We start from the raw sequence: 288358 nt of genomic DNA on the forward strand, positions 1-288358 counted from the left end.
TTTTATTTGCTGCAACACAAAAAATGTGATTTACCTGCTTGAGTGCCCATGTGGCCTCCAATATGTGGGGATGACCACAAGGTGCCTGAAGATAAGACTGAGCGAACATTGCAGGAATATAAAAAATGGATACTTAAATCATACAGTATCCAAACATTTCATTATGCACAATAAAGACCCACGCCTACTAAAATGCATTGGTATAAAAAAATGTTCCACCTCCTGGCGTGGAGGTGATATAAAAAAGCTGCTTGGAAAAACAGAGATGGAATGGGTGTATAATCTTCAGACTCTTATACCCCATGGTCTTAATGCAGATTTTGATTTACACAACTTTTTATGATTTTGTATGTTTAACTATGCCTGTACCTTTAAATGTATATGTTCTTAATGTTTTCCATATAGACTTATAATTTTAAGCTGTTTCCAAACTTCCATTTTACTGCAAAATAACTTGCTCTTATTTTAAAAACTATTTGTTTTTATCCAATTAATTATTTAAGTCCCTATTTCCTTTAATATCTCTTATCATTCATCCAGTTTTTAACTGCAGTGTTTAACTCCCTTAAGCAATTATTATTGGCCAGTTTTTACTGACTCTGGGATTATAACTACATTTCCCATGAGTCAGTTCGGTTTAACTTCCGTTTTGGGAAAAAAAAAAAAAAAAAAAAAAAAAAAAAAAAATTTAACTACAACTCCCATAAGACATTGCGGCTAAAACTTCCGAAAATGCGGAAGTACCTTGTCACATGACTATCTTTAAAGGATTAAATCTATACTTTCCTGCCCTCGTTTTTCTTCAGAAATATCAGGAATAAGTTATACTATTATAAACTACATATGATTATTTTAAACACACGTTTTAAAGCTTTTTAATATGTTCTTATTTCTGATTGGTCAGACCAATTTTTGGCGCCAAATTTAAACCAGTTATGCTCCTATATAACATCTATTAGCCAGGTAATTTCTGTTAATCCATTTGAAAAAGTCTCTGACGAAACGCGTTATGGATATTTATATTTGTGTTTTTATAATATATTAAAGTATTTTTTGGACATTTGTTTGTGCCAAAATATCTTTTTTATAGAAACTTAATTATTTTACCCTGGCTTTTTAATCTTTATTGGTTTTATTACACCTTGATAAAAACCCTGGAAGTTTCCTGCATTTTAAAGAAATCCTAGGTGGGGATCAATCCACCAAAGCTGTCTACACAGAGCAGTCGGTCTGCTCTTGGTTTGTGAGTATACCCTTTTATTATTTTATTCACTTTGCCAAACAGTGAGCACTATCGGATGTTTCTTTTTATCTTTTTGAGAATTGGACACCAAGAACACAGAGAGGAACCCATTTAAATCCCATAAGCGGGGATTATACCGCTGTATGCGCTTTATTCCAGAGCTAGGACAGTAGCTCTGGTAAATGTGAGTTCTCAACTATTATTATTATTTCTATCCACATCAGTATTGTGCAAACTACACTATTGGTTGTCCATCTCTTCCCTTTTGTCTTTCATATGAGAGGAACTACTACATTGGTAGAGGACACCACCAGCAAAGACCTCCTGTAAGGACACACCAGTTGGACTTTTTCCTCCCTTTGGACTTTACACTGTGTCTGCTTTTATCGTAAGCGCAGCCTTTTTATTATTTTTTACTTATCTAAGTCAAGATCTACTGGATTTCGAGTCCATCCCAGGAGAGTGTGTATTGTTACAATATGTAGATGACTTGTTGATAGCAGCAGTTACAAAGGAAATATGTCAGCAAGCAACGCACGATCTACTACACATTCTCTGGAAGGCAGGATACAAGGTGTCTAGAAAGAAGGCTCAGTTGTGTTTGCCAACTGTCAAATATCTGGGATTCCATATCTCTGAAGGTCAAAGAATTATGGGGCCAGAGAGAAAAGAAACTGTGTGCCAAATACCGATACCCAAGAATAGAAGACAAGTGCGAGAATTCTTGGGGGCAGCAGGCTTCTGTAGGATATGGATTCCCAGCTACGCGATACTGGCAAAACCTCTGTACGCAGCTATCAAAGGTACAGAGCACGACCCCTTCTTATGGACTCAAGAACAGCAAACGGCATTTGAAGATGTGAAGAGGGCTTTGATGAGTGCCCCAGCATTAGGTCTACCTGATCACACACGACCATTCTACCTGTATGTACATGAGCAAAGAAGAATGGCTGTGGGAGTATTGACACAGTACTTGGGATCATGGCAAAGACCTGTTGCCTACATGTCTAAGCAACTGGATGCAGTGGCCAGCGGACTTCCACCTTGTCTAAGAGCCGTAGCTGCAGCCGCCCTGCTAGTAGCTGAAGCCGATAAACTCACTCTGGGTCAAGAACTTTATGTACGAGTCCCACATGCAGTACAGATGTTGTTGGATTACAAAGGAAATCATTGGTTTAGTAACAGCCGTATGACCAAGTATCAAGCAATGTTGTGTGAAAACCCAAGAGTGCATTTAGAGACTGTAAACACCTTAAATCCAGCTACCCTTTTGCCACAACCTACTGAAAGTCAACATGATTGTTTGGAAGTAATGGATGAAGTATTTTCAAGTAGACCAGATCTTCGTGATTTTCCCATCCAGAACCCCGATGTTCAATATTATACCGACGGCAGTAGTTATGTGAAAGAAGGGATCCGCTATGCAGGATATGCAGTAACAACAATAGACAAGGTGATAGAAGCTCGGCCACTGGCGAAAGGAACATCAGCACAAAAGGCAGAATTGATAGCACTGACACGAGCGTTACAATTGGCTGAAGGTTTAAGAGTGAACATCTACACGGACTCCAAGTATGCGTTTTTAACCACTCATGCCCATGGAGCTTTGTATAAAGAAAGAGGACTATTGAATTCAGAAGGCAAAGAAATCAAATATGCAGCTGAAATCCTACAACTATTGGAAGCAGTGTGGGAGCCGAAAGAAGTCGGTATCATACATTGTCGAGCGCATCTGAGAGGAGATGGTGATGTAACTAAAGGAAATCGGATGGCAGACAGTACAGCTAAGCGTGCCGCTGAATCGGGAAGACAGGAGTATGTGGGGCATATAGCTGCTCTTATACCAACTCCACTGTCTCAATGGACTCCAGTTTATACAGCTCAAGAAGAGGAGTGGTTAAAGACTGAACCTGGAAAGTATTTGGAGAACAAATGGTATCAGTTAGAAGATGGAAGAATAGTCATTCCAGCATCACTAGCGGTAGAAATTGTCCAAAATTATCACAACGGGACACATTCTGGGAGAGACAGCACAGAAGAATCTCTCAGAAAACATTTCTACATACCAAGATTGTCCAACTTGACTCAGGCCATTGTACGAAGATGTGTAACGTGTGCTAAAAATAATGCAAGACAAGGACCAGTAAAGCCACCAGGAGTCCAGTTTATGGGGGGACTCCCCATGTCCGATTTACAAATTGACTTTACAGTGATGCCTAAATCGGGTGGACATCGTTACCTGCTGGTAATTGTGTGTACCTATTCAGGCTGGGTAGAAGCATGTCCTACTCGTACAGAGAAAGCAGGAGAAGTTGTGAGATTCCTGCTACGAGAAATAATACCCCGATATGGACTACCCTGCTCTATAGGATCGGACAATGGTCCAGCTTTTGTTCATCAGTGCCTACAACAACTGACTCATATGCTTGGTATAATGTGGAGGCTTCATACTGCATATAGACCCCAGAGTTCTGGTAAGGTAGAGAGAATGAATAGAACTATTAAGAATCAGTTGGCTAAAATGTGTCAGGAAACCCAACTTAAGTGGAACGTTCTCTTACCCATAGCCCTATTGCGAATCCGCAGTACCCCTACCAGAAGGATGGGCCTCTCTCCTTTTGAAATCATGTATGGGCGACCACCTCCCGTACTTGGTAACTTAAGGGGGGACTTGAGTCAGTTGGGAGAAGGAATTACCCGGCAGCAGGTTGTAGAGTTGGGTAAGACTATGGAGGAGGTACAGAAATGGGTACAAGATAGATTACCTGTGAATATTTATCCCCCAGTTCATAGTTACCATCCAGGAGACCAAGTGTGGATTAAAGAGTGGAATAATGTACCGTTAGGGCCCAAGTGGAGAGGTCCTTATGTTGTTCTTTTGTCTACCCCTACAGCGATAAAAGTAGCCGAAGTGACTCCGTGGATACATCACTCCAGGGTTAAACCAGCAGCAGTCGATTCTTGGCAAGTTACAGCAGATCCAGAGAATCCCTGCAAGATCCGGTTAAAACGCACGACTCAGTCGGACTAACGAGGAACTTTGTGGATTACAAAATTTTATTGTTACAGAGATTTGGTGAAGTGAGTGTTTAGACGGCCATAATAAAGCCTGTCCGCTCACCGACGTATAGTGTATAAGCCAGGAAAGTCTCGAAGGGACTCCTGTGAAGACGAGCAGAACTCCATTCCCTGCAGCCCTTACATCCTGGAAGCTGAGGTGCCTTCGCACGGACGAAGACTGAGGATGACGACGAAAGATGTGTTCTTAATAATGTTTTTATATGTGTATTTTTATATTCAGGAAGGTAGAGGTACCGACACTCCTAGCTGTGAGGTATGCATTAAGACTACAAGAACAGGTAACCATATTTCCCAAACCCTAATTTGGCATTCACAATACGAGTGTAAAGGAGATGTATCAAGATGTAGATACCTTAATATAGAATATAGTGTGTGCCATTTAGGAATAGGAGAACCTAAGTGCTTCAGTCCGGAGTATCAACCCCGTACAATTTGGTTGACTCTCAGGAATGGAGATCCTCAGGGGACCCTAATTAATAAGACAGTATTAGAATCCGTATATTCTTCGGGTGTTCTGCTATTTGATGCATGTAAGGCGATATCAAGTGGTAGAAAGCCGTGGAATGTATGTGGGGATCTTAGATGGGAGAGGACGTATGGATCTAACGATAAATATATTTGTCCCAGTAGTAAAAATAAATATGTGAGTCCTAGATGCCCAAATAGAGATTATAACTTTTGCCCATATTGGTCTTGTGTGGGGTGGGCAACTTGGGGACAGACAGTAGACAAGGACATGATAGTGACTAAGTTGCCTGCCAGCCCATATTGTAAGTCTATGGAATGCAATCCAGTCCATATACTTATAAATAACCCCGACAAGTTCTTAGACAAGTATGGTAATTTATTTGGGTTTCAAATATATGGGACGGGTTTAGATCCTGGGACAGTATTGTTTATAGGGATAGAGACTGATACGGTATCCTCCCAGACTCATCAAGTATACCATTCCTTTTATGAAGAGATGAGTATAGATAATAAGATCCCCCATAATGCTAAAAACCTGTTCATTGATTTAGCTGAAAATATTGCCGGTAGTCTTAATGTTACCAACTGCTATGTGTGTGGAGGTACTAACATGGGAGACCAATGGCCTTGGGAAGCAAAGGAGGTAATGTCCGGTTCTGAGGCAGTTGACCAATTAATATCTACACAAGCCGATTATCAGATGAGTGTTAGAGGTAAATCTGAGTGGAGATTAAAGACCTCCATCATAGGTTATGTTTGCATAGCAATGAAAGGAATGATGTATAATACTTCTGTAGGAGAATTAACTTGTCTAGGGCAAAAAGCTTACGATGATGATACAAAGAATACAACTTGGTGGTCGGCTTCAAATGTCTCAGAACCATCTAACCCGTTTGCTAGATACGCCAATTTAAAGGATGCGTGGTTTGGTCTATCCATCACATCTACCTGGAGAGCCCCAGCAAACTTGTACTGGATTTGTGGTAAGAAAGCCTATTCGGAGTTGCCACAGGACTGGGAAGGGGCATGTGTGTTGGGTATGCTCAAACCATCCTTCTTCTTGTTACCTATTGAAACAGGTGAGACTTTAGGTGTTAAAGTATATGATGTGAATCATAGGAAGAAAAGGGGACCCATAGAGATAGGCGCCTGGGAAGATAATGAATGGCCTCCCCAGCGTATTATAGATTATTATGGGCCAGCCACGTGGGCAGAAGATGGTACCTTTGGTTATAGAACCCCTATTTATATGCTCAACCGTATTATAAGATTACAGGCGGTGGTTGAGATCATTACTAACGAGACATCACAAGCGCTCAATCTTCTAGCGAAGCATAATACCAGGATGAGGACAGCAGTCTACCAAAATAGATTAGCCTTGGATTACCTTTTGGCAGTAGAGGGAGGTGTATGTGGGAAGTTTAACCTGAGCAATTGCTGTCTTCAAATAGATGACGAAGGGCAAGCAATAGCTGAGCTTACTAGCCATATGGTTAAACTAGCGCATGTGCCTACTCAGGTATGGAAAGGGTATAATCCAAGTAGTTGGTTTGGTAGCTGGTATGAGTGGTTTGGAGGGCTTAAGGCGGTGGTAGGTGGAGTCCTACTGATTTTAATGTTGTGTCTACTCCTGCCGTGTCTTATACCCTTAGTAGTTAGGTCTGTGCAAAGTCTGATAGAAAATATAGCAGAGAGGAAGGCTGCTGCACAGATAATGGCAATTTATAAATATGAGGCTCTAGATCAGGGAGAACCAATGCAGGAAGATGAGTGTTGAAGATTCACATCATAAGATAAGTCTGGTCTGGTTCAAGGTAACTTGCGGTGTATGCAAACTAAGGTTAAGTGATGCCTCAAGTAATTGTGAAATATCAAGAGGCATCAAAGGGGGGAATGTGGTGGAATCTCGGTAAAAATAAATTTAGTAGGCCGAGATTACCACGTGGCATGTGTACGTGCATATGCTGACGTATCGATCAGTTGGTTGCACGAGGCAAGATACGATCAGTAGTGTACGGAGCATGTGCAAGAATACAGGATGTAGTATTCCCCTCCTCCATTGTGCTGGACAGGCCAAACGGTCAAGCAGGAAGTTAATTCTTATTTGTATTGATTGGTCAAGAGAATGTGCGGGTGGAGCTTAATATGGGAGGAGTTATGTGCCTATATAAGGAGCCTGCACTATTGTCCGGGGCTCAGAACTTGCTGTATTTTGGTGACATTAGTCCCTCTGAGTCCCGATCGGTGATCCAATAAAGAATCTCTTCCTTCCTGAAGAAACCTGTGTCCATCTCTCTGTGCTTGGCTTCCGTCAGTTTCTCCGGTATCAAGGAGAGTGTCCCCGTACGGCAGCCATTACCGCTGCCTTGTCCTGTTTGGTCCGGAAGCAGACTATCAGATCCCTGGGAGCTTCTTTAGGAGCTTTCTGGGGTTTGGGTATTCGGAACATGCTCTCCAGCGTTATTAGTTTTGCCTGTTTCGGGGATAATAGAGAGCACAGGAGGCGTCTCACGAAATGCGGTAATTCCGCGTCCGGCACCGTCTCCACCACTCCTCTGATCTTGAGGTTCATGGATCTCTTTGCGTCCTCCATGGACGTGACTTTCCGTTCCAGGGCGGAATGTTGATCCCGCAAGAACCTTAACTCAGATTGCAAGTGAGTTGTCTGTTGTTTGACGTTGTGGGAGTCTGTTTCCAGAACTCCCATGCGGCCTGTCAAGCCTTGAAGGTCGGCACGGAGTGTGGCCACGTCCGCATGTATTTCCCGCCGAAGGCCCGCCAGCAGCTCTTGCATGTCGGCCTTGGTTACCGGCGATGAGACGTTTTTAATCGGGGGTGGCGCTGGGGTCACTGTTGGTCGTGGAGGTTCTTGTAGAAGGTAGTCTCCGGACTCCAGGGTGTGATCTTCCGAGAAGTCGGAGCTGTCGTCTGGGTAAGACACCATCTTGGCTGGTGCGGCTCCATGTGCCTACCGCCATAAATCCCCAATGTTCATGCCAAAGTTAGGTTTTTCGGCTTTTTGCTTCTTAGTTTTGCGCCCCATCGTCACTGCCTTTTTTAACTGCTGTAGTGGCCATCCTTTTGATCATGATGATAGTCAGATAACTTACAGCCCTCAGTAGGCAGTGGTTTTGCGCCGGCAGAGACTGGTCGTACCCAGTATTGCCTGTAGATTAGTGAGTCCAGGTTGTTGGTTTTAGCTTTATGGAATGTTGATTGTTTTTCTCTCTTTTTCTCCTTCTCATTTCCCTTCTATCCATCCTTTCAGTCACCTACTGTGGATCATAGGAAATTGGAGGTGTTTGGCTACTGTTCCCAAGATAGAGAGATTATAGGATTCCCACAGATAATCTGCCAACAGCGAACCTTGATAGAAAGTAGTGTTTTCCTATATGTGAAGGGGTTGAACATATCTAAAAAATGAGAGATACATTCTCCTCACAGGGCTATTGCAGTCACATTTTCGGCATCTTCACAATATTTATGTCCTACCAGGGTAGATAGGGCATCTGGGAGAAGATCTTATTGGTGGGGGAGATTGCTACGCAGTCCCGTGTCCAGAGTCTGACAATAGCACCAATACTGGGAATACTCTGATCAGAATCTTTAGACTAAATCTTTAGAAGCTTCATAGGTGCACAGCAGTTGGTGGACGTGTCGAAGGCTCAGCATCTTGACTGATGAAAGTATACCTTTCATTCTAACCCGCATGAGACCTACTCTCATATTGACAATTTCCTAGTATATACTAATAGAGATGTCCCGAACAGTTCGCCGGGAACTGTTCGCCGGCGTACATAGCTTGTTCCCGGTCGCCGCGGCGGGCGAACATATGTGATGTTCGGTCCGCCCCCTATTTGTCATGGAAGTGGGAGGGTCTGGGAGGGAGGGTCTGCTGCTGATTGGCTGGAATGTGTCTGCTGACTGTGAGGTACAGGGTCAAAGTTTACTCAATGATGACGAATAGGGGGCGGACCGAACATCGCATATGTACGCCCGCCGCGGCGACCGCGAACAAGCTATGTTCGCCGGCGAACAGTTCCCGGCGAACTGTTCGGAACATCTCTATATACTAAACTTCTTCCATTAACAGTCAGTTCAGCAATTAATAATATTACATTGTAGGACCATTATACTGATATTACCACATACTCGACAGCTCTGCAGTGGACATGGTGCCTCAATTCCTCATTGTTAAAGGATTGACTGGTAGTGGAGTTTTCTCAAACCCCTCATGTTCTATTTTCCTGAAAATACTAATGCCAAGGTAACCCTTACAATGATTTGGATGACCCTAAGGTGTGGTAAATATAAACACCAGATAAAAAGGAACCATAAATTGCACTCACAAACGTAGATGATAAGTAGGCAAAAGGTAATGTTCCAGGTATACATATAGAAAAGATTAAAACAAGAAGGAACATAGTGCAGTACTGTAAATAAGATTTAAAACCGCTTTATTTGTTGCACTCACAAAAGTGAAAGATAAGCCCATCAAAATCCAATGGTCTACATGGATTACTGCAGGTTCGCCCAGAACAGGATCAGATAAAAAGGCTAAAACAATTACAAAACAATAAAACAAACTGTCACTAGGTCCTTCTTTCGCCCTACGCGACTGACCCGACAAATAGTCCCTAATCCGAGATCCAGAACCTTAGAACTCATCCTCTATTAGATGATGCAGCTAAACACATGTTATGATTGTGGTGCCTCAGCTATAAAAAGGCAAACAAGATCTACACAGGAACAGGAATAGAGGAATCAGACCGAAGGGTAAGACTAAACCCATAACTGCACTTAAGGGATGGGAGGGGAAAGGAGGGGAACTCTAGTTACACTGGACCAAATTAATCAGGTTTTCACAGATTACTTTACCTTCCTTAAAACCATTCCCAGGAACACTCCTCACTGACAGGGGACTACGGGATGAAGTTGAGGAAGTTTTTTTACTGCCTGACGTATCTGACCAGATGAGAGTTACGTTGGGTGCTGAAATAAGTTTAAATTAAGTTATTGGCCATATCCTCACTCAAGTGATCAAAGGCCTTGGCCATTATGGATTGAGTGGAAGTTATTATAAAATGTTCAAAAATCATATTGGCTCACTATCTCTTTAGGGTCTCCAAGGACTCACAGAGAGGGGAAACACTCCCGCCAGAGATTACTACTTGTGTTTCATCCAAAAGAAGGGAAGGATCTGAGAATGGTAACTAACTAAAGTTCGATATCCTTCATTAATACTTGTGCAAAAACCCTTGCAAAGATATCCACCATCTGACTGAAAACACTAATACACTGTGATCAGGTTTCATACCCGACAGACAGTTATATGAAAACATTAGAAGGGTACTGGACTTGGTGTGGAGAGTGGGCTCAATGGGAAACCTGATGGGCTCGGCAAGAGCTCTGTATATGTATCTCAGGGCCCAGCTCTTGGGTTTCAGTGGGAGGTGCTTGGCTTTCCCACTTCACAATGGGATGAGACAGGGATGCCCCCCCAACGATGCTATTGTCACTCTTCCTTGAATCATAGCTGCATCTTATTTGGAATAACCCCGGAATGCAAAGGATTGAGGTGGCTGGAAATAGACATAAACTAGCAGCATACACTGATGATGTAATCCTGAAGTAGCCCATCCACTGACTTCTCCGCCAACTGTTCACTCTACTAGAGGATTATGTGGCAATAGCTGGGTTTAAAATTAACTATGGAAAATCTAGTGCTATGTCCATTAATCTGTTGACCGTGTACATGGGACTGGTGCAGTCTCGCCATGGGTTGAAAATGGTATCCTCAATAAGATATCTGAGTGTACGGGTTACTACGCCTAACAACACTCTGTTTAGAGCCAACTACTCCCCTATGTTTACTACCTTGAAGAGAGATATGGAAAATTGGGATGAGAATCTCATGGATTGAGAGACTGCACTGTATAAAAAATTATATTTTCCCAAGGATACCATTCTTATTCCAAGCACTTCCTCTCCTGACCAGAAGAGACCTTGAGTTTCTTAGATAGCTATTGACTCCTTTATATTGCACAATAAGAGACACTGCTTAGCAAGAAATATGCTACATATACCTAAGACAAAGGGTGGGTTGGCTCTTCCCAATCTCCTGATGTACAATTGTTAGGCCCAAATAGTTATGTGGCATGCACCACCGAAAGAGAGGAGGTGGGTAAACCTAGAATGCAGCCTAATGGGTTCACACATGCCTTATTTTTATAAATAAGTTGGTAATGCTCACATAATTCTTCGGTGCTCTTTGTGCCCTGCTACAGCCACCTCATTGCATCTATGGGATAAACTTAAAACAAGACTCGCTCTAGCCTCGAGCTCTTGCCTCTCACACCAATTTTATGTAATCAATTGTTTTCACTGGGATTGAGGCCTGGAAAATGTGGGGATCCAAAGGTACTTACATTTGTGGAGGGAGGAAAGTAAGGGGAGTTTCCTCTTACTACTACATATTATTTCTGGTATATTTAAATCCGAGACTTAACCTTGAGTAATCTGAGAGGATTAAGAAAGTAGCGGAGAGTGATTTTACAATCTTCGAGGGTCATAATAGGAGAAGAATACCAGAGGGACATAATTACAAGTCTTTATAATTATGTATGCTCCCACTGCATAGAATGGGGGAGTTTACAATATGTAAACCAGTGGGTGGAGAATTTTGGATATTAATTAGAAGGCACTGTGTAGGAGGACATGTGGTAGGTGCTATTTTCCAAGAACAAATATAGAAAATATTATTTTGCTGACACACAACCCTGGTTCAGCTAAAACAGATGGGAAGATCTCCTATTGACCTCTAAAGGAGAGATGATGATTCAAAATAGTCTCCCCTTCTTCAATAGGACCCGAGATCCATGGTTAGAATATGACCCTTATTAATCAAAGTGCACCATAGGTTACATAGATTCCGTCATGATATCCACAGTGGGTGATGATTTCCTTCCTTTCTTTCTCCCCCTTTTCTGCTTTTCTGTTTCTCTTAAAGTAGGTAAAAATTGGAGTACAACACATGTTTGCATTGACATACTGTGTATTCGTGCAGCTCTCTGTACCTGTACTCATACTGATCGGAATTATCTCTTTACACAGAAGAAGGCAGACAATATCACAAAACAAAATACTTTTAGACAGGACGTAACATACCTTTACTATAAAAAAAATCATTGGGAACCTCGGGACAAATGGTTGATGGAAATGGACAACTTTCTTGATAGGAGCTACGGGACATACATGGAAGTTCTTGACTATACCACTGTTACTTTGCTGTATTATCTTTTTTTTGTACCATTTTGGTTGGGTTGTTTAGACCTTGTGTGTCTAAGCCTTTGCTGCCATGCCACTCACAAATTGGGACCTTTATTATGTTTTTTCTTTTATAAATAGACATATATACAAATACAAAAAGCATATAAACAGGACTATGTATCATAGTAATATCTTGTACATAAGAAACAAAAGTTCATATTATCCTATGTACAATACATAGTCTGACAAAATTCTTACATATAACAAAACAAACATTCAATGCCAAGTGATTGGGAGGAAGATCAGTTACCATAGCTTAAAAACCAAAACTTACTATTACTACTAGTCGGTAGAGTAGAACAATATACTCAATTGATTTATCCAGCTCTGAATATAAGTACCATTTAATTTAGACTTCTTATTCAACCTGTTTAGTCCCCCTTCCATACTACACTGAAATAAAATTTGTCTCTTAAGATTTAACCAGCTTATAGACTTTCTTGATTTCCAGTGTTGTGCTAGAAGAAGTTTTGTTGCTACAAAAAAATGAGTGGACAACAAAGCATAGATTGGATATAACTTAGGCCAATTAAGATGTAGGGTCCCTATTTCAGGTTTTTGTTCTATCTTGAAACTCCCCAATATCTGAAGTTTATCAAATGTTATTTTCCATAAATTAGCCACACTTTTACAGCCCCACCACATATGGAGATAATCTCCCCCCTCAGTATCACATCTCCAACATAAACAATTAGAATTAGGGATAAACGTATTCAATAAAGAGGGATCCAAGTACCAGAAATTGATCCCTTTGTATTGATTTTCAAGTATATTAGTACAATGGATATCACTGTTATAGTTTGTTTTATGGCAGCAAGCCACTCTTCTCTATTTATATCTATGTCAAGTAATTTATTCCATGTCTCTATGTTCTTATGGACATCCCCATGTTCTATACAGGAAATTAAAAGATAGGCTGTTGACATAACTTTAGATACTAATTTCTCACAAAATATCTTTTTTAAAAGACCCAATTTGTGTTCTTTCTTAGCTATATCGAGAATATCAATTATTCTTCGGATATTGTTTATAGAGCTTCGACCGGGGACAAATCCTATTTGGTCCTTCCTTAGAGATAACTTGAGCAATAACCTGCTTAAGTCTGTCCGCCATGATGGAAGCAACAATTTTAGCATCAGTATTGATAAGGGATATTGGTCTGTAGTTTTTTTTAGTAACATTGGGTCTTTGTCTTGCTTATGTATAGGAAGGATGTTGGCTGCCAAAAATTCTGCCGGGCATTTGGACTGATTAATAAAATCGTTAAAAGCATGTGACCGTTCGGGAGCTATTCTTTTCTTTAGGAATTTTAGAAAAGTGCGCGATGAAGCCATCCGGGCCAGGTGCTTTCTTATTTTTTTTAGTGTACCAATAGCCTCGTTCAAGTGGATGGTTTTGTCTAGTAATGCTTTCTGTTCTAAACTAATTTTAGGTGTTTGTATGCCATGTAATGATTTATAATAGCTGTTGAAACTATGACCAATCTCTTTGGGAGATCTAAGGTTCATATCATTATGGATTATTTTATCTATCCTTTTCTCTGCAGATTGCTTTTTAAAATTTATTGGTGAGCATTTTACCTACTTTATTTTTATACACCAATATTGTTTCAATTTTTCTAAATTATTAGAAATTCTGGTCATATTTAGTTCATTTATCTAATCTCTGACATGCCCAATGTTTTCAGATACTTTTTTTACAAGTCTGTTCTTGTTATTTTTTTCCACGTTGTATAAAGTAAGGTGCATGTTGGCTTAGGTACTACCTCTCATTTTATTTTCATGAATGCCCTGTTTGATCAAATTACCCCTTATTACAGCCTTGTATGCTAACCATCCAATGCCTGGATTCGCTTGCTTATTTTCCAAAAAATCTGTCAACTGATTAATATGTTCTCTATTATTATCGCTGCTCAAGAGTGCCTCGTTTAGTCTCCACTGTCTTGAATCCCTCTTCTGAGTATCCTCTATTTGCCATATGACTGCATTATGGTCTGACCAATGAATCGTCTTTAAAAAATGTTCTTAATCCAATTAACTAGTTAAATATTACCAACTAGAATATCGATTCTTGCATAAGATTCCTCTCGCTATCCATATGACAACCCTCCCTTTATTTTTTCTTCCATCAAAGCCCTAATTAAATCTGCCCATAGCTTACCTAAATAGAATTCTCTATCCGACTTCACCCAATGGGTCTCTTGTTAAAAGCATACCTGTATTTGCTCTTTTCTTAATCAGTTCTAAGAGAGCTGTTCTTTTAAAAGGGCTATTGAGACCTTGAGGGTTAATAGTAAGCATTTTAACCATCTCTCAATAAGTACGAATCTGACTTGATCCCGATGACTGGCTTAAACAATACATAACATACAGAATAAAACCGCATAAGGTCAGCAAAGAGCCTATGCCCAAACTCCACTATCCATGATCCCATACATGGATACCCTGTATACAAACCCTGTATACACAAAAAACAAAAGAGACTACAACCCGTAGCAACTCTATGCTAGGAGAAGCAGTAAAGGTTCAGTCCAACAGAGGCGATAACTCATGTGTCATATTATGTTGCAAAGAGGTAGAAAGCAAAAGAGAAAAAAAAATGACATTCTAATATATCAAATCTACCGAGAATATTCTAAATTATATAGACACTTGTATTACATTACTCAAAGATTTCTAAGTTATATATGCATATAATCGTGACTCAGATAGTAACAGACCATCTATCTAATAAGTAAGTAATATATTCTTCCCTCTTCAACCACCCCTATCCTCTTCTTTCCTTACAACCATAACCTTACAATACTATGATGTGAAATATTGTTATGTAAAATAATATCAATATATAAAAATGTCAATCCTTTTCTTTGTGCATATTAACTAGATATACGCCAACCAATTTCTGTGATGTAATTCTATTCTCCACTTAGAAGTGTTTCAAGTGATCTTGTATCGCAAAATTTCTAAAATAGTGTAAAAAAAAAAGGTAAAGATAAAGGAGGAAGATCCACTTAGTAGCACATCAATATATCATGTATACAAAGGGTAGAGGGGAAATCGCTGTCTATACCTATAAAAAAGAAATTAACAATACATAGTGAAGATTGTTATGAGCATGTATAAAGACACGCTAACAGGTACACTCACAAGATGTCAGGAGTTTTGCGCATTCAGAACATCACCCCTTGGTAGCAGAGGGGGAATATGCAACACTGGGACTGCTAGATGTTATCGGTCCACAGATCCGGAAACCACAGAAGAGCAGGAACAAGTAGTATGATTAGAAAATGTATTTGGTAAAATAAGGCACTGGTCCAACGCGTTTCGTTCGGTTAGAACTTCATCAGGGACCTCTTAGTAAAAAATATAAATAATCTTCATACAAAACAAATTCCCGCTATACCTTCCCTCTCCCCACAGTCTCACTTTATAGGAGAACCCTTCTTCCTATTGGTGGATGTATATCAGCATTCCCTTGAACATTTCTGAATTGGCATATCTTTGTTTGGCTCAAAAGCCATGTCTATGTCCCGAAATAAATTAAACAGATATTCCTGCAGATGTTATCCTGTGACTTGTTCGTTGATCCCTCTGATATGGATATTATTCCGCCGACTGTGGTCTTCTAAATCACATATTTTTTGTTCCGTATCTCCATATATTTAGTCAATAATTGATCATATTGTGTTTGCATCTCCCCTTGTTGGAAATCCAAAGTCTCAAGCCTTTCTTCAATATTTATAATTTTTTGACTTATTGCAGCAATATCTTTTTGCATCTTTTTAACATTAATTTGTAGATATTAAATTTTAATTTTTTTAAATAACAACTGTTGACTATTTTCCAAGATTCCAGAGAACATTGCCTGCATCTCATTCACAGAGAGAGTGTTACTTTCTCTATCTTCAGCTTGGATAAATGAGGCATCTTCACTTTTTTCCCCACACTTGGAGATTCGACAACCTTTTTTCAGATCTGATATCTTTGATCTCTTTTTTTATCTTTATTAAGGGCAAGATTTCAGAATTCTTTTTTGAGGCCATTATTCAAGATTGTAAACCAATGTAGTTGTCTACTAAGTGAATAGATATTATTTCACTTGCTGTGTCACCTTAACTCCTTAAGTGCAATTGGACCTCTGGACTCAGAGCTATTCAGAAACTGCTTATACATTTAATAGAAAATATTATATAGGACTTTTTTCTGTAACAAGTTGGGTGACACAAGCCGCAAAATGCAAAAAAAAAAAAGCAAAGTATTATGGGATGCAATTGAATGCAATCGAAGGATAAATTATATAGTACTCATCTATTTATATCGTTGGATGTAAAATATCCAATTCTCTGTGTCTTCCAGTCTGTTAGTAACAACGCAATGATCTGAAGTCTCCTCTTCGATATCTCCCCTGCAAAGGGGTAATGGATTCCAGCAAGACTGCTGTCTTTTTTCCTCGACCGGCCCAATTTGTTTCCTCACACGTGGGTCTGAGATGTGCTACTGCCACCGCAACGTCCTCCGCCTGCCCAGCGTCTCCAACAGCCAAGTGGCGTCCTCTGGCTACCGCCTCTCAGGCTCACTAGCACACCGACTCACAGGCTTCCAGGCGTCTCCAACTACCATGAGTCTACCATGAGTCTCAGCTTCTATCAGGCTTCACCCTTCGGGCCACCAGGAGCGTTCGTGCGTGCTACGTCATCACTCCTCCCCCATGAACCACAAATTGTTTCTTAATATCACTCTATCATGCAGTACTAAATAAAGTATTAAATAAAAGTGGACCATTATTATTATTATTTAATATTGTTCCTATTATAGATTTAAAATATACACTGAAATACACAGAATTTCACGTGTATCCCACTTGGACAATCAGATGGAGAATGTGTGGTGTGGGTGGTTAGCTAAACCTCTGTGCAAAAACTTCAATCAATCACTTTACTTCCTTACTTCAAAATAATAATTATGATCAGGATATTTATCTATTTTTGTGAAACTTACCAGTGCACTAAAACATATATTTATGGTTTTGCTTCCTACTTTTATTAAAGGACCACTATAGTGCCAGGAAAACAAACTCATTTTCCTGGCACTATGTAGTCCTTAGGTCCCCCCCACCCTCATGTCCCTCCTCCCGCTGGGCTGAAGGGGTTAAAACCACTTCAGCCACTTACCTTTATCCAGCCCTGGGCTCTCTCGGAGCTGGTGACCTCTCCTCCCCCTCCGACGTTGGCTCCTAAGTGGAGCCGAATGCGCATGCACGGCCAGAGCCGCGTGCGCATTAAAAACGCCCATAGGAAAGCATTACTCAGTGTTTTCCTACGGACGTCAGCATTTTCTCACTTCTCACTATGTTTTCAGCTGCAGGGTTAAAACTAGAGGGACCTGGCACCCAGACCACTTCATTGAGCTGAAGTGGTCTGGGTGCCTATAGTGGTCCTTTAAGCAAAATTCGTACAACTGTTTATCACTCACATTAGCGTATCATGCTGTTGGTACTGACACAAATGCAATGTCATGCAATGATAAATAATGAGTTATTTCAATGAAGCTAACATAAGCAGTCATAATTAATATCACTGTTTAAACATACAGAAATAAAAAAGAAAACACATTTATTTTTATTTTTTTTACAAAAATTAAATGTCACACAAATGACAGTTCTCCATGTGTGAAATGTCTGGGTCTCTGAAGTTGTATATGTGTTGGGATTAAATAGATGCCACATCTTTATGCAACTGAGGCTAAGGCATAGTTCCCAGGAGACTAACATGTTATGCATCAGTAGGTTGGTAATATTGTATTAGAACTGAACTGCTGGAAATGACAGACAATTTTGAAAGACAGACCAAAGGTCAACACATCCAGAAATATAGCAGCATCAGATCCAGGGCAAAGGTTGAGCAAGCAGCCACAATCAGCATTGGCTAAATGAGTGAAGATTATAGGAGGAACTTGACCCAAGGTGCAGTGAAAAAAGAAAGAAAAATGTAATCAGGTGATCTGGGGTCAAAAATAGGAAGTAAACGACACATTGACGAGAACACTCATACTTAGACTTGGATGAGTAAAAATAAATAAATAATGAGGATACATAAATATCAGTTAAAAAACGAGAACTTGCTTATATATTATAGACTAATGGTATTTAAAATGTGCTGTCCCTTCTAGATGTAGTCATGCATCTACAGGAAAAATAGATTCAACAGAAAGATTTGTAAAAATGGAATAAACAAAGTGCAACATACTTCAATGTTCCAACCATTTGCATAGTGTAAATGATTTCACATGCATGCTCTAAACATGTACATTTGTGTTTGAGATGGATGGAAGCCCACCGATAGCTTTTCCGCAGCCTGACAGGACTTATACAGGATATCTTTGAAGACAAACACCAATGGTATATATTTCTTTATATCCTTTTTGATATAATTTAAGATCACTTTACTCTGATAGAAGATAATTTTCAAGTTCAGGAGAGGCACACATTTGTATAGCAGGAGGTTTTTAGTATCATTGCAATGGCCTTTAAACAGTAACCTCACCTGACACGTCAAGGGCAAAACCTTTTAGGTGAGTCCCACACTCACAAATCACATTGCTTCTTTAAGCTGAAAGGTAAAATCTCTAATGTGACAGAGAGGTTTTTTTTTTGTTTTTTTAACCATCTACACACATTTTAACCATTAATAGGGAAACCATGGGTGTCAATGTTTTTGCTTCTGTGTCTATTATGGTAGGCCTAAGCTAATTATAGAGTAGAATTTTTACTACTATCTCTCAAACTTAGTATTTGTTTTAGTTGTTGATATTTTTGTTGCATATGTTATATTGTTATATGATGTGTCTGTTATTTTTATAGATTTGCAGTTATGAATCCACATTCTTCTGCCACCCATAAAAGGTCACACGCTGAGAGTTGTAGGCAAGTCATACTTTCACGATTTTTATTTTATTTTATGTTTACTCATCCACTATGCATAACAAATATGGGTTTGTGAATTGTGGAAAATAAAATTAAATGTAGATAGGTCTCCCCGTGTACAATTTAATGATTGTGGAGCTACTGATTGGCTTAGAGCTTCTGAAGTCAGTCAGCGGTGCCTGTGCCTGGTGATAATTTACGCTTCCTGAAACTGCATTAAACAAACTGGATGTTACTGGGGACAAGAAGACCTAATGCTGGAGAACAATATTTGGGGATAAACAGGTCTAGACTGGTATAACCCCCTTCAGGTAAGAATGTGACTGGGACCGATTTCATTTTGATGAACATGTTATGGTGCCCTTGCAGTTCCTTTAAAAAGAAAAAAACAAGTGTACCTTGGGTATTTTTCACTGATTGAAGTGTGCCTTGATACAAAGGCTGGGAACAATAGATATACTGTAGTTGAGAAATATGGTATTTTGCTTGTATGGTATTATTATTTCAAAACCAGTTTGTGAAAGGGATGTCAAATAATTTCTAAAAATTCACCAAACATGCCAGTAAAGGAGCAAACAAATCGAGAAATAACATTGTCAGTTTAAATGATTTACATATTTTACATATCCATGAACACTAATGTGTACACATTTATGTAATGGATATGCACTCCATGTTTTAAGCTAATTGTAGATTATGCTAGCTTTAGTGTACTATAAACTTAATTTTAATAATGACAGGAGGTGAGTATTTGGCAATTCTCTCTTTACGGTACTCAAAAAGCACAGTTTATAACACAAACTATTAACTAATCAAAGCCAGTAAAAGGAGGTTATATAAGCCCTGACTGGAACAAGCACCTTATCTTTCTTTGATGTGAGCCATAATAACAAAAAACAAACAAAGAAGGCCAGTTATAATCAAACAATCCAACATAAGGGATAAACTGTTTGAAGACTTAATTGTGAGTAGAATGTCCAGACGCTTCAAGAGTGGATGCTCTAGAGGAAGTTACTTTGAAATAAAACAGAAAATATGTGAAAGGCATCTAATAATGAAAACTGGAAGGCATAATAGTAACATGTATTGCATATGATAACCAAAGTATTAGATGTAACGGCTATAATTTTCCAACAACAAACATTATCACAATGAAATGTATATGACTATAATGAACAGATGATATAAGCCTAAAAAACACATAACAAACCTCACCAAAGTGGTAGTAGAGACTGGTTTGTGAGGTCCAGCATACGTCATGAGAATTTGACCCAAACTTGATGGTCATAATGGGGCAGTAATTTCAAAGTATAGGAGTAGGATCTTGACAACACAAAGTTGAGGCACATTGCACGAAGAAAATGATGAAGAATCCACTTTGGTGTGCTGAGAAATGGAAAAAGAGACACTATCTGGAGTGAAAAGAAAACCATTGATTTCCAAAGCGCAAATGTCAGACCCAACAAGAGGATGAAATTCAATGAAATTTGTAGAGACAAAGACTCATTATCCAACAACTCACATAGGAATCGAAGCACCGGGTCCACATCCCATACATGTGTATATTTTGGAGCCAGAGGTCATGCCAGTTTGGTGCCCCAGAGAATATGACAGATTAAAGAATTCCACCCTGGGAAGTCATGTGAGCTACTGATAGAGCCGATCGCATGTCATTAATTGACATGTGATCGGCCATTTATGACATAAATAAATGAGACTGAATATTTAGGACCTCCAGAGCAGGTGCCATAAAGGGATTGTAATCCCTCTCCAGAACCAGCTATTCCAAGAGTTCCAGATGCATAGGTAGCACAGTCTCATTTCAGTTGGCCATTGGGTCCCACAGAAAGTACCCAGTTGTATGTGAAAGTCTGTTGATATTTTATGGACTGTGGAAAGCATCCAAGCCACCAGATGTAGTTGGACTTGGAGGATCGAGTGGTGAAGGAACCCCTTGGAATTGGTAAGAAGCAGTTCAAGTGAGAATAGGAGAATGGGATAGTTTCAACATAGTAGTGGCTTTGCCACCAGGGAGTGATCAGTAGGATTGACACTTGACGTCTGATCTGTAATCATCGCATAAGGTGGGAAGGCCCCTTGAACTGGCAGGTCTTGGAGAAATGTGTCCGAGGTATTCCACCTTGAGAGTGATGTTGAGGATGAAGCAGAATTAATAAATGTCCTGTAATCGTGCTCCTCCTACACAATTTTTGTAATGGACAGTTGATATGTTGTCCATCTGCAGTAAAATACAACATTTCATGCGATTTATGGTTAGGTTCTGGATGGCTAAGTTCTGGATAACAAAGGATCCCGCAATAAGCTAAAGTATGAAGTTCAACTTCTCTGTCCTACCAGGGTCTGCTGGTGGAAGACCCCATACAGTGAGCTCCCCAGCCCCAGAGTCTGACATCAGATTTAACCACAAAATACGGAGAAGGGCTGAAGATCATGTTGCCACTACAAGTCTTCATGTTGAGGAGCTACCATTGAAGTTCCAAATACACATGCAGAGTGAGAAGTTTTATCTGATCTTATGATATTCTGGTTCTTAGATATTTGGTTTCCAGCTGTTGCATAAAACTTTAGTGAAGGAGTCCCAGGTAGAAGGCTTGTATGGAAGCTGATATGAGTCCCACAATGTGTGCTAGTTGGTGGAATGGGATATAATCGATTCAGAAGATGCACCGTATCTCCTTCCAGATAGTGGCGATCTTCAATTGGGGAAGTGTGACAACGTATTGCAACAAAGGATATGAGAACTCTGAGAATGGACCAAAACTTCAGTAAATCCCCGCTCAGGTCTCAAAATTTGCTCACTTGTACCATTACAGAGAGAGCATATCAGACTAATTATACCTGTAAGAGCAGTCCAGAACCAAAATATCAGAAAGTTCTCTCTGCATGAGAGATACAGCAAGCCCAGACGATCATTTTGGCCTTCTTTTTTGTGACCTCATCAGTGAGGTGTATATGAGAACTCTGAGAATGGATAAAAGCGTAGAGAAACTCAGTAGCTTGCCCTTTGGCAAATTATTTTGGCCTCGTCAGTGAGCTGTAGCTGATACCCCTCTTGGCACTGTGCACATGGTGTCCATGTCTGGATTACCCTTTAAACTTGGGGAGAGCCAAGCCAATGCATTGCAACAAAAACAAAGGAATTGAGAACTCTGAGAATGGACAAAAGCTCAGAGAAACTCAGTAGATTGCCGTTTGGTAAATCCCCGCTCAGGTCCCCGCTCAGCCTGAGAACGCAATTTCTTGAAACTGTTTCAAAACCCAGGAATTTAACTATGTGAGTGGGAATCAGAGCAGATTTTTTACTGTCGACCAAAAAAGCCCCATGATACTAACAATTTCATGACAAATTGTGTCTGAGATCGAAGACGATGTGCAGAGTCACAAAATGACAGGAGTCATATATGTGTAAGAAGTCCACATGCATCTGCTGGGACAACTGGGGATTAGCCAGATGGTAATGCGGTAACTAAGTACCATATCAGACAATATACTGGAGCTTAACCAGTAGGATTCCAGGGATATATGTGGTGGGTAACTTAGCTGGCACGGGATATAGTCCAGGTAATCCCTGCGCAAAGGCAGACCATATAGCTATGTCTCTATGATGATTATAAGACTCATCTAAATAGCATGCCTCTTAATACTAATGTCTTGTTTCATTTAGCAATAATTAGAAATATGTGGTAAATATGTGGTAAACATGAGCTACCAAACAGGTCACTCACCCTTGTGTACAGTTCATAAGAAACATCAGTTAGATATCAGCCATCCATTAAAGGGACTCTCCAGGTGATTTTACTCACCTCGTTCCAGCGCCGGGAGCCTCGTGAAGCCGCGCCCCCTATTTTGTCAAAATGACGAAATAGGCGGGCGCGAGCAGGGAGCAATCAGACGCTTCCATTTGGAAGCGTCATTGCTCCCTTGTGCGCATGCGCGGCTTCGCCGCACATGCGCACATACTTCAGAGGGCGGCATTCATGCCGCCCTCTGAAGTGCTGAGCGCACTACCGCGCATGCGCGCGTTGTGCACGGCCGCGAGCTGAGCTGAGAGACAGCTCAGCTCGCGGTCTTTGCCTGCCCCCCTCCTCCGCTGACAGGCTGGAGAGAGAAGGCGCGCACACAGTGCCTTCTCTCTCCTGAACACGTCAGACGTATTTTAATACGTCTGACGTGTACAGGGCCTTTTTAGGGCCCTGCGTGATAGGAAGTCCCTCTGGTGGCCGTCTGAGTGACGGCTACTGGAGGTATTCCTATCAATCAATGTAAACACTGTATTTTCTCTGAAAATACAGTGTTTACATTAGATTGCCTGCAGGGAGCTATAGATCATACCTGAACAACTACATTAAGCTGTAGTTGTTCAGGTGACTATAGTGTCCCTTTAATGTTAGCATAATGTCAATGGGTATAGTGTAACAATAGGGGGCTCACCGATATATATACAGACCTGAGGTCAGCCCTGGACAGTAACAGGACATATGACACAAATAATTGAGGCCTCATTGTGATAAGGGTGGAATTGTGCAAATTACAGAGAGCTTAGCGAATTGCCAGTGAACCATGTCAAATATATTGAAGGGAAGTTCCGAGGTGGTGAGGGCAATCAGAACACAGTATGAGGGTAATTAAAGATGGCCACCTAGAATCTCATGCTTTTGTTAGAGCCAAGATGGTTGCCAAGCCTTTCGAGAGATAACTTCTCCTTACAGTCCACAGTTCTAGCAAGGAGAGAATCAGTGTAAAAAGGTAACTGGCTACCCCAGCATCCCTAGAGTACCCAAAATTGCCCCAGAAATGTGACAGAATAGCAGAGTGTTGTGAGAGTGGTTTTGTTGCCACAACGCTCATAGGAAATGAGAGTTAAGTATTCAGATGACACACAGGCTGACAGGAAAGTTCCTAGGGTGGGAAAAGCCAAATTTTGCTTAGCCCAACAGGAGCCAGGGGAACTAATAGGCGAACCAGTGAGAAAACAACCATTTAAAATCATGAGACAATACATACATGAATTATTCTGACCTGTACACTGGCAAGGAGCAGCAAAGAAAAAGAAGGTACTTGTTCCATTTAGGGCTTATATTACCTCCAAATGCGTTTAAAAAAAATATTTGTAAATTTTTTTGCAGTGCATAGTGTATACAGAACCATGTCATAGCAGGTTTGAAAATGAGAAAGACATGAATACATAAATTATGCGTAATGGAAAACAATGCAGTTTTTTTTTTTTCTTTTTTTTTTAATTCTTTTTTTTTGCTGTGCATTGTATAACAATCGGCTTGGTCAGCCACAATAGCAGTCATAACGCGGCATATGAGTATACAGCACATTTTTAGTTTTGTAAGAGAAACTAGAACACATTAATTGAACATTTATGGCATAAAGGTGTCGGCACATTTTTATATATTACGTGAGAAACAGGCTATTCTAAAAGATAAAACAGGCTAATAACATGATAAAGTCTGTAACCCTACTGAGTACTGATCAGTCTCGTTTGTCTAGTGCGCGGGCCATAGTAGGGTCATCATGCTTGTCACGTTAAACGTGTCATGGTTCCAATATTTATATTATTTACTAAGATTGCGGAACTAGACTCATGAATAAAATAAAAGTCTGCAGATACAGACATATGCATGCGTTTGGTTTACTGTGCTAAATCCGATACGCTATCACGTTAAATTTGTATGTGTTTGTGTGTAGTTGAGCGGTGGCCTAGAGACTCAGTATAAACACGTAATGGAGTTACGTGTGCATAGCCTAAGGCATAACATACAGTGTACAATGGAACCTCTGTGGCGGGTATGCTCCCAGGTCGCATCCCCAAAACACACACTCAAATCATAAAACTATATACAGAGTACAAAATTAAATGCTATCTGAAAGCGGTAGATAGGAGAAAAGGAAAAATGTAAGCGAAAATCAAGGCAGTAATGTGAGTAGCCAGTGAGGCTTGACTGTCCCCTTCTGAAACACTCAGGTTGTGGCTACAGTCTGCGCAGTCCGGATTGGTCTACCTGGAACAAAGGGTTCGGAGGTAGCCGGATTCCACTTGTGTGGCTTGTGGGTCGTGTGATGTCGCCGCATGGCGTCCGCCGGAAGGCCCAGGGTGGAGAGGTGGGCCTCAGCCTCTTGTAAGTCCGCTATGAGATATGTGGCATCTCCATGGAGCACTTGAAGCTTACAGGGTGAGCGCCATCTGTATTTGACGTCGCGCTTGCGGAGCAGGGTGTCGAAAGGCCTAAGAGTAGAGCACCAGGCCATAGTCCCTCTCGATAAGTCCGAGTAAATTGATAATGTCATGTCCTCAAAGATTATTGGCACGGTGTTTCTAATTACGGCCAGTACTGCTTCTTTGTCCTGTCGCTTCTGGAATTTGACTATTAGGTCCCTGGTTGCTGCTGATGGGGCCGTTGGTGGTTTAGGGATCCTAAATATGCCTTTGAGGCCTACTCCTTTGGCCTGCTTTGGTGGCAGTATTGTGCTCACCAGGCGCCTCACGAGGTGGGTTCAGCTTCTGGAATTGATTCAGCGATGCCTCTGACCTTGAGGTTCTGGGCACGTTGTGAGTCCTCCATTGTTGCCATGGTCTGTTCCACCTTCATATGCTGCTGTTGCAGTAGCTTCATCTCCTGTTGGAGTGAGGCAACCTGCCTGGTATGCGTGTGGGAGTTTTGCTCCATGGTTGCCACGCGGTCAGTTAGGCCTTTTATGTCTCTCTGCATGACTGCCACATCCTCCTGAATATTCCGACAGAGCTCTGCCAGCAGCTCCTTCATTTCAGTTTTCGTGACCGGGGCTGTGTCGGGCTGCGTGGCAGGCTTTGCGGTAGGCTTCTCCGGTGCCCGCATTGTGGGCAAGCAGAGCTCATCTGGCTCAGAGAGCAGTTCATTGGAGTCTTCGAAGCCATCCATGTAAGCGGCCATGACAGGCTCTGGGGCGACATGCGCTCGCCGCCACAGGACTCCTATGCTGGTGCCCAGTCGGGGTGGGTCGGGTTTAGGTTTTTTACTCTTCCTGCCCATGTCTGCTTCCTACGTGGGTGGCTGGTCCGCTTTTGGGGGGTGATATTTCAGGTTTTCTGGGACTTGTAAGTCGATTTCGTTGGGAGCTCACTGTGGATGCGTCCTGTCGGTTCAGCGGCTGGCTCCGCCCCCGCAGTTTTTTTTTTATATAACAAGAAACCAAAACATTGCCTGCCTGTGGACAAATGGAGTGTGTTGTGCATGTGAGTGATAATCAGTGAGAGGGCTAATGGGCCATTTGTCTCGGGTGCTTGATAGTGCATATGCTTTTAGGTACAGTATGAGTGTTAATTGCGTGTCTGTTGCATATGTTAAAATGTAGGAGCATGTGAGTTCCAGGTGATAGAGTGATTAATGCATGGGAGCAGTTAGTCTACAAGGTATTGTACCTAGATCACCCCTAGAGGGTTGAGATTCCAAAAAGTCCCAACATTCAGTAGGGAAGATTCCTTCTTTATGGAAGGATGGGACAAGCTGTTAAATGTCTTCTCCTTTAGTCTTATAGGCTATATAGTATCTAGAAGAGAAGATAGCCTGTTAAAAATTGATGAAGAAATAAATAAATGGAAAGAAGGATTAAGTAACATCACAAGCCCAGAGACTTATAATGTGACAATAACTGAGATTCAAAAGAGAGTAGAAAAAATCTAAAGAGAAGTCATCAAAGTATAAAAAAATATATAAATATTTAAGAGACACCAATGACTATAAAACAGGGAATGTATGAAAATACAATAAGAGAACATACACAAACAACTAAAGTCACTTAATTCAAGGAAGGAAATATACAAGACCAAACATAAAAATCAAGATATTGATAAATATAATAATACAAATTCCAAAAGCCATAAATTAACACCAAAATCTTGGAAAAGAGATAATATCCTGAATCATGTGACAGAAAGAGAGAAAGATCCAAAAACGTCCACAAGCTATAATGATATAGCTAGATATCCTCCAAGAAACGACTGAAATCAACGATGGACCACTATTCCCTACACTAGCACTAGAGCAACTAAAACAAAAGAACCAGAACATGTCCAAACTACTAATAGATTTTACGTTTTGGAAAATCATGAACAGGACCATTTTTTTCAGAGAAGTCCGAATCGACATTACCTGAAACGTCTACAGAACCCACAGACATGGGAATCCCCAGGAAAATGCCAGAGGTCAATACAAGAAGGCAAAATCGAAGAAGAAATAAATTACAACAAAGGGAAGAAAGGAAGGATTTAGACATGGATGGTATGTTTAATTTGACAGATTCAGATTTGGAAGAAGAGGAAATTAAAAACCTCAAAAAAGGTTTAAAATTTGTCCCCTCTACTAATTTTAATCAGTTGGATTTTTATATTTATATTAATTGTTTCTTAAGAACACTATGCTTGAAAACGTTTTTTTTTATTATAAAACTGAAAAGACTCTACTCAATTCGCAATCAACATTTTAACATACAGATTTGAAGGAAAAATCCAAATCTTTTCCTAAATATATGATATCTGACGAGATGAAAACTTTTGAGAAAATGGTTTACGAGAGATACTAGTAAAATTTTAAAAATGTAATAAATTCCAAGAAAACTTTCCAAAAAAACGAAATGAAGGTACTTAAACATTTACAACAAAAAGAAAACATCATAATAAAACCAGCAGACAAGGGAGGTGGCATAGTTTTTTTTCTAAAGAAATGTATATACAAGAAACAGAAAGACTTCTTCAGGATGAAACGACATACAAAATATTGCGATCCAATCCCACAGGAAATGATAAAATACATATTTAAAACATATATGGAATTGGGAATTCTAATACAGAGGAGGCAAAATATCTCTATATTCCAGATACAAAAATCCCTGTGTTTTACTTTTTGCCAAAGGTACATAAAAACCAGACCAACCCCACCAGGAAGACCTATCATTTCTGGAATAGATTGTGTTTCATTGAGGGTCTCGGAATATATTGATATCCTGCTTCAACCTATTGTAGTCGAAAAAGCTTCATACTTAAAAGACACTATTCATCTTTTGCAAATTTTAGAAAATATTAGATGGGAAAATTCCTTTTTATTAGTCACATGTGATGTAGCCTCTTTATATAGTATTATACCCCATAACAAGGGTATAGAAGCAGCCAAATATTTTTTAGAAAAATCACTTTTTAAACAAAAACAAATTGATTTTATTTTAGAAGGGATTTTTAAAATTCTTAATAATATCTTTTTCTGGTTCAAAGATTCCTATTTCATGCAAATTAGAGGAACAGCAATGGGCACCAAGATCACACGCAGTTACGCCAATCTGTTTATGGCGTACTGGGCAGAAGAGTTTATTTATTGTAGCACATTTTTTGTGAACTTGGTGTCCTATTGCCATTATATTAATGATATATTTTTTATTTGGAAAGGTGATGAACCTAGCCTTCACTCTTTTTTTACAATATTTAAATAATAATGATTGGGGCATCACCCTAACATCTACAATTAGTAATAAAGAAATCAATTTTTTAGACCTTACAATTTTTATTCAAGATTCCAGCATTCAAGCAAATTATTTTTTCAAAACTGTCGATGCAAACAGCTATATTGAAAAAAACAGCTGTCACTATACACCGTGGCTAGTTAATGCCCAAAAAGCCAGTTCCTTAGAATCAGGAGAAACTGAACCCAGGACCAAAATTTTTAACCTAAGCAACCAAAATTCAAGAACAGTTGATTGAAAAAAGATATGACACAGTAGAACTTACCACATGTATGAATGAAGTACGGTTTCTCCACAGAAAATATTTATTAACTTATAAAAATAAGAAAACATCAATCAAAGAAAAACAAAAGATACCTTGCATTTGTAATTTCAACAGTCAAAAGAGAAACGTTATACTGTTATATTTTAAGAGAAGACCCTATCTTAAAATAAATCCTACCCACACAACCGCAAATAGTGTATAGAGGTTGAAGAAATATAAAAAAAACATGTTAGTAAAAAGTAAAAAACGGGTCGCAAGAGTATTCTGAGAATGGACAGCAGCTGAAATAGCCTGCCCTTCGGTGGGTCCCCGCTCAGAACTCAAGCTGGTTTTAGCTCATCTTGTACCATTACAGAGAGAACATATCTGAAGCATATCAGACTGGTCCCACCCATACGGGCAGTCCAGATCCAAAATGCCAGCAAGTTCTCTCTGCACGAGAGATACAACAACCCCAGACGATCGTTTCAGCCTTGTTAGGCATCATCAGTGAGGCATAGCTGATATCTCTCTAGGCACCGTGAGCAAGGGGTCCAAGTCTGGATTACCCTTTAAACTTATGGAGAGTAAAAAACGGGTCGCAAGAGTATTCTGAGAACGGACAGCAGCTGAAATAGCCTGCCCTTCGGTGGGTCCCCGCTCAGAACTCAAGCTGGTTTTAGCTCATCTTGTGCCATTACAGAGAGAACATATCTGAAGCATATCAGACTGGTCCCACCCAAACGGGCAGTCCAGATCCAAAATGCCAGCAAGTTCTCTCTGCACGAGAGATACAACAACCCCAGACGATCGTTTCAGCCTTGTTAGGCATCATCAGTGAGGCATAGCTGATATCTCTCTAGGCACCGTGAGCAAGGGGTCCACGTCTGGATTACCCTTTAAACTTATGGAGAGTAAAAAACGGGTCGCAAGAGTATTCTGAGAACGGACAGCAGCTGAAATAGCCTGCCCTTCGGTGGGTCCCCGCTCAGAACTCAAGCTGGTTTTAGCTCATCTTGTGCCATTACAAAGAGAACATATCTGAAGCATATCAGACTGGTCCCACCAATACGGGCAGTCCAGATCCGAAATGCCAGCAAGTTCTCTCTGCATGAGAGATACAACAACCTCAGACGATCGTTTCACCTTGTTAGGCATCATCAGTGAGGCATAGCTGATATCTCTCTAGGCACCGTGAGCAAGGGGTCCATGTCTGGATTACCCTTTAAACTTATGGAGAGTAAAAAACGGGTCGCAAGAGTATTCTGAGAACGGACAGCAGCTGAAATAGCCTGCCCTTCGGTGGGTCCCCGCTCAGAACTCAAGCTGGTTTTAGCTCATCTTGTGCCATTACAGAGAGAACATATCTGAAGCATATCAGACTGGTCCCACCCATACGGGCAGTCCAGATCCAAAATGCCAGCAAGTTCTCTCTGCACGAGAGATACAACAACCCCAGACGATCGTTTCAGCCTTGTTAGGCATCATCAGTGAGGCATAGCTGATGTTAGTAAAAAGTAGTTTCAGATAATGTAGGAATCTGTGACTATGGATCATTTTTACAGTGCAGAGAAACAGGGATCAAGAAAAGACACATCATAAATTTAAAACAATATATCAAAAAGGATTATAAAATTAAAGATCAACTCATGTGCTTCTTGAAAAATGTGATCTATGTCTTAAAATGCCCCTGTGAATTAATCTACATTGTTATAACTACTAGATGTCTTTACATTAGAATCTTTGAACATATAAGAAATATTAAAAAAGGCCTAGATACCCATTCAGTTTCCCATCTTTTCAAAACTCATCATAACCAAAATCCGAGAAATGTATTCTTTTGCACACTAAAACAAGTTAAAAAAGATTGGAGAGGAGGGGATTTTAATGGAAAAATAGGTACGGAAGAGATGAAATTTATTTTCAGTTTTAAGACCTTGATACCACATGGGCTAAATCAAGATTTTGAACTCTGTCACTTTTATAAATATACCGGTAATCTTTTTATTTACTGACTTATTTATATTTTTAGGCTTATCTTATTCCTTTAAATTCATATTAGGAAAGTATTTTAGATAATACAACCCGTCCAGTTTCTTCTTTTTTTATGATTCACAAGATTTGGGATTATGTATGTAGATAGGTATATCAGCAACCACATATGAATATAATATACACTGCTCAAAAAAATAAAGGGAACACAAAAAAAAAAACACATCTTAGATCTGAATTAATTAAATATTCTTCTGAAATACTTTGTTCTTTACATAGTTGAATGTGCTGACAACAAAATCACACAAAAATTTAAAAATGAAAATCACATTTTTCAACCCATGGAGGTCTGGATTTGGAGTCACACTCAAAATTAAAGTGGAAAAACACTAGGAGGAACCCAGGGCCAACCGCACCAGCATATGATCTCACAAGGGGTCTGAGGATCTCATCTCGGTACCTAATGACAGTCAGGCTACCTCTGGCTAGCACATGGAAGGCTGTGCGGCCCCCCTAAAGAAATGCCACCCCACACCCCACACCATTACTGCCAAACTGGTCATGCTGGAGGATGTCGCAGGCAGCAGAACATTCTCCACGGCATCTCCAGACTCTGTCACGTCTGTCACATGTGCTCAGTGTGAACCTGCTTTCATCTGTGAAGAGCACAGGGCGCCAGTGGTGAATTTGCCAATCTTGGTGTTCTCCGGCAAATGCCAAACGTCCTGCACGGTTTTGGGCTGTAAGCACAACCCCCACCTGTGGACGTCGGGCCATCATACCACCCTCATGGAGTCTGTTTCTGACCGTTTGAGCAGACACATGCACATTTGTGGCCTGCTGGAGGTCATTTTGCAGGGCTCTGGCAGTGCTCCTCCTGTTCCTCCTTGCACAAAGGCAGAGGTAGCGGTCCTGCTGCTGGGTTGTTGCCCTCCTACGGCCTCCTCCATGTCTCCTGATGTACTGGCCTGTCTCCTGGTAGCGCCTCCATGCTCTGGACACTATGCTGACAGACACAGCAAACCTTCTTGCCACAGCTCGCATTGATGTGCCATCTTGGATGAGCTGCACTACCTGAGCCACTTGTGTGGGTTGTAGACTCCGTCTCATGCTACCACTAGAGTGAAAGCACCGCCAGCATTCAAAAGTGACCGAAGCATCAGCCAGGAAGCATAGGAACTGATAAGTGGTCTGTGGTCACCATCTGCAGAACCACTCTTTTATTGGGGGTGTCTTGCTAATTGCCTATAATTTCCACCTGTTGTCTATCCCATTTGAACAACAGCATGTGAAATTGATTGTCACTCAGTGTTGCTTCCTAAGTGGACAGTTTGAATTCACAGAAGTGTGATTGACTTGGAGTTACATTGTGTTGTTTAAGTGTTCCCTTTATTTTTTTGAGCAGTGTATATAATAGCTTCTTGTGTATATTTACCCAATATTATTCTGGTTTATTTTCCCTATGTATGTAAATATATATGTAAATATATATTTCTGCTTTTGGATTTACTATAGATTAATCTTTATGAATCACTCTTAACAATATTTAATCATATTGTACACATGAACAATATAAATTAGACATTTCCGCATTGATAACCCATGTTAGAACAAAGGAGACTGGAAGAGATGATGGAGATGTTGGAACATACTGTTGCATCCCAAGAATGACCCAGAAGGCGCGCAATGACATCACTGTGTGTGGAAGATAGCTGGAACGTATTCTGCGTTCCAAGGACGGATCAGAATGTGCGTGATGACGTCACTACGCGCCGGAGACGAATCGAATGTATTGTGTGTTCCACAGGTGGAAAAGCCCAGGAAATCACATTAACCTGGGTATTTAAAGGGACACTATAGTCACCTGAACAACTTTAGCTTAATGAAGCAGTTTTGGTGTATAGAACATGCCCCTGCAGCCTCACTGCTCAATTCACTGCAATTTAGGAGTTAAATCCCTTTGTTTACTTCCTGTAAAGAGAGCCCTATTTAGGCTTTCTTTATTGCAAGTTCTGTTTAATTAAGATTTTCTTGTCCCCTGCTATGTTAATAGCTTGCTAGACCCTGCAAGAGCCTCCTGTATGTGATTAAAGTTCAATTTAGAGATTGAGATACAATTATTTAAGGTAAATTACATCTGTTTGAAAGTGAAACCAATTTTTGTATTCATGCAGGCTCTGTCAATCAGAGGTGTGGCTAGGGCTGCATAAACAGAAACAAAGTGATTTAACTCCTAAATGGCAGTGAATTGAGTAGTGAAATTGCAGGGCAATGATCTATACACTAAAACTGCTTTATTTAGCAAAAGTAATTTAGGTGACTATAGTGTTCCTTTAAGGACCATTAACCCAGACTGATATTATTCTACTTTCCCCAACTGAAGAAGCCGAGATAAAGGTGAAAGGCATTTTGGGACTACTTACTTTAACACCCAATAGGGGAATTTTATTTCTGGTTTTAAAAACATTCATTCAATAATTTTTTTTAATCTTCTATATGGATCTCTTCATTTGAACCTGAGACCATCTATTGATCCCTATTGAGAGGAAAAGAAGAGGGTGTTGGATCTTTCCTTAAGATCCTTAGGTGCAACACACTAGAACCAAGTGTCCTATGGCTCTACACTTGTGAGTGTGAAAAATTACTTTTATTCCTATTTCCATTGGAATTATTTATCTTCACTATTGTGTCTTTTATTATTTATTTCAGATTACAAAAAGCTGTATATATTATACATTTCTTTTGATCACACTGCTTATGCTCCAATCCATTGAGTATTTGATTAGTGTGGGTTAAGGGGATCCCCCATGGGAGTGTTTAGAGCATTTGTTCATTACCACTGTGGATTTTTTTGTAACTGGTATTGTACATGGATTGGGTAAGTTGTGTGGTTACAACCTGTTGCTTGCAAGTCTGCTTAGGTTAGTGATTAACTGCTTTGCATTCTGAGTAGTGTCCCGGGGGGACTGCCCAGGAAGGGGGTGGTGGGGAGGGGGAAGGAGAGGGTTATAAATGTGAGTGTGGCCAAATAGGGACAACTGCAAGATTCTTAGTACTGAATGGAGCTATAACACTCTAGTCTGAGGGGCCCTAGTGAGTGCTATTGATGTCAGTGGGTAATGCAACATGTAGAACTTAGAACCGAGAAAATAAAATAAAATAAAAACAACTTTTGTGTCCTTGGTGCTTGTAGGTGGGTCCCGGTATGGCATGGTATCATCCGAAAGGGGGTCAAGAAAGTCACCTGTCCCAGTCATGGCACTGGAGCATGGGTGGTGCATGGCCTCGGGATAAAAGGAGCAATAGAATCAGGGTTCCAAAATTCTGTTGCAGGTCCTGCTGCAGAGCTGGCATTTCTGCTGCCTATGTGAGAGTGTGGCACGTCCCATTGTGGGTTACGTTCATTTGCCCCCCATCTGTAAGACAATCCTGCTGCCCTTAGTTAGCTGGTAACTAGGCCATGCGATTTTTGACATTGGAGAGTGGCTACTGACAGGTCCTGGAAAAGTATTAAGGATGAGTCCACGAAGTTGAACAGTGTTTTGCATTTGAGTGCAGATATAATTTGGATTTTGTCGTGTATTGTCAGACACCTGAGGATAACATCCTGGGCCATATTGGGTGGTAATTTTGAAGAGCCAGGTAGACGGCATATTCCATCGCTGGACACCTTTTTGACTGTTGCATGAGGCAGCATAGTAGCCAATAAGTGTCTGGCATAGTGCGGCAATTCTTCTGCTGACATGATTGCAGAGATTCCCTGGATTTTTACATGGGTGTGGTGTTGATGGTCTTCCGTACTTGTTAGTCGGGCCAGTAGTTTGTGAATATCAGCTATCAGGACTTTAAGGTCATGCTTTGTAGTTGGGGTAGTGTCAGCAGCAAGTGGCTGTACCATCTGTTGTGTCACCTGAGGATCTGGGGCCATCTCAGGCCTGTGTGGTATCTGTACCTGAGCTCTTGATAATGGGCTTAGGGTGCGTGAGCCTTTGCAACGTGCCCCCGATATCTCTGCCAACGTGCCGAGTCTTTGTGAGCGGCGACCCATGACGGACATATGGGCTTAGTCAGCAGGTGTTTGAAGGGGAGATTCTGAAGTCCCTCTTTCCGCGGCCTGGCGCGTCAGTGAGGGGTAGGTCCCATACTTTTGAAAGGCATGTAACTGCTCGGTAAGCTCTGTAGGTGCGTTCTAGACACTTTCTAGGTCTAGAGATATTCAGTGGGATTTGTTAAATATTGTAGGAGCTGTCAGAGATAGCGTCTTGTCAGGTTTGCAGGTATGCTCCGCCACCCTGCTTGTTTTGTGATTGGTTAATAGTTTGTGTTATGATCTGTGCTGTTGTTGGACTACAGTAAAAAGAGAATTGCAAAATATGAAGCCTCTTGACATGTAATAAAATTATAAATTTGGCAACTAAGTTTGGAGGTTGGGTTAACTTTTCTCAGCTGTGCTCTAAAGTGTCAGTCCTCTCGCTTGTAGCGTGCAATATCTGAGAATAACATTGCTAGCCTGCTTTAGAATTATGTCACAGTTTACTTTTCATGTTCTGGATCAGGGGTTGAGCTTTATGTTAGTTGATAATGTCCCTGTCAGATGGGGGTAATTAGTGTTTTGCTTGAGCACATCTAGCAAAATAAGATTAAAATTCAGTTGCTTTCAATTTGACTCAGAGCTGTGTGAAGATTGTCTAATGTGTCATGGTGCAGTTCCCATTTCATGAACACATGATGGAATGTAAGCTGGATGATGACTTGGTATCACTCTGCTTTCAGACTCTCTGGGAATGTGTACTTCTTTGCTGTTGTCACGTATGAGCTGCAAGAATCCCAAGACCGACTAGAATACAGTCATACATAACAGGAACTATGCCTGTTGTGTGTACAATAAAAAAAAAAAATCCTAAAATTGTTCACTGTAAGGTGAGTTTTATTCAGTTAACAAAAAAAGGCAGATTCTTACTATAATACTGTCTGCCTCTGGAGACATTCAGGTCATAAGCTGAAAAAAGCCTTTCACAACTTTCCATCTCAAATACTGCCAAAAAAACCCGAGCAGGTCTTAAGTGGGAGAGCTGAGCAGTTAGGAACAAACATCCATCCATTTAAATGGGGGAGGTGAAGCCTATTAAGTAGCAGTAATCTGCCAACTCTCCAAATAAAATCCAACTTTAAGAAAAAAAAACTATAAAAAAGCTTTTGGCGCAGAAATCAGTATTAGCGAGTTGTGTTTTAACCTCACAGAATATCTTTCAAACCACCTCAGTAAACAGTGTACTTAAAGGATACTAAAAAAAATCCCACAGACACCTCCTAAAATATCCCACTGTAACTGTTCCCCTATGTAGCCGTGGCTCTCCCTAGTTCAGAATTTCTTGACCACAATCTCTGGAGTGTGTTAGAATTTTAGAGCAATGAGAAGCTAGAAATATCAAAACATCTTGTGATTGACCAACATTTTATGTATACTAGTGAATCAAGGCAAACAGTAACATTATGTAATAAAAGTAATTCACATAAATAAAGAAAGCCATTATCCTTCTAAAAGGATTAAAAATGGGATATGTTTCATGACATAGTTAAACAGTTAATTTGCCAAGTATTTCAAATACATTTCAATTTTATTTGTGCTCATCTAAAATCAACGATTTCATCAATCCACATTGGTGAGAAATGGTTTATGAATCCAGATTCTAATTTTATATTTACCTATTATTTTGTCCTAGAATTAGATCAACTAATTCATATTAATAAATAAGGTAGTAGTGATTAAATAAATAGCAGAAATCTTATGTTCTCTTTGAGATTAACCCCGTAAGGACACATGACGTGTGTGACACGTCATGATTCCCTTTTATTCCAGAAGTTTGGTCCTTAAGGGGTTAATATAATACGTTTAATTTGTTAAAGGATGCAGATGATTTTGATTGGTTTACAAACTTTCTTTAACCACTGGATACTATGTTTAACATTACTGAATGTGATTGCTATATCTGCTCTGAGTTGGGGCAGGGCCTGACTGTGATGGTGGCTGGACGTGTTCTCTAAGAGCTCCTCATGACTTTGGTGTTTTAGTCCAGTCGCCTGTTTATCAGGCTCTCTATCTTAACCAGAAATAAATAGATGGTTATTCTGCTTAGATTTACCAGCTTGGGGTTGCTTTTAGCGGTCATTTGACTCAAGGCCAAGGCCTAGCAAGCGTTGTGGTAGGGAGAGGCGGACGCTCTCCCAGCTGGACACATACTGCCTAATGGAACCGCAGCCCTGCAATCCCCCCATGGACCAGCGGGGGGAGATCCCGGACCCACCCTGAGGGCTACTTACCCCCGTGGGTGACCTGTGGTGCTGCCGCAACAGTGGTTGTTCCTTCCGCATCCAAAATGGCGGAGGCCGAGTGTGCCTGGACAAGCATAAAGGAAGGGCCCAGAATGCTTCTCTGGCTGGACGGCCTTTTTGAATCCTTCTGGCAGAAACTGCAGCCTCCCACATAAGGTCCGGCATCAATCTTACCTGCACAGCCCATACGATGTTCCCGTGCTAAATTCGTGGCTACAGGACCTGCAGTGACCTGCCTCCAGCAGCAAAGTCCACACAGACATCGCCAGAAGAGAAAGGCACGTAGGCACCCACAGAAACGGAGACAGGGAATTCTCAGGAAGGCTGAGGCATGAAAGGATCTGTGGCACATCAAACAAAGCCAGACCAACCATCAGGCATACTTGGCACTGGGCCTACAGACTGGCGATCTGAGTCGTGACTGTATCATAGCCACAATGGGAATAGGCTGAACACCCAGTCTGGTCACTCACTGCTTGTTAACCCGTGGCCTACAGATCCCTAATGCACCATGACACATGTCCCTTTCCGTTTAACCTTGTTATATTCCAATGCCTGATCCCCTAAAGTGTGACACCCTGGGGTGGTGTACTCCACTGATAAGTCATGCATGCTTACCTAGTCCACTAACTCATGATTTACTCATGCTAAGTCCTCCTGTTTCTTTTATGCATTATTCATGTATACCAAACCTGTTATTTTTATTATCTAAAAAAAAAAAAGAGACTGCATTATTAAGGAGTTACCTCTAATATGTCTATTGCCAATGACAAAGTAGTACCCTTTCATGTCTTATAAGCTTGTATATGTATGCATACCAATGCTCTAACTCCTACTTGCTTATATTGTAACCTGCAACAGCCTCAATAAAACACAGATTGAAAAAAAAAAAAACATGCTGAGTTGCAGATATATTTTTCCCAATTACATTATGGCTTAAAATGTAAAATGCGCAATCAATTACCGTGAATTCATAGTTTAGTGGATAACCCTGTATATTGTTTCTGCATGGGTTCTTGTAATAGTGGTTTCATTATAAATCTCAGTAATTTATATCCAATTTAAATCCAAGGTGTTGATAACTGTGACCTACAACAGATTCCATTTTAAAAAGTTAACTGTTTTAAGATGTATTAATAGGTGCACTTCTCATACTTGATTTCCATAAATGTATTTTGAGACACATTCCATTGGCATTTAATTCATTTTTGCACTAAAGGTTTCAGGACACATTTATATTTGCATGACGTAACTGTTCTGGGTGGCTTGAGGTTTTGTGGTTTGGAAGGTTTTACAGGATTTCAGTTTTAAAACGAGGAAAGAAATACACTTGCAGATGATGTGCTTGTCTGGCTAATGACTTGATAGGATTGAGACAAGAATAGGATACAGGGGAAAATAGCCTTTTTTCAAAATATTATTTCCATTATGCTCAAACATATCTGCATGTGATATATAATATATATCATATAGTGTGTACAGCATACCGAGAAAAAGATTGTAAAACCATTAATACAATGTATATATTTTTGAAATGGAACACACACAATAAAATGAACAGAATTATATATTTATCCAATTAGAAGAGTATGGTCCCTTATGGCCACCCTCACAATCTCATTTGCATGTATGGTACATTCTCAAATGTATTCCTCATCCTATAAATTGTTAGGACACCATACAACTTTACCAGCCAAACCCCAAGACTAGTAGATGAGGGCAAACCAGCAGGGATAAAGTGTCACAAATATCCACCTGTTTTTATTTTCACAAATTTTCTTCAGGGAGTGCAAAGCTAAGTTAAAGGACCACTCTAGGCACCCAGACCACTTCAGCTTAATGAAGTGGTCTGGGTGCCAGGTCCAGATAGGGTTAACCCAATTAACCCTGCTATGTTTATAAATTGGTTAAGCCTTCCCCCTAATCCTCTAGTGGCTGTCTCATTGACAGCCGCTAGAGGCGCTTGTGTGATTCTCACTGTGAAAATCACAGTGAGAGCACGCAAGTGTCCATAGGAAAGCATTGTAAATGCTTTCCTATGCGACCGGCTGAATGCGCGCGGAGCTCTTGCCGCGCGTGCGCATTCAGCCGACGGGGCGGAACGGAGGCGGAGAGGAGGAGGAGAGCTCCCCGCCCAGCGCTGGAAAAAGGTAAGTTTGAACCCTTTTCCCCTTTCCAAAGCCGGGCAGGAGGGGGACACAGAGGGTGGGGGCACCCTCAGGGCACTCTAGTGCCAGGAAAACGAGTATGTTTTCCTGGCACTAGAGTGGTCCTTTAAGAGTACAACTTAGAGGTCTATGGAGCATCATGTAAGACCTCAGGATGCACAGGATATCCTCTAAATCAGGGGTGCCCATAAGGTAGATCCCCAGATGTTTTAAAACTACAGCTTCCATGATGCTTTGCCATTCTAAAACATTTTAAAGGCATGCAAAGCATGATGGTAGTTGTAGGTCTACAACATCTGGAGATCTAGCTTTTGGGCACCACAACATGTAAGAAGAAGTTTAATATGTCCAGCTGTTGCTAGAGATGGCTAAAAGAATTGACCAAAATTCATTATGGAAACTCTGTCTTGTGGCAACTCTTTTCACTTTGGGTTTCATGATAAGACTTTCTCTTATATCTTTTGATGGTTTTGTAATTTCTATGACATTCCAATGCAAATAGTTTACTTTCTTAAAAGCTCTTTTACATGAATAAATACTAAAAGGGAGATGTGTTTATAGAGGACCAACATGCAGTAAAATTGGAAAATGTAAAATATCTTTAGAAATATACAAGCATAGCGATAATGATCTAAAACAGGAAGCAACAAATTGGTGTTGACCATGCATGTAATATAATAATGACATAATAACAGTGTATTATAGCTCGGATGATATGTCACTATTGTGTTGGGGCTCTCAAAAACCTAATTATACACACACTCACAGGAACGACTATGAAACATAATCTAATAGCCGTTTTCTTTGTTCACATTTTACATACATTATTGACCTGAAAGGAATAGTTCAAAGAGGTTAGTATTTCCATTTCTTCAATTTTCATATTTTTCATAGAAAATACCAATGCCATTTATGCTGTGAATTATAAACTTTGTACTGATATTCCCTGTGTAACTGGGACTGTGTAATATCCTGGGGAGTAATGAGGCGGGAGTTGTTTAAAGTCACCTTACCCCTTAATTAAAACAAATGCAGCTTTGTGGATTCAGATGCTTTAGCTAACTGAAACTGACACTGTTTATTGATCTCATTGTGATGCAAATTGAAAGCTTCCCCTGCAGGCAGCCCAGATTACAGCAAAGCCAGGCTGGTGCATCTATATTAGCGTCAATATCCATGGAAGGATATAATACTGTCAGAGGAGATAGTGGAAGCTGACGGCTGAAAAGGGATTTAAGAACAAAGATCATACTCGTATATACTATGTATCATCCAAGTTTTTTCCTTGATACAAATATAAAGGTACATATAGGTAAACCTATAGCGATTTCACCAGAGGTATATGTCAAAGGGAAAAACCCAACAAACCCCCTAAAACAGAGATATATAAATAAGAGGAAAAATACATAAAGATTAAACAAATATACATAAAGGAACAATAGAAAATAAGAGGGATATGGAGAGAGCGAGAGAGAGAGAGAGAGAGAGAGAGAGAGAGAGAGAGAGAGAGAGAAATTAGACCTGGGTAAAGGTGAGAAATATACAACTCCAGATTATACAACTCCAGATTATACAACTCCAGAAAAGTGTTGAGAACAGTCTCCCTACCTTTTAGAGACCTGGAGTGGATCCACAGCCTTGGGTCCAGTGGGCTGCCGCAGTGCTCCTCTGAGTGAGCTCTGATCCAGATCTGCATTTCCTGTATAGCTTCCTCACGCACCCTGTAGAGGTCCTGGGAGCTGGAATGTGACATCATATTCCAGCTCCCAGGACCTCTAGAGGGCGCGTGAGGGAGCTATACGGTAAATATGGATCTGGATCAGAGCTCACTTGCGCGCCCTCTCCTCCTGCGCCGGGCTGCGGAGGTACTGCCGCTCGGCCACGCTACAGTAAATGACTGTCAAGAGAGGAGTGCTGTGCACTCCTCTCCTGCTGGTCAACTGGGTATTTGTGCCCCCCGGGCCGGAGCGCCCTAAGGCGGCGGCTTGTGCCGCTTTATGGAAGCGCCGGCCCTGATAACGTGTTCTCATTGCATAGATTTGGTTCAAGAAGTTACCATGTTATTGTTTCCCAGCACCCAATTGCAGCTATACAACTACTCATTCTCCCTCTTATGTCAAAGTAGTAAGCATTCAAATCACAAAAAACATGGGCATACTGCATGTACAATGTAGGTAGGTACCAGCGAGGGGTGATTTGCTTGCAATATATATCAGTAAATGACCAAGTATAGATAGTAATGTACAGAGATAGAGCTACATGCCATAGAGCTCTAGGTGAAGAATTATTTCAGGACTCCGTTTGCTCTTACCTGATGTTGATTTTAGACATTAAGAGTGCTAGAACACTAGATGGGACCCAAAATATGGTATATATTGCATATATATTAAAATGTTATCTTACTATCTTTAAAAAAAAACAAAACAATATATCCATGTTATCTTACTATCTTTTTTAAAAATTTGTATGGACATTTATGGAAAAGCTATCTCTTAGAAAGTGGATTCGTTTTTTTGCTTTTTTCAATTTTTTTGTATGCACTATATGATTTCCCAATAGAGACATTTAGGGAATCTACCCCTTTCTGTGGATAAGATATGGGAAGCTAATACAATTAATGAACTCCACGCCCATAGTATGGGCTTTAAAAGACAGGACCAGCTACATCAGGACGTGATCTGAGGAAGCCAATTGGGCGAAACGCGTCATCACATCAATTACGTCATCACGTCATCACGTGATCGGACGGAACTCCGAGTTCCAGGAAGTGTAACCTGCAGTGCCGAAATTCACAAAAGACTGGTAGATATCTTGTATACAGCACTGACATTTGGTTATTAAACTTCTGTATGGGAACGGCGATCTTGGATTTTTAACATAACAAATAAAGGTTGTTTTACTTCTGATTGAGCTGGCGTCCTGCTATTTTGCACCATCTATCAAGTCCTGGATTGAGGACTAAGAGCTGGATAAGTTAGAGCAGGCTTCTACTGCTCTTCCTTTGTGAGTGATATTCCTATTTTAATTTGCTGGTTTTAATACCTATTTCTCATACAATATTATACTATGTTTCTCCTTTTGCATCTTTTTTTTACATATGTTTTAACTTGATTTAGAGCATCAAAGGAGATATATATCCTTTTTTGTAAGTTACTACTTTTTATATTGTTTTTTCACAAATTCACTTGCAATTTTGCACATATTGAATGTGCTTATATCGTATATACACTTCCTTTTGCACTATTTCTATGCACTATTTTGCACTTTAAATTTTTAAAGGTACAGCGCACCTTTTTTTCTTGTATTCTTTATATGGTGTTTTGTGAGCTTGTACACTCTTAGGTGCTGCTCTACCTTTATTATATCAATATTTATATTAATATTTTGCACTATTAGCGCATTTTTTGCTTGTTTGTTTTTTAGTGGTAGAACCTACCAATAGGGATGCAAGGAAGGACAACCAATGAACCAGCATCAGGGTCATGGGCACCCAAGATTCATTGATGCATGTGAGGAGCGAAGGCTAGCTTCTCTCGTCCGATCACACAAAAGAGCTAATGTAGCTGAAATTGCTGAAAAGCTTAATGCTGGCCATCATAGGAAGGTGTCAAACACACAGTGCCTTCTATGGGGACGCAGGGCCGGCCTGGCCCACCGGGATACCGGGGAATTTCCCGGTGGGCCGGTGGACTTGGGGCCGGCAGTGCAGCATTTGACACATGTTTCCCTCCTGTGAGGTTTTGTGGGAGGCTGGGGCAGCTAATTACCGAAGTGGCTGCTACACAGACAGAGGGGGCAGCCAGCGGCAGCAGGGAGGAGAGAGAGATCCAGCCCCTGCATTGGAGCTCCGCCCACCAGCCTCAGCCTGGTGAACTTTCACACAGAAAGAGGAAGTACAGGAAGGATCCACACTGCCAGGGACAGGTAATTGTATGATTGATACTGAGAGAGAGAGAGAGAGAGAGAGTGTGAGAGAGAGGGTGAGAGAGAGAGTGTGAGAGTGAGAGGGTGAGAGAGAGGGTGTGAGAGTGAGAGAGAGTGAGAGTGAGAGAGAGAGAGTGTGAGAGTGAGAGAGAGAGAGAGTGTGAGAGTGAGAGTGAGTGAGAAAGTGAGTGTGAAAGAAAGAGGGTGAGAGAGAGAGAGTGTGAGAGTGAGAGAGAGTGAGAGAGTGAGAGAGAGAGAGTGAGTGTGAGAGAGAGAGAGGGTGAGAGAGAGAGAGTGAGAGTGTGAGGGTGAGAGAGTGAGAGTGTGAGAGAGAGTGAGTGAGAGTGTGAGAGTGAGAGAGTGTGAGAGAGAGAGAGTGAGAGAGAGAGTGAGAGAGAGAGAGTGTGAGAGAGTGAGAGTGTGAGAGAGAGAGTGAGAGAGAGAGAGAGTGTGAGTGAGAGAGTGTGTGTATATCAGGGAGCTTGTGGTGTGCTTGTGTGTATCAGTGAGCTTGTAGTGTGCTTGTGTATATCAGTGAGCTTGTAGTGTGCATCAGTGAGCTTGTGGTGTGCTTGTGTGTTTGTCAGTGTGCTTGTGTATCAGTGAGCTTGTAGTGTGCTTGTGTGTGTATCAGTGAGCTTGTAGTGTGCTTGTGTGTGTATCAGAGAGCTTCTGTGTGTCAGTAAGCTTGTGTGGGTCAGAGCACTTCTGTGTTTGTCATTATCAAGCTTGTGTTGGTCAGAGAGGTTGTGTGTGTGTTGAGCTTGTCTGTAGTTAGGTTGTGTTTGTCACTGAGTTTGTCTCTAGTGTGCTTGAGTGAATGTCAGTGAATTTGTGTACTGCAGTAAGCTTGTCTGTAGTGAGCTTGTGCATGTGTCAGAGAGCTTTTGTGTTTATCGGTGAGCTTGTCTGTAGTGAGCTCTTTTGTGTCAGTGAGCTTTTCTGTAGTCAGTGTGTGTGTGTGTGCCATTGAACTAGTGTGATTTATTAATGTGGGACATTCTTTTAATATATATATTTTCTGAAATTATACAATTGACACACTGATGCCGATATGCTGATATTGGCATGGAGTGTTTCCCTGCTTAAAGAATTGTCCCCAAGCAGAGCCAGTCACAACGGACAGGGAGCGTCCTGGAGGGTGGTGGTTATAGCACTGTAACACCCATGGTTCATCTAGAGCGAGGGGCTGCAGGTAAGACAAAAGTCTTCTTCAAAGTGCATACATATAAACGATACAAGCATACTATATGACACAATGAATTAGAGGGCTGAAATAATTGTTTTCCAGGGCTGCTTTCTGTTCCCAGTCCGACCCTGTGGGGACGTGTGCAGCAGAACTGGACCATGGAGCAATGGAAGAAGGTCTGATGCTCTGATGCTCTGATTAATTTTAATTAAAATCAGGTGAACTGCCAGGTGCGGAGAGATTCCCCTCAAGAAGGGTTAAGGGCCGAAACGTTGGGGCTACTGCTTCTCCTGCTCTAGGTTAGTAAACCTGATTTTATGGGTGTATATATTTAACCTTCAGCACTTTATTCTAACTATAAGTGGTTATGGGACAGCTGTCCTGTCATACTCAAACTGTATATTACACTCTCATTTGTAATGTCTACCTGTCTGTTGTACTAATAAAGAGACTTTTTATGTACAATCTTTGCTGTGCCTTGGGTCAATTTTCTGTGTATGCACCATTTACCTGGGGAAGAGATTGCAGCAGGATGCACTATGTCAGTCTTATGCTCTAGTCTAGGCAATGTTTTGCAGGGATACATTGGGTCCTGGCATTCATGAGGATGTTACTTTGACATGTACCACCATTCATGGCAATGGTGTGCCTATTTCAGCCGGATAATGCACTCTGCCACACTGCAGAAATTGTTCAGGAATGGTTTGAGGAATATGATAAAGAGTTCAAGGTGTTGCCTTGGACTGCATATTCCCCAGTTCTCAATCCAATTGAGCATCTGTGGGATGTGCTGGAAAAACAAATCCAATCCATGGAGGCCCCACCTTGCAACTTGTATGACTTAAAGGGATCTGCTGCTAATGCATTGGTGCCATATACCACAGGGCACATTCAGGGGTCCTTCATTATATTTGGCATGTGGTTTTAATTTTGTGGCTGATCAGTGTGAATACATCCATAAGGGAGGAGGAATTGTCCAATTCTGAAAGGAAGATGAAGGAGAATTTTCTCACAGGTGACAGAAACTGTGCTCACACTAAATGATCAGCCTATAATTGAATATAATATACAGCGTCTAATAAGAATAAACTGTTAGGAGAAAAATGTTTGGATCTGATAAGGACATTTACGTAAAATCTGAGTATAATATGTACTTTAGCGTTTATTGAAGTAAAGTTTAAAAATTTAAGATAAGAGCATTCCAGTACCAGTCCTGCACTTTTCCCCCCACATTTGTAGAACGTTGTATGTAATGTAATAATAGTGGATGTTTTACAATTTAATTGTGTGTCTACTAATTGTATGTATGTTTTACAATGTTTTTTGTATGATGAAAAAAGACTATTAAAAGACAAACAAAATAAATATATATATATTTATTTGTGTTAGGTGCTTATGATAGTACAGTGTGAAATACCATAAATAAATGTAGGATAATAAAAAGAGCAAGTCGGTTGTGGTGTGCCGGAACCGACGATGAGGTAGGCCTGAGAAAGAAGAGGGCCTACCCAGGGAAAGAAAGATAGAAATAAATAAATGTTAAAATGTGGTGTGATGGGAGGGTCATTCAACACTGACCTTGAACGGTAAGGAGCAAGGTAAGGGGAGTGCCTTAAGTAGGCTAGGGGTGGCAAACCAGCACCTCCCACAAATAAAGGCAAAATTGCCTTAATACTTGTGTTAGGTGCTTATGATAGTACAGTGTGAAATACCATAAATAAATGTAGGATAATAAAAAGAGCAAGTCGGTTGTGGTGTGCTGGAACCGACGATGAGGTAGGCCTGAGAAAGAAGAGGGCAAACATTAAGTAATCAAATTTATTAAAGACAACCAATACATATACATTTTATCAACCAGACATGTTTTTGAAAGCATCCCTTAATTCTTGTACTGGGTTTGGTATGTACCGTGAGTAAGCGGATGACTTCCAGCGCCCCAGTGTTTTGATAACATGAGTTGGGATGTTGACACTGGAGGCTGTGGACACGGCTCCTATACGAAAGGAGTGCCCTGAGTAGTTGGCTGCGTTGAGGCCCAGTTGTGTGAGCAAGGACCTGACGTAGGTCATAAAGGTTGTAGTGGCAAGTACTGAACCTTGTAGCTGTAGTAATGGTTGTGAGGGCAGTAAGTTATGATGCTGTATGTAGGCATCAAGAACCCTGACGGGACACCATCTGTTGTGCATGGGATAGTACGGAATGTTTACGGGTATGTGCTGACTGGTTTTGGAGTGAGGTAAAGTCAGGATGTAATGATCCATATGTTTTGTCAAGTGGGAATAGAGGAGGAAAGGAGTAGTTTGGGTCGTGAAGGTTGTAGTGAATTCTCTAGGTCTTAGAAATCCATAGAAAGCTATGTATATTGCTGTTTTGATGATAGAATTTGTATTGGTGTCAAACGGTTTTAAGTCAAGCAGGTTAGACAATGCTTTAAAGATATGGTTATCTATGGGTTGTATGTGTGGGTTCTGATTTCTGAATACCTCTGAGTATGGTCTTAATTTGGTGAGAGGCCATGAAACTGTTGTAATTTGGGTGTATGATTAGCATGTGGTGTTGAATGCCAGTGAGATAGAGTTTGATGGTGTTATATTACATTTTAAGTTTAAGGTGGCAAAAGGAAGCAAACCTCAAAAAAGATGTCATTACAAATGGTTGCATGATGTTATGTTCAAGAAGGAATCTTTTGAATAGTGTGAAAGCCCTGTTGTATGTTTTGTGTGTATTGTTTGAAAGTGCCAATTGGGACAATGTCCTGCTATGCTGCATGATGGTTTCTAGTCCAGTATGAGTTGTTGAAATGTTGGAGTGATAGTGGTTGTGGGCGCAGCTGACGGGAGTGCGGGAGAAGCGAGACAAATTGTCAGCAGCTGTGTTACATACACCTGGAACATGGAAACAACATGGGAAAAAAGTATGACAAGCTGCCAACCAAGTGAGTTTCCTCAGAAATCTCATGTTCGTAAGGGATTTGGAACGACCTTTGTTGATGATGTGACAGGTTGCCTGGTTGTCTGAGTAACAACGCACTGGCATATTAGCCCATAAATGACCCCATGCTACGGCGGCTGCCACGATGGGATAGATCTCAAAAAGAGCTGAGGTAGTGGAAAAACCTTCCAAATCCTGAACTGCTGAAGGCCAGCTGCCCCAAAGCCATTCGTTCCCAAAAATTGCTGCAAAACCAGTGGTAGATGCCGCATCTGACCAAATGGTAGGAGATGAGTCAGTCAATTGAGGGAGGAACATACTTTTACCATTCCAAGTGGTTAAAAATCTCTTCCACATGTTTAGATCTGCCGTAGCTTGGGTATCTAAGGACAAGCTGTGTGTGTCATGTAGGAAAAGTGGGAAAAGATGCAACAGTCGTGATATAAAGGAGCGGCCTTGAGGTATGATGTGCATAGCAAAATTTAGTGATCCCAGCAGGGACTGTAGCTCTTTGCGGTTTTAAGTACCGAGTTGAAGGTAGCTGTTTATGTAAGTGAGAATATTCTCTATCTTATCGTGTGGTAGGCTCGCTTGCATTGTGGCGGAGTCTAATTGGATACCCAGAAAAGTGATTACCGTGTCTGGCCCCTCTGTTTTCTTAGGGGTGATAGGTACACATAGTTGCTTAAATAGCTTAGTGGTAGCTTTGAGACTAGTAGGAGGGAAGTATTCTCCTCGACCAGTAGGAAATCGTCCAGGTAATGTAATACCGTAGGGCATCTGGCTATGTTCAATAGTAATCAGCATAATGCTTCGGCAAATGTGTTGAAAATAGCCGGGCTACTTTTGGACCCAAAAGTTAACTGGGAAAAAAAATAGTAGTTCCCGGACCACTTGATGCCATGCAGGTGCCACAGTGTGGGGTGGATTGGTAGTAATTTAAAGGCGTTAGTAATGTCGGTCTTACTGAGCCAGGCTTCAACCCCTGCTTGTATGATAGCGGTAATGGCGTGATCTATGGTGGTGTATTGCAGAGAGAATTCCTCAGAGGGTATGAGGGAATTAAGACTGGGGTTGGCCGATGAGTGGGGTGCCGATAAGTCAATGATGAGTCTCTGTTTTTGGGAAGATTTCCCTGTGACAATACCAATGGGGTTAGTGCGCCATCCTATGAATGGAGGAGTTTTGAAAGGCCCCAATACGAAGCCCTCAGCCACTTCTTGGGCAATGAGGGTGTCAAACACTGTGGGGTTGTGTTGGGCGGATTGTAGATTAGGGCATTCCAGAGTTCCGGCTGGTATGTGTAGGATACCTGTATGGAAGCCTTCTGTTAAACCAGAGATAAGAAAGTCTACTAGGTGTCTAGATGGGTGCTGAGACATAAATGCAGTGAATACTTGCATATTAATGGACGTTAGGTAAGGCTTGGAATATATTTTATTTGGACACATGGTCTTTGCATGTGCCCTAAAACATTTTAAACAGACATGCAATAGTCTACATCCACTGTAATTACAAGACCCAACATTGAAATTATTACATATCTAGGACTTGCCCAGAAACTTGATTGGGCGTCCCAGTTTGTCTCTTGACAACTTCTCTGGAACCCCAGAGGAACTAGCTCCTGCCGTGGAGGCATTTTCGTCCGCCGTGTTGGGACAAAAATTTGTAGTATGGGCTGTGGAGGAGCAGTATGCACAAGCTGGTGTTCTTAGACCTGCAAAGTGTCTGTAAAAAATGACGGTATCAATCCTTCCCCAGTTGGATCGGGTTCCGTACTGGGAGAAGGCTCCAGACACTTTTGCAGAAAAAGACCTATGGTAGTCATAGAAGGCTGAACCACCATATTTGTTGCCCAGGTCTACCAGCTTGTGCATATAGAGATCAAACTCCTCTCTTCTGTTGGGATAGACCGCACAGATGACATCCCTGTAAATACCAAAAGCTAGTACAAATTCAGGGATAGTCAGTTTCCTGTTCAGGCGGGCATCCCTAGATCTGACAACAACAGATACATCATCATAAGCATACGTCTTATTCTCAACAATATCCTGGGAGGCAATCAACAGGGAAGCCAGGTTGACGTCTTTACCTTCCAGGAGATCCCTTTTTATGTGCTCAGGTATCATATGAGCCGGGCTAACTTCCTAGTCATCCAGGGTGATGGCTGGAGCAACTAATGGCAAGTCAGCTGGTGCTTGTGAAGCAGCAGTGGGTGGCCCTGCTAGAGTAAGGGCCGTGGTGATCGACTCAAGTTTCTCCAGCCTGGAGTTGACCTTGCTCATGAACGCCATGAGTGAGGATAACATGGCATGTATGTCTCCTGGGTTGGACTGGCTAGGTCCTTCCCCGGCATCCATTTTATTTGTAGATGTGCGTAGCAGTTTGAAAAGTTCTGCTTTCCTTGCTGTAGCGGGGTAGGGGATTTGTTGTCTCCTCAATTCCGTGGTTATACGCGGGATCGCCCAGGATCTGATCGATGCTGGACTAGCTAGCTCTCCTCCTTGTGTGGGAGTGACAGCTCTAGCCGGGGTGCTAGGCAGGGAGAAATCCTCTACCCCTTCCTGAGACATACTATAAACAAAACAATTAATTAGTATATGAAACCACCAAATTGTACTGGCAGGCTAGCTAGGCCGGATGGCGAAACATTATACTTGTTTGGTGACAGACGAGGCCCTGCTAATTGCCAAGCGGCTTGAGAGGCTCTATCTATGCGTTGGCGCGAGGGGTTATTGAGGCCACTCGTCGTAGTGACAGGAGTTTTAGGCATCTCGGTGACTGTAAGACAGAAAACAGGGGAAGGGAGTGACAGGTGAGGCCCTCTCTATGCAACATGCGAGGCAGCTAGCTAACGTGTGGCCCGATGGGTGTTTGCCTCTGAAACGTTTGAGGCGGGGTGTTGGCCTCGCGGGACCACTAACTGATGGCGACTGCCAAGACGTGGTAAATACCTATTGGGAAGCCTGTGACCCTATCGCCAGCACTCTAACCTAGGGGGACAAAATGAAATGTATGGTAGAATACCATATGAGCAGGTGTACGTACCTGGTAGTATGACAAATTCAAAGGAAAAAAACGTGTGGAGCAAATATATATAGGCTTGACAGCCTGAAATGGGTAAAAGAGAGTAGTATGATGAGTGTGGATTGTTGGAAAGAAAACAGACTTATAGCCTGTAGCAGCAATGTTTATATGGTTTGCTGGCGTATGATTGAAAAAATAAAATGTTAATATCATGGGAATAGATATGTGTTACTCAGAAATGTTGTCATGGCTTAAATAAGACATCTGAGGAAGACCGTGGCCTATGTACAAACAACATACGTGTTATATAATAATGGTGTGTAAGGGAAACAAAAATGTAAGTTATATATATATATGTATATTGCTGTGCAGGAAACGTATAATTGGTTGGATCAGTACGTGTGATTCAACCCGAGTATGCATGAAAAGGAATTAAAGGCTTATGTGTCATGGTCAACAACAAAGAAATGAGGCCTGTAACGTAGGCTGAGTTAATTGTAATGAAATAGATAATTTATGAAAACTCCTGTAAGCGTGGGAGTCCAATGATGTCCAGCAGGAAATGTTAGCTGGTTTCATGCCCTTGATGTAATAAGTGATACCTTAAAATAGCAATGAAAATGGTCTGTGTATTTAAACAAGCAACTATTTAACCGAATGTATATACATGAAATGATGAACTGTAACTCACGAAACAGATCTTTGTGAATACATAGCAGAATAACCGAATTTTTAGCATGAATAGCTTAAACGTATGCACTTTAATGCGAAAAGCAATCGTGCATGAATATAACATGAATAAGTGCCGAACGGAAAACACAACCGAAATGATAATCAAGATAATGTTTTCCGGGCTCAGGTGTAAGGTTGGAGGCTGCTGTATCCGAGGGTGCGTTGTGTGTCCCTTGGTTGGCTGCGCTTTGTGGCGAGAGGCCCAGTGCTGTGAGTAGGGTGGGTATGTCCGCTGGGTCTGTGGCTTTGTATGAGTTCTCCTCCTTGGTAATCCACAGGGCCCTCGGTGTTGCCCATCTGTAGGTAAGGCCTGCTGTCTGTAGGATTTTCGTATGGGGTTGCATGGATTTTCTCCACAGCAGTGTGGCTTTGCATAGGTCTTGGAAGAATGATATGTGGCCGCTTTCAAATTTGTAAGGGGATTGTCCCTTCAGGGCTGCTAACAGGTTTATCTTGTCAGTTATTGTTTGACATCGGAGTATTATGTCGCGTGGTGCAGCAGCTGGTGCTTGTGATGGCTTTGATATTCTGTATACCCCATCGAAGGCAAAGCGTTTGGCTTGTGTTGCCATCAGGAGGGAGGCTACCAGTCGCCGTATGTAGTGTAGTAATTCTTCTAGGGTTATAGATTCTGGTACTCCCCGTATTTTAATGTTCTTCCTTCTCCCCCTGTCGTCCAGTATGTTCATCTGTTTGCATATTTCTGTTTGGGTTGCTTGTATGTGTTGGACCTGGTCTCTCAGTGCCTTTAAGTCTTTCTTAAGGTCAGACACCTCTTTTTCATTGACTTGGGTGCGCGCCTTAACGGCCTTTACCTCAGTGGTGAGTACACCTAAATCCGCTTCCCACATGCACCTGAGGTTACGCTGTAGGCTGGCAAGCATATCCTGGATGTCTTGCTTTGAGGCCGGAGCTAATACCTCCTGTGTGTGTTGATGTCCTCCTTCAGACCGTGCTGGGCTCTGTAGTGAGACCCGTCCGTCTGGTCGTGTGGGTGGTGAGTCTTGCGGGGGTGAGTGCTCCCGGGAACTCGTTGCCGTGACCGTTACCGGGGATTGCAGCATCTGGCCGATGTCGCGCTGCATCCCGGGGTAGCCCGCCGGTGGTTTATTGGACCTTCTGCCCATCTCTATGGCAGTGTAGGGTTCAGGCTGGGCTGGCAGCAGTTCTGTCGTGTCCGGGTCGCACCACTTTGTGAGGCCGCCTAGGGTAACTAGAGGCTGGCTGCTCACGTGGTAGGCCTTAGTGCCGCGGTTGCGGTATTTCTTGGTTTGGGGTTGAAAAAAAGGCATCGGACATTTCGAGTCTGTGTGGCGATGGTGATGCTGTCGTTGGGCTGGTCGTTGGAGCTGATACCCCGGAGAGCGGCCGTCTCCCCGCGGCTCGGTCTCAGGTAGGCCGCAGGCCTCGTGTCATCTGATTGTCTATGCAGAGGTTCGTGAGGGGCACCGTTTGAATCGGCAGCCCTCCCTGAGTAGAGGTACTGTGGGCTTTTGGCTGTAGTCGGTTGTGTTCCGGCGCTGTACCCCGTTTTCCCTCTCCCAGACGTGGGAGCTCTGTCCAGACACGTCTGGTCTGCTTACCTGCTTGGCTCCGCCCCACTCGCAACATCTATAAACTTTAATAGTTTTGCAATGGATCAACAAATAAGTTAAAACAAATATTCTTTCTCTCACTATGCATATTTAATCATATTTTCGAGCCCCGAACAACAATCTATAAAATAACTGGTTGCTGAAATCTTTTAATTTTTTTTTATATTGCAGATTGTTAGGTCACTTTATATCACAACATGAATACAGAACTATAATACTATAGTACAGAATAGATAGAGTACATTATTGTTATATCACAACATGCCCAAAAAACAGCATGGTTTTTATTTCACTATAGAGTGAGTTGTGATGAGTTAACAAAAAGTAGCAAATTCTTATGACTTTGATATTTTTTTCATTTGCGTTTTTAAATTGGTTCTCATGTCACCATGTACTCTCTATTTAACAATTAAACCTTATTGTGTTAAGAACATGGTTGCAAAGTCCTTGTCACATAATAATGTGCTGATGTAACCTCGTCCTCAATAAATTTGGCATGCATATTCTTTTATGCCAACATATGCACACTTTTTTGTTTGTCTTCGGGTATAAATATTTAGAAGTGATGCTAAGCTTTAGACCAGTGCATTTCTAATTAATTTGAGATAGCTACATGAATATGCTGATAGACCTTACTACAGAAGTTAATAATGAAATGTCTATCATCTGTGACTCTTCCTATTACATTCTGAAATTAAGCAGGGGTAGTGGTGGTGGTATTGATATATTTAACTGTTTGAGCGCAGTAACCTTTTACACTATATTATGGAACAAGAAATCCGTTGCTTAACACCCTGATGGAATTGAGGCACTGGCTAAATTGCACTTAAGGGAAGCTATTAAATCAACCCTTAACATCATTTCATTTTCTCTAACCGTTTTATCTGTGGTTTAGTACAACCCAAACATGCTGTCACCGAGAGGTATAAATGAACAGAGTGTTATAAATGAATAGCTCCAGTACATTAAATAAAGTGATTAAGTTGAAGTGCTCTTGTTCACAAAAACATCATAATAAAGTTTATTAACATAAAGCAATGGCACATTAATCTGCAAAGAACGACTGTGTATTTATTTTCAATGTACATGGCTGCGGTAATATTCTTCAGATCCAGTACCCTTTGCAGTTTGTGTGTACTCCATAAATTACTAAAAGTGAGAATATGCTGTATAAGTGCACATTATGTTAGCATTTAGTAAAAGATACATGATATTTTAAATGGATTCAAAGGGACTAATAAATTGGCCCAGTAGCTGTTAATCGATTGTGTGAATGAATAATCAATGACTAGATGTCACTTGTTGGCCAATGGGGAAATCACTCATGATTTAACTCATTGTAAAGACATGAGTACGTTGTATCTGAAATGCAGTTAAAGAATCAAATATATTACTACTCCCTCAGAAAGTGAGTTTGTCAATTAAAATTTACCAGAGGTACACATTTAACGGAAGGGTAACTATGTAAATTAATATTTGATGGTTATGAAACAAAAATATTTGCAATGAATTGATATTGTGTATAATTGTATTGATTACGAATTGATATTGTGTATAATTGTATTGATTATAATTCACGTGGCTTTGTGATAGATGATTAGAAGGTACATGTACCAGAAGTGTTGAATTTGATTAATGCATATTCTAGAATCTGGTTAAATCAGTTGAGTCTTTAGTAATTCTGTAATGTATTTGTTATCAAAGATTTCCAACAATAAACAAAAGCCAGTGCTGGGTTGACAATAACCCACACAAGGGTGAAGCTTTACTCCCCACCGCTGGGTGTTTAATTGCAAACTTGCGCACTACCATAAGAAAGAAATATTAGAAAACTTGTTTGTGATTGTGAAAGAACATTTTTGCAGAAATGTGAATTTTGAACTTTTTTTTGGTACAATTGTGCAGCAGAACTCTAAGCTGCTCTGTTTGAGGTAAGGATTTTCTGTTACAATTTGCTTACAATATGTAGATTCTGTATTGAAATTGTTAAATTTTTTCCAATAAAAGATTTTTTGATAACTTGGAATGGATATATGTCCTCTGCAGTCAGGAGAGTATTTAGAAATAGCACAGTCCGTAAATAGTGAGTTTTACATACCTTGCTTGTTTACTTAAATATATATATATATATATATATATATATATATATATATATATATATATATATATATATAGTGGAGCCCTAGTCCTACACCCAAGAGTAAAATCAGGAACAAGAAAAATACCAAGTAGATATCCCACCTCCTTCCCAGCAACTGGACGACACACAGTTCGGGGAGTACAACTGGTTTTATTCCTGCCACACACGGCTTCTATACATTGTACCTAGCATGGGGTTTCTTAGTCACAATTACAGGGCTTTTCTTCCCAAGATCCTCTGTGCCTGAGAGATAACTGCGTGACAAAAAACTATAATTCCATTATCTCTCAGAAAAACAGAAAATCTACAATATTTAAAAACATTCAAAAATACCTTTTCATTTTGGTGATTTTGGAGATTTTATTAACTTCAGAAACCCACAAAAGTATCACTGAATAGCTTGGATCTGAGTGCACACTTTGCCAAAATATCACTCAGATCCCTTCTGTGGTTTGGGAACGCCATTCAAATTAAGTTTTGACCGGTTGGAGATGCCCCAAGACAGTTCCAGAGAAAACAAGGCAACGGTCAGTCATCTTTCGGGGGTCCTCACACAAACACTGATGAATCTATCCCCTCTGTTCGGTAGTTCATGCCTCCCAAACGCCATTCTCCTAACTGTTCGGGAAGTTGCATGGGCAGAGGTACCAGTTTCCTGGGCGGTCACGGGGTCGTGCATCCAAAATTAGTCCCATGCTGTCAACGGCCCTCATTCGAGAGACAAAAAGGCAGCCAATTTTTGAACATGTGCATTCGGGAATACGAATGGCGGCCACACAGGGAAAGCACTTGAACTAAGGTTGTTGGTGATTATGAAGGTGCGAACAAGGGCCACACAGCGAGAGGGTTCGGTAAATGAACGGGGCATACGGACAGCCGAACAAAAGGGAATAAAAGTATATTTTAAATGGATTATATATTAAGGCTCAATTTTGTTTTAGTGTATTTTAAAGTTAAACAAATGTTATCCAATACGCTGTATATGTAAGAGAAATCAGCTGCATAATAATGTTGATCTGCAGGCTTTTATAGAAAATCACATAACGCATTAATATACTGTTTTTATAATGGGTGTTCTTAAAAAAAATATATGCAGGTCCTTTTAACCCCTTAGTGACCAGACTATTTTTTTAAATTTTCTTACCATTTCTGCGGTGTTTGTGTTAACTGTAATTTTTCTCTTACTCGTTGACTGTACCCACACATATTATATACCGTTTTTCTCACCATTAAATGGTCTTTCTAAAATACTACTATTGTCATCATATCATATCATTTACTATAAAAACATTATAAAATATGAATAAAAAATAAAAAAACACACTTTTTCGAACTCTGACCCCCAAAATCTGTTACGCATCTACAACTGCCAAAAAACACCCATGCTAAATAGTTTCTACATTTTGGCCTGAGTTTAGAAATACCCAATGTTAACATGTTCTTAGCTTTTTTTTTGCAAGTTATAGGGCTATAAGTACAAGTAGGACATTGCTATTTCAAAATACCCCTGTATATATTTTTAAAATGTATCAATGACATCAGTGACATTGTAACACTGTTATCTGTCATAAATCTCTGAATCACACCTCACATGTACATATTTTTTTAAAGTAGACAACCCAGGGTATTCAATATGGGGTATATCTAGTCTTTTTAGTAGCCACTTAGTCACAAACACTGGCCAAGGTTAGCATTTATATTTGTGTTTGTTAAAAAAGCAAAAAAACTATTCTGAACTCTCATTTTGCAAATGGTATGCCATTATGGTAGTAATTCTAATTCCTGGGCTACCATATGGTCTCAAAGACAACTTTACCAATCTGGCAAATTTCAATGTGAAAGAAGGAAATGCAAGCCTTATATTTGACTCTGTAACTTTTGAAAACACCATAAAACCTGTACATGGGGGGTTCGTTATTACTTATGAAACTTTGCGGAACACAAATATTAGTGTTTCAAAACAGTAGAACGTATCACAACAATTATATTGTCAGTCAAAGTGCCGTTTGTGTGTGAAAAATGCAAAAAACTGCACTTTCACTGATGATATTGTTGTGATGTGTTTTACTGAAACACTAATATTTGTGTAAAGCAAAGTCTCCCGAGTAAAACAGTACCCTCCATGTATAGGTTTTATGGTGTTCTGGAAAGTTACAGGGTTAAATATAGGGCTTGTGAACCAAATTCTCTGGACTTTCTGCCTGGGTTATAAGGCATGTCCCACAAACTGTAATTAATAAAATGACTTAATTATGTAAAAATATTATCTAAATATATTTATAGAATGTAAATATATATGTATATGTATATATTTATATATATTTTAAATCATTTCTATTTATATATAGCTATACATATTTATAGATAGATAGATAGAATTTTTTTTTTTTTTTTTTTTTTTTAAATTTTTAAAAATTTATTTATTTATTATTTTTTATTTAATATATATAATTATAATTATATATTTATATATAATTAACATCATTCTATGTGTATTTTAATATTAATATATATATATATATATATATATATATATATATGTTATTAAAATACACTTAGAATAATGGATTGTGTATATGCATATAAAAGTAGTTAGATCATATATATTTAAATATATATTTGATCTAAGTACTTTTATTTACTTTATTAAACTTTTTAACAACTTTTATTAACTTTGAAAACTTTTTTGTAGGCATGAGGGGGACAGCCTGAGAGCTCAGGCATTCCCCCTGCAGGCACTGCACAAGCCGGCTATTCCGGCCATGTGATCGCGAGGGCCCCACGATCACATGGCCCAGGGAGGCTGGACCCGCCAAAGGGGAACTGCCTGGCATGCCAGGCAAGTCCCCACATTGCGATTGCCGGTGCGGGATCACCAGCGATTAGGTAAGTGCATATTTGCGATCGGACGTACCATGTACGTCCACGATCGGGAAGAAGTTAATCAAGTTCTAGAAATTTAGATAAGAAAGTATAGTTTTGAGTTCAGACCGGTTTGAGTAGGTTGAGTATTATCCAAAGCTTGTCAACGGGGACAAAACAGGCTTGTTCCTGAGATACAAGGTTGCATAGTAATTTGTTTAGCTTAGATGCTAATAATTGGTGTCTGAGTTTAGGAATGAAATAAGCTTGAATTTGACAATTTGAAGGGCCTGATGTCAGAGCTCATAAAGATGGCCACCGCTTTGACTGGGGTCCCGGCCCCCCTGAAATTCACTTTGAATTTGCCTTGAATTCTCACTTGCCTTGAATTCTCACAAAGTGTTTTTTCTTTAGCAATGAAACTAGGAAGGTGATACTGTAAGAATGCAAGCTTAGCAATGGCCTAATGCAGACCTAGTACATTATTGCACTGCAATGGATCTGCAGCTTTAATCTAAACCACCATCAGATACATTTGGAGTCATCTGACATTTAACACCAATTGCATTAATCAAATAGTCCTCTTTTCAAATAGCCATTACTTTGGATCAAGTAGAATATGAAAATGTCTGAGAAGAATACCAATACCTACCACAAAACTGAAATATGGGCTGAGCAACAACACAGTGCTGAACGTTTTGCAGAATTTAATGTTTCAGTATTGTCTTAACATAACTAACATTTGATCTAAAATATCACATTGATACACGTTCAGATCTGCTAGTTATAGCTAAGTTATGGGACATATTACTGTCTGTTAAGCCTGTTATGGCTGCTAGAGGCCCTGGGTTTTAGGAAATCATCCAGGAAGTGAAATGAGAAAAAAAGGTTCCTTTTGAAATCGAACAAGCATTCTTTTTTGGCAGTTTGATTTTTTTAGCCAATCAGAATACAGCTGGGAATCAACTTCTGACTAGTAGCCAGAAAACTCCCAGATAAGAATTTCCTAATAACATTTCTTGGTCTGCTCAGCATTTCTGGATATAAACAGTAAAAACAGGCCTGTTCTATAAATTTCATTAGTGTTTTTTGACTTCATTAAATGTTCTAATATTCTCTTTTATGTCAACTGTTACTGTTACTTTAGAAATATGCCGTAGAATCTATTTGGTTATTTTGTACATTGCTGATCAATTGTCAAAATTGTGTGCGTTCCCTTTGGCACCTGTATGGTTAAAAATGTTACCCCAGTGATATCCAAAACAGCCCTACAGGGAAATATAATATACATAATATTTAGTGATTTCTTTAGTAAAAATCGTTTAACCATTTAATAAAAATGTGTTTAACCATTTATTTGTTCATGTCTTTACTCAGTAATGTGAGAATTATTACATTTAAGCCAAAACAGGCTGGCTTTGGAGTTCCATAATCTGGGCTCTTAATACAGCTTATAAAATAGATAACTCATATTGCCTACACACCATGAAAATGTGCCTCCAGCAGCTATGTCTGATTCTCACGAACTTGCACCATATTGGCCTTCCTGTCTATACCTCACTGGAGCGACCATCAATGTAACAATCACATTTAGTGTGGTAGAGATGATAATAATAGCTTTCCACAAACATCTGGTGCTGATTTAATAGCTTGTTAACTGAAATACATCTGGATCTGTTTCGCACCCTGACTGTCATATCAGATGCCGCTTTTTCAACCAGCTCTCCAAACGTCAGGTGCTGCTTTGCACCCTTCACAACACACATGTGGGACTGCTCCATGTACTGCTCTGTGGTAAACCTGTTGCAAAGTTTGTTACTGGCACCTTCTGCTGTCAAGCCGAGTTTGCCAAAGATTAGAGTCACATGCTTTGACTTGCTCGCCTCTTCCAGTGCTATTCCCAGACATTCTCTTGTAAGATCTGTGTAACGTTTGTAGAAGTTCAATATATGTTGTCACTCAGTTATTTTGCATAATTTATATGAAAACACATCCTCAAGTTTGAAGGGCAGTTGCACAAGTATTAATAGCTAGCTGTCCATTTATAATATTGTTGGTTTCATATCTATTTTATTTTTTATTTCTTAATCTATGTCAGGTAACAATGCTGACCATTATTTAGGTAGCGTAAAGGTTGGATCCACTTTTGGGTTTTAGATTAGAGTCAGAAAGCTTTAGTTGTGACGTTACTGATTCCTCCCCAGATTGTCTGCAGGTCACGATATTCAAGTTCGTAAAAAAGGAAAGTCTGCTCAAGATATCAAAAATGCACATTAATAAGAGGGTTTATACAGATGTCAGACGAGAAACATTGTATATACGGTATAGGTCGGAGCACTTAAAATGAATGTGGCGTCCTGTCCAGATGTGGGAGTTAAATCAACACAATGTCTTACAGATGTGATATGGTCTTCATAAAATTCCTCCCAACCAAAAACTGTGCTATATAGTAATACAGGCAGCTATGGAATCTAAATTGTTATTGGGTACTGTAATGAAGTATTTATTATTAGTTTGCAAAATCTATTGTAATGCTGACTTGGTTGTCGAATTGTGATATTTTAGTAATAAGTATTCCCTTGCATAAATGCATCAAAGCAGCGTGCCACTTTTGGGGTTGTTTTTTTGGTGTCTAAACATGTGAACGTGGCCAAGGGGACAAAGCTAGGGAGATACATTCAATTTAAACTGTCCTTCCTTAGTACTGCCATCTTCTTGCTTTCATGGTACATCCGAGTGCAGCAGATGTTTGAGAATACAAACTGTGGTCTACAGAGGATCCTGCGAGATAGTGGGAGCTTCCATAGCTAATCTCATGCACGTACAATGCATAGCTAATCACATGCATGCAGAATAAAGTGCAATAGTTATCTATCATGCATCTTGCACGATAATGCCTGCTCCCAGCAGCTATTATAAATAACAGCCAATGGGAAATAGTGGCAGAAACTCTGTCATTTTGCTAGATATTGCCATGTATAGATTTGATTGTCTTGAAATTCCATCAGTCAGAAAGATCTATTCATAAAGATTATTGTTATCTATTGTTACTAAAAGCTCAAAAGTGACAGAGGTTAGATACAAAAATGCAAGAATACTGCTACTGTGAAAAAAATGCAGTTTTTCGTTATGATCACTTTTTATTTATAACTGTAATTTAAAAAAAAATGTGATCTTGACCAGAGCAAACTGCTCTGTTCTTCAGTCTAGTTTCGTAAAAATGCCCAATGCCAAAGCCTAACTACAAACAGTATTGAATGGCCCAAACTAGAGTAAGACAGTGCTCAAATCCAATAGAGTATACCCAATATTAATTGCCAAAAACCCGGCTGCAGTGACTTATGTTGCAAAAAGTTTAGGAAAAGGCTTCAGCAGTATGTATTCCCTCAATGATGTATGAAGGTTTTTCTTTGTGACCAAAAATGAGAGGTTCATGCCATTGACTTGTTTATTGTGGCTTAAGCTTCATAAGAATTAAGGACACCTAATCAGTTCTTTGTTTGTTTGGTAAGATGAAGGAACACTACAACAAATTAAACAACTAATCTTTGAGAATATCTGAACACTCTGAGAAAGGTTAAGGGTGAAGCAACCTACAAGGCGCATAGATCACTTTGAAAGTCTTATTTAACATCAGCTGGTCTAACAGACCTCAAAAGCTAAAAAAAAAGGCAGGCATTCCATGTCAGATTAGGTTCTATAAAGACCATATTGACACAATGACACAGACCCTCGTTGATTAAGATATTGTGACCCTGAATGCCTCATTTTAACTCCATGTAACATTATATGATTATACACTTTTAATATCAGACAGTAAGAATGCAAATCTCTAGTAGTCTTTAGACATCAAATATATAGTAAGTATTTGAGGCTAGTATTATTTAGAGCTCTCTCCATCTCAATATCTCCCTACATATGTGAGTCGAACATTGAAGAGTGTAAAGGACACACCAAGTGTGTATAACAGCCACAGAAACCATAGCAGGGTATATTAATTATAGATGTTCAATATTCTGGTGCTTGTTTTGTCAGTTTCCTGGTGCTTGTTCACACTTTCATAACTGTGCACATCTGTTTAAACATTTTCTGCTCCTTAAGGCTTATACCAGACAACTTGAATAAACAAGGTAAGCCAATAATAAGTCGCTTCTAATGTAACCATAGTGTCCCTGACATGGTTAAGATTCAAAGGGACACTATTTCGATAATGCATTGAAAATCTGCAAAACATAAAATAATAGTTAAAAAAAATCCTCACCTTTTGGAAACATTTATGTCAGCCATCAACAAAACCACAGATTTTTTTTGAAAATCTGGAACCCTTGAATGAAGATTTTTGTCCTTTGGGGCCTCCCCCGGAGCCTTCCAACCCTGGCGTAGATTGTCGACTCAGTTTTGTCCATACTCACTGTTTCTAGCTATCTTTCTCTCTTCTCTTCTTCTTTTTCTCTATAGCCGTTGACTTTTTCTTAATCATCAAGTTAATACAGGTTCTGTCCCTGGTTTCTATGTTCCTTAGGTGTCCTTTGGTCTGATGCTTCAACAGTTCAGTATTCTCTCTTATTATTTATTATGTAGTTAAATAAAACCTCAATAAATTGTTAATTCCCCCAAAAGCGATATTCACTTTTGATGTTTGCAAAGCTGCAGTTCTTGCATAAATTGCTAGCAGCAGACAGATCAATCCTAGACCACAAAGAGGTTCCACTAATCAGAAGCCTTGATTCTGGTCTCTAGCGGTGTACCTCAGTGTCCATCTGCAATTTCACTCATCAGAACTGATAAGTGGTATCTCTGAATAAGTTAATGCCACGTCTGCTTTCACTTTTTTCACAGACCATTACATTTTTGGCAGTGGCTATTCGCAACATTCTGTGTACATGCCTGTCTAGGGAGTGCCCTCTTCATACACAGATAGGACAGGTCAGAGGGAGAAGAGCAGTACTAAAACGTATTAATTTTTATAATCAGGAACACTGTTACAGAGGACCTCTGCACTTGTAATGCGACTGTGATGGTTCTTAAAGTGACCCTTTAAACCCTTCTTGACCTTGGATGTACCAGGTACGTCCGTCAAAAAACGCCTGTTAATGACCTGGTACGTCCGATAGTAAATCCCCGCTTACCTGATTGCTAGCGATCCCCTGCCGGTGATTGCGATCCTGGGGTCTGCCTGAGAGCTCAGGCAGACCCCCCCTACCCGATCTGGCCCTCCTGTGCCATGTGATCTTTGTGATCACATGGCCGGAATAGCCGGCTTGTGTAGCGCCTGCAGGGGGCCTGCTTTCAGGCAGTCCCCCTAATGCCTGTACAAAAGTTTTAAAAAGTTAGTAAAAGTTGTAAAATAGTTTTTGAATGAAATAAAAGTACTTAGATCATATATATATATATATATATATATATATATATATATATGTGATAGAAGTACTTTTATATACACATACGCATACATAAATCATTATTAAAAGTTTATTTTGAATACTAATCTACATAATTATATATATATATATATATATATATATATATATATATATATATATATATACATATATTAAAAAAATGAGATGCTTGCACTCCTGGATTAGAGAGTAATTGCCCGGTGCTGGTGAGGCACAAGATACAAAAAAAGATTGGAAATGACACACTCCAAGGACTTGATGATAGTAAAAATATTTTTTTTTTATTCCATATCATTTAAAAATATCGACGTTTCAGCCCCAATACATGGGCTTTCATCAGGATGGCAAGGTTTGCCATTTTATTTTTACTATCATCAAGGCCTTGGAGTGCGGTCATTTCCAATCATTTTATATATATATATATATATATATATATATATATATATATATATATTAATATTAAAATACACTTAGAGTAATGCTAATTATATATATATATATATATATATATATATAATAAAAATAATCAATAAATAAAAAAAAAATACAATTAAATGTAAAAAAAATAATATATACCGGTTTAAATTTGTTCTAACTGTATATTGATATTAATATGCATATATATTTAAATCAAAATACATTTAGAATGACATTATACATACTTAAGGTCACTTTCTCAGATTGTATATTTCATATGTTTTTGTGTGCAAATTTTCTCCACTTACACATAAATTTTCATAAATAGTGATACATGCAGGTCCCATACATTGAAGAGATACATCTGGCCACGCAGGACCCGATTTTACATTTTGAAACAGTATAACGTGTTATACATGTTATAACGGAACCACCTTTTACAGTCCAGCTAATGATTTCTTACAACTAAGGATGTGTGGGGTTCACGTCTTAGTGGAAACCGAATGATTAATTAGCTTTCCAAATTGCACCTAATTATTAGGGACTCCCGTAACACGTTATAATGTTTCAAAATGTAAAATCGGGTATACAGGGTATACAGAGTAAATTAGCCATTTTAACAATAAAAATCAGGTAAACTGAGGTGTATCCCTGAGGTGTCTCTATTGGAACACATCCAGATGCAACCTTGAAGCAATGGTCCTTAGTAAAAAAATCCTTGAGGCACCGTCCCCTAGCGTACCGTGTGAAGTCATATATAGATGGTTCAAGCAGTGGCCATGTCTCCCACCGCCTTAGTGAAGAAAATGTTTCAGGACCCATTGCACTCACAAAAGTTGATTCTTTTTTTCCCTACAGCATGCAGCACCCTCTAAAGAATGGTTTGCTATGATTCTCAAAAAACAAAGCAAACACTACTACATCCTGGTTTTATGATACTGTAGGGGATATGGAGCTTGTAGTGTGACTTTAACGAGGCACTGCCATTCATATGTGTGGATAACAATGCCACTTTCAGTCAAGCAATGCTATTTAGTCCATATACTGTACTAGCAAAATACCCGGCAAATACATAGATTACATTAATACCTGACATGTTCTGATCTCTGTAGTGGGATGTGTACACACCATATACCACAGTAACTATAAGGCCAATGGCTCATTTATAGACAGCTATACTTTTGGCATAGTAGTCACTGATTGAGCTATGGGCATTGTAATGCATGCCGAGGTGTGTGCTCATCTAAATGGCTGGCATATATTGCATGATGTCAGCAAAATCCTTTACACATCAATTGTCAAAAAAAGAATACCATTTTATACATTATTATTGTTATTTTTATATTGCAGCTTGTAACTAGAGATATCCCGAATAGTTCGCTGGCGAATAGTTCCTGGCAAACATAGCTTGTTTGCGTTCGCCACGGATGGCAAACATATGCGATGTTTGGTCCACCCCCTATTCGTCATCATTGAGTAAACTTTGACCCTGTACCTCACAGTCAGCAGACACATTCCAGACAATCTGCATCAGATCCTCCCTCCCAGACCCTTCCACCTCCTGCACAGCATCCATTTTAGATTCATTCGGAAGCTGCATTCTTTTTTTTTTTTTAGACAGAAGTGTGTTATATTTGAGCATGCTAGGCTGAACGTGCGTATATCATGGCTAGTTGCACTGAGGGTATGAGTATATAGCAGTACATTGTTGTGAAAGATGGCTGTCATGTTTAGGATGTAGCTTGCACGTTATCAACTGTGTATTTATATCAGCAGCTCCACCACTAGTTATAAATCAAGTGTGAGTTGCCCCATGAGATGAGACTAGTGAATAACATAATACATGAACGGTTAAGGTAAAGGCATGTAAGGAACTACGACAATAAACTCTTTAGGAGGTGAAATAATGACATGTTTAAACGCTTGCTACTTTACGATTAGTTAATGTGCAGAGAGCAGTTCATGTGATCAAAGGCATGGTGTGGAGGATCGGCTATAGTGGGACATGCTTGGCAGGCTGCTGTTTACTGCTTGTGCTCATCCGATCCCTTCTAGGCGCCAGGTGCAGACCCTGGGAGTCCCTGATACCTGGAACAACAAAGGCAAGTCTCTGGCTGAGTGCCGGGTTCGCGGCTTGAGGTGGTGGAAGCTTGTTTTGTCGGGTGGTCGGATCTGTCCCGGTGGTGCTTTACGTCCGGTGCGGAATTGTGGTGGCTTAAGGTGGAGGCGAGTGCTTGACGTGGGGCAAGCTCTGCATTTCTGTTTGTGCCTCCGGTCCCGTCTTCGACGCCTTTTGCGTTGGTGGATTTTAATGGGGACTGCTTCGCTTAGCTGTGTTGGAGCTTGTTGGGGCTGTGGTGGAGCTTGTTGGGTCTTCCTGTTTGTTATTTGCTTCCAAAATTGATTAAAGAGTCTGTCCAGCTTATACTCAATATCCTGCCATGCTTTGCTGGTACCAGGAGGACACGTGGCTGCCGCCATATTGGGAGAGTCGCAGATGAGTATGTCAGCCTGGGCGGCTGTGCTCTGTGCGTCCATTAGCTCCAGACAGCCTCTCAGGGGTGGACCGGGATAACCCCCACCGTTCCGGGGGGGGGGGGGGTAACGGAGCTCCTGCCGGGAAGTAGCTGCTCCTGGGCATCCCAGGATCGGGAGATCGGCCGCCTCTCCTGCCCGGTGAGCACCAGGCCACACTTGCCACGCGGAGGTAAGTAAGACTCTGTCGAGTTAAGCATGTCGGGTCGGTCAGGTAGGAGCAACATTGCTGGGTCATCCCCTTCTGGGGTGAAATTCTCTTGTTGATAGCTGCTTAAAGTGAGATATTGAGGGAGCTCACACGAAGTGCGTCTTTCCTCCATGACAGCTAGGCCCTGCCCCCCGGAAGCTGCATTCTTTGTGATAGGAGGGACAGTGTAGCTGCTGCTGATTTAATAGGGAAATCGATAGCTAGGCTAGTGTATTCAGTGTCCACTACAGTCCTGAAGGACTCATCTGATCTCTGCTGTAAGGACAGCACCCCAAAAAGCCCTTTTTAGGGCTAGAACATCAGTCTGCTTTTTTTCCCCTGTGTAATCTAATTGCAGTTGCCTGCCTGCCAGCGTGTGTGTCAGGCTCACAGCGTATACTGTGCCCACTTGCCCAGTGCCACCACTCATATTTGGTGTCACAATAGCTTGCATTTAACAAAAAAAAACTTTTTGGACTGTAATATAATAGCAGTCAGTTTCCTTCACTAGTGTGCATTTCAGGGCCTGCCAGGGCACAGTGTCACACCAGTGCAACTCATATCTGGTGTAACAGTAGTGTACATTAAAAAGAAAATAGAAATTTGACTGTGAAATAATAGCAGTCAGTTTCCTTCACACGTGTGCGTTTCAGGGCCTGCCAGGGTACAGTGCCACACCAGTGCAACTCATATCTGGTGTAACAGTAGTGTACATTTAAAAAAAAAATACAATTTTGACTGTAATAGATTGAATAGCAGTTAGTTGTCTGCAAGCGTGTGTGTCAGGCCTACAGCGTCTACTCTGCCAACTTCGGCCAGTGCACAGTGCCACTCATTTCTGTTGTCACAGTAGCTTGCACGCATAGTACCACTAATCGAAAAAAAAACTGACAGGCAGAGGCAGGCCACCCCGCAGGGGCCGTCGTGGTCGTGGTGCTATGATTCCCTTTGGCCTAGAATAATGCCCAGTGTTCAGAGGCCACGTACCATGAACTCGAAAAGTTCTGAGGACATAGTTGACTGGCTAACACAGGACACCCAATCTTCAACAGCTTCGGCTCGGAACCTTGACGCACCATCCTCCTCCAGCTAACTAAGGGCACCTCTCAAGTTACCACTCGCCTGCCTGCCGCCACCACCAACATTAGCACCACAGCCGCTTCACTTGATCTGTCAGAGGAGTTATTTACACATCAGTTGGAAGAAATGAGTGATGCGCAACCATTATTGCCAGAGGATTTAGATAACAGGGATATGTCTCAGTCAGGCAGCATTACACACATGGACGTACGGTGTGATGATGATGATGTTGTACCCGCTGCTGCTTCTTTTGCTGAGTTGTCAGATACAAGTGAAGCGGTTGATGATGACAATGCATCCGTGGATGTCACGTGGGTGCCCGCTAGAAGAGAAGAAGAACAGGTGAAAGTTCATATGGGGAGACAGAGAGGAGGAGGAGACGAGTTGGAAGCACGGGGAGGTCGTCGCAAGGAGCTAGTGGCACAGTCAGACAGCATGCATCGGCATTTGGGGTCAGTCAGACAGCACGCCAATCAACGCATGCTGTTGCCACCACCAGAATGCCGTCATTGCAGAGCTCAGCAGTGTGGCATTTTTTTGTGTGTCTGCCTCTGAGAACAGTTTGCGGTGTTTGCGGTGCGTTAAACGGGGAGTTTGGTCTGTCACTGTGAAGCGGGCGTAACCCTGACACTACCTGATCGATACAACATCATACCCAATGTTTTAAAACACGTTATTCCAAACAATTTAGGAATGTTAGGTGATTTATGCCCTTTATTGATTAAAACCAGACTCTGCATCAACTATGTAATTTTCCATGGGAGTTTTGCCATGGATCCCCCTCCGGCATGCCACAGTCCAGGTGTTAGTCCCCTTGAAACAACTTTTCCATCACTATTGTGGCCAGAAAGAGTCCCTGTGGGTTTTAAAATTAGCCTGCCTATTGAAGTCTATGGCGGTTTACTCGGTTCGCCCGTTCGCGAACATTTGCGGAAATTCGCGTTCGCCATTCGCGAACGGAAAATTTTATGTTCGCGGCATCTCTACTTGTAACATATCTGTGATATCTGCAGTGTTCTGTGATGGGTAATGTGCAAGATATGTACAGAGTCATTGTTTGCTGTTTACATAGTGTCACAGTAGCATTTTGAATGACAGGTGCACCTTTTGTGGACCAGTCATTTAAATTTGATTGAATAACGCTATCAGGGTTATTCACTCTAAAAATACATTCCAAATATAAGGCCAAACGATCGTAACTACATTTTAAATTCACTTTGATTTCCCAACAATTCTCACTTTTGTGAATAGCCCTGTCAACTGTGTGCAATGTGCTTACTAAGTATATGTTTTAAGTCTCAATATCTCTCCAATTTTTTACCAACACCATTTTACTGTTAATGTGGGTCTTCCTGTGTAACACCATTTTGAAAATAAGATGGTGCCAGTTTAGAAAACATTGATTATTATTAGTTTGTACATAACGTACATTCGTCAGTAGTACCTTACATGGGAATTCACAAAATGACTACAATATAATTTGTAAACAATATTATATTGTTGAGCTGTAAGAAGTATTGTAATATAATATACTAGATGATCAATTGTTTTCTATGTTTGTTTTATGGCATTATTTTACTTAGGTCTTTCTTTTACATGGGGAGATAGCAACCTAACGTCATTATTATTATTATACTGTTTTCAATCAATCTAATTGAGTTTAATTTGTATATAAATTTAATCTAACATTTGTTCTTTAGGCAATAATAGCTTGTATGTAATATCACTTTGTCAAGTTAATGCCAATCGCTCACACAATAACTTAATTAAAGGAAGATTCCATTACTATCCCCCCTCTGTATGGTCATCCTTGTGTTATCTGGCCAATACCTTTTTTTCCAGATAGAAATTTTTGTTCTTTTCCAAGAAGTGTGGCCTTCCTTGCTTTTAACACCAACATTGGATAATCGTTGTGTAAGAAATCAGTAAGTATGGTGTGCTTAATCCAGTCCCAGTGTAAAATTGTTGACATTTGTTCTTTTTTTTTATCATTATGTGACTGGGCCTGTTTTTTGCTGGATTAGCTACAAATCTCCTATGCAGCACATTTGGCATGATACTAGTAGTTTAACTTCATTAATAATGTATGAGGCAATTCTAATCCATGGAAAGGGAAAAAAAAAGTATTTTACGGTTACCAAATCCTTTTGAATGGGTTGATTATTAAACATCTGATGCTACATACTACAAGACCAGTGTCTCTGGAACGACTAAAATAATAAGCAAATATAAGCAAAAGTAACAATATCTGGAAAATGATATAAATTACTTATGTTAAAAAAAAAGACATGTTGAAGTTCACTTTTATTAATCAGCTCTCTAATTTGTAATTATAAGAAAAAATTAACATGATAAAAAAGTGTATTAAATGTTTTTGTTTAGAAAAGATCTAGATAGTATCTAATAGTTTAATAGGGTAAAATAAAAGAGAAATAAAACCCTCACTTTTATTTAATAAAGCTTCATTAAGATGTGTGGAATTGCTGCTCACATAATTGTAGAATAAAAAGATGTGGATCAGGAATCTCAATCCATCCAAAAAACAGCGGTCTCTTACAAGTAGTTTTTATGTACTGCAGTGTTATCACATTCGTGCTGTCACTGCAACAGCTGGGGAGACTTTCTTGAACAAAGATGAGTGTTGGATAATCCTGATGAGATTCTGAACCAAGCATCTTTTGTAATTATGTCACATTCGACTTTAATGGAATAATTCAAACTGGGGGAAAAAGCTTTGATCCCTTTGAAAGCTCTTCCCTCCAGATTGACTTTGCAAAGAGATCTCAAGATTTTCTGTTATGAGATCCAGAGATTCCCTCTAGGCTTGTTGTACTGAAATGGTGGGAATAAGAAAAAAACACATCAGGGCTTATAAGCACTCTTTAATCGTTGCACACAATTAGATGTACATTTAAAAGAATGAAAAGCAAACGGCAAATGCATAAACTTTAAAATGCTAGTAATACTGCCAGTGCTGGTATTTTATGATGGAATAAAATAAATAGTTGTGTTGCCAATCTGAAACTGTAATTCCTTTGTCAAATGGCAAACAAGGTAAAAAGTAACACATTTTCTTAGCTTCTTGAGGTTTTTTCACTAAACAGTGAGTTATGGTCAGATGTGAGGAGTTAATTTCAAGATGCAAAATAGCTGTTAAGTAGAAAGATGGTTTAGCTCTCCTTACTGTGAGTTCAAGTTCCCTTTATTGTGACCACCCGCAGCAAAGTTTCAAACCCCTGAGAGGGGCTTTATCAAGTAATCTGCACCCCTCAGAAAACGCCTGTCGCAGGTATGTGCTGTTTCCAAATATTTGTATGTTAAAAGCACTGCTATTTCCTTAACAATGTTAGAACATTCTATCCCATCCTAGAAGTAAGGGTTTTTGATGTCATTAGGATAGCATGGAAAGTCCTTGCAGGGTAAAAGCTCTGCTCACAGAGTTAAATCCCTGCTCTCACCCGGGAGACCAAGGTATCAATCAATACCTGGGGCTCCCCTCTGTCAGCTGGGGACATATTTAGTGGCCTCAGACTGACAGATGAGCTGTATAAAGCGCTCAAAGTGAGTGCTGCATTTAGCCCTTTAAATCTATGCAAATCACCATGGTTGAGTGACCGCCCTTACATGCAGTGATTACCGGCTTGCCTCTAAACAGAGGGAGACCTCAGGGTTTGAAATCACTGTGTGATTAGCAGGGACAGCATGCGGGAGGTGCACAATAAGAGCGATAAAAATGACACAGTATGACATCAGTACTGACATCAACATAGGAAATCCCTCTGAATTAGGGTTAATTTTAGTGTTAGTGTTAGAGTATGGTAAGTGTAGGGTTACTGCTAATGTAGGTCAAAGGTTACTGCTGGGTTAGGAACACTGTAGGGTTAAGATTAGAGTAGGTGTATGGTTAGAGTTAGTATACACATAGGGTTAGATAGTGTTGCTCACATCAACACTATTTTTTTAATATAATGATCAGTTTAGCAAGTTTTGAAAGGAAATAGATTCTTTGTTAAATAAGATATATGTAAAAAAAAATAAAAATAGAAAAACTTATCCCTACCTTTATACACATTGATCAGTCACAACATTAAAACCACCTGCCTAATATCATGTAGGTTCCACTCGTGCTGCCAAAACAGTTCTTATCCATCGAGGCATGGTCTCCACAAGACCTTTGAACATGTCCTGTGGTATCTGACACCAAGGCATTAGCAGTTAGACATGTGCAATTAGTTTTGGTCTGAATGTTAATTCGGACGAATTTCGGGCCATTCAGACATTCGGGTACTTCCGAGTGTCCTAATAGCTGAATTGCCGAATTGCCAAAGTCCCGAATTGCCGAAGTCCCGATGTTCCAAAATTGCAGAATTTCTGAAGTGTCGAAGTGCTGAAGTCCTGAAGTTCCGAAGTGTTGAAGTGCCGAAGTTCCAAAGTTGCCAAAGTTACGAAGTGTCAAAGTGCTGAAGTGCCGAAGTTCCGAAGCACAGTATTGCTTAAGTACTAATATACTTACCTAGTGGAAGAATAAAGAATGTTACACTGTATTCAATTTTAAATAAAAATTATACAAACATAGCCAGGATTCAGCTGTAAGCATTTGCAACACTTACAACAATCAAGTAACACACATCCATATAAAAGGTCAGTTACCGTATATACTCGAGTATAAGCCGACCCGAATATAAGCCGAGGCCCCTAATTTTATCCCAAAAAACTGGGAAAACTTATTGACTCGAGTATAAGACTAGGGTGGGAAATGCAGCAGCTACTGGTAAATTTCTAAATAAAATTAGATCCTAAAAAAAATATATTAATTGAATATTTATTTACAGTGTGTGTATAATGAATGCAGTGTGTGCGTATGTGTGTGTGTATGAGTGCAGCGTGTGTGTATGAGTGCAGCGTGTGTGTGCATGAATGCAGTGTGTGTGTGTATGAATGCAGTGTGTGAATGCAGTGTGTGCAGGGCCGGTGCAAGGATATTTGCCGCCGTAGGCAAAAAAATTTTTGCCGCCCCCTCCCCCCCCCATATGTCCTGACTTCCCCTCCTCCTCCCTCAGTGGTCCTTACCTCCCCACCCCCGTGTTCCTTCACCCCCCCCCAGTGGTCCTGACTCACCCCTCCCCTAGTGGTCCTTACCCTCCCCTCCCCTAGTGGTCCTTACTTCCCCCTCCCCTCCCATAGTGGTCCTTATCCCACCCCCTCCCTCTCATAGTGGTCCTTATCCCACCCCCTCCCTCTCATAGTGGTCCTTATCCCCCCCATCCCTCCCATAGTGGTCCATATACCCCCCCCCTCCCTCCCATAGTGGTCCTTATCCCACCCCCTCCCATAGTGGTCCTTATACCCCCCCTCCCTCCCATAGTGGTCCTTATACCCCCCTCCCTCCAATAGTGGTCCTTATCCCCCCCCTCCCTCCCATAGTGGTCCTTATCCCCCCCCCTCCCTCCCATAGTGGTCCTTATCCCCCCCTCCCTCCCATAGTGGTCCTTATACCCCCCTCCCTCCCATAGTGGTCCTTATCCCCCCCCCTCCCTCCCATAGTGGTCCTTATACCCCCCTCCCTCCAATAGTGGTCCTTATCCCCCCTCCCTCCCATAGTGGTCCTTATCCCCCCCCCCTCCCTCCCATAGCGGTCCTTATCCCCCCCTCCCTCCCATAGTGGTCCTTATACCCCCCCTCCCTCCCATAGTGGTCCTTATACCCCTTTTTTTTTGTTATTATTATTATTTTTTTTTTATTATTTCTTATTTTATTTATATATATATATTTTTCGTCCCCCCTCCCTGCTTGATATATGGCAGGGAGGGGGGCTCTCCTTCCCTGGTGGTCCAGTGGTAGTTTAGTGGGGGGGAGAGGGGGGCTGGCAGAGCTGTAACTTACCTGTTCTGCAGCTCCTGTCAGCTCTCTCCTCCTCTGCGCCGTCCGTGCAGCTCCTTCTATCAGCTCACACTGTAAGTCTCGCGAGAGCCGCGGCTCTCGCGAGACTTACACTGGGAGCTGACCGAGGTGCTGAACGGACGGCGCGGAGGAGGAGAGAGCTGACAGGAGCTGCAGAACAGGTAAGTTACAGCTCTGCCAGCACCCCTCTCCCCCGGTCTGTATTATGGCAATGCAAATTGCCATAATACAGACTATGACTCGAGTATAAGCCGAGTTGGGGTTTTTCAGCCCAAAAAATGGGCTGAAAAACTCGGCTTATACTCGAGTATATACAGTACTTAGCCAGTCAATAGAATGACAGGAATGAATAAGTAGATAATTCCCTAATTCCCACGGTATTAGGGAGCTATCTACTAAAAGGCTGAAAGACCTGAATTGGTATTTCAGCCACATTTACTAGTACTAAGTAAAGATTACTTAGTATTAGTAAATTATGCCCCTTCTCGCTATACAGCGAGTAGGGGCATGTCTAGTAAATAGTGAGCAACCTATTCCCCCCCCCCCACGGCCCCCACCCCTGAACGGCGGGTGGGGCCCTAAAGTAAAATAATGGAGGGACCTATTGTCCTCCCCCCCGGCCCCCACCCCTGAGCGGTGGGTGGGGCCCTAAATTACAATAAAGGGTGGGACCCACTGTCCTCCCCCCTGGACCCCACCCCTGAGCAGTGGGTGGGGGCCCTAAATTAGAATAAGTGGGGGGACCTAATGTCCTCCTCCCTGGCCCACACCCCTGAGTGGTGGGTGGGGGCCCTAAATTAGAATAAGGGGGGGACCTAATGTCCTGGCCCACACCCCTGAGCGGTGGGGGGGACCCTAAATTACAATAAGGAGGGGGGACCTAATGTCTAATGCACTTCAGGGTAAAGATTGCACAAGCAACTTATACCCTAAATGGTAGTGAATTAGGGATAACAACACACACAAAGGATTTGGGAATTGTTAGACACAGCAAACTAGACATAGACAACAATGTGCAATGTCAATCAACAGTGGCTAAGGCCAGTAAGGTATTGTCATGTATAAAAAAGGACATGAATTCTCGGGATGAGAATATAATTTTGCCTCTTTATAAATCACTGGTAAGATCACTTATGAATATGCTTTGCAATTGGTGCACCTGTTCTAAAGAAGTATATTATGGCACTGGAAAAAGTGCATAGACGGGCTACAAAATTAATAAAAGGAATGGAAATTTTAGTTATGAAGAAAGGTTAACAAATTGAAACCTCTTTAGTTTAGGAAAACGTCGCCTCAGATGGGATATGATAACATTATACAAATATATCCGGGACTAACACAAACCATTGTGTGGAAATATATTCACAAACCGGACTATACATAGGACAATAGGTCATGTGTTTAGACTGGAAGAAAGATTTAGTCTAAGGCAAAGGAACAATAAGGATGTGGAATTCTCAGCCTGAAGAAGTGGTTTTATCAAAGTCTGTACAGATGTTTAAACAGTAACTAGATACATACTTGCAAAAACATATTTTTCAACTGTAGGGTGTCAGGGGTCCGCGGGCGGATAGTAGGGGAGGCTGCTCGCAGCTCGCAGCACTCACCCTCAGTCCATCGCCGCCCGCGGTCTCCCCTCCTCCTACGTGTCGGCGAGCGGCGTCTCCTCTCCGCCGCTCGCATCCGTCATGCCTCCCAGCGGCAGCATGTATAACGCTGCACGCTGGAAGGTCGTTGATTTATGCACGCCGGGGTCACGTGAGTGACCCGGCGTTAAAGCAACAGTACCACAATCACAGTGGGAGGCTTAGATATCTCCCACGTGTGATTGTTAATTCTGATTGGAAGTTATCCAATCAGAATTTAACCTAGGGTATTTATACTCACCTTTCCTGTTCCTCCCTGCCCTGTTGTGGTCTTTGCTGTATAGTATTGATTCTGAACTTGTGATTTCTGGTTACGTACTCTCTGGCTTGTTAATCTGACTTTGTGACTTTCTCCTACCCTTTGACCTCGGCTTGTTTATCGTTATCCTGTTTTCTGGTTCCCCTGACTCTGCTTGTCTCCTGACTATTCTGTGTGTGCTTAGCCCGGCCACTCTAAGGTCCGGTACAGCACCTTTTCTGTGTGTGTGTGTGTCTGTTAGCGTGTTGGGTTCCCGGAATCGTGACATTACAACAGGGCCTAGTTAATCAGGAGGCTAGAATGGATGGTTTAGACCATCGTATGGATCAGTTTGCCCAGGCTTTACAAACCATACTGGCTCGTACTGCCCACTTGCAACCTGCCGTTCAAGAAGTTGTTGCTGCTGGGCCAGAACCCAGCCCTGATCCGGTAACCGCTCCTGCTCACGTGGTTCACATGACGCCACCTCAGCGCTATAGCGGTGATCCAGCATCGTGCCGTGGTTTCCTCAACCAAATTGATATTCATTTGGTGATGAATCCGCGCTCATACCCCACTGACAGAGCCAAAATTGCTTTTCTGATCAACCATTTGTCAGGAAAAGCTCTAGCATGGGCCAACCCCATGTGGGAGAACACGTCCCCAATGTCCTTTGCAGACTTTCTAACAGCTTTCAAACGTACGTTTGATCAGCCCGGCCGTGTTGCTTCTGCTGGCAAAGCTCTGCTCAGGATCCGACAGGGCAGTAGATCAGTAGCGGATTATACCATTGAATTCCGCACTCTGGCAGCTGAAGTGGTTTGGAATAACGACTCTCTCGTAACAGCTTTTCAGGAGGGTTTGGCCGCTTACATATTAGACGAAATAGCATCCAGGGAATTGCCTATTCTTCTGGATGATCTAATAGATTATATCATTCTAATTGACAACCGTATAAGAGAGAGGCGTAGTCAAAGAAGAATGAATACACAGGGGTTACCTGCTTTACCCAGTACTGCACTACTAGCGTTACCTCCCCCTACTCAACCACCTCCCGAACCCATGCAATTAGGTGCTGTAGGCTTATCTGAAGCTGAAAGGACATACCGCAGAAGGGAGGGCTTGTGCCTTTATTGTGGTAAGAGGGGGCATCTCCGAAGTAACTGTCCTAGTTTGCAGGGAAACTACAGCACCTAAGGCCTAGAGAGGGGTCGGCCTCGGGTGTTATGTTTTTTTCCCCTCATGTGTCCATCTCCAGACCATTCATTATGGTTACTCTTTTGGTCAATCAAACCACGATTACAACTAAAGCCTGGATCGATTCAGGTGCTGCAGATAACTTTATCGATGAGAACTTTGCTAAAACCGCAGCCTTGAATCTGATCCAAAAGGCCACACCCTTGGCCGTTGAGGCCATAGATGGTAGACCACTTGAGAAACCCCTGGTGACCCATGAGACCCAAGAAATGGTAATGGCCGTGGGTGCCTTACACAAAGAAAGGATAACCTTCCAAATAATTGACTCCCCTACAGCTTCCATCATACTGGGCTTCCCCTGGTTAGTTAAGCATAACCCGGTACTTGATTGGGGTTGTTTGGATATACTCTCCTGGGGGGAATCCTGTCAACGAGACTGTATGGTCCGTTTACGTCCTGTTTGTTTACTCAATGTGCCTACAGCTAAACCCCTTTCTGTTTCTGTCCCCCCTGTCTATGCAGACCTCGCATTGGTCTTTGAAAAAAGGGAAGCTGATAGACTACCCCCACATCGGGATTATGATTGTGCCATAAACTTGTTACCTGGAAAGATGCCTCCTAGGGGCAAGGTCTACCCGCTTTCTGAGAAAGAAAACCAGGTCATGGAGGAGTACATACAGGAATCCTTACGTAAAGGTTTTATCAGAAGGTCCTCCTCTCCGGCTGGTGCTGGTTTCTTTTTTGTTGCCAAGAAAGAGGGCGATTTAAGGCCATGTATAGACTATAGAGGCCTGAATAATATAACAGTTAAAAATGCTTATCCTATCCCTCTCATTACCGAGTTGTTTGACCGTGTCAAAGGTTCTAGATTTTTTTCCAAACTAGACCTCAGGGGGGCTTATAACTTGGTTCGTATAAAAGAAAACGATGAATGGAAGACAGCGTTCAATACACGCAGTGGGCATTACGAGTATCTAGTCATGCCTTTCGGACTGTGTAATGCTCCTGCTGTCTTTCAGGACCTCATCAATGATGTCCTTAGAGATTTACTACATGTCTGTGCCGTGGTCTATCTCGATGATATACTTGTGTTTTCTCCTGATCTGGAATCTGGAGTCTCATCATGCCCATGTGAGGAAGGTACTTAAGAGATTGCTACAAAATGGTCTTTATTGTAAATTGGAGAAATGTTTATTCAACCAAAAATCAGTACAATTCCTAGGGTACATCATTTCTGAACAGGGGTTCAGCATGGATCCTTCAAAATTAGAAGCCATGTTGTCTTGGCCTCTTCCTCAAGGCCTTAAAGCTATACAGCGATTTATAGGTTTTGCCAACTATTACCGCAGGTTTATTAAAAACTTTTCATCAGTCATTGCTCCTATCACTAAACTGACTAAAAAGGGTTTGCACCCCAGGGTTTGGACTCCTGAAGCCATTAAAGCCTTTGAGACTCTCAAAAAGGCATTTGCCACTGCCCCTGTGTTACACCATCCCGATCCTTCCCTTCCCTTTGTAATGGAAGTAGACGCTTCAGAATCAGATGTGGGAGCTGTATTATCACAAAGACTATCCTATAACGAACCCCTCCATCCCTGTTGCTACTTTTCTAAAAAACTATCTGATTCGGAGAAAAATTACGACGTCGGGAACAGGGAACTATTAGCTATTGTGATGGCTTTTAAAGAGTGGAGATACTTATTAGAAGGAGCCAGACACGAAATCCTAGTTATAACTGATCATAAGAATCTCTCCTATATAGCTGATGCTAAAAGATTGTCCTCTCGTCAAGCCAGATGGTCCTTATTTCTTTCACGCTTTCAGTTCATTATCACATATAGGCCTGGGTACCGTAATGTCAAGGCTGATGCTATCTCCCGACAATACGAACCTTTGAAGTCTATTGCCCCCGCTCCTGAACCCATTGTACCCACGTCTAAGATAATAGCCGCTACCCGTTTGGTTATTTCGTCCCTTTTCCTGGATGGTATCAAGGCATACCAAACCCAAGCACCCTCTGAGACACCTGTTGATAGATTATACGTGAAAGAAAGAGATAGAAAGAAATTGTTGGTTTTATTTCACACCGCCAAAACGGCTGGTCACCCAGGGGTTACCAAAACATACAAGGGTCTCCTTCAACAATTCTGGTGGCCTTCACTTAAGAAAGACGTAGTGGATTATGTGCAGGCTTGTCGTGTTTGTGCACAGTGTAAGTCCCCTACTGTTAAACCCCAGGGTCTCCTGATGCCTTTGTCCTTACCCAAGAAACCATGGACCCACCTATCCATGGATTTTATTGTTGATCTTCCTTCATCCGATGGAATGACAGTAATTTTGACTGTGACTGATAGGCTCTCTAAGATGGCACACTTTATTCCACTCAAAAAACTACCTTCTGCGGTTCAGTTGGCTCGGGTGTTTGCCAATGAGGTTTTCCGCTTGCATGGTATACCACAGGATATCGTATCCGACAGGGGTCCTCAGTTTGTCTCTCGGTTTTGGAGGGGCTTTTGTGCTGAGATGGGGATTTCCTTGTCATTTACCTCCTCCTATCATCCACAATCCAATGGAGCTGCCGAACGGGCGAATCAATCTGTGGAGTTGTATTTACGCTGCTTCACGAATGCACACCAGGACAACTGGTCTCACCTCCTTCCCTGGGCTGAATTCGCCAGAAACACTGTGACTCATTCGTCCACTGGCTTAAGTCCTTTTTTGGTTGCTTATGGGTTCCATCCCTCTGTCCTTCCCGGCGTATTCTCCGACAAGGGAATACCCGCTTTGGACGAGCACCTAACCTCCTTACGGAAGATGTGGGATCAGGTCCATGCTACTCTTTCTCGAGTGGCTGTTGCTCAGAAGAGATTTGCTGATCGCCGTAGGGGTGCTGCTTCTTCTTATGTTCCGGGTGATAGGGTTTGGTTGTCCTCTAAGAATCTCCGCCTCAGGGTCCCCTCAATGAAATTCGCACCCAGGTTCCTTGGCCCCTTCAGGGTATTGCGTAGGGTCAATCCTGTGTCCTACTCCCTGGCCTTACCTCCTTCCATGCGTATTCCTAACACCTTTCACACCTCCCTTTTGAAGCCCCTGCTCTGTAATCGATTCTCTGGTCCTCTCAGGTGTCCAGTTTCCCTCCGCGCAGCCTCTAGTGGAGTATACGACGTGGCTGCCCTGCTTGATTCTCGTTTTTCTCGGGGTCGCTTGCAGTATCTGATTGACTGGAAGGGATACGGTCCTGAGGAGCGGTCCTGGGTTTCTGCCTCTGACGTGAACGCGCCCTTTCATGCGCGGTTTCCTTTGAAGCCTTCGGCTTCCCGCCCGTTGGGCGGTCCTCGAGGGGGGGGTTATGTCAGGGGTCCGCGGGCGGATAGTAGGGGAGGCTGCTCGCAGCTCGCAGCACTCACCCTCAGTCCATCGCCGCCCGCGGTCTCCCCTCCTCCAACCTGTCGGCGAGCGGCGTCTCCTCTCCGCCGCTCGCCGCTCGCATCCGTCACGCCTCCCAGCGGCAACATGTATAACGCTGCACGCTGGAAGGTCGTTGATTTATGCAAACGCCGGGGTCACGTGAGTGACCCGGCGTTAAAGCAACAGTACCACAATCACAGTGGGAGGCTTAGCTATCTCCCACGTGTGATTGTTAATTCTGATTGGAAGTTATCCAATCAGAATTTAACCTAGGGTATTTATACTCACCTTTCCTGTTCCTCCCTGCCCTGTTGTGGTCTTTGCTGTATAGTATTGATTCTGAACTTGTGATTTCTGGTTACGTACTCTCTGGCTTGTTAATCTGACTTTGTGACTTTCTCCTACCCTTTGACCTCGGCTTGTTTATCGTTATCCTGTTTTCTGGTTCCCCTGACTCTGCTTGTCTCCTGACTATTCTGTGTGTGCTTAGCCCGGCCACTCTAAGGTCCGGTACGGCACCTTTTCTGTGTGTGTGTGTGTCTGTTAGCGTGTTGGGTTCCCGGAATCGTGACATAGGGTAATAGCTTCTTGATCCAAGGATAAATCTGACTGCCATTCTAAGGTCAAGAAGGAATTTTTTTCCTAGTTTGTTGCAAAATTGGAGATGCTTCAAACAGTTTTTTTTGCCTTCTTTTGGATCAACAGCAAAAAACAGACATGAGGAAGGCTGAACCTGATGGACACATGTCTCTTTTCAGCCCATGTAACTATGTAATTGAAATGTGGGGAATTGGGAGGTCAGGTCAATGTCTTTGTCATGTTCCTCAAACCATTCCTAAACAATATATGCAGTATGGCAGGGTGCATGCGGAACGAGGCCACTGCCATCAGGGAACAATATTGCCATGAAGTGGTGTACATGGTGTGTAACAATTTCTAGGTAGGTGGTATGTGTCAAAGTATCTTTCACACATTTATGCCAGGACCCAAGGTTTCCCAGCAGAACATTGCCCAGAGCATAACACTGCTTCCACTAGCCATTCTTGTTCCCATTTCTGCCCCAGCTAAACAAATCACATGCATCCGGTCATCTATCTAAAAGACAATATGATTTATCAGACCAGGCAACCTTGTTTCATTGCTCCATGGTCTAGTTCTCATTCTCAAGCTCCCATTTAAGGCACTTTCAGTGGAGGAAAGATGTCGTTGTAACAAACTATGTCCCGAAAAACCATTTGCCCTCACCTTCTATCCCTGTTACCCTTTCCCCCACGAGCTGTAATTCCGGTCGGGAGAAATAGTAGCTGCCCCAAAGAGTGCTCTCTCCAGGGCTACCTGTAGCGGTACTTACCCTCTCCAGGGGCCGGCCGGGGTCCTCTCTTCTCGCCGCGCGCGGTCCTGCTCCTGCACGAGCCGCGCGCGGCTCAGCCAACGATGGGATCAGTCAGGCGGGCAGTGACCGCGAGAAGCGGTCACATGTCCCGCCCGACACTAAGAGCGCGCCGCGCGTCTCGGGCGCGCTCTTAAAGGGACAGTGGGAGACTAAATTAGAATCAGTCTCCCATTGGCCCCTGTCAGGCCACATTCCCCATACACTCACGTTTTGGGGGCGTGGATATGACAGGGGCCAATCAAAGTGAACCTTAAGGGTATTTATACTCACCTGTTTCCCTTGCTCTTTGCCATATCGTGGTTTCTGTCCAGTTCCCTTTAGTGCTTGTATCGTTCAGTTGGTTTTTTGGTGCTTGACCTTGGCTTTGTTCCTGACTCCGCTCTCTCCTTATCCTTGCTTGCTTATCCGCTGTTTTGTTCTCTGTGTACCAGTCCTCGGCTTGTTCTACGTTACGCTGTCTCTCAGTTCCCTTGACCTCGGCTTGTTCTGACTCTGTCTTTCTCTCGTCCTAGTCCGGCCATTCTAAGGTCCGGTAAGACGAACTCTGTTCTTGTCTCGTGACTGTTGAACTATTCCTGCGTGTTGGGGTATATTACCGTGACATTACGATAGGGCCATGGACCCCGCAGGTTTAGGACAACAGATGGCCACTCATGAGGCTAGATTCGCAGAACAGGATCACCGTATGGATCAAATGGCTCAAGCCATCCAGACACTGTTATCCAGATCAGCTCCGGTACCTGTACCGGCGCCTCCTGTAAACCCTATACCAGATACTGCTAATATGCCTAATGCTTCAGCACATCTAACCCCGCCACCTAGGTATGGAGGGGACGCTAAGACATGTAGGGGATTCCTTAATCAAGTGGAGTTCCACTTTGAAATGTACCCACGTTCATTTCCCACTGATAGATCTAAGGTGGGTTTTCTTATGCACCAACTTACGGATAAGGCACTAGAATGGGCAAATCCTATTTGGGAGGCTAATGGGCCTATGGTACACGACTTCACTAGCTTCCTCGCAGCGTTTCGTAGAACTTTTGACACGACTAAAAGGTCAAAAAATGCCGCCAGGGCATTAATGAGAATAAAGCAAGGATCTAAATCTGTAGCCGATTATGCTATTCAGTTCCGTACCCTGGCCTCACAGGTAGATTGGACTAATAATGGGCTTACTACCGCGTTTCTGGAAGGTCTGTCTGAAACTATGTTGGATGAGGTAGCAGCTAAGGACCTCCCTGTACCCCTGGAGGACCTGATTGACTATCTTATCGATATAGATAACAGGATCCGTGACAGGTTATACACCAGGTCCAGAAATAGACATTTTGTTCCCGTTAACTCCCCTAGAGCTGAGACTCCCGAGGGATCTAAAAGTTCTGAGGAGGAACCTATGCAGTTAGGGGTTGCCAAACTCACTGACGCTGAAAAGCTTTATAGGAGAAAGGAGGGACTTTGTCTTTATTGTGGTAGGAGGGGTCATATGAGACAAGAATGTCCCGTGCTTCCGGGAAACTATCGCACCTAAGTCCGTATAGAGGACTGGCCTTGGGTGTGACATCACAGTCCTCACATTTGCCTCTTAATAAATTACTTCTTCCTGTTTCCCTGCACCTTGATAGTAACTGCATAGCAGGGAATATACTAGCCCTGGTTGATTCCGGAGCGGCCGAAAACTTTATTGATTCCAGTTTTGTCAAGGAGAATAACATACCCACCAGAGAGAAGGAGACACCCTTGGCCGTTGAGGCCATAGATGGTAGACCATTATGCTCTCCAGTTATCACTCATGAAACTGTTCCACTTCATATGTCTACAGGGGTGTTACACTCTGAGACCATTCGGTTTCAGATCATTACTTCTCCTTCCTCTCACCTCGTGTTAGGGTATCCTTGGTTACGTACTCATAATCCCACCATTGATTGGGAGTCAGGACAAATAGTTTCTTGGAGTGATTCTTGCCAAGAGTCTTGTGTTGTTAAAGTCACCCCTTTGAATTCTACTCATATTCCTCCCGTGCCTACGGTCATACCCTCTCAGTACCTGTCTCTTAAATCTGTTTTTGATAAAAGGGAGGCTGAAAGATTGCCACCTCACAGGCCTTACGATTGTGCAATTAATTTATTACCTGGTACGATGCCTCCCAAAGGGAGAATATATCCTTTATCTCCTCAGGAGAATCTGGTTATGGAGGAATATATCAAGGAATCTCTAGAGAAGGGATTTATAAGAAGATCCTCTTCCCCGGCAGAGGCTGGGTTCTTCTTTGTATCTAAGAAAGATGGCGAATTAAGGCCTTGTATTGACTATAGGGGCCTTAATAAAATCACCGTCAAAAATGCGTACCCCATACCTTTGATCACAGAACTTTTTGATAGGCTTAAACAGGCCACAGTTTTTACTAAATTGGACCTTAGGGGTGCTTACAATCTCATACGTATCAAAAAGGATCACGAGTGGAAGACTGCTTTCAATACCAGGAGTGGCCACTACGAGTACACTGTGATGCCCTTTGGTCTTTGTAACGCCCCAGCAGTTTTTCAAGAATTTATTAATGATGTCCTACGTCAATTTATACATACATTCGTTATAGTATACTTGGACGACATATTAATTTATTCTAATGATTTACAGACTCATCACATGCATGTTAAATTAGTGTTGAGAACTCTTCTGGTTAACGGTCTCTATTACAAACTCGAAAAATGTTCATTTGATCAATCTGAAGTCCAATTCTTGGGTTATATAATCTCTGCCAAGGGTTTTCGTATGGATCCCAAGAAACTGTCTGCCATTATGGAATGGCCTCTACCCCAGGGTTTGAAAGCCATTCAGCGTTTTCTGGGGTTCTCTAATTATTATAGGCGTTTTATTAAAGGGTTTTCTGCCATTGTAGCGCCTATAACCAGAATGACCAAGAAGGATGGTAATACTCATGTCTGGAAACCAGAAGCACTCGAGGCCTTTGAATTCTTGAAAGCTACATTTGCCTCTGCTCCTGTTTTACAGCATCCTGTCCCTTCACTGCCCTTTATTCTTGAGGTTGATGCTTCTGAGATAGGGGTAGGTGCTATCTTGTCTCAAAGAGATTCACCTGAAAAGCCGTTACACCCTTGTGGCTTCTTTTCCAGACAGATGTCCAAAGCAGAGAGGAATTATGATGTAGGCAATCGTGAACTCCTTGCTATCATTTTGGCGCTCAAGGAATGGAGACATCTGCTAGAGGGTACCAGGGATCCTATCCTCATTTTAACGGATCACAAAAACCTCTCATACCTTAGTGAAGCAAAAAGATTGTCTTCTAGGCAGGCCAGGTGGTCTCTGTTTTTGTCTCGTTTTAATTACATAATCACTTACAGACCGGGTGATCGTAATACTAAAGCTGACGCTCTGTCCAGACAATTCGAGACTACTGACAAACTCGAGGTCGATGTTACCCCTGTCATTCCGCCTGACAGAATAATAGCGACTACTGTTCTTTCTATTTCGTCTTCTCTCTTACAAACTATTCAGGCTAAACAAAACTTGGCTCCTGAGGAGAGGCCTGCTGATAAGCTATTCGTTGATATACCAGAGAGACGAGACATCTTGTCATTATATCATGACACTAGAACTGCTGGACACCCTGGTATTTCTAAGACAGTCTCAGCAGTTTCTAGATATTTCTGGTGGGCTTCCTTGCGCAAGGACGTCACCGATTACGTTAATGCCTGTAGCACTTGTGCCAGTATGAAGTCCTCCCACAGAGTTCCTTGTGGGTTGTTGCATCCGTTGCCCATACCCGAGAGGCCATGGTCCAATATATCCATGGATTTTATTGTTGAATTACCTCCCTCTAATGGTAAAACTGTCATCCTGATGATTGTGGATCGTTTTTCTAAGATGGCTCATTTTGTGTCTCTTGTCAAATTGCCATCATCCAAGGAACTTGCCTCTATCTTTGCCGGGGAGGTGTTTCGGTTGCATGGTATTCCCACTTCGATCGTGTCCGATAGGGGTAGCCAGTTTATTTCCAGATTCTGGAGAGAGTTTTGTGCAGAGATGGGTATCTCCCTCTCGTTTTCTTCAGCCTACCACCCCCAGTCTAATGGAGCTGCTGAACGTGCCAACCAATCTCTGGAGCAGTATCTTCGCTGTTTCGTGTCCCACCATCAGAACAATTGGGCTGACCTTCTTCCTTGGGCTGAGTTTGCTCGTAATAATGCTGCTCATGAATCCTCCGGTAACAGCCCTTTTTACGTTGTTTATGGCCGGCATCCCGTGGTTCTTCCAGCTGCATTCTCCTTACAGGGCATGCCAGCTCTGGACGAACATTTGGCTAGTCTACGTAATACTTGGGAGCAGGTTCAGTGTTCTTTGGTGGCCTCAGCTGCTCGCCAGAAGGTTCAGGCAGACAAGCATCGCAGGGCGGCTCCATCCTATGCTGTGGGAGACCGGGTTTGGCTTTCTACTCGCAATATTCGTCTTCGTGTGCCTTCTATGAAGTTGGCCCCTCGTTTTATTGGTCCTTTTCGTATCTTGCATGTGGTTAATCCTGTCTCGTATGCATTGGATCTTCCAAAAAATTTACGCATTCCTAACGTGTTTCATACCTCCTTGTTAAAACCCCTCCTGTGCAACCGTTATACTCGGCATGTCCCCCCTCCTCCTCCGGTTTCGGTGGAGGGCCATGAGGAGTTTGAAGTGGCGGCTGTAATTGACTCTCGTTTGCTTCGGGGTCGCCTCCAATATCTGGTACATTGGAAGGGCTATGGGTCTGAGGAACGCAGTTGGATTTCCGCTGACGCTGTTCACGCTCCTCGCCTTGTGCGTTCTTTCCACGCTCGTTTTCCTGCCAGGCCTGCTCCTCCCCGCCCGGTGGGCGTGTCTTCGGGGGGGGGTACTGTAGCGGTACTTACCCTCTCCAGGGGCCGGCCGGGGTCCTCTCTTCTCGCCGCGCGCGGTCCTGCTCCTGCACGAGCCGCGCGCGGCTCAGCCAACGATGGGATCAGTCAGGCGGGCAGTGACCGCGAGAAGCGGTCACATGTCCCGCCCGACACTAAGAGCGCGCCGCGCGTCTCGGGCGCGCTCTTAAAGGGACAGTGGGAGACTAAATTAGAATCAGTCTCCCATTGGCCCCTGTCAGGCCACATTCCCCATACACTCACGTTTTGGGGGCGTGGATATGACAGGGGCCAATCAAAGTGAACCTTAAGGGTATTTATACTCACCTGTTTCCCTTGCTCTTTGCCCTATCGTGGTTTCTGTCCAGTTCCCTTTAGTGCTTGTATCGTTCAGTTGGTTTTTTGGTGCTTGACCTTGGCTTTGTTCCTGACTCCGCTCTCTCCTTATCCTTGCTTGCTTATCCGCTGTTTTGTTCTCTGTGTACCAGTCCTCGGCTTGTTCTACGTTACGCTGTCTCTCAGTTCCCTTGACCTCGGCTTGTTCTGACTCTGTCTTTCTCTCGTCCTAGTCCGGCCATTCTAAGGTCCGGTAAGACGAACTCTGTTCTTTTCTCGTGACTGTTGAACTATTCCTGCGTGTTGGGGTATATTACCGTGACACTACCTAAGCGGAGATATCTGCCTTAGAGGGATGCGAGCCCTGATTGGTGAAAATTGGTTTTACACCCTTTCTCCTGATTGGCCGGCGAAACACCTTCCCTCCCTGAGCCTTGATTGGTGCAAAATGGTTTTGCGCCCTTTCTCCTGATTGGCTATCTGTAAGCCATTCCCCCTCGAGCTGTGGGAGTGTTCCAGGGCGGGTTTGATTGTGTCTATGTTTTGTATAAATTGGCTGTACCGTGTCCCATTAAACACATTCCTATTGTACCTTTTATCAAGTCTCGGCTAATGTTTGGGTAACCAAGGGCTCTGATCACTGATTCACTTGGGAGTTGGGAGAATTACAACGGATATACTCAATCGGAGTATAGGGGATCCATTACAGTCGTCATTGGCACTCTGACCGGTCTGCGGTTATGCAGCTCCATACACAGCAAACTGCAATGCACTGTGTGTTCTGACACCTTTCTATATGACTAGGATTGAAGAGATCCTATAGTGCCAGGAAAACAAACTGTTTTCCTGGCCCTATAGGTTTAAAAGGTGCTCTGATCCAGTTGTCTACTCTAGACATCACTTTGGACCTTGTCAAAGTCACTCACATGTTTCCGCTTGTCCATTTTATCTACTTCCAACAAATGAAATTCAAGGACTGGCTGTTCACTTCACAGTGCAGTGACATCATCAGACCTACTATCTGTCAAATGTTTGTATATTGCTGAAAGATCCTCTCATATACTAAAGGAAGGGATGCGGTTTCTATTTTATTTTTACATCCATTTAACAAAGAATATATTTCCTTTGAAAACTTGGGGAAAGAATGATTATATTAGATTAATATATTAAAAATAGCATTGCAGTGACATTTCTCCTTTAATGGGTTAATTTAGCTTAGTTATTGTTAGGTGCCTAAACTAATTAAAACATCACTAATTATACTTTTCAGTTAGGCATATTGTATAAAATACAAAAGAAATGAAGGTTGCGCCAAAGCTCACCGTATTGCAGCTACTTATGAACAAAGTCCAGAATATAGTAACAAATCTTTGAGAAGAAAAAACCTTTACACAAAGGAGATACCGAAACAACGTCTTAAGAAAGCCTGATATTGTATAAACCTAAACTATAAAGGAACCCTCAACGATTAAAAATAAATATATTTATTTTTTAATGTTAGGGTGTTCTTTAATGTGTTTGTATTACTTACCTTTATTTTCAGAGGCCTGTGACCTACTATAATAACTTGAATATAATGCTAATTTTTAAAAAAAAAAAATATTTATCTTTGACATTCAGTAATACAGCACATATTGTTTTGGCTTCCAGGTTTCAAACATTGAAGTGTGCATTAGATTTGATGATGCAGTAGATTCATTAGCTTTGAGTAAATATGGCATGTATACACAGGGCTGCCACCAGAAATTTTGGTGGCAGCAGACAAAGCACAAGGTCTGGGCTCCCCACTCCCCCCTTGCCCGCCCACGAGTGGTGTGTATAGTGGAAGTGAATTAGAATGTATTAAATGGATGTAGGGTTTGTGTGTATTAGATACTGTTTGTACAGTGAATGCAGAGTGTGTGTTTGTGTAGCGGTTGCAGTGTGTATAGTGAACGCAGAGTGTGTTTGAGTAGTGGATGTAGTGTGTGTACAGTGATGTAGTGTGTGTTTGTGCAGTGGATGTAGTGGTTGTTGTGTGTGTGTGTGTGTATTAGACGCAGTGTCTCTGTATAGTGAATGCAGAGTGTTTGAATGTGTGGTGGATGTAGTGTGTGTACTGTGAATACAGGATGTTTGTGTAGTGGATGCTGTGTGTATAGTGAATGCAGAGTGTGTGTCAGTGTAGTGAATTCAGTGCGGAGCGTTGCCATGGTAACCAGGTCTTGCGGGAATTAGATACAGGGAAGAGCTGTAATGTGCTCCTGCAGTCTGCTGGGCCCCTCTGCAAGTACATGGAGCTGGGGGCCCGCAGTTGCACATATATATTGCGATCGTCGCTATATATATGTGCAGAGAAGGAATATGGGGCCCAGGACTACCAAAGCAGTCCGGGCCCCCCAGGACTGCCGGGCCTGTGACAACCGCCATGGTTGTCACCCCCTGATGGCGGCACTGTGTATACATTGTTAGATATAAAGGGAGAGTATCTCTACTACACAACCAGATCATTAAGATGGAGTGTGTTCTTTTAACGCAACAATAGAAAAGGAAATTATAATTATTTCACAAATATAATCCCTTAATATACCTTAAGACAGGTAGGTCCAGTGTTTAGTGCCCACTATGAAAAATGCCTACTCTGAATCCCACACTAGTTGTTATTGATTATAGTAGATACATTTGCTTGCTAGCTGGTGGGTTACAAGAAATGGGAAAGACAAATGAGGGTTCTAAAACAAAAGGGTATTCTTAATCTGTTTCCTTCCCTCTGTCTGGCAATATGGGTATTGTATACTCTTACTGTTAGATACACCTGCTACCCAATGTGAGCCAATATGATGGATACCTGTTGTCATGTCACACTGGGCAGTCTGCATATGTGTGTTGTTGAATATGCCCTTCAGGCAAGATGTAAGAAAATACATGTGAGATACTTTGTTCTAATGCGATGATTTAAAATATTCTACTAAAATAGCCCAGCGCGTGGAACAGCCACTCTTGTTTACTACTTCTTGTCACTGTTAGGATGCAAAGGAAAGTCAGCATGCAGAACTTTAATCTACACCTATCCTATATGAGTAGAATTACAGAATAGATGAGTATTACTGGTATCCTGGTTGCCGGACTCAAATGACTCTCTAAGCAACAAAACAACTTAAGCTTAATGAAGCAGTGTTGGTGTATACATCATGCCCCTGCAGTCTTACTGATCAATTATCTGCCATTTAGGTACCAAATCACCTTTTTTTTCTATTTATGTAGCTCCAGCTACACCTTCCCTTGTTGATTACTCTAGAAGTTCCTAGATTCTTATCTGCTGCTCTGTTAATTGAACTCTAATCACTCACATGAGGCCTCAGCAGGCTCTAGCAGACAGAGCAGGCAAAGAAACATTCTAAATTAAACACACTGTGCATGAAAGATAAAAAATGTAGACTATTTTTCAAGAAGAGTGTAGAGAGTCTGTGTGAGTCTCAGCCAGGGGAGGTATGGCTCGGTCTGCATAAACAAAGTAATTTAAATAGCAGAGAACTGAGCAGTGAGATTGCAGTAAGATGATCTATACAACCAAACCACTTAACTAAGCTAAATCTGTTTAGGTGCTTAGTGTGTCCCTTTATCGCTGTGCCTACAGCTATATGAAATTACAAGAGAGAAGTCATAAAATAAGCAAATGTCAGGGATAATTATAGAGTTATAAGGATCCAGAGCGCGTAGTAAACAAAACAAGCTGGGTCAAATATGCAAGTATTAATTTTTAAATATCTGGGGATCTATCTTTGGGATACCCCTGACTTACACCATCTAAATGATGTTGAGTAAGCAAAACACAGAAAAAAGACACAGGTATTGTTACAGCCTCTTTGATGGCCTTGATGGCCTTGATGGCCTGTTCCTTACAACATTTAAAGTTCTATTGTAGTAAGGCAGCCAAGACAAGTAGGATAAGTAGGACAGTGGGACAATTTTTTTCATATTTGTGATTTATTTTAAAATCTTTATTGAAGCAGCTATAGTCATGCGTAGTTACAGAACGTCAAAATATCACACAGGATATACAGTGCAATTCAATTCAATTACTGTTTGTTTGTTTGTTCATGATAAACAAGATATCAATCATGATAAACTTAGTTTTGTTGTACATGCATAGATAGGTGCTGCCAATGTATGTTAAAAGAAAGGGTAATGGGGGGGTTGAGGCACAATGAACATGGTGCGACAAGAGGGAAAGAAAATGAAGGGTCTTGAATGAGAAATATCAATGTGTAAGAAGTTTAAAACCTGATTCCAGAAACCTGGTTCTAATGGATGCTTTGAGTGTTAGTGTAAATATATTAAACTATTTTTCCAGGGTAAATGACTGTTTTAAGTTGCACTCCCAATGTTTTGTGTAGTATGGCTGATGAGCATCTTGGTTGGGTGAGAACAGGTCTGCATAGAGAAGAGAGATCATTAATCAAGCTATAAAGTGGGAGATTGGTGGAAGCAAAATCGTGTCAACAGAGAAGGAGGTAGACTTACGTTAAGGTTGTCTGTAGTGCTATGTCTGTCATTTGTATATACACCGGAAGGCAGAGAGTCTAAGGGAGACCCAATGAGGCCATAACAGATCTAGCATCTGCCAGAAAGAACTGGGATTCCAGGTTTTTGCAAAAGAGGTGAAAACAGTGGAGAAATGGCAGTTACCCTTATCACTCTTAGGATTGTGTTTTGCGAGTTTAGGACGGATATCTGGTTGCAGCCAGGGAAGAGCAGCTATGGGTATGTCAGAGAACTGATACAGCTTATTGGGTGGTGCAATGTTCCAATCATCAATCCATTGTAGGTGAATGGCTTTATGATAGGTGGCCAGAACTGGGAGTCCCAAAACCTCCTTTGTTATTGGGTCTTGTAAGTATCTCAGATGAGCTTTACGTTTGTACCATACATTATCCAGGATGGTCTGGCGAATTTGTTTAAAAAAGTCAGTAAAACATTTAGCCAGAGCTGGCCTGTGAAAATCAAAAACATACCAAAATGTACTTCTGCAGCTGGAACCTTTTTTGAGCTGAGTTTCAAAAAAAAAATATAGGACTGCCATATCTGTCCCCATCTAGCTGACAGATACTGGTATAGGACACCAACAGCTACAGAGAGACTTTTATGGCTGTGGTTTTGTTAACGTGTTAAAGCATATGAATATAAAGAGGATGGGAAAGACTGTCATTTGAAAGGATGATCAAATGTTTCTAAGCAATAACTAGCGCTGCCATATGCATTTTGTCACCAGCAATGATCCTGGAATACATACAAATCATTAATTAGTCAGAGCAGCGGTGAAACAGAACAGTGAAGGATGTACATCCCAAGATAACATAAACAATATAGATAATGAAGTATAGGATTAAGCTCACAATTATAAACCATATCTTGCATGAATGTTAAAAGACAATGTCATAAATAAAGACATATATGACATTGACATAACATGAAAAACAAATTCACTAGGAAAATCAATGAAATAAACTGTCTCTTATTAAATATAAACAGCACCCAGATGGCAATAAGCAATGACAATTTTGCAGTCATGTATGTATGTATTTCTAATTTATTTCCTTCATAAATTTATGTTACCATGGTATTATACCCAATATATATCCACTGTACAAGAATGAGAAAGCAAACAGGATGCCTAATGATGCACTTGTGTTGCTGGCAGTAAGATACACGGCACACCATATCTTCTCTATGCTATAGCCACTCAAAGAATAGCTGGAAGTCTAGATCCAGTTGTGTTTGACAATTAGTCTTCCTTACAATGTAACCCTAAAGACATGCAAATCAAAATTGTCTTCTAATATATTATATTTCCATGGTTGGTATTGGTATTGCAACCAGCCTTAGATGGTGTAGAACTGTTGTATTCACTTTATAGGCATCCAGTCTCATACCGTATATAAGTATATGAGTATACTTAGTATCTCAGACAGTCTACATTTTCTGCAGCTTTGCACACAAGGATTAAAGGGACACTATATTCACCCAGACCACTTCAGCTCAATGAAGTGGTCTGGGTGCCAGGTCCCTCAGGTTTTAACCATTCAGATGCAAACATAGCAGTTTCAGATAAACATTTGGGGTTAATCCAGCCTCTAGATGCAAATTTCGCATCCCTCAGGGCACTATAGTGTCAGGAAAATCGCTTTGTTTTCCTGACACTATAGTGATCCTTTAAAGATAACACACATATTTCTGACCCCACTTTCTTCATTCTATTCCTTCCCCAATGTATACATTTGACCAGAATTTTTATCACTTTGTTTAAGCTCATTTTCCTACTTTTTTACTTGAAACTATTTTTACTGAGGTGTTTGAAAAAAATATGCCAGTCCGTCACAAACCAATACCAATACAGTATACATACATATATATATATATATATATATATATATATATATATATATGCAGATAGTAGATAGAGCACTCCAGAGGTCTTGTTAAGATTATTTATTCGGTGTAGAAAGAATCGACGTTTCGACCCTCAGGTCTTTATCATCTTGATAAAGACCTGAGGGTCGAAACGTCGATTCTTTCTACACCGAATAAATAATCTTAACAAGACCTCTGGAGTGCTCTATCTACTATCTGCATACATATCCACGCTTTGCAGCACCAAGGCTTTTTTCATTGGAATCCACTTAAAGGTAGAGTGCCAGACTTTGAACATTTTATTTATATATATATATATATATATATATATATATATATATATACACAAGAGGTTCAAAGATTTAACAAGTATACATCCCCGAATCCCAGTCTCTGCCCTTTAAAGTCACTCTTGAGGTGAAGCACAGTTGTACTATATATATCAGGGATAGGCAACCTTTTAGCAACACTGTGCCGAAATAGGATTTTTGATGTCCAGTAGCGTGCCGGTCCTATTTTGTTAAATTGAGGTGTGTATGTTGCCGTATTCTGCTTGTGTTCTTTATACTGCAGTTTGTGGCGGAACCCGCCTCGCCACTGGGCATTGGAGGGGCCTGGCTGCCTACCTCCTACCTGCTGACTATGGCCCCTGGAAAATTGGTACGTTTGAACTATATTTGGGCATGTTGTATTTTGTATTGCTGCTGCTGGCCCTTTTAGAATCATCCGTGGACATATTGGGACTTTTGGGAATAATGTCCATTTAAGACTTTGTAGCATATTGCAGTAATACTGTCTTAATTATATTATGTATGTATTTATATTTTTGGTTAAACTGGGTTATATGTATGCAGCATTCTCTGATTGTTCGGTAGAATCACTCCATTCATTATATTGAGTGAAACTACAGAACAGCCAGACCACCCAGGGATAAGTGTGGCTCCAATTACCGTTTGCAACAATGTTGCAAATGGGTAATTGGCAATCTATGTAATGTGTTCTTTGTACTCTAGGTGTCCGCCATTCGGGAAACAAACACGTGGTGGCGGCCATCTTAAACTCCCGAACAGCGGTGTTTTGCCGTCGAGTGTCTGGAACTAAAATCGGACACTCGACTAGGCAAACACCGCTGAGATCTCCAGACTTCCAGTACTTCATGTAGAAACTACCCGCCGTTCGGTAGAAAGAACCCCACGAACAAGGGGATTCATTCGAATCCTCCCCAGGCTCCATAACCCAGGCAATTCATATGTTTTATTCCCTTTTCTGTGACCGACCGCAGGGCCAAAATACATGGAACTATTTTCGGATACTTTACCCATGCGGTCGGTCAAAATCTTTGCCTGCCCATAACTCCCGAACCCCTGGTCCGATCTGGGTGATTTTTGAGTATGTTGCTCACCCAGATCAGGGTGATTTTTAGAGGTGTATCATATATATTTGGGGTACATCCAAGAATTGGGGAAAAGTGTGTACTGTATAATTATGTTAAGTGTTAATCTAAGAGGAGGAGATGTGTGAGAGGTAACCTCTATGGGATTGGCTATTGTAATAATTATTGTAAATCCCTCTCTTGCATGGGAGAATGTCTTAAAAGGAGGTTGTGTGAATAAATCTAGAGTTCCTGTTTTAACCCTCAAAGTGAAGTGTCGTCTCATTCTTGGGGGAGGATTTATTGCATGCTGTTTCAGTTTGACTGCTAGGAGTGCAAACCTATTCATATGGTTCCTATTCAACTGTCTACAGCATTCAGAGGCTTGAGAAGATTTATATGCTTCTCAGATTCGGTGATTGTGGTGTCTGCCAGAGTGCTTGGAGTCCTCAGGAAACGCTAGGAGCATCCTTTAACGGAGGTACCCAGTCGGGGTGCCAGGCAATCCGTTACACAGTTGCTTTGTATCTTGTAATTGTGGGTATATGAGCTATTATATTGTGTTTGTTCATGAGTAGTTTGTGTATTATACCTATGAATGTGGGCTGTGTATGGGGGCTGTTTGGTACATTGTGTGTTTGGTAGTGTGTGTATATGAGGGACTGTTTGTAGTATTGCATGTGAGAGGCTGCATGTGGGGTTGTGTGCATGTATGTGGATTGTTAGTGGTGTTGAGTTTGTGCGGACCATGTGTATGTTTGTGTGTGGGCTGTTCGTATTATTTGTATGAGATGAGGGTTATTCTGCATTTCTGTGTATATCAAGCAGTGTAGGTGGCTTCCCTGGGTTCCAGTGGGGACCAGGCTGGCCAGGTACAGGTCAAAGACAGGAGCTGCAACAGCAGCTGTGAGCTGCTCTACTACAGTATTGATTCCCATTCACAAGTGCTGGGAGTAATTGATTTGAGATTACTTCCTCTACGTGCTGCAATGCATTAATTGAGGATTGTCCTTCAGCACCTTTTTGTATTAGCAGATATCTGAAGTTTCACTAGGACTCCTGATAGGCCATAGCCTGTTTTGCTCTGGCAGCCTTGAGTGCCGTGCAAAGACACCTCGGGTACCGTGCATGGCACACGTGCCATAGCTTGCCTACTCCTGATCTACATAAAAGGTGGTTTCCTCCAGAGCCCTAAAAAGATACCAAGTGTATTTTCTTCCTTGATTAAGATGATCATGATTGTGATTGGTCCAGCCGTGGTGAGGCTGGAGTGGGAAAAAAGGTACCGTATATACTCGAGTATAAGCCGAGTTTTTCAGCACATTTTTTGTGCTGAAAAACCCCAACTCGGCTTATACTCGAGTCAGAGTCTGTATTATGGCAATTTGCATTGCCATAATACAGACTGGGGGGAGAGGGGGGCTGGCAGAGCTGTACTTACCTCTCCTGCAGCTCCTGTCAGCTCCCTCCTCCTCCGCGCCGTCCGTTCAGCACCTCGGTCAGCTCCCAGTGTAAGTCTCGCGAGAGCCGCGGCTCTCGCGAGACTTACACTGGGAGCTGACAGAGGGAGCTGCACAGACCGTGCGGAGGAGGAGGGAGCTGACAGGAGCTGCAGAACAGGTAAGTACAGCTCTGCCAGCCCCCCTCTCCCCCCACTGAACTGCCAATGACACTGGACCACCAGGGAAGGAGCCCCCCTCCCTGTTATGTATCAAGCAGGGAGGGGGGACGAAAAAAAAATATAATAAAAATAAATAAATAATAATAATAATAATTAAATAATAATACAAAAAAATAATAATATAAAAAAATAAAAAAATAATAATTAATAATATATTAAATGCCCACCCCCACCAACACATACACAAACACACACTGCATCACACACACTCACACTTCATTCATATACACACACTGCATTCATACACACACTGCACTTACACACACTGCATTCATACACACACTGCACTCACACACACTGCACTCACACACACTGCATCACACACACTGCATCACCCACACTCACACTTCATTCATATACACACACTGGAGTGAAATATTCTATATACAATGATAGTAGAATCTAGAAAAACAAAAATTGTAGATCATAGCATAACACTGTTATGTAAAATAAGTGAATAAGTGATAGTGATATCTAACTCACAAACGAAGGTAGAAATCAGGCCTCTCACCCCCTTGGGGTATATGGAGTATGAACCTTGGTATCCGCTTCAAATGCACAATTCAAGGAGGGTTGTATCTCTAAGGAGTGGATAAAAGAAAGCCATACATGGTGAAGTATGTAATAAAAATTACAAAAACGATTTATTAGATACACTTACAAACAGAAGGAAAATCTGAGCATATCTCCACTCTCTGTGGAACTCCAGAGCAGCATGGAACAAACAGCACGATTCCAAAGAGGAGTAGCACGGCCAAGAGAGATCAAAATACAATAAAATATAAAATAAAAATTAAGAACAACTTGAGTCCATATATCCAACGCGTTTCGTCCAGATAAAATATAAGGGACTTCTTCAGGGATATGTAGAGGGTCATATGAAGGAGGATCTTCTTATACCCGTTGAGATTCTTCATAATGCCGATCACCGGCGGCGTGCGTTTCAGTGTGGAACGCACAAACATACTTCCTGTGACGTACATCCGTTAGCTGAGCGCATGCGCGCTAGAAATCTAAGAGCAAAAACGCTCGAGACTCGAGCATATATAAACAAAGAAAGGGGGAGATCAAAACACCGGAGATCTAAATTAGCTCCTAGCCTTCTCCCTGCACTCCCTTCATCTACTTCTGGTTCTTTTCTCCAACCCCTTAAAGGTTTTTATTGTTGCGGACATTGTTCCACTTGCAAACATCAAAAAAGAAAAATAACTAGCTTTGTCAGTACTCAGACTAAAAAAACATATGTAATTAAAAAACACATACAGTGTTCTACCACTTTTGTGATTTATATACTTCAGTGTGGATGCGGAGCCCAGTATGTGGGTCGTACCACCAGAAAACTCCACATCAGAATTTTGGAGCATTTTAACAACATTAAAAGGGGTACTTTGGATCACAGTGTTCCTAAACATTGTAATTCATGTCCCCTTTTTTGCTGGGAAAATTTCCAGGCCTTTGGTATTGAACATATCACACTGGGTTGCAGAGGAGGAGATAAGCTCCAACAACTAATCCGACAAGAAGCATTTTGGATTTATACACTAAAGACGCTACATTATGGCCTTAATGCTGAAATAGATCTTCAAGGTCTTATATAGATATTTGGATCACTTGTCATATTGATTGGTATAGATTGTTTTTCTTCTCAATTTCCTCATTTCTTGTTCATTTACTGATATATGTATGTATATAATATTTATACAATTTTTTGCCTTATCAATCTATTTGTACTATAAGATATATATGCTTACCTAGATGGTTGTTCTGTAATTTTATTACCCAGTTTGTTCCAGTCCATTATCATTTATGTACATGGATGCTTATATTTGGTGTAATACTTACCTGTCTACGCATCCATGTACACATTTGAATTGGTGCTGGATTTATTATGTATTTGATTACTTGATAGGTTGTACATTTATATATATAATTTCTAATTGGTCATATACCATATATTTTTGGGGTTCTATATGGTTCCCACTATGTTATCGTTTTAAACGACTTATTTATGTGCAATTTAGATCTCCGGTGTTTTGATCTCCCCCTTTCTTTGTTTATATATGCTCGAGTCTCGAGCGTTTTTGCTCTTAGATTTCTAGCGCGCATGCGCTCAGCTAACGGATGTACGTCACAGGAAGTATGTTTGTGCGTTCCACACTGAAACGCACGCCGCCGGTGATCGGCATTATGAAGAATCTCAACGGGTATAAGAAGATCCTCCTTCATATGACCCTCTACATATCCCTGAAGAAGTCCCTTATATTTTATCTGGACGAAACGCGTTGGATATATGGACTCAAGTTGTTCTTAATTTTTATTTTATATTTTATTGTATTTTGATCTCTCTTGGCCGTGCTACTCCTCTTTGGAATCGTGCTGTTTGTTCCATGCTGCTCTGGAGTTCCACAGAGAGTGGAGATATGCTCAGATTTTCCTTCTGTTTGTAAGTGTATCTAATAAATCGTTTTTGTAATTTTTATTACATACTTCACCATGTATGGCTTTCTTTTATCCACTCCTTAAAGATACAAACCTCCTTGAATTGTGCATTTGAAGCGGATACCAAGGTTCATACTCCATATACCCCAAGGGGGTGAGAGGCCTGATTTCTACCTTCGTTTGTGAGTTAGATATCACTATCACTTATTCACTTATTTTACATAACAGTGTTATGCTATGATCTACAATTTTTGTTTTTCTAGATTCTACTATCATTGTATATAGAATATTTCACTCTGGTCTAATTCCCAGGTTGTATACATATATCGTATGCTCATTGGATGTGGGTTCCACTTTGTTGTTTTTTTGTCTCACTATTTGGGTGATCAGTGAGGTTCACCTAGGACCCCTTCTATTATATAGATTTCTTACTTGTGATTAGTCAGTATACTCTTTTGTATTCATATACACACACTGCACTCACACACACTGCACTCACACACACTGCACTCACAGACACTGCACTCACAGACACTGCACTCATACACACACACACTGCATTCATTATATACACACACTGGAAATAAATATTCAATTAATATATACGCACACACACTGCACTCATACACATACACACACACACTGCACTCATACACGCACTGCACTCACACACTGCATTCATACACGCACTGCACTCATACACGCACTGCACTCATACACGCACTGCACTCATACGCACACACTGCATTCATTATATACACACACTGTAAATAAATATTCAATTAATATAATTTTTTTAGGATCTAATTTTATTTAGAAATTTACCAGTAGCTGCTGCATTTCCCACCCTAGTCTTATACTCGAGTCAATACGTTTTCCCAGTTTTTTGGGGTAAAATTAGGGGCCTCGGCTTATATTCGGGTCGGCTTATACTCGAGTATATACGGTAAGTAAAAACACCTTTCCCATGCGATTGGGGGTGGAGCGGTCACCTAAATAGTTAAACAATATAGTATCAAGAATACATGTTTATATTATCGACACACAAGTAGTCCTTTAATTTACCTTTCATGTATTTCTTCTGTTTGTGAGTATTTTTTTTACTAGTATAAAGTTTCTGTGCTGTACGTACTGAATATTTTTCTTTGTGAACTAGCATTTCTTTTTGTATTTTATGCGTTAGATTACTAGTTCTGTCAGTACCCTTGATTTCCTTGTATATTTTTACCTATGTCTCCAGTCCTTTTGAGGTTAGGTATTGTTGCACTAACACTTTTGCCCTACAAAGGGCGGGATTATTATATATGTTTTTACATGTAGCCAACTACTAAAATAACCAAATGCAACCATGTTTTTATTTTTATTTTGCTACTCTGGTAATTTCTCCTGTTGGTCACCTATATAATTGTTTGGCTTATTATCCTGTATTTGTACAGGTGTTCCTTGGGCTTTTATTACCATTCTCCTATACCAGACTTTTTTTTATATGGAGAATTGTTTTCCATAACAATGCTATGTTTTTTTATTTTTTATTATTATTATCTTTTAATCCCCCTTTTTTTCACACTTTAAATCCTTAGAGGCTAACCAACTAACAATCTACAAACCTATTCTAAAATGAAATGTCCACCGAATTAAAATCTGCATATTAGGGTTGCCGATCCAAATTGTTTAGAGAGAAAATCTAGCATTTTATCCTTAAGGTGTTACATTGAGAGTCCTTTATCAGGCTCACTTGTTGCTCCCTATGTCAGCCAAGTCTTACCACCTTGCCGTTTCCTTCTACCGATGAAAATGACATTATAATATGTATTGTATTTTCAGATATTTGAAAAAATATAGATCCCTGCTATGTTTAAAGAGACACTTCCCTTATTGCACAGTGTATTTAATTTAGAAGGCCCTATCTTCTGCTCTGCTAACTGCCTGCTAGATCCTGCAGCACTCTCTTGTGTGTAATTAAAGTTCAATTGACAGAGAAGTAGAGAAGAGCTTAAAGTAAACACAGTGTGCTGTAAAATTATTTTGAAAATTAAACTTTTTTTTTCATGGTCTGGAAGTGTGTCTAGGATTACACAAACAAAGTGATTTAACTCCTGAATGGCAGAGAATTGAGCAGAGACACTGCATGGGGTATGATCTTTTCTATACTCAAAAACCGCTTAATTAAGCTTAGGTTGTTTTGATGCTTAGAGTGTCCCTTTAATAAGCAGGAATCTAAAGTTTTACATGCTGGCCTTGAGCTGCCAACAAAGACTAACTTTGCATATGTTGAACTGAACCACACCTTTCCTAATGTCTTCTTCAATTGAGGAAAGAGTCATAAATGCTACAAAGGAAACTTTCAAGCATATAGACAACCTTCCAGCAATCGTATCCAGTCTTGCAGACCTACATAGGAACAAATTATTTGCAGTTCCAATTATTTTTTTTGCCTATCTTGCAATTCTAGTGATGATCACATATGTATGTATATGAAAAAGAGTAACAAAAGACATAGAAGTGTTTTCTTTTTTAGAGTGGACGTTCTCCAACTTATGACATCTTAGTATATCTTAAATGCACTATATATTGTATTTGGCAATCAGTACTTAAAAAAAAAAAACTTTTTGGAAAAATGACATGTATTACTGAATATTCCAAATGACTTTTGAGGACTCTTGTGGTGTGTGGGAAATTGATTTATAGAATATTACACAGGAATGTATGGTTGTAAATAAAATATAACTTGTGATTGGGAAAAATAGTGTAAGGAATGTTATTTTTCAATGTGCCTTAATGTTCCAGACAGGTAACTTCATAAGTGTTTTAAAGGATTTACTGTGAGATTTTTAAATGTAGCAAAGGGATTTTCCTGGCAAAGCCAAAGTCTTTGACATGATCTTTTAATACATAGTTGTGCTAGGTTACTGTTCTGGCTCTCATGGTTTCTACACAATTATATCCTTAGTTCTTAATTACGCTTACATGGGCTTTTTTTAGTGACATTGAATAATACCAGAACTGCGCTCTGTATTGATCACATAGAATCCATTTAAGATTTATTATATAATAGTAGCAAAAGTTAAGTTGTTCAGCAGGCATGTATGGGTTTGCTTAGAAAGGGACCAAATATCAAGATAGCACTTTTTTGAGATACCTAAAGGGCATTATATCCAGTTTTGCTGAATCCATTTTGACAAAGTATACTTTAAAAAGTATATAATTACTAAAAGGCTTTATCAAAGCTTGTAAATAAGAATACTGAGATGGCTCCAATAACAAAATAAAAAACTTTAATGGAAAAATTTATATTGTATTTGTTGATTAAATGTGTTTAGTGATAAAAGATCTTGATCCCAATTTAGACTCTGTAAAAGCAGTGAACATGAGAATGTCAGTGAGGATGTGGCACAGATTTTATATGTGATTTAGAGCTTGTAGTAAAGGCTCATAGACTTTCTTTGAGATTTAGGGTTTATTTTCTTGAGCTGTACATTTTTCGTGCAAAAGTTGTGATATTTATTTTTTAAATTCGCAAAGATGTTTAATACTTTCACATCATAATTGTGCAAAGTTTGCTCACCACGGCAATGTGCACATAGTGAGAAGTGGCTAGGGTACACCTATTGGCCACATTGAGCTAATTCCTGTACAGTGGGTTCTCTGGCAAACAAAGCAGTCAGAAGGCAAGGTAGCATATTGTTGGGCAATGAAAATAAAGAGGTGAATATGTATTTTACTCTGTATTTGCTTGGCACATTTGCTGGACGCAGTGGGTCATCTGGCAAACAAAGTAGTTATGAGCAAGTCCGCATGGAGATTATGTTGGGCTTTACTCTACTCATGTGCGCTTTTTGCAGTTTGGAAAGGTCTGTGAAGGGCATTCGTGCTTTTTGTGAACAATCTTCATATTTTTTGTTGATTGTATGAGACTGAAAAACTAACAGACTCAATTTGTCACACAAAAAGCAGATATGAAATATTTGCTCCATCAGTGTGTGATCCATGAATTTTGCATTGCATATTCAAACATGCTGTTTGTTTTTAGTCAAATTGCACTGTCCTAGCTGCTTGTTTTATTATAATGTGCCTTTCCCTTTACCCCTGCTAATAAAATGATTTGTTCCAGAGGTTAATAATTTGTTACAGAGGCATGTCATGTTTTTATCTTGCGGGTTTCCTTTCCTCCTGCACCCTTTATCTTTAATGGACACGTGGCTATCTAATGTGTCCCATATGAAAGCATTAAATGCACATCACATAACCAAGTTTTACACAGTGCATCAGAGGTGTGTTTAACCCTTTAAGGGCAATGTTTTACTTTGAAGGGTTAAACATACAGGATCACTGCATCCAGTCCACATCATTGAGATAGTCTGTGTGACTTTAGAGAACATCAATGGACACAATGAAGAAAAGATAATAAATATAAGTAAAGGACAACGGTAAAAGGGGATAAAAGGGGAAGAAATAAACAATAAGATAAATGAAGCATAAGGAAAGGAAACCCAAAAGAAAACAAAACAAAACCTGATAGTGCTGATTTAAAGGGACACTACAGGCACCCAGACCACTTCAGCTCATTGAAGTGGTCTGGGTACAGTGTCCCTTTTGCAGTTTTTAAAAAAGCCACTAAAGGCCCTTCCGGAATGTTAATGGACTTTTGGTCTGCTAATTCTGGACATCATCACGCTAGCATCCTGCGTTGAGTGACGCCAGAGGAGACGGAGCTGCAACATAGTGATATCGGCGCTGGGATTAGGTAAGTAAATAAAAGGTTTTTAACCCTTTATTAAGCGAGGTTGGGTGAGGGGGCATGAGGGAGGGTGAATGCAGAGGGAGCTATAGTGCCAGGAATACAGCTTTGTATTCCAGGCACTATAGTATCCCTTTAACCCCTTAAGGACACATGACATGTGTGACATGTCATGATTCCCTTTTATTCCAGAAGTTTGGTCCTTAAGGGGTTAATGTAGGGACTCAATCAGAAATGTGTAAAATATGATAGTTTAGAAAATAGAGCAGTTATGGTTTACAAATTAGATATTTGAGGAAATGGGTGCTAGAAACGCTTATTTTATACTTGTCAACTTTAGCCCAGGAGGAATTGGGAAAGTAAACAGGTTTTTTAAGCAGGTGTCACCAATGACACAAATTGCACCAAAGTGCAGACTCGCATGGAAAGTAGGTGGGTACACACACTAAATGGGGTGTGAGCCTAGCGTCAAGCACGCCAGGCTCACAGACATCCTCCTGGATAGCTGCAGTACATTGAAGACCAAGCAGGGAGTGGTGCTAAAGCACTCCCTGCATGGTACTAGTGCCCATTTCACAGAACAAGTATGGCCAATAATGCATTCATGCTGTGCTGCCCAGGGACAGTTCCTTGATGTTCCTGAATGCAGGTCACCAGGGAACTAAAGCGGAACAATGGGACAGAAACACAAAATTGGAACTGTTCCACTGAAAGGGGCACAGTTGAGAGGCAATCATATTGGATAGTTCTATGCTGACTTAGACTTCTAACTCATAACGTTCTCCTTACAGAAGAATTTTCTATTTTTATAAACCAAAAGATGGAAAAAAAAAGACCTGGCATTTTCCTAATCAAAATATGCAAGACATTAAGAATACAAATAAACAACAACTAAATGCCTTTTAGAGGGACGTCTTTTGCAAAGTTTTCCAATTATATTACTGATGTATATGTATTTAACATAATTCTGCTATCATAACTTACTCTGTTGCCTCTGGAGGTGGCTTGTCGCACTCAGCAGGGGATAATACAGTGGTTATTACAAAGGACTGAACTACTCTGGGGTGTGAATCTAATCCTAGATCCTTTGAACCACCAAAAGCATGCCATGTTCCACAAAGAGCAAATCTGTCTTGAAATTTGAAGGTTGATAAAATCCTTTATTTGTGTACAGCTGGTACAGCTGAGACATGGGAGTGCAATTAATTAGGATATTTCTGGTGTGGTAAGAATAATAATGGAGGTAGAATCCAAACAGATGACACCCAAAGGGGATTTTATTCTGCGTGAAATGTTTTCTCTCTTTTTTTAAAAAAGTAATTGCATCTTTAAATAAGGTTTAAAAGCTACTGATGGATTTCTTTTCCTACCAAGGAACCTCCAAATTACTTACATTTTGAGATGTCTTCTTATTGTTTGAGTTGAGAAAAGTCTTTGATCATTGGAATAGTTCAAATTAATTAGAAAAAAAGTAAGACAACATAGCCTTCAGATGTTGGCTCTGATGAAATGCTGATGTTAGAAAAATGTCACATGTTTGCATATTGAGATGTTCATCTGGGAGTCTGAAAAAACAAACAAACTCATTATGTGTTTTCACTGTGCCTCTTATAGATCCAAAGGAAAAGAATACATAATTTATATGATTGTACATCTTATTAATACAAGGAGATGGTGTGCATTTTTCATAACTGTAATGCATTTTCAATTCCTTTGTATGTGTATCTAAGTGTGTTTGAACAAGAAATATGCATAACCCTTATCATGTCTTCTAGACTTTTAACTCTTCTCATCCGTGAGCAGATACGGCAGCAGTCAGGGTACGCAACTGCCAACATGTACACTCTGATAATGGTAAGAAGAGGGACACTACAAATATGCATTTTCTTTTTATTGCTTGCTACCTACCAGTCAATGAGAAGTTACTTTGATAGGAAGTGAATTGGGTATGTGGATCCTGACTTTGCAAAGAGCAGTCCTTGACCAGATACCAGGATACGTCTCTGCAAAGGAAGCATTGAAAGAAAAATTAAGTGGATATGTGCAGTGATATGAGTGATGGAAGCAGTTTGTGTATCTAAATAAAAAACACATTTTATACAAGGTATTTTTTGTTCTTTTCAAAAACAGTTTTTATTGTGAATACAAAGAACAACTGGCATGCCATGCATGGTAGCAACATTAATGAATCAAACAGATTATCACGACAATTTTACAAAATATAACAAAAAACATGTCCAGTCCAACTAAATCACGGGTAAAACACGGTCTGTATGGCCATAACAGGTACAATGTATTGTAAGTGTAAACATAGGAGGCATTTCACAAATCAGTGTTAAGAACACCTTACTTAATCTTAAAGCAGATTTACCCTTTGTAGGCTGTGGGAAGGGAACAGTTACACAATTAGTGTATGCTCTTACAATATAGCTATGCTTTTAATCTGTAATTCACCACATGAGTGATTGGTCTATACAGCCCTAAAGGAGGTCCATTACTACTACAATTCAGTGTAATGGTTGTGGTGTTATTAGTCTTTGAGCGCAATTCTTTGTTTTTCTGTCAATTCATTTTGTTGAGGTTTGGAGCGAACCAGAGTTCTTCCTGGCACCTGTAGCTCACCCTCTTCACAGCTTTCATTTTGAGAATTGTATTTGGAAATTAGACAAATTGTAAGCAAGCTGAAGACAAAATGAGTTTGGTCTCCAATTTGTGAGAGAAACAATGTCTTCATTTGTTTTAATTTTTGAGGATGAAACAGTTAACTCAGTTATAATTTCAGTTTGGCTACTGAGGCCTTACATTTGAGAATTACATAGAATTCTCACTTTAGTGAACAACCCTATGTAAATTTCTGAAAAATCTCACATTAGTGAATTACCCTGTTAGTGTTACATCTGATGTGATGATAATGGGAGGTAATGTGAGATTTGTTTGCAATAATATTTTATTTTTAATATACTTGAAATCTACTGCTCATGTTTCATTGCCCTGTTCCAGGCGACTAAAGATAAATGAACATTGAACTTTCACGATTAATAATATATCAATATGTCGATATACATTGCAATGGGACATTCCTCACTTTCATCATGAGTTATTTTTTACCTAAGTTACTGAATACAGAGCAGTCTGAGACTTTCAAGAGAAGCTACATGATACACTGGTGGCGGGATCAAGTTCTTGATTTGTTGCTATTCATCATAATTCTAGGAAAATTCACAATTCTAGGACAATTACTGAAGTGTTTGCTATTAGTTGAGTGACTGTTGCTGAAATGTTATATATATGTATGATGATGAGCAACCAACTGCTGACACTTGGATATGTTATATATATATGTTATTAGTTGAGTGGCTGGGCTGTTGCTGATCCTACTCTGGAATCTGAATTATGACTCCTCCTTGGAGTCTCCAAAATATGTATATATATATTCTTTAATTAAAATATCACATATCCAAAAAAAAACAAAAAAAAAAAACTCCACGTGACAGCATTTTCCAGTAAATTTTAGTAATGACAATATTACGAACATTCAGAAACTACTACATTTAATGTATTCCATTTATTTAGTTTACTAATTGTGTCTTAAGAACCAACTTGAACAATATAAACCAAAATAGAAAAGTTGGAAAGAAATGCAATTTCTTATGAAATGAAAGTTTTTCCCCAATTCTGTTGATTTGTACTTACGTTTACAAGTTGGTTCACTTCACTAATTTAGAATTGGGATGATTTTAAGCTTTTCTAAAAAAAAAACCGATTGTACATTAAATTTTGAGGATAGTCTGAAAGTACCTGATGGGTTTTTGGGCCACCATATTCCTGAATCATTTTCTCCTGGATTCTGCTCTTAACTGTGATTTGGAATTGTATTCCTTCTTTTCTAATAATACAGACCTCATCCTAGTCATAAATCCAAACTATACATATCAAAAATATTATCTGAAAGTTTGCAAATTAGTTCAACTCCACCTTTTGTAGGATAAAAGAAAATTCCAAACAAGTCATTCTCCTGATAACTAAATTGAGGTCACACTATATTTACTCTCCCTATCCAAACTAGGTCTAGGGAAGCAACACTTTTTAACCAGTAACTCACTGCTTGTATGATGATGAGCAAACAACTGCTGACACTTGGACGATGTATAACTTTGTTAGGCTGGTGAAATCCAATAGCAACATCAAAGAAAGGTCTTGTAACAAAGGGCCAAGTTGCATACTTTTCTTTAGTGTCCGATAAAACCTCAAAGCATTTTAGTACTATTTGCTCTTCTATATTTCAGTATGAATTCATCAACAGCCACTGGAAATAGCAGTGCTTTTCATATTTTAATACACTTTTCATGTATGCATATCATGGTGATGGGTAAATCAAGATGAAAACACAAAAATGCATATGATTATATAGGAGAAACCATTGCATGCTCAAAAATATGACAGCAAGATCTTGAAACGAACATTTAAAATAATCTTGAATACCAAAATAATTTCTGTAGCAGTTAGCAAACGTATAACTGGAGACACTATAAGGGTAATTTAAGTAATTGAAATGCAGTGAATTGAAATCTGAATGACAACATTGAGACAGAAATTTAGATAAAATTATTCAAAATTATTCGCTACGGTCAGTGGTGTATCCTGGTTTTGTGCTGCCCTAGGCAGGACAAAACTCAGGCGCCCCCCTCCCGCCCACGCCACCCCCACCCAACCCTCCCCCCCGCCCGCGCCACCCCCACCCAACCCTTCCCCCGTCCCGCCTTCTAAATACACACACACACATTCACTGACAAATACGCATACACTAGGTAACAGAAACACACACACACACTAACACACACACTCACTAGCAGATACACACACACACTCACACTAACAGACACACACAGTCTAACAGACACACACAGTCTAACAGACACACACAGTCTAACAGACAAACACAGTCTAACAGACAAACACACTAACATACACACACACACTTACAGACACACACACACTAACACACACACACACACACACACACACTAACAGACACACACACACACAGACCCACACACACTTACAGACATACACACACACTAACAGACATACACACACACTAACAAACACACACACACTAACAGACACACACACACTTACAGACATACACACACACTAACAAACACACACTTACAGACATACACACACACAGACACACTAACAGACATACACAGACATACAAACACACTCACTCACTCACATATTTAATACATTTTTTTTTTTTAAATTTAACCCCCCCAGCCTCCTTACCTTTGGGAATGCTGGGGGGGTATCTGTCTCCCTGGTGGTCCAGTGGCTGCTGGGCAGTGCGGGTGGGTGGGCGGGCGGCGAGGGAGCACTTCCTCTGAGCTGTCTGCTCAGCTCCCTCGCGCGCCGCAGAGTGATGCTGGGAGGCGGAGCCGGAATATGACGTCATATTCCGGCTCCCAGCCTCACTCTGCGGCGCGCGAGGGAGCTGAGCAGACAGCTCAGAGGAAGTGCTCCCTTGCCGCCCACCCGCCCACCCGCCCACCCGCACTGCCCAGCAGCCCGCCGGCCGCCCAGCATGCCTTGTTAGCCGCAAGGCTAACAAGACATTTGCCTTGGGCATTTGGGGGCGGCTTTTTTTGCCGCCCCCTGAAAAATGCCGCCCAAGGCAAATGCCTTGTTTGCCTCGCGGCTAATACGCCCCTGGCTACGGTTGCAGTTTATTTGTGTCTTGATTTTGCTTTCTGATTTCAGTTCAATACAATTTGTTCTTTATTAATTCTGCAACTGTAGTAGTTGTAACATTGGAGGCATTTCATTCAGTGGAGGTAAAAAATAACTAAATAGAGGGGGGCGGGGCCGGACCGCCGAGCTGGACGGCCGCAAGTCAGAGCGGCTCCACTAAAACGCTACTGAAAACCCGACAAAAACAAGCATTTCCAACCAACATTGGACCGACAGCGCGGATGCCCAGAGCCAGGGGACTGCTGGACCCGGGGAGAGGTTGGCTCATTGAGCTTCAGTCCCCTGGGGGAGAAAATCTCGTTGCCCAAACCTTGGCCTTCTCTGGCGGTGAGCGGGGCAGACGGCCTCACTATCCTGCACCACAGATCCTGGCTGGGGGTCCGGACCGGCGCGGATCCGGCCCCCCCCCCTCATGGACCGGGGGGGTGATCCCGGTCCTCACCCTTGCAGACATGTCCGCGACTCTGCTAAGAAGGCCGGGGAGCCTAACCACTGCATCCAAAATGCAGCGAGACACCTTCATTAGCGGACAGACCCAGTGCTCGCCTACCAAACAGCCTGCAACAGAACAGCCCGGAAAACGGCAGATCCCTGCAAACACCCAGCCATTACAACATGGCAAACACCAGCCAGCAAGCGGCCAGCAAGCGTCAAACCCACCACAGCAAGGCTGCTACTCGGAGGAACAAACGGACAAAACATATCCTGATGTCTGCTCTGAAGGTCCCTTACTCCCGAATACACAGACAACAGAGCAGCTTTCGGACAAAAACGGGACTGTCTCTAGGTGAGGGGCCTTGGGCCCACCAGGATGCGGACCCCATCCAACGGAGGAGACTTTGGGAATCCCGAGCCACCAGGGTGAAAGCTTGGCTCATTCTCTTTTTCTTTTTACTTTACATATATACGGCAAATCAGCTCATAATTAACATATACTAGCTTACCTGTGATAGCATAACTTAACTGTATACCACACTTAACTCAACCATTATGGCACTGCATAACATGCTTTAATATTATGGCTCCATTAATCCAGCTACCTTAACATAATTAACTTAACCTAACCCTGATGTAAACGCTGATTTAGCTAGGCTTGAAACACAAAGAAAAAGGAGTGAATAAATACAATAGTCTGTTCTAGAAACAACATGAATAATATATCCCTGCAACATAAGCATACTATAATAACAGTTTATTTTTCAATGTAATGTTAAGTTTGACTGAATATTTTCCATGTATACAACCTATAGACTCATAACGTTGAACCTGTTAAAAATGTGCAAGGAAATTATGCCGCTACCTAATATGTATATTCATGCATATATGTACGCTGTTGTGGCGTCCTGACAAAGACATTGTACTCACCTGCACAAAAAAAAATAAAGAATTAAAAAAATAAAAATAAAAAATAACTAAATAATTAAAAATCATCTGTGAAGCAAGGTTACATCAAAATGGAATTCATTAGAAAGTTCTCCATGTTAATGTGAAAATGTAGAGAGAAGTAAGGGGACTCCATTAAGTGAAAGCCTATAGAAAATCAATGAAAATCCAACACCACTTCCCAATTGCTAATTACCAAGTTACTAAAAGTGTTGTCAAGCCTCTTGATCTTGATTCAATACAACTGTTGTGGCAAACACAACTTCCCAGCAGAGTTTGCAAGCAGGAGCAAGTCAAAGGGGAATGGGGCTCTCTGTAAATGTGACTGGAGCTGAAGTGGGACAATGAGAAGTCTGAGGCATCCAGAAGAGATTAAGCAAGGGTGTTCAATATGGTCTGGGGATCAAGGCAGGTGGCAAACATTTGTGAGTGCAAAGGCAAATCTGAGTCTAATGGATCCAGAATAAAAGTAGTACAGGACCTCAGGAAAGCGGAGTCTGAGTAGAGAAGATCTGGGTCTTTTTCGGAATTGCATCAGTATAACGGAGCACCAATGTGAGAATTTTGGTGTGCTCTCTAGCCAAGGTCAGGTCATGGGTGTGATCAAACTTGCTAAGTGAATAATTATCACCAACTGAAAATCCCACCAGACATTTTCACAACATGCACAATGCATTTTCTTGAGCCCCCCTCCTTCACAATTTGGCCTCTCTAGACTTTGGCTGTGTAGGTGTATGCCACACTTAAACAAACCTTGGTAAAACATGAAAAGACAAAAATAACAGAAATATAGACTTTGTTGGAAAGTCATGAGTAAAAACCATATAGACACAGAGGACAGGGCAGAAACAAAAATGTATTAAACTGAATAGTTAAAGCATTGGTAAACCAGGATAGAGCCAGGCAAGACCAGAACAAAACTAAATATGCTGAGTATGCTTAACCAAGGCTAGGCAATGTTGTACAGGAAAACAGACCTAGTAAGCTGCTTGTAAACAACGTCTTAGCAATTTCCAGAGGTTGAGTGCGGTTTAAATACCTGCTTCATTAACAGACGGGCTCTATGAGAAATAATGGCCCAGTTTGCCCAAAGGCCTGTCTGGGCCTGGCACATTCTGTCCATTAGCAAATACAAGCTCGAAATATTAGGAAGGAAATCTTAGAGACCATTTATGAGTGGGATAAGTGAAATGCTATTTACTAGTGCTTGTACAAAAAAAAACCATCAAAGAAAATGAAAGTTTCTAAAATGCTAGACACAACAAAAGTCAGAATTTCCCAGGGGTATTCTAAAAGCATGATAATACTTCATTTTTCAAGTATAGCTTGATTGAAATATTAATCTGCAATTTTTCTATAAAATCCCAAAAACTCTGACTGACAAGACACTGCATGTTCAGTAGTTCTGTAACGAATTATTAAAACAAGTGTATTCACAAACAAGCCAGATGTTTCCTTTTTGCGAATATATTTCATCATCTGGATAAAGTCTGATAATTGTAAGACTGGCTGAATTGTATGAGATTTGCTACCACATTTGTAATGATATTTTTAGCATCACACACTATGAACATTCCCTTGCTGTGATCTTGCTTCCTATTTCTGTAAGACCTCTCATATGCAATTGATGAGAACGTTTTCCTATTCATGCTTTGGAAAATGCACGCAGTCTTTCCCCTTTGCTTGCAGTATGGAGAAAATAGTTCCTTAGCTGGAAACCTGGAATACAGTTGCAGGAAAAACTGACCAGACAGTGTATTGATAATAGGTGACTAACTTACTATAATACGTACTTCAGCCCAGGCAAATGTTGATTGAATTCACTCATTTTTGGCTGGATTACTGGACTACAAAGGGCAGCAAATATAATTCGCAGTCAAAGAAGAACTATTTTGAAATGAGAGATTGTATCTTTTATATATATATATATATATATATATATATATATATATATATATATTTACCTTTAAATCCATCAGTTTTGTTAAATAGTGTTTAACTTAAAAACATAAACCTTTTTAAACTGTAATTAACATTACGAATAGCGGACTTTTAAAGATTTTTTTTAATTTGCCCATTGGTGTGTACCTGTAAACACATATTGTATTTTTTTAACTAAAAACATATTTAATATTTATTGAGCTTTGGACAAACCTCTGATTTAGATTGCCAAGTGCCAACTCAATATCATACAATATCCACTAGTTAGAAAGCTATATTCACTGACTCTTACACACCAACAAACCAAAGTCTCTGCCATTTCAGAAACACCTTCAAAGAAAAATTCTTAATGTACGACTAAGCTACAAGTCAATGAAGAACACGTTGATAAAATACATAGAAACATGCACAGTATCCCAGTGAACAGTAAGTATAAGCAAATAAAATGATTATAGGAAGCATAAAAGTCAACCTGTTATCCATAAAATGTGTGGATGAAAAGGTCACCTTGAGGTATATATACATACAGTTCACTGACAACATTGTTAGCAAATATATAGATTGACAGGTGTATATAGCCAAAGAAAACTCCTGCCTTTGTCAAGATGGCTGCCACAATGAATACCATCAGATGTTTTTGTATATATACTGATCAGCCACAACATTAACCCCCTTAAGGACAGAGCCAAATGTACAAGTTGCCAGAAGTAGTTCACCCAGTGATATTATTATTAGGACAACCACCTCCCTTCCCATGATCATTAGTCAACCAAGTACTAGTATAGAGGGTAGTGTTGTGACCGCTTCCACTATTACCAATGCAAATCAAATGTCAGGTTACTCATCTGTAGTCAGCCTCACTTGGTCATTACCGTAAAAAACAAAGGGATGAGCAGCAGCATTGTAACATAGCTGATTGATACAAAAAGTGAATACAAATAAAAAAAAATACAAGTCCTGCACTCAGAATCCCATCACTCTTGGACGGCAGCAATGACCACAGTACACATCAGCCCCAATACACACAGTAAAAGCCAAAGAATAAAAGTTACCAGCGCACTTCCCAAATCCCTGTGTATATTTAAACAAATGGAGGTTATTTAGTTACTCCAATGGATATGAGAGGGAATGCCCGCCTGACACGTCAATGTTACAATGGTTCCACCCATCCCATGTGTTCCCTATTAAGTGTTAATAAATATGTGGGGGTGTATATAAAAATACTCCTCTCTGTCTCATTAGAGATATCTTTGCTAGAGTGTCACGACTACTAGTGTGGTCCAGCACGCAGAAACTATGTACACATATACATATACAAGAAAAGGAAAAATAAAAGGACAGAGCGTAAACCGGACCTTAGACTGGCCTGACTAATACGCTAGAGATAGAGAATGGTCAAAGGGAAAGCTGAGGTCAAGGAAGCCAGAAAATACACAATACCGTAAACACAAGCCAAGTCAGGGAAACCAGAATTCAGAATAACCTGGGAAAAGCCAAGATCAGGATACCAGGAAATCAGATTAACAAATATAAAGCACTCTCAGGAAACCAGGAAACGGAAACCTCGACAGGGCAAGGTACTGGGGTGAGTTAGGGATTCAAATATCCCTCTCTATGCTCTGACTGGTCAGAGGGCGACCTCTGACCCCAAAACGTGCATGTGCGTTGACGTTGTATAATTTTTGGGGGCGGAGCTAGAGATGGACGCGACCACGCGGTCAGCGCCATCTTGGATTTGGGCGTGATGTCTGGAAGACCTGGGGGAGCGGTTCCCGGCTCGCCGACGAGCAGGTAAGCTTGTGCTGTCGCCGAGGCTGTGCCGGTCGGGCACCGCCGTGTGACGCGGCGGGCCGGCGACCGCAACAGTACCCCCCACTCGAAGACCGCTCACCGGGCGGGAAGGACCCGGCTTAAGAGGAAAGCCGTTGTGAAACGACCGGACAAGACAGGGCACATGAACCCGGTCAGCAGGAACCCAACAACGTTCCTCGGGACCATAACCCTTCCAGTCAACAAGATAGGACAAGATACCTCTGGACATTTTGGAATCCATTATAGAACGAACTTCGTACTCCTCCTGGTCACCCACTACCAAGGGCGGAGGAGGTGTGGATATTCTAGTGTATCGATTGCAAGTAAGGGACTTGAGTAAAGATACATGACACGAATTGGCAATCCTCATATGAGCAGGAAGTGCCAAGGAGTAGGTCACTGGATTCATACGTCGGATGACTCGAAAAGGACCTATGTACCGAGGGGCAAATTTCATGGAAGGAACCTTAAGTTTGATATGTCGTGTGGATAGCCACACCTTGTCACCTGGATGATAGACAGGATTGGCACCCCGTTTCTTGTCAGCTTGGACTTTCACACGTATCGAAGCCTTTTGCAGAGCTGAATGAACGGAATCCCAAGTATCATGAATAGATTCTAAACGGGTGTTTAAAGCAGGAATGTCCATGTCTGAGAATTCAGAAGGGAAAACTGTGGGGCGATAACCCTGATTTACAAAAAAATGGACTATGATTAGAAGATTCATGAGTCGCGTTGTTCCTGGCGAACTCAGCCATGGGTAAGAGTTCATACCAGTTAGACTGATTGGCATTGATAAAACAACGTAAATAGGATTCTAAAGACTGATTAGCCCTTTCTGCTGCTCCATTTGTTTGAGGATGATATGCTGACGAAAAGGAGAGTTCGATACCCATTTGTTTACAAAAGGAACGCCAAAACCTAGAAATAAATTGGGTACCTCTGTCAGACACTATGTTTTTGGGCACACCGTGCAACCGAAAGATCTCTCTCAAGAATATCTGAACAAGATCTTGAGCAGATGGTATTTTTTTAAGCGGAATAAAATGTGCCATCTTCGAGAATCTATTGATGACCATAAGGACTGTATTGAACCCGTTTGAACTGGGTAGATCCACAATGAAATCCATGGCTAAATGGGTCCATGGAGCATTAGGCATGGGCAGTGGTTGTAACAGTCCAGGAGGTGATCTAGGAGGAACTTTAGAAACGGCCCATATTTGACATGCCCCCACATAATCTTTGATATTGTTCCTAAGAGTAGACCACCAAAACCTCCTGGAGATAGCAGAGAGGGTTTCATGGACTCCAGGATGACCTGCTGTGAGGTTATCATGGAATAAATCAAGTACCTTTTTTCTTAATGGAGGTGACACATACAGTTTATCCGGAGATTTTCCCACGGGTGCCTTAGTTTGATCTGCTATTATGGCACAGAAGAGTGGAGAAGACACTTCGGAAACTGTGGTGGCAATGAGGCATTCTGGAGGTATGATAGGAAATATCTCTTGTTCAGGAACTTCATCTGTCTCAAACTGTCTAGAAAGTGCATCTGCCTTTGTGTTCTTAGTTCCAGGCCTATAAGTAATTACGAAATTGAATCGGGAGAGGAACAATGACCATCTAGCCTGACGAGAGGACAATCTCTTAGCGTCCCCAATATAAGCCAAATTCTTATGATCGGTAAAGATCAAAAGTGGCTCTTTGAAACCTTCCAAGAGATGCCTCCATTCCTTAAGGGCAAGTACAATGGCCAAAAGTTCCCTATTCCCTATGTCATAGTTCTTCTCTGCAGGTGTGATTTTGCGTTAGTAAAATCCACAGGGATGTAAAGGTGTATCAGTACTTTCTCTCTGAGACAGAATGGCTCCAACTCCTGTTTCTGACGCATCCACTTCCAGAATAAATGGCTTGGTTGGATCAGGATGGGTCAGGACAGGTGCTGAGGAAAATAAAGATTTTAACTGTTCAAATGCCTCTTTTGCTTCTTTGGCCAATGATATGCAATTTGCTCCTTTTTTGGTTAGATTGGTTACAGGAGAAATAACAGAAGAAAACCCCTTAATAAATTTGCGGTAGTAATTCGCAAAACCTATAAAGCGTTGTGTAGCTTTAAGGCCCTTGGGCAACGGCCACTGTAAGACTGCCTCCAGCTTGCAGGGATCCATCTGGAAACCAGACGGAGATATAACATATCCAAGGAATTTTATCTTCGTTTGGTCAAACTGGCATTTCTCCAGTTTACAGTAGAGACCGTTCTTTAACAGGGTTTTGAGTACTGCTCTCACATGTTCGTGATGTGTCTCTAGGTCTGGGGAATAGATGAGAATGTCGTCCAGGTACACTAGAACGAACATGTGGAGATACTCTCTTAGGACATCATTAATAAAATCCTGGAATACCGCTGGAGCGTTGCATAATCCAAACGGCATGACCAGGTATTCGTAATGTCCCATTCTAGTATTAAATGCGGTCATCCACTCGTGACCGTCCTTAATCCTGACTAGGTTGTACGCACTTCTGAGATCGAGCTTAGTGTAGACTCGAGCTCTTTTCAACCTGTCGAATAACTCTGATATAAGGGGAATAGGGTAGGCGTTTGTTATTGTAATCCTATTCAAACCCCTATAGTCTATACAGGGGCGTAGGTCTCCTTCTTTTTTAGAGACAAAGAAGAACCCAGCCCCGGCGGGTGAGGAGGACCTACGGATATGACCCTTTCTGAGAGCATCCTTTATATACTCCTCTAAGCAAAGATTTTCTTGGGGGGATAGAGCATAAACTCCTCCCTTTGGAGGCATAGTACCTGGTAATAAATTTATGGCACAGTCATAGGGTCTGTGTGGAGGCAACCCCTCCGACTGGGCCTTGTTGAACACCTCCTTTAAATCCAAATACTGCGGCGGTATCTGTGTGGTCAGGAGAGGTGCAATGGGAACATTGATGGTACCAATTGGTTGTGGTATCTGCTTTAAGCAAACACCTTTGCATCTCTCACCCCAACTCACAATCTCTCCTTCAACCCAATCTAAACGTGGATTGTGTTTCAGGAGCCAAGGGAAACCGAGTATTATCGGACATGTAGGTGAGGATTTGATTTGAAAAACCATATCTTCAGAGTGAAGAATACCCACTGAGACAGTGATTGGCAGAGTTTCGTGTGTGATGAAAGGCTGAGTAAGAGGCCTTCCATCAATGGCCTCGATTGCTATAGGTCTCTCTTTCTGTCTTAAGGGCAGGAGATACTTTGCAGAGAATTCTTTGTCTAGGAAATTCTCCGCTGCCCCAGAGTCAATCATAGCCTCACACTGTACAGCGGTTTTCATAAAAGACAAGGTAACTCTGACAAGAAAACGGTTCTTAGTCAATTCAGGGGACATATACATCACACCTAAGGTCGGTCCCCATACGTGCCTTAGGTGTGCAAGTTTTCCGGCCGAACTGGACATGAGAATCTTTGATGCCCATTCTTGCCGCAATACATACATAACCCTTCATTACTGAAACAAAGAAATAAAGTATATACACTAGGAAAATACACATATACTGAGATGGTTTCAGGTGAACTTCACAACCACCTGTGGAAATATGTAACAAGAGAACAAAAGTGGAAACCACCCAGAGTATGTATAGTGAACAAAATACAAAAGGACAACCTGATATAGGTCAAATATCCTCAAATGGAATCTGTGTAAGAATAGAAAGCACTTTCATAGCGTAAAAAAGTTAATCCAAGTAGTGTTTAAAGTGAGATAGAAATACACTCACAAACAAACGAATATTCAGGCCTTTCACCCTCTCAGGGGTAGTGTGATGAGCAAAGAAGTCCTCCAACACGATATATGTGGATGTAAAAAATGCAATATAGTGAAGTTTGTTATAAATATATAAATTCACATTTATTCATTGCACTTACAAATTAGCAGCATAAAACAGGCATCTCTCCATACATATATGGAACTCCTGGTGATGATAATCGAGTATCCACAGTCCAGAGACAGGGAGAAGATACAGCATTCAAATACAAATAAAAATAAATAAAAACAAATATAAGTTCGTAGAAGTAGAGTTATCCAACGCGTTTCGTCCTATTTGGATTTCGGACTTCTTCAGGGATAGTTGTGGATCCACTTCTACGGGTTTTTATACCCATCAGCAACCTCTTCTTAATCCGATACACATGTGAACAAACATGCGTTTCACTGTGGAACGCAGAAATCCAGCGTGGAGTGCAGAGAGCTTGTCAAACAGTTCCGGGTTGTAGTGCGCATGCGCGTGAAAATCGCGCATGCGTCAACTGAAAAGACCATTGCCTGCAGGGGACAAAAGGCATAGAAAGGCGAAAAACGCCTGAGAACAAAACCGATCATGTTTTGCTACAGATTTTAATAGAGTGGGAGAATTCCCAATAATATTACAGCAAATACTTTAGATATGTCTCCACATCCTAGTATGAATACACATATCTGTACATAGGCACAAAATTAACTCCATAATGTAAATTATACATATATATACACACAACCATATGCAAGTGTAAATTTATAGAAAAGAAAGGGATTAAAATCCAATTAATATGGATCAAATTAAGGGCATGTAGCCCCATTTATAAGAAATTGGTGTGCAGAAATATTAAATTATAAACTTATTATGCGTGAAAATAGAGAGTTAGACTTAATTAAAGGGTCATATATACCCATAATATATTTTATTTTATTGATGTGTATGGAACTGTAAGTGTCAATTAGTAAGTTAAAGAACTTCCTACAAATGAGTTGGGAAATAGAACTATAATAAGGGATAAAAATAAAATTAAAATTTAAGTATAAAAATAAAGACTATACAAGTTGAAAGGAGTTAAACTTAATTGAAGGGTCATGTGTACCCATCATATATTATATTATATGGAACTATAGGTGTCGATTGAATTGATTAAAGAGCTTCCTATAAATGAATTGATAAATTGAACCATAGTAAGGGGTCAAAAAAAATTCCTTTAAAATATAAAAATTATATATATAAAAGAATATATATATAAAAATATAATAACAAAATTATTATACACTTACATATAGGTTATATATACATGTGTAAACAAAGAAAAACCAAGGCATCCAATTACAGAGACTATGACAGCAAAGAGAACCTTTTAGAAGATGATTAGATGAGACCCTGTAGATCTATTTCTTGGTTGAGCCCCATATTCAAGGTATTTAGATTAAAAATCCACCAGGCCTCCTTCCTAATTAATTCCTGTAGTTTATCACCCCCTCTCCATCCTAGTTGGACCGAGTCTATTCCATAAACCTGCAGAGTGTTCCAGGTGAATGAGGGGCAGGAATTGCAGTGTCTTGGTACACTATGGTCAATTTTATTTTTGCGTATGTTGTTATGGTGTTCCAATGTTCTGGTGTGTAACTTTCTGGATGTACGTCCGACATATTGGGCACCACAGCCGCATTGCAATAAATAGATTACAAAAGTAGAAGAACAGTGGATATAGTTTTTTATTTTATATGTTTTTTTCGTGTATGTGCCAGTGAAATCTTGGATTTTCCTTTTGAGGTGTGTGCAAGTAGAACAATGGCCACAGCTGTAAAACCCTTGTACTTGGGTCTTGAAAAGGTTATTGTAAGAAGGAGTGATAGGTAATAGACTGGGTGCCAATTTGTTTTTTAAATTGCTGGATTTTTTGTAAATTACTGTGGGAAAGTCTGGTAACACATCTTTTAAGATCTCATCTCTCTTTAAGATGTACCAGTGCTTCCTGAGGATTTTTTCTACCTGTCTAGCTTGGGAATTATATTGAGTAACAAACGCAAATTCAAATTTGCTAATTTTATTGCTGTTATTTTTTCCCTTATCTGTATTATCACTTTTCTCCTTATTTTTATTTTTCCATCTGAATCTATTTTTTATTTTTTGCTCAGCTGTTAATAGTTCCAGACCCTCTTCACTTTTGTTAGTCAGTAACAATGATCTGTCAAAATTTAGTATTTCAGATTTCGATGTCTCCATTTTTTTCACATTATACCCTTTGTCAGTGTATCTTTGTTGTACAATCTTAGACTGTTCTAGGAACATATGGTCGTCTGTGCAGTTCCTTCTGAGTCGGGTGAATTGGCTCTTAGGAATGTTAGAGAGCCATGGAGGATAATGAGTACTGGAGTTATCGATGGCTGTATTACAGTCTGTGGGTTTAAAATACGTCTTGGTTTTTAATTTATTGTGTTCTACATATATAGTTAAATCCAAGAAATTAATACTGGAGTTACTGGATATCGAAGTGAATTTTAAATTATATTCATTGTCATTTACTTGACCCAAAAATAAATCAAGGTCTTCTGTGGACCCATCCCAGATAATCAGGACATCATCGATGAAGCGCCGCCACAGGACCAAACCACCCCCACCAGGGTCCGCCAACTTGATGTGTTGGCGCTCCCAATGGGACACATACAAGTTGGCAAAACTGGGGGCGAATTTTGTTCCCATGGCGACGCCACACCGCTGAAGAAAAAACTGACCATTGAACCAGAAGAAGTTTTTGGCGAGTACGAACTGAATACAGCTCACCAGAAACTCAATCTGGGCATCCTCTAAAACTTGTGGAGATCTAAGGGCATCTTGAATGCAAGTAATACCTTTCACGTGGGGTATGTTAGAGTATAGGGCTGTGATGTCTGCTGTCGCTAGAATGTAGGAGGACTTCCACTCCATAGATTGCAAATCTTGCAGAATATGCCTGGTGTCTTTAATAAAAGTATCATGTAATGGGACATACGGCTGTAAAAATAAATCCACATATTCTGATAATTTGCATGACAAGGAATTGATTCCACTTATGATGGGACGTCCTGGGGGTTTTTGGGTATTCTTGTGAATTTTTGGCAAAAAATAAAAAACTGCCACTTTGCAATTTGGATTAAAGATGTATTTGAACTCATCCTGGTTTATAATGTTATTATTTAAACCAGTGGTCAATAATGTATGTAATTCTGCCAAAAATTCAGAAGAAGGATTTTTGTCTAAAATTTGATAAGTGTTAACGTCATGTAAGATATTATAGGCTTCCTGTAAATAATAAGTTTTATTCATAATAACAATCCCCCCTCCCTTGTCAGCTTCTTTTATAACCAAATTGTGATTTTCTGTAAGTGTGGTTAGAGCTAGCTTTTCTTTTTTGGTAAGATTGGGTTTGAATTTACTGTCCACAATTTTATTTAAATCCTCCTGTACCAGGTCATTAAATACCTCCAGGAATTTCCCCTTAGCTGCCCATGGAAAAAAATTTGATTTAGGTTTTAAAGAGGTATGTATGATTTTCAATTCCGTATCAGGTGCCTCATTCTCTGGATTTGAGTCTAGTGGGATATTACTTGGACATGGCTCTGAATTGATCAAGTTCATTTCCTTATTTTTAAAGAATCTCTTTAATGTTAATTTCCTTAGGAATTTCTGGTTATCTAGAAAAAGGTTGAAAGGATTACAATTAGAGGACGGGGCAAAATTCAAGCCTTTCTTTAATAATGACAGTTCTTGCGGTGAAAGGGATATGTCAGAAAGATTAAAAATACCTTCAAATTGGTTTAATTTTGTCTGTGTGAGAGGTGGAGTGGAGGGTCCTCCTCCTCCACCTCCAGGTGTGGTCTTTTCTTTATGGGAGATTTTAAATGCTGGAATCTGTTTTGGGTGTGTATGGAAAACTGAGTTGGATTTAGTTTTTGGTTTGGCTCCTTGCCTAAAAAAACTTCCTGGTTGTTTTTAGAATATCTGGAGTAATTGGGAGAATAACTACCTGTTGTTCGTGTGGGGTATTTTTGATACTGTGTAGAATTGGCATTCTCATGTGAGTTTTTTCTAAATGGAGGCTTAGAAAATGGGTTGAAATTGGAATTAGAATTGGAAAAACGTCTAGTGTCTAATCTTTTTGGATGGGAGTCTTGAGATCTAGAGTTGAATTGATTTTTATGCGAGTATCTAGAGTGCCCCTGTTCAAGTTTTTGCCTGGGCCAATTTCTTTGATTGCCTTTTTGGTAATCCTCCTGATCCCTCCTGAACTTAGTGGACTTGGTGTTTGAAATTTTATCGTCAACAGCCTTTATTTTCTCTTTTAAAATTATGTAGTTGTTTTCTACTGCTTTTAGCTCTACATGCAAGGAGAGTTCATTCTCTAATTTATTGATTTCATCTTCTAGTGATTTCAAAGATCTTTTTTGGTAATTAATTAGACCAGTCATATATTTTTTTGAACATTCATCATTGGCATTATGCCAGTCTTGCATTAGTAATTTGTCCTCTAGGCCAAAAGCTGGCATTTTTGTTATTCTTAGACCACGTGGGATAATATCGTAAGCTAGATACTGTTCTAAGGATGTAATTTCCCACCATTTGCGAGTTTCTTTCTCTAATAGACGTTCTAATTGGATAAATTTGTGGTTTAGGGAACTATCTATAGATTTGTTCCCCCCTCTAAATAAGGTATCAATCCTCAATTTTCTATCATGTCTCATCTCATCATAAACATTCTGTACGGCCATAATAGTAGTGATATACAATAGTGAAGTGACCAAATAATGAAACAAAGAAATAAAGTATATACACTAGGAAAATGCACATATACTGAGATGGTTTCAGGTGAACTTCACAACCACCTGTGGAAATATGTAACAAGAGAACAAAAGTGGAAACCACCCAGAGTATGTATAGTGAACAAAATACAAAAGGACAACCTGATATAGGTCAAATATCCTCAAATGGAATCTGTGTAAGAATAGAAAGCACTTTCATAGCGTAAAAAAGTTAATCCAAGTAGTGTTTAAAGTGAGATAGAAATACACTCACAAACAAACGAATATTCAGGCCTTTCACCCTCTCAGGGGTAGTGTGATGAGCAAAGAAGTCCTCCAACACGATATATGTGGATGTAAAAAATGCAATATAGTGAAGTTTGTTATAAATATATAAATTCACATTTATTCATTGCACTTACAAATTAGCAGCATAAAACAGGCATCTCTCCATACATATATGGAACTCCTGGTGATGATAATCGAGTATCCACAGTCCAGAGACAGGGAGAAGATACAGCATTCAAATACAAATAAAAATAAATAAAAACAAATATAAGTTCGTAGAAGTAGAGTTATCCAACTTCTTACAATAACCTTTTCAAGACCCAAGTACAAGGGTTTTACAGCTGTGGCCATTGTTCTACTTGCACACACCTCAAAAGGAAAATCCAAGATTTCACTGGCACATACACGAAAAAAACATATAAAATAAAAAACTATATCCACTGTTCTTCTACTTTTGTAATCTATTTATTGCAATGCGGCTGTGGTGCCCAATATGTCGGACGTACATCCAGAAAGTTACACACCAGAACATTGGAACACCATAACAACATACGCAAAAATAAAATTGACCATAGTGTACCAAGACACTGCAATTCCTGCCCCTCATTCACCTGGAACACTCTGCAGGTTTATGGAATAGACTCGGTCCAACTAGGATGGAGAGGGGGTGATAAACTACAGGAATTAATTAGGAAGGAGGCCTGGTGGATTTTTAATCTAAATACCTTGAATATGGGGCTCAACCAAGAAATAGATCTACAGGGTCTCATCTAATCATCTTCTAAAAGGTTCTCTTTGCTGTCATAGTCTCTGTAATTGGATGCCTTGGTTTTTCTTTGTTTACACATGTATATATAACCTATATGTAAGTGTATAATAATTTTGTTATTATATTTTTATATATATATTCTTTTATATATATAATTTTTATATTTTAAAGGAATTTTTTTTGACCCCTTACTATGGTTCAATTTATCAATTCATTTATAGGAAGCTCTTTAATCAATTCAATCGACACCTATAGTTCCATATAATATAATATATGATGGGTACACATGACCCTTCAATTAAGTTTAACTCCTTTCAACTTGTATAGTCTTTATTTTTATACTTAAATTTTAATTTTATTTTTATCCCTTATTATAGTTCTATTTCCCAACTCATTTGTAGGAAGTTCTTTAACTTACTAATTGACACTTACAGTTCCATACACATCAATAAAATAAAATATATTATGGGTATATATGACCCTTTAATTAAGTCTAACTCTCTATTTTCACGCATAATAAGTTTATAATTTAATATTTCTGCACACCAATTTCTTATAAATGGGGCTACATGCCCTTAATTTGATCCATATTAATTGGATTTTAATCCCTTTCTTTTCTATAAATTTACACTTGCATATGGTTGTGTGTATATATATGTATAATTTACATTATGGAGTTAATTTTGTGCCTATGTACAGATATGTGTATTCATACTAGGATGTGGAGACATATCTAAAGTATTTGCTGTAATATTATTGGGAATTCTCCCACTCTATTAAAATCTGTAGCAAAACATGATCGGTTTTGTTCTCAGGCGTTTTTCGCCTTTCTATGCCTTTTGTCCCCTGCAGGCAATGGTCTTTTCAGTTGACGCATGCGCGATTTTCACGCGCATGCGCACTACAACCCGGAACTGTTTGACAAGCTCTCTGCACTCCACGCTGGATTTCTGCGTTCCACAGTGAAACGCATGTTTGTTCACATGTGTATCGGATTAAGAAGAGGTTGCTGATGGGTATAAAAACCCGTAGAAGTGGATCCACAACTATCCCTGAAGAAGTCCGAAATCCAAATAGGACGAAACGCGTTGGATAACTCTACTTCTACGAACTTATATTTGTTTTTATTTATTTTTATTTGTATTTGAATGCTGTATCTTCTCCCTGTCTCTGGACTGTGGATACTCGATTATCATCACCAGGAGTTCCATATATGTATGGAGAGATGCCTGTTTTATGCTGCTAATTTGTAAGTGCAATGAATAAATGTGAATTTATATATTTATAACAAACTTCACTATATTGCATTTTTTACATCCACATATATCGTGTTGGAGGACTTCTTTGCTCATCACACTACCCCTGAGAGGGTGAAAGGCCTGAATATTCGTTTGTTTGTGAGTGTATTTCTATCTCACTTTAAACACTACTTGGATTAACTTTTTTACGCTATGAAAGTGCTTTCTATTCTTACACAGATTCCATTTGAGGATATTTGACCTATATCAGGTTGTCCTTTTGTATTTTGTTCACTATACATACTCTGGGTGGTTTCCACTTTTGTTCTCTTGTTACATAACCCTTCATTACGTCTGTGTTGTCTCTCTGCCTCAGTGAGTTTAGCACTACCCAATTGCATGGGTTCCGGTTCTGGAGGTGGAGCTTGGCTAATCACCACTGGGTTAGAGAAACGAGGGGCTATAGACAAGTTAGGACGTCTATTACGTTGTTTGTTTTTCTCTCTTTCTCTGAGCCTGTTATCGATATCTATCATGTACGCAATAAACTAATTGAGATTAACCGGAAGGTCTCTAACTGCGGTCTCGTCCTGTATGCTCTCAGCTAGAGCTTCAGAGAAGGCAGCCACCAAACCATTATTGGTCCAGTCGACCTCGGACGCCAGTGTTCTGAACTCTATGGCGTAATCGGCTACAGAGCGACTGCCTTGTTTTATCCTCATAAGGGCTTTGGCAGCGTTCTTTTCTCTGCCTTTAGGTTCAAAAGTAGCCTTAAATGCTGTGAGGAAGACTCTGTAATCACGGGCTACTGCGTTTCCACTCTCCCATAAGGGGTTAGCCTTTCCTGTTAATTGGTTCATCAGATAGCCAATTTTAGATCTATCTGTAGGGAATGAACCTGGGGAAGCTTCGAAGTGGTACTCAATTTGGTTTAAAAAAACTCTAAATTCTTTAGAATCACCTCCATAATGAGGGGGAGGTGAAAGGGTTATGGACGGTGGTTTATGTGGCACGGGAGCCACTACAGGTAGCAGAACCACAGGTGGTACAGGAGGTGCCTCTAAATAGGCAGTCCTCTGGAGCAAGGTCTGAAATGCCTGAGCAAATTGGTCTAATCTGTGGTCCATATCCTCCACCCTACTCTCACAAGCAATCATATGTTTGCATAGTTCTGCAGGATCCATGGCCCTGTCGTAATATCACGACTACTAGTGTGGTCCAGCACGCAGAAACTATGTACACATATACATATACAAGAAAAGGAAAAAAAAATAGGACAGAGCGTAAACCGGACCTTAGAATGGCCGGACTAATACGCTAGAGATAGAGAATGGTCAAAGGGAAAGCCGAGGTCAAGGAAGCCAGAAAATACACAATACCGTAAACACAAGCCAAGTTAGGGAAACCAGAATTCAGAATAACCAGGGAAAAGCCAAGATCAGGATACCAGGAAATCAGATTAACAAATATAAAGCACTCTCAGGAAACCAGGAAACGGAAACCACGACAGGGCAAGGTACTGGGGTGAGTTAGGGATTTAAATATCCCTCTCTATGCTCTGATTGGTCAGAGGGCGACCTCTGACCCCAAAACGTGCGTGTGTGTTGACGTTGTGAGGTCACGCACACGTTAGTATAATTTTCGGGGGCGGAGCTAGAGATGGACGCGACCACGTGGTCAGCGCCATCTTGGATTTGGGCGTGATGTCCGGAAGACCTGGGGGAGCGGTTGCCTGCTCGGCGACGAGCAGGTAAGCTCGTGCTGTTGGCGAGGCTGTGCCGGTCGGGCACGGCCATGTGATGCGGCGGGACGGCGACCGCAACATAGAGGCTCAGGGAATCAAGGTGAAAGGTCAGTGTAGGACTCACCTGAGAGGTTTGCCTTGACGTGTCAGGCGGGCATTCCCTTCAATAACCATTGGAGTAACTAAATAACCTTCATTTGTTTAAATATACATATGGATTTGGGGGAGAGTGCAGGTAACTTTTTTCCTTTGTTTTTACTGTTTTTACTGTATCTATTGGGGTTGATGTGTACTATGGTCATTGCTGCCGTCCAAGAGTAGTGGGAGTTTGAGCACAGGACTTGTTTTTTTGTATTTGTATTCATTTGTTCACTTGTTGTGACATGGTGTGCCATTATAGAGCCAATTTTGATGCAAGACACTCCATCTATCATTATACATTTTTTCCAGTGCCTATTCTGGCATAAAAAATATTCAAGCTGTCTGCAAACAATCCAACATTATATAATATCATATCAAAATAGAGAATTTTGTTGCGTCAAGACCATTCACGGTGAGTGATAAAATTATTTTATAGCATTACCAGGACTGCCAGCTACTTAACATGGCTTAATGCTGCTAGATGGTATTTTATTATATTTCTCATATGTTTTGTATCCTTTGTGAGTATAGAGTATTTACATAGAATACTTTATCTTTAGTGACTAGACACTATAGAATATCACACAATCTGGCTGATCACTTTTTGTATTGCCTGTGTGGACTTAAATCATGTTAACTTTGACATAATAATGACTAAAGAGAACAATTCATGGTAAATGCTCAAATGAAGGAGGATTAAGTGAAACAATACTTGTCAAATATATCTACCAGTCTCCCAAAAATATTTTAGTGACTTCCTTATAATCTAGCATTGTTTTGTAAATTATACAAATGCTAAATAGACAACTGTCTGTAATATGTAGAAAAACGTGTCTTGCAACTTAGGCCTGTCAAAGGCAAAATTTGCTGATTGACAATATTTACAACACAATGAAGATGGAAGGTATTGGGTGGTGATATCTGTGACTGCAGAAAACCTGAATGAAAAACTTTTTTTGGACATATTTTCACAATGGAACATGGATTAACATAGTGTCAAGATGACCATTCCAAAAAATTTTTAAAATAAAAACTACTTGTCAGGCTTAGTATTCATGTGAAAGGTGTGTTTGTGACTTGTCTAGCCTACTATTCCAGTATTTCAATGTGTTTAAAGATCATATCCAATGGCACAAGTCAGAGTTGACTATAGCACATATCATGGTGGAAAGATGACTTTTTACGAACATGTCTACAGCATTACAGTCACAACTTTTTCACATTTTTAGCAACAATTGATGAAGGAGGTGAAACGCGTAGATGTGTCTTGTATTGTGACTTTTAAGTCAGCAATACAGAGACCCAGCATTCTTCCTGCTTAAATATCTATTTCCCTTGATGCATACTGGTGGAAAGTGTGCTCAGGTGAAAGGGGAGAACCTCAGGTGGGTTCCTTAAGACTTTTATGTACAAAGCAAATTTAGCGAGCTTTATAAATAAGACTCACCTTCAAACATTGTAAGGATTTTTAATTGTATTCTTGCAGTGAAATAAATAAATGCTTTTACACTAAGCAACTCTGTCTGGGTCTTTTGCAGGCTTTCAGAGAGTGAATTGGGAGATAAGTCCCACAACTGGTTCAATCAGCACCATCCAAAGGAGTTTAAGTTAGAGGAAATTATTGGTACTAAAAAAACTAAATGGACTTTGTTGCAAAGTGTGGAACCTGTATCCTTAGATGTGATATTGTACATATTTGATTAAGTTTTAGATTGACTCGGTTTTATTTCAACAATATATTTGTTTCAAGATCATATAAAATGGCACAAGTCAGAGTTGATCGAGGCACATGCTATGGCAGAGGGATTACCTTTTACATACATGTCTACACAAATATAGTCACAATTTTTTTTTAACATTTCTAATAACAATTAATGAAGGACAAGAACATGTCTTTGCTGGCATTTTGTGTCAGGTCAAATTATGGCTCCAATGCAGAAGCTTGTATGTCTAAATCAAAGGTGTCAAATACGGTCCTTATTTGTTAGAGTTTTAGGGTTTATCTAATTAAAGTGCAATAAAAAAATAATATTGTGTGTCACTGAGAGAAGCACTAAATGTATTTCGGAAAACTAGACATGACTGCAGCCCTTGAGGTTTGTTCTAAAGTTACACTTAGTGGAAAGCCAAGGTGTGTCTACAGTGACATATTGAATATTGGCTCTGAAATATGTTTCCATAACAGTTGCAGCATAATTAGGATGTGTCTTCAGGGTCATGAATGGTTGATATTAACAACTGATGCAGAGTTAGGATATAACCCAGTGATATTATAGGGACAGGCGTTATCTCCAAGCACAAGCTGGGCAATAGCAGAAAATAAGTTAACTTATTATCAAGTCGTGTTTTCAGTGACTAGATCAATAGCAGACTGAGAATTTACAGTGATACCAACTCTGGCTGTGTAGGAATTAATAAAGAAAATGTATCTTCATGTGCAAATTTGTAGTGGAGCCAGGGTATTGAGTAGAGAGTATTCTGAGACTTGAGACAAGAACTTTGAAGAAAGAAATGCTGTTGAGAAAGTTAAATTCCTAGGTAAAATGTATCCATCCAGCAGGTGTCTGTTCAGCCTTCCATTCTCCCTCCTGCTGTAAGTGCATCTAATGACTACTCAATAAACGTTCATAAAAACTTGCAAAATAAATTGTGCTCTCTTGTAAAGTGTGGCTAGTGATGGACCACAATTAAGTCCAGAAATAGTGGAGACTTCCAGATTGCATCAAAAAGAAACAATCTTCTTCTTTCTTTAAATTTCCAATAAAATAGCAAGTTCATATAACAATTATTTGAGTTGGTTGTTCCCGGAGTAGTGACCATTATGTACATACATAAGCAATGTTTTACATACTGAAAGGCAGTTTTCCAGGGTTCAAGGGCTTAATATTAACAATGTAAGCTAATGAAATGGTCTTATCCCACAAATGTGCTCTGTCAAGATTATACATTTCTGAAAATTGTTATGTTTTTCATCTCAGTTACTGTAATGTTAAATAACCATATTGAAATGGTTAATAAATCCAGTTTGCAAGCTACATTTCCGTAGGGATTAATTTGCACATAGGAGTAGTTTTGTCTCATGATTTAAGTGGTGTTTTCTTTTACTTTTAGTTGTTTCATTTTGGGGTGTTCTTGGGCAGTCTAGATCTGCTGAAAAAGCATGTTTTAGAAGCAAAAGATGTCCAGCCATTGAGGACTTGTGTTTGTTCTCTGTTCCCCCATGCCCCTGGTTTAGTGGATATTTTATTCAGTGTTCACTATCTGCCTCATTTATTGTGAGTATTACTTGAAATTTCAAAAAAAGAACGAGATAATATTTGCTACAATAATGTTTATATTTTTGAGTGCAATTTTTTTTTGTATGAATATTTGGTTCATTTGAAGGGGTCAGCGAGGCCAGGATCTGTCAATACTACAATATCAAAACTAAATTATGCTTTTTAATGCTGGATAATAAGTCTGATTTGCTGGGTTAGCAATGGACATTTTCCTGTTTGTTGCAAGTTAGTGCAGGATCATAAGTGATACCAACTGCAAATGCTCCCAGCAAGGTAACGCACATCATAGGAAAGCATTGATGTCAATACCTGGCCATAGCCTTTTTCAGTATTACATCTTGAAGTCTTGGAATGATCAAGATAAGCACTACGAGGCAGTGAGTGCAGGATCAGAACATTATCTCTGGTGACAGTGCTTGATCGTGGTATTTATCCAGTGGCAGCTTCCAGAGACTGCTAGAGCAAGCACAGCACATGTCACCAATGATAATTAGTTCTGGATAGGGTAATTCTACTTTGACAGTTCTTTCTGGATCATGGTATGCATAAATGGAGAATCAATTCTCTAGCGACAGCCATACTTTGTGCAGGCAGCACTGAGTATAATAGGAAAAATCTAAAATAGATTTAATGTATATTAATAGTCACACATTCAATGCAATGACTGTTTAAGTGTTCAGACATAATTCATTTATATAATGTTTAAATAAAGAAGGGGTAAATGTTCTTAGGCTTGAGGCATTGTTTAATCCAAGGGCTGTATCTTGTAATTAATATGTCATTTGAAGAGCTTAACAATATAAGCTCCATATGAGTAAACAAACTAAGCTGAAATTCTCCTAAAGAACTTTACACAGTCCCCTCCCATTGTATTAAATCTCAATATGACACAAAGCACGTCCGATCCCTGTTTTTTACCAGCATGGAAAAAATATTTTCACTTTATATACATCGTATTGTAGAAATCATCCTGGTTCATACTGACCTTTACAAAAAAAAAAAAAAAAAAAAAAAAAAAAAACAACAACAACAAAATAAAATGCACCATTTTTGGTTGTGTGAATGGCTTTGTCTTGTGATTTATGAACTTTTATTTTTTTTCCTACTTCTGTTTGTAAGATCTTTAGCCACATTGTCTCACTTATGCATAATCCAAGGACCCAGGTGACAAATAGCCTTCTATATTTACCAAGTAGGAGTATAGAGAGAGCATACTGTATTAGCAGCTGAATCTACAAACACCAGTGTCAATCAAAACGGCTGGCAATACACCATATTTCTTGTCACTAAGAGGCTTACTGGAAAGAATCTGTGCCTAATTCTCTTAAACCTTGCAGGTCAAAAGGTTTTGAAATTATTTTTGACACCATTTCTTTGCTTTGTCAACAGGCCTTAGTACTTTTAGCTTATAAAAAAAATATGTTGGTTAGTTGTATCCCTTAATGATAATATTTAATATCAACAGAGCCTAGCAAAAGGATACTAGCAGTGGCGGCTGGTGAGGTTTTAAGATGGTGGGGCTCCAGACTCCTTCCCCAGAATTTCCCTCCTCCCTACACAGTACATATAATCATACAATACAGAGACCTGAGCATAATACAGTGATGCTTAAACAAACAAACAAAAAAAAAAAAAACTGGGCACAACGTAAAGATCTCTATAAAATACACAGAGCTGAGTGCAATACAAAGATAACCATACCATACCAAGCTGAGAAAAAATAGAGATAGAATACACAGAGCTGCGCACAATACAAAGATACCTATAAAATACACAAACCTGGATAGACTACAGAGCTACCCATATAATGGGTAGAGCTGAGTAACATACAAAGTAATAACACACAGAACTGGGCACAATACGGAGACACCAATAACTATTCTACACAGCCAGGATCACTGTGATGGATTACAAAGATCTGCAATACAGAGATACCCACACAGTCCATGTCTCTGTAATATACTTTATCTCTTTCTCTCATTTTTTGCCCTCTCTTAGTTACATAGTTACTGAGGCTGAAAAGCAGAAGTGTCCATCCTTTCTCACATCTATTTTTGCTGTTGATCCAAAAAAGGCAAAACCACTCAGTTTGAAGCACTTCCAATTTTGCAACAAACTAGGAAAAAAATCCTTTTTGACCCCAGAATGGCAGTCAGATTTATCCTTGGTCCATGACGCTATCACCCCACAAATTAAAAATGATATCCCTGAATATTATGTTTTTTTAAGTATGTAGATAGAAGATGGTGAAACATGAGTTAAAAAGCAACTTTTATTTCTAAAATTAAAAAAAAAATCCTTAGTGTTTGAATACTGAAACAATTATTCACAATACAAAAATAGTAGTACCACTAATAAATAATAATATTTATATAGAAAATAAAGTATAAAACAAGTTGGTTACTCCTAAGGTGAATACTGCTTATATAGAAACAAGAATCATAGAGTAAAACAATACCCCCAGGTTTTATGGTGTTTTGGAAAGTTACAGGGTCAATATAAGGCTTGCCCAGTTCAGTTTGCCAGATTGGTTTGCTGAGTCTGTGTTGCCTTTTGATATAGATAGAAAATGGAAGTGCACTCAACCCTTCGTCATGGAATCCAGGGTGCTCCAATGGACAAGTCCCAGTACCAAAATGGCCCAAATGTAAAATTATTAAATGTAGAAAATAATCCAGGCACTCCAACGATTTCCAGAATACAGGCAATTTTATTAGAACCAGGAACTACACAGCAACGTTTCATCCCCTTAGGGCCTTTGTCAAGCTACTGAAGCACATACAAACTGCACAATATATAGGTGCATGACATCATTTAACAAATGAATAAACATGTGATATAATAATCAATTACTCCCATCATCAATTAATAATAATAAACATGTGAACAAAACATAATTGTCTCTCCAATAGTCATCTTACATATTAGGGGTGTCCAAAAGCACAGAATAACACAGCCAAAGAGATCTAAGTTTATTATTCATTGGGTTCAATTGTTTAACAATGAACAAGTTGTTTCTACTAACTTCTAATTAAGTATAGTAATTTAGCTTCCACTAGAAGCATCAGAGACCGCTAGACACTTAAATTTCTGGGTCCAGTCACATGAATTAAACCTTGTGACCATCTCCAGCCAATGAGACACAACTGATAATGCCGATCACCTGACCCGGAAAAGCCGAATCGCAATCGCGTATGGGTGCGCATGCGCAAAGAGATGTACCCGCATCGCGCATGCGCCAAACTGCGCATGCGCAATACTCCACATCATCCAAATTTTTTTTTAACAAGATACCAATTACAGTGCGCATGCGTCATTACGCGCATGCACAAACACGGCAAATCATACCGTGTTGCCTTTTGAGACCATATGGTAGCCCAGGAATGTGAAATACCCCATCATATATTTTCAAATGTAGACAACCCAGGGTATTCAAAATGGGGTATTTTCAGTCTTTTGTAGTAGGCACTTAGTCAGAAATGCTGGCCAAAGTCAGCGTTTTTATTTGTTTAAAAATTTTTTTTTTTTACAATATATATATAGATGAGAAGATGAGTGCCCTCTGGAGACTGTAGTAGTAAAGTAGAAATGCTTTTATTTAGCACAAATAAACATCATCGTTTCAGTCCTCCTGGACTTTTCTCAAGACAAGTACTAAGTGCCAGATAACGGTTATGTATACACAAGCTGTGAGATAAAGGGAGGGTGAACAGGTGAGAGCAAGACTGGTGATGTCAGAGATGACATGATCATACCAAATGTAATCATATGAGTGAAGGTAAGACAAAATATATACAAAGAAACAATTAGCTCTATAACGTATGATAAGCGGAGAACAGATAAAAAGAAGACTGGATCGACAGAGAGAAGTGGGGTGATAGTTATGTGAGAACAGAAATGATCAAATAGCATAATTCAGAGATCGTTTCAGTTATGAAAAGAAGGAGGAATCTCACATTAACAGGCATAAATAATTGCAATGTAAATTATACGAGTATTGCATAAAAATGTTATGTAGAAAACAATATAGCAATAAAAATGAAACACATGGAGATAAATTGCTACAAGAGATACATAAGATATAGTGGGCAAGCTGAGGTTCATGGGGTAATTAGTTCAATTAGCATCTGGGAAGGAAACAATATAAAGGATTTTTCTCATGCAGTCCGTGTGGGGCTGGTGTGCATCTCTGTCACCACCTCTAAGGGATAGTGGGACATGGTCAATGCCCATGAAGCGTAACATCAGTAAAGAGTGTCCAGCTTCCAAGAAATGTTGTGCCACTGGAGTGTTGGCAGGACAGGTGTACAGGGCGATACATATCGCTGAGCGATCACCTCGCATTTTTTCTCTTAGGTCATTAAAGGTTTTCCCAATATATACAAAGCCACATGGGCATGTGATGCACTATACTAAATGAGTAGTGGTGCACGTGATGCGATGTCTGATGTTAAAAGTTTTTCCTGAGAGGGGTGGCAGAAAGTCTTTCCAGTAATCATCGAGTTACATGCTGTGCAACTCAGGCACCGATAACATCCTCTCATGATGAGACTTTTTTCTTGTAGTATGAGGTTATGTTGGTCAGTATGTACCAGCATATCCCATTGGTCCATAGGTTTCTTCCTCTCCTGTAACTCATGATGGGATTTTTACAAAAGATGGGTGGTAATGAAAGGTCTTTTCTAAGAATATCCCAATTCCCTTGTAATGTAGATGTTATTTGATGGGAATGAGTGTGGTATGATACAGGAAAGATTAGTCGATTATCAATTGGGTTTGATGGTTGTTCATCTGCACTCGTTTGTTGTGCCTGCTGGAGCGTTTGTCTCAAAACTTTTTTAGAGTAATCTCTTTGCAAGAATTTGGTAAACATCTTTTGTATTTGTACATCTGCTTTAGAGTGTTCTGAATTGTTGTGGAGATCTCTGACAAATTGAGAGATGGGTAGAGACTTTATAAGCTTCTTAGGGTGGAAACTTGAGGCATGTCGAATAGTATTTCTATTGGTGGTCTTAGAGTAGAGTGTGTAGCCCAAACGGTTGCCTGTGACAAATATTTCAAGATCAAGAAATTCGATACTGGTGGTACTGTACTTGTATGTGAGTTTCACTGGCGTAGGTAACATATTCGAATTTTGTATCATAGAGCATAGTTCCTCCTCACTACCAGTCTAAATGAGGAGGGTATCATCAATAAATATCATGAATTTGAGTATATGTTCTTTATATCGATTCAAAATGTATTGTTGTACATGAAGGCATTGGCATACATGGGGGCCATGGGGGGCCCCATGGAAGTGCCAGTCTGTTGGATATAGTAGCCAGGCTCGAATTTGAAGTAATTCAACGTTAGGCAGAGTTGTAGTAATTCAGCTATAAAATCAGCAGAAGGACTTACCGGGTCCTGATGATTCTCCAGCACTCCCTCATTGCTTGGTTTCCTTCAGTGTGAGGAATAATTGGATATAAACTGCTGACAGTAAGCTTCTGGAGTTCCACAATCCCCATAGCAGAGTCTTTAACACAAGTAATCAAGGACATCACTGGTCTCCTATTTGCCGTCCTTAACGAACATTTTTTGTTGGACGTACCTAGTACGTCCACGGTCGTTAAGGGACATACATAGATACGTACGTACATAGATATACATATCATTTTATTCTTAGTGTATGTTGATATAAATAGATATATATTAATATCAAAATACAGTTAGAATTAAATTATATATATATATATGTAATTTAAAAATAATTTTTACAGTTTTTTATTATTTTTAATTATTTATTTTTTTATAATATATATACAATTACAATTAAATTCAGATTAGTCCTTGGAGTCAGAACCCCAGTCCTGCAGTTTGAAGCATCACAACTTTTTTTTTTTTCAATTCTTTATTTTTCATTGTGCATGAGGTAACATAACATTTGACAATGCCACAGCGTATGTAAGCAATATAGACCACATCTTTTCACATATATGGCATGTATGTAGCGGAACATTTTTATTTAATTATAAACAAGCTATGTATACATGTCAATATGTAGGTGTCAGCTAATTAACGCTAAATAAAAATCTAAAGATGCTAGACGTGGTGAGTAGTATACTAGATATATTAAGTGAGTTAACCTTTAGAGTTAGTTAGGTAGATCACGAGTAGTCAGGTATGTGTTGTGTAGCCTACATATTAGTTATAAGAACTTTTTATTGATGTACACACATTTGCTAGGTGAAGAGTTTAACAGTCCACTGATGCCTGCTCTGCCAAGGCTGAGGTGAGTAAGGTTAGCTTTTTATAGCGAAAGAAAAGCAAGAGCTTAAACATACATAGGAAACAGAAGTTGAATCATATAGCCCAATGAGTAGTCAGGTGAGGTGCACCTCATATATTATGCTATGGTAAGTATGCTATATAGTTAGATTCTTGTCGTCCGCTGGAGTGTCAGGTGTTCGGCAACTTGGTATCATACAGTCCCCCTTTTATAGGTACTTCACCCAATTCCTTGACTGGGCACAGCTCGGAGGCTGCAGCTGAATCCATCAGGCTGGGTCCCGTAGCATCCCCTGCGGGGAGTACTCTTCCGCTCTCGACTTGTGATCCATGGAGCAGGGCAGTGGTCATAGGTAGCAGCACGTTGGGAGCGAGGTAGGTTCACCCTCCAGCCCCAGGCCAGTAGAGAGGCCGACATCTTCGGTCCACGGACCCGGTAACCCTTATGGGCTGAGTCCCTCCTGGGGTAGGAGCAGGGCTGCCACCAGAAATTTTGGGGCCCCTGACAGAGCCCACGGTCTGGGTCCCCCGGGGCCCGCCGCAAAGTCAGTCCACATGACCTTCCCTAAGTCCGCCCACATGACCCGCCCCCAAATCCACCCACAGGGCCCATCTTAAGTCCACCCACAAGGATGAAGTGTGTGTGTACTGAATTTGTTTGTGTGTGTATAGTGGCTATAGAATGTGTGTAGTGGATACAAAGTGCGTGAGTAAAGTGGATATGCTGTTTATAGTGGATTCAGATTGTATGTTTGTGTAGTGGACAGAGTGTGTGTATAGTGGATGTATTGTGTGTATAGTGAATGCAGAGTGTGTGTTTGTGTACTGGATGTAGTATGTGAATAGTGAATGCAGAGTGTGTGTTTGTGTAGTGGATGTAGTGTGTGTGTGTATATAGTTAATGCAGAATGTGTGTTTGTGCAGTGGAAGTAGTGTGTGTATAGTGGATGTAGTGTGTGTGTATAGTTAATGCAGTGTGTGTTTGTGTAGTGGATGCTGTGTGTGTAGTGGATTATGTGTGTAGTGAATGCAGTGTGTGTTTGTGTAGTGGATGCTGTGTGTGTGTGTGTGGTGGATTATGTGTATAGTGAATGCAGTGTTTTTGTGTAGTGGATGATGTGTATGGTTGTGTAGTGGATGATGTGTGTGTGGTTGTGTAGTGGCTGCAGTTAGTGTGGTTGTGTAGTGGATGATGTGTATGGTTGTGTAGTGGATGCAGTGTGTGTGTTTATGTGGTGGATGATGTGTATGGTTGTATAGTGGATGATGTGTATGGTTGTGTAGTGGATGCAGTTTGTGTGTTTATGTGGTGGATGATGTGTGTGGTTGCTTAGTGGATGCAGTTTGTGTGTTTATGTAGTGGATTATGTGTATGGTTGTGTAGTGGATGATGTGTATGGTTGTGTAGTGGATGATGTGTGTGGTTGTGTAGTGGATGCAGTTTGTGTATTTATGTAGTGTATGATGTGTGTGGTTGTGTAGTGGATGATGTGTGTGGTTGTGTAATGGATGCAGTTTGTATGTTTATGTAATGGATGATGTGTATGGTTGTGTAGTGGATGATGTGTGTGGTTGTGTAGTGGATGTTGTGTGTGGTTGTGTAGTGGATGATGTGTATGGTTGTGTAGTGGATGATGTGTGTGGTTGTGTAGTGGATGATGTGTGTGCTTGTGTAGTGGATGATGTGTGTGTTTATGTAATGGATTATGTGTATGGTTGTGTAGTGGATGATGTGTATGGTTGTGTAGTGGATGATGTGTGTGGTTGTGTAGTGGATGATGTGTGTGGTTTGTATAGTGGATGATGTGTGTGTTTATGTAGTGGATGATGTGTGTGGTTGTGTAGTGGATGATGTGTGTAGTTGTGTAGTGGATGCAGTTTGTCTGTTTGATGTGTGTGTGTGTGTGTGTGTGGTGGATGTGTGACAAATGCTGCTGGGAGGTATTTTTTTAATGTAGAATTTGTATAATTAAAAAAAAAAAAGATGTATTCCCCCCTCCCTGCCTCTTACCTGTAGCCAGGGAGGGGGGGACACTGGATTCCCTGGTGGTCCGGTGGCTCCGCTTGTTGGGGCAGCAAGGAGGAGCCCAGCAGACTCCCTCTACCTTCTCCCTCCTGCCAACCACTGCTCTATGCGAGCCCAACATGCATTGCGTGCCGTGGAGCGTTGTCATGACAACCCGCAGCAATGCTTTACTGCTGTGACTCGCGAGAGTGCTGGAGGGGAAGGTAAGTATATCCTGGGCCCGCAGAGGCATATATACATAGCGGTACTCGCTGGGGGCCCGGGCATGCAGAGGATTACCTGTGCAGTCCGGGCCCCCCAGGACCGCCGGGCCCGTGACAACTGTCATGGTTGTCACCCCCTGATGGCGACCCTGGGTAGGAGTAACTGGGGGTCCAGATGGTTTGCCGCCGTCTCCGGCGGAGGCCCCTCCTTTTGTGTAGGCGATGTCTTCGGGTCAAGCCCTTGGTGGCCCTCGGCCCAGGTAGGCCAGTAGTGGGGGGTTTGGGCAGTTGCGCGTCTGCTAGGCCCAAGGGAGTCCTCAACACTCTCACCTCCCTCAACATCCACCCTAAATTGCTCAAGTGCATCCCAAAATCGCTTAAAGTGCTCATCAAGCTTTTGTAGGAATTGGTCTACGGAGCTTTGACGGGTCGTTGCTGTGTCTATGTGCGTTTTCTCTCGAGGGTAAGCTGTCATTTGTGGCAGTCTGCTGTGTCCAGGTTTTGTGGCTAGGTCCTGGTTCAGGTGTAGAGGTAGGTGCTGTGGAGGTCCGTGCCGTCCAGTGGGGACCAGGATGACCCCCGCCGCTCCAAGGGGGGAAGCAGGAGCGAGTCAGGACTATTTAGTTGCTGATGAGCAGGGAGATCGCCTCTCCCCAGCTCTGTTGCAGTAGGCCGCAGCGGCGGATCTCCGGTCTCCTTTGGGTGTCAGACTTCGGGAAGGTATCAGGCTGATTTCCGCTGCCTCCTGAGGTTAGTGATGCCTCTCGGTGAGTTAAGGCTTTTGGTAGCCGGGGTTAAACCCCAGAAATCAGCTTGTTGTGCGGGAGCCCAGAGCCCACGCGTCTGCTTGGCTTGATGGTTAGGTTCTGCCCCCAGCATCACAACTATTTAACTAGCCACAGCATGAGTGTCTCAGAAGATTGTGAGTATGTGCAGTAGGAGTTAATAAAACTATTAGTGACAGGCAGCACAGTGCTCTGTGTCAGAAATGTCCCCTCCCCTTGTCACCCCTGGACTTCCCTGGCTTTATATATAGGCTTTATATATATCAATTATACACTTGGGTAACTTCCCCTGCTTAATCAGCCATAAAGCAGACACTAGGGCTATTGGGGGAGAGAAAAAGGATTATATTATACACTTATATTTGGCAGGGTCCAGTAGCTGCTGATGCTGTGCTCTCCCTGTGCTAATTTCAAGATGGCTTCCTGCTTCTCTCTAATTTGGGCACTGTAACCCCACCCCCTGGGGTGCAAATAGCATGCCTCCACTCATAAGCAACTGGCTCTGCAATTGTTTCCTCATATGCCACCCTCCCATCCAGAAAAATAATTTAGTGTTTCTAAAGTACTACAAATAGTTTTCCCCCAAATAAAAACTGGTGGAGTGCTTTCCCAAGTGCCCTGTGCACTAGCCTCTAATGGACACAAGTCTGCACTATGCCAGTAAATACCCGATGAAACATACTTATATAAACAATTGGCACTTTTTAGAAATTCAAAAAAAATTCAAGCAGTCTTCTCCTGTTTATGATGTCAACTGTTTGTTGCTAAATGAGTGGATGAAATACGGCGCTCTTTAAGATTACATTAGCATGTGTAATCTTAGTGGTGCTTATTAATTCTGGAGTAGCTCCCAAATACTCTAGGCTCAGATGGTCTTCTGGTACTGTAATTTTCCCATGGCATCTTCAGGAATGACTTCCAGAAACGCATAGCTTGATCTAAGACAAATGTGCAAAGCAATAAAACAGCATTAGCTGTAACTTCCAATACACTGATGGGTAGACTTTGCTTAAATGCCTTTTTCTGCATTTCCCCTTTACATTAACTCCTTAAGGACCAATGATATACAAGGCATGCCACCAAAAAACGGCTTTGCCTAACCCCTCATTCTTTAGGAGGTAAAAAAAAAATAGTGTTTCTGCATATTTTAGCAGACATTATAGCTTATATACTCAGGTCTATTTAGTTATTTGTTCAAACATTGTGATACATTGCCTGAGACATATGTACAATTCAGCTTAGTACATATAGATATCCATGACTGAAATCATCACTGCAATATTTAAGAAAAGAACATCAGTCAATATTGCCCAGATCTCATTGGGAACACCCATTGTGATAAGTGTGTAATGCAGTTTGCATGCATCAAATGTCTGCATTGCAAGTCTGCTCTCCAAAGCACACATTTAAGCCTGCCAAGTATTAGATTAAGTGGCACAGGTGGAGGAACATTGAGTTCTCATCAGTTCAAAATCAAGCCAAAGTGTAGAGAGACAATAAAGAAACCACAAAATTGTTTCAACAGTCTCTGCTCTCTATAAGCAATTTTTATTTTCTCACTGGTGTCTTAATCTGTTTAGTTTGCCCTTTGTGTGTCAGCCTGGTTCTTTTGCTCTTTTGTTCTGTTTCCTTCAATATTATGTCTTGTATTGGTTTTAACATTTTCTAATCAATATGTTGCCACGGTGAACGTTCTAATTTTTGCTGCTGTGTGGTCCATTTCATTGTGCTGGTTGCAAGGCACTGCATTTAGTATTTAATTTATTATTATTTTAAAAAATATATTATTGGCATTTATATAGCGCCAAATTATTCCGCAGCGGAATTACAATATTATAAAAAGGGGGAAAGTTGACAATAAATAATACAATTACAAAATGTTACAGGAATAACAGGCTGATGATGACCCTGCTCAGCCTCAAATGGGCCTACATTGACCACTTCTCTGATATCTTAAGGGTTAATAAAATAGAATTTAGTGGCGGAACTGCCAGGGTCACAAAGGTTGCAAAGGTCGTGAACGAACCGTGAAGTTCTGCCTGTCATGGGTGCTCATCTTAGATGGAAAGTGTACGCAGGCCAGCAGAAGGCAGTTTACTTTACTTACAGTTTGCTCATTTTCTGCTGCCCTGCACAGAGGCCAGCCAGGTCTCTGGTGATCCAGTGGTGTATCTGATGCTATGCAGCCCCTGCTAATCCACTAAATAATATCCTTTCCCTCACAGCTCAGTTACCGAGGGGATTCCCAACCTGCGCTCTGACGCAATACTGAGTGCAATATTCAACCTGGAAACTACATACCTGTGAGCTTGATACCTGTGGTTGGGAAATAATTTGAAGGGCTGTTAAGGGATAATAGTCAAGAATACATTTTGAACAATAATATCATTAGCAGGAATCAACATGGTTTTATGAAAGACAGATCATGCCAAACTAACTTAATAGAGTTCTATGAAGAATTTAGTTGAAATATAGATCAGGGTGATCCAGTAGATGTGATCTACTTGGATGTTGCTAAGACATTTGATACAGTTCGGCACAAATGCTTACTATTAAAACCTAAATCAGTTGTCCTAGAATAGAACACTGATTTAAAGATAAGTTAAAGTGATAAGTGGAGTGCCTCATTAGATGCGCTTACTCTGTGAAGCATGCAGTAGGACCACACAGGAAGTGCTTCAGCAGTGCTCCCTACATGGTCCTGAAGGTTGGGAGGCAGTTGAAGAAGCCTGTCAGTGAGCAGGCTGCCCTTTTTCTAGGATAGCCTGCCCATCATGGGCTTTGCTAGTGATGTGCATCCCACTTCTACCCTCTCAATTGTTGAGAGATACATTGTTCTTTTTCTTGTTAATTACGTCACTTTCCCCTAGATTGTGAAATCATTTCATCATGGCCCTCTGATAATATTATTTTGTTTGTTAATCACTTGCACGTTTGCATCCCCATTGTAAAACTTGAAAGTGCTTCAAATAATGTCGGTGCTATAAAAGTGAAAAGATTCTGAGACTAACAGACTCATGTGGTGGAAGACAGATGGACTCACTGGGACAGAATCACATTATCTTTGAAATTCTAGTATTGTATTATGTGTGGCTGATTCATCCCTGCCAGTTGCTGATGTTGGAGCCTGTAGCAGGCCTCTAACAAAGCCACTTGCCACTTCTTCCTTCGATGTAAGATGGGTTTTGGGTTATAGGGCACTGGTTTGTAATGTCACATCCATTCTGCTTTACTTGTAGGACCATGTAACACATAAGGTGCTTCATGCAGGAAGAAGCATTGCTAAACGCCCAAGCTGTAGACCTGTAACTGCTACAATACACTTACACCTCCAATGGACGAGTCTCAGGGAATTTGGGAAATGACAATATGGAAGCAAGAAGTAGAGTTGGAGTAATGCATTGAAGATTGAGTGTGAGAGAGGAAAGGTGACGCGGGAAATCATGGGGAAGGAGAAACTGAATGGAAATGGAAAGGAGAACTAAAAGAAAAGTAAGGGGATATGAAATATGGAAGAGTGAGTAATTATACAGTAAAATGGGAAGGAATAGGCGAGGGCATTGAGGAGGGTGGTGAGGGATTTAATTAAAAGGAGAAAAGTAAGTGGGAGGAATAGGAAGGGAAGGGGAATGTAGAATAAATTTGTGACTGAATAAAAAGAGAAAATAGATTGAGGAGAAGAGCTAGTTTAAAGGGAAGATGTATAAGGAAGGGAAGAGTATGTAAATGAAAAGAAGGTGAATAGATGAGTGGGGAATTATAAAAAAAACATGCAATATTAACCTTAAAGGAACACCAAAACATTAGAAATACAAATATGTCAAGACAGTGTTTAAATTGCTGAGACTGCAGGGCCAGTATTGTATTAAGCTGTAGTAGTTCTGGTGCTTTGAAGGTCCAGTTAAAGTGAATGCATCACTAATGAATAGTTATTATAGTTCTGGTGAAATCAAATTTAGGAATTCATGGCTCGCGTCTACATACAAAAAATATCATGAACAGTGTATGATGCAAAAATATATTTAGGCTTTGTCATTTTTTGTATCGTACCTTTATACAACATGTAAACATAAGAAACATTCAATGATGTTTATAGAACCAAAAAAGCATGCTGCTGTAGGATGATTAGCTAAGATGCCTTTTTGAGTTCCAAAGTCTTTTTGTTTGTAATCAAAATTTGAAAAAATAAAATGAAAAAAAAATAAATGTGCTATCCTGTACACAGTAACTAGATAATAGAATGTTGCACGTGTGCCAACTTCTACTTTACGAAACCGTTAAAATAATTTGTGCAGCTTGTGGCAGCCATAATTTGTTTTTCAAACTTCCATATTATTCCATATATTTATATAAATAAATGAAAGCAAAGATGGCTGGTGTATTTTGTATGTTTTATATATATATATATATATATATATATATATATATATATATATATATATATATATATATATATATATACGATACATTAGTTTAAGGTGTAAATGCCCAGTTTCTAGTATCTGGCTAAATCATAAAACAAAGTGGATGATGCCCCTTCTTTGCAGTTTACAAACTAAATTCCTTATGAAATATATTTGAAATGCAGGATAGAATGATATAGTGCAGGGAAACACCAACAGATGCAGACCCTATGAAGAAAATATGTAGTAAAAGTAGCAGGAGCACATTAACACATTTTACTATGAACATTTACTTTCTGTTGAAAATAACTACCTAAATAATATAGAATTCTCAATTTACACATTGCAGATATCTACTCCAAAATCTTGCTTGCCTGTTGGAAGGTTGGAAGGCAGATCCGTGATGTAGAAGATTACAGTTCAGTATGTGCTGGGTGACAGGATGTACTATATGATTAGCTAACACATCATTAACATTTGATTAGAGGTGAACACGAAAAAGGATGTGGACATTTATACACAGTGAGCTGTGATATTGTCATCTCATGCTTAATGGGTTTGCTAATTGTGTTGTTGTTTGGGGTCCAGTCTCTGCTTTGCTGTCTTTCAATTCCCAAATTAACTTTGACGGCTTCCCATATGGCAACTTAAGCAGCAAAACATTTCCAAAGCAATGCAATTAAACATTCCAGCAGTTGCAAAGACAGCATAAAATGCCCCTTTATAAGTCATGTTTCCATCCAAGAAGGATAGGATTACCAGAGGTATGCCTCCTTATCAATCTGAGACACACCAAAGCGTGCCTTTAAGACAAGATGCAGCATAGGAGTAATGGGCCAAACATAGAATAGATTTACTTAGTACAGAAGGTCATTTCTTTCTATATAGATAAGTTAATTATTCTTATTTCTCATAAAAAGCAGGTTGGGAAAATGTATACTTTTTCCTTATTTGCACACCTGTATCATTTCTTTAGTCTTGTTGTGAATTTTGAAAGTTACAGTCCACAGCACCTTATAGGCTTGTAACCCCTTAATTCTAAATCTCCTTAACTCTGAGCACTCCAACCCAAACCTACCCAACTTTCCATCAAATATAACTGAAATATTGCCTGTACAAACAGTGACATTGTAAACAATACTATAATGCCACTATGTTCTTATGCATAGCCGTTACTGATTAAATACATTGTTTCAATGATATTACATACATTGAATGCTTACCGTATGGAAATTTTTTGACTAGATACGGAGGATGACATCTTTTAAATGTGCTCCATTTGTTGACTCGCAAAGTTGGGCTTTTTCGGTTGCATTGTTCATAACACTAGTTGATGTTTGCGGCTTTAGCACTCAAATTTCTGCACGGATATTCTCCTTGAGCTGCTCAAGTGTACACGTTTTTTTCACGGACAGCAGCTCTTTCAGATATTCCCACAGGAACTAACCGGAAGCTGAAAAGTCAGACGAATGTGACAGCAAATTAATCTGGGAATATCATGAAATTATTAACTCGCGAAACAGTTATCTCAGGAGGTCCATTGTGGCCCTGTCTTTATGGGCAGTATCCCATCGTGTTGAAGCAACATTTCACAACAATTTTCCACTACATGACATAAAAATATTTCAGTCATCTAGCTGCTATTTTGAAAATAAAATGACACCAATTTTACTTGTTGTTCCTTCGTGAAATTACCCATGATGAATTTTCCAAAACTTGGTGATATATTATGTGCCTGCAACCAAAAAATTGAGCTACTAACAATACTTTATCTTCCTGTAATATCTTACTCTGAATTTTTTGCCTATTCTGCATTATTATTTCTAATCAGCAGAAATGCTTGTGGTACTCTAACCATCGCATTTGAAATGTTCCTCGCGTTACACTGTTCTGTATTGGTCTTTCTCTATTTTGTTGCTTGTTGAATACTTAAAGGGTACATAAAAGATATATATAGAATTTAAATAAGAAGTACATTGGCATGCAAACAATAGATGAATTAAAGGCCACCACAACCATGTCTGCTTTTAGAAGGGATGTAGGAATGTGTATGTTCGCATTGCTGCTCGAAATGCTTCACATGCAGAAATATTTGGGACTGGAAACAGCCCTGGCACATGTGACCTAGGCAGCTCGAAATTCTGAATTATTTTAGTTTTAGCTTAGTTTTAGTCAACTAAATCTCCAATAACATTTAGTCTACTAAATCTTGAGTAGATTTTAGTCAACACGACTAAAATCTAATGGGTTTAGTAAAAGCCTATTTTGCTCCTTCCACAGCCCCTCTGTGCATTGTTAATTATGGCAGCAAATTTCAATTGAGTTTTAGTTATAGTTTTTTTGACTAAAAAGGCATTTTAGTTTTAGTCATATTTTAGTCATCTGAATAGTTTTAGTCTAGTTTTAGTCGACCATGTCTAAAAAATTTCAGTCGGCTAAAATTTGACTAAAATTGTTTGTCAACAAAATTAACACTGGCTCAGATGCTATAAAAATTATGATGATTTGGGGAGTAGAAAACCTAATAGGTGCTTTTGGAGAAGGAAATTCACAAACATATGTGGGGGTTGATATACATTCAGGCACATTTAATTCATTGACTTACAGGACCACTGTTATTTTAAACCTGCAATGCAAAGCATTACTGTATTGTAGAAACTGCAATGTTACATTGCAGTATTAAACACACCCCTAGTGGCTTTCTTCCACATCTGCTGCACTGACTGAGTCACTTGATGTTGCAGCTCATAGGTAAGTATTGAATTAAATAATTTCCTATGAAAAGAATTGGATGCACACTTGGCACTTAACCTGCATTTACATTAGGTCTGCAATGTTCCTCTATGAAAAGCATTGGATTGAACCAGCAATGGAGGAAGCGATGCCTCTATGATGACGTTGTGGGAGGTGGAGAGGTGAGCAGAATTGGCAGTTGACAAATGTAAGTAAAAAACGTATTTTTGTATTTTTATGGCAAATGTGGGGTGGGAGCCTTGCTCCAAATCTAACTAGGGATGGGGCACCATAACGTTAGTTGTACAAGTTTATGTTCCTTTAAAAACTTGAAAATTCACTTAGAGGTCCAGCAATTATTTCAGTAAATGCATGCACAAATAATTTCAAAAATAAGTCAAGGACAAGCAAAATAAGTTGGCAAAACACAGGACAAATAAACTTCATAGTAACAAAGTAACATTTGACCTTCACCATTTTAAACTCCCTCCTGATTCTTAGAAATTCAATATTCTTGTGGGAGAATTAGATATTATCAGAGGATTTTTTAAATCCCTTTTAAATTTATCTCTGATAATATATCTATGAGCTATCCAAAAGGCAAAAGGAGTCTGCAGTATATAATATATATTGAAGACCCTCTATAACTGTCCCTGGTAATCACAGCATTGGTGTCCTGGTTATGGTAGCACCCACATTTATTATGTAATTAAATATGAGAGGATCACAAACTGGACTTGAAATAAATCCATTTATTAAGTAATATATGTTAATGAATGATTGAAAACATATGTAAAAAATAAAATCAAAAAGTTGCTACATAGACAATTTTTAGCCTGTGATAGTACCTAGGATTTACCGGTTCTCTTTATTTTTTTTCTACATGTAATGTATTAAAAAATAAGAGATCAACTCCAGTCGGTAGTTTCTCTTTAATTGCCCATATATTTATATATTGTATGTGGTTAGAATTCTTCAAATTAGTACAGAAGATTTTGAAACAAAACCATCGTCTTATCTTGACCCACACTTTATCTTCCTTCTCACCGCACAATTTAAAAAAAAAATAAAGTGTAAAGGTTATGATATGAGCTGTGATTTAGTTGTGGAAAATATTTTGTTGTCATGAAATACAGTAGTTCTGATCCTGATGCCAAGACCTAGTAATCTAATATCCACAGTTCTAAATAGGATTGATTATATGGGATCAGACCTCTCATCTTAGCATGTTTAGTTCAACAATCCTCTGGTCATCCTCCTAAATTATGTAACAAAAATTCTCATTAAAAATGATGGCCATGATTGAATTGACTGGTTGATTCCAAAAAACAGTTATATCTATAAGAAAATACACAATATACTCGTGTTGTGCACGAGTGTTCCAAATTTATCTTGATAAATAGGACCTAATGTCACAAGCTTTTGAGAAAATAAAAATATAAAAGAATAAAAATAGCTGTTATTAATTTTTTTTAGATGTACTGTCAAGTAGTTGCCCTCTGCAGGACAATATTCATCTCATGGTTTCTTCTACAACTAGGCTATTGCGGACCCAGATAAGGCACAGCTACTTCTTTCAGAATTATGATCAGAAAGAGCAGACAATGAAAGCCTGAATCATCTTTTCAATGTCAGACAAATTGTTGCACTTCATCTAGACTAGAGCATGAACTGACTGATAGTAACTTTAATCTTTCAGAGACCTGGGCGCATACTCTACTAGGTGGACTAAATATGTACTCTGGGGCAGTCCTGTACCCACCACTGCTACAGGTGTAGTTCACACTGAAATAATGCTGGATTTGAAGGGCAACAGCATAAGGAATACCAGGAATAACATGGCTTAGCTGACACTGGCAAAGTAACCTTGGGTCAATTCATGATCATGGAGTGCTTTGGTGTCCTTTCCTTGCATGCTAATTGACATGACCGTGGCTTCTTCTTGGTCATGTGCCAATAATGACGAGACTCCTATGTCAAATATACTGAATCAACAACTGTTGATGAGATTGGAATAATAAACCCTCGGTATGGTTATAGGGAGCATTTAAAAAATGTACAGCAGGTGTGGGAGGAGATTCATTTTACAATCCCTATGCATCCCAGCCATGATATGTGCAACAGTGCCCAATCCTGTAGATCCCTACGAAATCTGTCCAAGATGGGTTGAAAGTTTTTGGTGTGCAATTGTGTATGATCTGCACACAACCAAATATTTGATGAAAGTTGTAGACCAACAGAGGGGGAAATGGGAGTAGGATTCTATTTCCATAAAGTCCATTCACAATTATAAAACATAGGCATAAGTATATTTTCTAATTGATCCAGTTGGCATCACAAAGTCGGGGCTCGGGAGATCAAAGTTCAGCTAGTTGGGTCAATAAAGTAATTTTTTTAATTTATTAAAAAAAAAATTTGCAATGCAAAGAGTGACATACATGCTGATAAAGACACAGTTTGAAAAGAATACGTTAACAATCAAAACTTCAGCATGCAGGTTTACAACACTTATTTAGTCAGAAAGTCCAAGACCAAATGAACATAAGGACATTAAACTACTGTACATTACCTAGGACTAATTAAGAGTAAATAGTAAAAGCTTAGTAAATATAAGCATAACAGATTAAGTAGTCATATTTGTATTCATACTTGTGCACCCCCGAGAGGCCAAGTGTCATTCTATATGTGTCAGTGGCTAGCGTATTGCCATGACACATATAGAACTGGAGCAAATAATATAAATGAAATAAAACAACACCGTGGCAAAATAATAAGCAGAGAACAAATGAAACACTGGGGTGAGTGTAAAGCATTGGGGCTTAGCCTATGCCCTCTGATGGCAGCTCTTCTTCTCTCTGGACCCATAGGCATAGTAGGTCACTTCACTGGGGAAGGTGTTGGTAAGATGTCACTTTGTGGAGGGAGGTTAGGCCCATGGTGCCCATGAAGATCTTGTCAGCCTTCCTGTAGGTGTATAAAGACCCGACTATATTTTCGTAGGACCAAAGCTCGGGGAGTGTTTGGACATGGTCCTTCTGTTAGGGAGCTTGGTGGTTTCCATAGTTTATTTCTGACCCCTGTGGTTATTGCAGTCACCTTCTTCCCTTTCACTCTGGGTGGCATCTGTCAGGACGATCTTTCTTTCGGTTCTTGGTGTTTGGGTGAGTTCCGCTCATCCAGCCTGCTCCAGAACCTCTCAAATATGGCGTTCAGCTTGGTGATGGTATCGGCAGTGTTATTGCTGGGTGCAAGTGTGCACGTGGCACCCGCCATTGCAAGATCGGCTCTGCTCTGTTGAGCATGGTGTCACCACCTACGACACTTGCAAGATGGGTAATGGGATCTCTGGTGTGTAAACTGAGATCACCCACACTGGTCTAGAGAGGGGGGAATGGGGCAGCAGAAGAATTTAGCGTCTGATTACCAGCATTCAGCCAAGCCGGGAGAGAGGCCGCCTCTCCCATCTGGTGCTCACACAAGGCCTGTTGCGTTCTTTGCGGATTGTAAGAGCAATCCAAATTTCAGGTGGTCCAGGATTGACCCAGCACAGAAGTATAAGTGGCATATAAAAATTCTAAGCAAAATTAATATACATTGAAAAACCTTCTGTTGCTAGGAAATTGATTAGACAAAAATGGTGAAATTATGATCTTTATAAAGTAATATCAAGTCATGCTTTATTTTTTTACATTTTTTTTTTAGAAATAGATCAGAATGGAATAGATAATATTATTGGTTAAGGATATACCTTTGTCATCATATTCTATTTCTCATTTTTAAATCATGCTCCTTCTTGTAACTACTCTCCTTATTTTTCCCACCCTTAACTCGCCCCTTCATTTTATTCCATATCTATTAATCTCCTATTTTTATTTCCTTTCTCTCTAGCCCCTTTTTGTTAAATTATTCTAGACATTGTTATATGAGAAATTATAAATTTACACCTTTTGTACTCGATATTTCTTTTAACGAAGATTAACTCATATTTTATTATTTGGAAGATCTGATGACTAAACCATTCATATCCCATACTATCCATTCATTCACATTAATTCCTTCCGTTGCGGAAAGAGGAAATAAGGGGAGCCTTTGTGTCATTACCTACGAAATATGCATAGGGTAATATCCACTTTAATCCTTACTCGATTTCACTAATATTTGAGAGAATTAGGTTGTTTTTTCTTAAACCATATAGACCATTTTTTCCAATATCCTTCTAATCCCATTTTATTATTCAAATAATAACTATTTTCCATTAATGCTTAATGTTCAATTTGTAAGAAAATATCTTTTAGGTCTAAATCCTCCTCTGTCTTCCATTTTCTTACATATGTAATATTACGTGTCTAGTTCCCACTGACAATTTAGTCAGGTCCATATGAAAAAATGCCATTACCATATTTGGTTTTATTTTACTACCTGCTATAAGAGATATTAGTAGAAATAATTTATCCCAAAATGTTTCCATTGTTTTACATTCCTACCATATGACACTTGAAAAAGCCTACTGTTTGGCGAAACGCGTTGTGTATTTTTACTCTGTTTTATATTAAAGTATTTTGTTACTACCTTTTACTTTGGGTTAGTTCATTTACTTTATATGCTGCTGTTTTATCCTGGCTGATCTTTTTATCATCATTTTTAACAAGATCCAGTACTGCAAAAGAAATCCCTGGTGGGGATTATTCCACCTACGCTTGGTTCATAGAGCAGTGTGGCTGCTCTGAACACTGTAAGTACGTTTCTTTTTATCACTTTGTCATTTTTACATAAGGAAAACACTATGGGCCCTCTCTTGTGATTTTATTTTTCATAAGACCGGCACTACAAGCATCACTAGAGGAATATCCTACACGTGGGGAGTTTAAATACCACTGTATGCTGTTTTACTCAGAGCTGGTTATAGCTCTCTAAATTGTAAGTTGGCACTCTTAGGACCTCTGTGTTGTCTGTTGTTGCAGTACTACCTAAGTTATTGCACCATTGGGTTTTTTTCTTTTATATATTTTATATGCTGACGTCTGTCTCAGAAGTTTTAAAGAATCGTGTGGAGACTCCAATTGCCCAGTTATATCCTACATGTGGGGAGTATCAAATACCACTGTAAGCTGTTTTACCTAGAGCTGGGCTTAGCTCTAAAAATTGTAAGTTGGCATTTCTCTACGTCTGTGTTGTTCGTGATCCTCTCTACCATACGGTTTTGCACTATTGGTCCCCCCCTTCTCTGCTTTTGTGTTTCATATCCAACCACTGCGATTCCAAAGCGAGAACAGAAGAACATTTACTCAAGGTCTACACTGTACCTATAGAGACTTCCTTTTTGTGTTATCGTTTTCGTTTATTTTATCCAGCGCACCCTGTATTTGTTGTTTTTTGTTTTCTCCATTTTCTGAAGGGTTTGAGGGTAGCCCTTCCTTTCAGGTGTGCAGCTTTTTTTTCCCCCTTGTGATCAGTACTGTAGCGCTGTTCCCCTCCCACCTTTTCTCACATGTAATATTACGTGTCTAGTTCCCACTGACAATTTAGTCAGGTCCATATGAAAAAATGCCATTACCATATTTGGTTTTATTTTACTACCTGCTATAAGAGATATTAGTAGAAATAATTTATCCCAAAATGTTTCCATTGTTTTACATTCCTACCATATGTGGGCAAAAGAGCCTTGTGATTCCCAGCACCTCCAACATTTTCCATTACCTCCATTAATCCTTTTTTTTTATATATAACTGGCGTTAGGTACCATCTAAATAGAACTTTGAAATATACTTCCACTAAACCTATATTATGGGTAGCTGATTTAGTTAATTTGATCGCATCAATCCATTGATTATCCTGTATATTAATCTTAATCTTAATATCTTCAGCCCATCTTTTTATAGGGGCCATCGTGCTAAACTCACACTGATTATCTATGATATTAAAGGTTAGCTTGCTTATCTGTTTCTTCCTCTTTCCTAAAAACAATTCCTTAATTCTTGTCCTTTATGAGATTTTTGTTTAAAGCTTCTTTTTCCAGATAAATTTTAATCCTCAAATAATTAAATAATGCCTTGTTTTGGACATTGAACAGCGAATTTATATCTTTAAACTGTACAATCTTGTTCTCTTTTACTATATGGTATGTAAATCTTATTTTCCCAGCTATCCATTTTTTTAGCTTAATATTCTCTACCAAGACAACAATACCTCAATCTGTATACAGTTATTAAAATGATATGGTAGCAGATATGTATACCTAATTGTTTTCCAAGCAAAGCTTGAGTCTTCAAAATAAATGGTATTGATCTAAATACAAAGGTTATTTTTGGCAAGATATAATATTTAATTATGTTTATTCTTCCCATCCATGAAGACATGGACCTTTTCCATTGAGCTAGTTTATTTTTAAAATTGTTTAACAAATTTTTATAATTAGATTTAGTGATGTCCCGAACTGTTCACCAGGAACCGTTCGCCGGCGAACATAGCTTGTTCGTGGCGAACGCGGCGGGCGAACATATGCAATGGTCGGTCCGCCCCCTATTCGTCATCATTGAGTAAATTTTGACCCTGTACCTCACAGTCAGCAGTCACATTCCAGCCAATCAGCAGCATACCCTCCCTCCCAGACCCTCCCACCTCCATGACGAATAGGGGGCGGACCGACTATCGCATATGTTCGCCCGCCGCGTTCGCCACGAACAAGCTATGTTCGCCGGCGAACGGTTCCTGGCGAACAGTTCGGGACATCACTAATTAGATTCAATCATAAAATCTCTTTATCTTCTTGTTTAATATTATAGGTCATTGATTGGCATTTACTTAAATTGATTTTATCAAAGGATACTAATGAAAATCTTTGAATTTCTGTCATCAGAGCTTTTAATAATGTAATTGGATCAACCAAAGTCAAAAAAATATCGTCCGCAAACAATGAGATATTAAATTCCCCTAAAACCTATAACTCGGCCATTTATTTCTTTATTTTGCTTCACTTTTTGAGCCAACGGTTCCTAGGACAGGGTGTAGAGCATTGGGGCCAGGGGACAACCCTGTCTTGTACAATTAAATACTCTCAACCAAGGAGATTTTACCCCAGAGCCTACAATTTGTGCACTTGGTGATTTATATAGTGCCTATATGGCTATCATAAACTGGTCTCTAAACCCAAACTTTCTCAATGCTTCTTCCATGTAGAGCCAGCTGACCCTGTCAAAAGCCTTTTCGGCATCCAACGACAGGGCCAGCATGGGACCACCCTGAGACTCAAAATAATGCATTACATTTAGATTTTTTTTTGTTTTCTTCCACTGTTCTTCCTTGGATAAAACCTGTTTAATCAAATTTAATTAGCCTAGGTATTAATTTTTTCAACCTATTTGCCCATATGGCTGAGTAGATCTTGGTGTCCACATTGATTAATGAAATAGGTCTAAAAAATTTTATAAGTGTCCTATCTTTCCCTGGCTTTAAAATTGGAGAAACGTTGGCTGCCAACATCTCCCTTGGCATTTCCCCCTTCTCCATGATCTCCATAAAGACATCCTTTAGATGATTTCCTAATTTATTTTAAAAGATTTTATAAAATCTATTGGAAAAGCCATCAGGGCCTGGGTCCTTATTTATTTTAAGTTTTTGGATAACTTCTTTACTCTCTTGTGACGATATCGGGTTATTTAAAATGGAATTTTCTTTTTCACTAATTCTAGGTAATTCAAAATTTTCCAGGTAATCTATTACATTTAATCTATATTCGTTTGAATTATAAAAATAACCTCTACCCAGACTCTACCCAGGTTTTCATAAAATTTTGAAAATAACTCGCCTACTTTATTTGGATCTAGCACCACTTCCCCTTGTTCCACGATTTTATTAATCATACTTTTTTCATTTTGAAATTTCAGTTTATTAGATAGGAGTTTGTCTGCCTTATTGACTTGGATATACAAGTTTGTTTTAATTTTAATAAGTTTAAATTTAATCTTTCGATATCTTTAAGTTTTATTAATTTTTTAGTTTCTAGAATCTCTTCATAAATAGACCTCGATGGAAATCTTCTTATTGAATTAATTTTATCTGAAGTTGTTGATATGATAATCCCCTTTTTCTTTTTTCTATTATGCCTATTTGTATTAAGTAGCTCTTCATTACTGCCTTAACCCCTTAAGGACACATGACATGTGTGACATGTCATGATTCCCTTTTAGTCCAGAAGTTTGGTCCTTAAGAGGTTAAAAGCACACCATTGCTTTCCTTTAGATACTTGATTATTATAATTTTCTTTAAATTTTCTTCTATTTCTAATAAGATTTTCTGTTTAACATGACTCAATTTCAGTAAGGATTCATTCAGTCCCCATTCTTGTTTTACCACCTTTTTATTAGAATTTATATAAAAAAAAACTGGTGCATGGTCTGAGTAAAAAGCAGTAGAGATTTTACAACTTTGATCCTTCTCATATAGATACCTTTTCTTACAAAAAAAGGTCCATGTGAGAAGAACGAAAAGGGATAGAGTAAAATGTATAATCTTTCTTATCTGGGTTTAATGTTCTCCATAAACCTTTGAATCTTTTCGCTCCCGCTCTGTGTTTAATATTTATGTTTTTCCCTTTTTAATTTTTTTTTATCCATAGCCACGTCACTAATTGAATTAAAGTTCCCTCTCCTTACTAACTTACCTTGTGGTACTTTATTTACTAGTGTCATTAATGCTTCAAAAATATTATTGAATTATCATTTGGGGCATAAACATTAACAATGGTGAAAAGTTGCATATTGATTGTGCAAACTAAAATGATATACCTCCCCTCTTTATCTATTTCTTTGTGAATTATTTCCAGAGATATTGATTCTCAAATTAAAATTAACGTGCCCTTACTTTTTTTCTTATAACAAGATTGAAATTGGTGAGGATATCGTCTGTCGTAAATGAATTTTGCTGTGTATGTGTCCAGTGTGTTTCCTGTATAAGTGCAATATCTGCCTTATTTTGATTCAATGTGTCTAGTAATTTTTCCTCTTTAATATTGACTTCAACCCTTATGCATTAATTGAACAAAATTTTATCATCTACCCCTAAACATCCTCCTCTTCCTTGAAACTACCCCTCTGCACTTCCTCTTCCGTCCGCAACTCCTACCCAACCATACCCCCTTATTCAAACATTCCACAGACCTCAGTCTTCTGCCACACTCATACATCTGGATAATCTGTGTCCTTAACCCTACCTCGGTTAACGCACCTATTAATCCAAATCTTCTACAGTTAACTAAGCTCCTATTTGAAGCTAGAAAGTATAGGTGTTTGATTCTCCCATTTTTCTATAGATGGGAATAAATTTGAAGTTACCTCTATGAGAGCTTAATTAAAATATCATAGGTCTCTCACTATGCTTCATTTGATAGTGAAGGGGCCTCCAAAGGTCTCTTGGGGTTCGAAGCTGCGGTTCCATTTTTTTTAGCGGCTTGAGGCCTTGTTCATTAGAATATATCACATTTTTTTTCTTCTTATATGGCAGCAAAATATTTGCTGGATATACCCAAGCAAATCTCATATTTTCTTTTGCTAAAATATCTGTAACAGGTTTTAGCTTGAGCCTCTGTTGTCTGGTATAGCTCGAGAGATCATTTAAAATTCTTAAGTTCTTATACTTTTCATTGTTGGGGTCTCAATTTTTCCTTGCTTTCCAAATTTTTTCTTTGTAGATATAATTGTGAAAGCAGATTATATCTCTTGGGGTATGCTCTGGTACTTTTTGAGGTTTGAAGGTTCTATGAGCCCTGACAAGAATAATCTCTTTTTCTCCTATATCGCCTGCTATTTCTTTAAAGAAGTCGTATAGGTAGTGTTTGATTTCTTGATTTTTAATATCTCCCGATACTCCTCTTATTCTCAAATTATTTTTCCAGGGCCTGTCTTCCAAATCTGCCAATTTCTTCTGAATGTCTGTATATTTTGCTGTTTAGCTATTGCTTTAAAAATCAAATTTCAAGGATTCTAGGTTGTCATAATTTTCCTGAATTTTTTCTTTGGTATATTCTGGGGATCGGGTGTTATTTGTATGTCCCGGTCTTGTAATTTCTGCACACCATCTTCTGGTGTTTGCATCACCGTCGTTTTCCCTTCGTTATGATGAGTTTAGTGGGGAAACCCCACTTATAGCGAATGCCATGTGCTCTCAATGCTCCCGTTACCTGGGAGAACTCCTTCCTTCTCCGGAGAGTGGCCGCGGAGAGATCCGTATATATCCGGACTGTGGCATACTCCTCTGGTGGCTTGGCTCGTGCTTTGCTGCTTCTGAGTATATGCTCTTTAATATGGAAATAGTGAGCTCTCAGTAGAATATCTCTTGGGACCGCAGGAGGGAGATGGCGCGGTTTTGGGATGCGGTGCATTCTATCTATTAACAGCATATCTGTTGGTATCTCAGGTGCATGGGCTTTCAAGCAGCCCCTAACGTAGGAAGGTAAGTCATCGTTAGTAATTTCTTCAGGCACCCCCCTTAGTTGGAGCTTGTTCCGGTGGGAAGGGTCCTCCATGTCTGTTATTTTTTCTTCCATATTGTTTAATTGTGTGGATAGTTGTTCCACAGTGGTAGCTAAATCGTTATGCGCTGTAGCGAATTCATCATATTTATCCTCCATGTTTGTTGTCCTCCTCCCCAGTTCCTGTATATCTTTTTTCAAATAATCTGCTGTATGTTGCCATGTTGTTATCAGCTTGTTCGATAATATTTCCAGAGCAACTGACAGATCTGCCTTAGTGATTTGTGTGTCGTTAGTTTGTGTGCTGAGTCTTGAGCACTGCTTGCCTTCATCGGATTCAGGATCCTCGGTGTCAATTGAGGCCTGTTCCGCCAGAGCCGCAGATGTCGATTTCTGACTGAAAAAATTGAGCTTTTCGGGTTTCGCCGAGCTCCTTTTGTTTTTATGTTGTGACATCTTAGTTGAGAGTTGCTGGATGCAGTTTCTTTTAGTGGGATTGTCGCGGATTAGGTGCCCATGAGTCGGAGCAGATTTTTATGCGGCCATCTTGCTCCGCATAGGCCACGCGCCCCCAAAGTTCCTGAATTTTTTAATTTAAACTTTTAAAATTCTCCTTCAATTCTTTAGTAGAGGCCAGGAAATCGTCCTCTATTGTATTTCTATGATCTTCTAGTAGTTTAATTAGAAATGTTCTGGTAATAGCTTCTTGTTCAAGTGGTACTGTTATTACTTTATCATATGCATTATCAGTTCATTGTAATTAAGGCTCATTGCCTTCTTTAATGCTTTTCTTTGTTTGCTTTGGTGGGGAGTTTATTCGTCTCCTATTTGTTGTTTTTCCTTCAGAATCTGGGGATGCATAGTATGATATAAGTGATTTATTTTGAGTTTTATCCTTCTCCATTTCATAAAAAAGGAGGAAGAGGAGAGAGTGATAGCTGACCTAACTAATATCTAGAGGGCAATAGTATAAGGCAGAGTAAAGTATATAGTATGAATGATCCTCAAAAAATGTTTTTATTATAGTAGTAGAACTACAAAGTAATGTCCCTATTTCTAAAAAGCTTCTAAATCTCTACCTAAAAAGTTTAAGCCCTTTCTGTGCCTTGAAGGGCACCTTGACCTCCCCCACCCCCCCAGGTTACTGAACTTAATCTAAGAAATCACCTTCCTCCTCAATGCTAAAATGCTAGCTATAGAAGAAAAATAACAAGAAAGAAAAAAGGACAATCCCATCAGCCAAAGTCTAATAACAAAACCAGATTCAAGAAGCTGGTCAGATGTGTTTGATGGGTATCCTAGAGCCCCTGATGTGCGCGTTTTGCCAACAGGCTCATCAGAGGGGAACCGGTTAAAGTAAGTGGCCGGTAGTTATAGAGGAAGAATGGTATCGATTTGTCTAATTCAAAAAAGTAGGAGCCAATCCAATCACTCGTATCTGACATAAATCAATTATGGAGTCAAATGGAAAAATTAACTGAACGGCTTCTGTGTAAGAGATCTGTCAACTAGATAGTGTTTTCAGATTCTAAGAAAGTTTATTCAAATGTTACTATATGTTATATATTAAAATCAATTAGAGGTTCTTATGCTTTGGAAGGACGTGACATGAAACTAATTATCAAATTATCGAATTTCATAAATTTGGAAATGCCCTGGTAATAATAGGAATTCCATTTCGATCATGTTAGATTATGTATGGCATGGGTTCTCAAACTCCGTCCCCCCAGATGTTGCTGAACTACAACTATCTATGCAATTCAAAGTATCATGGGAGTTGTAGTACAGCAACATCTGGGGGGCCGGAGTTTGAGGACCCATGATGTATGGTATTGACATTATTGTTGGTAAAATCTAAGTCAGGCTTTACATGCTTCAACAGGTGCACTTTAAGTGACTGTTGAATGTATCAGAGACTTGAAACTCATTTCCTAATCTTAATTTATATGTCTGTTGAACCCGTGCATTGTTGTCTGGGGATAATATGCCATGTGCCATATAAATTCTGGTGCTCATTAAAAAAATATGCTTTCTGTCATATACCCATGATATAGTCAGCCTACATCACAACATAAATCAGGAAGAGAACATCCCATAATCATGGAACAAGGCATTATATGCTTATTTTATATCTAAACTTCAGTTTAATAGAAATTGTTATTTTCTATAATTAGTCGTGGTCCCCCTTCTGACTTTGAACAGTTCTGTAGGAATGATCATTAAGACCAAGTATGTCTTTGATGAATGCATTTCCTTGAACTCCCTTAATATTTGTAAAATAAATGTCCATGCTGTGACATTTCTATATAATTAGGGTCACATTCTTCTAATCCACAATTCTCAAAATATAATAAGGTTATTATTATGCCTTAAAAACAAACTGGCAGTATGTAATGTTAGCATTTGCAATTCTGGACATCATGTGGAAAAAATGTATGTTTAAACATTTGAGCACAAAATACAATTTTGACCTGTATGTAATATTTAAACTCAGCCATTTATAATAGATTATCATTTATTTGGGGAATAAGCTTATGCCTGGTTTTATACCTTCTCTGGTGAAGTTATTTGATATTATTATTATTATTATGTAATAGATCTACTGTGGCTTGACTTTTGCACTTCTCACTCGCGGGGACAGTAATAATACGTGTTTGTAGAATTGTTATTTTGCACCACTGCTACTACTAAGGTAAAGACATTGTTAGAACACTAACTGTAGCCACAATGATGACCAGTCTATCATATAGACTAGTCTTAAAAGTGTTTACCATCACAAAACATCTGTATTGCTTCTATTCAACATACGTGCCATTGCTAACATTCACCACTCACCTGCCATTTTTCAATTCTCACTTTGGTAATGTGATTTCAATGCATTCCACTTTTAATTCACAAAAGATTTACAATGAACAGCTGTTCTGTAGAAGAACTGAATGGATTAATTATTTGACCTATCAACACTAAATTATTTATTTTAAAATAAGATGCCAAGTAGACAAAACACATTTTTTTCTTCTTATAAATTGTTAGCCTTTAAAGTCAACTTAATTATCAAAACTATGCAGCAAGATATTAAACTATTGAATTGGGTGGACAAGAGATGATTCCGAAGTATTAGTTCCTTTTAAACATGTTGTTCAGAATATTTGTATTGGCTGTGCTATAAACCCTGTTAGAATACATTGAATATTAATGAGAGAGAAGTACTGAGATAATTAATGAGAGAGAATTAAAGACATTTCTTTAATTTAAAAACTATATATTCATTTCTTTCAAATTCAATTTTTTTTTCAGAGTTTATTTATTGTTTGTTTAATTTGCTTTTTTATAAGGTGTAAACGTCATGTGTGCCTTTTAAACATTTATATTCTATTTTATTAGTGTGTTTGCAGCATTTTTCGTGCTTAAGTAATGCAGTACTAGAATAATTGAGTAGAGATGGCCCAGCGTCTGTACATGCAGTACTGTAAGAAACTTGCCAGTGGTACTGGCAAGTCCTTTTTGCTATTTGCCTTAAACAACATGAACATATGTATCTAAAATGCTATATAAAATGTAATATTTTATAAAATCTTCAATATAAATTAAATAAAAAGAAAGAGGACTTGCCAATGGAGTCTCACAATGTCTTGGAGAAAAAACAAACAAACCAACATGATAAATTATGAAATGAAACATTCACTTACACATAAGCTACAAACTACATTTTATACAATAAAACCCATCACAAAATGTTCTTACAAGAAGAGAGACATAAATTAGTGCTGACATGTAATAGCTTATTGTCTTGCATTTAGTCACAGCGTGGAAAAGTAAAATAATGGCTTATGGCACCCAGTCATTGGAACCAAAAAACAGCTAGTAAGCCATTTATTAAAGAACACAGATCGTCAGTTTTCACTCACTCAAGTTCTTATATGAAACATATAAACCTAAGCTTACCCCAGCCTACTTCTGATAAATGATTCCCTGTTGCACAGTGCATCGGTACTGTGTGTACCTGCCAAGGACTGATTCTGCTCATTTGTTATAGTGCTTATCTGGAAAGGTACAATATCAGGTTTGTATGCTCAATAACAAATGGACGAAAACTAGGCGAACAGAGCAGGGTATTCATTCAAATGTTTTAATCCGTTCAGGTTATATTTACAAAAATGTTGGCGTCATTATATGTTTGTTTCTAGGAGGTACACTTAGTATACGTTATATGCCTGTACAACGAGAGATTTATTTATCAGAGCAAACACAGATGATTTACTGCGGCAAACTGCTAAGTAAGGAGCAATCGGCATGGCAATCAACAGAATGCTTCTTCAAACACCTGTTTTGAATTGCTACATGTCTTGGTAATTCACACATAATGAACAGGATTCTATCAACCATCAAGGCTCATAAAATAGAAGTTTCTAATATTTAAATATTGTCAGATGAAACCTGAGAGAGTCTGCACCATAAGTTTAAATATGTTCTATTACTGCCAAATCATAGGCTGTGCTCTAGATAGTAGGAGGCATGAGTGATAGCAATTGTGGACGGGTTAGGGATAAGGAGTTTGTGTAAGGAAAAGCTATATATCACGAATGACTTTATTATATATGCATTCACAGTGTGATAGTGCTATAAAAACACATACATGGCATGAAATATGTTATTCTGATAACATGAAACTGGATGAGATATAATCCAAGACTAACTGAGCATGCAGCACATGTAGAAACATTGAGAAAAATAAAAGCTGGTATATATATTGCAAGTGAAAATGGAAGGGAAAGTGGCCGTTACCTTGATTTACAGTCACTGGTGAAATGTTCTGTCTCTTTAACTGTAAGTGTGGAAGCTCTATATACAGCAAAGTTGGTATGCAAATGCATGTGTGTTAAATTCAAATGTAATTTAAAGTTCTAGTGGTTAACATACACACTGTTATATGTGTAAACAAAGTCGGTTATAGATGTTTTAACTTAGTCAAACATTCAGCCTTCAAAGAAACAAATTAAAGTAAAAGCTAAAGAGCATACAAGGTTGTCAATTCAGTATTTGGAGAGTGTAGCTTCTAAAACACTTATCGTTATTGTCTTACACAATTAAAGATAAATCCACAGTTTCACAATGCTGTCTGTGCATTACTGTGTTTAGCACATTTATGTTGTGACTAATTTCTATCTTCGATTTTCTATAATTTAATCCAGTCTCAGGTGTTCTGTACTATGATTTTCAGCTTGGTGCATTAAAGAGAAACAGTCACTTACATCATTGAATAAGAAAAAAAGAAAATCACTTATAACTGGTGTTAACTTCTTCGTGTGATGTCCTGTTTTCTTTTAAATGCTTATTATTAATATTTTTTTTACAAAGCACCAACACATTCAGCATCACATATTACAGCATTATCCAATTCAGTCCAAGGTACACATGGCATTGAAGGAGCACAAATATAAACATTGTTCCTATTTCCCACTCTCTCTCTATGCTGACTGACAGGTGTGAAGGGCAGGTCTTATTCTACTTTTATGCTGGTATTTCTTATTTAAATTTATCATATTAAACTGGCCTTTTATTGTGGCCAGCCTGAGGCACACCTGTGCAATAATCATGCTGTCTAATCAGCATCTTGATATGCCACACCTATGAGGTGGATGGATTATCTCGGCAAAGGAGAAGTGCTCAATAACACAGATTTAGACAGATTTGTGAACAATTTTTGAGAGAAATAGGCATTTTGTGTACATAGAAAAATTCTTCGATCTTTGAGTTCAGCATATGGAAAATGGGGGCAAAAACAGAAGTGTTGCATTTATAATTTTGTTCAGTGTATATAGCAAACAACACAGGTTTGGGGATGTATGATCACAGGATTGGAAAAATAATATACAAAAATACTGAATCTCCTGTCAAAACAGTATTTTTTTTTTTTTTTTACAAAGTGACATTGATAGTCAGAGGGATTGTGATTAGCTTCTCATCTGGAATGTCAAGTTTACATTACAGACATCTAATTATGCACCAGGTGTCCTTTTAGCAGAAAAAAGTGAATTAATGGTTCAACAACATGAATACAGTCTCGTGAATGCAAGCTCAATTTCACTGAACAATCAAATAAATAATTAAATATTGACCTCTGTCATGATAATGATTATATCCCAGAAAAGCACATACTGTGGTTTTCTTTTGTTTAATCCCATTTTATGGTTGAAAAGGAATTGATTTTAATTTGTAAAGTAGGAGCAAAATTAAACAAAAATAAGAGATCTTAATAATCCTACAAAAATGAATTTTACATTAATGAAAATTATTTATCATTGGTTTAAATTTTATCTTTTTATAAATTACGCTACCTACTCTGTAGCATCTGGAAAAAAAACATTTGATTATTGATATGCCATCTGCCACAATATATTGACTTTATTTGTGTCTCTCTATGTTTCCATCTAATGTATTTTTTTTCTATTTCTATCTGTCTCTCTGACTGTATGACTATCTATCTCTCTATTACATGATATGCTCGATGATCAAATCATGTTTAGGAGTAACCTCCATTAATTATTTTCTGTAATTTGAGTAAATAATGTCATGCTTTGCATCACATTGTTTGGAATCCTCCTCCCCATGTGGACCCTACAGGGACTTACTGCATTCAGCCAACACAAGGATGAAAAGGGAGTCAGCTCCTTCCTTTCTTTCTCTTTATCTATATGCTCTCTCAGTGCACGCTAAGGTTGACCGTGTTATGGATTTGCCAAGAGAAGAGGAGAAGAAAAGGGGTATATTCCTTCCACTTTTTTGCAGGAAGACTGGCACTAACTTTTTGACCCCATGAGGAAACCAAAAGTGTGTGTTCGTAGTGGCAGTGAGAGCAAATTGTACGGGACTCCTGTTTGATGTTTGTGTGTGTGAAAGGCCAAACAATAACCACGAATATGCACCGTATTGGTTATGGTGCTTAGAATGTTCTTTTCATGCAGGGGTCAGCAACCTCTTTTTACATGAGGACCAGATGCCATGTCTATGCATGGAAGGTAGCGTTCATTTATATAACTAAAAACTGTAATATGGTAATGATTATAATAGTGATAATAACAATAAACACAGGAAATAAGCCCTTTTCTTAATTTTGATCTTTCAGCTGTTTTTAGCATGGCCCACTAATTTGGTTTCCTTACACTAGGTTCCCAGTTGCAATGTTAAAGGGCCCCTGCAGCTTTCGGGTCTGTAGTTCAACATCTGTATATAGGGATATCAAATTAGGTTGCTTTCTACTATAAAGAAGAAAGATTAAGAAAAGCCCTCTTTTTCTCCCCATTCCCCTTCCTCTTATCATTCATGTCACGATTCTTTTTTTCCCTTCAATCTTGCTCTTCTTATCCATGTCTCCATGTGCATACCTCTCCTCATGCATATCACCTCTCTTTATGCGCCCTTCTATACTTATCGGTCTCTGCCGTCTCTTGTAGAAGTCCCTTTTTTCTAGTATAGTTTCATTGCCCTCTTGTTTAGCAGAGCTCCCCCTTCTCTCCACTTTCATTGCCACTCCCATTGCCCCTCTCTTACTTAGAAGTGTCTCCCTTCTTTCCCTGTCCACTACATCCTTTCTATTAATAATCATCCCACTTACTGGTTGGAAGGACCTTAGTGGTGTGAGAAAGCCACGAGGGGCAGCTTCAGTTAGCTCTACACACAACTCCCTCGCAGCTTGGTCTGTAGTGATGTCAGGCATAATTACGTCATGGGGCTGTGTGTAGTACTTAATCAACATGGGTCCTTGATTAGTGCAATGTTTTTACCACTGGGACCGGATACCCATGATTTTAATATGGCAATAGGTTACTGACCCCTGGTTCTGACATGGTATGTCGCCTTGTACAAATGGATTTTATTCTTTTTTGGATACCTTTCCACACACTTTTTTCTTTGAATGACAATTGTAATTTTAATAATAGGAAATTGCTGTAAGCAGAGCAACCTGACCTGCCTATCATGAAGTAAGTAACTAAAACATATTTAAATAACTTCAAATATGATGAAAATACTAGTTGAAAAGAAACAGTTCTTGATTGTAGAATATTATAAAACCAGTCAAACTGGGTTAATTCTATACAATTCTCTAATCTATTTTATTCTGAATGTTTTGCCACAGAGAAACCTGGCTTCTCACTCTGTAATGCATATATGTTAGATTATTATTATTATTATTATTATTATTATTATTATTATTATTATCATTATTATTATTTTTAGTAGAAACAAATATATAGCAGGTGGAGGCACAGAAAAAGAAGAGAGGAGAATGGGGGCAATCTTGAGTTTGGAGATTGAAGCACATGTGTATCTAAATAATGTAGGTTAGTGGTAAGAGCATGGTCTTCTGTGTGTCCACCATAATTTTCCCCTTAAGATGTGTTTCCCTCTTGGTGCAGTACCATCAGTACCATATGATTACAAAAGAACCAGGAATTCCTAAAAAAAACAATATATATCTATATATAGGCTATAGGCTAGTAGTAGTAATATGAAAGCTAATGGTTTAAGTTTGTTTAAACACATCATTTACCAAAGAATAGAGATAAACATAAGGTAACCTTTTCAATTTTTGTACTTTGGGAGTATAATATTGGGACACACAGCCAGCACATAAACATAAGACAAAGCAGCAATTCTGTGTAAAGGTTGTTGTATACAAATGTACACAATTTCATTTTTTATGTATCCATCATTTACAGAAATATTTGGGAGGGGGCATCAAAATGTTGTAAATCATTAGTGTTTAACATCTTTGGTGTAAAGTGGTATATTTTCGACAAATGTGATGGAACAAAGTCCATTGAGACTAGCACAAATATTTATCATTAGTTTTAATCAGGTGCAGAGACGTGTCTGCCCTTCCTTCTCCAGACCAGCTAATGCTACTTCCTGGACTAACATCCGCTTAAAGCAGGGGTTCCCATCCCAGTTCTCAAGTATCCCCTACCAGTCCAGGATTTAGGGATTACCCAGTTGTGTCTAAACAGTTTTTTTTCTTCTTTTAAAAACATCTTAGAGACAACTTGGTAATCCCTAAATCCTGGACTGTTGGGGGGTACGTGAGGACTGTGCTTGGAACCACTGACTTAAAGGATGGGGTAGGATCATGTAGTTGAATACTCTCTCGGTCTGTCAAGATACCATTCTCATTGAGTCAACACTGCATGCATGATAGAGCAGTGATCTGTGTCTGTGTCTCTGTGTCACAACACTCAGTTACTACTAGTGTTATGAAGAATTGCTTCTGTTACCTCCAGACACGTTAGCACCAATACAAAGGAAATTAGCACGTTTAACAATGAAACATCCACAGGCAGACATGCAGTACTCCAAAAAATACACACCTGTTGTGATGTGATAATTACTGGAAAAATGAACATTTAGAATAAATTACAAATGCAGAAGTAACATGAAAAAAAACGTGTGGCTGCAAAACATGGGGGGTGGGGGGATAGGACTTGCATGAATGTGAAAATATTGAATATGAAGTTAAGAAAGTATACTTTAGTGTAGGTCTGCTCAGTGTCCGTGCTTGATGTCAAAAGCAGGGGGACGAGGTGGGGGGAATTTGAAACACTTATTTTTTTGCAGAAACCATGCATCTGTCACTGTGCAAAAAAAACAAAACAAAACAAAAAAAGTTAAACAAAAGTAAAACAATAAAAAATTATGATATCATTGTTCTACCAGCGGTATAGTTTCACTTTATGGGCTATATTCTATTATAAGAGATACTTATTCATATACAAGTGTTAATGAGAGAGGAGTTACTCAATTACCAGAGTGTTTAATAGAACCCATACTTCGGTACCAAATATATTATTCAGTTCTCAGGCATCTGTTAGAACTGGCTAACACAAGCCAATGGGAAAACCATTCACTACCCATTGACATTTTGTGTTGTTCCGTTAAACAGTAAATGTTTTGAAGAGTTCAGGTTCATTTAATTCTGAAGCTTTCCAGGAATAGCCGTAACAAGTTATGAGTCTCTGCATTATCAGCGTTTAGCCTAGAAAATGTTTCTAGACGTGGCCTACTCCTTCCTATAACAGCAAGCAGAGGTACATGTGACACACACTAAATTTGGTCCAATGACATGTGATAGCGCAAGTGAATATTTTCCATAGATAAATATTTAAGAAATAGTTTTGCATGGCCAGCAATACAATTTCGGAGCTGTAAAAATATTAAGGTTCACAAGGCCACAGATTACATTACATGTAAACGTTTACTTTAAATGTGTCAGCGATAACTGTGCCTTTTTTTTTTCTTTAAGAGACCAAAAGTTAGAAATAATAAATTCTGAATATTCTGAAAAATTTAAAATAAATTGCAACTTGCAATAACTTGACAGCAGATTACTTGAATTCATTTCTAATTTTCTCACATATTAATTTCCAGATTTTACTATTAACATGATGTAAAGTCAAGATTTTATTAAAGACATGGAGGCTCCTATTATGCATAAGTCTTTCTTTAATTCCCTCAGCAGCAAAGATAGAGAGGAATATAACTATATATCAAAATGAGAAAAAACTGTATAGTAACACAACGAACCAATCACATAACAGATTAAGTAACTCTAAAAGGCTTGCATCTCCCACAATCCCCCTCTTTCTTGCGAAAACCGAAGACCAACAACCACGAAGCAAACTTAACCACTGGAACCAACAGAAAACCAGAACGGATCGAAAACTTCATGCTAAATGAGAGAGAGAAAAATATGGTAATCTCTAAACTCCAAACCGGAATATTTACAAGAACAATTCTATTAATACCAGCCCAGGAATTCAAACCTAGAAAAACAGAATACATAATTAATAAATAAATATCATAACATATGTCATATCAATAAACAGACAAGGCAGCTACAAGGGAAACAAATCCAAACTGAACACTTACCGTAACATCCAAATGTTGTCTCACCAAACACCCCCATAACCGGGAGGGCAGGTGGGAATAATACTCGCCTCAGTGTCATTAATAAAATCATGACTTTACGTCATGTTAATAGTAAAATCTGGGAATTTTTAATTTTATTAACCCCTTAAGGACACATGACATGTCTGACACGTCATGATTCCCTTTTATTCCAGAAGTTTGGTCCTTAAGGGGTTAAAGACACAGAGGGTCCTATAAGGTCGATTCCCGCGACCAATCCGCAGCCTGCTGAAGCCTTCGATGCCATGGCTCCATGCACCGAATGAGGCATAAAAACCGACGTGTCAATGCCTGCCAATGACAAAAGCCAAAGAACCCAACGTGCCAACGTGGGAGTTGACACCGGCAGATGAGGGGTCCAGAAGGCAACAAATGCCAAGGCATTTGATACAGTTCCACACAATAGATTAGTGTTCAAACTCAAGGAAATCGGTCTAGATGAAAATGCTTGTTCTTGGGTAAATTTTCAAGCTGGACAGAGGTGGCTAGTGGTGTCCCTCAGGGGTCTGTTCTGGGAACCCTTCTATTTAACATGTTTATAAATGATCTTAAAGACAGCATTGAAAGTCATGTTTCAGTGTTTGCAGATGACACAAAACCTTGTAAAATAATACAATGTGAGCAAGATATTACTTTGCTGCAGAGGGATTTAGATAGAATGGGGGACCTGGCACTCAAATGGCAGATGAAATTTAATGTTGGAAAATGCAAAGTTATGCACTTCGGCGTAAAGAATACACAAGCAACATATACCCTTAATGGAAGCGAATTTGGGATAACAACACACGAAAAGGACTTGGGAATTGTTATAGACAACAAACTATGCAACAATGTGCAATGTCAATCAGCAGTGGCCAAGGCCAGTATGGTATTGTCATGCATTAAAAAGGGCATTCATTCTCGGGACGAGAATATAATTTTGCCTCTTTATAAATCACTGGTAAGACCACATATTGAATATGCTGTGCAATTTTGGGCACCTGTTCTAAAGAAGGATATTATGGCACTAGAAAAAGTGCAGAGGCGGGCTACAAAATTAATAAAAGGAATGGAACATATCAGCTATGAAGAAAGGTTAACAAATTTAAACCTATTTAGTTTAGAAAAACGTAGCCTGAGAGGGGATATGATAACATTATACAAATATATTCAGGACCAATACAAACCATTGTGTGGAAATCTATTCACAAACTGGACTTTACATAGGACACAAGGCCATGCGTTTAGACTGGAATAAAGAAGATTTCATCTAAGGCAAAGGAAAGTTTTTTTTACTGTAAGAACAATCAGGATGTGGAATTCTTTGCCTGAAGAGATGGTTTTATCAGAGTCCATACAGATGTTCAAACAGCTACTGGATGCATACTTGCAAAAACAGAATATTCAAGGATATAATCTTTCAATGTAATAACTGCTTGATCCAAGGATAAATCTGACTGCCATTCTGGGGTCAAGAAGGATTTTTTTTTACTAGCTTGTTGCAAAATTGTGCTTCAAACTGTTTTTATTTTGCCTTCTTTTGGATCAACAGCAAAAAACAAATGTGAGGAAGGCTGAACTTGATGGACGCAAGTCTCTTTTCAGCTATGTAACTATGTAACTATGTAACAAAGGGTGTAAGTCCGGCGCATGAAGAGATCGAGTAGAATCCAGGTATACCTTCAGATAGTCCCCCAGGCAGAGCACCGGCACTCCCTGGAATCTAGGATAAACAAATTATTTAGAGGCTGACTTCGTCCTCCTGGAGATATTAAAGGAGATACTCTCTGGAGTAAATGTAACAGCATCCCAATCCAATGCTCTGACAGCTGACACTCGCTTGCAGGAAATCAAGCAGAACAACATCACCAACTTAGAGGACAGTTGCTTAGGTGTCAAATCCCAATTTGGATACCAATACATCAAGAACTGTAACACCACATTGACGTCCCAGAAGGCATAGAACCTTGCCTTAGGTGGTCGATGAAGGCGAATCCCCCCGAGGAGATGACACACGAAAGGATGTCTCCCTATTGGTGATCCATCTATGCCCCGATGTCCCGCCGAGATCGCCGAACGGAAGGAATGGATTGTGCAATATACTTTCCTTGACTCAAACATGTTAGTGAGAAACTCCAAAATCATATGCAAAGGGGCAGATACAGGATCCAGTGCTCGTCCCACGCACCAACCAGACCACAGTCGCCATGAAGAGTGATAGGCAGATCAAGTACCCAGAGCCCAGGCGTTGTCGAGGAGGTGTAGAGTTGTCTGCGGAACGCCCGGGAGATTCCAAGGTCCCCGGAAAGGAGCCACGCCATCAGGTGTAGCAGATTCTGATCCACCAATCCGTGCGAGTTCCCATCCGGATCCAGAAGAAGGTTCCGGAAGTTCGGCATCATGTGTGGGTTATATATCGACATTTCCAGTAACCAAGGGAACCATGGCTGCGATCTCCACAGAGGGGTGACCAACACCATCGTACATTCGTGACGGACCAATTTCGAGAGCATGCGTGCAATCAAGTTGAATGGAGGGAAGGCATAAAGTCGAGCGTCCGGCCAAGTCTGTATGAAGGCGTCCGTTGCCACGGCCACTGGATCCGGTCTCCAACTGTAAAACTTCGGTAACTGGGTGTTCAGCTGGTACGCAAACAGATCTACTTCAAACTGTCCCAATAAACGCTCTAAACCTTGAAACGCCAAAGCGTGTAAGCACCAATCCCCAGAGTCTTTCAAATATCTCGAATTCCAATTGGCCCATGAATTGTCCAGCCCCAGGACGTGTTCCGCCATCACTGAGATGTTGTTGCGAAGACATAATTGCCAGAAATCCTTCGCCATGAGTGCTAGCATCTTCGACTTTGTGCCCCCTAGGTGGTTGATATAATGCACCGCTGACACGTTGTCCATCTTGAGCCCAACACAGCAGTTCGTGCGACCAGGGGTAAAGCTGCAAATAACTAAGGCACCTGCTAAGAGCTCCAGACAGTTGATGTGCAACGACTACTCAATCTCGGACCATCTGCCTCCGGTGGAAACGTTGCCACAACGCGCACCCCATCCATGCAATCTGGTGCCAGACTCGATCACCACATCTGGAATAGACCCGAAGATGGCTCTGCCGTTCCATGCCTCCTTGTGAGTCAGCCACCTAATCAGCTCGTCCCTGGACTCGTCGTCCAACTGCAGCCTTGCCTCGTAAAAGTGTTCTGATTAGAGATAGAAGCCTTTGAGGCATTGAAGGGCATGATAGTGAAGTGGCCCTGGAAAAAAAGCCTGGATGGAGGCCGCGAGCAGGCTGATGAACACTTGCCAATTATCTGATTGATAGGTCCGATGCACAAAGGGCTCGTCTGAGCTCCTTCTTTATGGCTTTGATCTTGGATTCTGGGAGATACAGGAACTGTTGGATAGAGTCCACCAATTTATCAGGAAACCCAAGTTCTGAAGCAAATTGGTCTTTCAAGTCACATGCCAGATAGATAATCAAATGAACACCTCATGTGCGGAGGAAGGACACTACTGGTTTCATGACCTTGGTGAAGCACCAAGGAGCCGATGAGAGACCGAACGGCAGACATGTGAACCTCCAACGTCTTCCTTGACAGGTGAAGTGGAGAAAATCCCTGTGTTCCATGGTGATGGGAACCATGAAATACGCGTCCCGTAAGTCCAGTTTGGCCAACCAGTCCGACACCTGAAGGAGATCTCAGAGGCATTGGATGCCTTCCATCTGGAAGTGTTGGTACCGAACGAAAGCATTGAGAGGACAGAGGTTTATCACAGGGCGAACCCCTCCTCCCTTTTTTGGCATCAGGAAAAGGTTGCTCGTGAAGCCTGGGTAGACGTACAGCAACTCTTAGATCGCACCTTTTGCGAGCAGCTCTCAGATCCCTGGGGACAAAATACTGAACAGGAATGACAGGAAATCAAGGTGGTAACTTCGTACAGTTTGGAGAACCCAATCGCCTGATGTCACAGTAGCCCACCTACGATAAAACTGGGCCAACCTGGCCGACACCTGCTTGTGGGAATGATGGGAAAAACTGGTACTCACCAAAAGGTCGTCTGCCTGACGTGGCACCCCAAGGGTAGCGAGAGTTCCATGGTCTCCCTCTGGATGGGAAGAAGTTCGGAGCCTTGGTGTGGCCTCGAGTGGCTCGGAATAAGCCCCGGAAACCACGGCCAGGTGGACGGCTCCAACTACGCCCGGCCCCTCCAAAAACCTTTGGAGAAAATACTCTCATGTTCATGTTCACCTGGGCCTTATCAATCGCCATGAATGTCTTCATGTAGGACCCCAGGTCCTTAACAAAAATGTCCCCAAACAGCATCCCGTCAGCTGTGGGAACGGGTTCAGATAAGGTCATATTTACCAATTTAAGGTCCATCTTTAAGAGGATCACCTTCCGGCATTCGGCTGATATAGCCGTTTTGGCATTGCCAAGAAGGCAGATCGCCCGTTGAACCCAGCCGATGGCTACGTCCAGGTTTAATTCTGATTCACCCACCTTCGCGGAGTCAAGCAGCTCATATATTTTAGACATGGGCCCCAATGTGCCCACAACCTTATCTTGACAGCTCTTTAGAGAAAAATCAAGACCCTTCTTGGGCTTCCAACAAGACTTATTCAAGAACTGGGCAATTTGCGGGTTCACCTCAAGGGTCTTACAGGCAGAGCAAGGGGCCGAAGGTCTGTGGCATTCAGTGCGCAATTTACAGCACCCCTCATTAGAGAGGGGGGTGCGCGTGCGATGTGCTATATACTGGGCAATATGCCCAGGGAGTTCCCTCTCAGCCAACCGGGGGTGACGCAGGTCATACGAATTGAACAGTAGTTTACCCTGAGGGTCCAAAAGAGCCGCGCCCCCACCCACTGACCGAGCAAAACTATCCTGGGCGGTAGCCGCAGCCCCAGAAAGGGTCGCTACGGCAGGGGAAACGTCATCCTCAGTATCAGCCTCATCATAAGAGGAATACTCCATATCCTGAGGGTCACCCTCCACACTCCAGCCTTTTTAGCCCGGCCAGGGGCTCTTTTGCGCATTGGGAGCGCGCCATCTGTGACTGCCTCAAACGTGTCCATCATGGCAGGTAACACCTGCATCGAGGAGTGGGAGATGAGGTGTTTCGTCTTCACCTTACAGGCCCCTGGCATAGCAGGGATAGAAGGGTGCCCAGTACCCAGGAGGATAGGGGCAGCCGCCGAGGGCAGCAAAAGGGCCTGCGCCAAGTTCTGGGATAGCGATGATAACACCACTCCCATGGCAGATGCAAAGGCTCTCTGAATAGACAAAGCCATAGTGGAGTCTAGCAGGGCCTGAAACTCCTCAGAGGCCATATTTTCTTCAGCCTGTCCCTGTGGGAAGTCAGTTATTTTGCCCTCATGCTCATCACCCTTAGCTTGCATGATGCAAGAAACTTTGGAAGGGTGGTGAGGTGTAACAGGAAATTATAGGGTAATACTATGTGAGCAGGATTTAGTAAGCCACAGAAGGAGGAAAGGAAAAGAACAAGACCTGTCTGGTGGTGTGCCCAGGGAACCCAGGAGCCAGCACGACCGTGTAGCAGGCGGACCAGGCGAGCACTGTGCGAGTGTGGGGAAAATCATGTAAAAGATCTGTCTCAAAAATGTTTGCCACATGTGTAAGTATGAGAAAACCAGCCGCGGCCTGTGAACAGTCAAGGGAGGGGACATGCGCACCAATACCCACGAGGGAGCCGCAACCGACACGAGCGGAGCTCGCTGTCGCATGTGACTCGGAGCACGCCAGGCAGCCCACCCACGGCACTGAGAAGGGGGGTTGGGAAGTGGAAAGGCCCGGCAGGGGACACGGTCCGTTGGGAGAAAAAAACCTCAATCCACACAAATCCCATAAAAGTAGATAAACAGTCACAAGAAAATCCACAAACAGTAAATCTTTTAAAAACAGTAATATTGTGCAGTCATAAAATAAGAAAGAGGGTACTTAGCTGGTCTGAGGGAGTAGCAAAGAAAGAGGGGGATTGTTGGAGACGCAAGCATTTTATAGTCACTTCATCTGTTATGTGATTGGTTGCTTGTGTTACTATACAGTTTTTTTCTCATTTTTATATATATTTATATTCCTCTCTATCTTTGCTTCTGAGGGAATAAAAGAAAGAGTTATGCATAATAGGAGCCTCCGTGCCTTTAATAAAATTAGTGCTGTGTATAGGTATAAACAAAAAAATACATTTGGGAGAGCTGTTCCCAATTTCAAAAAAAGACACTAACATTGTAAAACAAGATTTGTCTTCTAAAATCTCCCGTCCTGGTACCAATGCTGTGGATCAAAAGATTAAGCAAGAGATAAAAATTGCACTCTAGAGCAATTTATCTTCTCACAGTGGTACATACAGGATCCTTGAATCTACTGACCAAAAAGAGACTCACAAGCCCTACAAAATAACTATCAAACCCAAACTTATCTTTTGAAATTCTTTTGCAAGCAAACAGGGTTATTCACTGAAGTGAGAATTCAAAGTGAATACGTTGCCAAATTGGAAGCATAAACCAAAATAAACCAAAATAAACCAAAATAAACCAAAATGAACAATGCACCAATATATGAAAATATATATATATATGTACATATACCCTTCTTATAACTCAAGCAACTATAAAATAAGAAAGAAAAATATAAAGAAAGAAAATGTAAAATCATAGCGCAGTATGTATGTATACAAAATAAAGTATCAAGATCTCTCCCATTTAAGTAATACACTGTCAAAAACAGCTCAGGTATGGAAGCGGGGTTAAAGATGTTCCAATAAGGCATGTAGATGAAGAATCACTTAAGTTCCTCCAAATCATTAGATACGTTGTCACATAGGGGACAGATAGCCATAAAGAAAAGGAGAATATTCACCAATTAAATCAGTGGTAAGCACTGATATTTGTATTTACATTTTCAGCGCCCACTACACTTAAACTGGAAGCAAAGTTGGCTTAGAGAATGTCTCCAGATTGACTGTTTAACCTTGAATTTTAAATTCACTTCACCCTGAAAGACTCTATGAATGTGTGTATGTACTGCCACCCCACTTTATTTTCCTAGCATATATTTTGTACATTTACTAAAGTGGGTATATATTAAATAGCTAAGAAACTGAAACTCACAATGTGGGAAGTGAAAAAAAATGTTTCTAATGTGTTTCTTCTATATCAGAGTGGACATAGTCAGATTTAAAGTTGTATACTACTAACTAGCGACTAACTACTGCTCACAAAAAAACACCTATGTTCCATCTGTCAATGAGTTGGAGTGACACAATATGCAGGACTTGAAATCAAAGTATAATCCTAATCAGAATTGGAAACACAAGACATAAATGTATTACCAAACCTTCAGATAGGTTTAACATGGTACCTTTAGTGAGGTAAAAGAGTTAACCTTCAAGCAGGTGTCATAGTCAGGAACAAGTCAATGTCAAAGGGATAGGAAATAACAAATCTGAGAGGCCAAGTGGGGTCAGGGATACCAGAAAGCAGAATAAACTGTTCAGAATACTAAAAATAAACAAACAAAAATAAAAGGGTTTTGGTAATACTAAGAAACCACAATAGGGCAAAAACATGACCATTTGAGGGGTTTAAATGACCACAAGTAACTCACAATAGTTCATCGCCAAAACTCTATGCACAGAGCATACATGTGTGTTGGCAGACAGACGATACCTCAGAATGTGCACTGGGAAAATGATGCAAGGTCAGGAAGCAAGGACAAAACATGGTGGAGGAGTGTCTCGTGTCAGGCACATCGCCAAACTGAATCACTACACAAGCTGGAACCACAGCCTTTCAGACAGACACTTATTTTCCTGTCACTCACCCCTATCTAAAGGCTGACATCACTAATAATCTCACACTTGACCAAGGAAACAACAATAACATGGCAGTCATGAATGGAGGATAGGAGACTGCCAAGGAGTCATTTTTGTAGTGATAATATTTCAAAAATATAAAATTCACGTGCAGACTTAAATAACACCCCCCGCCCCCAAACAAACAACAAAAAACAAATTACACAACAATGTCAATTGTAAACGACACTTAGAACTTAAGCAATTATCAAATTTGTGCAATGATGAAACCGATATTTATATTTGTAAGAACAGATATAACAATTTGCCTTGACATGGCAAATAATAAAAACTTTATTTCAATCTGGATTGACAGGCACAGCTTTAACAATGTACAATAAATAAAGACATAGTATAACATGGAAGTAACCAATCGCACGTTCTCTTGACACTGGATCAAAATAAAGCAATACATTAAATAGAAGCTCTATGATTTCATCACAAGCACTATTTTGAACTAAATCAGTCAGGTCAGGTCTATTTCTGGAAACTTTGTTACTAAAAATGGCACTTAACACTCTGAGATGGCTCAGCCTTTCCCATAATGGCAGCGTTTGGTTTGAAATAGATTGCAAGTGGGTGGTGCCAGGCACCCCTTGTTGTAGATCCTTGGTTTGCAAAAGCAGACAGCTGGATGAGTTCAGAGTTTTGAAGGTTATGATCCCAGCAGTTTCATAAGTGCTTTATTTCAGTTCTCTTCTGGCTGCAGTAAAGACAGGTGCGGTCTGGTTCTGATTTCACTGGTCTTAATTTCTTATCTGACTCGCTAGTCAATCAAGGGCATGAGAGTGAACGAGAGTGTGTTAAATAGAAAGCCTGGGAGGGAGAGTAATGTTAAGCATTTGACTCTTTTTCTCATGCAGGAGCTGGCAGAACTGCCTGTCATTCAGGGCTTCCCAATGTACAAGTGCCTGCCCTGTGCAAAATGGATTTCTGAGTGTAAACCAACATGTACTTCTTTTCTGAAGGGTCTTCGGTTGGATTTCGTTTGCCGAGCGCAGAGGGCAATATCTTAGGTAATTCCAGGGCTTAGTATCTGTGATCTTTTGTCAACTCAACTCGTGAAGGAAATTAAACTTGGTATGAGGATCCTAGTGCAACACCATTCCGGGCCAATGAGTTACTAAGCATAAGCCAGGAATGGAGTTATGAAAAGACAAAAATGAAAAGTCATAATGTGACAGAAATGTCTTAATTAAATCTAGGACTTTCTCAGAAGAGTAATTCCCACCTCAGGGAAGTCTGTAAGTTTGTAGAGAAATGATGTTCTGTTCTTTCATCTTGTAAGGACTCAAGTCTACTCATTAATAATTTTATTATTTTTCTAGAAATATAAACGACTTGCCCATCTGATTAAAATAGTGCCTTTTTTTCTGTTTTTTTAAGAAAGACAAGATGTTTTAGCCATATGTTCTAGGGGATTTATTAATTCACTAAAATGAACATTGTTTCCCCCAAAAATGTGATATTTTAGCTCATTTTTAGACCGTTTGAATGCTTTACATATACCCACAATATGTTTTGTCCGCATAAACAATTGCATCGGTGTTATATGAAAAATCCCTTGAAGAAGAACCTTTAATAATGTTGCTATATGGCTATATATGTTATGTTAAATTAAATGAATCAATATATTGGGAAAATGCCTTAGAAATAAATTCATTGATAAATTATTGCACTATACACCTGATGAAAGAGCACATTTAACTTTGTGCATATTATTACCTTCTCTTTATTTTACATCCACTGGAAGAATTTAAAAGAGTTAAAATCTACTTTCCTTTGGCTGAAGGGGTGTTCTCTACAAATTTGTTAGGCTCAAATTTGTTCATGAATGATAGACAACTTTTAGAACTCATGACTGTTCTGAGAATGTTGTTTAAGAAAGGTAATGCTCATTTTAGGTTTTTTTTTAACTGTGTTATATCGTACTGGATGATCTCTTACATCCCTCCTGTGCTGTATGCTCACATACTTGTCTTCTCTCAAAGAACATCAAAGATGTAGAGAAGGTCCAGTCCCTCCTGCAAATTCAGTGCCAACAAGTGCCTTTTCCAATCTTGAGACATATCATCTCACTCTTGGAAATTAGCATGGGTGAGTGTGAAGAATTACACAGTAATAAAATAAATGTTATCATAATATTAAATGTGTCCAAAACCTTTTTCTCTCACCAAAAATATTTCCACTCACTGACTAATTAAGAAAGACACATTTGTTTATTACAATAAAATACACAAAATAAAGCAATTTTTTTTTTTTTTAGAAACTATGAGGTTGCTGCACTGACACTTTTGTATGAATTAAAAAAAACTATTTAACAGGGTCAATATCTAAAAGGGCCCAATTATTGCATCAGTTCGCTGTAACATTTACACATCTCCAGTTTCAGACCTCCAAGTTCATGATTTCTGGCTCTCAATTTAAATCTCAAATCTGAAAGCCCCTTAAAATCCTGATGCCATTTGGGACCATTTTACATCGCAATGAAAATTAAGATAACTCTTGAACACGCCTTTGCCCATATTTACAAGATTCATTCAATTTCCCACTTCTTAAATCTCCTCCACCAATAATGGTACACGATAAAGAAGAGTACGAAGCCTCTTCACGGCCATCACAAAGTCAGTTTTATATCGAAAAACTTTACTTTTTAATAAAAATATATGTTTTTACATGTATATTTGGGTTAGGATTTTTAATATACAAGAATGACTCTGAATATATTATCTGGATTGTTGTGTGTGGTAAAATATGTAGTGAATAAGAAAATAGCAAGTAGCACTTAAAATTATAACGTAAAAATAGTAAATATAAAAAGTAAATAAAAAAAATAAAATGTATATATATATATATATTTTTTTTGGCAAGAGGCCCTAGTTTCTTTGTACCTGATGGCATAAACAGTGTTATTTTGTAACCAAGGCTCAGTGGTTTGATATGTGTGTGCTCAGCTAACATTTTTAGCCCATAAACGTTATCCTGGAGGGTCCTGCTGAGCACTGTAGAGCTAACCGGATTCTTCTGTTTCGTAAGACTAGATGCATGGGATGCAGGTAACTATCTGGGCCCAGCAACCTGATTCAGTTTAACCTTCTGAAAAACCTGTTAACATGATACCATGTATTGAACTGCTTCCAGCTTCCAGGGCTACAGCATTTCTCAGAGGTAAAGAAAAACACCTACAGGATCCGTGTAGAAGCAAGTTTTTACTTTGCGCCACTATGTAGACTTATGAACTTATTTCTTAAATAATTTTTTGCTGATTATTAGCATATTGCAAGCTTTGGTTACTTACATTAGTACCAATTTTTCGTGGTATAACCCTAGTGCTTTTGAGACTCAAATTTACTGGTTTTATACCCTGATACTTTTTATATTTATACTTATTGTTATTACATATTATATTTATTACAAGTGCTACTTGCTACTGTATTTGTATTGGTAGTGGGTGTCCAATCAGCAAGCTTTAACAGCTTTTTGATTATTTTTTTTGTCATATAGAGGGCACTTACCTTCTTCTTACATTAAAATATGTAGTAAAGGTAAAAAAATGTAAAACACATATGAGGTCAATAAAGAATTGTTAATTAAATGTTTGTTTTCCTATGTGTACATTGTTTTGTGTGTAATGATTAAAACCATTTTGTCATTGGAACAAACACAGGATAGTTCTCAGAGAGTTTAAGAAAGTAAGATGGGAAAAAACAAATAAAACATAATCAACAAATAGTGACCTTGTATCTACACACATGTTAATCCGTATCATTAATTGTATCCCATGTTAAAAGAAGTTAATGACATGTTGTCCACACTGAGAATGTCTTTGAGAAGCAAACATATACTGCTTAGTGAAGTTGTCTACTCTTAACTAGTGCTGCCGTTGACAATTTCTTTCATCGAGTGCAAATCGTAACAATTGCTTCTGTTGAAAGGCTTCAAAGGCCAACGACTAGTTAACAGAGACGTACTGAAAGCTGAGATGAATCACAAATGGTCAGTAAAAGGGAAACTGGAAAACTCCAAGCTGGCAGCGATGGTGACACCTGGCAGTGAACCACCTCATTAGTTGTGTGATACGCTATTTCTACTTTACATTTTAAAATGAGGCTAAACAACAGCCGCTACCGTTGTTGCTTGCTTTGTCTCAATAAAATAACCACAAGGTCATGTCATCATGAGAACTCTTTTGCAGGTTTTAAATGATTATTTTGACTATTTCAAGTTCAAAATCTTTCAAATCGTTCATATGGGGAATATTGAGGTCAAAGTGAACCTGTCACCTGAATAACTTGTAGTATTAGATATATTTGTCAAAGCTACGTATAGTTTGTGATTTTTTCCCACTACTTTTGGTTTTGAACATTTGAGGTACAATTATGTGTTTATATTTTTTATATACTTTGATTAATAAAAATCTCACTTTTTTATTACAAGTGCTGCACAATAATTTAGCACCCAACTGGCACAGTATGGGTTTCCCTATCTCCTCTTCGAACTTATATACCATCAATGTCAGTCGAGAAGAGTCATAAGAGGTCCTACCATAAATTCTCATGGATCCTGAATCTCAACAAGATCCGAAGTACACAAGATGGCTGCTACTCGAAGCACTCTCTCCCATCTCAGAGACAAAGTCCAAGATTGTCACCTATCTACAAGAGACTTATCAAGGGTCAGAAAAAAATATCCACTCGATGCTTTAAGAACTACATGGCACACTTCTGTCTGACTTTGAGGACATCACATACATAAAGACCTACCGATCTTATGCGACCACACTACTCACCTTAAAACTAAACTAGATGAATTGTGTGAAGTCCACAATGAGGTAGTGGATTAACTGGCTGCACTTGACAGAGCCAACAAGTGCCAGCAAGTACCTTCTGGAGAAAGTTGCAGATGCTGAAGACAGATTGCGCTACAATACCTTCAGAGTTGGATGCATACCTGAACACATACCAGTGGATGATTTCCAGTTCTACCTAACATTGCTATTTAAGGCCATACTGTCTGCTCTACCATAGCAAGATTGGCTCATAGATAGGGCCCACTGCTTGCCAAAAAATGCAATCTGGCTACCTATGTAATATGGGACACAATTTTATGGCTTTATTATTAGTGAAGGAAGGATTTAATCCACCAAGAAAGGAGGAGTGACTTCCCAACAAATTAATTTGTACAGAGAGCCTGAGCTCACGGGGTGGTATCCAACATGCAGAGTCTATTAAGGATTAATTGGTCTTATATTCCTACTCTCACTAAATATGGTGTCCCATCTTCTTTTATAAAAGCAATTGTAGGATTACATTTCATTCCATTAGCAAAGTATTAAACTCCAAAACCTTTTGCATTACAAATGGAACTCACCAGGGGTGCCCCTTTCTCTGCCTTAATGTTAATCTTTACATTAGAACCTCCTATCCTCAAAATGCTTTTCAATAGGGTCACAAAAGATATCTATTTTTGTGGATGACACACTTGTCTTCCTAAAACACCCTTCCATAAACTCATTTGGCACAATTAAATTGTCTCCAGTTTCACTTTGTTAGGAGTTACTGAGTGTTAAATCCATGTTTTACCAAAGTAAAAATACACATAAAATGCATTGTGCTAAACATTGCAGCTCCCTTTCTTATTTTATGCCCCCTTATGCTGTATAGAAGAATGCATTTTGATTAGAAACTTAGTGACTCCTTAAGGTTACTGCATATACATGCATTGAGGAATGTGCATTACCATTGGTATTTATTAGTTTAATTAGAGCTATATATAGAAAGTATCAACAAACCTGTTGTTAACGGAAAAAACATTCCAACAACAATCTCTTTGACTCCATAAGGTTATGAGGATAACAGGAGAAACTGGAAATAGAGCAATGTCCTTGAAAGTTATAATTTGGATAATATGAGAGCACAAGGACACAGTATTCATAAATCGGAACATCTTTAATTACTTTGGAACATATACTACCAGAGCAAGCATGCTCTCTTACCAAGAAGGAAGATAATTAACTATCTACGAAATGATGTTCCCAGTTGCTATGCTATTTGCTGTACAGTAATGGTGGCTGGTGAAGGTTAAATATTGTGAGGCCCTAGAATTTGTATCTGACCCATGACTTCTTTGACTCTGCCAATTTAACACCATGTACTGACCTAATGAGACATCATGCCCTGTTCAATACTATAAAACTATGGAAAAACATATTTGGTAAACAAAAAACACTTTAAAGAGGTCCATCTCCAGAAGTGCCTGTCTTTTAGGGCACACTGGATTTGATCACCCAATGCAAAGTCAACATGTGATGTCATCAATCCTGTTACAGCAAATTAAGCATGTTCGAGAGGCCTGTACCAAGGAAATTGGGCACTTTTTCAAAACCGACCCAAAATCTTGACGTGATTAGTTTCACAGCAACATATTCAATCAACAATGGATGGAGGGAGGAAAATGCAGAGCTAATCATGGCAGACACCATATATATATTACAGCACACACTTATCATTAGAACTTACCAAAAGAATAGATTTATTTTTTTAATGCTGTGTGTAGGGTGCTGTACACACCTTTCTTATGTCTTAGCATAAACCTTATTAGAGGTGTTGAAGAACTCCTCTAAATGTTTGTTAATGTGTTGAGCAACTGAATCTGATGGAGATCTGTTGGATGTACATTTACATTAAATATTTATTTTAAGTTTGTACTCATCTCATACCTTATTTCTGTTCCTTTTCCCCGTTAGTTGTTTAGACTTTCTGTTCACTCATTCTGTTATCCCTGGGATAGCTTCTCAACACTTAATTACTCCTTCGTGTATTATCGCCTCTTAATAATTCTCTTGGACTTAAAGACTCCCTATTTTAGTTCTTACACTTCCTGTCTGTTAACCTGTTTTCATTCCATTTTCTTTGATGCCCTTTCTATCTTATATTTCATTTAAGCTCCTATCCTTTTCTCCCATGCCGTGTCTACTTCTCTTTTTCTCACTTTGTCCTATTTCCTCACAAAATAAGCCTTTCTCACCTCACAGACAACAAAGTTGGTTTGTCACCCTAAGTGGCTGCCAAGGTTACATAAAAAGACCCTGGAAGTTAGACTACGATTCATAGAATTACACAAACCTCTGGCTTGGGATAGCTGAATCTAACAATGAGGAGAGGAGAAATTGTTTTGAGATAATACTGGGGTTTGGATCATGGTGAAAAATTAACAATGGGCAGAGCTTGAATTACATTTATTTAAAGAAAATTGGGGTGGGGATCTTTTGATGTACAATTTCATTGGTGTCTGTGGGGGGACCAAATACAAAGTATCCCCTTATCTGTTTTGTATTTAATTATATGTTCATCTCAAACCTAGTTTGGGGACCATGGAGTGTGGCATGGATACTTTCCACTTTTTGTATCATACCTTTCCTAACAGAAAGTAGTGTTAAATAGAAGCATTTATCGACTCTTTGTTTTTAATGTATTATTCAATTTTATTGAAAAGGAAGTCATGTTACTACTATGAGCAATAGTAAGTATTTCACTAGAAATAGACTTCTTTTCCAGAAATAAACATTTCATCAGGGGATCCTGAGAGTCCATATATTTGAAATGCATGTCTTAATGTCCTTCCCTTTAGTTTTAATGACTGATATTTCAGCCCGTGTTGTGTAAAATCAACTATCTTTAGTGGTGCAAAATTGACTAGTCATTAAGTTTTTTTTTTTTTTTCAATCTTCTCTTATGACATCATGTGAATCATTATGATGATACAGGCAGGTAATTATATCATATTCCTACTGTCCAAGTAACCTGTCATTGCTCTTATCAGCTAAGAAGAAATCCCCATTAATGACATAAGTAATGCCTCATAAGTAATTACCACTCAGCAATTCCACATGCACATGAAAATCAGATAACAGCTTGTTTTCTCTGCTCAACTCTATTCCACAGATACCCACTGTTGGCATTTAAAATACAGGGATTTCTTTCCTAAACTCATAATTGTAGTGAATTGAAAACAAAATAGCAATGCATAGGCTAAAATAGCCAAGTTGAATATTTTTTTCCAAATCAACACTTTTTTCCTACATTAATAATAAAATGTAAAAAAAAACCCCAAAACTATGAAATTGGAATTTTAAAGATTTAAAAAAAAAAAAAATATATATATATATATATATATATATATATATATATATTTAAACTTGTTAAAATATGACATATTTTATGATGCAGATAGATTACTTTATTTAGCTTGGATACTTCAGCACTAAATAGTGAAACAGTGACTTGACAATCACTAATTACCAATTCGATTATTGCATTGACATTATCATGTGCATATATGACATTAATTTCCTCTAATACATCTCAATACAATGTCTTTTATTTTACATTATATCCTAAATCGAGTGCTAGGTTTATGTTTACTGATAGGATCAGGGTAGGAGCTGGATCTAGGGTTTCTTTAGCCCCTTAAGGACCAAACTTCTGGAATAAAAGGGAATCATGACATGTCACACATGTCATGTGTTCTTAAGGGGTTAAAGGGACACTATAGTCACCTGAACAACTTAATGAAGCAGTTTTGGTGTATAGAACATGCCCCTGCAGCCTCACTGCTCAATCCTCTGCCATTTAGGAGTTAAATCCCTTTGTTTGTGAACCCTAGTCACACCTCCCTGCATGTGACTTGCACAGCCTTCCATAAACACTTCCTGTAAAGAGAGCCTTATTTAGGCTTTCTTTATTGCAAGTTCTGTTTAATTAAGATGTTCTTATCCCCTGCTATGTTAATAGCTTGCTAGACCCTGCAAGAGCCTCCTGTATGTGATTAAAGTTCAATTTAGAGATTGAGATACAATTATTTAAGGTAAATTACACCTGTTTGAAAGTGAAACCAGGTTTTTTTCATGCAGGCTTTGTCAATTATAGCCAGGGGAGGTGTGGCTAGGGCTGCATAAACAGAAACAAAGTTATTTAACTCCTAAATGACAGTGAATTGAGCAGTGAAATTGCAGGGGAATGATCTATACACTAAAACTGCTTTATTTAGCTAAAGTAATTTAGGTGACTATAGTGTTCCTTTAACCTTCAAACCTATCTGAGATTGGTGGAAGTTTAACTACCAGAGGGCAGCTCTTTTTTTCCTTACAGAAACATTTTGGGCATGGCACCATAACAACTTTATCTCAATGAGTTTGTTATGGTGGCTGTTTATTTTGGGTGCAGTCTTACTTAAAATGGATTACAAATGGTTTTACCCCAAAGCTGCTCAACAGTCTCTCGTCAGCTCAAGCGATTTTCACCCGCCTTAGTCCCTGGCTTCAAAAAAACCTCTCAACGGACATTCTCTGCTTATCATTTACTTATCATGTAGCTTTATTATTGAATGGCTTTCACTATTTGTACAATTTTAAAAGCATTTCATTCTGCTATTAAAAAGTTTAGGTTTTTGTTTTTTTAATTGATGCAACAAGAGAAAAGTTGTAAAGGGACACTCCAGGCACCCAGACCACTTCTGCTCATTGGAGTGGTCTGGGTGCCAACTCCCACTACCCTTAACCCTGCAAGTGTAATTATTGCAGTTTTTCATAAACTGCAATAATTACATTGCAGGGTTAACTCCACCTCTAGTGGCTGTCTACTAGACAGCCACTAGAGGTCACTTCCTAGTTTCTAGCACAGGAAACCTGTGCTAGAGCGTCGATGGACGTCCTCACGCTGTGTGAGGACCTCCAGCGTCGCTCAAAACCCCATAGGAAAGCATTGAAATGATTTTTCAATGCTTTCCTATGGGGAGACTAATGCGCATGCGCGGCATTTCCGTGCATGCGCATTAAGTCTCCTCGGCCGGTGGGCAAGATCAGTCTTGCCCACCAGCCGACGCAATCACAAGGAGGAGCGTCACGGAGGAGGAGACAGCGGCAAGGGACATCGCCGCTGCCTCAGGTAAGTCACTGAAGGGGTTTTCACCCCTTCAGTAACCGGGGATTGGTGGGTGGGAGGGAGAGGGACCCTCCAGTGCCAGAAAAACGGATCGTTTTTCTGGCACTGGAGTTTCCCTTTAAAAAAACACCTTTAATCTCCACAGAGTGAGGGCCACTTACCTAAACAGACACTTCAGCACTATAGTCTCAGGAATACATGTTTTTGTTCCTGACACTATAGTGTTAATTTAAATTTCGAATGAATCCAAATAAAAGGATTAAACTATTTCTAAACTGTTTTTGATCATTTGCATGTATGTCTTACAGTTTGTCCTGTTCTCCTGACCTACTGGTCTTCTGTCTAAAGAGCTTGTTGTAGACTTTTATGCTCTATCTATTGGAATTTGAAGAAAAAAAGCCCTAGCATCGGCATTGAAGTAATGATTTGATTTAGGATTGTTAGGAATTCAAGCTATCCTGTTTAAAGACCCACTTGAGTAAACATTGTGCCTTGTTGGCATAGCAGCAGGACTCTTGTAAGACCTCTGTGCACTAGAGCCCCTCGTTATGAGGACTTAACAAACCAACTGGATATTATGTTTACCGATAATATATGTGTTGATGTTTTTTTGCTCTGTAATCATAATAGATTCTGATTTTATTAACAATTATTCTCATATTGTTTCAATCAAATAAAATTGTTTAATATTTCTGAATGCATATGACAGCTCAAACATTATGACCCCAATACATTTATGTAAAATGTAAGCATAAATACGTTGGAAAAGAAAATGTTATAATTGGTTGTTTTCCATTTGCCTTAAAAGGGTTACTCCAAGTACTACAACCACTTCAGTGATTATAAATGGTAATGGTACTTGGAGTCTGTATGTGCAGTGTTTCAGTAAGAAACATATTTCAGCTAGCTGCTGGAGGCACCTTCTCCCCCCCCTTGGGCTATTCAAGTTCTCACTCGACTCAACCTTCAGGACATCCCTCCCAAATAAAGGAAATATTTGTTGTTTCTCTGTTTCGTTTTTATTTTTTTATTGGGGTACCATACCAGCAAGGGTTACTACAACCAAAAAGCGCGTTTTGCTAAAACACAATTTTAGGTTGGAATAATCCTTTAACTTTTCAGAGTACTATCAAAAGAAAACATAGAACATGTTGGGCTTGGTAACATATTATTATTATTATGATATTATGTTATTATTTATATAGCGCCAACAAATCACTTTGCAGTGGATAGACGAACAAACATGTAGTTAGTTGTAACCAGACAAGTTGGACACACAGGAACAGAGGGGTTGAGGGCCCTGCTCAATTAGCTTACATGCTAGAGGGAGTGGGGTAAAGTGACACAAAAGGTAAGGATAGTATTAGACTAATGATAGTTGCAAAAGAGGAATCAATCGGGAGCTATTAACTGTTTAATTGATACGCTTTTATGAAGAAGTGGGTTTTTAATGATTTTTTGAAAGAGTGGAGACTGGGTGAGAATCTAACGGAGGAGGGAAGTGAGTTCCACAGGAACGGTGCAGCCCTCGAGAAGTCTTGAAGGCGAGCATCAGGGGTGGGAGTACAAACAGAAGATAGATGTAAGTCTTCAGCAGAGCGTAAGGGCCTAGACAGGACATACTTGGGAGGATAGATAGGTGGGAGCAGCATTATGTAGAGATTTGAAAGCAAGAACCAGAATTTTGAATTGAGCCCTATGTGTTACAGGAAGCCAATGTAGGGATTGACAGAAGGGTGAGGCGTGGGCGGCGCGGGAGGACAGGAAGATGAGCCTCGCCGCCGCATTCATTATGGACTGTAATGGTGCAAGGTGGGAGCACGTAAGACAACTGAGAAGCGGATTACAGTAGTCAAGGCGAAAAAGGACAGTGCAATGGACCAGGACCTTAGTCACATCCGGCGTTAAGTAGGGTCGGATGTGCAAAATGTTTTTGAGATGGAAGTGGCAGGATTTGGTGATAGACTGAACATGAGGCTTGAAAGAGAGGTCGGAGTCAAAGAGAACACCTAGGCATCGAGCATGTGTGGTTGGAGCTGATGGTAGCACCATTGACTTTGAGGGAGGCAGACACAGGAGTAGCAACACTTGAGGAAGGAAAGACCAGAATTTCAGTTTTGGTCAAGTTGAGTTTAAGGAAGTGGGCAGCCATCCAGTTAGCAGAGAGGCAGTCAGAGAGACTAGTCAAGAGGGACGGGTAGAGATCAGGAGATGACAGATAGATATGCGTGTCATCCACATAAAAATGATATTGGAAGCCAAAGGAACTAATGAGTTTACCAAGGGAGGCTGTATAGATGGAGAACAGTAGGGGACCAAGGACTGAACCTTGGGGACTGAACAGAGAGGAGTTGGGGAGAAGAAGTAGAGCCAGAGAAATAAACACTGAAAGAGCGCTGGGAGAGTTAGGAGGCGCACCAGAAGAGAGCAATATCTTGTAGACCGATATTGCGGAGGATGAGAAGAAGCTGTTGACTATCAACGGTGTCGAAAGCTGCAGAAAGGTCAAGGAGAATAAGGATAGAGTAGTGGCCACGAGATTTTGCAGCGAGTAGATCATTGGATACTTTGGTCAGTGCTGTTTCTACAGAGTGCTTAGCGCGGAAACCAGACTGAAGCGGGTATAGCAGAGAATTGGACTCAAGGAAGTCTGTAAATCTCATATACACAGCTCTTTCAAGGATCTTGGATGCAAAGGGCAATAGCGAGATAGGACGGTAGTTGGACGGGGAGTTACGGTCAAGGTTGGGCTTCTTTAGAATTGGGGTTAAAGTTGAATGTTTGAATGGCGATGAAAAAATGCCAGAGGAGAGAGAAAGCTTGATAATTTTAGTGAGAGGTAGAGACAGAGAAGAAGACAGAGTACGGATGAGATGCAAGGGAATTGGATCTAGGGAGCAGTTGGTGGGGCAGGAGGAGCGGAGCAGAGCAGAAACCTCTTCTGCTGTAGCCGGTGCGAATGAACATAGAAAAGCAGAGGGAGTGAGATTAGGGGAAGTATTGTAAGGGGAAGAAGAAAGATGAGAGATCTCTTCCCTGATTGTAGAGATCTTGTCAGTGAAGTGAGTTGCAAAGTCTGAGGTGGTCAAGTTAGTAGTTGGAGGAGGAACAATAGGGCGAAGAAGAGAGTTAAATGTGTGAAATAGTCGTTTGGGTTCGCGGGAGAGTGTGGTTATGAGGGTATTGCAGTAATTTACTTTTGCAGAGGAAAGAGCCAAGGTATATAAGCGCAGCATAAATTTAGAGTGGAGAATGTCAGACGCACAGTGAGACTTTCTCCAACAGTGTTCAGCAGTTCTGGAGCATTTCTGAAGATATTGAGTCAGCTTGGTGTGCCGAGGTTGTTGTTGGGGGCGCTTGCTTCGTTTAAATGTAGGAGGTGCCATTATGTCCAGTTGAGAGGAGAGGGTGGAATTGTAGAAGGAGGTTGCAGAGCTAGGACAGGTGAGGTTTGAGATAGGTAAAAGGAGAGTTTGGAGATTAGTGGAGAAATGCTATAGGTCATGACATTGGAGGTTTCTGTGAGATTGATGTTCAGACGGTGGTGTCAATTGAGTTTTAGGTATGCCGATGTCAAAAGTCAGCAGATGGTGGTCAGATAGAGGAAAAGGAATATTGGAGAGATTAGAGGCAGTACAGAGGTTGGTGAAGGCGAGATCAAGAGTGTTTCCCGCTGTATGGGTTGCTAAATTGGACCATTGTGTAAGGCCAAAGGAGGAGGTTACAGAGAGCAGACGAGAGGCCTCAGTGCAGTTGGGGTTGTTGATTGGTATATTAAAATCCCCAAGTATAAGGGAAGGAGTGCTAGATGAGAGAAAGTGGGGAAGCCAGGAAGAAACGTGCTCAATAAATCGCCTAGGGTAACCGGGGTGCCGGTAGATGATAGCAATTCTTAAAGGAATGGTTTTAAATAGGCGGACAGTGTGAACTTCAAAAGAAGAAAAGGATGGTGCAGGGAGAGTTATGATTGGTTGAAAGGTACATTGAGGGGAGAGAAGGATGCCTCCACTACCTCATTTACGGTTGAGTTTGGGAGTGTGAGAGAATTGTAGCCCACCAAAACATAAAGAGGCAGGAGTAGCGCTATCAGAGGGAGACAGCCAGGTCTCTGTAAGTGCCAGTAGTGTGAGTGAGTTTGAGATGAAAAAGTTGTGTATGGCTGTTGATTTTAAATTACTGCAGATGGAGCGGGCTTTCCAGAGTGCACACTGAATGTTGGTAAGTGAGGGTAAAGGGCAGGGTGTAGGGATGAGGTTTGCGGGGTTTCTGGTTTTCTTAGTGTGTTTAGAGAAGGTGAAGGGCGAGACATCACCAGCTGCTAGAAGCAGGAGGAGAGAAAATGACAGGAGGTATGAATGGGTTTTGTATGCATGGGATCTAGGATGAGATCGATTGGGGGTCGGAGTTAGAGAGTAGAAAAACGAGTGCAAGGCATGAGATGAGAGAAGGGGGGAATGTAGCAGAGAGGGTCTCAGGGTCATATGGATGGGGATGAGTGAAGTGGGTGTAAGGAGAGATTTCTATACTGAGGGAGAAGGAGGAAATAAAGGGGAGGAAAAGTAAACTGGAAATAATTGGAATATCAAGAGCCGGTGAATTTTTTTTTTCTTATCTAAAATTTGGGTGTGACAGACAATTCCCAGATTTTACTATTAACATGACGTAAAGTCATGATTTTATTAATGACACGGAGGCGAGTATTATGCTATCTCTTTCTTACTTTATTCCTCAGCAGCAAAGAGAAATATAACTGAAAGAGAAAATATGTAGAATATGAATATATAACAGATACAACCATATCTGCCTAGTAACAGGACAGCCAATCAGTCTCTAGGAACAGTCCATAAATCTCTATCCTTGTACTTCCACTTCCTCTTCTTTGCCTTCTGAACCGAAGACCCAAACCGAAACATCCATTTCAGCAACAAGTAACTTTCAAACTGGTAACTTCCACATAACGAAATCAAGCTGTAAAACAAAGAAATATGTGGTAAACTCCAAACTTAGGATCTGAGTGTAACATACCGTATACATATGACCTGTACATAACGAGCATCCTAGTTAGAATAGTATGAATATATGTCACACCCTACAAGAATTATGCACTCAATACAAGTAAACCAAGTGTACTCACCGTGAGAAAGAAGATCACCCCGATTGAACCATAATTGTAAACTTACCCCAGAGCCATGGGTGGGTGGGTGGGAATAATACTCGCCTCCGTGTCATTAATAAAATCATGACTTTACGTCATGTTAATAGTAAAATCTGGGAATTTTATTAATGACACGGAGGCTCCTATTATGCTAGTTTAAAGCTGGGCCACAACCAACGAAGAAACATGTTCAATCGGGCGGAAATAGAAATCACGGAACGTAGATTCCTTAGACCAGTCCGCCGCTTTCAAGATATCGTCCAGACGACATCCCATCGTAGAAGCCTTCAATGCCATGGCACCCCTAACCGAATGAGCCGAAAAAATCGAAGTATCAATTCCTGCAGCGGAAAGTAGACCCTTAACCCATCGGGCTAACGTAGTCGAGGAGACTGGTAGAAACGGTGCCTTAAAGGAAATAAATAGTGGAGGCAAGTCCGTTGACCTCAACTGTCGAGTATGAGCCAAATAGACCTGGAGACAAGCCACAGGACATAAAGCAGGTCTGACGGAGCATCTAGGGTGGTCCACCGACTTGGAAGCCAACTTAGTCCTCCTTGAGATATTAAACGACACACCTTCAGGGGTGAACGAAATCGCGTTCCAATCCAGAGCCCTGACGTCCGATACCCTTTTGCACGAAAGTAAGCACAGAAGCATGACCAGTTTCCATGACAACTGTTTGAGAGTCAGGTCCTCATTACAGGGCCAGGAGTCCAAGAAACCAAGGACAACGTTAACATCCCAAAATGATGAGTATCTAGAGCTTGGAGGCCTAGCGAAACGGATACCCTTCAACAGTCGGCACACAACAGGATGTTGTCCAATCGGAGATCCATCTATCCCTCTGTGTCCGGCCGAAATAGCCGATCTATAAACATTAAGGGTACGATAGGCCAAACCCGAATCGAAACGTTCAGTCAGGAAACTGAGCAGTGCAGTTAGAGGGGCAGAAAGTGGATCCAGCAATCTTCCCAAGCACCAGCTAGACCACACGCGCCATGCGGACTTGTAAGCCTGTCTGGTACCTGGTGCCCAGGCATTCTCCAAGAGTCGAGCAGTCGCCTGCGAAACGTCCGCGACACACCAGGGTCCCCTGAGATCAGCCAAGCCGTGAGTTGGAGCAAGTTCTGATCCACCAATTCGTGCGAGTTCCCATCCGGGTCCAGAAGCACATCCGGCCTCATTTAGATCATCCGTGGGAAGTCTATGGCCATTTCCAGGAGACGGGGAAACCACGGTTGAGATTGCCACAGGGGAACCACTATTACTAGCGTGCAATCCTGTCTGGTCGCGTACGTCAGCGTCCGGGATATCAGATTGAACGGTGGGAACGCAAAGTGGCGCCCTTGCGGCCACGTCTGTAAGAACGCGTCCACCGCAGCGGCTGTTGGGTCCGGCCACCAACTGAAGTACTGGGGCAGTTGAGAGTTCAGTCTGGACGCGAACAAGTCCAGGTGTAGAGGACCCCATAGCCGATCCATCCTTTGGAAGGTCGAGGATAGTAAATGCCAATCTCCTGAATCTTTCAGGTAACGCGAATTCCAATCCGCCCATTCGTTGTCCAGTCCCGGAATATGTTCGGCCGTAACCGATATAGCGTTGTGGAGGCAAAACTGCCAGAAGTCCCTTGCCAGGTTCGCCAGCTGTTTCGATTTCGTACCACCCAGGTGGTTTATGTACCTGACTGCGGACACATTGTCCATGCGCAGGAGTACGCAGCAATTCCCTTGAGTCGGAGATAGGCTCCGAATGGCGAACGAACCTGCCAGAAGTTCCAGGCAATTTATGTGTAAAGTCAACTCGACCTCGGACCATCATCCACCGGTGGAGACACTGCCACAGCGAGCGCCCCAACCGTGTAGGCTCGCGTCCGACTCTATAATCATGTCCGGCACGGAGCCGAAGATGGCCCGGCCGTTCCATGCCTCCATGTGGTCCAACCACCACGGTAGCTCGTCTCTGGAGTCGTCGTCCAGGGTCAATACGCTCTCGTACGAGCCCCCGGCTCGAAGATGGGAACCTTTCAAACGTTGTAGGGCCCGGTAGTGTAATGGGCCTGGGAAAATCGCTTGAATTGATGAGGCCAAGAGGCCGATCACTCTCGCCAGTTGTCGGACGGAGAGAGAGGTGGCCCGTAGTGCACGCCGTATCTCTTTCTTCATTGACCGAAGTTTGGTCTCCGGTAGGAACAGAAACTGGGTGACCGAATCGACCTCGAAGCCCAGGAATTCTATCCTCTGTACCGGTTCTACAATGGATTTTTCCCAATTCACGAGGAAGCCCAGGCCTTCCAGGAGGTTCACCGTCCATCCCAGGTGTCTGAGAAGTTGGTCGGGGGACGAGGACATAATCAGTATGTCGTCCAGGTAAATAATCATGCGGACCCCCGAGCCCTGAGGAAAGCCACCACGGGCTTCATCACCTTCGTGAAACACCATGGAGCCGAAGATAGACCGAACGGCAGACAGGTAAACCGCCATCGATGACCTTGCCACGTAAAGTGCAATAAGTCCCAGTGCTCTTTTGCCATGGGTATAGTCAAGTAGGCATCTTTGAGGTCCAATTTGACCATCCAGTCTCCCCGACGGAGCAGGTCCCGGAGACAGTGGGCACCCTCCATCTTGAAGTGATGGTAACGGAGGAAAAAATTTAGGTGTTTGAGGTTTATCACCGGGCGGACACCTCCGCCTTTCTTGGCGACGAGAAACAAATTGCTCAGAAATCCTGGGTAGTCGTAGGGGATTTCTTGAATGGCTCGTTTGGCAGACAATTCCGCGATCTCCGCGGTAATTAGCTCGGACTGTTCGTCCGGCAGTCTCAGTTCCTGTGGGATAAAAGTCTGGACAGGGGGAGACAACAGATCCAGGCGGAAACCCCTGACCGTCTCCAGAACCCATACATCTGTGGTGATCATACCCCACATATCTAGAAATAGCGCTAATCTGCCCCCCACACTTGCTCTGCAAAACATACGTTTTGGGGTACTCACCGTAAGGGCGTCTGTATGAGGGTTGTCCACGACCTCCTCGACTTTGCCAAGGTCTCCCACGTGAGGGGAAGAAGGGTGCTGGCTTATACTCTTGGTAGGTTCGGGGGGTGGAGAAGGAACCTCTGTGGGTCCGCGAGGGACCTCGAGCTCCACGGCCGGGCGGACGGCTCCTATACCTCCCGGCCCCATGGAAAACCTTAGGGCCAAAAACCCGCTTTAGGTTTGACTGCGCTTTATCAAGAGCGGTGAAGGTACGCACAAAGGAGCCCAAATCCTTGACAAAACACTCTCCAAAGAGCATACCTTTGGCCGAGGCACCCGGCTCCTTCACAGCAAGGTTTACTAACTTTGGCTCAATTTCGAGCAGAATCGCCTTGCGGCGTTCAGCCGACATGGCTGTATTTGCGTTGCCAAGGAGGCAAATCAACCTCTGGACCCACCCAATCGCCTCATCGAGGTCGATGGGTTTTGTTCCAGCTTTAGCTGCCTCCAAAAGCTCATAGAGCTTGGCAGCGGGGCCCAGGGTGTCCAGGATCTTGTCCTGGCAATTATGCAGTGAAAACTCCAGTCCCTTCCTGGGCTTCCAACCTGTTTTAGCCAGGAATTGGGAGATCTGAGGGTCAACCTCCGGCGTCTTGCACGCTGCATCAGGCACGGAAGGCCTCGGGCACTCGGCCCTCAATTTACTGCGCCCCTCTTTGGAGAGAGGGGTACGCATACGAAGTACCAGATAACTGGCAATGTGCATGGGCGGGTCCCATTCCGCCGAGCGAGGATGGCGAAGGTCATCGGGATCGAACAGGGGGTAACCCTAAGGATCACAGATGTCCTGCCCCTCACCCGGAGGAAGTGCCGAAGCGTCAAACTCCGCCTCATCGCCGGAGCCCCCTTCCTCATAGGAGGCGTAATATGACTCTCCAGTCTGATCGGTATCCGATCCATCATCACGGGCACGCGCCCGTTTCCATTTTCTGGACGATTTTGCCCGGCCAGCGGCTCTCTTGCGCGGAAACGCGCCATCTTGGACGGCCATAGGCACGTCAGTCAGGGCAGGTAACACCTGCGTCACATCTGGAGAGACATGTTTAAACTTTGCTTGAGCCTTGCGACCCGCCTGAGTCTGAACTGCAGGCATGGGAGCAGGCAACATGGCAGGGGCCAAAGGCTGTGTTAACGCCTGTTGAATAGTGTGGGAGAGGGACGAGGACACGGTCCCCATGGCCGAAGCCAGAGCCCTCTGCATAGTCGAATCAATAAGGGCCTGGAACTCCTGGGAGGGATTAAGGCCCAAGTCCCCTGCAGCAGGGGTCTGAGAGGAGTCCATAATGGGGTAACTGGGGCTACCAGAACCCTCACCTCTAGCCTGTGATGTAGAATTATTAAAAAAAATCTTATTGTATTTATATTGAATTGCTGCTCTAACTCTGTATTAACCTGATACTGTGACAAAACCTCCATTTTGTCCTCATAACCTGACTTCTTCATATGAAAACTACATTACATGACAGTATTTCTCAGCACATCTAATACAATAGACAGAGACTGTATTCTCCATAAGGATATGACTAACCCAGGAACTGTTGAATTTCCCCTAACTCGCAACATAATATAATTTAAAGGCCATGAGAACACAGTAGTAATGAAATGTTCTATTCATAAGAGACCTTGCACCTAACCACGAGATTTGACATCACCGACCGAGTAAAATGACGCTCAAGACCCCTTGTCCCCCACCCGTGTCCGAAAAAGTACCACCTCTTGGTGGGTGGACACGGAACTAACCACTTAGCTTTTGATCCAATTAATTATATTGATAGGTGGACACTAACCCAGACACTTAACAATTAATCCAATTAATGATGTTTATTCACTGATATCTTGATAATCAATGATGACGAAAATGTCTCTTAAAAGGGCCTGCGCGCCCGCTGATTCTGCACTTGCCAATAAATTTCCTCGAAGTTATTTTAACCTGAACTCCGTGTGTCAGACTGAATTACTTCAGCGTATATACGCAATTCAATTCTCTTTAATTTGGACAGGAACAGATAGACACTTAAACATTTTGGTTTACTGAAAAAGTACCATAACAACTTTGGCGCCCGAACAGGGACTCCGGGCTATGTCTGGCCGGTGAGCCGTCCTAAGGAAGACAAGGGTGGACGGAGGAATCCAGGGGGAAGGAAGGGAGATTGATCACCTCCAGATACACGGTAGAGACTTCTGCAGAGCCACCGGTATGTTCCGGCCCCTTTGATTGACCCGTCCACGTGTCTGTGACTGCTTCCCGGGAGGACATCAAAGACAGGTAATATCTTGCCCGGAGTCTTATTACCCATTTGTTACCTGCATTTAGTCTATCTGTTGCCTGGGTGTGTCTAGTTTGGTTGCCCGGGCTGAATGTTTATTTGTTTCCCCTTTTTGGGATAGAGGGGGGGGTGGACCAGTGGTAGTTTGCTTGAGGGTCCTGTGTTTGTCTGTTTTCCCCTTTTTGGGATAAAGGGGGGGGTGGACCCGGGGGATTTGCCTGGAGTCCTGTTGCCTGTTTTACTCCTTTTAGGAGCCACGTGTTTGTGGCTGTAGGGAAAAAGGGGGGTTGACCTGTGGATGTATTCCTGGGGGTCTTCTTTGCCTGTTTACTTCTTTTAGGAGCCTCGTGGCTGTGGCTGTAAGGAAAAAGAAGTTTGTGGAATTGTGGGATCTGTGTAGAATCATAGTTTCCTGTGATCCAATTTTGTGTCACTTTGATAGCCTAGCTAGCTTCACTGTGCGCTTTCGGACCATCCAGCTCTAGTTGAGTTGGGGACGTCCTGACCCGGACCATCCAGCTCTAGTTGAGTTGGGGACGTCCTGACCCGGACCCTTCGGCTCTAGTTGAGTTGAAGGTCCACTGATTATTTTAACTGTGGTAGGAGACTTAGCCTTGTGGCAGGGGACTCAGTTTCCTGGGGGGATTCAGGCAGGCATTGCTTGTTTTCCGCATCACGTGGTAGTGAGACTTATAGAGTGGGTTTTATAAGGGCACTACGGGAGTGAGGGTGGCGTGGCCACTTTAAGTGGACTGCTGTAACGAGGGAGGCTAGAAAGGATTTCGGACCGGTGTTAGCTGTTATCCTTGGCCGCTGGTAGTGAGACTTGAGGAAGTCATTCTCCGAGCGGGGACACTACGAGGTTGAGAAAGGTGACTTTGGAGTAAGCACATGTAGAAGGAAAGGGATTACTGTTGATTTCATTTGAACTGTGATGCATGCACTGTATTTCAACTGTACTGTTGTCTTGTTTGTTTAATGTGGAGTCATTTAAACTCCTGTATCTGTCTCTAAGGATTTTTCTTCCCTTACTCTTTACCTTTTCTACACTTCCTGTACTATTATACTATCCACTCCCATTCCTCTTAATAGAGAAGTGATTGGTCACACACTTCTCACCTCGCTCCAATCCGTGTCTACCACCCCGGGTAGGCGGATTCAGTGACTAGTCTACGTTTTGGGAAGACGCACTTGAGAAAGACCCACGATTCTCAGGTGGCAGTCGAGCATTGTAGACGTTCCGGTTCAATTTTCCTTATCTTTCCCTATATCTGGGACGCTGGTGTAGGGGAGAAGGGATCATGGGGCAGGATTTAAGTAAGCCCAGTAAGGGCTGGTTAGCATGTGATTTAGTTGATGACAGAGAGGGTGAGGAGATGGTTAAAGGTGTTGAAAAGATTGCAAAAGTTTGTAAAATAGCTGTGCCGACATGTGGTAGATTACAACCAGAAAGTTGGCGTAGATTGTTGATGGAAAAGAAAGGCAAGCTTGCAAATTATGATTTATTAAAAACAGCTGAAGCATGGTACAGAGTAGCAAAGGCTATTCAGCAAGAAGGTTGGGTTGAAGAAGAAATAATTCACAAGGGTGTGAAAATGTTTGTGTACCATAATAATTGTGTTGCTGGGGCTCTTCCTCAGCCAGCGCCCCAAAATGGCGCCCGGGGGATGTCTATCCCAAAGATCCAGTCAGTAATGGGAGATTGCCAGCTGATTAATCCTCCCAATCCCCATCCCGTCACCTCTCCCGTTTGCCCGGTCCTAAATTCTGATGGATCCTACTTTTCCCCTTCTCCCTCCCTAACATTCCCATCATCCTCATCCATCCCCAAGCCACCTTCTGAGTCTAATGCTAACATCTCATCTGCCATTCCTTCCTCACACTTTGTCTCCGTAGATAATCCTACCCTCCCATCTGCATCTGCCCAGTTCACTAACCCCTCCTCTCCTGCCACTGTCAATCTTGCTGATCCCACTCCGGCTCCTCCTCCTTCAGGCACCTTTACTGACTCTTCCCCACCCTCTCCCTCGCCCGCCCCGACCACAGCCCAGTTTCCCACCCCCTCTGCTAATCCCTCCCCAACCTCACTGCCCACTCCAGGTTCCGCCCCAACTCCCACCCAAATGGCCTGGCCATACCCCTTCCCATACCCCTATCCTCACTGGCCATACCCCTTTCCCCAAGTCACTCCCCAGGTTCCGGTCATGCCCAGTCCGGTTCAGTCTGCCCCGGATGTGCCCACATCCAACATGGCCGCCACGTCTTCCCTTAACCCCAATGCAACTTCCTTCCCCGCCTCCAATATGGCGGCCCCCAGCCATTCAGCACCCCTGATGCCAGTGCTTCCCGGTGATTACCGGTCCCAAGGTTATGACCCAATGGCAACTCCCGCCTCCGGAGCTCCCTCCTATCCCCCGGCCCTGTCTCCTCAGGTGATCCCCTCACGCAGAAGGTCCCAGATAATAGAGCTAGATGAGGAAGAGGATGACAGGCTGTCCCAGGGTTCACTGGAGGCTGCGAGAGCCCACCGTTCTATTGAAGATCCCTTCGGCCATCAGGGTCGGGGAGAACAGGCCCCTCCTAAATATGTCGCTTTTAACCCCACACAAGCTAGTGCTTTAATGAAATCTCTCCCTGACCCAGAGAAACAGCCTATGCCTTTTTACCGAGGGATAGTTCAGATACAAAAGACTTATTCCGCCGCCTGGCGTGACCTACTGAGCATTTGTGCTATTAAAGCAGGGGATGCATATTGGCCCAGCATGGCCCGCCACCTCAGTACAGATCTGCTTACAAGTGATGTTGATTATCCCTCCGGAGTAACCTTTTGCAATCAATTGAGAGATTGGGCTAAGGATAAACTTGCAGATCAAGCTGCTGGCCTTACTGATGTTGTGCAAGACAAAGGAGAATCAGTGGAAAGGTTTCATGCGAGATTATATCAAATGTTTACAGATTTGGGATTTGATCTCACTGACAAAATTCATTCACAAATGCTATCAGGTGCGTTTGTCCAAGGTGTTAAAGATTCCATACGTAAGGGAATCATTGCTGCACGCCCTGAATACAAGGTTGTTCCCCTAGATACGTTACTCCTAGTTGCTAGAGGTTTGGAATCTGCCCAAACCCCCAGAAGACCCAATTCAGCTCCTCTCATGGTGGCCCGTGCCACCCCCATCACCCCTGGCACCAAGGGTGTCAAGTTAGAGGACGTAACATGTTTTAATTGTGGGGCTAAGGGACACTACAGAAGTGACTGTCCAGAACCCAAAAGGGAGCCGGGGGAGCCCAAAAAGTTTCCTACAGGGGAGCCCAAAAAGTTTCCCAAGCCTGCCCCGGCCCCTAAGACCATGAAAACGGTTCCAATTGTTGAGGAACCAGATGATGATTAGGAAATTGGCAAACCTGTGTCATTAACCCCTGTCATGGCAGTGTTTACAGGGGATAAGGGGGGGGGGCCACTTGCCACAGTGACTTTACCCATTGAAGGCCAACCTACCACATTTCTTATCGACACAGGCGCAGCCCGAAGTGTTCTCAGAGAACAAGACCTGCCAGACCCATCTTTCTTGTCAAGTATTGATGTCTCCTGTGTTGGAGTGGATGGCCAACCGAGACACAGTCCTCTAACAACCCCTCTGCGGGTTGGCACAAGCTTACTTGCTCGTTTTGTAGTTTCCTCCACATGCCCAATTAACCTGTTAGGCGCTGATGTCCTTTCACGCCTGCAGGCGTCTATAACCTTCACTCCAGATGGACAGGTAGAAATGTCTACACCTCTATCTGTTTCTGACACTTCAGCCCTGTGCTCCTTACCTTTGATGCTGCAATTAGATATACCCAATGAGCAAGCAGCAGAACCTAGGTCCAATTTCCCAGAAGAGTTAAAAACTCAGGTGCCTGCTAAGTTATGGTCCTCAGGCCCAGAGGATATAGGTCATCTAAATGTCCCACCTGTGGTGGTTAAGCTTATCCCAGGAGCTAAGTTACCAAGGAAACCACAATATCCTCTAAAACCAGCACAGGCTGCAGCCATTTCTATTCACATCAAAGCACTCCTGGAAAAGGGTGCTTTAGTGGAGTGTAAATCAGAATGTAATACTCCATTATTTCCTGTGAAGAAGAAGACTCTAAAAGGTGAGCCAGTAAAGTACAGGATGGTTCAGGATCTCCGTGCAGTCAATGAAGCCACTGTCCTGGACACCCCTCTTGTACCAAACCCCCATACCCTGCTCTCTGGCGTCCCACCTTCTGCAAAGTATTTCACAGTCATTGATCTAGCTAATGCCTTTTTCAGTGTTCCACTAGATCCATCCTGTCAATACCTGTTCGCTTTCACCCATGAAATGCAACAATATACATGGACTGTCATGCCCCAAGGGGCACAAAATTCTCCAAGTCAATTTGCCAAAGCCATGTGTACTATTCTTGACCCATGGCAAGCTGAACACCCAGAAGTTGTTTTACTCCAGTATGTGGATGATTTGTTGCTCTGTGGAGATGATATACCCACTACTGAAAAATGTTCAATTAGTCTGCTTTGCTATTTGGCAGAACAAGGATGTAAAGCTTCGCTTCTCAAGCTGCAATTCTGTCAACCCTCTGTGATTTTCCTTGGACATTGCCTATCTCAAGGTACCAGACATCTCACTCGGGACCGAGTCAGAACAATTCTGGACATTCAACCCCCAAGGACTTCAAAATCTCTTCATGCCTTCTTAGGCCTCATTTCCTACTGCAGAGCATGGATCCCAGAGGCCTCTCTGCTTATGCAACCTCTCTACGATGCACTCAAGTCAGATCCATTCGGCCTGACCAACGAAGCTCTGGACAATTTCAAATCTCTTAAGCGTGCCATTGCTTCTGCTCCTGCCTTGGGCCTACCTGATTACTCCAAACCTTTCAAATTATTTGTCTCTGAAAGACAAGGCCACGCAACAGGAGTTCTCACCCAAACTAATGACTTAAGAGGCCGCCAGAGGCCTATTGGATATTTCTCATGTCAACTGGACATTGTGGCCAGAGGGACTCCTTCCTGTCTCAGGGCTGTTTTTGCTGCAAGAGAGCTCATAGAAAGAACCTCAGACCTGGTCCTTGGCCACCCCCTGGTTGTTTTGGCCCCTCATGACATTTCTGCCATCATCAACCAAGTCCAGCTCAAGCACGTGTCTCCAGCCAGACACCTACGCCTCCAGTGCCATCTTCTTCTACCTGACAACATTTCCATCCAAAGATGTCAAGTTCTTAACCCATCCACTCTTCTTCCACTCCCTGAGGGGGGTATCTATTATGGATTTATCACAGATGAAACCTACATTTACCTGCTTTGTGGATGTATCAAGAAAGTCATGCATCCACATTTGACATTTTATGAAGGTGAAAAGCCTCTCTGTGAAGGCCCAGATCACGCCTTCTGTACCATGTGGTACAAACCAGACATTACTCCCGAGCCTTGCTATGAAGATGAGCTCTACCATTGGATTGAAGTAAAGCTCACTGCCCAAGATTTCTATTGTGACTCGGAAGGCAACAGCATGGTCCTGATCCAACTGCCCCCAGAACTCAATTACCTATACCATCATTGGGATACTGCTATTCCACATATTCCTGTTACCAAGTTAAAGACAAGATCATGGAATGACCTTGGGCCCATGGCAAAATTATGGGCCACCATGGATGAATCACAACTACAGGAAAATGGCATTGCCAAATACCCAGCAACTGACCTTCTTGAAGCATGGCCACGACATTTCCTGGAAAAAGAATTTAAAGACCTAGTTATAACAAATGACTATGACCCAGAAACTCCTCATGACTGTTTCGAACAGATGAAAATGGAAACAGTACACTTACCAACTGTACATGAGAATCCATTACCGGATCCGGATTTTACTCTGTTTGTGGACGGTTCAAGGTATGCTGATGAAGAAGGAAAATACCATACAGGATATGCCGTAACCACAACAGGGGAAGTTCTCAAGTCATCACCTTTACCGCCAGCAATGTCTGCGCAAGAAGCTGAATTGCAAGCCCTGACTTCAGCATGTAAGATTTCCAAGGGAAAGCGTGCCAACATCTATACAGATTCAAGATATGCTCTGGGTGTGGCACATGACTTCGGCCTCATTTGGAAGACAAGAGGATTTCTTACCACTGCCGGTACACCAGTCAAACACAGCTCTGCAATCAAGGAACTAATGGATGCCCTCCTACTCCCTGAAGAAGTGGCCGTTTTGAAAGTAAAGGCACATGGGAAATTGGATTCAGATGAAGCAAAGGGCAACCATTTGGCCGATCAGGCTGCTAAGCAAGCAGCCAGAGATTTGCAGGAAGTGGATGAAGAAGTGTCCGGTCAAGAAGAAGAAGTTCCTATCTTTACCTTACAAACTCTTCCTACCGACCTAAGAATTCTACGAGAACAACAAGCTATAATTACCCCTGAAGAAATCCAGAAATGGAAGAAGAAAGGAGCTGTCCTAAAGGACGGAATTTACTACAACAATTCTAAATTTTGCCTTCCAAGAAACTTATACCCAGCAGTTGTCCAATGGGCCCATGGGCCTGCACATCTGTCAAAAGACCTAATGGCCGCCCTCATTCAAAAATATTATGAAGCACCTGGAATCACAACCCTGATCAACAGCTTCTGCAGGGCCTGTGTCATTTGTGCAAAATGTAATCCAGGAAGACCAATCAAGGTGCCTGCAAAGCACCTAGCAAAAACCATGTACCCATTCCAGAGAATTCAAATTGATCATATCCAAATGCCCAAGAGTGGGTCTCATGAATATGCACTAGTAATGGTGGATATGTTCTCAGGCTGGCCAGAAGCCTACCCTGTAGCCAATATCACTGCAAAAACAACCGCAAGACGCCTACTTACAGACATTGTATGTAGATTTGGACTTCCAGAAGTCATTGAAAGTGATCAAGGCCCAGCCTTTACAGCAACAGTGACTAAAGAAATTTGGACTGCTCTGGGAGTGACCCTAGCCTTCCACACCCCTTACCACCCACAAAGTAGTGGTAAAGTAGAGCGCATGAATGGCACTCTAAAAGCCAGAATGTTAAAAATGTCACAAGAAACAAAAATGCCCTGGCCAGAAAGTCTGTCAATAGCTTTGTTCAGCGTTAGGCACACACCTAGAGGGAAACACTCGTTATCCCCATATGAAATTCTATTTGGGACAGCACCCAGGCTAGGTTGTTATTATCCACAGCAGTTACAGCTTCAATCAGATGTTTTAGTAGACTATGTAACTGAACTTGCAAGTGCCTTGAACAAAATACATGCCCAAGTTTTCTCTTCAATTCCAGATCCTGATCTGAACACAGGTACCCATAACCTGCTTCCCGGAGATTGGGTTCTGGTTAAGAAGTTCGTGCGGAAAAGCACCCTGGAACCAAGATTTGACGGGCCATTCCAAGTTCTCCTGATCACCGCAACTTCCGTCAAATTGGCCGGCAGGCCACATTGGATCCACGCTTCCCACTGCAAGAAGTCTCCTGCCCCAGAGGAAGCAGATACCGCACAACCATGTACCTCTGGTACATTGTCTCCTTAATTAGTTTAACTAAGGCCCAGCAAGTAGCCATCACTAAAGATGCTAGTGGGTACACCTTCTGGTATAATTCATCATGTACCCGTGTGGCTACCTATACCTTTGATTATTGTGACATCGTAGAATGCCCATTCACTACAACACAAATCCAGAATATCTATAGAGATATCCCTCATGTAAAAGATCCATATGTTTGTGTAGTTGACAAACAATGGGGGCATAATTGTGGCCATTGGGGGGCGGCGGGATGGAATGCCGGACCTTCCTGGGGCTACAATCCAAAAAGTGCCTTATCTAAAGTAGATGATCATGGTAGGTCCCTCCTTCAAAGAATGACTCTGAGAAAGCCTGGAGGAGGCACACCAATGAAATTAATTCTTAATGTTGAGCATCCAAGCCCAACAGATGCAGACCAGTATGTATTGGGAATGTACTGGAAAAAGGGTTCCTATACTAAATTAGGGCATTTCTACCTTAAAGATATGTGTAATTCCCCTGAGTGGCAAGGAGCTACTCATATGGTCACAAACCCATTAAAACCACACATCCAGTCCTTTAAGGACATGATGGCCATTGCTAACCCCACCTTTGAAGATACTATGGCCGCTGAAACAGGTTTTAATGATGTTAACCTATGGTTAGAATGGATGAAATATAATGCCAACAAACATAACCGAACCGCATGCTATGTGTGTGGTGGTGCCCGGCCTCATCTGGGCACTGTACCTTTAACCCTGCCAGTAGATGAAGAAAAATGCATTTTAAGTCTTTTTGCCTACCAATATAATTTCAACAGGTCTCAATGTCAAGCATGGACAGCGGAATATCCTCTTATAGCCAAAAATGTAAGACCTCCTCATGGTGTTACCGTATATAAAGGTAATTACACTTGCTATGTCAAACATGATGGGATTGGTAAATTTGTGGGTAACTTTCCCGCAGGTTATTGTACTACATATAGAACTGTTCCTGTACGTTTGCTGCAGCAGCACACTAGGTCACTGGGAGATATTTACTGGTTGTGTGGGGATTTACAGTTAAGATCCAGAATGGACACAGAGTGGTGGGGGGAGTGTACATTGGCCAAGGCCATTATGCCTATACACATTATTTCTGACACACACACCAACACCCATGAGTCCAGCCACACTAAGGCCAAGCGTGAAGCCCCAGTAAAAGGAAGTTTTGACCCTCACATTTACATTGATGCCATTGGGGTGCCTAGGGGGGTACCCAATGAATTTAAAGCAAGAGATGAAGTTGCTGCAGGATTTGAATCAATTTTTACCATAGTTACTGCAAACAAGAACTTAAATTGGATAAACTACATTTATTACAATCAACAGCGTTTCGTTAATTACACCAGAGATGCCCTCCAGGGATTAGCCGAACAATTGCAGGCAACATCCCAAATGGCCTTCCAAAATAGAATAGCCCTGGATATGATCCTAGCCGAAAAAGGAGGGGTATGTAAAATTTTGCCCGACACCATGACATGTTGTACCTACATCCCAGAAAACACAGGTCCTAATGGTAAAGTTACATTAGCCATAGCAAAATTAAATGACCTCTCAGAAGAATTAAAAAGGAATTCTGGGATAAAAGATCCCTGGGACAGATGGTTTGGTTGGATGACGGGTTGGAAAAAGGCTTTAATGCATATTGGTATGGCAATACTAATTTCTCTTTTTATCTTTGCTCTTCTCTTTTGTTGTGTCTTCCCCTGCCTGAGGAAAGCTCTCACGAAGACTATTGACCAAGCGGCACCCACTTTCACACTACTTGATGTTGATGACCAAGATTTCCAGGATCTCAACTCACCCTGTTTGCCGCTGCAATCCATCCCTTTTGATGATAAAGTGCGAGAGTTCTAGGAAGGGACCACCTTAGGGACAGCATCTGTCGGTGAATGGTAAAGGCCCCATGTGGAGAAGTGGTGGGTTAGCTGCCATGGGATACCCTTGGGTGTGAAGCGTTCGAGAGCCATACTGACGGATGGTTAGCCTATTAGGGTCAGATCTAGGGACAGACTTGCACTTTGCATTAACACCTAGCTAGCGGCCACGGGGTTTCTGTGCCTTTGGGCTAACACGTCTTCTGGTATTAACAAATAAAGTTTTTATCTCTTAGAATCTAACATTTCATAGGGGGGACTGATGTAGAATTATTAAAAAAAATCTTATTGTATTTATATTGAATTGCTGCTCTAACTCTGTATTAACCTGATACTGTGACAAAACCTCCATTTTGTCCTCATAACCTGACTTCTTCATATGAAAACTACATTACATGACAGTATTTCTCAGCACATCTAATACAATAGACAGAGACTGTATTCTCCATAAGGATATGACTAACCCAGGAACTGTTGAATTTCCCCTAACTCGCAACATAATATAATTTAAAGGCCATGAGAACACAGTAGTAATGAAATGTTCTATTCATAAGAGACCTTGCACCTAACCACGAGATTTGACATCACCGACCGAGTAAAATGACGCTCAAGACCCCTTGTCCCCCACCCGTGTCCGAAAAAGTACCACCTCTTGGTGGGTGGACACGGAACTAACCACTTAGCTTTTGATCCAATTAATTATATTGATAGGTGGACACTAACCCAGACACTTAACAATTAATCCAATTAATGATGTTTATTCACTGATATCTTGATAATCAATGATGACGAAAATGTCTCTTAAAAGGGCCTGCGCGCCCGCTGATTCTGCACTTGCCAATAAATTTCCTCGAAGTTATTTTAACCTGAACTCCGTGTGTCAGACTGAATTACTTCAGCGTATATACGCAATTCAATTCTCTTTAATTTGGACAGGAACAGATAGACACTTAAACATTTTGGTTTACTGAAAAAGTACCATAACACCTGCATAATGTGCAGATCAGAAAAATAAATTTATGTACTGCACCTTTAAATAATAATTATGCACCGAGCAACCAATGCAATACTGAATTAGAGCAGTAGTAGGGAGAATACACAAAACTAACAGTAAGGGGTTGATTAACCCACAAGTAAATACCTGCACAGAAACAGTTATTAAGGGAGAGGTAAGGGAGCCGACCCGCTGAAAAAAACACCCAGCCCTCGTGTGATGAGGCAGAAGATGGCCGCCGTGTGCAGAGCGCGCCGTGCTGCCTCTAAGCTCCTCCCCCGCCAATGGCCGGGGAGCGCGTGAATCACACGCGGCCGGGAACACCCTCGCATCAGCGGGTGCGAGGAGATAGCGATCGGGTCGGCAAATAAACGCGGCCGCACACGCAGCCGCGAGGGGAGAGGGAAGGAAACCAAGGAGTACAAAACTCCGGTGTAAGTCTCCCCTGCTAGCCGCGAACCCTGTCTGGGTGAGTGAAAAGGCAACACAGACAGGGGAAGCGGCGGGAAAAAACGCAGGGGAGGCAAACAGCAATAAAACATCAATAAAAACAGACAAAAATAAACGCAAATATACAGAAAAATACCAAACAGTATAATCAACAATAATTAGTCATTAAAAAACAGGGTACATTACCCTAGCAAATACAATCAAGCACACTATGTAGGAGAGAAAAATAATACTTAGCTGGTCTGAGGACAGCAGCAAAGAAAGAGGAAGTGGAAGTACAAGGATAGAGATTTATGGACTGTTCCTAGAGACTGATTGGCTGCCCTGTTACTAGGCAGATATGGTTGTATCTGTTATATATTCATATTCTACATATTTTCTCTTTCAGTTATATTTCTCTTTGCTGCTGAGGAATAAAGTAAGAAAGAGATAGCATAATAGGAGCCTCCGTGTCATTAATAAAATCTATAAATATAATAATGAGCATGGTGTGGGTATCAGACTTTCTTGCAGCAGTATTGGGGCTTGATAATTCTGAAATCAGACTTTGCTTAGTGCAGGCAATCAGCTGATGGAGCTCAGACTTATATGTAACTACTTACAAATTCTGGTATTATAAATGATCAGAGTTGAACCATAGTTATATTTTAGTTGACTTCATACTGAACTTGAAGACTTTACATGTCAGTTTGCTCATCTGTGCAATAAAAACTGTATGTCAAGAGTTATGGTTACCATAATCTTGGTATTAATGAGAGAGGCAGAAAAATGAATTCCTTCATACAGTAAATATATGATTATTACTTTTATTATTATTAGCATTTATATAGCTCTAACATATTCCACAGCAATTTTATATTAGGGATATAAAAAACCTGGTAACTGGCAGGAAAAATGTTAAAAGGTAGAAAAGATGACCCTACTCAAAAGACCTTACAAGCTAGAATTAAAGAATCTTTTTTTAAAAAAAAACCTAATCTTAGCACTCACACTTGCTATAAGAGTGGAATAGGTGGCAATTCTATATACTTAAATGTCAAATGACCATCATGCACATTGTCAAGATGGGTTCCTCAGATGAGAGCTCATTACCAGATTGCAAACTGCTATTGATGTTTTGACTGTGATCTGTTTTTTTGACTAAAGAAAAACTGTCCACAAACCTGTTTGATGTTAGTTTTTCTGAATATTCTAAATATTTTCTTGGAGTTGAAAATGGACTTAAGTCACCGAATAACAATAAACTATGAGCGTGGTATTTAGTGCAATTAGTGTAGATAACATTCGGAATTTGTCATGGTTAAATGTAAATCCATGGATCCCTGGACCTGTGTCACTGATTAGTAGCTAATTAGGCAAAATAGACCTCATATGATAACACACATGGCACAGATTTACTCCTGCAATATTTGCACTTCAGTATCTGCATTAGGCTAATTCAGTAATCAAAGAATCACATTAAAGGCATTGTCTATCCTAAAAAAAATAAAAAAAAAATTATCTTTGTATGTAAGTGTTATATAGTGACTATACACTTTGGTGCTTTTTGCTGCACTCGTTTTATATATGATATTTTAATATTTTTAGCGCCATCTTTTTATCTCTGTTTTCTATTCTTGTTTTCATGCCAATATCTCAAAAATTGTGAATGATAGAAATTTGCACCTAGTGAAAGGACACTGGCTCTATAAGTGTGCAAAATGTTGAACAGATCTGTGCAGCCGTTTTGCCTGTAAACCCGGCTAAACCTATAATGCTAAGTATATAGCTCAAACCCTGTTTTTTTAGTTTTTATCTCCAAAACTACTTGATCAAAGCACTTAAATCTTTCCAGTGATGTACTGACTGCCAGTCTAACGAAAAATTAAAATTTAAGCAACATTAGTCATTCAATATTAAAAAACATCCAAAACATTTATTATAGTGCACCTATGATATATTTCATGTATTAAGTACAATTCACAAAACCAAAGTCATGCTGTAGTCTGTGGTGGAGTATAAGGGATTCATGGGGCAAAATTCAGCTTGGATGCATTCATAGATTTGCTCAGGCAAGTGACTAATATGTGGGCAATCTCTGGATTTACATTGAGTCATCCTTCAGCACTTAGGTGAGGGAAACCCCCCTGTGGAGGAAACTTCTGGGGAACCATGGCTTGAAGGACTTATCTGTTTACAAGACAGATAGATAGATAGATAGATCAATCGATCGATCGATCGATCGATAGATACATACATATATAGAAACCAATTTTTTACTTCCACCGTTTCCCCATGTATTACCCTCCCCATGGGGGTACACCACGCTTATGGGTGGCCATTACCAAAATATTAAATGTGATATGAGTATCTGCACAAAATATAATATCTACAGCTAGAACTTTCTTTTGAAATAGTGCATCTAGAACTTTCAAAGCTCAAGGTCCGATTTTAGAGTAGTCAAGTTTCAAGTCTTCAGACACATCCAGTTGAGGTATAGATCTCTACACCATGGAGATTGACATGTGGTGGATCTCTGCCTGAGCCTCAGATTTGTCAGGGGGAAATAGAATGTTCAAGCACTTATAGCAGCAGTTACTATTATGACATCACAGAATTATATCACTATGATTTCACAACTAATGAATACTGACTTAGAGGTGGATAGGAGAATATATTTTATAATTAATACAAATGGATTCCTCATAATCAATATACATTGTATATCAGTCTAAAAGGAAACTTTGCAGTCTTGAACTCCATGTAACCTCCTCAATCATCTTCCTGAACTTTAGTCACTTTACTGTCTGTCAACAAATTGCTCTTTTCCAATTTATTTATTTGTTCTTATAACAACTCTTAAATCAAGGCCATATGCATAAAGCAGAACATTTGTGATAAAGTGAAAACTAAATCGCACTATTAAAGTACAAATAGTACAAGTAGGAAAAATCTTGACAACAGATGTTTTTCTGCACTTTTGGTTAAAAATTTGGATCCAAATGTCATCTAATTGCAATTCACTACTTAAATAAACTCCATAAAAACTCTTGTTCCAAATTTGGGTTCTATCTCACTCTCAATAATTGACCACGGAAATGATAAATTCCCAGGATTCCCAGAATAACTTGACCTGAGGCACTATTACTAGCTTACATTGGTTTTGTACTGCTGCATGTGCAGGCAATCAAACCAATAGCCTACTGTGTAGAGTAAAATTTAGTATGAAGTATTAGAAGTGGTAGAAAGAACATGATAATGGGCTTCGCCTGCTCTCAAGATTCCCGATTTTATATAAAGATATTATCGAAGTTAATATGTATTTGAACTTTTTCCTTTAAAGGAATTAATATAGTTCCTGTTTTATAAATCCTGCAGCCTAATATTTACTGCATTGAACAAATTGTCACAGTATGAATTATAGTAAAGTAAAGTATATAGAATTATACTATATTGTTGATTAAAAACAAAAGCTGGGGGGGGGGCGGGGCCGGACCGCCGAGCCGAGCGGTCGCAGGGAAGAGCAGCTCCTGCATAGTATGGCTTCCCCACGCTATAAATCGTGATTATTATTATTATTGCCATTTATATAGCGCCAACAGATTCCGTAGCGCTTTACAATATTTTGAGAGGGTTTCTCTCGTGATTCTCACGGACCCAGGCGACCAACAACTGTGACCAGCAACACAGACAAGCTACCGGAGCCGGGGAGAGGCTTGCTCCCGGAGCTCTAGTCCCCCGGAGGGGGTTTCCCTGAAGCATTTCACGGGATCCAGCCTGGAGGTGAGTGGAGTGGATGGCCGCCGCTCCACTATCCCGCCCAACGGAGCATGTCATGCATGAAACATAACGGCGGTTCCGGCCCTGAACCCCCCCCGACCGGACCGGGGGGTGATCCCGGTCCATGCCCCAAACTGAGATCGGAGGCACTACCAGACCACCGTGCAGGCCCAAGGCCAAGATGGCGGAGACCACATGGGCGAGGAATAACCTGCTGAGCCCGAGCCAGAGAGCAGACACATCCTGACATGGCACACAAGGCTGCAACTCACACCACAACGAGGTACCCAAGCCAAGAGAATCACCGGGCGCAAAGCCCCGCAGACCCTGCTCGATGCACAGCTCACGTGGATGGGGCTGCCCACGAGGCCGCTCGCCCTTCTTCTGAGCTGGGCGCTCAACGAGAGGAACTCCTCTACTGCCTGCCATACACCCTGGGAGAAGATGAGGATCGACACCCAGGGCCCACGATCCTGCTGATGGGATCAATGGCATAAGGGCGCGAGCGCCTACAAAGGCCTCAGGCTGAAGGCTAGTGGCATCCGGACGTAGTGCTACCACAACACATGGGAAAATGGAAGACGGATGGAATCCACCTCGAAACACAACAACGTACACGGTGGAGCGTGCAGACGAGCAGGGGGGGGGGGGGGTAATACCACGTAACCTGGACTTGGGACTAAATCTCTGGAACAGCCGGACGCAACATCACTGCACATTGCCTTGGTCCGACCGCTAGACATGCCGCACATACCTTGGGACGCAGCAGGCGGGAACTTCGCTCATCGGGACATACGGGCATGCAACACTGGGCAGCCTGCAGCACCAAGCGGGACTTTACCATGTATAATTTCTTTGCCCATACCAAAAGGCGAGACTATCATTTTTGCTTACCCTGTTGGCCCCCTCATAACCTTTGACGCTGGGCGAAATCTAACGAAGTTTCACCTGTACCGGACACAAGGTGCCGGTCTTAGCTTCCCTGCCCTACCAACGACACACATGTGAGGCTGTACGAGTCTAAGGAGCCAGGTTATCTAGCCCCCATATCTAGCTTGTATTTAAACATGTATTCAGCAACTCGTACTAGCGTAGGATGCCTGTTTGCTCCCCTTGGTATGTCTTCCTTGCCTCCCGGCCACTCACTCATTGGCCTCTGCATAGCATGATATATATTTTACGTATACTTAACTACAGGCCAGACTCCCAGGGCCAATCCTATAAACATGTGTACATCCTATGTAAGCGACTAGCATTTCCACGGGGCCAACTGCATAATACCTAGCATGTACCTAAACAGATACCACATAAGTATTCGCAGTTGAACCATGTCCAGCATGCACCCTACTCTTGACTATCACCAAAGCAACCTTATCTTTAACAATGTTTAGCCTGTTTTACACGACCTATCCAAGTTGCGTATATAACCTTTGTTTTGACCTCATAGAGAGGCTTTGGTGACCTGCTTAAGGCTCTCCACTTTATTATAAATGCTTTCCTCGTGTTCGTAATTTTATTGAATGCTTAAAAATATAAAATGAGGCAGTTTCTCATGAGAGATGATGTACTGTATTGACGTGACCCCAAGCTGTATGAAACTGTACACCCCCTCTTTTATTCTGTACCCCAATTAACTAATGCCTCAATAAAAGACAGATTAAAAACAAAAGCTGAATATTGTATATTGCAGGTTACGGAATGGCATGGTAGTTAAGAGACAACTGGACATGCATTGGCTTTACTGATAGGTGACTTTGATACAAAAGTATTGGGTATCCCCTGGCCTGTTTACTAAGGGGGATGATGACAAATGACCCATACATCCATTAGCTAAATTATGGTTGGAATATTAATATAACAGGATTTTAAGAATACTTCACCGAGTAGTTTTTGTTTTTTCTGAACTTGTAAAGGGATAGAGGCAAATAATATTTTTTGCTCATTTAATTATCCTCTCACAACCTTGTCCAGAAGACTTGGTAGTCACTTGATAAACAGAAACTATTTTTCCACTCTTTAGCTTTCTGTATCATCCCACAAAGTGGACACCTTGTGGGATGATACAGAAAATGGAAACAAAATAAGCTCTCTGCTAGTTTAATAGTATTGGGAGCAAAACACACACACAAAAAATACAGTTTTACCAGGCTACTTAAAATCACATATCTTAGCAAGAAAATGTAGGGATTCAGTTACACCATATGGCCATATTGTGTGAAGCCCACCACTGTGTAACAGTACCCAAATATTGATGGGTCCTTCACTAAACTTAACGTTGGAGACAAATATGTTAACAACAATACTTACTGCTTAAACTGCTTCAAGAGACTCTCCTCAATGTATACTTTCCTGTGGTCACCTCCAACACTGAATGGAGGGAAACTGCCAGAGGACTCCAGGCACCATAAACAATTTAGTGAGATTAATGTGCTATAGTACCTACAGTGTCCCTTGAGAATTATTTTGCAGACCTAAATCTCCAAGAAAAATCTTCAAGATGTAATAGATGGAGTGTTCTGAAACCTGATCATTCTGATCACTTTTATTGGTGAATATATTCATAGTCATTATATATCAGCAATGGGGTGACAATATATAGGGTATCCTAAACAAACAAGTTAATGGCAATCCAATTAATGCCAATCTTATTGATCCAGAGTATCATGCAACAAGATACAGGAGGCCCAGGCACACAAATTGTAAGTAAAAACCTTAATTCCATGCCAGGAATTTACAAGCCCAAATCATCTGGTAAAGTGGTAAAGTTCAAGGTATATATGAACAGTAAATCATGTCATCCAAGAAACTTCATGCATGTTTTTCCTATTTACGTCAACAGGTAAATTCATTTACCTCATTGTAACCTGGTAGTTTTAATTGCTGAGTGGTATTTATGGTTCTAGAGACATCAATACGGACAGTCTGCATTGCTTCTCAATGTGACTTTCCAGCGTATGCAGGCTTTATAGAAGAGCAGCACTGTGGTCTCCATGGGAACACTGTATTTAATCACATACATTATCAATTTTTTTATGTACAGCTACCAGTCCTTTTTCTATAAAACTGATAATAGTTGATGTACTGTATAGTATTTGGGAAGTAATTTAGCAAATATGTTACTGCTCTAGATCGGCACTCATTATGCAGATACCCACCACCCAGAAACCATGCATTGATGGCATTGTATAGTCTGACTGTGGTATTAAAAACAGACTTGAAATATTTGTAATTCTGATTTCCCGTCAGTGTGAGATCTTGGTGGTAAGAATTTGGGAAATATTATCTTCATTTCAAAGGGTGAGATTCAGAGTGAGAAGATCTGAATCTTTGATTAAACTTTTGTTGCACTGCTCATTGTTTAATATTAACAATTACAAAGGAGAGATGCAGAAGTTTAAAATAACAGAAAGCGCTCTCTTTATAGATATTATTGAATGAAAAACACTTGGAAAAATATCTGCAGGAAGAACAAACAGTGACCAAATTGGTTCCTGTAACAAACCATAACATTTGCTTTAAACTATCAGCAGGCTACTCACTAAAAATCATACTAGTGGTCTTTTAATAGGTAACAGGCTGCTTGGGACTCTTCTACCAAAAAACCTGTGGTCAGGTCAAGAGCAGTTCAAAGGGAAAGTCAGCGTTCAGCTGACACTGAGAAGTCACGATGCAAGACCATAGATTTGACTGTGCTGTACGAAATAACTGTAGTTATGTGCGCCAAAACATGAAAAAGGTTCAATAACTTCATAGTGGAAATATGCCACAATACTGAATTAATAACTATATGAATCATGAATTCAAAGATCTGACAAAAGTAAATTTCTTTGAATGGGATGTAAAAAGCTCATTTCGGTGCTGCATGCATGTATAATGTGTTGCACTACATGCTAGTTTCCAACATAACCGGAATTATTATCAAATCCAAAAATGTAAGGAATGGAAAATGAAATTGCACATGGTAGGACAAGACAAAATGAAAAAAAAAAAAAATCACAGACTCAACAATAAATCCAGTTAGGCAATAGTGGCCTAAAGGTATTCCTTGTAATTAAGCCAAAATAAATTACTAAAGGCATGTATAAGAACTAATATTTAAGACATGGAGTCCACAATTAGGTCTTCAAGGACTTTGTTCCGCAAAACTGTAAACTTGACTGTCATGTTACAGCCATGTTACACTGCTGCCGCCCAGCCCATGTGTTCCCTATTAAAGGTTAATAAGTATGTAGGGCTTTAGAAAAATCCTCCTCTCTGTCTCATTAGAGATTTTTGTTTGCCTGAAGCTGAAGGAAGCCAGGTGAATTGTTAGTGTAGGACCAACCTAAAAGGTTTGCCTTGACGTGGCAGGGAGCCTTATAGTCTCCATGCTTATATAAAGTAACAGTTGCACTCTGACCTCTTCCTACAAAGTAATAGAATTTTCCCACCACATTTGTATATAAGCAATGCAAGAGCCATATTCAAGAGATATATTATTAAGTTGTATTATTATGATACATTATCTGATAATAGTCAGTAGATTACAAGATTTGTTTTGGACTGAGCAACAATTTGTCTGAATCAAGTGACCAACCAGAATTCATATAGCTGCCACTAGCCAGAATCTTGGGATAACCAACTCATGCAAAGTTCAAATATGCTTGTTTTGGTTCTTGATGCACAAGTTGTTCCTGCACCAGAAAAAGAAAGGATGAAATGAAGAAGAGGCTGTTTTTGTGGAGTTTGGGCAAGCAAATAGCTTAGTTTGCCAAAATGGACAGTAGGCTAGTTTGCGAGATAGCTACTGCCAGGGGTATGTGAAACAAGTTTGAGTCAGAATTAGGGTTTTTTAATGTTGTCACCAGAGTCACTCTTTAGTTAGGGCTTAGCATAGAGTGCTAAAGTAGTGCTCCCAATGTCTGTTTTTGGTGGTGGTGGCAGTGTTACATCCAGTAGTTAGAATTTTGTTTCCCGGACCATTACATAGCACAATAGCACAGATATAGCCTTTTTACCTCTACCCCAGTAGCTACTTGACTATGAGTAGGAAGAGCCAGGTTCTTCTTGCTCAGCTGCTACTGAAAGTGCCACTAATACCCACTATGAGTCAGAGATTACTATTGTTTATCTAATTTGTGATGTATTTTTTATTTTAATTTTAGTAAGAGACAATTTATTTAATTGTACTGCAGTGTGCTTCTGTGCTACTCCTTGTGCTTTGGAATTTGTAAGCTCTTTCCCTCTGTCATTCACACAGTGTTTAGCTGCAGTTTAGTTCAAAAGTGAACCCTGTCTACACTGATTGTTCCAGGTCTTTTTAACTCTTTGTAGAAAATAAATATTCTAAAATGTGGTGGTTGTGGTGGTTACATAGTTACACAGCTGAACAGAGACATCAATGCTTCCATTAAGTTCAGCCTTTCTCACATCGGTTTGTTGTTGATCAAAAAGATCAATTTTGCATCAAACTAGAAAAACATAATCTTTCTTGACCCAAGAATGGCCGTCAGATGTATCGTTGGGTCAGGAAGCTGTTATCCCACTAAGTTAAAATTATATCCCTGAATATTATGTTTTTGTAAATATTTATCCAATTGCTATTTAAACATCTGCATAGAATCTGATAAAACCACCTCTTCAGGCAGAGAATTCCACATCCTTATTGTTCGTAGGGTAAAAAAAATCCTTTCCTTTTCCTTAGACTAAATCTCCTTTCTTCCAGTCTAAAAGTGTGATTTCATACCCAATGTATAGCTCAATTGGTGGTCATCAACTTGTTCACCCACTTCATCCAAAAATAAATAAATACAATTAAAATGTGTTGAATTTGTTCTGAATCTGTTAAACAACGTTTAAATGCATGGCAATTATATTGATAATATAAGACAAAATTATGTAAGTAAAATAGTTTTCACTAGATACATAGAACAATTTGTACTACTGAAGCTAATTTTTAATATTACTATTATTCTGTGAAGGAAAGAGATAATCAAATCTTGGCGTAACATTATTTTGGCTATGCACACCTCTGTAATCTAACATCAATTTGTGAACTGAAGAACAGTTTGGAAGACTAATGCACCATTAAACTTATAATTTAATACTCTGAATGACCATTTTATTACAGGCCGATACTTTTCAACATTAATGCTGATTAGCAGTTATCATCTCCCATTTTCCCACATGACCAAAGGCCCCAATTGTAAGATGGAGGTCCCAAAGATAAGAAATGTGGACTTTGAGGACATAATGTGGACACAATGTAAACTGAAAAACATATATAACTTAAAGGGTGGGGAGGAATAGCAATTGCAATTCTGACTTTAGTGAATAAACTTCAATATCCGTGAGCGCAAATAGTGTGATATCGCAAACACCTAAGGGTGCCATAACAGAACATGGTTTTTCAAAGTACTATTTGCAAAACTGTCAGGTGTCATAAGATGGTAACTTCATCAAGTTCGTTGCCTTGACCCTGGGATTATGTGCGATTGATGTGATTGATATGATATTAACTCCAGTTTCTATTTAGAATAGGGCTTATGTTGGGCAAGTGAATTTATTTATGAGGTTCACAGCTTCTCTCCTGATGAGGTAAAGTTCTGCACTAAAAAAGAAAATAATTAAACCAGAAGAACATACATGGAGAGACTTCCTTATGAAGTCTTTTCCTGAATTATCAGATGTAACATAGTAGAGTTCTAATAGAGGAAATAAGGGCTGGTTAAAAAACCTATGGGACCTGGTGCTGATGATTATGTTGGGCCAAATTACAAAATCTTTCTGATAGAAAGCATCATGACAATCACACCTCCCAGGTGTTTTTCACCTGATGGAGGTGGTGCTGGAGGGACACTTGCAGGACTTTGTGAATGCGTATACCATATGTCAATCTCTCAACACAATCTATCTGTCCATCTTACAAGCCCGCAGCTCACATTTTCTCTCTCCCACTAATCATAAACTCTGAATCCTATCTGTTCAGGACTCATTTGTCCATTGGTATACAGTCTAGTACAGAGAAAGCGGTAGATGTAGTTATTTTAGAAGAAAGAGGACAGCTTTATATAACCTACCATATAGTCAGCCTGCCCACAAATGTTTTGTTCCTCTGCATTCAAAATGTTTTGTTCCCCAAAGTTCCCATGATTATTTCCCTCTGCACAACATCACAGAGCAGTATGTGAGAAGTATTGCTGAATAAAAAGTATTACAAATGTATTTATTTTTGGTGATGAGATCAATGGGCCTGGAATTGCAGCTCCATTAGCTATTGGCACTGGCCAGGAATATAGCAGTTACACGGATTTCAACATAAACAGCACCCTACACCATGTACCATGTTTATTATTGTAAATTTTGTGCGTACTTAATTGGGGACATTAGACTACAAGCCATTAAAGGACCACTATAGTGCCAGGAAAGCATACTCCCGCCGGGCTCTGAGGGTGGAAGGGGTTAAATTTACCTTTTTTTCCAGCGCCGGGCGGAGAACTCTCCTCCTCCTCTCCTCCTCCATATCGCCGTCAACGGCTGAATGCGCATGGGCGGCACGAGCCGCGCGCGCATTCAGCCAGTCCATAGGAAAGCATTCTCCTATGGACGCTGGCGTCTTCTCACTATGGACGCTGGCGTCTTCTCACTGTTAAAATCACAGTGAGAAACGCGGAAGCGCCTCTAGCGGCTGTCAATGAGACAGCCACTACAGGCTGGATTAACCCTAATATAAACATAGCAGTTTTTCTGAAACTGCTATGTTTATAGAAGAAAGGGTTAATCCTAGCTGGACCTGGCACGCAGACCACTTCATTAAGCTGAAGTGGTCTGGGTGCCTATAGTGGTCCTTTAATAAGCAAATATTAAGCAGGTCCCTTTCAAGCTACACATCTTGTGCTCTGAATGAAGAGTTCTAAAGAGTTTTGTGTATCTTCAGCTATATTCATGTGCAAAGTGATATCTGGAATGATGGTGGCAAAAAGAGCAGCTTGTGGAAACTATATTTGCCTAAAAGTCATGATCATGCCATGTTTCATGTTGCCTATTATGTGCCTGACAACACAAAATCCATTTTGGTAGAGGCATCAAAGTTCTTGATCTGATGATTTCAATGACCGAAATCTTGTCTATTGGTGAATGCACAGTTGCTACACATAGGCAAAATCTGGATACAAATTGGGCGAACCCTCCCAGATGGACAACGCTGGCGGTGAAACAAGCTTCCATGTATGTACACCCCACAACAACAATAAGATGGAGATGTGCCTTGCAAATTTACCCATTCCCAAATCATGGCATGACAGAACGCAACAAATTGTTATAACAAGATAGGTGGGAAGGGAGCTGGGAAAATCAGTGTAACAGTGTGCGGAAATCTGCGGACTCCACCGTGAGGATCCATTGTTGTATTGAAATATATGTCTGCGTTTTGCCTTCCGCTAGCATGGTGAGCTCTTCTATAGTGTGTAGCTCTTCCATGCGCCTGAACCAGGGGGCCATCAGGGGTGGCCTCTCCTGTTTCCAGTAAAGGGGAATCATCCCTTTTGCTACATTGACAATCCTTATAGTGAGTGATTTCTTGTAGCTCGATGTGCAAAGTTTGGTATGGTGCAAGAGTAATGTGGCAGGCTGCAAGGGTGGGGGAGGGTCATCTGAGAATTTCTTTATTATTTTGTGTATAGTGGCCCAGTATGGTGTAATTAGGTGGCAGTACCACCATATATGCAGTAGTGAGCCCGTGGTCTGCTTACATCTCCAGCAGCGGTCTGTGACCGATGAGTCTGTAGTGTGTAGTGTTAATGGTGTCCTATAACAGTGTAGTAGCAGCTTATATGCAGTTTCTTTTATCCCACTGGATAGTGCACCGTTCAGTGTCAGGGTGAAAATTTTGGACCACTGTGTGGGTGTGAGTGTGATTTCCAGGATGGTCTCCCACTTCCCCATGTAGCTTGGGGTGGGTAGTCTCCTGTGTCTCATAATGAATTGGTAAGAAGTGAGAGTCCCCTCTCCATGGGCTCACGGTCCATACACAGTGCCTCGAAGTCGGTGGGTTCCCTTGAAACCAAGTGTGTCTGCTGTATTAAAGTGATAAAATGTTAAATAGGTGATAAATAGTTGTCTGCATTGAAAGTGATGCATGAAGTTTAGGAGGTCTATTAGGGGCTTTATGATACCGTCTTGTGTCGCATGTCTTAGTTGGGGGAGGCTGTGTCCTAGTAGTGTTTGAAAAACACGCGCCTCTAGTCCTGGGAGGAATGCTGTGTTGTGTACTATTGGGTACAGTGGGAAGGGGAAGGAGGTGAGCTCCAATTTGGTCACCAGAAGGTGTCATACATGTGTCGTGGCTTTGATTAGTGGGTGCGGGGCTGCTATTCTCGCGCAGTGGAGTGGGTCCAGCCAGGGGAGGACTCTACTGGTTGTCCTACAGGCGCTGTTTCTACCGTCTTACAGTGTTTGGAAACTCCCTGTTTGGCCCACTCTGTTATTCTGTGGATATGTGTCACCAGGTAATATTGTCTAAAGTCTGGTAGGGCTAGTCCACCCTCTGCCTTTGGACATGTAAGGGTGTCATGGCTAATGCTGGCTTTGGTTTTGCGCCAATTAAATTTCAGTACCAATGTATGTAGGGAAGCAAAGAAAGCTTTGGGAATGGTAATGGGTATTGTTTGGAAAAGGTAAAGTACTCGGGGTAGGAGTGTCATCTGGACCAGTCTTCTAGGTCTCTTTGTACTCTGAGTAGTATGGGGTGGAAGTTTGCTTGATAGAGTTGGTGTATGGTCTCTAGTTAACCAGACCCCTAAGTATTTCAGTTTCATCTTTGCCCATGTGAATGGGGTATTTGTTTCTTAGCCCTTTCTCTATCTTTCGGGGTGTGGAGATGTTCAGGATGGTTGATGTCGTGTAATTAATTTTGAGATTTGAGATGTTTTAAATTCTGTCATGATTGTCGGGAGGAACACCTCAGGTTCTGTTACAAAGAGCAATAAATCTGTGTATGCCACTACAGAGTGTTTGTCCTTTCCCACTTGGGTTCCCTGTATCTGAAGATTGTTTCGCACTGTGTTCAGGAAGGGTTCGAGAGCAAAGACGAAGAGCAGAGGCGAAAGGGGGCATCCCTGCCACATGCCATTTAGGATTGGGAAGGGTTCCGTGAATGCCCCATTCACGCATATTCTGGCTGTAGGGGTCGTATATAGGGCTTGTATTCAGTCTTGCATGTATTGGGCCATCCTCAGAGACCTCAGGACCGCAAACAGATAGTCCCAATTGACTCCATCGAAGGCCTTCTCAGTGTCCGTAGAGAGCAGGAGAAGGCCCTCCGACCACTGCTGCGTGTAGTGGATCAGGGACAGTGCTCGGATGGTATTGTCCCGTGCCTCTCATTTTGGAACGAACCCTGCTTGACCCTGATGTACCAGGTTGGGGAGGAATCATTGAAGGCGTGTGGATAAAATTTTGGTGAACAATTTGAGGCCACAATTTAGTAGCAAGAGTGGCCTGTAATTGGCACACTGCTCTGCATCCCTGCCCTCTTTGGGGATCAGAGTGATGTTGGCTGCCAGCCAGGGCCAGATTAAGAGCCCAGTGGACCTGGAGCTGACAATTATGATGGGCCTAATTACAGAATCTTATCGACCAAAAACACTAAAACAACCATACCTCCCAAGCGACATGTATCTGATGGAGATGGTGTTGGAGGGAAACTCAAAGGATGCAACTATATGAAAACACATACTCTATGCTAATCTCTCTCTAATTTATGCTTTCATCTTTCAAGTAAATCAAGAACCCCTAACAGCAGTGTCCAGTGAAGTAGGAAGTCAAAGGGAAGGGTAAAAGGGTGTGCCACTGACGCAAATCACGTGACCAGACCTGCCAAAAGGGTGAACAAAAAGGGGGAATGTCTGTCCAAAAAATTGGAAGGCCAGCCTGGCATGAATGCTGTCCAATTAAGGGCATACTATGCAGGCAGCACCCAGAGTTTTTCATAAATGCATCAAATGATGCGCCTACTCCACGCTTTCTAAGGACTGTCCCCTAGCACTCACATGTCCACATGTCTCCTTATCATCTTACTAGCAGGCAGAAGTTCCTGGTATATAGTCTGGGACAGAGTAAAGGTGTATGTAGTGAGTGTAGAAGAAAGGGGACATGCCACAGTGTTAGAGAAACCAGTCTGCATTACCTAAACTAATTTTATTGTCAGCCAGTCCACACAAGTTTTGTTGCCATACATCCCTCTCAAGCTTCCAAACTTAAAGGGACACTATAGTCACCAGAACAACTACAGCTTATTGTATTAAGTAGAATCATTCCCTTTAGGCTTTTTGCAGTAAACACTGTCTTTTCAGAGAAAATAACTCCACTGGCCACTCCTTAGATGGCTGCTAGAGGTGCCCTCTGCGGCAGTACTGCCTAGTGTGCAGCACTGCCATTCAGTGTCTCCACCCTCTGCATGCAGACACTGAACTTTCCTCACAGAGATGAATCTTTATGAGGAGATGCTGATTGGCCAGGGCTATGATTGACTTCTGCTGGCTCTGCCCCTGATCTGCCTAGTTGACAGTCTCAGCCAATCCTATGGGGAAGCATTGCAATTTGCTCAGACCACCACTTCTGATGATGTCAGCAGACAGAGTCAGTTCAGAGGCAGAGCCAGCAGCTGCAGACTACAGAATACAAGTAAGATTTTACTATATTTAGGGAGGCAAGAAGGGGCCAGGAGGGCTAGATGGTGGTTTTTACATTATAGAGTCAGAAATACATGATTGTCTTCCTGACCCTATAGTGTTCCTTTAAGCAAAAGTATGTGAAGAGTAGTTAGGGTTGCCACCTTTCTTGGAAAAAAAAATACCAGCCTTAATGATTTCTATAATTAATTAGTTATGCGTGACATCACATGATGTAAATCACAAGGAGTGACTTAAGAGAAAATTCTGTAAAATCACCAACAAACTACTCACAGTTCGATTCTGCTGTATAGAGGAATTGCTCCTAGTGTCTCCCTGTGTGCCAGTCTCACAAGCCACCCAGTGTCTCAGTATCCCCATGTATCACAGTGTCAGTGTCCCCATGTCGAACCCAGTCCCCTAGTCTCCCAGTGTCTCAGTGTCCCCATTTCTCCCAGTGTCCCCATGTCTCAGTGTGTCCCCCTGTCACTAGGATACTAGGAGACCTGGGGACACATGGGGCACATGTGAATACAGACATGGGGACACTGGGAGACACTGAGACACAAGGGACACAGAGACATGGGGACACAGACAGTGGGAGACATGGGGACACTGGGAGACATGGGGACACTGGGAGACTAGGGGACACTGGGAGCCATGGGGACACTGAGCCACTAGGGACACTGGCTGGGGGATATGGGGACACTGTGTCCCTAGTGTCTCTGTGTCCCAATGTCTCAGTTTCTCCCAATGTCCCTATGTCTCACAGCGTCCCCATGTCTCACATTGTGCCCTAGTGTCTCAGTGTCCCCATGTTTTCCAGTGTCCCCAAGTATCTCAGTGCCCCCAGGTCTCCCAGTGTCTCCTAGTGTCTGTGTCCCCATGTGTCCCCTAGTGTCTCAGTGTCCCCATGTCTCCCTGCAGCCTTTCACCCCATCCCTCACTTACCTGAGCTGTAGAGCTGCTGTCTGGACTCTCTGTGCAGTGTAGCTGCTCCCCCACGTATCAGTGAGTAGTAGAGAGAGGCAGGGATATGCTGTAACTTCCTATCCCTGCCTCATTCCACACACAGTGACCCCTACTGTCCGGTGCTGGTATTGCAGAGTAATGTCCGTTTATACTGAGAAAATTACCTGCATTTGTATTGCCGGTATTACTGCAATACCAGCACAGTCAGGCAGCCTCAAATACCGGCTGTGCCAGTAAAATACTAGTCAGGTGGCAAACCTAAGATTAGTGTGTAAAAACATTTTTTTTTTTAATGGTCCTATTCCATGGGCCTTGGCCTGGAGCTGCAGCTCCATCAGCCTCTATGTTAATCCGGCCCTGCTGCCAGCGTGTCTGTGGGTATCTCATGGTGGTCTCTAATGGACTTGTAGACTTTGCGGAGATGGGGGAGAAGCAAGTCTGCAATTTGTTTATAGTAGCATGTGGGGAGTCCGTCTGGGCCTGGGCTCTTGCCCAGTTTTGTCATCGTAAGCATCCCTGCTAGTTCCTCTATGGTTCTTCCAGTTCCTGTGCTGCCTCTCTAGTGAGGCACTTGTGTACATGTCTGTCCAGGTATGTTCTCAGGAGGGCGTCTTGCGGTTTGTTCCCCAGATCTGGTGGTTGTGTTGTGGAAAGGGAATATAGCTGTGCCCAGTAATCTCATACTGTTTTAGCTATGTTTGGTGGTAGGTATGTCAGTTTATTGTCGGTCCGCCGAATCTTAGGGATGTAGGTGTTCGCCCTCTGTTTGGCAATCATGTGGGCCAGTAGTGCACCACATTTGATAGCGTTAGTGTGGAAAAATGTTTTAGTTTGGAGGTATTTCCTTTGTGGGAAGCATTTGGGATGGAGGATAGCTCTCGTCTGGTGGTTGTCAGTTTGGTCCATTCACCTTGATGTTGTGTTTGTTTGTGTCTCTCCTCTAAGGTTTGGATCTCATGTACTAATGTTGTGAAGTGTTTCGCCCTCTCTTTTTTCATCTTCGCCCCCCTCGCTATTAAGTGACCCATGAGGACAGGCTTATTGACCTCCGACAGGACCATGGGGGCAATATCTGTTGTATCGCTTTACCGAAAGTAGTGAGTGAGGTGTTTGTGAAAATCTGCTGTCACCAACGGGTCCGACAGGAGCGCCTCATTGAGGTGCCACTTTTCAAAAGCTGGTCTGTAGAGGGGGGATGAAAGCGTCATAAGTATCGGGGCGTGGTCCGACCACATAGCTGTCCCGATGTGTGCTTTTTTCAGATCTCTGAGAAAGTAGTGGGGTAAGAAGAAGTAGTCTAGCCTCGAGTATGTCTTGTTGGGTATGGAGAAGAATGTGTAATCTCGGTCCTCCGGGTATTTTGCTCTCCTACAATCTACCAATCGGTGTTCCCGTAGGCAGGTGTTGATGGAGTTAATAACGTGGTGGGGTGTCAAGGAAGTGCCTGATGATGTATCTAGTGAGGGATCCAGCACGACATTGAGGTCGGCTCCCATGATGAGGCAACCGTCGGTGAAGCCCCTGATCGTTCCCATGGCTGATCTGAGGAACCGATCTTGGTTCCTGTTCAGCATGTAGAGGTTTGCTAATGTGTATGTTCAGTACCCACTCTACCCTTCATGCAGATGTATCTTCCCAAGTCATCCTTGAGCACTTCAATGAGCATGAACTGTAGGGCCCTATGTATCAGTATGGCTACCTCTTTTGATTTTCCCTCCAGGTTATTGCTAAGAAAACATTGTGTGAAGCTGTGGTCTGTCAGTTTGTGAGCCTGGTCTACCTTTAAATATGTTTCTTGTATAAAGACTATGTACGCCCATTAGCTATGAAATTGTCTGAGGGTGTGAGATCGCTTTTCTGGTTTCTTCAAGCTTTTTCGCATTTATGGACATTAATTTGATCTCTGCTTGTCTATATGCCCATGCTATTCTGTGCGAGGTGGAGGTGGGGGTGTATCTGGTGAGTGAAGAGTAGGGTAAAGGGGGGTGGCTTTGAAGACCCGGTGTTGTATGGTTACTGGTGGTAGGGTTTGCAATGACTCCTCTCCCCGTGCCCAGTCACTGGAGGTTTCTCTCTGCAATAAAGTGAGTCCGATAGAAGTGTACGGAGGTATCTAAAGCATAAACAATCAACAATATTAGCCCCCTCGGCACTGTTTAGATGTGATACCACAAAATGAGTTCGTAACCTGCATTGTAGCCTTCTGACTGCGTATCTTGTTCGTTAAGTGGGCTCTTACGTATGTTGTCTGGGGCAAAGTTTGGTGTGTTCCGGCGTTCTTCCAAGTGCCGGTCGAGACTCGTGGTGTGTTGGGTGGTCGGGGTCTAAATCTGAGAGTCCCAGCCCCCCCCCCGAGGCAGCGCCTAGCGATTAGTGTTGTGCCCCTACCGGTCACGTGGATTCCATCTTGTTCCTAATCCTTCATTGTGGCAGTGCATGTTCTGGTGTTTCAGGTGTCGGGCGGTAAAAGTGCAGCGGGTCAGCCCAGCGCATGTTAATGGGTGGCAACTGGAGATAGTCCGAGATGGCCATTAGGTCTCATTGATGGCGTACTGGACGTGGGTCTTCTGGCATAAGGATTACCAGTCCTGTAAGGAATATCCAGCTGTATCATATTTTCTGTGAAACCAGTACACGGGTGAGGGGTTCAAGAGCCTGTTGAAATCCCAGTGTGGCAGGGCACAGGTCAGGGAACAATTGTAGGCTGTGGCCGTCATATCTTATTTCTTGCGAGTTCCAGGCCTCCTGTAAAATATCTCCTTTGAGGGCAAAGTGAGCTAGGCAGCAGATCACGTCTCTCGGTGGGGCATCTGGTGGTCCCCTGGGTTTCAGTGCCCTGTGAGCTTGTACAAAGTATTCTGCTCTGTTCAGTAGCCTGTTAAATATGCCCGTGAGCTGTGTCTTGAATTGTGTGGTAGAGTTTTCCCCCTCTGGTATCCCCCGTATGTGAAGATTTTGGAGTCTGCCTCTGTTGTTGAGGTCCTCAATATGTAGGGCCATGTGATGGAGTTCGAGGGTTGAGGAAGTAGCCGCTTGGGCCACCATTAGGTTTTCGTGGTGCCACACGGTCTGTCAGCCCCTGTAGGTCAGCTATCGTTCCTAATCGAGGTGCGTAGTGCTTTGGTCATCTCCTTCAAGTCCTCTCGGGTGGGGAGTGCCCTTACAAGGCTCAACCAGTCAGGCGGAGGTGATTAATGGGGGGTTCTTCTCGGCTCGGCGACTCTGAGTGCGGCAGTGTGTAGGCCTCAGACGCCTCTTGGGCGTTGTGGTCCATCTGTGCATCTTGGTCGGCTGCTCGGCCACACCCCCATTTTAGAATTTTTAATATTATGTTTACTTATCCTTATATTTAACAAACATGCAACTGTGTGGTGTGAAAAATTAAATGTAGAAATCCACATATCTCTATCCTGCAACTGGGCATCTTCATCTTAATCCCCCGCCAATCATTATTGTAAGCTCTGTGCTTTGCACCCATTCGTCAGAAAAGAGAAAGTATACAGAGAAGAGGAGAAATGAAACAATGTTTCTATATTTCCTCTTCATTTGCAATGTTTGCCCTGGCTTTGCCTTGCCTGAGATTGGATTATGATGTAATTTGCTAAATCTTTAAAGGGTGAATTGTGCCGCCATTGATCATTTCTTGCCAGCATGCTATTCATGCTCATGAACAGCGCCCAGTATGCCAAAAATTTATATTAGCCAGCCTGGAACACTGCTGGAGTAAGAGCTACACTTCCAACAACTTTGTATGTGCCGCATTTCAATCTGAAACCTGCACATGTAGGCTCCTAGAGCTATGACCATTGCAAATTACTGAAGTCGTCATTGCTTGGAGTAACCCTTTACTGCAAATTGAAAGATATAACACAGAGCATCACATGATGCACAATAATGGCAATTATAGGTGAGTTTCAATATTGTATTCAGTGGTGTAAATTCCAAAGAAGATTAAGACTAACACTTAATTAACACTACCACTTTATTTTTTTCTACTGAAAAGCACATCACAATCATCTGAATAATAAATATACGAATGGTACATTCTACTGAAAAACCTACCTGAATATTCCGATAGAATTTATGCAAGTTATTTAAACTTCAAATGTTGAACGCATAAATTACAATTTACAAGTCGGCAACATATCGTAATATTAAGAATAGACCATTTACACAGGATGTTCTTAACAGGAGAGTTTTACTGCTTTTCTACTGTCATGATGAATTACCAACTATAGGTTTTCTTTTGTTAGTTTTGGGGGAAATTAAATGAAATCCAGCAGGAGTTCCCAGGGTGCATTGTCCAATAGTGTAAAAATGCTGTGTTGATGACAGATCATACTGTTCTTATTTAGTCTAAGAACACTGACTTTGCTTTGCTTTTTGACCCTACTGCGTTACTGTCAAGGTGGTTTTATTTCTACAAATGTTCCTTCTGCAGGCCTCCTCCACGATCTGCCATAAAACGTTAGACAAATTCTTATCATCTGTATATAATTACGGCAGGTTCAGATATTCCTTTTCAATAGTGCTTTAGAGATGTGTCATTCTCGGTCTACAGAACAAATTAATGTAGAAACATTTCTCCCTAACTGAAGGTCCATGTATTGATACTGTGATATTTCTTTCCACAAGTTATATAAAATTATCCATATGTTGGATTTACAATATACAAATTATTATATTACATCAATTACCCTGCAACCAGCTTTGAAGAACAGAATGCTTTAGATGTGATGTCAGGTGTGATTGGTTCCTACATTGTTTATCTGAACTATCCACTGAGATGCTCAGCTAGTTTACAACGACAGTGGTTATTCATTTAGACAGGAACTTTATGGAATTATCTTAAAAAATGCCAAATTCTATGACGAAACAACCAAGCTAGAAAACGCTGGGAGAAGGATATTTTTTGTCTTCTCTGGCTAAAATGTTATATTTCCTTTTTAGTTCTCACCAATTTCCAGTTAAATACCTAATTTGAGTCACACACACACAATGCTATTCACGAAGCCGAGACTTGTCGGGTTTTTGTTCAATTGCAAATTTAAAGTCAAAATAGCCTAGTTACTATTTGTCTATTGTGTCCTAATATTTGCAATTCCTGGTCAGTTCCTGATAATTATTGGTTTAGTGAATAACTTCATAGGTGATAACGCATTTTAGCTGGACTGGTCACTAATCACAGTTATGTCTGCGGCATAAACAGGATTTTACATTTCAGGATTTTTTGGATGACTTGAAAATGATAAATTGCAATTCTTTCCTGCTCGTCTATATCATGGCAGGTGTTTTAGGGGAAGAGTTGAAAAGAAAATGATCTCCTATTAAACTAAAAATCCAGTGAATGGCCCACTTGTATTACTTTGTCTAGTGGGATTGCAAATTACAACTCTAAGAATGGTTACTCAGACATTCTCCTCCTTCCGTCATTCTACTGGATATTAGAAAGCAGGGCTGTGTTCCCTGGGTATCCGGATAATAAAGAAGAAACAGTGCCCCCTATTTTCACTGAACTAAGGGTTGTGTGGATACAGAGTTAATAATAAAGGGTTACATTGGCTTGTTATTATTATCCATACTAGTTTTATCCCTAATAAAATACCTATATATCAAATGGATACCTGTTAACTGGTACAAAATTTTGAGTTTGATATGCTTGGTGTAGAATCTAACTGTCATTAAATGTCTCCTGATTAAAAGAAAATTCTCCAACCCAAAATCTATAAGTAGAGGGATGGACTATCTTGCCCTCCTATTCCCTTTACAATCACCATCATTTAATTTAATACTTTCATTTATTCAGCATTGACCCTCTACTTCAGGCTATAAAATATGCTCTATTGAAATAAAACCCTTTTTCTAACTCTTATTGCGACTGGATGATATAAAATGTCTTGATAGCAAAATAGGTCCTTACAGTTATTTACCTATATTTTGTATCTTAACCCCTTAATGACTCAACTTCAGAAATAAAAGGGAATCATGACGGAATATTCCCTTCATGTGTCCTTAAGGGGTTAAATAATGGTGTTGCAGGCACCCTTAAGGTTTTTTTTTATTTATATTTTTGGTGTAGTCTACTAGTTTTTGATGTTATACTGTGCATACATTTTTACATTTGTGCTAAACAAAAAAAACCATATAAAAATATATAAATGTATATATACATTGTCAACACAACGCAGCTAGATAATTATTACACAAGCTGATTGAACTATTAAACTGGTGTAATTAAAATTGTTTGACGCTATAATGGGAATTTTAAAGTTGGCTTTTTTTCTAGCTCACCAGACTAAAAGTAAGCGAAGCATTGAAAACTGCAATGAATGAGTTTGCAACTAACTTGCCTCCGGTTATTTTTGAGACTTTTCCCTAAGTCAGATATTTTTGTGTAGCATTATGCAGACCAGTTGCAAACTCCATGCAACATAATCATTAGTGAGTATACACCAGAATCCAAAGAACAAAGCAAATTAGTACAAATAGGCACTGACATAATTATTGAGGTGTTGCCTAAGCATTGCCCAGGGCGTTACTTAACCCATCCCTCCTCATTAAGGGATCTCTGCTAATCCCTTAAACACACAAACAAACAAAACACATCTGTGCTCCATTAAGATTCAATTTCTGCTCTGTTTTAGTTATCTTTGCCATCAGAGAGCTTTGTTATCATTTTACTATTATTATTTGGGTGTATATGTACTGTACACATTATTTCTCACTTTTGTTGTTTTAAATCAGAAAACATTTAAGAGGCTGCACTTGGGAATTCCAAGAGAATTGTTTATTTTTGTTGTTATCTTTTTACCAATGTGTTTGCTTTAGGATTCCTCCTATATCACCTTTTATTTTTGTTAATCACCAGAGTGCTATAGCTCTTTGGCACACAAAAGGTACAAATTAGCTACACTGCAGAGATTATTCACTTAACTGGGAATTGAAGAAAACTCACTAATGAACTGCACATTTTAGAGAAAAATAAAGAAACAAGAAGTATTGTAGATCTCCAACGAAGCTACTTTGGCCTAAAATGTACAATTCATTTGTCTTTTTCAGCCATTCTTGGTTTTGTGAATAACAATAGTTTAGTTTTCATATTATACACGCTTGAAATGGTCTATATAATCTCCTTGATCTTTTTTAGGGTGATAAAAATGCATCTCTCTTAAGACCCACTAAAGTCCATTATTGCAATGTGCTTGGATAACAGAGGTACGAGAATAGCAGAGTGTCCTTTTGGCTGTAAGTCTGAAACATAGCACTATCACTATGCACTTGTAACATTTCATTGAAGTATGATTTAAAAAGCTAGTATAAAGTGTAAGAGTAGCAAACTCATTCTTCATGCGTTCCATATGGCCTTATGGCAGGAATAAAGCATTCCCACAAGGCACATTGGTTTTTAGGTTACAGGAGAACTGAAGTTGAACCCGGCGCTTAAGATTTCCTTACAGTAATACCTTGTGCTTAAAGTTATTTTAGAACTGATGTTCTGATACTTTATCTACATAAGAATGATGTGTATTAACTAAACAACAAACTGCAGTGAATTGCAAAATTAAGGCAAAAAAAAAAAAATAGATGAGAAATGTATGTTGTGTTGGTGGAGCGCCTGATAAAGTTTTTTTTTTATAAATGATTAGATTTCACCAGTTGTAAAGGGCTTCTACTTACAAATTGTGCAAATTCACAATTAAAGTGCTGAAAAACAAAATGTATAACAAAGTGGACTTATAAGATTTGTGTTGCCTGATAACAATTCTATGTGCAGTTTAAAGTGCTTGTGGTGCAAACTTAATGTGGTTGTGTCAATTTAAATAAATATAAAATTGTGTTGCACATATAAATACATTACAAATTGTTGATTTCTTACTCTATCTTGGTTATAGTTCAAAAACAAGATACATGCAAAAGAGAATAGAGCAGATAGTCTGAGGTTTATAATAAATCTTGAAATATTAAAGGGACACTCCAGGCACCCAGACCATTTCTGCTCATTGGAGTGGTCTGGGTGCCAACTCCCACTACTCCTAACCCTGCAAGTGTAATTATTGCAGTTTTTTTTATAAACTGCAAAAATTACCTTCCAGGGTTAACTCCACCTACTAGACAGCCACTAGAGGTCACTTCCTGAATCATAGCAAAGATTTCCTTTGCTAGAGCGTCGCTGGACGTCCTGACGCTGTGTGAGGACCTTCAGCGTCGCTCATTTCCCCATAGGAAAGCATTGAAATCTTTTTTCATTGCTTTCTTATGGGGAGCGCTAATGCGCATGCGCATTAGGCCTCCCCGGCCGGTGGGCGGGATCAGTCTCGCCCACCGGCCGACGGAGACAGTAGGAGGAGTGGTGCAGAGGAGGAGACAGCGACGAGGGACATCGTTGCTGCCTCAGGTAAGTGACTGAAGGGGTTTTCACCCCTTCAGTAACCGGGGATTGGGGGGTGGGAGGGAGGGCAATCTCCAGTGCCAGGAAAACGGATTGTTTTCCTGGCACTGGAGATTCCCTTTAAGTGCTAACTCACAACAATGAAGTCAAGGCTATGACTCCAGTTCTTTATCTCTAGAGTCCTTTATAGGGCGACCCCTTCCCTTTCGTGACAAACCCTTCCTTTTACAGCTGTAATGAGATTTTATAGAGAATAAAATGCACATGTAGATAAAAATTTCAATAGAAGTTTTGTGCAGTATCACACTCGTAAATTAGAGCCTTTTCCTATAGTCTCTATATGTTAAATAGGTGTCTCTTTGAGAACGACGCTGTCCCTTGATGATAAAGAAAATCCTTGAGAGGGTGACGATTATCAGCTTTTATTTAAACAAAATATTTAAAAACAGCATTTTAAAAAGCAAATCAAAATCAAAGCAAATTTTAAAATAGATGAAAGAGGTCTTATCCTCCCCTGAAGTCATACAAGGTGAAACACCATTTTTCATCTATTCTAAAAAAAAGTTTATTTTCTTTTATTTTGATTTTATATATTTTGTTTAATAAAAGCTGATAATCATATTATTTTTTTAGTTATTAAAGGAATAAAGTTTAGGTGTTTAACCCCTTAAGGACACATGACATGTCTGACATGTCATGATTCCATTTTATTCCAGAAGTTTGGTCCTTAAGGGGTTAAGCAGTTTACTGATTATTTACCAAAACCACAAACGTTTACATTTTGAAGAGTCCTTTGCACATAATCACCCCCCTGTAAAAAATAAATTAAAACAGAAATTAAAATAAAATGAAAATGAGTTGATAAAATTCTCCATTGCCACTATGGTCACGGTTTGGGTATGTTAGTCTCAGTTTTGCCCTTCAGATTTCAATTCAATGCAATTTGGTGTTTAGTGAATATCCTGAAAGCCTAAATTTGTTGTTCCTGGTTTTAAATTATGATATTTATGTTTAGCATTATATTTGAAAATGTATATTATCTATCACTGTATATGTCTCTTCATGTCACATGAGATATAATTAACCCCTAGAGGAATAGTGTATACACTGTTCCCTGGGTATATTCCTATACAATGGAATCGGTATACACAATTTTAACAATTGCAAATCAAATTTGTTTATTGCAAATTAATTTTGTTTGCAATTGATGCTTAAAAAGTAGAGCTGTCAATACCTTTGTAATGAATACACTGCAAAGTCCCCCTGCAGCTGCATGGGTCGGTGGGTCCATCTAGAGATCTTGCTGCCCAGTTACGGCTTTCAGTGCTTTTCTGCACCTCAAGCTAGGTGCAGATCTCAGCCGACTCTCCTTCTTGGTCAGTTTCAATAATTAATTGAATAAATACATGATTCCAAGTTTGGAGATTCAGAGTGGGTCACTGATGCCAGGACATTGGCATTGTAAAAGTAGGCTTCAAGCTTCTCACTTGTGTCACAAACAACTGCAACTCTCTCCTAATATATTTCATTGAAGTTGGAAACCAAAAATAGTCCACACTGTTAAGTCCTATGAGAAAGCCTTATAAATCTTATGCTTATCAAAGATACCAAAAATCCTATAAACAAATGATACACAATGACTACTAAGGGGACTGAGCAGAAATATCTTTTTATATGTGATGCGATATACTTGTGAGTAACATGAATATTATTCACAGCCATTGATATAGACTGTTACCTAAGACTCATCATTTTACTGGCAGAATAAACTGTACTCTCGTTTACCATAGCCCAGCAATTAATCATAGCTATTTTGTGCTGATGGAAGAAGGAAGAGGACTTATGAAGTTTTCATTAAATAATTATACTCTTGGCATGTTGGTAAATCAAAAAGCTGACTAGTGAAAAGTTAAAGTTCAAATATATCTTTATTATTAATGTGAACAAGTTAGTGTTTTTTTTATTTTACAAAGAAAGAAAGAAGGGTTACATTTATTTTAATCATGTGGAATACTTTTAGCTCAATTTGTACATAGAGTGGTGTTAATGGTTACTTAAAGGGACACTGTAGGCACCCAAATGACTTCACCTCATTGAAGTGGTCTAAGTACAGTGTCCCTATTACCCTTAGTGTCAGAAAAACTGCAATGTTTACTTTGCTGCACTAATCAGCCAAAAGAAGGCTTCCTGGTTTGAAACTGACCTTTAGTCCAGTATCTGACGCTGGACATCCTCACGCTCTGCATGAGGACCTCCAGCGCCAGATTTACCTTATAGGAAAGCATTGATTCAATGCTTTCCTATGGGGAGGTCTAGTGCACTCGCATCATTTGCCGCGCATGTGCATTAGAGACAGTTCATCGCAGTACGGGGGAGGAGAAGGAGCTTAGACTACCCTCGTCGTTGGGATACGGTAAGTAAATGAAGGGTTTTTAACCCTTCATTTCCCTCGGGGGGGGGGGGGAGGGGGCGCAAGGGAGACAAAAATCAGAAGGAGTGACACTCCTGGCACTATAGTATCCCTTTAAAAAATATTATTACTGATACCGGAGAAACTGACGGAAGCCAAGCACAGAGAGATGGACACAGGTTTCTTCAGGAAGGAAGAGATTCTTTATTGGATCACCGATCGGGACTCAGAGGGACTAGTGTCACCAAAATACAGCAAGTTCTGAGCCCCGGACAATAGTGCAGGCTCCTTATATAGGCATATAACTCCTCCCATATTAAGCTCCACCCGCACATTCTCTTGACCAATCAATACAAATAAGAATTAACTTCCTGCTTGACCGCATGGCCTGTCCAGCACAATGGAGGAGGGGAATACTACATCCTGTATTCTTGCACATGCTCCGTACACTACTGATCGTATCTTGCCTCGTGCAACCAACTGATCGATACGTCAGCATATGCACGTACACATGCCACGTGGTAATCTCGGCCTACTAAATTTATTTTTACCGAGATTCCACCACATTCCCCCCTTTGATGCCTCTTGATATTTCACAATTACTTGAGGCATCACTTAACCTTAGTTTGCATACACCGCAAGTTACCTTGAACCAGACCAGACTTAACTTATGATGTGAATCTTCAACACTCATCTTCCTGCATTGGTTCTCCCTGATCTAGAGCCTCATATTTATAAATTGCCATTATCTGTGCAGCAGCCTTCCTCTCTGCTATATTTTCTATCAGGCTTTGCACAGACCTAACTTCTAAGGGTATAAGACACGGCAGGAGTAAACACAACATTAAAATCAGTAGGACTCCACCTACCACTGCCTTAAGCCCTCCAAACCACTCATACCAGCTACCAAACCAACTACTTGGATTATACCCTTTCCATACCTGAGTAGGCACATGCGCTAGTTTAACCATATGGCTAGTAAGCTCAGCTATTGCTTGCCCTTCGTCATCTATTTGAAGACAGCAATTGCTCAGGTTAAACTTCCCACATACACCTCCCTCTACTGCCAAAAGGTAATCCAAGGCTAATCTATTTTGGTAGACTGCTGTCCTCATCCTGGTATTATGCTTCGCTAGAAGATTGAGCGCTTGTGATGTCTCGTTAGTAATAATCTCAACCACCGCCTGTAATCGTATAATACGGTTGAGCATATAAATAGGGGTTCTATAACCAAAGGTACCATCTTCTGCCCACGTGGCTGGCCCATAATAATCTATAATACGCTGGGGAGGTCATTCATTATCTTCCCAGGCGCCTATTTCTATGGGTCCCCTTTTCTTCCTATGATTCACATCATATACTTTAACACCTAAAGTCTCACCTGTTTCAATAGGTAACAAGAAGAAGGATGGTTTGAGCATACCCAACACACATGCCCCTTCCCAGTCCTGTGGCAACTCCGAATAGGCTTTCTTACCACAGATCCAGTACAAATTTGCTGGGGCTCTCCAGGTAGATGTGATGGATAGATCAAACCACACATCCTTTAAATTGGCGTATCTAGCAAACGGGTTAGATGGTTCTGAGACATTTGAAGCCGACCACCAAGTTGTATTCTTTGTATCATCATCATAAGCTTTTTGCCCTAGACAAGTTAATTCTACTACAGAAGTATTATACATTATTCCTTTCCTTGCTATGCAAACATAACCTATGATGGAGGTCTTTAATCTCCACTCAGATTTACCTCTAACACTCATATGATAATCGGCTTGTGTAGATATTAATTGGTCAACTGCCTCAGAACCAGACATTACCTCCTTTGCTTCCCAAGGCCATTGGTCTCCCATGTTAGTACCTCCACACACATAGCAGTTGGTAACATTAAGACTACCGGCAATACTTTCGGCTAAATCAATGAACAGGTTTTTAGCATTATGGGGGATCTTATTATCTATACTCATCTCTTCATAAAAGGAATGGTATACTTGATGAGTCTGGGAGGATACCGTATCAGTCTCTATCCCTATAAACAATACTGTCCCAGGATCTAAACCCGTCCCATATATTTGAAACCCAAATAAATTACCATACTTGTCTAAGAACTTGTCGGGGTTATTTATAAGTATATGGACTGGATTGCATTCCATAGACTTACAATATGGGCTGGTAGGCAACTTAGTCACTATCATGTCCTTGTCTACTGTCTGTCCCCAAGTTGCCCACCCCACACAAGACCAATATGGGCAAAAGTTATAATCTCTATTTGGGCATCTAGGACTTACATATTTATTTTTACTACTGGGACAAATATATTTATCGTTAGACCCATACGTCCTCTCCCATCTAAGATCCCCACATACATTCCACGGCTTTCTACCACTTGATATCGCCTTACATGCATCAAATAGCAGAACACCCGAAGAATATACGGATTCTAATACTGTCTTGTTAATTAGGGTCCCCTGAGGATCTCCATTCCTGAGAGTCAACCAAATTGTGCGAGGTTGATACTCCGGACTGAAGCACTAAGGTTCTCCTATTCCTAAATGGCACACACTATATTCTATATTAAGGTATCTACATCTTGATACATCTCCTTTACACTCGTATTGTGAATGCCAAATTAGGGTTTGGGAAATATGGTTACCTGTTCTTGTAGTCTTAATGCATACCTCACAGCTAGGAGTGTCGGTACCTCTACCTTCCTGAATATAAAAATACACATAAATAAACATTATCAAAAACACATCTTTCGCCGTCATCCTCAGTCTTCGTCCGTGCGAAGGCACCTCAGCTTCCAGGATGTAAGGGCTGCAGGGAATGGAGTTCTGCTCGTCTTCACAGGAGTCCCTTCGAGACTTTCCCTGGCTTATACACTATACGTCGGTGGGCGGACAGGCTTTATTATGGCCGTCTAAACACTCACTTCACCAAATCTCTGTAACAATAAAATTTTGTAATCCACAAAGTTCCTCGTTACTCCGACTGAGTCGTGCGTTTTAACCGGATCTTGCAGGGATTCTCTGGATCTGCTGTAACTTGCCAAGAATCGACTGCTGCTGGTTTAACCCTGGAGTGATGTATCCACGGAGTCACTTCGGCTACTTTTATCGCTGTAGGGGTAGACAAAAGAACAACATAAGGACCTCTCCACTTGGGCCCTAACGGTACATTATTCCACTCTTTAATCCACACTTGGTCTCCTGGGTGGTAACTATGAACTGGGGGATAAATATTCACAGGTAATCTATCTTGTACCCATTTCTGTACCTCCTCCATAGTCTTACCCAACTCTACAACCTGCTGCCGGGTAATTCCTTCTCCCAACTGACTCAAGTCCCCCCTTAAGTTACCAAGTACGGGAGGTGGTCGCCCATACATGATTTCAAAAGGAGAGAGGCCCATCCTTCTGGTAGGGGTACTGCGGATTCGCAATAGAGCTATGGGTAAGAGAACGTTCCACTTAAGTTGGGTTTCCTGACACATTTTAGCCAACTGATTCTTAATAGTTCTATTCATTCTCTCTACCTTACCAGAACTCTGGGGTCTATATGCAGTATGAAGCCTCCACTTTATACCAAGCATATGAGTCAGTTGCTGTAGGCACTGGTGAACAAAAGCTGGACCATTGTCCGATCCTATAGAGCAGGACAGTCCATATCGGGGTATTATTTCTCGTAGCAGGAATCTCACAACTTCTCCTGCTTTCTCTGTACGAGTAGGACATGCTTCTACCCAGCCTGAATAGGTACACACAATTACCAGCAGGTAACGATGTCCACCCGATTTAGGCATCACTGTAAAGTCAATTTGTAAATCGGACATGGGGAGTCCCCCCATAAACTGGACTCCTGGTGGCTTTACTGGTCCTTGCCTTGCATTATTTTTAGCACACGTTACACATCTTCGTACAATGGCCTGAGTCAAGTTGGACAATCTTGGTATGTAGAAATGTTTTCTGAGAGATTCTTCTGTGCTGTCTCTCCCAGAATGTGTCCCGTTGTGATAATTTTGGACAATTTCTACCGCTAGTGATGCTGGAATGGCTATTCTTCCATCTTCTAACTGATACCACTTGTTCTCCAAATACTTTCCAGGTTCAGTCTTTAACCACTCCTCTTCTTGAGCTGTATAAACTGGAGTCCATTGAGACAGTGGAGTTGGTATAAGGGCAGCTATATGCCCCACATATTCCTGTCTTCCCGATTCAGCGGCACGCTTGGCTGTACTGTCTGCCATCCGATTTCCTTTAGTTACATCACCATCTCCTCTCAGATGCGCTCGACAATGTATGATACCGACTTCTTTCGGCTCCCACACTGCTTCCAATAGTTGTAGGATTTCAGCTGCGTACTTGATTTCTTTGCCTTCTGAATTCAATAGTCCTCTTTCTTTATACAAAGCTCCATGGGCATGAGTGGTTAAAAACGCATACTTGGAGTCCGTGTAGATGTTCACTCTTAAACCTTCAGCCAATTGTAACGCTCGTGTCAGTGCTATCAATTCTGCCTTTTGTGCTGATGTTCCTTTCGCCAGTGGCCGAGCTTCTATCACCTTGTCTATTGTTGTTACTGCATATCCTGCATAGCGGATCCCTTCTTTCACATAACTACTGCCGTCGGTGTAATATTGAACATCAGGGTTCTGGATGGGAAAATCACGAAGATCTGGTCTACTTGAAAATACTTCATCCATTACTTCCAAACAATCATGTTGACTTTCAGTAGGTTGTGGCAAAAGGGTAGCTGGATTTAAGGTGTTTACAGTCTCTAAATGCACTCTTGGGTTTTCACACAACATTGCTTGATACTTGGTCATACGGCTGTTACTAAACCAATGATTTCCTTTGTAATCCAACAACGTCTGTACTGCATGTGGGACTCGTACATAAAGTTCTTGACCCAGAGTGAGTTTATCGGCTTCAGCTACTAGCAGGGCGGCTGCAGCTACGGCTCTTAGACAAGGTGGAAGTCCGCTGGCCACTGCATCCAGTTCAGGGCTGCCATTAGAAATTTTGGGGCCCCTGACAAAGCACAAGGTCTGGGCCCCCCCCCCCCCTCCCTCCCGGGCCCGCCCACGCCCTACCTAGTCCGCTGACAATGATGCAGGACTGAATGTGGTGTGTATGGTGGAAGTAAATTAGAATGTGTGTAATGGATGTAGTGTTTGTGTGTATTAGATACTGTTTGTGCAGTGAATGCAGAGTGTGTGTTTGTGTAGCGGATGCAGTGTCTATAGTGAACATAGAGTGTGTTTGAGTAGTGGATGTAGTGTGTGTTTGTGTAGTGGATGTAGTGTTTGTATGTACTATATGAAATGTGTTTAGTGGATGCAGTGTCTGTAGTGGATGTAGTGTGTGTATTAGACGCAGTGTCTGTGTATAGTGAATGCAGAGTGTTTCAATTTATGGTGGATGTAGTGTGTGTACTGTGAATACAGGATGTTTGTGTAGTGGATGCTGTGTGTACAGTTAATGCAGAGTGTATGTTAGTGTAGTGAATGCAGAGTGTGTGTCAGTATAGTGAATCCAGAGTGTGTGCATAGTTTAGTGAATGCAGAGTGTGTGTTAGTGTGTAATAAATGCAGAGTGTGTGTTAGGGTGTAATAAATGCAGAGTGTGTGTTAGGGTGTAATAAATGCAGAGTGTGTGTTAGGGTGTAATAAATGCAGAGTGTGTGTTAGGGTGTAGTGAATGCAGAGTGTGTCAGTGTAATGAATGTAGTGTGTGTTAATGTGTAGCGGATGCAGAGTGTGTGTTAATGTGTAGCGGATGCAGAGTGTGTGTTAGTGTAGTGAATGCAGAGTGTTAATGTGTAGTGAATGCAGAGAGTGTGTTAGTGTGTAGCGGATGCAGAGTGTGTGTTAGTGTAGTGAATGCAGAGTGTGTGTCAGTATAGTGGATGCAGTGAGTGTGTTAGTGTGTAGTGTATGCAGAGTGCATGTTGTATTAGTGAATGCAGTGTGTGTATTGTATTAGTGTATGCAGTGTGTGCGTGTTAGTGTATGCAGTGTGTGTGTTGTATTCGTGTATGCAGTGTGTGTTGTGTCAGTGTTTGCAGAGTGTGTGTTGTGTCAGTGTTTGCAGAGCGTGTGTTGTGTCAGTGTTTGCAGAGTGTGTCTTGTGTCAGTGTATGCAGAGTGTGTTGTGTCAGTGTATGCAGAGTGTGTTGTGTCAGTGTATGCAGAGTGTGTTGTATTAGTGTATGTAGTGTGTGTTGTATTAGTGTATGCAGTGTGTGTTGTGTTAGTGTATGCAGAGTGTGTGTTGTGTAAGTGTATGCAGTGTGTGTGTTGTGTCAGTGTATGCAGTGTGTGTGTGCAGGGCCGTCTTTAATAACGACTGGACCCTGGGCAATCGCTTGCTTGGGCCCCCTGGGCCCTGCCGCCGTCGCCCCTCACTCCCTGGTATGCAATCACGGCATCCATCCCAATGCAGTGGCGGCATTAAATAGAATGAATTTTTTGGGGACACCCAATTGCAAGATTGGACTAAAGGTAGAACCCCATCTGTCGTGCAACTCTAACAATGCTTTGACAGGTGGGGCTCTACCAATTTCCCATGCTTGCAGGGTTGTATTTAGCACTGTTTTGTGTGTTTGAATGTAAGCATGTGTTTGTATGAAGTATGTTTGTGTTAATGTGTTTGTATGTGGTACTGGAGTTTGAATGCAAGTGTGCATTTATGTGTAGTGTTTGTTTTTGAATGTAGGAGTGTGCTTGTATGTAGTGTTGAAGTTTGAATGGAGGGGTGTATTTGTATATAAAGCTGCGGCTCAGATGCACAGGTACATACTCTGACACACAAGCAGATACACAGATACATACACTGACTACATACAGATAAGCAGGCACATACACTGACAGACATACTGACACACAGGTACATATATTGACACACACAGACACATACACTGGTAGACGTACTGACAGACACACACAGGCTTATATACAGACATACTGACACACACACTGATCAACATACTGACACACATACACTGACAGAAATACTGACACCCACACACAGGCACATACACTGGCCGAGATACTGACACACACAGACACACACACACACTGACACCCATATACACTGAGAAATACTGACACACATCCAGGCACATATACTGACACACACAGACACATACAGAGACTGACACATGCATGCACATGCACTGACAGACATACTGACACACACACATAGACATACTGACACACACACAAATATTTTGACACACAGACAGACCTACTGACACACACAGATATATTGACACACATACACACAGACAAACAGACATACTGACACACAAACAGACATACTGACACACAGACATACAGACACACAGACAGATATATTGACACACAGACAAACTGACACACATGTAAAATGTACATTTTTAAACCCACCCTCCAGTTTCCTACCTTTTGCTGGAGGGTGGATTCCCTGGGGTCCAGTGTGGTGCCTGAGGATGATGGGAGTGAGGATCCCCCATCCTCACTCCCTCCCAGCCGGCTGCCGGAAAGCAAGGGGCCCGGTCATGGGGGGAAAGAGCGCCCGACCGGGCCCCTACTGATACAAGCCCTCCGGGTGGCCCTAAGTGCATGGGCCACCCGGTGGGACTCAGAGGACGGGGGAAAAATTTTTACATTTTTTTTTTTTTTTAATCTAATTACGTTTCTCCCCCCTCCCTGCTTACCTTGTCCAGGGAGGGGGGAGATTCCATGATCCCTGGTGGTCTGGTGGGGGGGCCCCCGGCTCCCCTTTACCGCAGAGGGGGCCCAGACAGCACACAGCTTCTCTTCTCTCCTCTGTTCCAATAACTCTCGCGAGACCCGCGGAGCGTTGCCATGGCAACCGGGTCTCGCGAGAGTTATTACAAGAGAGAAGAAGCTGTGTGCTGCCTGGGCCCCCTCTGCGGATACAGGGAGCTGGGGGGCCCGCGGCTGCACACATAGATAGCGATATTCGCTATCTATGTGTGCAGGGAGGGAAAGTGGGGCCCAGGACTGCCAGAGCAGTCCGGGCCCCCCAGGGCCGCCGGGCCCGTGACAACCGTCATGGTTGTCACCCCCTGATGGCGGCCCTGATCCAGTTGCTTAGACATGTAGGCAACAGGTCTTTGCCATGATCCCAAGTACTGTGTCAATACTCCCACAGCCATTCTTCTTTGCTCATGTACATACAGGTAGAATGGTCGTGTGTGATCAGGTAGACCTAATGCTGGGGCACTCATCAAAGCCTTCTTCACATCTTCAAATGCCGTTTGCTGTTCTTGAGTCCATAAAAAGGGGTCGTGCTCTGTACCTTTGATAGCTGCATACAGAGGTTTTGCCAGTATCGCGTAGCTGGGAATCCATATCCTACAGAAGCCTGCTGCCCCCAAGAATTCTCGCACTTGTCTTCTATTCTTGGGTATCGGTATTTGGCACACAGCTTCTTTTCTCTCTGGCCCCATAATCCTTTGACCTTCAGAGATATGGAATCCCAGATATTTGACAGTTGGCAAACACAACTGAGCCTTCTTTCTAGACACCTTGTATCCTGCCTTCCAGAGAATGTGTAGTAGATCGTGCGTTGCTTGCTGACATATTTCCTTTGTAACTGCTGCTATCAACAAGTCATCTACATACTGTAACAATACACACTCTCCTGGAATGGACTCGAAATCCAGTAGATCTTGACTTAGAGCTGAACCAAATAGGGTAGGTGAATTTTTAAACCCTTGGGGCAGTCTTGTCCAGGTCATTTGGCGTTTTGAGCCCGTTACAGCGTTCTCCCATTGGAAAGCGAAAATACACTGGCTTTCTGCGGCAATTCGGAGGCAAAAGAAGGCATCTTTGAGGTCTAAGACTGTAAAGTAAGTAGCCCCGCCCGGAATTAAAGCAAGCAGGTTATATGGATTGGGTACAACTGGGTGTATACTAACAACCGCATCATTGACTGCTCTCAAGTCCTGCACAGGTCGATACTCATCTGTACCGGGCTTTTGAACAGGCAGCAATGGGGTGTTCCAGGGGGAAGTACAGAATTTTAGGATACCATACCGTATGAACTTATCCAGATAAGATTGGATGTTCTTCTTAGCCTTCTGCGGGATGTGATATTGTCTTAGGCTCACTGGATAAACCCCAAGTTTTAGTTCAATTTTAATAGGTGGAATATTGCGGGCCAGTCCTGGTGGGTTGTTCTCTGCCCAAACTCCTGGTATGTTGAATAAAGACTCATCACTCCTAGGGTTTTGGCTAGTCAACGCTGTATAAAGTCGCCACTCTTCTTCCTTTGGTACGGATAATGTCATAATACCTGAAGGTCCATTAAACTTTAAGGATGTTGTTCCATTTGGTAGGAACGTAATCTGCGCTTGTAATTTAGATAGCATATCACGTCCCAGCAATTGGACTGGACATTCAGGCATATAAAGGAATTGATGTTTTACTACGTGGCCTCCCAATGTACAGTCGACTTTTAAGAACCGGTTTTTCAGCACTTCTTCCAGTTGCTCCTATCACAGTAATAGTCCTTCCAGATGGAGGAGCAACTAGATTAGTCACCACTGAATGTTCAGCACCAGTGTCGATCATGAACGCACTCCTTTTTCCCCCTATTGATACATCGACCATAGGCTCCGCTCGACCAAGGGGGATGGAACCCGGTCGGTATCAATAGTCCTCCATGACCGTGTCAGCCAATCCTACAAAGTCCCTACTTTCTCTATCGCGGGACCTTTGCGCTGCTGGGAAATACCTATCTTCCCTAACACTTCCTCTGTTCCCATTGCTCCCTCTATTACCATTACTCCCTCCGGGGCCTCCTCTACCTCTCGCTCTGCCTCTAAAGTTTCCATAACCTGTCCTAGGTCTGTCTCTCTCATACTGTTCTCTTCGCGGACACTCATTTCTCCAATGCCCTTCTTCTCTACAGTATGCGCACTGATTTCTACTTAGAGGTTCCTCATTCCACTTACTATCGCCTCTATCTGGGCCCCGTCTATCTACGCCTGCGATCGCTACCGCTAGCATATCTGCCTTTCTACGCATCTTGCGCTCTTCCTCTTTTTTAATTTCTGTTTCCCTGTTCATATACACTTTATTCGCTACCTCCATTAGTTGGGTGATAGACATTCCTGCAAACCCTTCTAACTTCTGTAGCTTGCGCTTAATATCTCCGTAAGCTTGGCTGACAAAGGCGGAGTTCACCATTCGGGAATTATCTGCGTCTTCCGGATTAAAGGGGGTATACAAGCGGTATGCCTCCAATAATCGGTCATAAAAGACACTGGGCGCTTCATCACTTTTCTGAATCACCTCAACTGTCTTCGACATATTAATGGCTTTCTTTCCTCCGGCTTTCATGCCAGCAATTATAGCGTCTCTATAGGCTCTGAGTTGAACCATATCAGCACCATTTACATTCCAGTCGGGATCGGTGTTAGGATAATGTGTTGCGGCCCATACTGCTGGATTGGCTTGATTCAAAGCACGGGCTCTATCCTCTAGCGCTTTAATGGCCGCTTGATTAATTCTTGTCCTTTCCTCATTGTTAAATAAAGTCATTAATAACTGCTGGCAATCAGCCCATGTCGGGTTATGTGTCTGAACTATCGAGGTGAACAGATCAGTCATAGCTTGTGGTTTCTCAGTATACGAGGAATTGTGGGTCTTCCAATTCAGGAGATCGGTTGTCGTGAACGGGACATATACGAAGACTGGGTCAGCATGTGCCATTTGACCTGCGGCATCAATATAGGCTGACCCGGGATTCAGACGAAGAGGCATCTGATAATGTTTTAATTGTTGGGTACCGGTCAGTTGTCGGGTTAATATGGGGCTACGTGGAGGGGCGTCAGTTATGGGTTCCAGTTGGGGAGAAATAGGGCATGAGGATGTGGGAGCTTGGTTTTGGGAAAAGGTAGTAAATAAAACACTTCGAGCCGAGCCAGAAGAAGCTTGACCGGAAGTCTGAAGTGGCGCCAAATCAGGATATTCAGATCTAATGGGGGTTGGCTCTGATTCCGGAAGGGGAGATTTAGTATGAAAGGGGGTGGATTCTGTACTAGAGGAGGAAGCGGAAGTGGATGAGGGCAATGAGAGAAGGGGTGCAGGACTTCCTGCATTTGCGTCACTTCCTCTTAAAGGAAAGTAAGGGGGCGGCAAAGGGATCTCGGACTCAGGGGGCGTGTCCAAAATGGGCCTAACACCAGTCCTAGTGGACAAACAAGTCCTAGCCACCATGAGGCGACACTGCTCCTCGTGGCACGTCTGGATCCATTTTGGCGAGTCATTTACGGCCTGTCTCCAACAATCAATATAAGGAAACTGCCCGTAAAATTCAGGCCTACCCAATACAGCCACGTGTAAGCGCTGTACCAGAGTTGGATCCAAACTGCCACGTGGCGGCCATGCCGCAACCAAAGTAGGCCACTCCCTAGTACACAAAGTGACCAAACGTACAGGAGACATTTTAACCCCAAAATCACATGTTTTGAATCCCTTTTTAAAATTCTTCACCATACAACCTAAGGGATCCGGAATCGTTGACTGCGACGCGCCCATACTTATCAATGGAACGTCGTTGACAACGAATACTATGCACGCGTACTATTCAACAGTCACACCCGTTTCCTCTGGCAACAGCACCACGTGGTACAGTTACCAAGTGAAACGTACACAATAACACAATAAACACTCAGGGAATTCCCGTACACACACAGCTGTTACACCAGTCACTAGATAATCAATATTATGCCCTTTGGCGAAACTATACAGTCACCCACGCTATAATTCTCTATATACGAATTACCCGTCTATAACACACCCCAGTAACATCGTCTTTTACAAATAGCGGTTACAGTACGGTTAGCATAGGTCAAAGCACAATTTAAGGTCACAATACAATTATTAGTGGTTATGGTGTTAAACATGCAATAGACGACAATGATTAGTACTTATATACAGTGTCAGTAAATATACAGGGTTATGGTACCGTGCACTATGATACAGCAACACACTATTAACACTCTCGCTAGACGGCTGAGCTCGCGCTATCTAACAAGATATACACTTTACTAAACAATCTTTAACACATTTACAATTCCCAACTAAACTATTGGCCAGTACCTTGAATGGACTACCTAAAACTATCTACATACGTTTTGGTTAGCCACACTGCCCAAGCACCACATATAGCGAGCTAGAGGACCGAATTTACACAGACGCCTCTTAGTCGATTACTATCAAAAATCTAGTGGGATCCAAATTTACACGCCTTCCCACTTAGCCAAGATAGGTTGAGAGCTAGCGAACCGAATTTACACAGACGCCACTTAGTCTCCCGGTCCCTCCGACCTAGCGAACAAAATATACACCCTAGAACGCTAGTCTAGACAAGACACCGGTGTCCGGCTAGGGCTATTTACACCAGAACCCCGCCTGACTAACAAAATCAAACGGTCTGACTAAAGAGCGTTCGATCGAGCGGTGCGCCTTCGCTCCTTCCCTCCGACAGAGGGGGCAGATTCCATACACAATTCAAACCCCTTATGGGCCTACCGTACAATCGGTATACCCCTAGTGGGTCTGCCGTCTAAAACAGCAGTTGTCTTACCTCCTCGTTCCTGAACCTGAGTTCACACTCATCGACGGGGACACCCCAGCACTTCTTACGTAGAGGCCGATGATCTCCTGGACAACAGACCAGTGGCGCCGAGACGAAGGGAGGTCCACGCAGAAGTTCAGGGGTGCAGCCGTAGAGAACGTGGGCAAAGATAGACCGTCTCACGCCTCTGCCTCTCAGCTACCGTTGAACGATGAGCTTCCCGGCCAATGCACCAAATGATACCGGAGAAACTGACGGAAGCCAAGCACAGAGAGATGGACACAGGTTTCTTCAGGAAGGAAGAGATTCTTTATTGGATCACCGATCGGGACTCAGAGGGACTAGTGTCACCAAAATACAGCAAGTTCTGAGCCCCGGACAATAGTGCAGGCTCCTTATATAGGCATATAACTCCTCCCATATTAAGCTCCACCCGCACATTCTCTTGACCAATCAATACAAATAAGAATTAACTTCCTGCTTGACCGCATGGCCTGTCCAGCACAATGGAGGAGGGGAATACTACATCCTGTATTCTTGCACATGCTCCGTACACTACTGATCGTATCTTGCCTCGTGCAACCAACTGATCGATACGTCAGCATATGCACGTACACATGCCACGTGGTAATCTCGGCCTACTAAATTAATTTTTACCGCGATTCCACCACATTACTATATATTTAAATAGCCCATGCAAGATGCCCACAGATACTTAGTTTACCCGCCAGATTACCCCATGTGTGTTTTTGCCTTCCATTGCCTCTCATAGGTTAGTATTGCCCAACTTCAGAACGAATGTTATACTGATCATGTCTCTCCCCCCCTCGAAGCCTCAGGGTTATTCAGGCTGGGAATGTGGTAGCTTTTTTAGGCTAGGACAGTGTTAGTGTCTGAATCACTCCTTTACATGGCTCAACTTGAAATTTTTGTTTCTTTTTCTTTAAGCATTCTATGTTTACAGCAGTATAAGTGTAAATAGTGATATTGTGTCTAGATAAGCAGCAACACTATGCTACTTCACCAGTGGTGTATCCTGGTTTTGTGCTGCCCTAGGCAGGACAAAACTCAGGCGCCCCCCTTCCGCCCACGCCACCCCCACCCAACCCTCCCCCCCCGCCCGCGCCACCCCCACCCAACCCTTCCCCTGTCCCGCCTTCTAAATACACACACACACATTCACTGACAAATACGCATACACTAGGTAACAGAAACACACACACACACACTAACAGACACACTCACTAACAGACACACACACACTCACTAGCAGATACACACACAGTCTAACAGACACACACACACACTTACAGACACACACACTGACATACACACACACTAACAGACACACACACACACTTACAGACACACACACTAACACACACACACACACACACTTACATACACACACACACACACTAAAACACACACACACACAGACCCACACACTAACAGACACACACACACTAACAGACACACACACACTTACAGACATACACACACACACACTAACAGACACACACATACACTAACAGACACACACACACAGACACACACACTAACAGACATACACACACACACTAACAGAGATACACACACACACTAACAGACATACACACACACTGACACACACACACACACACACACACAGACCCACACACTAACAGACACACACAGACCCACACACTAACAGACATACACACACACACACACACACACACACAAACACACACACACTAACAGACACACACACAGACCCACACACTAACAGACACACACACACACTAACAGACACACACACACACTGACATACACACACACTAACATACACACTAACAGACACACACATACCCACACACTAACAGACATACACACACACTAACACACACTGACATACACACACACACACACACTAACAGACACACACACACACACACACAGACCCACACACTAACAGACACACACACACACTTACAGACATACACACACACACACACACACACTAACAGACACACACACACAGACACACTAACAGACATACACACTAACAGACACACACTTACAGACATACACACACACACACACTAACAGACACACACAGACACACTAACAGACATACACAGACATACAAACACACTCACTCACTCACTCACATATTTAATACATTTTTTTTAAAATTTAACCCCCCCAGCCTCCTTACCTTTGGGAATGCTGGGGGGGGTATCTGTCTCCCTGGTGGTCCAGTGGCTGCTGGGAAGTGCGGGTAGGTGGGCAGCCGGCGAGGGAGCACTTCCTCTGAGCGGTCTGCTCAGCTCCCTCGCGCGCTGCAGAGTGAGGCTGGGAGGCGGAGCCGGAATATGATGTCATATTCCGGCTCCCAGCCTCACTCTGCGGCGCGCGAGGGAGCTGAGCAGACCGCTCAGAGGAAGTGCTCCCTCGCCGGCCGCCCACCTACCCGCACTTCCCAGCATCCCGCCCAGCATGCCTTGTTTGCCTCGCGGCTAATACGCCCCTGTACTTCACTATACTATGTTTGCATCTTAACACAAAATCCACAGTATGACAAGTGCTCTCATTATTGCTGTTGAAAAATGCCTCTCTCCATCTATTTGTTTTTGTCAGTATTCAACTAGGCCTTACTCTTGTCTCACTGTGTTAAAAATATGGAATAAAAGAAAAAGAAAAATATTATTATAGAAACAAACACTATTTTTCATTTATTTGCATATTCACTCCATAGAGATTAATTCCCTACAGACGTCGGCATTCAAATTCAACTGAATTGCAATTTGGACAAATTTGTGCAGATTGGTAGTTTGTATGAATTCCGTATCTCTAAAACACCAAACATATAACTGAGCAAAACACTAGTGCTATGGCCCAACATTCGGTATTCAGAGTTTGTCCGTTAGATGATTGATGGCTAGGAGAGAGCCATATATTTTAGTTTTACTCAGATCAAGTAAAGAATAGAGAGAAAAAAGGAGGAAAAAACATATATTTGTGTCTTATATATTTAATATATTAATAAATATACAATGTATAAATATAGATTTTTTTTCTGTTTTTCCTCTTTTTTCCTCGATTGGTTAATTTTTTCTCACTTGATCTGTGAACCATATTGCAGGAAGATGCACCTCTCCATGTACTGCAAAATATATTGGGTTGGATACCAAGCTAGCCATGTCCCGTTCCTTGTCCTCACTGATGTCATTGAAGGTCTCTTCCTCCTCCCAGCCACGTACAACACCAAGGGTCCCCAAAAGGTGACAACAAGCCCCCTGGGACGCCTGCTGTGTTTGGTCTTCCACCTCCTCTAAGCCACCTTCCTCCTCTGACTACTCTTCTTCAGACTCCTCTCTCTGCGTTGCCTCTCTCTGCGTTATTATAAGGTGTGTTGTTACAAACTGCTATTTGTAACTAATTTTATTTGACAAATTGCCCTGCTTCCCTGTGTTATGGAGAAGCCTAATTGCCAGCCTTCTGCCCCATGACTATGGACCTAGTGTGTATGACGATTTGACTGTATTTGTGGGATCTGAGCGCTGTTTGGATATACTGAGCGCTCAGATCCAAGCTATCTGGGGATGGGTTACATGTATATATGTTATGTGACAAATGTAATATTATGTATTTTATTGTATTTTAGTGTTTTACTGTAACCATGTGGTTAATGGAGTCTGCCTCTATCCCTGGATATAATTGGATTATTTTCCCCATTGTCTCCAGGATAGAAGGCTCTGTAAAACCGGTTTGGGCCAGATAGCCATGCTGCCAGCCAGGCCCCAAAAAGATACTTTACTAACTTCTGAACCCCTGGTCTGATTCATGCCATTTTCTGATATGTTGTTCCCCTGAATGGATTGATTGTGAATATATAATTTTTATGTGAATGTGATGTATATTTAGAAGTTATGAATATGGTATAAAAACTGTATTTTTACTGTCTGTGATAATTATGTTAAACCATTGTGTAACATAATTATATCACAGGCAGAAGGGAGGATTTTGTGTGTAATTGCTGGGAGTGTTTTCTGTAATGTACGTGTGTGATTGGTTGTTTTGTAACGCCCTGTGGGTGGTCCTATCTAAGGGGATCCTGCATAAAAGAATGTTCTTTTGTAAAATAGAATGAACAGAATGACTTGTCCCTCTAACTTGCAGCCTCGACTCGTGTTTGTAGGGAGCAGCTATAATCACTTCAGGGATTGCTATGCTCTGCATGCTCCCTTTGCTACTGAGCTCTTGTAAGAGCTTTTGTTCCTGATCCTGCTTTGCTCTGCAGAAGGAAGAGAGATCACCCACTGGACCCTGGAGCCTGGTCATAGGTTCAGGGTGGATAGCAGACAGCGAGATACCAGCCCAGCAGCGGTGGTTCGTGGAGTCTGCAGTACTTATGGTGTCTATGCAGTAGTTATGGTGTCTACGGTGCTGATGGTCCTTTGGTGAGCACTAGGAGCATCCTTTTCTACGGTCCAGCTTCCAGCCAGCCTGGAGGCAACCGTAACATTTGGTGGCAGCGGAGGGATGGTGTCCTAGTGCAAGGAGCAGCACCTCAACAGCACTGGTATTGTATGAGAGTTATTGAGGGCAATGCTAGCCACTGTGCAGCATCCCTGCATACAGCAGTATGGAGCCAGCAAGCTCACTCATGGCATCCGAAATGGAGGAGAGGTTCCAAACCAGGTTGCATAGCTCCATCTCCCGGAAGCATTGGGCAGTCTCAGAAGAGGAGATGTGTGGGTACAGAAATTAAGCCAGAACTGAGCTGTGGGAAGAAGCCCTAGAGGAAGTCCAGTGTTGGCGATGTGATCGTAGCCTCAGCAGAAGGCAGCAAATCCAGGCTCGAATGGCAGAGCGGATGCCCCTCCTGGGCAAACAACCCCTTCCAGCATGGGTAGCTAAATTAGATGATCTAGTATATAACGAACTGTGGCTCGACAACACATACCAGGCGCTACAGTGGTACGCGACTCAACTTGTTCCAGAGATGGCTGAGTATGAATTCCCTGAGTGTGGGGATTACAATGGCCCTGATCTATTCTGGGAGAATATGGACGATGATGACTTTGGAAGGGCTACAGATTCACGCTTCTGGGACCTGTATGATGACCGGGAAGACAAGCTGGGTCTCCTTAGCGCTATTGACCTGGAGGCAGACCTGCGGTACCTAGTCACACAGGAATGTGACCTGGAGTGGAAGTACCAGCACCTCATCAATGGGTCCCGGGAAGAGACAACCAGTCCCCTTTCTCAACAGCATCCAGAGGTCCCCCAGGAAAACACAGCAGCAGAGCCAGGTTGAGAGCCCTTCAGCTGGAAGGATATCATAGAGGTATACTGGGAGGAACCTCTGATGGCAGGTAGAGATGGGACCGAGGTCTCTCTACCGGCCCTACAGGGATGCTGGGCAGTCAGCCCAGTTTCCCAACCCCTGGGTGAGTTACAGGGAGTGGAGAGCAGCGACCTCCCTCCCAGGCGGCAGCCTGAGTTACAGGGAGAGGAGAGCAGCAACCTTCCCAGCGGCAGTGCACCGTGCAGAGGGAAGAGACAACTGGTCTCCTTCCCCAACCACAACCAGAGGTACCCGAGGCAGCGGGCCTCATAGACTGGTCCTGGGAGGACCCCCAGCAGGCAGGTGGAGATGGGACCGCAGTCTCTCTACCAGCCCTACAGGGATGCTGGGCAGGCGGCCCAGATACCCAGCGGCAGCCTGAGTTACAGGGAGAGGAGAGCAGCGACCTCCCTCCCCAGCGGCAGTGCACCGTGCAGAGGGAAGAGACAACTGGTCTCCTTCCCCATCCACAACCAGAAGCACCCGAGGCAGCGGGCCTCATAGACTTGTCCTGGGAGGACCCCCAGCAGGCAGGTGGAGTTGGGACCACAGTCTCTCTACCGGCTCTACAGGGATGCTGGGCAGGCGACCCAGATCCCCAGCGGCAGACCCAGCTACAGGGAGGGGAGAGCATCGACCTCCCTCCCCAGCCGGATTGTGCCTTCCAGGGAGAGGAGACAATCGGTCTCTCTCCCCAGCCACAGCATGTTCCACAGGGAGCGGAGAGCATCGACCTCCCTTCCCAGTGGCTGCAGGAGTATCAGGAGGAGGAGGTAAGCCAATTCTCCCCTCCCCAGTTAACTCCTAACTTGGGCCCAGGGTTAACAGTGGAGATGTTAACCCCCACTGCACCCCATGGTTCCTTTGCCACTGGGCAGGACTATGCCCCAATTTCCCCAGCAGAAGAGCTGGCAGCTGGGCAGAGTGCAGTTGGCCTCTGCCCTCCCTTTGACCCTTGTACAGAGCTTGACATTCTGCCAGCTAACCCAGCGGAAGAGCTGGTTGGTTGGTCCTCCTACTTCAAATTTGGGGCACTGCGCGTGTAATCTAATGTGCCACCAGATAGGAGTGGTGTGTTAAGTAGTACTATTCTTATCAGTTTAATCCCTGTTACGTCCCCTATCAGGGGACGTGTATATGGCATCGATTTTAGGAACCGGGAGATGGAAAAAGATGCTTGGTCGGTCCTCCTACTTCAAATTTGGGGCACTGCGCATGCAATCTAATGTGCCACCAGATAGGAGTGGTGTGTTAAGTAGTACTATTATTATCAGTTTAATCCGTGTTACGTCCCCCTCATCAGGTCCTTTTTTAGTCGAATGTATTGCCCACTGTCAGTCCCTTTGGGATCCATCCCTCATTCATTTTAATAAAGGTGAGGTAATCTAGACTTTTTTGACCTAGGTGACTTCTCTTCTCAGTGACAATACCTCCTGCTGCACTGAAGGTCCTTTCTGACAGGATACTTGAAGCGGGCCAGGCCAGAAGTTCTATCGCAAATTGGGATAGCTCAGGCCACAGGTCAAGCCTGCACACCCAGTAGTCAAGGGGTTCATCGCTCCTCAGAGTGTCTGTAACGGACCGTTTCAGCACACAAGGGGTTAAAACCGTTTAGACGATAATCCCCTTTTCAGAGACAGGCACAGCTACTGTAGAATCACCAAAACTCACGAATTTAATATAAGTGAATGCACCAAACTCCCGAACTTCATACAGGGGAATAAGGTAGCACTCCAAACTCCCGAACGGGAACCTCACGAATAGCTGCTAGCAGACAAACAGGAAAAGCTCCCAAGCGGCTTACACTCCTGGCAATCAGTCTCTATCAGCATACAGTGAATCTCCCCAATAACGAGACACTGCTCCGTGTTGAGGGTCAAGCAGTGGTCTGTTTATTGAGGGCTACCTGCCCCTGTATTTATGCAGGTCTCCCACCTTGTGGACACTCCCCTAGGGGACCAGATGGAAGACTGTAACAATGGACAGACAAGTACCAATTACAGACATACAGCAGTAAAACATCCCCACAATGCATCCTGACTTCCTCTCCTCTGCCCTGGAGATATTTGAGAAGTAATTCAATTATCTCCCAGGACAAAGGCAAAACTCCATTACACACGTGGGGACACAAAAGCAGCAAACACTTTAAAATACATAAATAAAAGTCCCCTTTTACACATAGAACATAGACATGTCACATATTCCCAGGTAGCTCAGGTCTGAGTGCACATTATTAGGTGAATGGCACTCAGACCACACGAATACAGTTTAATCGCCATGGAGCCAAAGTCTTTAATTCTTTAAAGTCTTTAATTATTTGGGTTAAAACATTCACATAAAATGAACTACCGAAGTTCCAGGTGTTTGCTAAATTGTCCCGAATAGGAACCAGGGGGCTGGAGGCTCAGCGGTGCCTGCACATAAAAGTGTCCGCTTTTAGTGCATGAAAGCCGGGCAGAAAAGCACTGGCTGCCCGGGGAGCTCCTGAACACCGCCACCGTGTGGCGGCTAGGTGTAACCGCGACCACCCAGTAACAGTCCATTAAGCTGTGGTTAACTGCAGCTACTGGGTGGTCAATTGCCGGCACACGCTCGTTAAGCCGCGGTTAACCGCGGCTTCAGGGAGGTCCATTGGAGGCACACACCAGCTTCTGGGTGGCCAATTAACGGCGCCGGCCGGCTTCCCACGGCTCTGGGGAGGCTGAAACAAAGGCTGTTTGTTCGGTAGATAAAATCTACCGAACGGCTGTGCAGAAAGGGAGGAATAAACCTTTCTGCACAGTAAAATTAACTGTTTAACTGCCGGTCCATAATCCAAAGGCAGCAGGCGGGCAACCAGGCTCCTCCAATGCAATGTGGCGAGATTGCTCTCGTCACAGTGTCGATATCTGCAGTTAAGGCGAGGTAGTCTGCTACCTGTCGGTCAAGTCGTTCTCTGAGGGTGGACCCTGAAGGGCTGTGGCGATGCATAGGACTTAAAAAGCTCTGCATGTCCTCCATCAACAACATGTCTGTAAAGCGTCCTGTCCTTGCTGGCGTGGTCGTGTGAGGAGGAGGATTACTTTCACCTCTTCCCCTGTTAGATTCCCGTTGTGCTGTGACATCACCCTTATACACTGTGTAAAGCATACTTTTTAATTTATTTTGGAACTGCTGCATCCTTTCCGACTTGTGGTAATTCGGTAACATTTCAGGCACTTTCTGCTTATACCGGGGGTCTAGTAGCGTGGACACCCAGTACAGGTCGTTTTCCTTCAGCCTTTTTATACGAGGGTCCCTCAACAGGCACGACAGCATGAAAGACCCCATTTGCACAAGGTTGGATGCCGAGCTACTCATGTCCCATTCCTCGTCCTCAGTGATCTCACTGAAGGTATGTTCTTCCCCCCAGCCACGTACAACACCACAGGTACCAGATAGTTGACAACGAGCACCCTGGGATGCCTGTTGTGGTTGGTCTTCCTCCTCCTCCTCAAAGCCACATTCCTCCTCTGACTCCTCTTCCTCACAATCTTCTTCCAGCGTTGCCGCAGGTACAGCAAGCGATGCTGATAAGGCTTTTTCTGGTGGTGATGGTGACCACAACTCTTCCTCTTCACGCTCATCTACGGCCTGATCCAGCACTCTTCGCAGGGCAAGCTCCAGGAAGAAAACCAATGGTATGATGTCGCTGATGGTGCCTTCAGTGCGACTGACTAGGTTTGTCACCTCCTCAAAAGGATGCTAAAGCCTACAGGCATTGCGCATGAGCGTCCAGTAACATGGCAAAAAAATTCCCAGCTCCGCAGAGCCTGTCCTAGCACCCCGGTCATACAAATAGTCGTTAACAGCTTTTTTTGTTGGAGCAGGCTGTCGAACATTAGGATTGTTGAATTCCAAGGTGTTGGGCTGTCGCAAATCACTGGCATGTTTTTTCGCCGCTGGATATCTGAAAAGAGCGCCATGGCCGTGTAGGAAAACCTGAAATGGCCACACATCCTTCCTGGCCTGCTTCAGGACGTCCTGTAAGCCTGGGTACTTATGCACAAAGCGTTGTACGATCAGATTACACACATGTGCCTTGCCCAAATTTAATGCCGCCAACGAATTTCTTCCGTTGTCACAAACCACTTTGCCGATCTCCAGTTGGTGCGGAGTCAGCCACTGATCCACCTGTGACTCTCTGCTTTCAGGCAAGTCAACCCCAAGACGGCATGACACTGCCGTATCCGGGATGCGGATTAGTACCTGGGGAGCAGGGGGGGTGCCGTTGATGTGGAGCAAGACGCAGCAGCAGAAGAGGACTCAGCCGAGGAGGTTATGGAAGAGGATGGAGTAGAGGAGGTGGCAGCAGGCCTGCCTGCTGTAGCGTTACTTACCTTATCCGGGGGCCGGCCGCGGTCCTCTCTTCAAGCCGCGCGCGGTCCTGCGGCTGCACGAGCCGCGCGCGGCTCATCCGACTCTCCTAGCGGGAAGACGGGCAGTGACCGCGAGATGCGGTCACGTGTCCCGCCTGCAGGTAAGCCCGAGACTCGCGGCGCGCTCTTAAAGAGACAGTGGGAGCCTAAATTGCAAAAAGGCTCCCATTGGCTCCTGTCATGCCAATCACCCCATACACTTGCCTGTTGGGGGTGTGGAAGTGACAGGAGCCAATCACATTAGTTTGAAGGCTACTTATACTCACCCTTTTCCCTTAGTTCCTTGCCCTATCGTGGTTTCTGCTACAGTTCCCTTTAGTGCTTGTTGTGTTCAGTTGTGTTTCTCCGTATTTGACCTTGGCTTTGTATTCTGACTTCGTTTTCGCTTTATCCTTGTCTGTACTGTTTGCCGGCTTGCTGATTCCTGTGTACCAGACCCCGGCTAGTTCTCGTTTACGCTGTCTCTTTGTGCCCTTGACCTCGGATCGTTCCTGACTCTGTACTTCTCCTATTACATCGAGTCCGGCCACTCTAAGGTCCGGTAGACGTATCTTTCCTCTGTGCTGTCTTCTGTTTGGCTGGATCCTGCGTGTAGGGGTATATACTCGTTACACCTGCAAGTTGTGGCGGTGTCACCAACTCCTCTGCAGAGCCATGCATTCCATGCTTGGCAGACGTCAGCAGGTTTACCCAATGCACAGTGTAGGTGATATACCTGCCCTGACCATGCTTTGCAGACCAGGTATCAGTGGTCAGATGGACCCTTGCCCCAACACTGTGTGCCAGACATGCCATTACTTCCTTTTGCACAATCGAGTACAGGATGGGGATTGCCTTTTGTGCAAAGAAATTTCGTCTGGGTACCAATAGCTACAAATTTTTGGAACGCCTCGGACTCCACCAGCTTGTATGGTAAAAGCTGGCGGGCTAAGAGTTCAGACAAGCCAGCTGTCAGATGCCGGGCAAGGGGGTGACTTTGTGAAATTGGCTTCTTACGCTCAAACATGTCCTTGACAGACACCTGACTGTGGGCAGATGAGCAGGAACTGCTCAAGGCGAGAGACGGAGTGGCGGATGGTTGAGAGGGGGCAAGGAGGACAGCAGTGGTTGACGTGGCTGAAGATGCTGGACCAGGAGGAGGAAGGCGGCTTTGAGTTTGTGTGCTGCTTGTACTCATGTGTTGATCCCATAGGCGTTTGTGATGTGCGATCATGTGCCTTCGCAAAGCAGTTGTATCTAGGTGGGTGTTGGACTTCCCATGACTCAGTTTCTTTTGGCACAGGTTGCAAATGGCATCGTTGTTGTCAGAGGCAGACACACAAAAAAAATGCCACACTGCTGAGCTCTGCAATGACGGCATTCTGGTGGTGGCAACAGCATGCGTTGATTGGCATGCTGTCTGGCTGACCCCGGGTGCCGATGCATGCTGTCTGACTGTGCCACTATCTCCTTGCGATGACCTCCTCCTGCTTCCAACTCGTCTCCTCCTCCTCTCTGTCTCCCCATCTGAACTTTCCCCCTGTTCTTCTTCTCTTCTAGCGGGCACCCACGTGACATCCACGGACGCATCGTCATCATCAACCACTTCACTTGTATCTGACAACTCAGCAAAGGAAGCAGCAGCGGGTACAACATCATCATCATCACACCGTACGTCCATGTGTGTAATGCTGCCTGACTGAGACATATCCCTGTTATCTACATCCTCTGGCAATAATGGTTGTGCATCACTCATTTCTTCCAACTGATGTGTAAATAACTCCTCTGACAGATCAAGTGAAGCGGCTGTGGTGCTAGTGTTGGTGGTGGTGGCAGGCGGGCGAGTGGTAACTTGAGAGGTGCCCGAAGCTAAGCTGGAGGAGGATGGTGCGTCAAGGTTCCGAGCGGAAGCTGTAGAAGATTGGGTGTCCTGTGTTAGCCAGTCAACTATGTCCTCAGAACTTGAACTCGAACTATGTCCTCAGAACTTGAACTCGAACTATGCGTGCAAGCTACTGTGACAACAGATTTAAGTGGCACTGTGCACTGGCAGAAGTTGGCAGAGTAGATGCTGTAGGCCTGACACACACGCTTGTAGACAACTAACTGCTATTCAATCTATTACAGTCAAATGTTTTTTTTTTTTTTTTTTTAAATGTACACTACTGTTACACCAGATATGAGTTGCACTGGTGTGAAACTGTGCCCTGGCAGGCCCTGAAACGCACACGTGTGAAGGAAACTGACTGCTATTATATTACAGTCAAAAAAGTTTTTGTTTTTTTTAAATGCAAGCTATTGTGACACCAGATATGAGTGGTGGCAATGAGCAAGTGGGCACAGTATACGCTGTGAGCCTGACACACACGCTGGCAGGCAGGCAACTGCAATTAGATTACACAGGAAAAAAAAAAGCAGACTGATGTTCTAGCCCTAAAAAGGGCTTTTTGGGGTGCTGTCCTTACAGCAGAGATAAGATGAGTCCTTCAGGACTGTAGTGGACACTGAATACACTAGCCTAGCTATCGATTTCCTTATTAAATCAGCAGCAGCTACACTGTCCCTCCTCTTACTAAGAATGCAGCTTCCGAATTAATCTAAAATGGATGCTGTCCAGGAGGTGGGAGGGTCTGGGAGGGAGGGTCTGCTTCTGATTGGCTGGAATGTGTCTGCTGACTGTGAGGTACAGGGTCAAAGTTTACTCAGTGATGACGAATGGGGGCGAACGCGAACAAACTATGTTCTTCAGGAACTATTCGCCAGCTAACTATTCGGGACATCTCTACTGTTGTGTTATACCATACCAGGATACAGATCAAAGTAAGATAAACCAATGCACTTAGACAAGTGGCCCTTATGATCGGTTCTAATATACTCACCAACTACATTCACATTACACACCAGTCCCAATGGTATCACAGAGCTTGTTCTTTGTGATCAAAATGGAAATGTGTGTAGCTAAGGCATTATTAAAAGACACTAATAAAAACATGCAGATGCGCATTTCAACTTTTTAAAATAAATTTCTAATTTTGCCCAAATATATGTACACCACCACATCTTTATATACATTAGTTTCCTTCAATTAATCAATCAGATTAAGCTTGTGTTCCACCATTGATCGTAACCAGGATGTGCGCCCTCCTCACTTCCTCTTTGCAGGAAACATGATTTCACATCCGGCTTGTGTAATCATTTAGTATTCAACTCCTCAAATCCTGTCTGCCATTTTGCATTCCATTATGCATTCAATATTTGTTCCACTGTGAAATATATTCATTCTTTTACAAATTTATATATATTTAGCAAGTACAGATGTGGTAAGAATGTGAGAATTATTGTAAACCATCTATAAATGATTCTCTTCATCGTTATCATTCATAAGCACTCGATCCTTACATTACCCGTTGAATTTCTCAACAGTCTTATACTTTCATTTGCCCACAATCAAATATGTTCATTTTCTAAAGAGAACAATACATTTAAACCAGTTAATAGCAATTAATAGTAATAATTATACACATATATTGCACCTATTTGTTTCTGTTTCTTACATATGTCAATAAATTAACATTCCAAATAAACAATAAATAAATTAATATCTATATTCCCGTTTAAAACACTACATAAAAGCTATACAAAACAAAATCATAGAAATGTCAGATACAGAAAAAACAATGCCTCTATAAAATCTAAAAAAGAATAACAAATCTTTCTTTGAAAAAAAGGGGGTCCCAAGTCAAAAGACTATGGGTAACGATTCTCAAAAATAGGTTATATCACTCACATATAATATGTATAACCCACTATAATTGGTAAGAAACAAAAAAAATTAATATAAACTTTATTAGTATCTAAAGGACATATCTACATAATAGTGAAAAAGAAAAAAAAGGCAAAGTGAAAAACACAAAAGTGACCTGTGAAAGTGTAATATTAAAAAGGAGAAACCTAGGGGGTCTGCCTAACTGGCTTGTATATATCGATTACAGCAAGCGTGAGAAAATATAATAATTCTTGATCAACCCAAGTAGAAAGAAAATATCAAGAAAGACAGCTGTTTAGTAATAAAATGTTATTCCAAGTGGAAGGGTACAATGTAGCCAATTAAATAGCAGCAGTCTATGGGGATTGAAAGAGTAAAGCTTAGCATTTAGATTCAAAAGTCGATATATTTTGAAAATTAGAGATAATGGAAATATTAGAGATATTCAAAAAGATGAATAAAAGGGACCTTGTAGAAAGTGCTGTTGATTTTTTTTTATTTTTTGTGCAGTGCAAAGAAGTACAATCAAGCTTGCAATTCCACAATAGCATGAACAATTATGGCAAAATACATGGTGAGACATGTACAATCAAGAATACTGCACTTTTGCAATGACACCTCCTCCTCTCGCCCTGTCGTTTGGAGTCCCCCAAGGATCTGCTCTTGGTCCCCTTTTGTTCTCTCTTTACACTGCCTCTCTCTTTATACTGGCAAACTCATTAACTCCTTTAGATTACGATACCATCTGTGTGCCGACGACACCCAGATATATCTCTCCTCCCCTGATCTCTCCCCCATGGTCCTGCAACGTGTCACTGCTTGCCTTTCTTCTATTTCTGATTGGATGTCCTCCCGCTTTCTGAAACTCAATCTCTCTAAAACTGAGCTTCTTATTTCCCCCCCCTCATAATGCTGAATCTCCTCCTTCGCTCTCCTTGCAAGTTGATGTTACTTGCATCAGTTCATCCTTGCAAGCTCATTGTCTTTGTGCTATCTTTGATCCTGGCTTCACCTTTGCCCTACATATCCAGTATGCTGCTAAAACCTGTCGATTCCACCTTAAAAATATCACCCACATCCGCCCTTTTCTCACGCAAGATGTTGCTAAGTAGCTTGTTCATGCTCTGGTAATCTCTCGCATGGATTACTGTAATTCTCTCCTAGTTGGTCTCCCTAAAAGCTGAACTGCCCTGCTACAATTGGTAATGAATCCTGCCACCAGGCTGATCTTTCTCACCCGTCGTTCCTCCCACACCTCGCCCTTCTGTCAATCCTTACACTGCTTCCTGTATCATATAGGTGTCAATTCAAAATACAAATCCTTATCTATAAAGCTCTAATCAACTCTAGCCCCTCTTACATTTCTTCACAAATTCATAGATATGCCCCTTCTTGTTCTCTCCACTCTGCCGGTGACCTTCTCCTGTCCGCTGCTCGCACCCTTACTGCTAACTCGCGCTTGCAGGACTTCTCTCAGGCGACTCCCTTCTTTTGGCACAGCCTGCCTACTCTCATCAAACTCTCCCCTAGCCTTCAATTGTTTAAGAAGTCCCTCAAAACACATCTGTTCAGAAAAACTTATGGACTACCATAGTAACTTATCTATACTTACCCAAGTCTGTCTCTTGCTCTCCTAAAGAGCCATACTCCACTCTCACCTCCAGCTCTGCTACTTTTCCACCTTGTTTGGTGGCTGTCACCATTGCTGCCATGTTGTGTTTTTGTACCCCACCTCATCTGGACTGTAAGCTTGTTTGAGCAGGTTTCTCATCTACCTATCATTACTGTGTCACTGTTTAATTGTCTCATGTATTGTAAATCCTCCCCCTTCATAATATTATAAAGCACTGCTGAATTAGTTGGCACTATATAAATACCAATAATAATAATAATAATATCCTGAATATTTGATTCACACCAAGGACATTCTAAGGTGAGTATTTTTTAAATATTTTTTTATGTATTTTCTTCATGCATCATAAAATGTGGACTACCTTTCTCCTGGCCTGTACATTTTAATGTATATCTTCTGAAGATGACCTTTTTGGATGACAGGTTCACCTTATATCTGCTACAAAAACATTTCAACTAGAGATGTCGCGAACATAAAATTTTCCGTTCGCGAACGGCGAACGCGAACTTCCGGAAATGTTCGCGAACGGGCGAACCGGAGCGAACCGCCATAGACTTCAATAGGCAGGCGAATTTTAAAACCCACAGGGACTCTTTCTGGCCACAATAGTGATGGAAAAGTTTCAAGGGGACTAACACCTGGACTGTGGCATGCCGGAGGGGGATCCATGGCAAAACTCCCATGGAAAATTACATAGTTGATGCAGAATCTGGTTTTAATCCATAAAGGGCATAAATCACCTAAAATTCCTAAATTGTTTGGAATAACGTGCTTTAAAACATCAGGTATGGGGGCGTGGCCTGGAGCACGACCGGAGCAGCCGCATGTTTGAGTAGCTCCGTGCTCCCTCGGCCTAATTAATTAGCGGAACGTTCACCCGACAGCGAAAAACCGCAAACCCACTCACCTGCACGATGGCACAACAGAAGGGCAGACGGCAGACGGAAAAAAACGAAAAAAAACAACTTCTTCAACGCCCGAAATACCCAAAACAAATCCTTAGCCGCGCTGGAAACAGCGCAAGATGGCGCCGAGGAAGACGCCAGCAAACTACAGAGACCTATGCAGTCTAAAGCGCCAGTGACTCAAGGGATCCTGCAAAGTATGCTGGACAGCATGCATGCTAAAATCCAACACACTTTCCAAACTGCCATAAAAGAAATCAGGGCAGACATACAGGAGTTGGGCACAAGAACCTCGACGCTGGAGGAGCAAATGGCGAACCAGAATGATGCATACAGGGAACTGCGGGCAGACATGGAGGGGATGCAAGACAACCTGGAAACCCTGGAAAATAAAATTGCAGACATGGAGGACAGATCACGGCGTAATAACCTCAGGATATAGCAGAGTTGGTGAGCACGGCAGACCTACATGCACACCTACAGAGCCTGTTTAAAACCCTGGCACCTGATCTACCTCAGGACTTACTCCTGCTGGACAGATACCACCGAGTTCCAAAGCCAAGATTTCTAACCACGGACGCGCCTAGGGATGTGCTAGTGCACCTACATTATTTCCACGTTAAAGAGGACATTATGAAAGCAAGCAGACAACGCCAATCCCTCCCGAAACCGCACCAGAAAACAACACTTTATGCTGACATCTCTGAATACCAATAATAATAATAATATCCTGAATATTTGATTCACACCAAGGACATTCTAAGGTGAGTAGTTTTTAAATATTTTTTTATGTATTTTCTTCATGCATCATAAAATGTGGACTACCTTTCTCCTGGCCTGTACATTTTAATGTATATCTTCTGAAGATGACCTTTTTGGATGACAGGTTCACCTATATCTGCTACAAAAACATTTCAACTAGAGATGTTGCGAACATAAAATTTTCCGTTCGCGAACTTCCGCAAATGTTCGCGTACGGAAAATTTTATGTTCCGCAACACTGAAGAAAAGGAAGACCTTCGCGGCTATTACAGAACAATTGCGGCAACATAAGAAGCCATACCGATGGGGATTTCCGGTAAAGCTGCTCGTCTCACATGAAGGTAAAATAACTGCCATCCAAACCCCTGAAGCTGGCCTAAAAGCGCTCCGGGATTAGGGAATACCGCCACTGACCAACACAGCAACAACGACGAGCCGCAGAGATCCCGCACCTACATGGCGGAACACGCCCAGACGCAGGTAGAGGGGGCAAACACCGCAGAACATGGCAAGTAACCTAAAGAGACTTTGGGACTTTATATGGCGTGAGAGACACTTGTAATAATGCGAAAGAGGGTGAGGGCTGACAACTCAGCTACAATAGACACATAAAGGACCAACACCCTAGAATTACGGGTTTAACACCAGCCCCTAAATACCAATCAGGGCATAAACAGCAAGGGTGACTAGCTCCTGGAAAGGTGGTTAGGCCGCTACAGGTTTCACACAGAAGTAGAAGCACCAAGCTTCTTCCCCCAGGGCACCTTGGACAGGCGCCAAGCCAGACATATGGCTGTTCTACCAGTTTTAGTTATATTATGTTACTCCCCCGTTTGCCAGCCAGAGAAGGAACGACACAATGACCACCACCACACCACTCCACTTAGGTTAAGAACCCCCCACGGGGGCTCAAAGCACTATTCACGTAGGGGGGAGCCACCTGGTTCGAAATGGCTGGGTAAGGTGGCAACCCCACCTATAGACAAAGTAACACATCAGAAGCAGCTCGCACAAAATTACGAACCCCCATGAAAATTTACACCCACAACACCAAAGGCCTAAACAGCCCTGCCAAACACAGTTTACTACGCCGTGATTTGAAACAAAACACTCCGGAAGTAGTATGCTTACAAGAAACACACTTTAAAATGAATTCCCACTCCCCGCTGTTCGTGCAAGACTACCCACACCAATTCTGTGATGGTGGCACTGATGGTGGCACTAGACGCAGAAAAGGCCTTCGATCGCCTGAGCTGGGAGTTTCTCGAGGCAGTCCTCACCAAGGTCGGGGCGCCAGAGGGCTTCCTCTCGGCAGTCAGGGCCCTATATAACAAGCCAACAGCCCAAGTTCTAAACGCGGGGTTCGTATCGGATCCCTTCCAGATAACGAATGGATCCCGCCAGGGGTGTCCACTCTCCCCCTTGCTATATGTTTTGGTGCTGGAACCATTGGCTATAGCCATAAGGCAACATGCCTCAATACATGGGGTGATCATAGGTGGCAGCGAATATAAAACAAACCTATTTGCTGACGACATAATGCTCACCCTGATGCAACCCCAGATATCCCTCCCCAACTTGGTGGTGACTATACTAGAATATGGACGGCACTCATACCATAAATTAAACATTAGCAAAACCCAAGCCATGGGGGTGGGGATAGAGACAGAAGCCCTCGACAGACTTAAGTCAGCCTTCCCATTCGATTGGAGAACGGACCACATTACATTCCTAGGCATCAACATCCCGACCCAAATAAATAAGCTTATGGAAAAAAACGATACCAAACTCTACAAAGAACTAGCGGCAACTCTAGACGGCTGGGAGGGCAAATACTTATCATGGGTAGGGAGGATAGCAGCAATAAAGATGATGCTACTCCCAAAATTCCAGTATCTCCTACGCACGCTACCCATAAAACTACCAAAACACTACCTTCAAGCACTACAGAGTCTCCTCATGCACTTCATATGGGCAAAGAGGAAACCAAGGGTGGCAACCTCTGTTCTACAAAAATCGGTCGATAAGGGGGGATTGGGATTACCAAATATCCACATGTACTATAAGGCTGCACATATTGCAGCAATTAAAGCATCCGCGGTAGAAGGGGAAACCCCACAATGGACAAAAATAGAAGCCCACTGGATGGGAGGGCTACCGAGACACCGAGACTACCGAGACACCTAAGCCCCACACACGTAGACCCCCTACCGACCACTTCAACCACCCTGACAATATGGGATGAGACCAGGGAGGGGGAGGGGGATCGAGACAGTATACCAGGGAACGCCCCGATCTCCATTGTCACAGTGGGGATCCCAACATTTGACCACAAACAATGGAGAAACTGAGGTTGCACCACAATCGCACACCTCTACAAAGAGGGAAAATGAATGACCTTTCCAGACCTCCAAGAGCTATACAATCTCCCAAATAAAGCCATATTCCCATATTTCCAATTGAAGTCCTTTCTTAAGGGACTGAGGGTACGAAACACAACACAAAACAAGGGTGTCCGCTCGAGCAAATATGCCTCTCACCGAAAGCAGCCACACGCACACTATCTGCACTATACAAGGAGCTACAACACGAGGCTCTGGGAGCTGTTATGCCATTCAAAGAGGCGTGGAATGGGAACTGGGATACACCCTGACACCAGACAAATGGGACAGGGCTTTCCGAATCCACAAGGGCAACTCACAGTGTTCAACACACTTAGAAACTATAAGAAAACTACAATATAGGTGGTACATGGTGCCAGAGAGGCTATCCAAGATCCACCCAGACTCCCCTAACAGATGCTGGAGGTGTGGGGCTCAAGGAGGGTCAATGGGACACATATGGTGGTCATGCGAGAAACTAACACCTCTCTGGTCTATGATGGAAAAAGAGATAGGGAAGTTGATAGGCAGGCAGTGGCCAATCAACCTTGAACAATGCGTACTCTTTATGATCCCCACAACACTAGACAAAATAGAGGAACGGTTGCTCTTCCACATGCTAATCTCCGCATCAACACTTTTAGCTAGAGCATGGAAATCAACCCAAGTAACGAGCAGAGAAACATTAATAAACCAGGCAGACACCAATTGGAAATACGAACTAATGGCCTCCAAACATTTAGCACCACAGAAAAACATTAAACAAGCGGGAGAAAGGTGGAGGGTATACAGAGAAGGAGTGGAGGGGAACCAGAGTCCAGAAACACCAAAGGAGACCGACACTAGACAATATAAGTTGGGGAAAACCAGTTAGAGCTTACAAGAGGACCACGAAAACCTATAAACCACAGGGATAGACAAGAGCTTAGAACTAATATGTAGCTATAAGGAGAAAAACAGACGTGGATCGTCACAAGCAGCCACAGAGACAAGACTCACACACCCACTAAACACAGCAGGGGATGAGCACGGAGGGAGACAGCCCTACAATAGAGAGTATCACAAGTTATTAATGGAAATGGTCATTGTGTAACACCATTGTTAATGATTGTTCCTGCATTACCCCCAGGGCCGGCGCTACCATAAGGCGGCCCAGGCGGCCGCCTTAGGGCGCACCGACCCTGGGGGCGCAAAATCAGGCTGACCGGAAGGAGGGAAGCGCACTGCGCTCCCCTGCAACCGACAACCTATTGTAGCGTGGCCGAGCGCCCGGTTCTGCGGGCGCGCGAGGGAGCACTCTCCCAAGTGTGCTTCCTCTTCAGCTCCCTCGCGCGCCGCATACTGATACCGGAGCCGGAAGATGACGTCATCTTCCGGCGCCGGCATCCCTACGCGGTGCGCGAAGGAGCTGAAGAGGAAGCACACATGGGAGAGTGCTCCCTCGCGCCCGCCCGCCTGCCCGGGAGCCAGCCAGCCAGCCAGGGAGCCAGGGAGCCAGTCAGCCAGGGAGCCAGCCAGCCAGCCAGCCAGGGAGCCAGCCAAGGAGCCCAGGAGCACAGCAGCACCACTTGGCCCCAGGGAATCCCTTCAGCACTCCAAAAAGGTAAGGAGGCTGGGGGATTAAATTAAAAAACAAAACATGTGTTAGTGTGAGTGTTAGTGTGTGTGTGTGTCTGCTAGTGTGTCAGTGAGTGTGTCTGCTATTGAGTGTCAGTGATTGTGTCTGCTAGTGAGTGTCAGTAAGTGTGTTACTGTGTGTCTCTTACTGAGTGTGTTTGTGTGTGTATTAGTGAGTGTGTGTTTGTCAGTGAGAGTGTATGTTTTGTAAGTGAGTGTGTCTGTCGCTGAGTGTCTGTCAGTAAATGTGTGTGTCTGTTAGCTGGTGTGTATGCATCTGTTCGTGAGAGTGTGTGTGTGTCTTCAGCACTTACCTTTCTCTAGCGCCGGACTCCCTTGGCGCTGGGGATCCCTCCGCCTCTCAGCTCCGAATGCTCTTGCCGCGCACGCATTCAAACCGCCCATAGGAAAGCATTACTCAATGCTTTCCTATGGACGTTCAGTGTTTTAGAATAGCGGAAGCTCCTCTAGCGGCTGTCAGTGAGACATCCACTAGAGGCTGGATTAACCCTCGGTGAAACATAGCAGTTTCTCTGAAACTGCTATGTTTTCAGCTGCAGGGTTAAAACTAGAGGGACCTGACACCCAGACCACTTCATTGAGCTGATGTGATCTGGGTGTCTGTAGTGGTCCTTTAATTGTATGTGCATCTGCATGCACTGGCGTACATACCGCGGTCGCAGGGGTCACAGCCCTGCAACCCCTGCGACCAGGTGCCCGCCGCCATGAGTTGTGACCCCGGCCCGCGCAGAGTAAGTGCGAGGGGGGGGGGCACGGATCAATTTGCGCACTGGGGCCCCATGGGTCATGTGTACGCCACTGCACCTACCCTGGTGTCTGCCGCAGGCTGTGTGGAGGGGGCGAGGATATGAATGACATCATATCCCTGTGTACCACACAGCGCGGCTGGCGCCCTGTGATGGGGCTGGGCTGCAGGACAGGACTCCAAGGAGCCAGACAGCATGCATCCAGGGGACAAGATTGAACTGATGTAAGTATGTAATTGTGTATGTCTATGTATGTATGTATGTATGTATCTATGTATGTAGGTCTCTGTATGCCTGTATGTCTTTGTATGTATGTTTCTGTATGCATGTATGTGTCTGTATGTTTCTGTATGCCTGTATGTCTCTGTATGTACAAATGTATGTGTCCGTATGCCTGTATGTCTCTGTATGTACAAATGTATGTGTCTGTATGCCTGTATGTCTTTGTACGTATGTGTCTGTATGCCTGTATGTCTCTGAATACCTGTATATATGTATGTGTCTGTATGACGGTATGTCTCTGTATGCGTGTATGTCTTTGTATGCCTGTATGTATGTATGTGTCTGTATGCCTGGATGTCTCTGTATGTATGTTTCTGTATGTCTATGTATGTATGTTTCTGTATGTCTATGTATGTATGTATGTGTCTGCATGACGGTATGCCTCTGTATGTATGTCTATATGCCTGCATGTATGTCTCTGTCTGTGTCTGTATGTCTCTGTATGATTATTTCTGTGTTTGTATGAACCTTATTTTAAACGAGGGTGGGGGGCACCAAAATGCATCTTCGCCTGTGTAACTAAAAATCCTAGCACCGGTCCTGATTACCCCTTTTTCTTTTCTGTACCCTGGCGAGCAGGCGCCGCAAATTAACATGGCAAAAAAAATACAAATAAAACCACTTCTCAAATTGAAAAAATGATGTTGTATTGATCAGGTAGTGTAAGGGTTACGCCCGCTTCACAGTGACAGACCGAACTCCCCGTTTAACACATCGCAAACAACCGCAAACAGTACATTTGCACAACCGCAAACTACCCATTTGCACAAGGCTGGATACCAAGCTAGCCATGTCCCGTTCCTTGTCCTCACTGATGTCATTGAAGGTCTCTTCCTCCACCCAGCCACGTACAACACCAAGGGTCCCCGAAAGGTGACAACAAGCCCCCTGGGATGAAGGGGATGACCCAGCAATGTTGCTCCTACCTGACCGACCCGACATGCTTAATAGCGGTCAACAACTCGACAGAGTCTTACTTACCGCCGCGTGGCAAGTGTGGCCTGGTGCTCACCGGGCGGGAGAGGCGGCCAATCTCCCGATCCTGGGATGCCCAGGAGCAGCTACTTCCCGGCAGGAGCTCCGTTACCCCCCCTCCCGGACCGGTGGGGGTTATCCCGGTCCACCCCTGAGAGGCTGTCTGGAGCTAATGGACGCACAGAGCACAGCCGCCCAGGCTGACATACTCATCTGCGACTCTCCCAATATGGCGGCAGCCGCGTGTCCTCCTGGTACCAGCAAAGCATGGCAGGATATTGAGTCTAAGCTGGACAGACTCTTTAATCAATTTTGGAAGCAAATAACAAGCAGGAAGCCCCAACTAGCTCCACCACAGTCCCAGCAAGCTCCCCCACAGCTAAGCGAAGCAGTCCCCATTAAAATCCACCAACGTAAAAGGCGTCGAAGACGGGACCGGAGGCACAAACAGAAATGCAGAGCCTGCCCCACGTCAAGCACTCGCCTCCACCTTAAGCCACCACAATCCCGCACCGGACGTGAAGCACCACAGGGACAGATCCGACCACCCGACAAAACAAGCTTCCACCACCTCAAGCCGCGAACCCGGCACTCAGCCAGAGACTTGCCTTTGTTGTTCCAGGTATCAGGGACTCTGCACCTGGCACCCAGAAGGGATCGGATAAGCACAAGCAGTAAACAGCAGCCTGCCAAGCATGTCCCACTATAGCCGATCCTCCACACCATGCATTTAATCACATGAACTGCTCTCTGCACATTAACTAATCGTAAAGTAGCAAGCGTTTGAACATGTCATTATTTCACCTCCTAAAGAGTTTATTGTCGTAGTTCCTTACATGCCTTTACCTTAACCGTTCATGTATTATGTTATTCACTAGTCTCATCTCATGGGGCGACTCACCCTTGATTTATAACTAGTGGTGGAGCTGCTGATATAAATACACAGTTGATAATGTGCAAGCTACACCCTAAACATGACAGCCATCTTTCACAACAATGTACTGCTATATACTCATACCCTCAGTGCAACTAGCCATGATATGCGCACGTTCAGCCTAGCATGCTCTAATATAACACACTTCTGTCTAAAAAAAAAAAAGAAAAAAAAGAAAAAAAAAAAAGAATGCAGCTTCAGAATTAATCTAAATTGTATGCTGTCTAGGAGGTGGGAGGGTCTGGGAGGGAGGGTCTGCTGCTGATTGGCTGGAATGTGTCTGATGACTGTGAGGTACAAGGTCAAAGTTTACTCAATGATGACGAATAGGGGGCGGACCGTGGCGAACGCAAACAAGCTATGTTCACCAGGAACTATTCGCCAGCGAACTGTTCGGGACATCTCTAATTTCAACTGTAACCGAATACACTCAATACAAAAAATACACAGAAAGACAACAGGCTATTCAATACAAGTGACCTTAATGCAAAAACTTCTCAAAACACTAAGGTATAATCAATTATATAAAAATATATGTTAAAAACGCCCAATAATTTACCAAAAAACAAACAAATAGTAAGATGGCCCTCATTTGGAGCATATAAGTGGGATTTTAATGACTTTTATTGGGACGCAATACAATAATTCAGTGTTTTGGAATATGCTGACGTTTTATCAATAATAACTATACTAATAAATCTAAACGAAACATCACTTTTTGAACTTTTACTATAACATTATATAAAGCACCATATTTTTTACAGAAGGAAGACAATTCTGATACCAAAATCTGCAAAAGAAGCAAAAGGTTATGCATTTAACTGGTGATTCTGGAGCCCCGGGAATATGTTTTGCAAATCAGTTCACTTCCTAGTGTGAGATTAAGGTGAATTCTGCTAAGGTCTAAAGTTGACTTAGAGCATTAAGAAGGATTAATGTTTATCTATGGAGAAGCTGAAGGACTAAGTTAGCGTGTTTACACATTGCTGTAGATCACAATTAATCCAAAATTAGTATAAAAGATCAACAGTAACTGCTCTTACATACCAGTGTTATGTGGTCTTAAAATGAAGCCCTTCTTAAGGGTATTTTGTGTGCAACGTCGCAAGGTGTCTGCCCTAATAGAATTAATGCTTTCAGAACTGTGCTTATATTTAAATCCTACGTTTCCTGCCGTTAAAATAAAAATACACTGTATTATTGGACATTTGGAAGACTATTCTATAGTAGCAGGCTTCATTTTAAATTTGCTAATGTTTAAAATAAAATGAATATTAATTGATAAATTACATTTATTTCCGTAAAAAAAAAAAAAAAAAAAAGAAATAGAAATTGGTCTATGATCTGATTGAAAAGCATAGATAAGTAAATAACCCCGCAATTAGGCAAATAATTCAAATGAGAGCTGGTCAGTGTGGATAGTACCAGTCCTACCCTGGGCTTGTACCCTAATAATATATAACATAAGTGAGGATAGGAGCCGCACTCAATCCCAGCAGCCACCCGGTGCACCGGAGCAGCACTAGCAATCCCACAACGACAAGGCAACAAATAAATTTTCCAGGCACTCAAGGTGTTTAGGCCGCAGGCAGTGTTAATGAAACAAAAAGAACAACAGCAGCAATAACGCATGACTTGATGACAAAATTTTAATAATATTATTTTCTCTCCCTCCTTTGACACACAGAGGCAAGTTTTATGCAAGGTTATTGCATTTATAGATATTTGGTGTATTTAATTATTAATTGTGTTAATTATTTATGTTAATGATATTCACTTAAGTGAATTAGTGGTTGACCTTTTTTTGCACTGTTTGCTATAAATACACTCATGTTTGCTTTATGATGTTAGCTTGAAAAAGACCTCTTCGCAGGTCGAAATGTTGCTGCGGCTTCAACACCTTGAGTGCCTGGGAAACTTCTTTGTTGCCTAATAATATATAAACAAAATATCACCTGAGATCCCTAGAGAGGGGGGAACTCAAGTCATGGCATTTAGAAATTGAACTACTTGGATGGAAGTTATATATTAAGTCCACTAGTGAAAGATAGTCACAGATTCGCAGTATAAAGTAACCATTTATGAGAGACTCATCCAGGCTTTATGGTGCATTGAACACCCATATGGTTACACATTCATTAACTGCTAATTAAATTGAGGGATAATGTTTAGATCAAAACGTTATCATCCTCCCTGTCCATGATTGTAACCAAAAGAAGAAATAAACACCTACCAATTAGAAATTCAGTGCTAAAAAGCATTGATTCAACTTTATAATCGGGTGTGCTTAAAATGGTATCAACACTCATGGACAGATAAAAAAGGAATATCCATTAAACTATCAATTTGACTTAGAAGTGCATACATAGAAGAGTATAGTAATTAGATAAGGCATATATGATCGGAAGCTTAGAGTAAATGATTTGAAAAAAGTACTTCGAAAAGTAATAACCACAATGGCTGAAGCCTTGTGAGAAAACATGTAGATGTATTCAATTAGAGGTTCATTCTACATATAAGAAAGTATGAGTCCAGAGCATGACAATCAGTCCAATTCTTATCGCTCGTAAGTTCCTATAAAGTAGAAGGATAAACCAAGGATAATTTAGTGAAGAGGAGGCTAGATTTAGGTTCACTGTGTATTATAACTATACTTGGATAGCTATTCACAGGGGATATTCCCTTTTTCTCTGTCCATTAGACGTGTGCAATTCATTTTGTTCCGAATGTAAATACGGACGAATTTCGGCAATTCGGACATTTGGATGCTTCCGAATGTCTGAATTGCTGAATTTCCGAATTGCCGAAGTGCAGAACCGAACTTAATTGCCGAAGTGTCGAGTTTTGGAAGTGCCAAAGTGCTTTGGATTTCTGAAAAGTGGCAAAACAGGAGAGGTAGGGAAAATTAAGGGAATGATGACAGGAATCTAACCCTACCCCTAACCCCTGACCCCTACCCCTCCCCCTAACCCTACTCCTAACCTTACCCCTAAACCCTAGCCCTATCCCTAACCCTAGTAGGGTTAGGGTTAGGGAATTGCCGAAGTCCCGAACAGAACCGAAGTGCCAAATTGCCGAAGTCACGAATTTCGCAAGTGCCAAACCAAATGTCATTTTTTGCCCATGCACATCCATGAGTTTTAATACCATTTAAAGTACATACAATTATATAGTTAAATCTATGCTCTTTTTAGCATCAAATTTCTAATTGGTTGGTGTTTGTTTTGTCTTTTAGTTATAATCATGGACAGGGAGGATAATAACTAATGTAAAACAGTTATGATACACAGTGAACCAAGATTATAGGTGATTAGATTTTAGTACAAACAGTGTGTACAAACATATTACTACTACAAGCTGTCTTAAATCTAGCCTCCCCTACACTATACTATCCTACTACTTTATAGGAACTTAGGAGTGATAAAAAATTGGACTGATTATCATGCTCTGAGCTCATACTTTCTTATACAGTTGAGCTAAGCTTGTACAGTGTCAAATCAACCATGATTAACATTTTTTTTTAATAAATTGTAATAAATGCAGGGCATAATTAATGAAACCCAATATATTTGGTTACTGTGCTGATAATCCAGATCCTTGTTCCACAGAATCCAAAACAATAGAAGAAAAGTTGTTTAATATTTAAAGCTACATTATTATTCATATATCTAAATAAAATGTGATCAAATCATTAAAAAAGCTATCATCTTTCAATATAATTTCTTAAATAGACAGTATTTATTAAATATCTCCTTGCATATCAAAAGTAAAAATGTGATTATTAAGATCACTAATGAACTAATGTCTTTTATTGTCATATGTGTATGTGTCCATTAGGGATGTGCATGGGCACAAAATTCGGTTCGGTTCGGAAATTCGGGTAAGTAAGCAAAATTGTCTGCTTCAGCAATTCGGACCAATGGTATTTTATACGGTTCGGCACTTCCGATCTTCAGCAATTTGGAACTTCGGCAATTCAGAACTTTGGCACTTCGGAACTTCAAAACTTCGTAAGCATCCAAATGTCCGAATTGCATGAAATGATTTGCACATGTCTAGTAAGTGGTTGTTATGGCAGTCCGGGCACTAGGAGCCCTATAGATGTGTAAGTGGTTGTGGTGGCAGTCCTGGCACTGGGAGAAGGGAGCCCTATAGTTGTGTAAGTGGTTGTGGTGGAAATCCTGGCACTGGGAGCTGGGAGCCCTATAGATGTGTAAGTGGTTGTGGTGGCAATCCTGGCATTGGGAGCCCTATAGATGTGTAAGTGGTTGTGGTGGCAATCCTGGCACTGGGAGCCCTACAGGTGTGTAAGTGGTTGTGGTGGCAGTCCTGGCACTAGCTACTTGCGGAGGAGCTGGCAAGGAAACATATTCCTCCATGGTATTATTTAATGAGGGTGCTCACAGGACTTTTGCAAAATTAATAAATATATTTATTCTGTCAAAATGGTATGCAGCCAGTCCATTTGTTTCTGGATATATTGCTACTTGCAAAGAAACTCGTTAAAACTGGTATTTTGCAGAATAAGTGAATAAGTGAATCTGTGTTTTTGTTTGTATTAATATTTATATTTTTCTCTCTCTCTCTCACTCTCTCTCTCTCTCTCTCTCTCTCTCTATATATATATATATATAGGTAAATAAATAGATAGACAGACTTTGATACATATATATAATTAAATTACAGCTATTTTATTGTCTTGAACTGTGTGTTCCAAATCTTAGATTTATTAATCGTGTTTGTTGTAGAAAAAAAGAGAAAGCGTTCCATTATTATATTGATAAAGTCATCTCTATATTACAGCTTTTTCCTTTATATTTTTTCCAGGAATACAACATCCTGATGTTGGGTTGCTAGGCCTGTGCAATGTACACACACTCTCTAAACATATAATGACATAAAACACAAATCACCGTGTTGTGAAAATGGATGGAAGAACTCAGGATATTTTTTTGTCTGAACTTGAGACAAGTGACCATGTAAGGGATTATAGATTGATAATTGATCTCACACTTTTATTGGCAGAAATTAAAATATATATTTCATTTTCTGTGCAAAATAAAAGTGGCATTACTGGTAATCCAAGCAGACACAATTTAAATTTTATGGAACATGTATACAAAACTCCTAGGAACACGGGAATTTGCATGTTTTTATTTTTATTAAGTGACTTTTATTACTACAGCTACATAAAAATAGAGAGAAATCCAAGCCGACTTCAGAGGGAACTGTTCCCAAGACTTCCATCTTGAGCAACAGCTGTCAGCCAGAGCCCAACTGACACATTACACGTATAGTAAATTAGATGAAATTGAGAATAATTGACTTACCACGCAATCCCATATTTCAAAGAGGGGCACCAAAATTTTATAAAGGAGCATTAATTTCTGAGCATAAATGAATTCATTATTTTTTATTATTACTATTGAGATATGCAAGAATGATTATTAATTAATAACGTAATGCTGTATAATTCAGAACACAAATAACACAATCTTGTTTTTTACATTCTATTTTAAAAGAACTAAACTTTTCAGTCATTAAACAAGAAAATATATGTGTGAAATAGAAACAAATTACACAAATTATGTTCATTTGGGAATCGGAACTTAAAATACAGAAGGTTTTATGGAATGGTTTTGGGAAAATAAGAAAAAAGTTAAAACCAAAAATGTAGAAAAAAACAAAATATAATGCGTAAACAATATAATAAAGTAAAAGCATGCAATGACCACTTAGAGGGTAGAGAACTTCAACTTTCACCAAATGATTTGGAGTTTTTGTAACCCTTATCCTCCAACATCATATATGCATCAATTTGTTTTGAATTACAAACTGTTGAAGCATTACAAAACTACCATTACCCATTAAAGCTCAAAATATTCTATGTTCTGACTATAATCTCCAAAAACAGATGAAGAATTCTGAAAATAATTTGCATGTTAATTATAATTTCATCACGAGTTCCTTGGTGTCCCACATGTGGGGACACCAGGGAACTATCCCCTGACAGCATAGTACAAGGTCATCATTAGGCTGTCAATTAGATTGTCTTAAAGGACCCCTAAAGTAATTCACATCACTACATCTCAATGACGTGGTCTTGAAGCAGTGGTCTTTTAATTTTGACCCTGCAATGTAACATTGCAGGGTTAAATACACCTCTAATGGCTGTCTTTTAGATAGTAAATGTGGCAGATCCAAGGAAAGCATTGCATTCAATGCTACCCCATGAAAAGCATTGGGTGTGGTCCTCGCCAAGCATGTGCATCAAATCTTGAATACACCTCTATGAGGAGCATTGGTTTGGACTATTGCTGAAGGAGGCCATGCCTCCTTGAAGATATTGTGTGAGGCAAAGAGGCAAGCAGTGCTAAGAGCGATAAGTAAAACCTGTATTTTTTTATTTATGTAGTAATGAATGCAGTGATGATAATTCTATTTCCCCCACTACTGAAGATATAGACTTAAAAATTTGTAATGTATACCTCATGGTCGGACCACGCTCCAATAACAATATCCATAACCACACAATATCCCCCTAATGGGAATCGCACATGGCGACTTAACGACTCACTACTCACTGACCATACATTAGTCTCCCAAATTACTAAAGAGTTGGAGGCGTACTTTTCCATAAATGACACAGATGAAACGAGAGTAGACACCCTATGGCAAGCCCACAAAGCGGTCCTTCGGGGCCAATTCATCAAACATGCCAGCTTCAACAAAAAATGACGTACAAAAGCATATTTGGACATACACACAGAATTAACCAGGCTCACACACATGAACAAACAGTCACCTTCTCATGACACCACGACACAAATACTTCACCTACAAGCTCAATTGAGGGACATGGACCAAGCTAAGACAACTTATCTATTGACAAAAATGAAACATAGATTTTTTAAGGAGGGGAACAGAGCAGGAAAGATATTAGCAGCCCAACTCAAATCACGGGCCCTGTCCTCAAGAATAGCATTCGTTCACAACGCAAACGGGGACAAACTCACTAGCCCACTAGATGTGGTGGAGGAGTTCGGCAAGTACTACAGCGGCCTCTATAACTTAGCAAGTGACACAAATAATCACTTACCTACACAAAGAGACATTGATACCTTCCTACAGGAGGTACACCTACCATCCATTACTACAGAAGATTGCCAGAAACTGATACAGCCCTTCACTACACAAGAAATCATAGATACCATCACTCAACTACCGAAACATAAATCACCCGGATCGGATGGGTTCACAAACCTCTATTACTACAGTTTTAAAGATATACTAGCGCCCCACATGACCTCACTATTCAATTGCTGTCTCCAAACAGGTATCATGCTCACAGATATGCTCCAAGCCCACATAACAACACTCCCAAAACCAGGAAAACCCCTGACTCAATGCTCCAACTTTAGACCAATTTCCGTTCTAAACTGCGACACTAAAATATATGCCAAACTGTTAGCCAATAGAATAACCCCCATTTTACCACACATTGTACATAACGATCAATCAGGCTTCATCAAAGGAAGGCAGGGTTCCGATAACACTAGGAAGATCCTCAATATATTATCCCACATCGAAGCGGAGGGGATCGAGAGTATCCTTTTAGCTCTAGATGCCGAAAAAGCCTTTGATAGGCTTAACTGGGCATATATGACATCAGTATTGATTAAATACGGCTTCCCACAAAAATTCATACATGGCATCATAACACTATACAGTTACCCTACCGCTTGACTATACCAATCGGGATTCCTGTCATCGCCATTTGCCCTCACCAATGGTACCAGACATGGGTGCCCTCTATCCCCCCTTCTTTTTATATTAGCACTGGAGCCCCTAGCCTACAAAATCCGACAAGACCCACTCATCACTGGAATACATATAAAAACCAATAAATACACAATATCTATGTTTTCTGATGATATCCTACTTTCCCTTAGTGAACCAGAGGTTTCTCTGCCTCGACTCATGAAAACATTACAAGACTACGGACGTATATCGTACTATAAACTCAATAGTACTAAAACACAAGCCCTACCATTGCACATGTCCACAACACGGGTAAGCAAATTACGTCATGGCTTCAACTTTGATTGGAGACAAAAACACATTACGTACTTAGGAGTTAAACTAGCCCTACATGCCCCACAAATGGTGACCCTCAATTATGGTCCGCTACACCATATATGGTAAACTAAACTCTATTAAAATGGTATTACTGCACAAGATTCTGTATATATTTAGAATGTTACCACTATACATTCCACCATCTGTCCTAAAACACCTCCAAGCAGCCCTAACCAGATACATCTGGAATAAGGCAAAGGCTAGATTACCTCTATCCCTAATACAACTTACGCAAAAATCGGGAGGGCTTGGTTTTCCAAAAATATCTACATACTATGAAGCCGCCATCCTTGAATCCGCCATACACCTCCATGCCTCTAGACATTCATTGCTATGGGTCGACATGGAACACGACAAAACAATCCCATACCAACTGCTACATGCTATGTGGTCTCCAAAAAGGTATAGGATGAAGAAAATTCAGTTATACCCCACCACCAAGCTGACCATGAAAATTTGGGACAAGGTTTTAACTACTATGTCTGACAAAGGGAAATTTTGCACATACGCCCCCTTGGGGGCACTGGAAGGAGTGTCAACAGGGTTGTCACTGAAACCATGGTACACTCATGGTATCACCTTTATCAAAGATCTATGCTCTCACGGGAAGATGTTGGCCTTCCCCGATTTGCAGGCAAAATATAACCTACCTACCTCTTTTATATTCCGATACCTACAATTGAAAAGTATAGTGCATAGTAGAGTATCACTACAGCACCAACCAACAGCACCACAAACGAATCATACCATAGCTATTTTTACCAGGTGTCTTTCTTCACCGACTAAAACCAAGGCCTTGTCTTTGTGTTATAAGACCCTATAGGGACACACACCACCGCATTCCTTCACATATGTATCCCAATGGGAAAAAGAGGGCATACCGCAACTTACGAACGACCAATGGATTCACTCACTGAATGCTCTTAAAGGTCTCACATCTTGCTTCTCACATATAGAAGCCCACAAAAAAGTAATTTATAGATGGTACCTGACGCCACAGAGACTCCATCAAATATATCCAGTAATAAGCCCCTTATGCTGGAGATGTGGCTCAGGCAAGGGCACCATGACCCACATTTGGTGGGAGTGTGACTTGATTCGACCCCTTTGGTTACAGGTCCAACAAATATTACGAAAGACGCTGGGCTACTCAGCGCCTCTTACACCATTGGTGGCACTCATGTTGCTCTTCCCAAATACGTGGAAGAAAGCGGCTAAGAAATTAGCCTCCCTTGTTATACTAGCAGCCAGGAACCTTTTGGCCCAACACTGGAAAAGCACATACTGTCCCTCACGCAAAGAACTACTAGACAAATTATACCAATATTATAGATACGAGATGCTTTCTTCCGACTCCCACGAGAAAGTAAAACAAACGGAACAAATATGGAAACCTTGGCTCACATCATTATACCCGCTAAAATAATGGTCGAGCCCCAACCCATACCATCAAGGCGTATGCCACAGAAACCAACATGCTCATAGAGGGCCAATCCACGAGGGTGATACACCCAAAGATACACATTAAGAGACACTTTAGGGCATACACACACACACAATGATAGACTGTTGAATAATAGTGCTTAACAATAGCTCCAACAAAGACGACTGTAATACACAATGTATGCATATTCAATACTGTATTCACCAATGTATGCATGTTCAACGATGTAAATAATGTAAAGCATGTTGCATAATGTGATAAGATCAGAGGCTGGGATCATTTTGTACCCTCCCCTTTTCTCCTTTTTGTATCCCCATTTCTTTCTACCTTTTCAAAATAAAAAACTTTAAATTAAAAAAAAATTGTAATGTATTGTACTGCAATTTGACCAAATTCAGGCCGATCAGCTGACCAAAGAAATTCTGATTTCCAAAGCGCTACATTTTTGAACATGTTAATTTTCATTTATGATTCGGAGTGCCATTCCTGGGACCAGAAAAAAGTGTGATGGAATGGTGAAGAGGCTATTTTTTTGGGAGGAGCAAATAGGCAGTTTAGTTTGCCATGATGGATAAGAGGTCCTCCCAGTCATTAGCAAAAATGATGATTGATGGTTAGGGAACAGTCACTAAATGTTTTTTCACCCTTGCTGTGTCTGTGTTGGAGTAGGAGATAGCCTCAGTCATTAATTCTAGTGTGAGACTAGCTTTATTTTAATACTGTATCTAGCAGCTAGTTCTACCAGGAGCACTAGTGAAAAATGTGGGAGACATAATTCCTATAAGAGACTATTTTACCAATATACAATTGTTATTCATTTATTTAACTGTTTAGAGGAAGAAAAACTTTATTTTGGGAACTGTAGTGTCAGGAACAAAAGCATTTTGATGCTCTTGTGAAACTAGATTTAAATTTATGATGGATCTATTATTATTATTTATAAAGTGTCAACAATTCTGCAGCACTGAACAATGGATGGACTAACAGACAAGTATTTTTAACAAGATGGGTTGCAAAACACAGGAACAGAGGACATTGAGGACTCTGCTCAAACAAGCTTACATTCTAGAGAGAGATCAGTTGTTACTTCTAGGCAGAGACGGCTCTCTAATTAGGCAGTTTAGGTGGCCGCCTAAGGCCTAGCGCTGGCTGGGGCCTCGCTGTGGCCTAAATCGTCTTATGGCAAACTGTGAAACCAGGAGGGGACCCGGTGGCTTGGTCAATATGCCGCCGGGTGCGAGACCCCTCCCTGCTATCTGCTCGGAAGGAAGAGAGCACCCGTGGCCGCCGGTCTGCAGCTCCACAGTGTGTAGAGCTGCAGACCATGTGTCTCACGAGATCTGACCAATCAGAGCACTGACCTGACCGGGTCTCGCAAGAGACATGGTCTGTAGCTCTTCAATCAAACAAATACACAGGAACAGAGGACATTGAGGACTCTGCTCAAACAAGCTTACATTCTAGAGAGAGATCAGTTGTTACTTCAAGGCAGAGACGGCTCTCTAATTAGGCAATTTAGGTGGCCGCCTAAGGCCTGGCGCTGGCTGGGGCCTCGCTGTGGCCTAAATCGCCTTATGGCAAACTGTGAAACCAGGAGGGGACCCGGTGGCTTGGTCAATATGCCGCCGGGTGCGAGACCCCTCCCTGCTATCTGCTCGGAAGGAAGAGAGCACCCGTGGCCGCCGGTCTGCAGCTCCACAGTGTGTAGAGCTGCAGACCATGTGTCTCACGAGATCTGACCAATCAGAGCACTGACCTGACCGGGTCTCACAAGAGACATGGTCTGTAGCTCTTCAATCAAATAAATACACTATATACATAAACAATAGGTAACAGTGACAGTGCGTAGCGCTCAATAGTAGTCACTCCCCAGCAGTTTTCTTAAGGGTATGTAAGATACTTGGGTATTCTTTACTCCGAATGCAGTGTGTTCCTCAAAAGAAACAAAGAGAAAACAGGGAAAACTCGCCCTGGTGTTGAAATCCTTATGATAGTTTTATATAAATAAAGGTGAAGATTGCTTCTCACCTGGATCAGAGCCTGTGACCTGGCTCTGAGTGTATTAGCCCGTGAGTCCTTTTAAGGGGATGACTCCTTCCCTCTTTTAGCAGGATAGAAGATGTACCAGGTGTATGTCAAGCAATGAAACTTTTATTTTCTAAATATTTAAAATCATTAAAATACATACATTACACTGGTATCGGTCCAAAACGCGTTTCACCGATTTCTCCCGGCTTTGTCAATTGGTAACTTCTTCCTGTTTCGTTCTTAGTTAAATTGCCCACCTTCTGTCCGGATTGGAGGAAACTGCCTCTATTCCAACCAATCATGGATGTTTCTGTGGGGGAGTGTGAGTACCTCGGCTGAAATGATTTATCCCTTATCAGTGATGTCAGCGCGTATGTGCGTACGTTCATGCGCGTGACGTCACTTCCGGGAATCTGAAAGTTCCATATTCGCCCCAATATTCAGTGGTATCCTTTTTCCAGGTCACATGGAATTTGATGTCATTTCCTGTGGCATGGAGTCTTTGTCCCGTTTCTTAGTCCATAGAACGTTAAACCGCCATTTTACTGAAGGGCATGGTGTTGGCAATGTTTATATCCATGTTACTGTCCATGTTCTTTTTCTATTTTTAACATAATATGCTCATATTTGAGCATTTTAAGGTATAAGCAAAAAAAATGGACAAACTGTTAGTAGCTGATAAATATATATTAAAAAGATCATTTATATTAGCCCCACTAAAAAAACAATATAATATATATTGAATGCTTCTTATCATGATCATTTATCACCAGTAAGTGTGCTATATCTATAGTGTTGAAAATAGCATCAATATTAAAAATGTAAAAGAGTATATCAATTTCAAATAAAAAATATCTATTTAAAAAAATGTTTTTTAAATTTTTAAGAAAAAAATATAAATTTTAATTTTTATAATTATAAAAAGTGGCATATTTCAAAATCACCATTAAGACCATAACGTTGCATAGTGTTTAAATTAAAAATCCATTTCATCTCTGTTTGTCCAATTAATTTGATGGGATCACCACCTCTCCAATTCCCAATTACTTTTTGAATTCCCATAAATTCCATCAGATGTGGATTACTGTTATGAGAATTTTTAAAATATAGAGATACACTATGTTGTAAAAACACATTTCTAATGTTCCTAACATGTTCCTGGATTCTGGTGTTAAGGGTTCTAGTCGTCCTTCCTATATACGCTAGCCCACAAGGGGATGTAATCATATAAATTACCTTGGTTGAGTGACAAGTGATTACCTGTTTAATTTTAAATTTAGTGTTCTTCTCTTGTGGATGGCAAAAATTTCTCACTACTCTTTTGCCATTTTTAGAATTTTTGCAGGCTCCACACATGCCACATCCATAAAAAACAAACTTCTCTTTAAAAAACGGATTTGTCAGTTTTCTTGATGGTATATGGTTCTTAACTAAAGTGCTTTTAAGATTTGGTACACCTCTATACACTATGTCTGGTGTATCAGGAAGTACTGAATTCAGAACCGAATCATTCTTTAATATTGGCCAATATTTGTGTATGATCTTTTTAAGGCATCTACTATTATGGTTAAAATCACAAATAAATTTAAAATTCTGTGGTTTTGTATTGTCTTTGGTACCCTTGTACTCTATTAATTGTAACCTGTCTTCATTTTCTACTTCGGCAAGGGCTTTATTTAAAAGACCGTCTGTATACCCTTTTTCTTTAAAATCATTAATTATTTTCTCTGATTGTTCATAGAATTTATGTTGATCTGTACAGTTTCTTTTGACTCTAAGTAGTTGTGCCTTGGGAGTGTTAAGTAGCCAAGGGGAGAAGTGGCAACTGTTCTCCCCTATATAACTGTTGACATCAACCTTCTTGAAATTGGTGCAAGTCTTTAGTACATTCTGTTCCACATAAATATTTAAATCTAAAAATTCTACAGTATTTTTACTAAAATTGCTTGTGAGTTTAATGCCCCATTAATTTGCATTCAAATATCCTAAAAACAGTGACAGTGATGTCTCATCTCCATCCAAAATAAAAAATATGTCGTCGATGTATCGGCGATAGGTCACGAGAATCGCATCCCATCTATGATCATTATAGATAAATTCCTGTTCCCAATGTGACATGAACAGGTTTGCATAGCTAGGCGCGAATCTCGTGCCCATCGCCGTGCCGCAAGTCTGTAAATAAAATTCTTCCCTATACCAAAAATAATTGTTGGTTAAAATCCAGTTAATCCCTTCTATAATAAAATCTATTTGTGTTTGTGGGAATTTTTTAGAGAATTCTAAAAAGTGCTTTGTTGCATTGCATCCTCTCGTATGGGAAATTTGTATACAGAGAATTAACATCTGCAGTGACAAGGTAATAATTGTCCTTCCATTCTATATCTCTAATTATCTGTAATATATTGATAGTGTCCTTTAGATAACTAGGACAAGTGCAAACTATGGGCTGTAAACATCTATCAATATACTGAGACAATTTGCTGGAGATAGACCCTATCCCGGAGAATATCGGTCTACCAGGAGGTCTGTCTTTATTTTTGTGTATCTTGGGTAGATAATAAAATACTGGAACTTTGGGGTACTGTACATTCAAAAATTTATATTCTTTCTGATTAAAAATATTTAAAGATTTTCCTTTCTCAATTAAGTTATTATAGCTCTTCACACTGCGGAGCTGCAGAACGGATATCACCACTGGATAACCAGGTAGCCCACACTGGACCACCAGGGAATGACAAAAGGTATTTAGTCCCCCCTCCCTCACACCATCATCCACCTCCCACACGTTATTACCCCCCTCCCTCACACATCACCCTCCTCACGCCATCACTCCACCTCACACCATCATCCCCCCCTCACACCATCGCCTCTCCCTCTCACCATCACCCCAGTTCCTCACACCATCACACCATCACCCCTCTCCCTCACACCATCACCCAACTCACACCATTACCCCCTCCTCTCACCATCACCCCCACCCTCACACCATCACCCCACTCACACCATCACCCCCTCCTCTCAACATGACCCTGCCTCCCTCACACCATCACCCCACTCACACCATCACCCCTCTCCCTCACACCATCACCCCACTCACACCATCACCCCCCTCCCTCTCACCATCACCCCCTCCTTCTCACCATACCCCGGTACCTCACAGCAATACCCTCCCTCCCTCACACCATCACCCTCCCACCCTCACCCTACTCCTTCTCACCATCACTCAACTCACAATCACCCCCTCCCTCCCTCACACCATCACCACACTCACCATCACCCCCTCCCTCACACCATCACCCCACTCACTATCACTCCCCTGCCTCACACCATAACCCCCTTCCCTCACACCATCACCACCTCTCTCAGACCATCATCCCCCTCCCTCACACACAGTATAACCCCACTATCCCATACAGTATCACCCCTTCTCTCACATTATCACCCCCCTCCTATACAGAATCATCCTCTCACACACAGGATCACCCTCACACACACACAGTGTCACCCCCCCACACACACAGTATCACCCCCTCCCACACACAGTATCCTGCCACACACAGTATCCACCCTTTCATACACACTGTCACCCTCCCTCATACATACGGTAACCCTCCCTCATACACACCCACACACTGTCATGCGCCCCACACACTGTCCCCTACAACTGTTTTGTTTCACCATACTCCCACACATTGTCAGCCTCCCCAGACACACTGTTAGCAGCCCCTCACACTGTCACCTCCCAACACATTGTCACCCCTCCCCACACTCTCACCCCTCTCTCTCACAATATCACCCCACTGTCCCACACATTATCACCCTCCCCCTTTACGGTATCACTCCCCTCCCATACAATGTCACCCGCACACACACAGTATCACCCTCCTCCCATACAGAACCACCCCTCTCACACACAGGGTCACTCCCCACACATACAATGTCACCCCCTCCCACACATGGTATCCCACCCACACACAGTATCACTTTCCTCGCACACACTGTCACCCTCCCTCATGCACACTGTCACCCCTTCACACACACACTGCCATGCCCCCTACATAGTGTCATCCACAACAATGTTGTGTCACCATACTCCCACACACTGGAAGCCTCCCCAGACACATTGTTAGCATCCCTTCACATTGTCACCTCCCCAAATACTGTCACCCCTCCCTACACTATCACCCCCACACTGTCAGCCTCTTTATGCATCCACACTCACATTAACCACTTCTAATCCTGTTATTCTCATCCGCTGCAAACTCACCTGCCCTAACTCTGCCACACTCACACTGTCAAATTAACCCCCCTAATTCTGTCACACTCACCTTCTCTCACTCTGACACACTTATCCTGTCACATTAATGCCTCTAATCCTGTCAACTCTGCCACGTTCACCCTGTCACATTAACCCCCCTTAATCCTGTCACACTCGTCCCTCCTTCCATGCCACAATTGCCCTGACACACTTACCTCCACTCGCCCTGTCACACTCCCTCAATAAACCATGTCATACTCCCTGTGACGGTCACCCCTGGAGTAGTCAGGGTATTTACTGCCTAGATGTCCTTTTCCCCAATCTGGAAGGGCACTGTGGAGTACCAATCCTAGTAGCTTGCTATAAGGAGCAATTCTTCAGAGCTCTGAAAAGAGCTAGTGATTAAAGCAGGTATAGCATTTCCCTACAACACGAGACGAGGCTGCGAGTTGAGGGTAAGAAGGACTGAAGGTTTATTGAACAGCTTGAGTTTTTCCCCACAAGGTTGAAGCCCAGGTGGACCTTGTGGGGCACAGGATACAGAATTAACAAACCAATAAAAACAGAGTCTTACATGCAGACACTCCCTTACAATGTACACAAATCCTACCCTCTGTTTAGGACATAATTGAGTTAATTACTGTATTTACTCAATTATCACCAAACAAAAAAAAACAGTTTTTACCCAGTTTCTAAAAAACAACCCAAAAACATATGGGAATCTCACAAATTACGTCCCCTGATAGCCCTGATCTGGGTGAACAACATATCCAAAATTCACCAAGGTCAGAGCAAGGGTTCAGAAATTTTATGGAAATCTCTTTTGACTGACCGCAAGCCCATGTTTTTTCATGCCCAAAATAGTTCCAGAGAATTCGGCTGTGCGGTCGGTCTATTTCCAATGATTAAAATGTACTTCGAATGTTCGAACGGGACTGTTCGTGCACTAAGTCAATGTCGAAGTGCGTTCAGTAGATTACTTTTACCTAACAGCGCGTTGTTCGTATAGATTTAGTCAAAGTTAGCTGGAGGTGGAAGTTCTAGCTGTGTTCGTGCCGTCGAGTGTCCGATTTTAGTTCCATGCACTCAACGCCAAAACACCGCTGGTCGCGTTCGACCAAACAAGACGGCCGCCTCCACGTGTTTGGCTATACGAACGGCGTCCACCCAACCGTTCGTCAATTATGCTGCGGTTAACCATAGCTTCTTGGTGGTTAACAAGTAGCACACTTACAAGTATGGGTGGTCCAGTACTTCGGCTGTTCGACGGTTCGAAGTACCACTTCGAATCACTTCGACAGTTCGAAGTGGTAGTGGTAAAAATCCCAGCAGGCAGAAATAATGTCCTAGGACCAAATAAGTCACAGGGGTTATAGTTCCAAGGTAAAATATTGTCAATTAGTTATCTCCATAATCCAGGGGGTGAAGTGTCCTTTATTACAGCAAAACAAAAAGGGGGGGGGGGAGAACACTATAACCACTGGGAATACATCTTGATTCTTATGATTATAAAAATTGCTCTGTGTGCTTGGAAGATTGTTTCATATTCATATATTAAACAACACTATAGATTGTCTTGCATTAAATGTATAAATAATAAATATTAATCCCTCATATCATAAAATTAAACAAATGTAAACCAAACAGATTTCATGAGAATCAAGCAGTTTGATTAGTGTTCATTCACCACTCTTTCATTGTTTTCACCATTGAACATATTATCTATATCAATGAAGTTCTAACCAATATCTCTCCCTATAGTTCTCCTTTCTTTAATGACACCATTTGATTCTCTTATTAATGAGGACTTTTAATATACTGCCTTAAGAACAAACAAGGAAATAACCGCACGACACATGCGCAACTATTCATTATGGATACAGGGGAAGTGACGTCATTGGAATGCACGGAAATGTTCGGTGCAACGCAAATGTCACATCCAGAAACGGAGAGAACAAACAGCTGAGCGGGGAGAAGCGGTATCGAACAGCTGACGACAGGATGGTAATTACAATCACGGAACGGATCAGGAACACACCCACCACACCACCAATGATGGATGAGAGGAGCCCTATATATTGGGACTGTGGGAGGGTGGGATTTAAGCGGGGTTTTTTATAC

This window comes from Pelobates fuscus, chromosome 6 (assembly GCF_036172605.1).
Source record: "Pelobates fuscus isolate aPelFus1 chromosome 6, aPelFus1.pri, whole genome shotgun sequence".
In the NCBI taxonomy this organism is placed as follows: domain Eukaryota; kingdom Metazoa; phylum Chordata; class Amphibia; order Anura; family Pelobatidae; genus Pelobates; species Pelobates fuscus.